At 39.0% G+C, this 288358-nt stretch overlaps 13 protein-coding genes and 1 long non-coding RNA gene across 18 annotated transcripts; 6 read left to right on the forward strand and 8 right to left on the reverse strand.

Moving 5' to 3' along the window:
- The first annotated feature begins 12826 nt into the window (after positions 1-12826).
- Positions 12827-65527, forward strand: asic4b (acid-sensing (proton-gated) ion channel family member 4b). Its single transcript, XM_056266851.1, has 10 exons — positions 12827-13468; positions 56861-57005; positions 59225-59352; positions 59635-59788; positions 61226-61279; positions 62774-62927; positions 63457-63548; positions 64266-64345; positions 64447-64611; positions 64705-65527. Exons 1-10 carry the CDS (start codon positions 12890-12892, stop codon positions 64804-64806), a joined length of 1653 nt encoding a protein of 550 aa, XP_056122826.1. The 5' UTR covers positions 12827-12889; the 3' UTR covers positions 64807-65527.
- Positions 65528-68105: 2578 nt separating this feature from the next.
- Positions 68106-78144, reverse strand: chpfb (chondroitin polymerizing factor b). The gene is made up of 4 exons (XM_056266850.1): positions 77682-78144; positions 75050-75617; positions 70975-71157; positions 68106-69530 (listed from the first exon to the last, which is right to left on the reverse strand). Exons 1-4 carry the CDS (start codon positions 77984-77986, stop codon positions 68268-68270), a joined length of 2319 nt encoding a protein of 772 aa, XP_056122825.1. The 5' UTR covers positions 77987-78144; the 3' UTR covers positions 68106-68267.
- A 3708-nt stretch (positions 78145-81852) lies between these two features.
- Positions 81853-89541, forward strand: wnt6a (wingless-type MMTV integration site family, member 6a). 2 transcript variants are annotated; one of them, XM_056267046.1, is made up of 4 exons: positions 81853-82704; positions 83256-83476; positions 85055-85344; positions 87849-89541. In XM_056267046.1, exons 1-4 carry the CDS (start codon positions 82628-82630, stop codon positions 88308-88310), a joined length of 1050 nt encoding a protein of 349 aa, XP_056123021.1. In that variant the 5' UTR covers positions 81853-82627; the 3' UTR covers positions 88311-89541. The 2 variants fall into 2 exon arrangements, with proteins under 2 accessions (XP_056123021.1, XP_056123020.1); XM_056267045.1 differs by having other exon boundaries at positions 81854-82704; positions 85019-85344.
- A 332-nt stretch (positions 89542-89873) lies between these two features.
- On the forward strand, positions 89874-91868 carry cdk5r2a (cyclin dependent kinase 5, regulatory subunit 2a (p39)). Its single transcript, XM_056267028.1, has one exon. The coding sequence runs from the start codon at positions 90312-90314 to the stop codon at positions 91236-91238; it is 927 nt and encodes a 308-aa protein (XP_056123003.1). The 5' UTR covers positions 89874-90311; the 3' UTR covers positions 91239-91868.
- An 8577-nt stretch (positions 91869-100445) lies between these two features.
- Positions 100446-103250, reverse strand: cryba2a (crystallin, beta A2a). The gene is made up of 5 exons (XM_056266913.1): positions 103143-103250; positions 102428-102614; positions 101575-101716; positions 101108-101250; positions 100446-101004 (listed from the first exon to the last, which is right to left on the reverse strand). Exons 2-5 carry the CDS (start codon positions 102586-102588, stop codon positions 100857-100859), a joined length of 594 nt encoding a protein of 197 aa, XP_056122888.1. The 5' UTR covers positions 102589-102614; positions 103143-103250; the 3' UTR covers positions 100446-100856.
- A 10017-nt stretch (positions 103251-113267) lies between these two features.
- On the reverse strand, positions 113268-114552 carry LOC130101314 (uncharacterized). The gene is made up of 2 exons (XR_008808969.1): positions 114263-114552; positions 113268-113768 (listed from the first exon to the last, which is right to left on the reverse strand). It is a non-coding gene; the product is annotated as an uncharacterized LOC130101314 (long non-coding RNA).
- Positions 114553-116670: 2118 nt separating this feature from the next.
- tmem198b (transmembrane protein 198b) lies at positions 116671-149611 on the forward strand. The gene is made up of 5 exons (XM_056266831.1): positions 116671-117085; positions 141872-142149; positions 144108-144689; positions 147240-147442; positions 148338-149611. The coding sequence occupies exons 2-5, from the start codon at positions 141981-141983 to the stop codon at positions 148491-148493; spliced, it is 1110 nt and encodes a 369-aa protein (XP_056122806.1). The 5' UTR covers positions 116671-117085; positions 141872-141980; the 3' UTR covers positions 148494-149611.
- Positions 149612-150078: 467 nt separating this feature from the next.
- On the reverse strand, positions 150079-156600 carry desmb (desmin b). The gene is made up of 9 exons (XM_056266830.1): positions 155941-156600; positions 154143-154203; positions 153957-154052; positions 152402-152563; positions 152198-152323; positions 151888-152108; positions 151719-151762; positions 150688-150776; positions 150079-150454 (listed from the first exon to the last, which is right to left on the reverse strand). The coding sequence occupies exons 1-9, from the start codon at positions 156597-156599 to the stop codon at positions 150413-150415; spliced, it is 1500 nt and encodes a 499-aa protein (XP_056122805.1). The 5' UTR covers position 156600; the 3' UTR covers positions 150079-150412.
- Positions 156601-160552: 3952 nt separating this feature from the next.
- On the forward strand, positions 160553-170954 carry dnpep (aspartyl aminopeptidase). The gene is made up of 15 exons (XM_056266804.1): positions 160553-160613; positions 160958-161048; positions 161404-161492; positions 161782-161895; positions 162082-162207; positions 162635-162759; positions 162891-162975; positions 166737-166844; positions 167555-167632; positions 167748-167828; positions 167921-168081; positions 168758-168797; positions 168895-168996; positions 169796-169963; positions 170649-170954. Exons 1-15 carry the CDS (start codon positions 160608-160610, stop codon positions 170697-170699), a joined length of 1425 nt encoding a protein of 474 aa, XP_056122779.1. The 5' UTR covers positions 160553-160607; the 3' UTR covers positions 170700-170954.
- A 179-nt stretch (positions 170955-171133) lies between these two features.
- Positions 171134-195121, forward strand: ptprnb (protein tyrosine phosphatase receptor type Nb). Its single transcript, XM_056266805.1, is given in 23 exon segments — positions 171134-171396; positions 173696-173746; positions 174470-174580; positions 175369-175474; positions 175559-175685; positions 175815-176166; positions 176247-176378; positions 176511-176545; positions 177337-177626; positions 177866-177952; positions 178957-179036; positions 180112-180176; positions 181655-181864; positions 182127-182378; positions 184097-184244; positions 184441-184514; positions 184950-185027; positions 185672-185791; positions 185892-186058; positions 191332-191385; positions 194351-194415; positions 194527-194600; positions 194844-195121. Coding segments are annotated over 23 exon segments (2826 nt in total). The 5' UTR covers positions 171134-171320; the 3' UTR covers positions 194916-195121.
- Positions 195122-202159: 7038 nt separating this feature from the next.
- gca (grancalcin) lies at positions 202160-207413 on the reverse strand. The gene is made up of 8 exons (XM_056266988.1): positions 207255-207413; positions 203486-203650; positions 203342-203411; positions 203182-203225; positions 202935-203082; positions 202692-202805; positions 202494-202552; positions 202160-202326 (listed from the first exon to the last, which is right to left on the reverse strand). The coding sequence occupies exons 1-8, from the start codon at positions 207276-207278 to the stop codon at positions 202300-202302; spliced, it is 651 nt and encodes a 216-aa protein (XP_056122963.1). The 5' UTR covers positions 207279-207413; the 3' UTR covers positions 202160-202299.
- A 1223-nt stretch (positions 207414-208636) lies between these two features.
- On the reverse strand, positions 208637-209714 carry LOC130101353 (H/ACA ribonucleoprotein complex subunit 1-like). Its single transcript, XM_056267040.1, is given in 2 exon segments — positions 208637-209598; positions 209692-209714. Coding segments are annotated over 2 exon segments (711 nt in total). The 3' UTR covers positions 208637-208910.
- A 12693-nt stretch (positions 209715-222407) lies between these two features.
- Positions 222408-227122, reverse strand: etv5b (ETS variant transcription factor 5b). 2 transcript variants are annotated; one of them, XM_056266950.1, is made up of 11 exons: positions 227007-227122; positions 226779-226866; positions 226618-226665; positions 226316-226366; positions 225290-225413; positions 224922-225209; positions 224255-224544; positions 223613-223675; positions 223229-223467; positions 223038-223145; positions 222408-222870 (listed from the first exon to the last, which is right to left on the reverse strand). In XM_056266950.1, exons 1-11 carry the CDS (start codon positions 227052-227054, stop codon positions 222634-222636), a joined length of 1584 nt encoding a protein of 527 aa, XP_056122925.1. In that variant the 5' UTR covers positions 227055-227122; the 3' UTR covers positions 222408-222633. The 2 variants fall into 2 exon arrangements, with proteins under 2 accessions (XP_056122925.1, XP_056122926.1); XM_056266951.1 differs by having other exon boundaries at positions 222409-222870; positions 223044-223145.
- Positions 227123-243595: 16473 nt separating this feature from the next.
- Positions 243596-275724, reverse strand: cacnb4b (calcium channel, voltage-dependent, beta 4b subunit). 3 transcript variants are annotated; one of them, XM_056266835.1, is made up of 14 exons: positions 275537-275724; positions 261414-261497; positions 255535-255666; positions 254948-255070; positions 254648-254775; positions 252808-252857; positions 252516-252535; positions 252231-252311; positions 250777-250835; positions 250512-250621; positions 249173-249324; positions 248976-249071; positions 248349-248537; positions 243596-244874 (listed from the first exon to the last, which is right to left on the reverse strand). In XM_056266835.1, the coding sequence occupies exons 1-14, from the start codon at positions 275597-275599 to the stop codon at positions 244590-244592; spliced, it is 1572 nt and encodes a 523-aa protein (XP_056122810.1). In that variant the 5' UTR covers positions 275600-275724; the 3' UTR covers positions 243596-244589. The 3 variants fall into 3 exon arrangements, with proteins under 3 accessions (XP_056122810.1, XP_056122811.1, XP_056122812.1); XM_056266836.1 differs by lacking the exon at positions 252808-252857 and having other exon boundaries at positions 252516-252533; positions 254647-254775; XM_056266837.1 differs by lacking the exons at positions 261414-261497; positions 275537-275724 and adding an exon at positions 260124-260642.
- Positions 275725-288358: the final 12634 nt, after the last annotated feature.

Raw genomic sequence — 288358 nt, forward strand, 5'->3', positions numbered from 1 at the left:
AAGCAGATTTACCAGGAAGCTATTTTGTGTTCATGCCAAAGCCACACATATAGAGAAACTGTATGATTAAAGTTACCGGATTAACTACACATTTTGAACAACAGACATTTTAAGGTTCCAGGGGTTGATTTTCTATGAAAACTAACATATTTTCCCACATTCATTTTTTTTTGTTATGTTTCATTTATATATTATTGTTTAACCGTTGACATTTAATTTTCAAATCCATCATAAAAATCCATTTTAAAACTATGTTCTAAACAAAGAGTAAAATAAGCACGAAACGTTTAAATATTTAAAATGTGAAAATGATTTTTACACAAATTACGGTTGTCCTTCAGGCCTCATATCCATCATGGCCAACAATCATGCCACTTGTAAAGTTTTATCAGAAGTTAGTGTTGGCTATCAAGGACAAAAAGTGTCAGCAAAGAGCATGCTTGAGATGAAATGTGCTGTCAAACACAATACATAATTTAAAATGTGGTGGAAATGTTCATCACAGAATTCTTCGTATAGCTATGCAATCTGAGAGTTTTGAATTTGGATCTGTCCTGTTTGACGATACCTGATCCGTAAAAAAAATTGCAGTATCTGTACCGATACTTAATATCGGATCGGTGCATCCATAATTGTTAGTGGACGAATGTGAGACTGTGAAAGTGTTTTGTTTTAAAATATTTTCTAAAAGTCTACAAAAGTGGACATAGTTGAAGCACCCTACATGCAAACACAGTGAGGTAAAACTGCAGAGATGTGTGTAGTAAATAGTTCTGCCTATCGGCCTGTGGTGACATTCCTGCAAAATGATATTATGTTACTTCTTGCACATTTTGCGATTCCTTGAAAGTGAAATAAAAGTGTGGCACTAAAAGTGTGTTCAGTTTCATCTGAAGCGTGAATCTGAATCTGGCATTGTGAAATAAAATGGCATTAACAGGTTAATGCTCTACCACATTTGAAAATAACCATGTGTTTCATGGGAACCAAACACTCGTGTTTCATGGGACTCTGCTGTATCCTACCAGGTGAGCTATACCGAGCAAATTTACATTTGAAAATTGTTATACAAATGTGAAAGGTATTACTTGACAAAAATCATGCGCTATGGCAAAAGCATTTTGAAGTCATAACATATCGATTGATTATAAATAATCCCCTGTAATCATAATTTGTGTGAAAAGAAATACAAGTCGTTGGTGTTTTACTGCATCTAGTGTTCACTTCAGCTGGAAATGGCAGTGAATTGTATGTATAGGTACGTATAGGTAATTTTTTAAATGTAGGTAGAGGCACATATTTCCAATGAGCCTATAGCAAATATTATTAATCTAGGGATTATTAACTTTTTAACAGTAAGTATATCTTGTTCATTTTCATGAAATGCTCAGACAGCTGTATTTTTTTTATTTAATTTATTTTGTTTTATTCACTTAATAGGTTAGTTCACCCAAAAATGAAAACTATCCCATTTCCCATACCCTCAAGCCATCCTCTACATGAATATCTCCGGGTCAGAGATCACTCTTCCGCCGGAACTATAGACTCGCGTACAGCCGTTAACGGAGGCCAGTGATTATAGTTTATAAAGTTATACATATGGATATTTTTCTTACAAAAATGCATCGCTTCGCTTCAGAAGGCCTTTATTAACCACCCGGAGCCGTATAGATTACTTTTATGATGGATGATAGGCTTTTTTGGGCTTCAAAATCTCAGGTAATATTCACTCCCATTATAAAGCTTGGAAGAGCCAGTATATTTTTTTAATATAACTCCGATTGTGTTTGGCTGAAAGAAGAATGTCATATACACCTGGATAACTGTAGGGTGAGTAAATTATGATACTTTTATACTTTTCATTTTGGGGTGAACTAACCCTTTAAGGCTACATTTACATGACAATAATTATAGAACATTATTTAAATATCTTAAAAGTACTATCAGATTATTTTGTACTTTTTAAGGTACATTATAGAAAAAAAGCAAACATTTTCTGAGAGTGCACAGAACATAAATTATGCATTGGATTGTGTATTGTTATCGGTCTCAAAGGTCATTGGTCGGGTTAATTCAATTTTATTCACTTGTTTTGCATCAACATGATACACACTCTGCTATTTTCCTAAAAAAACAACAAGATTATCAACATTGTTAGAAATGGAAGACAAACAATAAGGTTGATTCAATAACAGCTTTTCACACAGCCCAATTATTTAAAATTATTTAAAATTCTTGCATTAGGGTATTCCCAAGGCCAGAAAATATTGCAGTTCAACAGACCACTGCAAAAATACCATTTCATCATCAACTTTGTCCAAAGTCAAATACCCACTCTATGCCTGTAGTGTCCACACAAATTAAGTTTGACTATGCGCAGGCTGAAAGAGGAGATAGACAGATATGGACAGATAGATGGAGAGGGGAATACATTTTAACTGACAGTATACCCCAGGGAAAAGCTTCAGGCCAGCCCTGCACAGGCTTGTATAAATCAAAATGGTTCTGTGCGGCCAAATCATCTTACTCATCTTCTTCTGTAACCTAAAAGATGATGTGATGGTCCCCCCAAGGTGCAGAAAGATGTAGGCTACAGATGCGGTTCCAAAAAAACAGGACTACAGTATTTTGATGAGTGTGAGCAAACATTGCACAATATATACCCATGGCATGTTCAGTCAACTGTCCTCCTGGGTTCTCTCTATCAGAGTATTACTATTTTCAAATAATGAAAGCAGGCAGGAACATACATTCTGGTTTTAACAATTCTAATCATCTCAATTACAGAGTGAGAAAAGATGAACACTAATCACAATAGCTATTGTTCTGGAATCACAAACTTCTCATCATATTCCAGAGCGCTCTGTCACTCTGACAGGAAAAGGCTAGAAGTGTGTTTAGAGCTGAAAGATTTTTTTCTAGTTAATATATTCATGTGTTTTCAGCACCTCTTTATTTTTCCTGCATTGCGAGCATCAATAATGGCATTCATCTTCTCATTTAGACATGGTGCCTGAGGCAGTCCGATAAACAGAAATCATTTGCATAAATATGAAACACCTCAGTTTTGGAGTGGCATGGGGTGATCTAATGAACCCTCTTTCTCCTGTGTGAGGAAAGAAGGAGATTGATTCCTAAATTAGACAGACAGGTTGTTTTCTATTGCTCTGACTGAGGCGGTCGTATAGAGCGTTTCTTAAGTGTGAGAAATATATCGATTTTGCCTGAGCAGAGTTGTGTCTTTATCATTTACTTTATCTGGAAGCATTCCAAACCAGTGGTCAGACTTCAAAATGCCTTCTTAATCAAACATGCAGTGTATTAGTCTTGATTACAAACAAATAAAAGCTGCAAGATATTAAACACCAACACTTTAACTTACCTCTTGCTGTACACCCTGTACTGCAGTTCCCTACTCTAGTATTCAGGGAGACCAGCAAGCGCTAGACATCCTTCAGCTCACTGCATTTGATGTCTTCGATCTCACACCTAGACACCTGGAAATGAGCAGGGAGCAGGGAGCGGTTACAGATAACAGGTATAAATCCAGTACCTTTCCCTATAGCTGCTTTGTAGTGTGTCTCAGGTGGCATTGACAGTAACTGAAATTCTCTCCCAGGAGACATGAATATCTACTTTCTTAGCCTAGAATTGCATATTCCCTGATCAAAAAATTGGCCAAAGCCTGATACATTTACTATGCGAGTCGTCTCAAGTGATCAAAGTGATTACAATGCCCACAAATTACCCAGTTGATGCAAAAAGGAAGTCAGGTTCTTTCTTACAGCAAAGACATCTGCGTAACTGCTCTATAGCCTATTCATGTGTAATTACATTTAACACATAGGGCCACAATCCACTCAAGCACTCAGCAGGACACACCATTCTGCTTTCCCCAACACTCATTCATTGCTTTCATAATCCACTCCTTTATTCCCTCTGCCACTCATCTCTTTCCTGTTGCTACTTCCCTCTGAGTCATCTCGCTGTTCTTCATGACGGAAAAAGCAAAAAAACAAAAAGAGAGCAACGATTGAGATCACTTGTCATTCAGATTATCGATAATGATAGGTTGTGGGTATGATGGTTTCAGATATGCACCAATTTAAAAAATAGCTCTGAAAATGCTCTGAATTTCTATTTCTTTTTAAATTTTATTCAACACTATCACATTCAAGCATTGGATCCACACATGAACGTACCTGTATCAATCCACAAATGCATGCATTACTTCACCTACAATACAGTCCACAAATACACAAACACATTCTTCTATTCAAGATTGTCTTTTCTTAACTTCTGACTACACCTGTGCAATGACCAATTCGTCATTTGCGGGGGGAGTGGTTTAGCATGGCTGGCAGCAAATGCTGTAAGTATGGATTGTCGATACACAACACCCATTCATAAGGGGGAAAAGCTTAGATTTATAAATATATAAGTCTTCTAAGTAAAAGAGCCAATCGCTCTTTTGGTAAACTCGTGTTTAGGACTGCGCATGCCCATTGGCTCGTCTTAATGGTATTTGAGCATAAGAAACAACATTTATGCAGTTCAGGTCAGATTTTGTTGCTGATTTGAGTTCGGCAAGCAGTTTTTGAGATTTCAGGATTTGGTCTTGAATGCCCGGAGGCGTTGCAAATATGGCCGCCGAGTGAACAGACTTTTCCTTGAAAGGAACTTAGGTTTCACTAGGGTATTATAAACACAGGGCCTATTAGAAGCGACATGAAACATAAATTAGTGTAATGTGGTTATAGATTATAGTGTATGTGCATGTAGCCTAAGTGCATGAATTTTTCAACCCATCAATTTTCCTGGAAAGCATGCTGTGAACTAAAGCCCCGTCCTAGATTCAGTTAATGCTGACAAAAATTATTCATGCAGTTCCATCACAAATGGTTAAAATAAACTTTTTATTATTATTTTAAAATTGTATAAATTATAAAGTGGATTACTCAACATGCAATGAAGTTGTGACAAAGTGATATTGGTTATTATTGGTATTATTGGTATAAACTGCAAACAATGCAAATTTTCTTTGAATGTACACTCCTAAAAGATTCAGTTTGAGCTCATCCACATGCCACAGCCGGCATAATTTTATTTAATGTAAACATCTTATTCAGAATATTCACCATTACTAAACATTCATTCATATCTGTGCATGTAAAAAAAAAGATAACTGCATTATTTTAGATACAGACAGTGACAAGTAAAGCTGTTCAAAGAACAAGAGTCTCATGACCTTCATTCTGCAATTCATCGCACTATTTTGACTCTCTGTTATTGTTAAAGACTTAATTAAAATTACTGGTTAAATTACTGTTATACTTATTTCATATGCAAAGATGTTACCCAAACATATAGCATCGGCTAATGAATTACTGTTAACTGTTAAAAAACTTTAAATCCATATATTTCCTATGGTATTTCCTGTATTGGCTGTAAATGGTCATTTCCATCTGTATGATTGAGATGATAACAGGCTTGCTAAATAAAACATAATATATTTTACGCATGTGCTTAAAAGCCTTTAACCGTTTGAACCCTGAATATTGCTGCTCGCAGCTATATTTCTTTAGTAGTTTTCTTGTTAGGACAGGAAGTACAGGTACAGTACAAGGACAAAGATCAGACTACACCCCAGAGCATGTTTTTTCACTCCGTATTTACTAAATATATTTGAGAACAGCTGTTCAGGGAGAGTCATTGCAGAGTAAATCAAGTGTGAGAGTCATTTAAAACTTCTCCTCTGTCACTCTGAGTGGCTTAGAGTGGTTGATGCGTGGAAAGAAGTCAGAAGTGGGGCGTTATCAGAAGGAGAAGTGAAGCAGCACTTATTTTCACCTTAAATCTTTCTCAAGCTGAGTGTGTGCATGATTGTGTGTTTGTTGCGGGAGGGGGCGTGGATCACTGTCAGTGATGCTACCTGGGGGGAGATTAATAATTCATGAGACTGTTGGTGAGACTCAAAGATTCGCCTGGCGTGTCAAGACTTCGTTACATGACTTTGAATGTTTCAGTACCGCAGTGCAACACGTAACATTCCCTCACAGCAAGGATAAATGATAGACCACTTCTCTTTTGCTCTCAGATGTCTTCATAAATATGAGATGGACTTTCTGACTTCAGGTCCTTCACGACTGAAGTTTTTGGAAAGTCTCGAATGATTTAGTGGCCAGAGTAGACAGACTACTACTCAGTTTTTTTTTCTTCAAAGAAAAAGTCAACAACAACAAGAGTAGTTTTAATGTTCAAACGAAACAAAATTGGGACAAGGTCAAAATGTCCTCAGAAATTGACCACCAAGACCCACCTCAGTGCTTTGCTTTGAATGAAATTCTGTCAGACTAAATTACTTTATGATTCACAGTACCAATTGTGTTCAAAACTCATACCTGCTTTTGAAAGACCGGTCATCAGAAAGCAGACCCCAGCGCCCTCTATTTTTTCTAATGCTTTCTCTGTTGAGATGGATTCATTTGTTCAAAATAAAAGTCAGATAGGCAGTTCTGTTGAGTACAGAACTGTATATAATACACATTACACATTTTTCAAAGTATTTTCTTTTAGATGACGGATGACGAGGGCAACTCGTTATCACTCCCTTTTCTTTCTCTCACGTGACATTTCATCTTTGAGTTTAAGTGTGTGTTCACACTTTGCAGGTTTGGTTCAATTAAAACTAACTCTGGTGCGATTGCTCTTTTAGAGTGCTTTCACACTTGGTTTCTATTGCCTGGTCCGAACACGATTACGATTGCTCCCCCCTCCCTCTGTGCCCGCTGAAATGTGTTCACATTATATTATTTGGTTCCTAACCGTGATGCGTTTGCATCATCAAAGCAGCAGCTGTTTACCCTTGTTCTGGTAACGATGATGCAGGAGAATTGGGTAAAATGCATAGCGTTGCTCACATTTTATATTTTGGGTTTTGAACCTTTGGTTTTGTTTTCAAAGCATCAGAACATAACGCCACTTGCGTCTATCTGTCGTGAATGTTCTGAAAATATTCTAAATAATGAATGCAGGAGTCCATTTCAGCTGAAGGCGAGCTGAAATTAGATATACACTGTAATGAATTGCTGTAAAAATTACAGCATTATTTTACAGCAGCTGGCTGTATTCTAATAATACAGCATATTGCTGTAAACTGCAATGCATTCTGGGGTCGCGCGGCGGTTTGATTCAAAATACAGAATATTGCTGTAAATTTCAAATCTTCAGAGGCATTGTGATCTTCAACGGTCGTGTCGGCGGCGGCAAGAGGAGTGATTCTCAACTCTGTGGTAAGTGACTTATTATTTCAGTTTCTTATTTTTCATGTTGGGTTACTCGTAGACTATGAAGGTAACGTTATAGTAGGTTCATATTGATAACTTAACCCCGGATCACACATCCTCCGACCGCGGGGCGCGAGGGAGACTTGCGCGGGGCTTCAGCAGCGCGGACGCGGTAGTATTTCACACATTCCTCGGGATCTACGGACTCCTATGTTAAGAATTACATGCTTTAATGACAACAGTCGGTATTCACACGAGCTTCGTGTTGATCAGCACACTTCGTCGTGATTATTTTATGGTGTAAATCAAATCAAAATCAAGTCATCTGTTAAAATGGGCGCCGAAATTAAAACGGCGTTGTTAAAACCTTGCGTCAGACTCACAGAGGATGTGTGTCATATAACGTTAGCCTACATTTTGAATGGTGCTGTGTAATACCAGTTTTGTCACATGTTTAATATGCCGGTGTAAAAATCCCTTACATTTCAGTACATATTAGCTATAGCCTACTCTGTGTGTGTAATTAGCTTATTGTTTGTATAATGCCTTTGTTCATTTTATTTAAAAGAAAGAGTTCCTGCACTCTGAATACTAAAATATAGTTTAAATGTAAAAAGCTGAAAAATAAAAATGGTATAGTAAAAAATAACTTTTGCCACATGTGCTATTGTTTTAGGAGACACTTTGACAAGTGGACACTGGAAGGCCAAGTTGTGTGTGAGGAGAGCATTCAGCCCAGCTTCCTGTCTGGCCTTGCCATACTGTTCTCTGCATATTACATATGCAATCAGGAGGAGGCACCTTGGAGTATATTTAAAGGTAATGATTGAATTCTTAACAACTTCAGTACCTGCATTTTACACATGTATTCAATATCAGAACTTGCCTTTAGATATATTATCTGTTGAGTTAATGAGTCTTAGGCCCCATCCACACTACTGCGTTTTAGTTTAGAAACGGATAATTAAAACGAATACGATCTCCGTCCACACCCGCGTTTTAGCTGCGTATTAGAATTGATCTCCATCCACATTAAAACGACTGAAAACGCGGATCACGTGACCATTCACCAACACTGGGCATGCGCGTGCCGGTGTAAACACAACTTCATTGATAAAGTTATCCCACCATGCTCTGGGTTAACCCCAAACCGACGCTCCATGTACGGTCAACGCCGCCGCTGCACACGGGAATTGTCACAGATCGCTCGAATAATAGCTTGACTCCGGCACATGTAGGCAGTTATAGCATTGTAAAATGCAGAATTTACTTGTACAACAGCTGCTAGCAAAGATATACGCCATGACTGATAACACCCAATCATAGAGCCGAGCCTGAGCCTCTACTACGTCATCGTTTCTAAAGTCCTCCGTTTTGACCCGTCTACACTAAAACGCCCTCCGGAGATTCAAAACGAAAAACGGATCGGCAGCGTTTCTAAACTTCTCCGTTTTGGGTCTCCGTTTTTGCCGTTTTAGTGTGGACGGGAGGTGCAAACGTAGCAAAAGGTCTCCGTTTTTAAATGAAAACGCAGTAGTGTGGACGGGGCCTTAATTACATATTTTCTGTTTCCTGGCCCTTTAGGTGCTTTGTATGTATCAATCCGGAGAGAGGAACAAAGAAGTCCAGAGGAAAATTGCCATCTAAAACGACAGGGCAAATGGTACAGAAGAAACAGGTTGCAGTGAACCCACATGTTGCCACTCTTCCCAGCAAAGTGATGGGTTATCAGTGGAATTTCTGAAATGTAAGTAACACACACACACACACACACACACACACACACACACACACACACACAAAGATCTATTTTTTCTTTAATTGTAACCTTTTAATATTCTTTATCTGTCTCTAACTGTATCTGTCATCCCTCTATCTGTCTCTGACTATATCATTATGTTTTGTAATATATCTAATATATTGTCCTTTTCAATATTTCTAGCCACTCTTTGCATCCTGTGATGGAACAGCATCTGGAGCTGAATTATTCTCCATTTTTGATCAGAAGTTTGTTGGACTCACTTGGGGCCTTGTTGTTTGGATATGTTTGTCTGGTAATGAAGTGGTGAAAATTCATCCGTGTCTGTGTTTTTCAGAACCATTTTATTATGATCATGTTGGTCAACTTGTTTTAAATGTATGTTGTTTGCGTATTTCTTCTTTGTGTGAAGGGCCATGACGGCTAATTTGTTTCAAGTAATTAAAAAATATTTAATTTCATCATGTCCATTTTTTTAAAAAAATTGCAAGTTTGTAAATAAAAATTAAATCAAAATATACAAAATACACTGTTTTATTACTTTTTTTCATGCATATTTTAAAGTTATAAATTAAACAAATGTTGACCTGTTTTTCAAGATTAGGATGTTGAATAATTTGTTTGTTTTGTGAAGTAATAGGGGAATTAAGTTGTGCATTATACAACACTTAATGTATTTAAAAACAATTTGCATTTGATGAATAATTAACATTTCAAATTCAGCTGCCAGTCATTAATATTCAGACATCAGGAAAATATATTGTATATACTGCATTTTACATATTTCCTCTAGATATAGCAAATACAGAGAATCATGTAACTTACTGTAAAAAATACAACAATTAAAAAAATACTGTAATCAGAGAATACAGTAAAATTCTGTAAATTAAATTACAGACGCTACTGTAAAAAATACAGTAACTGGCTGGCAACCCTGCTGCCAGTATTTTACTGTAAAATTTACAGGTAATTTTTAACAGTGTACATTCTCTCTGCTTGCAGTGCGTTAGTCACACTTGTCAGGAAAGTCAGTGAGAATCACAAAGTTTTATCGAATCATGCCTCATCAATAGCTGTTCACTTCTGCGCTTTAGTACGATTGTGTTCATATTAGCAGCGAACCGTACCTAAGTTCACATGAACCGTACCCCAGACCACCCTTTTTATGCAGACTCGGTTATGGTTTATGAGTGTGCCCCCGAGTTCGGAAAACAGCGTTCACATCCATCCAAACAAACCGAACTCTGAATCAATCCATTGAACCCAGATGCACACCAAAATCATTAGTGTAAAAGCATCCGTTGTGCGCTTCAAATGAAAAAAAGTGTGAACGCTGCCATACAAATATTAGTGCGCATCAAACAAGCGGACCGAGACCCCTGAAAAGGTGGTCCAAACAAACTCTGGTGTGGTTTGACTGAAATATGAACGCAACACGGACCGAAGAACACACCCTAAAAGACTTTATATTTAATGTATTTATGAATATTGCAGTTATCCTTGTGTTAGGGTTACTGCTTATGAACACTTTTTCCAAAAGGACTAAGTATGTGCTGCTGAGTTTGGTAGGTGTGTGCGCATGTGTTTGTTTGTGTGTGGTCACACTAATCACTTGTTCTCGCATCTATCTAATCAATTCTCTGTCATTCTCTTTTCCGGCAGGGAGGGAGATTGATCTTCAGGAGTCGCCCCACACTCGTTACAATGTTCTCAGTCTTCATTAACACCACCATTAGTCTCACATTGTTACACTTTAACACAACAACACAAACAACACTTCGGCTGCATCACGTATGGAGAGAGTGGAATAGACTATAGTATGCCACTTGGGAAGATTGACTCACATGTGCATACGCAAACAAAAATACAGATATGTATTTAAAAACAGATGGCGAAAAACATAGTCAGCATACTGTTTTATTTGATACATTTCTTTACATTTTTTTTCATTTAGCAGACAACTTACAAATGAGGAACATCAAAAGCAATTTGTCATAAGAAGCAAAAATATTTATAGTACACAATGCAAAGTACAAAGTAGTATAAATAAAGTGGTACACAAACAAGAGCGGAACTGAACAAGATTGATCTTTCTTTCTTTCTTTTTTTTGTCTGGGATTTAAAATCTAATTTGTAAAAGTTATGACCTACAATGCTCTATGCCAGTGTGATATCATTAGTAATCATAGGTATTCATGTGTAAAGTGTGAAAATCACTTAAAGTTCATAGAATTTATGGAATGAATAGGTTTTCACTAGCAAGTACCACACCACAACAATGATGTTGCTCAAACAGCAGCACACCACACCACAAACCAAGGAGAAAATAAGGAGAAAGTGGAAGCAAAGGATGGAAGAGACGAAGAGAGAGATGAGAATCTGAGGGAAAAGTGCAGAGGTAGGAGAGACTGACTGAGAGTAGATGGACAGAGTAGAAAAAGTGCGTAAAGAAATAGTCACAGAGAGTGAATGTTGAGGTTCTTGAGCGAGGGCTTCGTCACAGGAGGTAGTAAGCCGTGTGGTTTGAAAACCCCCCGATGCAGCCTCTGGAGTAAAGAGGGGATATTTCAAGATAGAAAGTGGGGGAAGGGGTTGAAGGGATGAGTTATGAGGGCAGGGTGGGTGGTTTCAAATATCTGAGACAAACAGTGTTGTGAAGGTTGGTTTAGTATAAATATGTAATAAGCTATGTGGCCTTGCTCCTGAACTTTAGTTAACTTGTCAACTAATTGCATAAAATATGTATTTTAAAATATGTATTTGTGTAACAAACTTGTGGAGTGTATAGACCAACTGCAAAGCAATCTCAGATCCTTGGACCCTACAGTATAGTCACGTTTACAACCTGCTGAGTAAAAGATGAAGTATAAGAACAAAGAGAGGTAGAAAGCTGAGACAGTGAGTGACCACTGTAAGTGGATGTAACAACCTGCTGCTGTGAGAGAAATAAAAGCTAGTGTGGGTTGGGACGGCTCTTCTCCACTGAAGGGGAAATAACCCCTGCCTTCTCAGCTCATATAATATTAAATATATCTCTCCTTCCACTTCTCTCTTTCCCCTCCTCTTTCTTGTAGGGCATATAGAGAGGGCAGCATTCATACACCCTGTCTTTCATATCAGCTCTCTCTCCGGTTCCCTCACTCTATCCATCGCTCTCTCGCTCTCTTTCCCTGAGCGTGCGAGAGGAGTTCAGGCAGCAGCTACGTCAGCCGCCAGCGAGCAGCTGAGGAGAGCTGTGGAACTCGCATGTATGTGTGTGTGTCTCTCTCTCATCCTTCTCTCATAGTCTCCACCTCATACCTCTACTCTCTCTGGAGTCTACGGCTGTGGCACATCCTGGGGCACTGACACGGCGAACGAAGCACCTCCTCTCACCATCTGCACTCTGCTCCTCAAACAGCAGCACACCACAGCACAAACCAAGGAGAAAATAAGGAGAAAGTGGAAGCAAAGGATGGAAGAGACGAAGAGAGAGATGAGAATCTGAGGGAAAAGTGCAGAGGTAGGAGAGACTGACTGAGAGTAGATGGACAGAGTAGAAAAAGTGTGTAAAGAAATAGTATTGGAAGCAAGAAACAGAGATGAAGTGAGGAAAGCAGAGCTGATAGAGAAAAAGATCAGAGGTGATCCTGATAAGAGTAATATTTGTTATAAATAGGACGCGGTTGGGCACGGGAGAGAATAACAACCTTGGAGAAAGAAGATTTAGGGAAAAATGTACTAACAGCCACGTTGCGGTAGAATAGCTGGCGAAACGGAAAAGAGCAAAGGCTCAGGGAAAGATCAGCAGGGGGGATCAGAGTAATTTGCAAAGGGCTCTTCACACGCCGCCCTGGCCAACCACATGCCCATCGAATTTGTTTGTAAAATCAAGTTTGCTGAGGGCGACGAAGCCAAGACAGACGGAGGCGGAGCCGGCATGCTAGATGAAGGCCTACGGCGGCGAAAAGGAGGCATGGCTGACCTGTCGTCCTTTGCTAGCTCCTCTTCGCTACACGGTCTGGCTCGGGCATTGGGGACGTCAGGACGCTTGGGCTTAAGACAGACACTCTGGGGACTGGCACTGTTGGTCTCACTCTGCCTCTTCCTGTACCAGGCGACATGGAGCGCGGCAGCTTATCTGGAGCATCCCCACCTCGCATCACTGAGGGAAGAAACCCACCGTGAGCTCACCTTCCCGGCCATCACACTCTGTAACGTCAACCGATTCCGCTTCTCTGCCCTCACAGATGCGGATATCTACCACTTGACTAACCTCACCGGCCTGCCGCCCAAGAGCCGTAGAGGACACCGGCCAAGTGAGCTCCAGTACCCACCCCCAGACATGCTAGACATTTTCCAGCGCACTGGCCACCAGTTGGAAGACATGCTGAAGAGCTGCAATTTCAGTGGGCAGAACTGCTCAAGCGAAGACTTCAGTGTGGTGAGTAGCGCAAGCTATGTATGGCTACCAGATGCCAAAAAGATTTAATTGTGATGGGATAAGGACATTTGTTTGGCTTGAAAGTCTTCTCTTTGCATGGCTTTCTTTGTTTGGTGACTTTGAGGAATGTTTCACAATGCCTCCTTTAGTCTTTTCAGTATGAGAGGCAGCTAACAGCAATGATTTGTGAGGAAAGAGGAAATTAATCCCCATCCGTCTGTGTCTAACCTCCACGCTGGGGCAACAGACTGTAGTTTTTTTGCCATCTCAATTTGAGACCTGCCACATTTCTCTCCCACTTTCTAGATCCCTTTCTTTTCCTGTTACATCATAGTCTGTCCCATCTGATGCGGAGTCTTATTTTGGCCAGAGAATGGATGAAAAATTCAGGAGAGGGACAAGCGACACGATTCCTGCATTAGCCCAGTCAGCCTCGAGGAGACACGCGCTCAACTCTCAAAAGAAAGTTCCCTTGCTTACATTGACATTTTTTGTTTGTCAAGATGCATGATTCTTTTCAGTTTTGCTTTTGTAGCTGTAATTTCAGTCAGTAATTTCCTCTTAGGGCTCCTTTTATCATTCTACACAGGATCAGATAAGAGAGATTTTCCGTGATATAGACCATGAGACTTCTGTCAAGGATATCAGCTCTCTCTGAGTTCAAGCCCTAGCTTATACTCCTTTTCTCTGTTAATTCCTTCACTTTTTTAGTCTTGGTTTCTTGTGCATAGTTTTGAAATATAATCATTTACTATCTGATTTTATGATAGTGAAGGCTTAGGCAGGTGATTTACTGCATTATCCTGTTCACAAAGTTTGCCAGTATGTATGATGTATATATGGTTGTGTGCATTCAAATGGCTGCATTTTTGTGCTTATTGCTGACAGACAGTCTGTTTGTCAGTGATTGACATTGTAACCTGCCCTTATAAAAATATTTTCCCATTTGCATTTAGGAGAGCTATAGTCAATATCCTAACATCCTACAAATCTACAGTTTTTCAAATAAAGTGCACATTTAGCGAAACTCTAAATCTTCTAAAACCTTCTAATATAAAGGTGTATTTTAATTTTAGATGATTAATTTTTATTATCTTTATGTTTTATTTGTAATATTTGTAGTATTATTAGTATATTGTTATAAGAAAATTATTATATATGTAGTATATTAATCTTGCCTCAAGGATAATGGAAAAAAAGATTTGTGGCTTCCTATCTACATTTTGATGTGAAAGTCAGAATGTGCGACAGTAACTGTCCATATGTATTTCTTTGGCTTGATTTGCTCTTTTGTAGATAAAATAATGCAATGGTCATCAGTTCCTACAGAACTTTCCACTTCTGAAGTCATAATTTCGAGCTTGAACACCAGGTTTGTTCTTGGGGTAAAATTATTAAAGCCAGACTGTATTGAACATATTTGAATTAAATAATGAAATATACTTTATTGTCCCCAGTAGGAAAATTTGGTGTGGACTTAGTATGCAACATTTCTACATCACACATTACTACCCAGTAGTAAATATGACTTGAGAGGGCGTTCATGTCCAATTTCCGAGTAGGAAACTCATATTTACAATGATTCCCATAGCATGTGAAGGCAGAATTACATTAGTACACTGGGATTTTACCCCTTTATTATGTTGCAGTTGCTAAAACTGCTGCCCAGTTGTAGTGTTATTCACTTGCCAAACCCCATTTTTACGTGCATTTGGTGTTTGTTAGTTTTCAATTTTGTGGTACAGTACGTTTATTGTTGACATTCTATTTAGTTAAACGTTTCATGCTCTTTGATCTATAAGAAGTCACTAGCAGCTGTGATCTCTCTCTGTGATGTCTTCAGATCTTGAACCATCCTTATTAGGCTCCTTTGTTGCTCAGTTATGATTTCCTGTTTTGTCAAGAGGTTGTGCAGCAGTGCCAAAATACATTTAGTACAGTACTTGTGAGTTTAACACATCATAGTTTTGACATAAAAACCCTTGTTATGTACTGACATTGCAACAGGATGTTATAGAAGTCTTAAAGTCTGTGGAATTTGAGGTTGCTTGATGCAATAATGCACCTGTAGACATCTTTTGGCATTGAAATTAAGTAGTGCTACAACTGTACTATATGTTATTTAAAAATATAAATGCATGCTAAATGAATTTTAGTGTCTGTAAATTAGTGCTGTAAATTAAATGGAAGGAAGCAATATGTAAGATGAGAAAGACTGAACATAAGAATATTCTGTTGTCAATACAGTCATTTGCTTACGTTGTTGTGCCATTATTGGAATGAGTTAGGCTATGCCAGCCAGTCTCTTTTAAAATGTACCTACCTGTCATGTAAAACATGAACAGTGACTTATGGTTTTGATACAGTATTGGATCAGCCTTTTCCTATCGAAGTGGACAGTTGGTTACACTTTATTTTGATGGTCCACTTTAGACACTGCACTAATGTAACCCCTCCGATTCTACTCACACCGCTCCGAGCGGGATTCGGGTCTTTCTAGCTGTCCTCCGTTACACTTAACCCACTAAACCTCACTCTCATATGGGTCACGGTTAAAATATAACCCCTCTACGGTTCTACTCGCACTCGCAAGCGGGAACGCCGTTTCTGGGATGGTTAATTTCAACCATTGAAACCTTTTTTAGATTAATTTTTGTAGAGATTTGAGATGTACCTCTCTCAACAAGTCACACACAAGTTACAAGTTGATCTATCTGGTCTCTCCTTTCTCCAGGGATCACAATGGCCCTTTTTTGGCTCTAACACAACAATTGAGCCGGTCTAGTTGTCCATCTGAAGCGATTAGAGAACCTTCGAAATCATTATTTTGTTTAAGTACCAAAAATAGGCTGCTACATAGGCTTAAGGGCAACAAGCTGTGTTTTGACTCCCTCACCAATCAATAAAAAAGTGTGTTTAATCAATCCTTCTGGAATCCATCTGGCACAGCTAAAGCACAACCATTAGGCCTATATCAATAGAATCAATGAGAAGCTAATAACTATGCGAGTTCAAACAGAATCAGTCTTTAACTTTTTCTTGATTCTATGACATTCATTTTAAAATGCATCTGAATCTTAAACATTCCAACATTCCAACTGAACAACCAGAAATCTACAGTACATCCCTTATTGTAGACGTGTTTACATGGACCCTAATAATCAGTTTGTAATCAGACTATTAGCCCATTCAGAATAAAACAGTCAAATGTAACCATGTCAATCAGAATGAATTGGTCTAATCTGATTGAAATTTTATTGGGATTGGGGAGGGTGGTGGTTAAACCTTTTATAATACATTCGATAGGACAATGTTAATTGCCCAGATGGATTTCATGCAGGATTGCACCTTCCACTAGGTGGGACCCAAGTGGGCAACATGCACAAGACCCATCTCGGTCCCAGCTTTTCCAACATGTTGTCACTGTTATGTGACCTACGGTGTCAATTGTGTCGCTTCACTGCTATTCTCCTGTCTCCGGAGATCATAATGGCCCTTTAATGGCTCTAACACAAAAATTATGCCTGTCTAGTTGTCCATCTCATAGGATGAAGCTATTAGAGAGCCTTAAAAATCATTATTTTGTTTCAGTATCAAAAATAGGCTGCTACATAAGCTTAAGGGCCACAAGCTGTGTATTGACACCCTCACCAATCAATAAAAGAGTGTGTTTGGCCTCGTGGGATTGTAAAGTGTCACACTTCAGAATCTCGGTGGAAGTAGTATAGGTCATCTGGGTACATTTTACACTTTTCACTGTTTTTCGAATACTATGTATTCGGACATACAGTACTACTCTGATGGTGTACTGTTTTTCGGATACTATAGTAGGGAAGTATTTGATTTCAGAAGCAGCAATAGCGTCATAAATGCCTAATCCTGGCTTAATCTAAGTCTTGTCTGTGAAACCAGGCCATTAGGCCATAAAAAAGAGAAAAGAACCAGGAGGATGGCTAGTGTGCACATCTTGAAACAGTGTGAAACTCTGTATTTTTGCATTGTGTGCAATTTGCACATCAATCTGATCTCTTTATTTAGAAATAATTTAGACTGATGAATCTTCTGAACACAGTGTTTACGTGAACAAAATGTGTCCATGTAAATGTAGCTACTGATGCTCCTGAAATACTATATCACTAAATGTCACCATTGTGTTTTCATGTAGCTCTGTACATGGTTGTTGAGAGATGAAAACTTATTATATATTTTCCCCATCCAGATACAAATCTCATTTTCATGCACTCAACAATAATTAGATGCTTTATAATGGTATAATATTATTCATCCAATAGTCAAAATGCATTATATGCAAACCATTTTGCTTATACAGTGTCACTCAGAAAACAATTCTAATTTGCATTTCCATTCTATTTCCATTCAAATCAGACTGGTTGAAATTTTTAAGAAGCCAGTGGTTCAGGTGCGAAGGTTGCAACATCCCGGTTGTCAGAGATAAATGTAATTACTATTTTTGGCATACAAGAAAGTCAGCAGTAATCATTTCTGTAAATAATGACCACACAGCGACCTTGGAGGAACAGGAATAAACAAGCTCAGTGGAGGTCAATGGATCAGTTCTCACTTTCCCCTCCATCCTTTAGCTCGGTAATGATTTTGCATGCTTGATTTTCCACAATAGAGAGGCATAGATTAGTGAAACTCACATGAAACATTCATCAGACCTCCCTGCCACTGGGATGGCAATGGATGGGTCCTTCCTGCCACTCACTGGATTTGGCTAATCACTCACACACACACTGAAACGCTTCTGCTCACCATAAATTTAAAGCAAGATTCTCACACATTCAAGAAAAATCTCAATGCATGCATGGACAAAAATGTACACACAAAAACAAATAACTTATAGATGTGATATACCACAAACAGTTACTTCACATCACACATTCTCTGTGTTTCTCCTCAAATATATTACTTTATCTCTAATGTAGTTTTAAGAAAAAAAGAAGAAAACAACAAAATCTCCCAGCAGCAGATATGTCAGCTGTAGTCTCAGACTGCGGATGACTAATGTTTACGCAGTGGGTGATGTTAACAAACTCTTTGGCTTTCACTGAGCTTTTACAGTTCAGTTAGTTCAAACATGAGACATCAAACTGAGATAATGTTTTTTTTTTTTCTTCTTAATTTTCTCACTCAAGAGAAACAGATTTGACTTAAATTCATTTGTTTTATTTGTCATCTCAAAAACAGGTTTTACATGGAGGAGTAATTGAGGGCTTCTGGTCTAAGTCCAGGGAATGTGAATCATTTCTTCCGATTAACGTCACGAAAGTGAACTGTGTTGGACTGCTTATCTCTCTCTGTCTTTAATTCTCTCTTTTTTTGGCAGAGGAGGTTTATCAAAATGTTCTGTGATGTTTTGATTTTGAATACTCATGAGTTTCACATAGCAAAGATCACTTATGCTTCTTTATATGAAAAAAAAGGGGCACTCTTGATCATTTTTACACCACATATGCAATTTGAGATTTAAATATCCATTGTTAACAAACTAAAATGCTACACAGCCATGGTACATATGCCGGAAATATGTGTATAAAACAACTGATTTGATTAAGTGAAATGTAAGTTTTATTACATGATTCTGGATTATTGACATACTTTTTGCATTAATTTACTGTTGTTACAGTAAATTATTTTATTTGTCATTCTAAAGTGTCACCATCATACATTCATATAAATTTCTAACTATGCTAATTATAACACCAAAAAGTGACCATTTTAAGATGATCAGATGAAATATTTTAGGATCTTTAACCCCCTGGGGTCGGCTATCGCGCCGGTGCGATTGTCTCGCTTTTTTTCTTATCAGTGCAAAAGAGACTCAAAATACTCGGTTGGTTTTGATCTTACACAGAGGTGGAAAGTAACGAATTACATTTACTCGCGTTACGTAATTGAGTAGTTTTTTTGTGTACTTCTACTTTTTTAAGTAGTTTTTAAAATCTGTACTTTTACTTTTACTTAAGTACGTTTTGTTTGAAGTATTGTACTTCGCTACATTTGAAATCATATCCGTTACTGAGTAAAAAATAATACAAGGGAGAAAAAAAAAATCACACTCCGGAAACTACTGCATCGATTGGTTGAAGGGCGGGAGAACAAACGCGCAAGAAAGGTGACGCAGACCCAGCTGAGCTGAAAGCGCCCTCGAATTCTTATGAAGCGAATTATGGCCAGTATGGAAATTCTTTGTAGAAAAAACGAGTGGTTGTCCTCGAGGATAGATATCCAATTTGCAAAAAAATGTGGACGCAAAGTGGCTGCAAAAGGAGGATACATAGGACAACACCATCCCTCCTGCAGTTAAAGGTATGTCCTGATGATTATAACTTAAGGCCGAATGACTTACGTGATGCAGAGGGAATCCCGGAATCCAGTCATGAAAATGGAATATACATAACGCAGATGTCACGTAAAACACGCAAAATAATGGATGGATGAATACATGGAAAGTAGAACTGTGCAATAAATCCAATCGCGACATTGTCTGTGAATATTTAAGCACAAAAATACTGCTATGTAAATATATAACATATTTGTTCTGCTGAGCTGCGTCTACTATGTCTACTAACGTTACATACTCAAGTACGCGTGACGTTCATGGTGTTTTCAGCGTCTCACAAACAATTTGAGGACATGAATACATTTCCAGAGCTGCTCTGAGAGAACGCCTAATGAGCATTTTCATAATTTTATTTGAGAAAAACCATTGTCAAATACACATTGAAACGGGTCTTCACTACAACCTGTCAAAATAAAAGTTCGGTTTTACTAAGGAGAAATTCTGGGCATACAATAGAACGAACTTCTCAAAATAATGATAACAACAATAATACATTTTATTTAAACATTATTTAAAGGAATATACATTTTTTTTGTCCATGGTTTAATTTAGTAAATCTGTTTTTGCAGCGCTTCCCCCAAAAATAAAAGGACACAAAGTTTAAATTTACATTTGATTACCACCGTTTTTGATAATATATTTGGATTAAATCATAAAAAGAAACATTAATTTTCTAAATAAAATACATTTCATAGGACTATATTATTCTTAAACATTTTAATAAATTATTAATGTTAAAAATAAGTTGTCAATCTAATTCATTATCAATTATTGAATTTAATTGATTAGACATGTTTTATTGAAATTTTAATAAACAAAACAAACAAATGGTTTCAAGTTTGTTATAGTAAAAGCATTTGTTCAACCAAAAAAAACCCCTGTTTTCATTAATTTAACTGTCATTTTAACTAATGATAATAATAACCATAATTTAATAATACCGTTTATTTATTTAAAGATGCTATATGTAACTTTTCTTCTAAAATGAATCCTTTTTTTATTGCCTGCGTGTGAAGGGGTTGTAATCACACATTACAATGATCCACTTGACGGTTTTAGCTATTACCTCTGAAGGCCAGTATTCCTATTTCTATGTGAAGTCTCCGGGTCGGATTTACTGCGAAATCCATCGGATATGACGTGCATGCGCGCTCCCGAGCCTCTCTCCTTTTTATATACAGTCTATGCGACGGCACTGCAGCTGACGACATGGAGTCTGATAACACCAACAAACGACCTGCCTCCAGCACAGCACAGACTCCAACACAAACTCCACATAAATATAAAAAACAAAACAAAACAAAAATGTATCTGCTGAAGCTCGTCAGGCCAAACGTGAATCGGATCGACTTAGGACGAAAACACGGATCAACATCGGCAGAGCGTTTGAATTATGGAGAGACCTCCGCTATTTTTATTGTGATAAATTACAAGTTTTCAGATATGCTGAAATAATGTTAAACTATAATGAAATAGCAAGGTCAACTACAACATACATGAGACATGAAATGAATACAAAAGACTGTTCCAGGATAACAAAAAGTAAGTGCTTTAGGATGTAACTTTTATTTTATGTACTAGATCTACTGTCTAACGTCACTCATCCCACTACTATCATATTGTTTATAATACACATTTCCAGACACGTTCAGTACAGTAATGTTACTTCCTACGATCTTACTGTTACACTGAAATTGTTCAGTCTAGTTCACTAACCGTTTTCGTTATCATATTATACATTAATCTATGTTGACATTGCTGATTGTGAAAGATACAGGAATAGTTAGTGAAATGCCTTATGCTAGATAACACCACAAATGTAACGTTATCATGGTACGAGCATGGAGCATTAGTTCAACGTCAAGCTGATAAAAGTAGCCTATTATTGTAACGTTGCAGTGGGAGTTTACATGAGTTTCCAGCATGTTGTGTGACGCTTTCTCCAGTGTGTTGAAAGTCTCAGTGTGGCCGGCCGGTACCATGAGTGATCGCTCTTGTGTTCGAGCACGTGCGCTCTTGTAAAAATTGGTTGCAATCTGAAACATCACCGATAGAGGCCGCTAAAAAATACATATAGCACCTTTAATAATTGATTAATACTGTAAACCGTGATATTTTCTGAGACATTATCATACTGTGAAAATCTCATACCATTAATACAACCCTACACGGGGGATTCCCCCACCCGCTGTTAAAAAAGTAACTCAGTAACTTTTACTCTGAGTAAATTTTAAATGAGCTACTTTTTACTTTTACTTGAGTAGATTTTTAGACCGGTACTTTTACTTGTACTTAAGTAAAATTTCATTGAAGTAGTAGTACTTTTACTTGAGTAGAATATTTTATTACTCTTTCCACCTCTGATCTTACATATAAGTGTGATACATCATTAGATCCTGTTAAGTTTCTATTTTTTTGTGGATACTCACAATAAAAACAAAGTGTTGTGCTTTTCACCAAATAAAGAAAAACAAACATGATGCGAGTTCTGCGTTCTCTCTGTCAGTGAAGTCCATTCTGAAACGCGTCCTAAGATTAACTGTAACTCCGCGATTCGTTGTCACACAGGCACGAGAGATTTTTCTTTATGAAGCTTGAATTCTCTTCTTTTAAATGAAGTAATTTATATAAAAAAAAAATATTCTCAGTTTATGCAATCTGTATGAAAAGAGAGTGCTGTCAGTATTTTTTTCCCCAGCTCATTACACTTCATTACGCGTTAATCTGACACGCCCACGGAGGCGTTATCATAGCGTTAACAGCAACATAGCAATCAAGTGAAACGTGAGCCAAAGAAATGCACAAGAAACTAAAGGAAAACCATAGCCTGGTTAAAACCAGACCATTCTCAGTTGTAACTGAGTTATGGTCTTGCAAAGCGTCATAGACAAATCATTTCCAGAGGGGCGCCACCAACGGACGTCGCGGATAGACCTAAAACCAATCAGAGCGATGAAGGAGATTACGTATGCAGAGCGGTGGAGAAACATCTCCGAGTGTTGTTCTTTGCTCGGTTTTTAATAAAAAGGAAACGTTCAAATCGCTTAAAACAGACGCGATAGCTGATTCGAACGAGTGATGTTCGACGGCGGCAGATCCATCTTTGTAATGTAGGCTACAAAATCTGCTTCAAAATCCCAGCGCTGTCGTCATCGTGTAAAGCCCGCCCCAACGTTTCTGATTGGTGCCTCGATTTCGACGGATTGGAAATGGGCTTGAATGAGCTCTTTGCCAGACTAACTTTCAGAGCAAATCTAAATTTGCCAGAAGTTGTCTGGGTTTACCCAGGCTAGGAAAACCATGTATAAAACAATTAATTCTGGTCCCAGAACCTGATTGCTCCAACAACACTGGCGTTTTACTGTTTGTATCACAAGTAATCAGGTTACGTCATTACGCCAGTAGGTGGCGGCAAGTGTGAGTCACTGAATCATACATTCAACCAATTCATTTAAAATACTGATTCGTTAAGAAATAAAACAGGTGGTTGTGGAAACCCTCATCCTTCGTTGGGCGAATTTGGAAGGATGCATCAAGTGTATCCTTTGTGTCTTCCAATCACCCACAATCCTTTCCACACTTTCCAATTCATGAAAATTGACTGCATTGCATTAATAGAAAATCAGATTTAAATATTTTTAATATCAAGTATTTTTTCCAAACTAATTTTAACAGTATTTTCATAGGCATTGCATTTGGATTTACTATTGTCTCATTAGCGTTTAGTACTGAGGATTTTTCTAGCCTAGAAGCCTCGGAAGGACGCAGCCTCAGTGCAGCCTTCCGATTGAGAAATGACTCATAAAATCATTCATTCAATTATCTGTTCCAAATTCATTCAGGAGCAAAACAAGTGTCTTTATGAACGAGTCACTGAATCACTCACTCAAATGATTTGTTAAAAACTCTGAATGTTTTGCAAAGCAACGGTTCCACTTGGCTTTGTGTGGAACTATTTTCGTTGGCAGAGAAAAAAAAATCTGAAAATGGTAAGTTACTAATTTATTCTTCAGTTTTGCTTGAGAACAGCATGACTATGCTGGTCCACCAGCTAAACCAGCACTATACCAGCACTGAATTAACCAGACTGGACCAACATGGAATTCATGCTGGTTTTTGCTGGATTTTTCAACAGGGCTGACACAACTGAAACAGTTTGTGTTTCACATCTATTTTACACTATTTGCGCAGCACATCACAAGTGTAAACACAGTTCATTCAACTAGTTTTGCAACTCATTTTATATTATACAACTTGAAATCATTGTTGCATTTGTAACTTGTGTACCGAAGTGAGAATGTCTTTGCACACCTTTGAATTTCGTGTTGTTTTCAGAATCTAATCACTGATATGGTAAATGTTTGGTGTTTTGACTCATTGTGTCTCTGATTGGTTTAGCAGGATCTATATGATAACATTAGTGACTAGGTAAATCCCTGAGACAGGCTTATTGCATTACAGAGTTATTTTTGTATTACACCTGTGAGGGAGACACTGATCTCACCTGGTTTTCAGACCCACTTCTTTCCTTTCTCAATTGAGCATTGTGGCAATTTTGTGCAATTTTACAACCTTAATTGAGTGGTGGGGGGGGGTGTGTGTGTGTGTGTTAGGGACTAACCGTATGGTTCTGCATGGGTTCTTCATAAAAAGTGATTTAAATTTGAGATAGAGATGATAAATATAAACTGATCTCGAGAGATGGAGCAATAAAGAGCAATAAAACACAAATTCTCAAGAGGTTAAACACAGGTCAGTTTTGCAAAATGCATGCCGTATGACTTTAATAATATAATTGAGATCACACAGGGGTCATTTCATCTCATGGTAGTTGTGGAAATATATCATGGCAAAAAACACAGAGTACTTATGATAATAGCTCTAGGGCTAAATTCACATAATGTGTCTGTTTGGCTTTTTTAGTCGCTGTATGAGTCTTGGTTGCAGTAAGAGTAACAGGGCAGCAGTAAATCCCCAATCCCATCCTTTCCATCTCGGACTTATAGGTATTATGATGATTTCTGCTAGATTTTCTTCGTTCGTGACAACTTCAAAGGCAAACTCGGAATAGCAACAGGATTTAGAGATTACATTCTAGGCTTGCACTAAAATCAATTGCGTGTTTGAAGTTGCTTTAGTATGAATGCAACGTTTCCCATTACTCAGCAACATGCAAATTGCGGGGCATCAAGAGGATGAGAGAGAAAGAGATGGATAGATAGATACTAAGCGAGTGTGTGTGAGAGAGAGATCTGATGAACTCTACCACTGCCTTTAGATGATTTAAAACACTAATCACATCTCCATCAAAGACTGCTTGAGATAAAAGGAAATCACTTCATTTCTATTAACACAATCACTTTCAAATGGCATCTCATTAATATCTAATCATGTTCCATTATGTGAGGTGTCCAGAGATTTTATTCTGTAATGCAACGTTCAAGGCTTTTTATGGAATATTGACGAAAATGAACACATGATGGGTTTTTTTCAAGACTCATCAATGGATTGTTTTTGTGTGTCATCTAAAGTGGTTTATTGACATTCTCTGTGTAAACAGTCTGAATGCGCAAACTAACTGCCTGAACAAATTTTCTGCTCCTCAATTCTGATTGCTTGTTTGATGAAGCATGTGCAAGCATTCAAACCACACACTCGAAAATAAATGTAATGACAGCAAGATGTATCAGACTTATTAGATAAATATCACACGGACATGCTCATCTGTGCACCAAAGCTGCCAACATCACAAATATCAGACAAGATATGTAACCAAGAACAAAGCAGTACATGTAATTTGCATACATTTAACTTGATTTATTAGCATGCAAAAATAACATCCTATAATTTCATGAAAAGGACAATTATAGATTAACTCAAAGTACACTATCCTTCAAATTCCAAAAAAACCCATTTTAATTATATTATCCGTGGTCTAACCATATTTCTTTAGTGTGATGAGCTTGAAAGAACCACTATATTTTTTACTAAGAATAATGAATTAGTGATAAGTGATGGCAGGTTTGCTTCAGTTTAGTTTTTTGTACTCTTAGGTACATGATGATTATTAGAACTTGTAAATAATGCTAATAAAAACAACTAAAGATTTATTACTGATATTGATGAAGCATTTTTATGGAGATAAAGGATGTACTCTGTCTTTCTTTTTTCTCTCGCTTGAACCAACCGGCATATTAGGTTAGTTGGAGTCTCTTCTGTCTTTTTAATTACCATTCAAAAGTTTGAAAGAAATTAATACCTTTTATTCAGTAAGGGTGCCTTAAATTAATCAAAAGTATCAGCAAAGACATTCATAGGCCCAATGTTACAAATTATTTTATTTCAAATAAATGCTGTTCTTTTAAACTTTTTATTCATTAAAGAATCAATAAGAAAATTTTATTAGTTTCCACACAAAAAAAGTGTTAAGCTGCACAACTGTTTTCAACATTGAAAATAATAGTAAATGTTTATTGAGCACCAAATCAGCATATTATAATGATTTCTGAAGGATCATGTGACACTAAAGACTGGAGAAATGTTGAAAATTCAGCTTTACCATCACAGGAATACATTACATTATACATTACATTATAACATGTATCAATGTCACAGAAAGTTCAAGGTCAAGTACTCTTTAGCCAGAAATATGTTCAGTAGGTCAAATATGGACTTCTGTATGGCTGATGTAACATCAAAAGAAGTCAATGAGTATGTACTGCATTTCCCATCATCCTCCCTGGCACATAACCACACAAATAACTAACTAAACATAATTTTATTAAGTTTAGTGACAGCATGGTGCAATAATTGGTAGGCTACTGCTTTTATTATTGCTTGATACAAATTTTACAATTTCAATTTAATTCTTGTGGTTTTAATCCGATCTTGATTCAATTTGCATACATATTAGGTACAGTAGATGTAAATTTTTCTCAAGAAAGAAAATCTCACTTAATGCTGTAAACATAGGCTACAGAGAGCCGTCAACTGGTATAATTAAAGGTTAAAAATAACAACTCAAATTAAATATAGACCTAATGCGGTTTTTATTACAACAACTTTATAATATTTTAATGATATAAGTAAAAAATATAGTAAATATGTAATATAGTGCACATATTTAGCAAAATACTAATTTATACTAATTCTAACTATATTATAAAATACAAAATTTTCTAGCCAACTTACGTGCTATGGTCATTAAATGGCTTTCCTGAGGTAAATGTAACGTTATGTGACATTGTAGTCTCCAGCTATTTTATTGACCTCTTTCTGCGGTTAAAAAACACTGATTGGTCGCTATTGTGTATGAGGCATATCGGTATTGTACTGTATCTTCCAACATACCTATTGATCATTAGTGTTTATTTACTATTAACTAGTAGGCTAGTAAAGAGAGATCTGTTCACGTGCCATTTGAACTGAGGCGCTACAGCGATCTGTCACATTTAAAAGCGCCAAAATGGTATTTATTGTTTGAATTTCATAATAAAATTGACAGAATCTGAGAGCTGAGAATTTGTTTCATATCAAAAGTAACCTGCTCTGTCTAGTCTGTCGGTGTCGGTGTCGGTGTCCTCTTTGCTTCGCAATTTTTCTGTGGCGGAGAGTGTGTGAAAAGGGTCAATTGCGTGAGTTGGCAGCTCTGGATTTACAGAAGTCATGGAAAAGCCATGACGGAGTAACCAGACAGACGAGTAACCATGAAGACGAGCAGATGAAACAACTCAAATCAAGATCAGAAGAACATGGGTTAAACAGCTTCATTCAAGCCATCTAACTACCCAGCTTACACAGTTAAAATTTTCCCCGTCTGAAAACGGGAGAGACACTGAGTGAAGGACGTGATCCTCCTCTTTGTCAGAGTGACTCGATAGGAGAGGGAGTTTATACTGTGTGCTGAGCTGGCTCTAAGCAGCTCTTTTCCATGTTTATTCTGAATCCCAAGCTGTCGAGATGAATTAACACCATGTCTGCGTCTTTGATCGCTTGCTCTTTCGATGAGGCGCATATCAGATAATCGTCTATGTACGACAATATTCTTATCCCTTTGTTTCTCAACGGAAAAAGTCCTGCTTCCACACATTTGCTGAAAACTCTTGGGGCTAAAGACAGACCAAATGGCATGGTTTGAAACTCGTAAGCAGTGCCTCGGAATGCAAACCTGAGATATTTTCTGTGAGACGGGTAAACATCTATGTGAAAATACGCGTGTGACAGATCGATCGTCACAAACCAATCGTTCTGGCGGATGGATCGACAAAGTGTTTTGTGTGTCAACATTTTGAATGAATACTTCCGTGGGTGCTTGTTTAACACACGGAGATCTAAAATTGGACGCAGAAATGTGCTCCCTTTCATTGGAATCACAAAGTAACGGGAGTAAAAACCCTGACAGCTCACTTCCTTTGACACCATGCTGATGGCTCGTCTAAAAGAGTGTCTATCTCGGCCGTCAGGATGCGAGCTGATTCTCTCTCGGCCACTGAGACTATCATACCATTGAATCTGGGTGGTTTCATGGTAAATTGAAGTCTGTATTCCCATGAAATCATGTTTACAACCCCCGGATGAGCTGCGCATGCGCGCCAACTGAGTATGCGAGCCAAAAGAGAGGACCCTTGTATACTTCCCCATCGCGGGCACGCTTTGATGACATCATTACAGTTTCTGCGCTGACCCCTTCTGAAGGAGCGTGCGCTCCCTCCAGCGGTGAGGCTAGGGATACACGTTTCAAATCTTTGGATTTTTTTGCAATCTATCGCCCTCGGCTGTCTGCCTGGCTGTGATAGTGAAACATTTATTATTGTGTTTATTGACTTCGGGGAGCACATTCCCCTGAACTGATGGGCGTTTGAATACCCCATGTGAGTGCTTGGTGACACTGGTGAACATTAGGGTTGGGTACCGAAACTCGGTGCCAATAGGGAACCGGTTCTGACGTAAACAGTAGTAACCAGACCGAATAAGAACGAAAATTTCGGTGCCTGATTTCGGTCCCTAACTTCATTAGGCACACACACACACGCAAGGTCTCTCGCTCTCTCCCTCTCCGCCGTGCGTGTGCTACACAGTTTGGAGCACAGTTTCTTCTGTCTCGCATGCGCGCTCTTTCTCGCAAGGTTTGGCTGCATTTCACGTGTAAAATTAGGTGTCAGAACGCCCTCTGGGTGTGCCGATAGTCTGAATCCCATATAGAATCAAGCCAATTCATTGGCTGATGGCGCGGGCGCCGCATCGACACACTTACGTCGTCATATTATGTTGGCGCGCGCGCGCCATCTGCTCCTCAGATTTATCTGCCGAAAAAGGAAGCTGGTCGGCAGCGCGAAGAGCTTGGCAACGTCCCGTCCCTATTGAGAGATATGTTACACCAGGTACCAACCAGAGATGTTCTCTTTCATAGGTTCACTCAATGCTGCGTAGCTAAGAAGCAGTGGATTTGTATTTGTAGGCTGCTGTATCACGTGCCGTTTGAACTGACGTGCTACAGCGATCTGTCACATTTCAAAGAGCCAAAACGTTGTTTATTGTGTGAATCTCGTTAAAATATTGACAGAATCTGACAGCTGTGGATTTGTTCCATATCAAAAGTAACCTTCTCTGTCTTGTCTGTCGGTGTCAGTGTCCTCTTTGTCCGCGATTTTTCTGTGTGATAAAAGGGTCATTTGCGTGAGTGCGTGAGTAAAATTAGGTGTCAGAACGCCCTCTGGGTGTGCCGATAGTCTGAATCCCATATAGAATCAAGCCAATTCATTGGCTGATGGCGCGGGCGCCGCATCGACACACTTACGTCGTCATATTATGTTGGCGCGCGCGCGCCATCTGCTCCTCAGATTTATCTGCCGAAAAAGGAAGCTGGTCGGCAGCGCGAAGAGCTTGGCAACGTCCCGTCCCTATTGAGAGATATGTTACACCAGTAACCAACCAGAGATGTTCTCTTTCATAGGTTCACTCAATGCTGCGTAGCTAAGAAGCAGTGGATTTGTATTTGTAGGCTGCTGTATCACGTGCCGTTTGAACTGACGTGCTACAGCGATCTGTCACATTTCAAAGAGCCAAAACGTTGTTTATTGTGTGAATCTCGTTAAAATATTGACAGAATCTGACAGCTGTGGATTTGTTCCATATCAAAAGTAACCTTCTCTGTCTTGTCTGTCGGTGTCAGTGTCCTCTTTGTCCGCGATTTTTCTGTGTGATAAAAGGGTCATTTGCGTGAGTCTCACGGTCAATGCGTGAGAGTTGGCAGCTCTGCCTGCTAGTAATCTCTATTAATCTCCAGTATTATTACATTGTTTGACACAATATTGTTTCATTTGATATTATGTAAACATGAATTTTTATTTTAGATTGGTTTTATTATTACCATATGTTACTTGTATTTATATTGTTTAAAGATTTAAGTTAATATTGTGTCCAGTTTGGCCCTGTAAATTAAAGGGTATTATTTTTTTATAAAGTGTGTACGGTTTCATTTTCTTAAGTACCGATTTAAGAACCGTTTAAGCACCGGAACCGTTTAAAAAATACCGAGTAGGTACTGGAATCGGATAAAACCCAACCGATACCCAACCCTAGTGAACATTCTGAACTTGATAACTTGCAGCGAGAGCCCTTACTGGACTCAGAACAACAGGGCTGGACCTCTCATTCTCTTTGCGGGCGGAGAGAGAAGTGCAGGGGAACATTCTCGTGTCAGGTCGCACGCTTTTTCATCTGTTTCTCAGGGTGGGGCGGGCGGTTCCTCGCCGCCGCGACCGCAAATGAATACTTCCCCCATGGTCCGGAGCGATCAGATCTCGGACGATGGCCAGATTGTTGTCCTCTGGGAGCCGGTCTCACATACCTAGCCCCCGTCTGTCTCCCTCTCGCAGCAGCGGCTGCTGCAAAGCCCGACCGTGCTGGCTGAGAGGGTGGTCGCGGTGCTTGCTTGCGTGGTAAACAGAGGTTAAAAGCTTCATCCTCTTGTTTCCTGAGGGTGCTGGTCTCTCTCATTTTCTTGAGAGCTTCTCTGAACAGACCCTCAGTTGGGTCAAACGCTGCGTCCATCACCTCTGCTTTCTGAGCATCACTCAATCCTGACAGGTTTAGCCATAACGCTCTCTCACCTGAAACGGCTAGGCTCATCACACGGCCACAGCCCTGAACCGTGCCATGGTAAGAGCGGAAAATTAGATCGTTCACCACACATATCTCGTCCCAGAGTGCTGGGTTCGGTACTCCCGTGCCTAGTTGTCGCCCCATCTCCACAATCTCTACCTAGCAGTAGAGTACAGTAAAGTCACCGCGTTCAGCGAGCACACTGACCGCATACTTGTACATCCTCTGATGGACGGACGCGGTCAGACGTTCCATCTTGCTCTGCAGCGAAATTTGGGATAAGGCAGACATAGAGCGTCAATTCGGATGGAGGTGATAGGCCACTGATGACTCTATCGCTGGGTTTCCGGCCAGCCCCAGATCTCCCATTCCTTGGATCTCCAGCTTAGAACATCCCTTGGTCGGGAGCTTGCTCTTAAAGGGGCTACCCCAATGGCGGGACATCTCTTTCATGGAGTTGTCTCGTTGTGGTTTGAGCAGGTGGTAGCCTTTTTCCGTCATAAAGGTCCCTCTCTGCTCCTTCTGCATCCTGCACCGCGGGCCACGCTAGGCCCAGTTTAGCCGGAGCTCTCTTGCCCACCTCGTGCAGATTATCGTCTGTCTGAGAGCCCGAGTCAGTCATGCTGGGGGGTCTAGACTGTTGGACAGGGAAGAGAGAGTTGTCTTCCTCCTCCTCGTCATCCATGTCCAAGTCCTCGTCACCCGGCTCATCCTCCTCGTGTGTGAGAAGGCCATCGAACAGAGGAGGCATATCCGGGGATTCGGCTTCCATCATGTCAGCCCAGCTCGTGGTAGCTCGCTGATGGTCAGTAGCCTTAGGTTTCGCGGCAGCTCCGGACAGACATGGGTATTGCTGGCTAGCCACCGCCACTCTCAGCCCTCTCTCCAAAATTTTCACCGGCATTGACGCACAGTGAACGCATGTTTGCGGGTCCGCAAGCGACGTTTGAGCGTGCTTAGCACCCATACACACAATGCACATGGGATGGGGGTCCCTGCCCGAGACGGTTGCTCCACATGACGATGGACATGGGTGAGGTGCAGGCTACCTGCTTTTCGACTCATTCCCTTTGGCGGGGGTAATGACTGTCGACATAACGGCCGGAGAGAGAAAGAGTGATTCAATGACTCGTCACAACACGTTAGTCCGATGGTTCACTTAGGGTCGTTAGACACTATTCGGATGTGACACTCAATACAGTCCAATCCACTGATGTCGCGTTCGGTGGCGTAATCCAATGACGGTCCGCCTGTTGAACAGTTTAGCGAAAATCAGCGATGAAGAGAGAGCTTGTTGTAGTCCCTCATGGGAAGAAAGCGAGAATGACTTTGTTATGGGTCGACATAAGTGATATAGGTGGGGGCGGAGCCTGATCTCAAGACAAAGACAGATGTGGTGGCATAGGAGCTTCCGTAGTTGGTCACGCCCAAAGCGATTCCCATAGTGAAACCGAGAGAAGTTAGAAAAAGAACTACGATGCATCGTTGAAGAAACCAACTAGCTAGTGACGACTGTTTCCCGAAACCATACTGACGCAAATTGGTCGTTCAACCACGTTGGTTAATGATGTCACGCAGGTGGTGGAGTAGGCTAATAACTACTTTTAATTAATCTGTTTGAGATCGAATTAATGCAAGATGTTTTGCTATAAATCACGGACATGTCATCTGAGGTCTATCTCTTATTTTTTTTTGTTATTTTTCTTTGTTTCCAGATTCAATGATATGTTCTTACGTACTAGATCGAGCACGTTCGCACATGCGCACTCTTCAAAAACAGTGCTTTAAATCTCTTGACAAACTAAAAGACGTAAATGACATTTGTATGTAAGCCTAAAATATTCTAAATAAAATATATAGATTGTACTTAAAGGTAAGGTATGGGATTTGCAAAACGGCCGGCAGATTTTGAAAATACACAACTCAAAAGGTCCTACCTTCTTTCCTCCAACGCTGGCCCTGACTCTACCCATTCGAAGAACATGGACGCGCAATCATGTATCTGCAAAACTCAGATGCATGAGATTGCACTTACTCTCTCTCTCTCTCTGTACCGGGGCGACTTGCACTTACTGTGACTGGGTCACGAGCTTTGAGTATGTACCCGAAGGGGACACGCGTGCGAGGGGGATGGGGAGGGGGGTATGGTACGACCGTTTGATTGACGCATTTTCTGTCCAATGATTCTAGGTGGTCTTGGAAATGATTGGCTGGAGCTTTTCGAGTCCTGCCCATTCCACAGATGATTAAATTGCTTAATTTTAATTTCAGTGCTTCTAACTCTAACAGCCAGTAAGTGGGTTAGGAATAGGATTTCAAGTGATTTTGAAAAAATGGTTGAAAAAGAAAATCACATACCCCACCTTTAATGTTAGCTTGCTGTTTGGCTCAAGATAAGGATTTATGTCCACATGACATGCGAACTAGAAATATGCTAACCACAGGTCGAGAGCTGTCGTTCCAACCACACAACTTTGCGATGCTGGTTTCGGGAAACACAGACTCGCTGAACTATGCTGATAACGACGGAACTTGCGACCATAGCTGGCTAATTATACTTTTGGGAAACAGACTCCTGGTCATTTGCTTCTCAGCCTGAGTGTCACAATTAAAATAGAAAACAGCTATTTTAAATTGTAATACTCCTTCCCAATATTACTGTTTTACTGTATTTTTGATCATCTGCACCCTTGGTGAGCATAAGAGACTTCTTTCAAAAACATTGTAATGACCCCAAATTTTTGAATGGTAGTGAGTGAATAAAGGGATCTTTTTTAAAAATAATTAATGGTTGATGAAGTAGATAAATACAACCAAAAAGCCAGTTATTGTCAATTAAGTTCGATGAGCATCTTATCTTTTAAAATGTGTACTTAAAAAGTGTACTTTCTTTCCCTTTACTTTGTTTTATCTGTTTTCTTCTTGCACTGCTTCTCATCATCTTTTTTATCTCCCCTTCTAAGATATCAGTGTAAATAACCCATTATATCACAGATATGACAGTTCGGGTGCTACGGTATGCTGACATCCTCTGTCACCCAAATGGCTGTAACCAACCACAGCTGTCATAATTACACAGAAATGACCTGTCACCAAGCAGACGCATTATGCACGACACAAACACAAAAGATTCCACACTGTCATTGGGTGCTTTGATCTGTTTCCTGATATGTGGTGGAAAACACTCTTGTTCAGACAGGTTTTAAATTGCTGAAGGAAATCATTTTTAGACCAAAACAAATTCAGACAGTTTTAGTGTTCAGAGCTCTGCAACACAAGACGGACGTGAGCATGTGATTCACTTCAAGGGGTCGAAGCAATGCAGAGCTCTCTTTTTTGTTATCTTCTACACGTACAGCTGTAAATGTGGAGATTTTATGGTCTTATATGTAAGTCTCGATGTGATTCAGGCACTCACTCCATATCTCATTCCCTCTTCTCCCAGCAACAGGACAGAAGTGCTGACATTTCTTTTGACTCTAGGCTGATTCTCTGTGATGTCAGTGCAGTGTCCCGAATGGTTGCTCCCAACAGACAGGACAATACATGTGCAGAATTCAATTTTTTTGCTGTTTCTGGTCTGCACTACAGTGTGTGCAGTAAACATTGAGATGTAACTGACACAATGTTAGGTCTAACCTTTACATCAATCGATGAGGCATTATCTCTTTAATGAAAGGTTTGAGGCTAAGACTGACAGATGAGATGATTGCTGATCTTTGTGGCCAGGAACATGCCCAAAAAAAAAAATAGAGATGGATAAATGTGTAATGGCAAGCTGTCCCAGTGAGAGGTCATTATAAGGACAGAGAGAGAGAGAGAGAGAGACGGTAAAAGAGAGAGAATGAGATCCAGGTGGTTTCAAAGTGGGACACTGAGGTGTTTTTTTACAGTACATCTCACCATATTTTCAATTGCAGAATAACAAATCTCTTGTTTTGTACTGCACATAAAGCCTACTGTGAATACAATACTACAAAACAGGACAAACATTGTATCCAAACCTCTAATGTTAGACAATCAAAAAGTCTTTTTTTTTTTTTGTCAGTACCTGCCTTTTTTTGAGTGGTGAAAATGAGCCAAAGACAAGCCCTCCAGCTCTGATGCAACATCTGCCTAGAGTTCCAGGATGTCTTACATTGCCCAAGGCAAGATGAGAGCACACTTTCAAAACATTCAGCTCTAGGACAGGAGCATGCAGAGAAATTCAGACCCACCATGAGATGAATAAACTACACACACACACACACACACACACACACACATGCTCGCTTGCTTGACAAACTCATTAACAATCAGACAAGTATAATCACATGTTGATTATTATGTGTTTAGACTCAGTTTGAGACATTTGCTGTTATTAAATTGTGATAATCCATCAGTGTTTTGCATAGTCTCATTATGGTTTTTCTATGGGAGTTCATGATTGTCAATTGTGGTGAGCAGGACGAGGCCGAGGGACGTGAGAGCGGCGCGAGGCCGGTGGCGTGAGTGATAATGAACGACTGTGAGACGCACCTGTCTCGCATCTCTCACGTCCCTCTGCCTCGTCCTGCTCGCCACATCAATAAACCCAAAAGCACATGCTGTTTGTGTTGTCCAGATGACAAGTTGAAATGAAAGTGATCTCTTTCCTTTAAGCCGGGCTCAGACTACAGGAGTTTATAAATCTTAAACGATTGTGAAATCTCGTTGCATCAAGCACAAACGGAGAATCTTCACATATTTTCTTCTTTCAAATCTCAAACTTGCACACACTACAAGATTTGGAAATCGTGGTGCATCACACACTACAAGATATTCTAAGTCCCGCTGTGGTGAAAATCAAGATTTTAATGTTGTTTATGTTTTTAATATGATTTAAGACAAACCATGTGCAAATTCAAGACAACAGCATTGCTGAGTATTTTCTCTTTAAAACTGCGGTGAACCAAACACACGGTTTGAAACCACTGGTGTTTCTGACGTCACAAACTACCTTGTATCCAATCACGTCAACGTTTGATCATCAACAAGTGGATCTCTGAGCTGGTGTGAGTAAGTGGTGGCGGTGCTGATTTGCATATTAATAGAACCTAATATACTAAATAGGCAAGGGTGTAGAGTTACATTCAAGCTATTTTAAAGGTGCCCTAGAATGTGAAATTGAATTTATGTTAGCAATAACAAGAGTTCAGTACATGGACATGACATACAGTGAGTCTCAAACCATTGTTTTCTTCTTCTTAGTTAAATCTCGTTTTTGAAAAACACCCCTGAAAAACAGGCGAATCTCCACATATACTCGACTGTGACGCAACAGTCGGTATCATTAATATGTACGCCTCCAAATATTTGCATATGCCAGCCCTCAATGCCAGGCGGAACTGCGCAGCCGAAGCATGGCAGTTGCTCAGTGTTTGGATGTACACATGAACACAAAAGTATTTTTTAGTTCCTGCATCTGAGCCTCTGAAGAAACAATGGGTTAATTTTACTTTCTCTGGAAATTTCCAAACATTTCACCGACTGTTTCCTCAACTTGGGCCAATACAGAGCTGGCCTCGGATCGAGCTACCAAGCAACACTTTCTGATGTGTAATTGTTCAAGTTCAGACAGGTAATCTTTCTCTCAAAATCGTTCAATACTGTTTATGCATCAGTAAGTCAAGCCAGTGACTAAAATATCAACTTCACATCGTTTCTTTTAGTAGGATGAAAATAATCGTAATTAAATTGTGTACAAATTATATACAGAAAGCGATCAAAGAACAATCTTTCCACACAGCGCGAGTTTATCTGGACACTTGCCAAACTCGTTATGAAATCAATGACGCACGTTACTGCACAACGAAGCTCTTACTGTATTTACATCATCGTGTTTGCATTGGTGAAAGCATTAGAGAGAGTGCAGAAACTGCTTTGCAATGATAAGATCTTCATTCTCGCGATCAACACACTGTCATCTGCTCAATGCTCATCACGGCAACATTTTATGTGATGGGAATAGATCTAAATACTTTAAAAACATCTCACGATTCGTTAATCTCGATAGCTGTTATAGTAAAAACGTATAATAGCAGTAGTAAAAGTATTCGAGAGAGTTTCACATGTAATGCGTTGCTATTTCATATGCAAGCATGTCAGCCAATCACAGCAGTGGCCGCGGTTACACTGAATCCCACAGCAGACACGCCCCTTCAAACAGAGTGTTCAAATCAGAGGCTAAAAGCAGGCTAGGAAAAATGCCATTTATTTCTAAATTATGATTATTTTTTATCTAAAAAACATACTGACATTATAAGGGCAACCCAGGAAACATTATAAAAAATAAAAAAAAAAACATTCTAGGGCACCTTTAAGGCATGAAGAAGATTTTTTCCAAGGAAAAAACATTGAAATATGCCATTTTGCCCCGATGCAGATCGGGATGTTTAAGACTTGATCTGTAAACACCTCACATTACCAGATAATCTGGGCTGAACAAAATATTAATCAGCACAGCTGTTTTCAACATTGATAAAAATGTAAAATGTTATCTGAGCACCAAATCAGCGTATTAGAATTATTTCGGAAGGATCATGTGACTGAAATAGTGGTTGCTGAAAATTCAGCTTTGTCATCACAGGAATGAATTTGATTTTTTAAATATATTAAAATAGAAAACAGTCTTACCAACCCCAAACTTTTGAATGGTAGTGTAATTCTAAAAAAAAGAAAATGCTAAATACTATAAACTCTGTACTTTGTTTTAGACAAAACAACCTCCAGCATCATTAGGAGAATTTTCTGTAGTTGTATTATAATTCATAAAGCGCATACTAAGGCAAGCAGATGCGGTGCTAAACACAGCGTGATGTGTGAGTCAGGATGGCAGAGAGACAGAGAGGTTTTAACCTCAGCAGGGGATCAATCAAGCGATCATTAAGTGTGATGTTGTGCATTGATTAACCCCAGCATGAGGTCGAGAAAGCGATGGAACAGATTCCATATAACCTTCAGCTTTGAACGTATACACTCAGGTGGAAAATGAAGCAGGTCAATGTTAGCTAACCTGAAGCAATGCAAACACACATATACATATACAGATTCTCAGGCACATACATACTTTACAGATGGTGTGTGTGATGGACAGACATGTTTGACAGCTAGCCCACTCAAGCAGAATGAGGCCATGCAGAAGGCTTGTGCTGCAGTTGTGTGCTGAAATTGATTACTGGTTTACTTTGAAGAATTGGCTTAAAAAAAAAGGTCAAATGAATTGTACAAAGAAAGGAAATGTGTGTGTACACTTTGTTGATTCCTCAACTCTGAATAGCCCTAGAGTTGGGGTCAATTCTAGCACAGGAATCGACTCGTTGTTGACTCTGTTGCTGTGTCCGAAATCGCTTAGGATCAGATGAAGATTGCACAGGTTAGATGAAGCTTACAGCAGAGCACGGGTTACTACTTGTTTGCTCATTCTCTAGCATGACAGTTGAGTGCACTATATCAGCAAGAAGTGAACGAAATTAAGCAAAGAATTCGGACACTGACGTATTACCATGCATCAGAGACCATGAGATGTCGCAGAGGCAACTTTGTTATGTACAATGATTCGACCACGGCTGTTTCTTCTTTATTTTTACCTCTGTAGAATTAGGTATTGTCAGCAACTTGGTAAAACGTTGATCATTTCAATGTATGTCATCGCTAATTTTGACAGTCCCACTAAAAGTGGCATTTAAGGCTTCGTGTCAGGGAAAAAATATAGTGTAATAATGACTGCAGTCGTGTATTATTCCTTACCCTGTTCACAGGTAAAGTAAATGGAGTCGAGGAATCGATTCCATCGACTCCTTCGAAAAACCTGGAATTGAACACACTGAAGGTTGTTCACCTCCCGTCTACTGTATGTTGCTCTCCTCAGCTTTTCCATCAGAGAGACATTCAAGCTTTAAGCCTAATAGTGTTCATTAATTAAAAAATAGTCTTTAATTAATCAGATACGCCTAGTAATACATAGACATTTCCTCGTACGTTTCTCGCGTGACTCTCAAATCAAGTGAATGTACAACCCGACTCTGCTTCCACTACAAAACTACTGCATGGCCGAGAACATTCACAAATCTAAACTTTAATTGCAGATCCACATTCATTTTCATCATGGTAAATTGGGTCTGTACCTTAGTGTGCATCCAATTGAGGCTGTGAATGGTGATGAATGCTTTTGTTTTGGTGCCTTCTGGCATCCTCGTGACTCGTATATGTTAGCAGGGGAAAGAGAGAAAGATAGAAGTTCTTTTAGAATCACAGGGCTTAATAACGTGTCTCTCTCCACAAATTTGTGGGCAGTCAAGCAGTTGGTGAACATATCTCTTTCTTTTGAGGGTTTCAGAGAACATGGAACGGAACTACCATTTCATTACAGTTGTTCAGATCACTGGAGCAGAAAACCTGAGGCAAGACCGCATGGCTGTGGATATGTGTACATCCCTGTGGTTGTTTGTTTAACTGTTTTAGGAGGATGTGTGATATATGAAATCGGCATTTCTTTGTTTTTCTAGTTTTCTTAGTTAGTTTCATGACGGAATTAATAAAGGAATGTAATATTTCTTTTATTAAACCTGAGAGATTTTTGAAAATCCATTCCACCAAAAATGTGACTCTTCAAAACGTTTATAAAGACATTGTAAAAGCAATCCACATGAATCAAGCTGTTTAATTAAAGTCTTCTGAAGAAAAAAAAGTCACTTTATATGATGAACATTTAATATAGGCTTTTATGTAAACACTGATCACTGCACATATTTAGTGCACATCAAATATGGTAAATGGAAGCTCAGCCATACTTGCTTGAACAAACCTTATTTTTTTCATATGGATTTGTTTTACGATATTTTATGCATTAACGGTTTGGACTTTTAATGGAGGGACAGAAATCACTCAGGTTTCATTAAAAATATCTTCATTTGTGTTTTGAAGATGAAGTCATTCATTTCATTTTTGGATGAACTCCTGCCCTGCATCATGTCCCAAGAAAAGAAAAGACTAAAATGAGCTAATGATGCCTACTGGCAATGTTAGTGCCCTGTGAATCCATGTCTCCTGTGTTCACCTTCAAAACCTTTCTTTTTAGTAAACTTTGTGTACACAAACAATGTAGTCAATGCTCAAGTTCATGTGTAGAGCCCCTGGTGATACTTCGAGCACAGTTTTATGTTGTGTCGAGCCTTCTTAGTGTTTTAAAAATAGCGATTTTGATGCTATCATAGAAGTGCCCCATGCACTCTCATTCAAAAGGCAATTTGACCTAAAACGAAAATACGGTCAATCTTAAAAGTGGCGTGTCCATTCTAATTATACTTTTACACGAAAGTTTGACTCGGGTAGATTAACAAAAAGAGCCTAGGTTCAATTTTGGCAAGAGTTACCCTTTAACATTCTAGGGACTATTATTAAACAAGAAACTCTGATCAACAAATTACTAAGTAATAGCACAGTAATAGCAGGTAGTTCACTATTAGCTAATCAATTATACTATTTTTTTTTAATCATAACAGAGGACTACTAAGAACTACTACAGGTTAATAATTCATGCAAATAATTCATAATGTATAATTAATTCTAAAGTGAAGATTATAGTAACCCAATAGTAATGACTCAAGTATTACCAAATTATTAATTATTTGGAACAGCATTCTAAAGTAAACAGCATAGCTCTAGTAATGACTGAAGTCATTGTAAAGCTTTTGAGGTTTTTGTAAGGTTTTGGATAGTAGCTAATTCCTTCTGAAGGATTTGGTATCACTTCAGTCATCACTAGTGGGTTACCATGATCTTCACTTTTGAATGAATTATACACAATATACACTGTATATAGTTCTTTCTTAGTAGTATTATGGAGGTATGAAAAAAAAATAGTTACTGATTACTACCTTATTCAACTTGTATTACTTACTAATTTATTAATCAGAGTTTTTTGTTAGTTAATAGTAGTTACTAGAATGTTAATATTGTGTTACTCATTTGTTTCTGTGTAGTTAGTTATTCATTGACAGTGTTACGATCACCAGCTGGAGTGCCCTTGTGAGCCACCAGAGGGCACTCCACAACAGACTGTCATTCCCTCACAAACTACATCTCCCATAATCCTCTGCCTGGACTCATCAGCACTCATTGTTTTCACCTGTGTCTCATTTTCTTGTTTGCTCACCCTATATAAGCCTGATTCTTTCTGTCATTCCCTGCGATGTCTTGTTTAGTGTTTATACTGCATTTCTGAGCAATTCCACTGTTTTCTTTGTTCATTGTTCTTGGTATCTGCCTGTGTCCTGGTTTGAGATGGTCCTCACTGCAGAACATGAAATCCACGGGGAGGAGTCGGATCCAGATCCAACTCCTCCCACCTTACATATACCTAAACCTACCTATCTCCGCCCCCTGATCCCTAAACCCACCCCTAATCCCTAAACCCATACCCATCTCCACCCCTTGGATCTTGATCCGACTCCTCCCCGTGGATCTCATGTACTGCATTGAGGTGCTACTGCCTGGTTTTCCCATTCCTGTCTCACCCACTGGAATTGTTTGTTTGATTGGACTGATTTACTGTGCTCTGAACTCTTGCCTGTTTTCGACTACGATTGTGGATTACCCTTTCAATAAAACTGCATTTGGATCCTCAACCTTCTTGTCTCAGAGCAGTACGTGACAGATAGCAGCACTAAGTTGTCATGAAAACAGGACAAAACTTTATTAAATAAAAATGATCTACAGTCCATAACAGTAATAGATATTACAGCATAGTAAATGGTACCAAAGGTAAGGTTATGGTTATGTTGATGTTGTGCTTTGGATTTGGATGTCTTATCTTACTTGTTTTAATTACGTATGGCTGACAAATACTATATGCATAACATTAAGTTTATTAGTGGATGGAATGGATGGAACATGCAATTCGATTACATAAATCTTAAATTTAGACCTAAATATTTGTGTTGTTAGGACTCAAAAAACAAGGCAGACTAGGCTTCAGAAGCTGAGGGATTGTTGTGCAGTTTGAGGTGTGTAGCGACACGTTTGTGTTGTGAAATGTAGTAGTTATCGTCCACAGCACCTTTACAAACACCCGAAAGGAAAATCGTTCAGTAACAATAACAAGCGTTGCCACAGGCACAATTAAAGACTACACGTAAGTCTGCTGTCAGAAAGAATTAATGTAAGAACATACACACACACCTTGTCACGCTCTCTTTCTTAATCTTCTCTCTCTAGTTTTATTTCTCTCTATTTTCTTTGAACATGAACTTTTGGAATACATTCACATGTTACCTCTATCCACTTAGCAGATTACTCATGAAATATGCATCTCACATTCATCTGTGCATAACTAAGAGAGAGAGAGAGAGAGAGAGAGAGAGAGAGAGAGACAGAGAGAGAGAATAGCATTTATATAAGTTTTTTTTTTTATTTTTTTTTTTTTAGTACAGACGCCCTTTTCCTGACCTTTAGAATAAACCTTAGGTTAAGTTTCTCTTTCCTGTCCTTTAAATAACCCTGAAGAAGAACTGTTTATAATGAAAAAAAGGTGCAGTTTGACTGAAACATGTTTCAGGGAAATGGGAGATGACAGCTACATATCAAAACTGATGGACAGATAAAACTGATAAAAGATATAACTTTAGATACATATCATAGGGGTGGGCGCTATACCGGTATGAACGTGAATACCGGTATTATGTTGTGCCATGATATGGATTTTGCGATACCGAGGATACCGTATTCATAAATTCAAATTTTGCAGTTATATGTTTTGGTCAATTTGGTAGCCAACTCTTTACAACTGTTAACACTAATGACGATACAGAATCGAATACGCTGTTTAAGGAAATGGATGATTTGGCGCTTCATGCGTGAAGTTGCTGAGGCGATTAACCGCTGTCCTGTGACGCGTTCAATGAAGGACCGTAACGTAGAACACATCGCTAGTGCTAAGCGGCTGTTCATAAAGGATGCATCTTTTGCGGTGGAATGGGAAATAACAAGGTAATGAGACGCAAGTTTGACTTTTAACTGGAGCGCAGCATTTTTAGAATGCCGTTTCATTTGCGAGACGCGGGTGCAACACCAAAACAAGTTCGTCAAGCACAACAAACGTTAAAGTTCTAGGCTACTGTATGTTTGAGATGTCATGTTTTCATGAAGGTTGAAAGCTGCTGTTATTATCTTTGTTTTTACAAAACATTTACTGCTAATAATATTATCCACGTGGAGACATTTCCCCGCAATGTAACGTTAGGCTATGAATAACAGGACACGACACACACATAAGCGCGCGCATAGACACGACACACACATAAGCGCGCGCATACACACACACTGGTCCACTATCTTTGTGGGGACTCTCCATAGACGTAATGGGTTTTATACTGTACAAACTGTAGGCCTTTATTCTGTCTCCTTACACTAATGAATTAGTTTGTATGAAATTTTGCATTGTTTTTTTCTTGTATACTTTTAAGTTCTATTTATTTGGTGCTTTGTTCAATCTCAAACCATTATTTTATTTTTATTATTAAGATGTCTGCATAAGAGTTAACTGTAATCTGTGCAAACATTAAACTTAAATTAAACGTCTCGCTTTGGTCTACACTGGAAGTCTGTTCTGCTCGCTCTGCTAAAGCTAAACTATAATTACTAAAGCTGAAACTAAATAAAATAAAAACTATATAGAAATGTGTTTGCAAAATAAAACTAAATAAAAACTAACAAAACCATTAATGAAACTAGCTAAAACTAAACTGAAATTTAAAGCAAAATTGAAAACGATATTAAAATAAAAACTAATTTAAAAAAGCAAAACTATAACAACAGATATTCCCGGAGACAGAGCACACCCGAAGACGGCTCTCACTCAGAAATCAATAAAGTCTTCATTCGCTGCCGGTTCTCATTATGACAAGACGAGCAAAAAGTGGAAAGACATAACAAGTGCATTCAGGCCTACCTCATGTTGCATGTTTGCACTTTTTGAGAAAAAAAAATGGCAAAAAAAAAAAAACATTTCAGGTCTATGTCCAATGAAATGCCTCACCTGTTTCTGGTTATCTACTGTTAAAATACATATTTTGCCTGTAATTTAACTAAGGTGTACTAAAATGTGATTCCAATTTTTTTTCTCATATCGCGATATAATATCGATATCGTCCGGACAGTGAAAAATATCGTGATATGAATTTTTGCTCATATCGCCCACCCCTAACATATCACATACTCAACTCTGTATTTTGGGCCGCAGAATAAGCATTTAAAGGTGCTATATGTATTTTTTAGCGGCCTCTATTCAGATTGCAACCAATTTTTACAAGAGCGCTCATGCTCGAACACAAGAGCGAGCACTCATGGTACCGGCCACACTGAGACTTTCAACACACCGGAGAAAGCATCAAACAACATGCTGGAAACTCATGTAAACTCCCACTGCAATGTTACAATAATAGGCTACTTTTATCGCTTGACGTTGAACTAATGTTCCATGCTCATACCATGATAACGTTACATTGACTGCATTTAGCCGACATGTGGTGTTATCTAGCACAACACATTTCACTAACTATTCGTGTATCTTTCACAATCAGGCAGCAATGTCAACATAGATGAATGTATAATATGATAACGAAAACGGTTAGTGAACTAGACTGAACAATTTCAGTGTAACAGTAAGATCGTAGGAAGTAACATTACTGTACTGAACATGTCTGGAAATGTGTATTATAAACAATATGATAGTAGTGGGATGAGTGACGTTAGACAGTAGATCTAGTACATAAAAGAAAAGTTACATAAAAGCACCCACTTTTTGTTATCCTGGAACAGTCTTTTGTATTCATTTCATGTCTCATGTATGTTGTAGTTTACCTTGCTATCTCATTACAGTTTACCATTATTTATTTCAGCATATCTGAAAACTTGTAATTTATCACAATAAAAATAGCGGAGGTCTCTCCATAATTCAAACGCTCTGCCGATGTTGATCCGTGTTTTCGTCCTGAGTCGATCCGATTGACGTTTGGCCTGACGAGCTTCAGCAGATAATTTTTTTTTATTTTTTTATTTTTTTTTGTGGAGTTAGTGTTGGAGTCTGTGTTGTGCTGGAGGCAGGTCGTTTTTTGGTGTTATCAGACTCCATGTCGTCAGCTGCAGTGCCGTCGCATAGACTGTCACTGTATATAAAAGGAGAGAGGCTCGGGAGCGCGCATGCACGTCACATCCGATGGATTTCGCAGTAAATCCGACCCGGAGACCTCACATAGAAATAGGAATACTGGCCTTCAGAGGTAATAGCAAAACCCGACAAGTGGATCATTGTAATGTGTGATTACAACCCCTTCACACACAGGCAATAAAAAAAGGATTCATTTTAGAAGAAAAGTTACATATAGCACCTTTAATATTTCCTTGTTTGAGAAAAGACTGATACAAGGGTACAAGATTAATGTAGCTTTAGGTTCCCAGCGAACAGGGAGCATTCTCAGAACTTTAGCTAACGTTGTGGCAAGGTTCTCTCAAAGTTATCATTCAACATTCTTCCAGTAACGTTAATAAAATATTTGTTCAATAAAACAAGTTATCTGGTGTTAAATAATGTTCTCAGAACATTATTTATCATTAATGGACCGTTTTCACCTGAAAGGTTGAAACATTTCTGTTTTATGTTACATGTTTCAGAAAGTTCAGGGAATGTTCAAAAGTAACGTTCCCACTATGTTTGTAAAATGATCAAATGAAACGTTCATATAACCAAGAAGTCTTTAAAACGTTTAAAAAACTGGACATTCAGAAATTATTCAGAAATACGATTTTTACAACTAAATGGGAACATTGGCAAAACTTTCTTAGAGGACATATTTTTCTTAGCTGGGTCAATATTCTGTCTTCCTGCTTTAATCCCCACTGTCTTACTCTGGATTACAACTGTCTAGACACATGCAGGTCACACACAACAAACATATGTTACTCATACACACAGGTCACTGACATACACAAACACGGGTCACCCACAAGAGACTATTAGCTATATACACAGAGAGCAGAAGTATAAATACTTTTTTGTACACATTTCACATGCACTGACCAAGGAAGTCTATAATGCCTGAAGAAAGCTTTACATTAGCATTCCCATTAATCTTAAAGGCAGTTGCACAGCAAATCACAGGGGCCCTCAGAGGTATGTGACCTGGATTATGCCGTCTTGGCTCCTGGGCACTTAGATCCTGGTTACCTGGTAACATTTGTCATGTGGCTGATTACTCGTTTAAGTCAGTGGGTAGACAAAATGTTTTTTGTTTTTTTTTATAATTTCCAATGTTTTCAGCGTGTCCTTAATAAGTCTTAAAATGTCATCTACTGTCACACATTTAAGGCCATAAAAAGTTTTAATATCTTATAACAACAAGGGCCAGATTTACTAAAAGCTTGCGCAAGCACAAACCCTCTTTTTGCATAAAAAACTACTGTCCGGATTTACTAAAGACAAACGGTGGAAAATTTGCAATAGAACTGACCAATAGAAAAGTAACACAGTGGAAAACGCTATATACACCCCTGACGCTATATCTACAATGGATATAGATGCGCATTGGGTCTCTGACATACTCCACACACTTGAGTCTGCAGACAACAGTTGATGCATCCACTTTAAACAGCTCAGACTTCAGAAGGATCCCCATTGGAAACAAGTGAATGGTTTATTTTAATGGTGTTCCGGATCACGTCGGAGGATTATAAGTTTGTTCAGAGCATTTTGTTTTGTAAATGAGGCACAGACTAATGGAGAGTTTGCAAAGAAAGTTTTGAAGCAACCAACTGTACTACACACACACACACACACAAAAAAAATCATATAAATGCTATCCTCTCCCTCTGTGTGTGTTTAACAAAATGTGAACCTAATCACAAACAAATGATTAAATGTAAATGCAAGTAAATTATTTCATAATGCTTTGTCTGTAAATGATGGTTTTATACAGATAATGTGGTAACGCTTTAGATTACAGCCCGGAAAGTACTGCGTAATTAAAGCGATTTTACAGCGTAACCTTCGGTAATTATAGTAGGCCTATACTTACAATATAAGTATAAGGGAACAATATTTTAAGTTTGGGGAATAAAGGGATAACAACCAGGAGAATTAAAAAATTATTTATACTGTAAGTATTATTGAACTAAGGGGTACTTATTCTACTATTATGATATAACAATCTTACATTTGGGAGCAATTTAGCAAGAACATACCTTTTTGAAATAATGGTGAACCAGTACATACTGTATAGGCTTTTTAAAAATTACAGGGTACATATCTATGCATTTATAAAGTAATCTTTTTAACAAAAGTGCACTGAAAACGAAAACTATTGCAACTTTTGCTTAAATATTGAGGAAAGATACACTTGTTTCATTTAGTGGTGCTTGTTACCCTCTTGTTTCATGTAGTTACAGGGTAAGTGTGACATTGCGGGCTGTAAATTAAAGTGGTTCTTGTTACACTCTTGTTCCATGTAGTTACAGGGTAAGTACAATAAAATGCATACACAATCTTATATCACTGACTCGGAAACCTTTATTTATTATACAAGCACCACTTACCCTGTAACCACATGAAACCAGATATATTTCCCAGCATATTTAAAAAAAATTGCAGTAGTCTTAGCTTTTCTTGCCTTGAAACATGTTAGCCCAAACTTAAACATCTGCACTTTTGCAATCAAATTTTTTTTTTTTTTATAAATCCATAGATATGTACCCTGTCATTTTTAAAAAGCCTATACAGTATGTATTGGTACACAATTATTACAAAAAGGTACGCAGTGTATGTTCTCGCTAAATTGCTCCCAAATGTAAAGATTGTTGTATCATAATAGAATAATAAGTACCCCTTAGTTCTATACTTTATACTTACAGTATAAATATTTTTTTAATTCTCCTGGATGTAACCCCTTTATTCCCCAAACTTTAGATATTGTTCCCTTATACTTACATGTAAGTACTTTATAGGTACACTATAATTACAGAAAGATACACTGTAAATTCCTCTTAATTACACAGTACTTTCCGGGCTGTAATCTAAAGCGTTACCGATAAGGTTTTCAAAACACTTACTCACATGCAATAGAGAGTGGGCGTTGATACTGTTTCCTATACAAAGATGTTAGCCAATCACAACAGTGGCCGTTTACTGACAAGCCTTAAAGGAGCCGCCCCTTAAAAACGGAAGGAGGGTGTCACAGAGTCAGCCACACCGTCACAGCCCCAATCATCACCCAATCACCAGGACCCGCCCATGGATGGACACCTCACTGACCTTCCTAAAAAGACCATAAGACAGTTGCAGCTCATACAGAACGCAGCTGCCAGCTGCCAGTCCTCAGGTCTTTACACTGGCTCCCAGTTACATTTAGGATTGATTTTAAAGTATTATTACTGGTATATAAATCATTCAATGGGCAAGGACCTCAATATATTGCAGATATGCTCACTGAATATAAACCTAACAGATCACTCAGATCATTAGGATCACATCAGCTAGAAATACCAAGGATTCACTCTAAGCATGGAGAGTCTGCTTTTAGCTATTATGCCAGCCACAGCTGGAACCAGCTTCCAGAGGAGATCAGATGTGCTCCTACAGTAGTCACATTCAAATCCAGACTCAAAACACATCTGTTTAGCTGTGCATTTACTGAATGAGCACTGCGCCACTGTTTGTCCGACTGTTTGTCCTGTATTTTATTTTTTATTCTAAACTGTTTTAATTATTCTTATTTCTTTTGATTATTTTAACTTCCTCGGTGTAAAGCACTTTGAATTACCATTGTGTGTGAACTGTGCTATATAAATAAACCTGCCTTGCCTTGCCTTGCTCACTCGTTCACAATCACCAGAGTACTGACTCGCTGCACCTGGAGTCCCTCATCAACCTACATATTCACAGTTCACCATCCACTCATTGTCTGGTCTCGTTGCAGTTACCACTGCTTACCGTCAGACTCCTTACCCGTCTACTTACCTGTGATCCGTCTCGTCAAGCTTCCAGTCTTCTGGCCGTCTGTCATCTGTCGTCCTGATCCAGATCTCCTGTCTTGTTCACTTGTCACCTGCACAGAGAATCCACTTCAGTCTTCATCAGCTAAGTCACCATCATCGTCTGGTTCCCGCTGTTTCTCACCACTCTGCTCAATCAACACTGTTATCACTAATACACCTGTTTCCCTCTGTGTAGTGACAGAAGACCAGACAACAATGCAGAGTCCTGCCGAAACCAGCGAAGAACATCCACCGGATCCGTTTGCCAAACTCGTGCAAGCAGTCTTCAAGCAAACTCTACCCTCCGCACCACCCGCTCCTTCGCCACCTGCCTCTGCCAGTCCCATGGCCCGACCACCAGCATCATACAATGGTGAGGCGGAGGATTGCAGCGGGTTCTTACTACATTGTTCATTGTACTTTGAGATGCAGCCACAGCTTTTCTACAACGAACGGGCGCGTATCGCCTTTATGATCTCACTGTTGACTGGACGAGTGCTGCAATAGGCACAATTTATCTGGCATTCCAACGGCCCAGTCACGAGTTCCTTAACATCGTTCATCAACCACTTAAAGAAGTCTTCAGTCAAACTGCATCAGTACTATCCGTCCATGATCAGCTGTTCAACCTCCGTCAAGGTAAAACCCCCATAAATGCATATGCTCTTCAATTCCGCACTTAAGCAGCATCCAGCGGGTGGAATGAGACGGCACTGCTAACAGCCTTTCGCCAGGGTCTCAACCCGGAAGTGTGCCACCAGATAGTCATTTATGATAATAACGTTGGATTGGAGTTTCATTCAGAAAGCTGTGCACATATCTCAACGTCTGTCAGCCTGGTCACTCGATCAACCCGCTCCGCATCCTCCGCCCATCTCTCCATCTGTCGCCCTTCCAGCACCCGAACCAATGCAGGTCGACGCATATCACTTCACCAGCGTGGAGCGTCAAAGGAGACTATTGCAACACTTGTGTCTGTATTGTGGGGGAGAAGGCCATGTCATCGCGAACTGCCTGATTTGACCACCACGCCCAGCGGTGAGTACAATCCAGTTTCTCCCAAAAGTTGCACCCCTCACTCGTATACCTGTCCAAATTCTCACCCAAAAACTTCTTGTTCCAGCGCGAGCGCTCATCGACTCCGGGTCCACAGGGAACTTCATCTCTCATCAACTTCTCCAAAGACTCAACCTCCAGAGGAAACGTTGCTCCCAGGAACTACCCATCCACACCATTCCCGGCAAACCGCTGGGCCGTGGTCGCATTCGTCATTTCTTCACCACAGTAACGCTCCGCGCTGGCTGCCTCCATGAGGAGAAGATCATATTCATGGTGCTGGAGGGATCAACCCCTGACATCATCCTGGGATGCCTATGGATGAACCAACATGAGCCCACCATAAATTGGAACTCTGGAGAAATTCTGCAATGGGGTGATTCCTGCTTCAAGGACTGTCTTTCTTCTGTGCCCAAACCGTCTATCCGCCGGACCTGTCAACACCCCTTGAAGTCTTCATCCAATATTCAGGTGAACTCCACCTCCGTTGAGAGCCCAGAAACTGAGAGCAAAACTGAAGTCCCAGAAGTGTTCAGCAAGCGGTTGGCGACCCGTCTACCACCTCATCGGCCATGGAACTGTGCCATCCACCTGCTGCCTGGGGCCACTCCATCGAAGGGTAAGTTCTACCCTTTGTCTATCCTGGAACAGAAGGCCATGGAGGAGTATGTTCAGGAGGCTCTAAAACAACGTTTCATCAGACCATCGACGTCCCCTGCCGCTTCCAGCTTCTTCTTCGTGGCCAAGAAGGACGGAGGCTTGCGGCCATGCATCGACTACCGGGCACTCAGCTCTCAGACCTTCAAATTCAGCTATCCTCTTCCTCTGGTCTCTGCCGCCCTGGAACAGCTCCATCGCTTCGTCATCGTCTACATCGACGACATCCCGATCCAATCCCGATCCAATCCCGGAACCTGGCCAAACATCGCCAACACGTGATGCAGGTCCTCCAAAAGCTGAGAGAACACCACCTCTATCTCAAGTTGGAGAAGTGCGAGTTCCACACGCCATCCGTCCAGTTCCTTGGATATATCATTGACCAACGAGGTATCCAAATGGACCAGAGGAAGGTGGACACCATTCACAACTGGCTCCAACCTGTCACTATAAAGGAACTCCAACGCTTTCTAGGCTTCGCCAACTTCTACCGTAGATTCATCAAGAATTACACTCTCCTCAGCTCAACTCTCACCTCACTCCTCAGAAACCGGCCCAAGTTTCTGTCCTGGAACCCCTTCCAACGCCTGAAGAATGCCTTCATCACTGCTCGAATCCAGGTACACCCCAATCAAGAACTCCTATTCGTGGTCGAAGAGGACGCCTCTACCCCCGGGGTTGGAGAGGTACTATCCCAGCGGCAGGGTGAGCCTCCTCGACTCCATCCATGCGCCTTCTACTTCAAGAAGCTGTCCCCGGCGGATCAGAATTACGATATTGGGAATCGTGAGCTGCGATCAAGCTCACCTTGGAGGAATGGAGACACTGGCTGGAGGGAGCTCATCACCATTTTGAAGTCATCACAGATCACCAGAACCTGGAATATCTCAGAGAAGTCAAACGACTCAACCCAAGACTCAACGTCATCGTAGAACGATTCTCCAAAGCCGCAGAACTCCTCTTTCAACAAGTTTTTCGTCATTATGGCCTTCCAGAAGACACTTTATCGGACAGAGGTCCCCAGTTTATCTCCTGACTATGGCAGGCCTTCAAACTTCAAACCCACAGACAAACGGCCAGACTGAGCGCAAGATCCAGGAAATCGGGAGATACCTGCGGTCATACTGCCATCAGAACCAGGACAGCTGGAGCCGCTACCTCCCCTGGGTGGAGTATGCCCAGAACTCCCTGCGTCCAACCACCACTGAGCTTACTCCATTCCAATGTATCCTCGGCTACCAACCTCCTTCTTACCCTGGTCCGGAGAACCATCGGAGGTTCAAGCTGTCAACCACTGGTTCGAGGAGAGCGAGCGAGAGGGTATGGGACTCAGCCCATGTGCATCTCCAGCGGGCAGTGCGAAGACACCAACGCCAGGCGGATGTCCGAAGAGCTGAAGCCACCCAATACCAGCCAGCACAGAAGGTTTCGTTCTCCACCCGCGACATTCGTCTTCGCCTGCCCTGCCGTAAGCTGAGTCCCCCCTATATAGGTCCCTTCACTGTGCAGAGGCAGGTCTACGAGGTCGCCTACAGGCCCAACCTTCCACCTCACTACCGTATTTCGCCTGCATTCCATGTCTCCCTCCTGAAACCCTTCACTGAACCTCTGTCCTCTTCTCCCACAGAACCCACCACGGACGAAGTACCTCCTCCTTCAGATGTCGCTGATGAGGACCTAGTGTACCGAGTCTATACTACCTTCGACTCACGGCGACGGGGCGCCCGCCTAGAGTACCTGATCGACTGGGAGGGGTACGGTCCAGAGGAACGTTCATGGGTCTCTCAAGATGATGTCCTGGATCCGCTACTCACCCAGTTTCACGAGGATCAACCAGACCGTCCAGCCCACAGAGGTCGAAGCTGGCCCTGTCACCGAGTCATTCAGCCTTCAGGAGCCGGCCGTGGAGGAGGGGGTACTACAGTTCACCATCCACTCATTGTCTGGTCTCATCGCAGTTACCACTGCTTACCGTCAGACTCCTTACCCGTCTACTTACCTGTGATTCATCTCGTCAAGCTTCCAGTCTTCTGACCGTCTGTCATCTGTCCTCCTGATCCAGATCTCCTGTCTTCTTGTTCACTTGTCACCTGCACAGAGAATCCACTTCTGTCTTCATCAGCTAAGTCACCATCATCAGTCAACAAGTCACCATCATCTGGTTCCCACTGTTTCTCACCACTCTGCTCAATAAACACTGTTATCACTAATACACCTGTCTGTTTCCTTCTGTGTTGTGACAGAGGGCCTGAACGAAGGTTGAAAAAAAAATTTTTCTGCATTTGTATTGTATGTTTTGTGTGCAAAAAAGTTTATTGACAAATAAGTGAACTTCAAGGAACGTATTAAAATAATAATAAAACAATACATGTCGTGACCCCTTTAAATTTGGAGATGGAAAAAAACAAGAATTGTTATACTGCCTAATGTGATTATTAAACTTCAAAAGACTGTATCTATCTATCTATCTATCTATCTATCTATCTATCTATCTATCTATCTATCTATCTATCTATCTATCTATCTATCTATCTATCTATCTATCAATCTATCTATCTATCTATCGTGCTTAGCATAAGTGAACACACCCATGCTACCTAGAGATTGGCATGGGGTACTTTCCGTAAGATCATCTCTCAATGCAAATCAATACAGCTATTAGGCTAACTGAAATAAAACCATGCCAATCTCTAGGTATGGCGAATCTTAATTCCAAAGGCCAAGGGAACTTTATCAGCATAGTATCCTGAATCCATGAAATAACTGGCCTTTAAAAATAAAAATCTGCCTGCCTCTATTGGAATTTAACATAGGGGTGTCCTGACTTATGCACCCTGTATTTTAAGGAAGAACATTTATTTATTTACGATACATTATTCAATCACAAAGAAAATTGGTGTCCTTAAAGGTTGGAGTTTTCCTCATTTTTTTAATTAAGCCATTAAGATCAATTTCTAAAAATCTATCTATCTATCTATCTATCTATCTATCTATCTATCTATCTATCTATCTATCTATCTATCTATCTATCTATCTATCTATCTATCTATCTATCTATCTATCTATCTATCTATCTATCTATCTATCTATCTATCTATCTATCTATCTGGTTCACATTTGTACTGTATTTGGTCTTACTGGTCTGTTAGTCATGTTCTCTACACAATGTTTGTGTACATTTACATAATAGTATTCTTTGGTCATATCAGACTTTTCCACCTCCATGTCTGTTATCAGGATGATTTCTGGGAAGGATTCTGATTTGTTTTTCTGATTCATTTTCTCTAAGAGAGAGGTTTCATGGATTGAATTAAAAAAAAAAAAAAAAAAAAAAAAAAACAATAACCAGCATGGCAAAATTGCTGTAAAACTAGGTAGATATAACATAATTGATGTCTTAGGTGTTTGTTTATCTGAAAATCTGTGCTTGAGTGACAATTTTGTAACGTTAAAGCTATTTCAAGAGACTAAAGTGGTCTTTTGAAGAAGGAAAGGTGTTCTCTTACATTTACATTCAAAGCATTTGGCAGATGCTGTTCTCCAGGGCAACTTTGTTATCAACACATGCCATGCATGGAATTTGGAATGCTATCTGTTGGAAAAGAAGTGCTTCTTATACAAATATAAAGAAAAAAATACAAGATAAAATTTGAGTTGTAGGTCCGCATTGGATAAACGAAGGAGCTTGACCTTTGACTACCTTTATGCTAGGTTGTGTACTGCCTCAGGCACGTGCACAGGTAGGGCTCAACCTGTGCAGAGCACATGCCCTTTTTGCCGAAGTGCCCTTTTTTTTGGTGATGGTGTTTTTTATTTTATTTTTTTATATAAATTAATGCTATTGGTCATCCTTTAAGTCTATCTGTCTGTTTTAAAAATATTTAGCCAATGAAAGATCTTAAAAAGAGCTTGTGTAAATCTTGTTCGCTGTCAGTAAAGCTGATAACTCCGCCCCCTCTATCGTGACTGAATGAACTGAAGCTCCGCAGCGGCCGCACAGCAGACAGCAGAAGTTTTGCAAGGGTAAACTAAGATCTTGTTGTTTGAATAAGTACTAAACACGTTGTCTATAAAAGCTCATATTTTATTTATTTGATGTCTGACTAAGATATGTGGGACCTGAGAGAGAGGACTATATGCTAACATTTGCCATAGTCATAGCCAATACATAGCCTACACTTAAATAGCCTGTGCATACAGCAGCATTTCATTTTTTATAAAATGCGATTTTGACCAAATGTATTTTACAACAGGAAAAACTGAGCGCCTATATAGCTATAACAATCTAGTTGGTAAAGCTGTTGATGAAAATGTAATGATGCCGCCGGCGCCGTTTCCATCAGAAAATCATAAGCACATGCGCGCCCCCGCGCTGTTCGTACTGGAACTGACACAAAGCGACGAGTGATCCTCGTCACCTACCTAACATATATTTCTAAGAAATGTGTTCTTTGATTTATGATTGCTGCTGATACACTTAATTTATTAACATTTAATCATGTTATGGTAATAATATTAAATTATGGTTAGTTCAAGGCTGTTAATATGGATGTATTCGCTGTCTAATTCTTGAATCTATAGTATTTTATATACTCTCCGGTCGTCCTCACATGTAGTAAAACATGGTTTTACTACAGTAATGTTGTAGTAACAAAAAAAAAAACAAAAAAAAACATTACAGAAGATCACTGTGAAATCTTTATATTTTATCATCCATAATGTAATTTGTGATTTCATTCATCCCAGGCTTAATTTATTTGATCCAAAATAAGCAAAAACAGTAATATTGTGAAATATTTAAAATAACTGTTTTCTATTTGAATATATTTTAAAATGAAATTTATTTCTGTGGTCAAAGCTGACTTCAGTGTCATGTGATCCTTCAGAAATTCTTTTCACTGCAACTGTACTTTTCACACTATTTTATAATTTTTTCATTGCTGGCTTATTTTATGGGAAGTGTAGTGAATAAGAGACCTTCAAGAGACCAACATTGGTCCTCCACAGTGTCAGGTTTTTGCCATCAACTGCAACTGTGGAGAGATCCTTTTCAAAAATGAGGTTAATTAAGAACCAACTCCGAAGCCTTTGCTCAGAGGAGAGACTAGACCTTCTCCCCATAGCCATAGAGAGGGACATCACAGTGAAGTCATAAACATCTTCAAGCATGGCTCACAGAAGGTTGCTGTTGTAATATGGTTTAAAGAAGCCCTGAAACTCTGTATATCTATATTATCTATATTATTATTATTATGGTTGTTAATAATAGTGAATAAATCTAAAGCTTTTGAGACTATTATTTTTTTTCTATTGAATTTGTCATGAAGATGAGACCATTTCCTCTTATGTAGGCTTACTAAATAATCTTGATATTAAAAAAAGGGAGGGGGGTGCCCTTTTTCAGTTTCAGCACATGCCCCTCAAAAGGTCTGTGCACGGCCCTGTACTGCCTTGTTTTGAACTTGATTCTAGCAGTTATAGGGAGCCAGTGAAGGAAGTGTAGCAGCGGTGTGATGTGGGAGTACTTGGAAGTTCACAATTTATTTTTGTCATCAAGAGAGAGAGAGGAAAGCGTAGGTGGAGGGTTGAGTAAAAGGTGCTGGAGAGTTTCCTTGGGGCAGCAGCTTCAAGCTTTGCTTCATAGCTCTTCTTCAAGTTCAGAATATGAGGCACAGTAATCTGGAGTTCCCTAATGTGCTATCTGAGCCCATGCAGCTGGTTATCCGGCTTCATTTAAAATCGCATCCATTTCTATATATTTGGCCTTCCGTTCACATTGAGATGGCGTTTTTGTCCAGCGAAAATGGAGTGTTTTGAAGACGCACTCCCAAATGAATGAATTTGAAAACACTTTTCAAATGTATCAGGATTAATGTAGACAAACGGTAGCCTCTGTTAGCCATTATGATGGAAATGTGGACCAGGCTTGGTGGAAACAGGACAGAGAGTCAAAACAAGAGAAAAATGCAACAATTGATGCAGCTGCTTCGATAATGGCTATCATGAGGTGTTGGTATGGTTAGGAAATCAGAAGAAGATTTTAGTAGCACCTTCAAATGAAGATCTTGGTGGGTGTAAAGAGGGCTAGGCTGAGGAGTGCAAGTGTTGAAATGAAATTTCAGTAGTGCAAACATGTCTAATACGTGTTTGTGTTTTGTGGTCCACAGGTTTATACACGGTATGGGAAATGTTACACGTTTAATGGAAACAAGACATCACCCAAGCGGGTGAGGCAAGGCGGCACTGGAAACGGCCTGGAGCTGATGCTGGATATTCAACAGGACGAGTATCTGCCCATCTGGAGAGAAACCAGTGAGTGATTATTAATGCAACTGCTGCTATTTTGCATCTCAGTTATAGATTGTAGTGTAAATGACCTTGAATGACTTTAGTATTTATGCTACTGTAATTTTGTTGCAAAGGAGATTGTTTTGTATGCATTATTCTTCTTCATACAGTTTGGGGTTGGTAAGATTTGTTTCTTATGCTCAAGATGGCTGCATTTGTTTGATGAAAAAATACAGTAATATTGTGAAATACTATTACAATTTAAAATAAATGTTTTCTATTTTAATCTTAAAATGTCATTTATTCCTATGACGACAACGCTGAATTTTCAGCAGCCATTACTGCAGTCTTCAGTGTTACATGATCCTTCAGAAATCAATCTAATATGCTGGTTTGATACTGAAGAATCCTTTCTTATTACCCACAGTTGAAAACAGTTGTTTCATTATTCTTTAATGAATAGAAAGTTCTTAAGAACAGACATTTTTTTGTAACATTATAAATTCCTTTACTGTCACTTTTGATCAATTTAACCCTTAAATGCATGAATGTTTCGCCAATCATTATTACATATTTGGGTCTTTAGCGACCCTTATCTGTACCTAACACGGATGGATCTCTACCGTCGCGATAATATAAAACTCTCCTGATATTAAAGTAACAATTACAGAAGAATAAAATAAAGCACATTTGGTTACCTTTTGGATTTATACCATCATCACTGTCCTCACCAGAGCTCATTTCCCAGTACGTTCAACATCTGGCTCATATTCGCGATCTCAAACATATTCTCAAAACTATCATTTTCAACATCTTAAAAATCAATATTTTGATCGCTGACAGCTTCTGAACCAGATCCACCATCAAGTGACAGTGACACTAATATTTGATTGCGTTCAGTACTTGCTCTTCAGTAAATCGCTCTGAGCCATTTCAAGTTTTGCTGATGATACTTCCTATTCATTTGTTTTCCACCTGCGGTAACTATGAGTGAAACGTCACTTCATTTTTGTGTATCAGACATTGTCACCTTGAGGAATAAAGATGAATTACATTTATTCAGTCATCAAAGTTTCAATTATTGTTGTGCAGAAAAAAATATACACGGTTACACACCTCGGGTCGTTAGTGAAATGAATGAATGGGAAACAGGCATTCTTTTATAATTTAATCATTTTTTTCTTGTTATATTGTTCGTAATGAATTGAAATACTAAGAAGGTTGATGTCTATCCTTAAAAAATGTATGAGGAGGAGGTTAGTGAATGACATCCCAGGTCACTAAAGACCCGAGGTATGCGTTTAAGGCTTAATGCATCTTGCTGAATAATATCTTTAAAGTGCCCCTATTATGCTATTATGCAGATGGGCTGATCTTGAATCTTCCCCGCATGACGTCATACAGGAAAAAGGTTACCTCCCCTTTCTCTGCTTTTCCCGCCCAGAGAATTTGACCTGCCCATGAGAAAATTAGCTAGGAAGTACGAACGCGCGAGCGCAATTTGAGTTTTTCCTCGAGAGACAACATGAAAAGGCAACAGTAGGCTAGCGTTTAGATGATAATGACTAACAGCATACGTAAACCATTCGAATAAAGTACCGTATCCAGACATAATTTTTAAACTAACCATTCGGAGATGTCCTGCTGGAGCCGCTGAGTTGCAACTTCTTCATCCGTTGCTTCTCCATACGGATCAGATTCTGGGTCAAACTGAAATGCTTGAACGACTGCGTGTCTGCGTGCCATTGCAATATATCCAATGTAAACATGCATGGTACTGTTGCCGCGAAATGGTCAAGGCCACACCCGCCCTACACCTTGCCCCACCTTTCTCCTCCTCATTAGCATTTAAAGCTACAGACACTGAAACGGCACTATAATTCTGTACCACGGCTGAATTTTGGGAAAAGGATTTCAGATACAGTACTAGGGACCACTAAGGCCTATATCAAAGCCTGGAAAAAGAAGCATGTCATGGGACCTTTAAAAAAATATTACTGACCCCAAACTTTTAAACGGTAGAGTTTAAAATTAGAGGTAAAATAATTACGATTATTTGGTGAGTAGTCATGCATTAAGCGGGAGAATGTCCAGCTAGCTGGTTGTTATCGCAAGATAAATCCCAACAGGTTTAACGGGACCCCAAAACAGAGCGGATTTGCATAAATTGTCCTTCAAAAGAACAAACAAATACAGTGTCTGTCAAATGTAATTTTTTACCCATACAATCTGTCCATCTTCAGATGAGACGACGCTGGAGGCAGGTATTCGGGTTCAGATTCATAGTCAGAACGAACCCCCTTACATCCACCAGCTGGGCTTTGGGGTCTCTCCAGGATTCCAGACATTTGTTTCCTGTCAGGAACAGAGGGTAAGTTTAACTGGGGTAAAAAAAACCACACTCCTGTTGCTTGGCACAAAAAAAAAAATTGTAATAGGTCTGAATTCAATACCAAGGCTGTTCTAAACTCTTGAATTTCAGACATTTTTTAATTAGGAGCTAATTTACAAAAAGTCGCAAAGATTTAAAGGCTGACTGGGATGTTTTCTAATTGAGACTGCATGTGTCAAGTGTTTCACAGCTATAGGGTGCACTCAAGCTGACAAAGAAGCAGAGACAGAGACTCTCTTTTAATGTCTGCTGTTTTTCTAGCTAACGTACCTGCCACAGCCGTGGGGGAACTGCCGGGCTTCATCTGAGCCTGTGATCCCAGGATACGACACCTACAGCGTCAGTGCTTGCAGACTGCACTGTGAGAGCACGCAGGTGCAGAGAGAGTGCAACTGCAGGATGGTGCATATGCCAGGTGCGTGTTGTATCTAAGTGGGAGATAAAATCTGTCTGTATCAGTAAGAACAAATGTGCCGTGTTGATACTTATCACGCCACCACACAGTTCATCGTATAATTCTTCTTAATGCTGCTGACAGATTGGCAGCTGCATCCCAACATTCCTGGTTTCTCTGTCGAAACAGTGGCTTTCTTGGAAATGAGTGTTCTAACCATTTATAAAGCAGACTTATGTAATAAACAAGCCCTTGTGTGGTTATGGAAGCTTGTTTCATCCATGGAATAAAAAATAAAAAAGGCAATTGCGACTTTATATCTCACAATTCTGAGAAAAAAATTAGGATACTTTTTTTCACAAAATTGCAAGTTTTGTATCTCACAATTCTGACTTTATAACGCGCTATTGCGAGTTTATATCTAATTAGGACTTTTTTTCTCAGAATAGCATATCTGGAAAATATGCAATTTTCCCTTTCGGACTTGTCTCTCAGTCGCCTGCTCATAGAGATCGATTTATATTTTGAGGCTCGTTTTGAGGAAAATTAGGTTGTAGCTCGTTGTCTAAGTTCCTATGATTGGAAATAGGTCTCATTTGTGTTATAACAACGTTTAGCTCACGAGTTATTGATCCGGGAAGTTTGAATCTGTGAATATATTGTCAACTTTACTGAACTCCTTGAGTAAAGCACTGACCGTATTTCTTTATATTTTAGTCCAAGTTCAAAATATAACTCTATAAACCGCTCCATTGTTAACGTACGGAGCTGTATGAAACACTGCCAGTGGGACATTAAACAGGAAGTGTTTGTCCGAACTCAAAACAAGTTTTGAGAGAATGCAAAGGTTTTGCGAGAGAAAGCAAATATCTTTGCGATCGAACGCAAAGTTTTTTTCCTCCCATCCCAGATTTTTTACACCACGTCTGGGATGGGAGTAAAAAAATATTTTTCAAATCTTTTGCGTTCTCTCGCAAAGATATGTCCCGCTGGCAGAACTCAAGGAGTTCAGTAAAGTTGGCAATATATTCACAGATTCGAACTTCCTGGATCAATAACTTGTGAGCTAAACGTTGTTAAAACACAAATGACACCTATTTCCAAACATCCAAACATAGTAAGACAACGAGCTACAACTCAATTTTCCTCAAAACGAGCTTTATAATATAAATTGATCTCGAGCAGGCGGCTGAGTTTTGCGAGGGAAGATATTTGCGTTTTTTCGCAAAACCTGTTGTGAAATTTTATCTCACAATTCTGAATTGTTTTCTCACAATTCCAAGTTTAAATATAAACTCGCCATTGCGAGAAATAAAGTCGGAATTGCACAATTGTGTCACAATTGTGAAATAAAAGGTCGCAATTACTGTTTGAATTTTTTTTTATTCCTTGGTGGAAACAAGCTTAATTCATACTGTAGTTGGTTACATTTTTCACACATCAAATATCTCTCTACAGGTGATGCTGTTATCTGCACACCGAGTAAATTCAAGTGTGTTGACAAGGCGTTAGGTAAGGTCATCCCAGACACATAAAAATACTGATGCTGTTTGATCAACTCAATTAATATGCTTTCTTTTTTATTCCCTCATTTCCTACGTTTATTCCCTCATGTTCCTACAAACCTGTATCATTTTCTTTCGTTTGCAGAAGATATTTTGAAGAACAGTTTTTTCCAAACTATGAAAGTCATTGGGGTCCAAAACGACACTGGAACCCTCTGACTTTCATTGTATGGACAGAAAAAAAAATTATAATACCGTAAGACTGACATTTTTTCAATATATCTTATTGCATTACAGGTTTGAAGCGACATGAGACTGAGTGATTAATGAGTGCATTTACATGCACTTTCTTTCACCGATTATGCTAAATAAACCGACAACCGATAAAGAAAAACGGTTTACATGACCACAATTAAGGTCAAATCCAGCTTAAGAATAAACTGGTCGACAGCTAGATTTTTGCCCATTACCCCGATTTCACCTGGCATGAAAACACCCTAACTTGAACTTAATGAAGTGTGCATGTGTATCAGGAAAGCATCCTTACTGCAGATTTAAGGGCATGCAACCAGAGTGAGTGTTTCGCTATATGGGAAAAGTAAATATATCATTTACTCAGACTCTTTCTTGACCAAGAAATTATAAAAATGTGATCTCATCGCCAAAGGAGAAGTGGTATAGTCATAGAAACTGAAATTATGAGTCCGTACAAGTTTCCCGCTGACATTTCGGAATACTATGGGGTTTTTAATGTTTTACTTCTTAGCATCACAACTCACATAATAGACTACTCTGAGTGGAATTGTAACGAACACCAGTGAGAGTGCCCGGGATAACCATCAGAGGGCACTCCAACCCGGACAATCACCACACATCCACAAACTACATTTCCCATAATCCTTTGCCCAGACTAATCAGCCATGTTCACATTCACCTATGTCATTACCTTGTTAAACTCACCCCACATAAGCCTGGTTCTCACATTCATTCCCTGCGAAGTCTTGTTTAGTGTCTCTACTGCAATTCTGAGCATTCTCTCTGTTCTTCCCGTGTTCTTGGTTTTTGATCTTTGCCCGTTTCCCCTTTTTGCCTGTGTCCCCTGCCTTACTTTGTGTTTATGCCTGTTATCTGGATTACCCTTTCAAAATAAACACTGCATTTGCATTCTCAACCTTCGTGTCTCGGAGCAGTTCGTGACAGGAATACACGGATGCTTACGTTTTGTTGCCGGGTCATTGGTCTGCATGTAAACTGGAATTTCTTTTCAATAAACTGCTTATTGGTGTGGATGTAATCATGCTCAATGACAAGTTTTAAACAGTGATCATTGACAACTCTATTAATTTCACTTACTTGAGGGTTTAAAAACACCCAAATGCATTTAAAACTATTGAACAACAGAGAGCTCGATTATTGATGATAACTACAGCACCATTCATTACAGTAGCCCACTTGTCCGCACCAAGTATAATTCATCAATATTTCCTGTACACTTCTCCAGCTTTACTCCAGAAGAGCACGGGTGACTCATGTCCCTGTGAGACACCCTGTAATTTGACTCGGTATGGAAAAGAGCTCTCTATGGTTAAAATCCCCAGCAGGGGCTCCGCTCGCTACCTTTCTCGCAAATACCGGAAATCAGAGGAGTACATTAGGTAAGTCCAATGCATAAATGTCCACACACATGACCTCAGGGGTAGTTTTTATTCTGCTGCTGAACATTTCAACATTATAGTTTAAACCCTCAGACAGACCAAAGAGGAAACATACCCAGAAATGGTTTTTCATAGAAAACCAAATATGCTTCTGCAAGGATACTTGCTCAGCATTTTTGAAAAATGTATTTATTTGCAAAACATGCTTCTTTCACAAATTATATCGGCCTTTTCTAATAACTATAGCAGGAGTTCTATTGTCCAAATTTCAGGCTTGTTTCTGTCAGTTATATAATGGGATGACAAATGTAATTGTGGTCCTCCATTCACTGGCTTAATAATAGAAAAAAAATATTGAATAGTCTGCTCTAAAATGACATTCTGTGGTTTCCACTAATTATTATTTTTTTTAACCATTTTTGTGGCTAATCCTTTTCTTTCCATAATACAAATCATAATGGGCTAGTTTCCATACTGTTTCCCTGAAGGGAATTAAAAATGTTTATTAAACATTTTTTTTATTGTGCAGAGACAACTTTCTCATCTTGGATATTTTCTTTGAGGCCCTTAACTATGAGACAATAGAACAGAAGAAAGCATACGACATTGCTGGTCTGTTAGGTATGTTTGCAATCCCCACACACTACAACTTGTACTATAACTATTATGATCATAATAGTCTGGCTTTTTAAAAGTGTTACTTTTTTTTCTCAGTCGCTTTGGTTCGTTTCTCAGATCACAACTATCATTTTCCATTGCTTTGGCACAAAATGACCTTCGATGACTACATCTTTCTAATTGCATGAATTATATTTTTCTCTTAGATACAACCACAACCAATATATATTGAAATATATTCCTAATCTAAAAAATTTCAAATAAATCAAAACAATTATCAATTTCATTACCATCTATACAAAATGAGACGACTAAGGTTTAATTGTCTACTGCAATGTAAACATTGACCATGTAACATACAATACAGTACAGTAAACTGCAGCGAATTTTAAACAGAAGAGAGGTGTCATTCTGGTTTTGTACAGAATTTTTTTATTTGGTCATTGTTTTATGAGTGACAAACTGCATTTGTTGGGTGATTACCTCTGCTTGTGTTATAGAAGCAAGCGTGACTTGAGACATGATTGAAGTGTTTCGGTATTTTTTGTGCATTTTGGATGCAAAATTGACTGCTGTGCCAAGCTGAAAATTGGTAAGGAGAACAGTATGAAGAGTTTTGAAAATGTGGCCTAAGTATTGAGAAATGGGGCCTAGTGGAAAAAACAAACAAAACAATTCAATCTCTAATTTATGTCATTGCTGTTTGGTTTTCAATTCCAGGAGACATTGGTGGACAAATGGGGCTCTTCATTGGAGCCAGTATTCTTACTATCCTGGAAATACTTGACTATTTATATGAGGTATGTATCTTCACTTCATTGTGTAAGGATAGGACAGTCCCCTGACATTCACATAAACATCTCTTGTCCTTTCAGTCTGCTTTTAATCTTTATCTCTATAGGTGGCCAAACACAAAATCAAGCAACTCCTGAAACCAAAGAAGAGTCAGAAACAACAGAACCAACAGAACTTAATTCAAGAGCAGATCCAGAGAACAAAGAACCTGCGAGCTCAGCTGGCTGCCGGAACTATAGCTACAGTCAGATTTGAAGAAGTCAAAGTCAAGGTGAGTCACAAAAACAGAGAGATTTTTGAAATGGCTTCGAAACTTTGCACCTAATATCTGAAGATCTGCATCATGCGATATGTTTGTCAACAGGCAGCTAATGACCTGGCTCAACCGCACAGTGCACATCCAACTTCAATGTTACCAAATCATCACAACGCACAACCGGTCGTACAGCAGGACTTTGCTTTTTAAGGGACGCCTCTTCTTCTCCCTATTTATTTTTTCATATCACTGAACTTAAAATTGGGATCCTGAATTGACCCTGAACTGAATTATACATTTCTGGTTTTTTTTTTTTTTTCACTTATAAAAGCTACAGCCAAAGCCTAATCCGGGACCTCATCATGTGAAATCGGCTCAAACCAGTCACACCGCTCACACTCTTTCAAAGCATTATCAGATGAAGAAACCACATGTGCTTTTGTTGATTTGTGTTTTTTCCCCCTTCTGGATGGACCTATCATGGGCCTAAAAGAAGAAAGATTGTGAAAATATTGCATTCACACATAAATATCCTATTTGACTGGACAAACAGGAACGTAAGGAAAGTTATAAGGGAAACAGAGAGTTGAAGCAAACATGCACCTTTTGCTAAGTGCAGAACAAGATTTCTGCGTGGTTCTTCTTGCGGTAATGTACAGTGCTTGTGCCATTTCATCTTTTCACATTTCTTAATAACATAATGAGACTTCTCAGTAGGAGAAAAGCTAAAATACACCACTCATTTTTCTGTGAGTAGGTGTTATGCTCTTTTTCAGTCTTATGTAACTTTTCCATTGTGCTAGAAACAGTCTAGGTTTGAAACATGGAAAACACCACTAGAACACACTGTTTGCTGAGATCATCTCTAGTAAAAATAAATAAATAAATACATAACTGTAAACACTATTAAATAATATCCTTTGTATGAAAATAGGTGATAGAGTTTTTATTTTGTATTCAAATACAAGCACATTCAAATACAATATACACATTTAAAATTGTAGTAACATTTTGCTGAATATCCATCATTTCCATCTGGTCTAAAAAAGTGTGAAAAGGACTAGAATACAATAATACTCACTACAGCTAAAACAGAAATGTCAGAGTATAACCTTAAAACCACCATAAGCTCTTTATTTTATTTCTTATATTTTTTTGTCTTGAATAATGTATTGGAGACTGGTCACAAGCCAGAGCCTTCTGATTAAATATGCATAATACTGTATTTCCACAGATTAACCTTATACATGAAGGCAGCATTTCAAGGAGAGAAAAAAACTGCTTTTACTGCCACCTAGTGGGCTTAATACTAAAACACCAACACCTATCATGTTTCATCAACACCACTTTGTGTGAACTTAGTAACACCCGCTCAAGTCTGGTGGCTCCATATTGGGGGTCATTCAAGGGTAGAGATGCTATATGGAATCATGCAATTCTGCAAATTACTGTGGAAATATTTGGTGAATAAAAGTTGTTTTTAACAGAATGTCACATGGATACACTGACGATTTTTTTTGTGAGCAAATGGGTTGTGATTACAAAATAATAATAATAATAATAATGACAATTTACCCTTACTTACATTGACACACTTTCTACAAATAGAATTAGAGCCTCTTAGGCTCTTCATCTGAAACCATTTCTGTTAGCAGCAGCACACCACACACAGTAAACATCTGCAGTGTGATGCATTAACTATAATCTCATTATAGCATGTCAATTCCACAGAGCCCAACACCTGGTACTCTGCTCACAAACATCCCTTTGATAGAGGAAATATGGAAAGGAAAACAAACAAACCACCAAAACATCATTCTGACATTATAAATATACTTAAATATTAGGTTCATGTGCAAAACAAAACAAAACAAAACAAAACAAAAAAAGTGTTTTTGTGTTCATTTGTTGGTTGGTTGCATATTGAGAAATATTCCACTGTGAAGGAACAGATTTCAAGGCACAGATTTTACATGGACATTACAATATAGTTAGGTTGCGCCAGACAGCCAAAGCTAACGGGAAAAGGAAGTGTGGGTGGAATACTGGAATGCCTTTAGCAAGGGCGGATTTAGAATTCTGGAATAATACAAAATACATTGTTATACATTCGCCCTTTCATAACTGTCCATTTTTGTTGTGAACATTCTTCATCCTCTCTTCCCTTAGCTGCAGTCACAATAAAAAAATACACTATAATCACTTAAAAATTTCTATTCACATTCTCTTTCCCAGCTCCGTCACTAACCAAAAGTATACTTCGGTTTTTACATGTATGCTAGTTTATGCGTATGCATGATTTTTTTTTCTAAACCAGTTAAGCCGATTTCATTGGTCAACTCAGTCACGTAGTCAACTGTAAAGAAAAGTTCAAACTTCATGGATTCAGTCGAGAGGTCAGAAATATCATCCAATCCTATCACAGCAAACAGTAATAAAAAACAAAAAAGCTATTTATCAGGATGTGCGACCAACGCTATACTGAGGTTATGTTTAGGGGTTAGTATTTGTTTCAGCGTTAAGGGGTGGACACTTTTTGTTCCATAGACTTCCAAATGTGCATGCGAAATCATATTAAAACTACTACAGTGTCCAAAAAAAAAAATGTAATGCACAGGTCTAGTGACCGCTGCTTTATGTAGGCAATCAGCATTGTGATTGACATGACCAATGAAAACTTTAGAATCTGCTGTGGGATAAAAATCATGCTGTAAGCACAATGCATGTGACAAATTTCATCATTAGAATAGCATCCATACACTGTGCGTACAGTGCACAGACATATTTTCTAACTGTGCATACTCCTACCTTGAATTTTGTTGCAGTAATTAGTTTGTCCACAAGGTGAACAAGGAAACAGGTGAAGTGTACTTTAAAAGGCTATAACTGCATCCGAAATCTCATGCTTCCCTACTATATAGTAGACAAAAAACAGTATGTGACAAGAGTAGTATGTCCGAATTCACAGTACTCATAAAAGAGTAGGCAAAAAGTACACAGATCACCGAGATGATACAATAAACGCTTTACTATCCCATGAGGCCATGGGAGAGGATTTGTGAATGGCAGTGAAGTGACGCAATTGACGCTGGTAGGTCACTTGACAGTGCCAACTTGGCGAATGTACTACCTCCGGATTACATTCACACTACACACATACTATATAGAACATACTTTTGTTTTAGCGGTCGCAAAGTAACTACTCAAAATAAGTACCTACTCAGAGAGTATGCGATTTCGGACCCAGCCTATGAGTTTGGCTGTACGCATATGCTAGCATTTGTGTCAAAACTTAAGTATACATTGGGTTAAACTACACCAGTCTGTAAGGTAAATAACATTTACAAATGAGGAATGCAACATTAAAAACAATCCATCCTAACCAGGCAGCAACATGTGACGTGCTGCAATACAAAATTCTAAAATTGTTCAGAAAAGCACAGTGAAAGAACAGTATCATTTTTTGTAGTGCATTAACAGTTGCGAGTCAAGTACTCACAGAAAAATGTTTCTTGTTAAATGTCTTAAAATATTCCCTTCAGAACACTTCTCTTTGAATTCAGTAAGATAATCAAACAGATTTTACTAGAGACAGATGTTAGGAGAAGGAGGAGTGTTGCTAGCGGTTAGCCAGTCTACAGTTACCCCACTGTTGCTTCTTTGGAAGCTCCTCAGGTACGGTTTCCCTGCTCTTGTTCAAATATTAGCATGGCGAGCTGGGAACGTGACCCCTGGCCCTCCAGAGAGCTCTGGAGACAGCGATGGAACACGTCCTCACTTAGCCGAGGATCGCAGGTTTGGTTGCGGAAAGCCTGGCGCAAAGCAGGCTCGACGGCACGGAACACGTGCAGTCCCGAGTACTGAACAAACATGTCATAGAGATCCAGACTCTCCAGCAGATCTTCACTCTCCTGCAAATCCCCGGACATCCGTGTGCGTGAGGACATGTAGTCAGAGTTGTAGAAACACGCCTCCTCGAAGGTGTAGCGGTCAAAGTGACCAGCTTCCCGGACCAGGTCGTGTGAGGCAGGGGGAACCTGGTCTGGATAAGCCACACTGGGGTCAAAGTCTTGGAAATGGATGGGAAAGAAAGTCTGCCAGCCACTGATGGTGTTCATGCGGCAGCGATTCAAGAACTCTGAGTTGAGTACTGTGTCAGCTGTGACCAGGAGGAAGAGTGTTTCTACCGGGTGCTTCCTAGAAACAATGTCCAGGATCCGCAGGACACCAGGATTTTCTGTCTTTATGCTGATCCAAGACACCTTGACGCTGGGATATCTGCGCTCAACTGCGGTGATCTTAGCCTTGACCTCTGAAAAGACATCATTTGTACTCACTTTTTGGGCCTCAGCGGGTTCATAAGTGAACAGGAAATTAAGAACTGCATTCTCACCAGTCTCAAACAAATTGAGTGAAATGTGATCTAAGAAGTGCAGTGCTACATGGGACTCATAAGTAGTGAGGGGCAAGAGGACGTGAACTCGTGTAGCCTCGGTGACATAAGGCATGGGGATAATCTCTACCCGGCTGAGGGGTCTCACAAGATGTACACGGCGTGCGATAGATTTCTGGTGACCAGACTCAGTCGTGGCCTGAACCTGCAGGTCCAAGGTGTACTCCATCCCTCGTGTCTGGTCCAAGCGCCTGTAACCGTTCACCAGCCGTGGAGAGCTCAACTGTACAAAAGGGTTGTATTTTTTATTGAGCTCTTCAACAGCGACCCTGATGACATCAGTCACGTCATCGCGATCAGCACCATTGAGCTGGCATTTAGGGGCACCATCCACACAGGAGAAAAGGTTATCTTCGGTAAAGTAGTCCCAACGCAGTACCTCAAAGCGGCTTTTGGGTTCAAAGGGAGGTGTGATGCCAATGGGCCATAGAGCACTCTTGTTTCCATCCGCTGCTACTTCACTGACATTCTTTATCTCAGACTGAGGGTGAAAAGTAAAGTGCATGAAAAGGTAAAGCCATTACACTTAAAAAAAATACAATCAATATACAACACACTGTATCTTTAGGGGAGAAACAACTTGTCACTTTCATCTTGAAGGGTACATATTAATATTGTAAGGTATGATATCCCAGCTGAAAAATACAGCATAAACCAGCATGAATTCCATGTTGGTCCAGGTAGGTTTATGCTGGTTAGACCTGGTATATTGCTGGTCTAGCTTGAGGACCTGCAGAAGCTGGTGTAGTTGGTCTCAGCTGGTGTAGTTGGTGCAGCACTCCAGCTTCCCATTATGGGGATCAGCAAACCAGGAACCAGCATCCCAGCATGCAAATCATACCTTATGCCGGTGACCAGCAATTCTGGATTTTTCAGCAGGGATAGTACCTTATGCTGCGTTCAGACTGCACAATATTTTTGTCTGACATTTTTGTAGACATGACTAGACGTTACGTGATGTCATCGAGAAGGTGGAATAAGAGCGTAAACAAATAATGGCTACCGAAGTGGCATGTTAGCTTAATGCTAACTCCAGTACTCACCACTATAGTTCACCAGCATTTATCTTACTCCACTCTGTTGTGGTAGTCCTTTGAGGAAACATCATAAAGGTAGGAGTATAGTTGCCATAGCTCCACAAACCTTCTTCCATTGCATAATTTTACCTAGCAACACCAATACCATTGTCTCTCTTTCGTTTCGCCATGTTTGAAAGCTGTGTACGGAAGAGCTTCTGTGCTCCTATTGGTCAACATCACAGATGGGACAGAACCCATTGTAGACAACAGAAAAAAATTAAACATGCTAGTCTTTCTGTCGTGACATCATGAAGTGTCACAGATGCGGCATCGGTTATCGTCTACTATGATACACTTTACGAGATAAAACGGTCGATTCTTGTGTCCCGATGCCATTGTCGTTTATGAATCACCATGACACCCTTCGTCAAACCAAAATCGAGTTGATATCATGTAGTCTGAACTCAGCATTAGGGTACTAATATGCACCCTTTATGACAGTGTTTATCAACTCCACTCCTGGCGAACCCCCATACCAGAACGTTTTGATGCTTCACTAATTAACACCTGATTAAACTCATTACCTTTTTAGTTTGTTGAATAGGGAGACATCTAAAACATTCTGGTAGGTGGGTCCTGAGGACTGGAGTTGAGAAACATTGCTTTAGGGCAAAAAAGATGAGAACCACTTATTTAGGGGTAGATCCATTAGAAAGGTGTACCTTTGAGGGTACTGCCCCATGCAGTGACAAGGTAAATGTATAATGTAGCATGCATATGCTTTCAAAAAAAATTATGAATAAAAAAAAAATATTTTGAATAAAGTATACAAAATAAAGAGCTAAATAAAACACACACATATATGCATGCATTTGTTAAGTTGTAAAGAATTCAGCACAATCTAACCTGCAGTTTTTCAATCTCCTCATAGGTCCTCTGCAGTTCTATCTCTGTGAAATGTTTGTGCAGACGATACATAAGTTCTGCACTGGTCACTGGATGAACAGTGAGAGCATTCCGGAATCCATCATTCCCCACTCTGGGAAGGTCCATATGGCTTTCCATTGTAAAATAATTATAATTCAGCCCCTAAGGTAAAGCAAGATTGAAATTAGATCAGAATAATATATTGTATATACTGTAAATATAATTTACATGTATTGTGGGGTTTTTTAGGCTTCAACATTTGGCACAATAACAAGAATGTGGTCATAGTTGCATAGACAGCACCTCTAGGTTAATTCTGGTCAGCTCTAGTCAGCAGACCCTTGCAATTTGCAGTCAAGCTGTTTAATGTCTTGTTGTAACCATGCTAATTAAGTGCACAAATCTCAGCAGGTCTGCAGCTGGCCTGCCGAGAACAGGAAGAAGTACATCATTCCATTCAAGTAATCCTGGTGTCTGGACACTCACTTGTTTTATGCTGGATCCAAACAGCATGTTCAGGTCTGTGTGAATTACTGATGCTTTATGGTCAGGTCACTGCTTTTATGTCATTGTTCAAAAGGTCCAAACTTAAACAACTAGACTAAGACTTAGTCCTAAACCTAGTATAATGATATGTTGCCCCTGCATGAGATTGATAGCTCACCTAATGAAAGCCAGTGAGTTTATTTCTCTGTGGAGAAATCATTAATTCTGCTATTTCCAGCAACAGAAATGATTTGTTTCTTTGATTTTAATGTTCATACAGTTTTACAGTGATAATAATTTAGCTTTATCTGCTTCCAGCATGTATTTTTCCCCCTAAACCAGTTAAGTGCAAACCATTCTGAATGCCTGCTGAAACAAATACTAACCCCTAACCTTTGTAGCACATCCTGATATATATACCCTTACTGCTTGTTAATTAAATTTAAAACTACTAATCGATTTTCACCTTCCAGCAATTAGTGAAATATGATTTTTTTTTTTTTTTTTATGAAATTGTGTTTCCGTTCTCTCAAATACTCTGAATCTACAATGATTTTGCATTAACTTCCAATTTGTTTAAAGTTTTTTTGAAATAGCAAATCCATATGTATAGAAACAACCATTTAAAACCTTTTTTTTTACTTTTTTTTTTTAAACAAACCTCATTTAATCATTTATGACTGCTTTTGCAGTAGAATTAAAGTATGGTCATATTTTTGTGTCCCTGTAACATACATACTGTCTTGGTTATAGATGTATTTTGCAAGAGACATTTGGTTACTCTGACCAAAGCTGCAAAATGCAGTAAAAACAGAAAATATCATTAAATATTATTACAATTTAAAGTAGCTGTTTTCTACTTTAATATATTTTAAAATGCAATTTTTTCCTGTGATTGCAAATCGGATTTTTACTCCAGTCTTGCTGTCACACAATCCTTCAGGATTCATCTTAATATGCTAACTTTGGTGCTCAAGAAACATTTTTTATTATCAATGTTGAAAACTGTAGTATTGCAACTGTGATGCATTTTTTTTATAAATTGAAAGTTCAAAAGAACAGCATTTATTTAAAATATAAGTGCATTTGATTTATAAAAATAATACTTTTTAACATATCTTCACTGTCACTTTTGATCAATGTAATGCATCTTTGCTAAATAAAAGCATTCCTTTCTTAAAAAAAAAAACAAAAAAACAAAAAAAACATACAGACCCCAAACTATTGAACGTTTCTTTAAGTCATGCAGAAACCTGAATCTAAGCAGATCAGGCTATTTAGAGTGTGAAGGTCTTCCTTCAACTCTATGCCAAAGCATTGAAATGGGCATAATCCACTAAGAAGCCAGCAGCCGTAGCACCCATGTCCAATCCCATTTAACACACCAACTCACAAACCATTGCTTATCACACTTATGGGGCCCTATCATACACCTGGCGTAATGCGGCGCCAGGCGCGACGCAAGTGTTTGTTTGCTAGTTTCAGCCCGACGCAGTTATCATTTTTACGTCCTGCGCCACGTTGTTTGAATAGCAAATGCATTTGTGCGCCCATGGGCGTGCTGGTCTGAAAACGAGGTGTGTTCAGGCGCATTGTTGGCACGTTGCTATTTGGAGGCAACTGAAATAGACTGCACCATTGACCAACTGAAATCTGGTCTAAAGTCAATGGCGCAATATTTTTTTGTTATTTAAAGGGTGCGTTAGTAATATGCGCCTATAGGTGGGTCACAATGCGTGTATACTCTGCTTATTACACACACAGGGGCACAGCAGCACACAAATATGCCGAATAGGGATAAGGGGATAATAAGGATTACAATGTAAAAGTACATAAAGATATGGTGGAATCCGGCTTGTCCCATAGATGGTCTGCTCGCGCACTTTAACCTCGCGCACTAGCAGATCCGTTTCCTCTCTGGAGATGCGTTCAGTCTTTCTGATTACACATTTCCACCATGTAAATAGCGCAACTGGCTTTTAAAGGGAATGGGAGATGAGACTGGTTTATTGCATGTTACACCAAAAACACACCCATTACTCATTAAAAGAATAGAGACAACCCTTTTAGACCATGCGCCGGGCGCGTCGACCGTTTTTCCCGCCGTTAAACTAGCAAAGGATGGATTCGGACACGCCCTAAGTGAACTTGGGCCGTGCGCTTTAGACCATGTGCTTAGATCGTTAAAATAGGGCCCTTGACGTTTTACCATATATACAGTATATGTTATATACTGTTCTATACTGCCTTCGGTGCTGATTATGTGAAATAAATGTTTTGAACATATGCCGAGCATTTTCACATGACTGTGAGCTTGTTTGAGTATATCAATGTACCTGCCTCAGAATTTGAAAAATACTGTGAACTATTGAATATTTGCCCTCCCTGGTGCATTGAGCCTCTCAATATATAACAGCGCACCCTCTCAATAAAGCATGGGCCCTTGGGTAATGTGGTTTCCTGTCGAAACTAGAGACCCTAGGTGGAAAATGTAGTCATTTGTGACCAGCATAAACATTGCCAACTAAGGAAAACCAGCTACATGAAAAGTCTACTTTATCAACACAGGCCTGTTTTTAGAGTTTGCCAGGATGATCTGTACATAGTTCAGGCTCTGAGCCCCCCAATCCCCCCACCTCCTCCCTTCCTTCAGCTCATTCTGGCTCTCTCAGCTACATTTGCCCTGGGATAGATACTATTTTAGCTTGTGATTAATTGGAATCTCATGATGTGAGAAATGTAACTGCCTTTGTGATTACAGGGGAAAACCAGATGCTGTCATGATTGCATTGCAACAAAATAGAAACAAAGCTAATGAAATGGAAAGTTGATGGAATATAAACAATGAAAAGAGAATGCAATTTTGATTGTTTTGCTCTGGATACCATTTTGGTTCTCACGCTAGATTTAAAGGCATGGTTCATCCAAAAAATAAAATTCTGTCATTATTTACTCACCCTCGTGTGGTTACCAAGGGTTATTAGTTCACTTAAACTAAAACCATAAAAAAAACATGTTGTTACTTGAAATAAACTAAACTAACTGAAAGCTAGTTTTTTTAATTTGAGCTAGTTCCCAAGGCAACATTCTTCAATTTAATTTAGTTTAACTTGATGTACTGAAATAACTAAAACTTAAATAAAAAATAATAAAAGCTATATATATACAATTTTTTTTAAATTATAATAAAAGCTATATATATACAATTTTTTTTTTATTGTAAATTAGTTTTTTACAACTAATAAAAATGACAAAAACACAACAAAATTATTAAAATGTAAAGGGAAAATATAAATTAATTCAAAATATTAATCCAAATTATAATAGTATCTCAATCTGATACAAAAATAACCCTGGTTGTTACAACCTAGTTTGGCTTTCTTTCTTCTGCGGAATGAAATATTCTTTAAAAAAATCTGCTTTTGTTTTCCCCAGAAGAAAGCAAGCCAATTCAAGCTTGGAAAGACATGAGCGTGAGTAAACAAAGACAGACTTTTTTAATTCTTATACCAATCTTGCATAGATGTCATAAAGCATATTTGAGTCCCAGTTAATGATTACCTCTTACCTCATATTCCTCCACACAGTTCATGCCTACATAATCAATGATACAGCGACCGAGCCACTCATCAGGTCTGACGCTTATGATGTCAGTCCTGCATTGCTCCAAGAAAGGCTGGAGCTTCAGAAGTAGTGCACGGGATAGTAGAAATCCTGGTCCACTATGACAGTACCGTCCCTGGGTTTCACCTCCAATGAACTCTCCTGGGTGGCCCATGTAAAGCTGAAGGTCAATGCTGAGGTGGCTTACTAAAGTCTTAAGCCTTTCGGGCTGGGTATAGGTATCATCCTGGACAAGGTAGAACCAATCATACTCAGCAATGCGATGTTCTAGAAGATATCGGACAGACTGGTACATGTTTGGGACTGGACGCTCGTCACCGTGGACGACCACAAACATTCCATTAGGGAGTTTACGACTGCGAGTGCCTGTAAAGAAGATGAGTCGGCCATCCAGGTGGTGGTTGAGGGTCCGGTTGATGGCCACGGCTAACGTGTTTATGGTGGTTTTGGAGGTAAATACTGAAACAAAGAGACGTTCACGAATTCCAAGCTCTGTGCTGGCATACTTGGATCTAAAAAGAAAAAGACGAAGGATGAATTACTAACATGAAGAGTTAAAGGGATACTCCACCCAAAAAATGAAAATTCTGTCATCATTTACTCACCCTCAAGTTGTTGCAAACCTGTATGAGTTTCTTTCTTCTGCTGAACACAAAGGAAGATATTTTGAAGAACGATTGGAACCAAAGAGTTGTTTGGCACCATTGACTTCCGTAGTAGAAAAAAAAATACTATGGAAGTCAATGGTGCCAAAGTTCCAATCGTTCTTCAAAATATCTTCCTTTGTGTTCAGCAGAAGAAAGAAACTCATACAGGTTTGCAACAACTTGAGGGTGAGTAAATGATGACAGAATTTTCATTTTTTGGGTGGAGTATCCCTTTAAGAAATATGAATCACAGCACAGTTACATTAGGAACTCACAAGCACAGCTGGGTTTACTGTGTCAGTTGGTCAAATAAACCAACCCAACCATTTATAACATACCACAGACAGAAGTCCAAAATAGGCAGTAGTTGGGTCATTATTTATTCACCCCGGTGACAATCTAAACTTGTCTGCTGTCATTTTTTCCCCATAAAACACAAAATAATTTTCTGAATGATATTCATGCAACTCTCTCCATATATAAGGACAGTTAATAGCAAAAAAAGACAATCCAAAATCTGAAACCATATGATGCATAGCTTTGTGTGAGGAAAATTTAGGGCAAAGTTATTAAAAGAAAATGCTCTATGGTCTCAAACCTCCTTCATTTGAACAAGCATGTCACGTTCAGTTACGAGACAAATGAGAAATAATGTTTTCCACACAAAATGTATTTTTTCTAACTTCTCAAACAGCAGATACCATGTCCCTGTGATGGACAGGCCATCCATCCAGGGTGTTTCCTTGCCTGTGGTCCGAGATGCTGGGAAAGACTCCAGCATTTCCACGACCCTACATAGGACAAGCAGTTTGGGAAAAGGATGGATGGATGGATGCAGATGCCACCATATCTGATATATTCATGCTCAAACACTTTGTACATATTTCAGTGCCTGAAATGTTCTTTTAAACTATGTACAGTGAATGTAACTGTGAATAATACTAAATATTACCTGGAAAAGGGGGGAAGTTGTGGCATAGGCCTAATGGTTAGAGAGTCAGACTGGTAACCCGAAGGTTGCGGGTTCGATTCTTCTCAATACCGACTAATGTGCCATTCAGCAAAGGCATCTAACCCGCAATCGCTCCCTGGGTGCCACAGCAAAATAGCTGCCCACTGCTCCGGGTGTGTGTCCTCTGTTTGCAGTGTGTGTCTGTGTGTTCACTACTCCTAATGTGTGTGGTGTGCACTTACTTGGATGGGTTAAATGCAGAGGACAAATTCTGTGTAGGGTTACCATACTTGGGCTTCACACATCACTTTTGACAATCCCTTAAAGTGTTACTCTTGAAGTTACTAAAATAAGACTGTGGTAACTTTATTAGCAACCACTTTAAATATGAAAAATAAATAAATATTATTGAAGCTCCTTACACTATTTACTAAAAACTATTTTTAACATTGGCCGAACAATATTTTTCATTTTAGCACAAACTAAAGTAAAACTAAAAGTTTTCTACAATGTGTTGACATCATGAATGTTATGTTTATATGTGTCTTTAAGAACACTGTTGAGTTGTTGAAGCTGTCATTGTAGTTCAGATTACTGAACTGCTTATCCTTGACTGACAGCACGCTTTATGTGACCTGATGACATAACTAGGCCGCATCAGCTTCGTGAGGCCAAGGAGCAAGATCAGGAGCCTTTAATCTATAAATAAACAGAGTCCTAGTCCAGTTCCCCATTCACAAATGTGCACAGGTATCTTTAGTTTAGCAGCAAACTTCTTGCAGAAAAGCTCTACAGCTACAAAGAGGGAAAAAAATGTGCACTGGATGCTGTTTTATTTTAATAGTGTTTCTATCTTAATCACAAGTTGTTGTTTCCTTTTTTAATTGCTACCTTTCATGCATGCATGCTCTAAATAGACCGAACAGGCTCCATTCAGGGTGTGCAATGTATAGCATCACTGGTGGAGCTACACCTACCTGAAAACTTTTTTGGGAGGACCTTCCTGAGCAGGCTTATTATAAGGCACTATTCTGGGCTCAAAATCCTCTTCGACATTGCCGTTGTTGTCAGTTGTGCCAGTGGATATCGAACTAGGTTTACGTGCCCCTTTCGAGCTCCCAGGCTGCCCTATGAGCATCTCTTCGGCGGTTCCCATCCAGTCAGAGTCGCAGGACTCATCCACCCAGGTGACGCTCAGAAGGCTCAGCGTGAACCCCAGAGAGATGCCCACAATAATCGGCCCGGTCGGCCTGATGAGAGAAACTAACATTGAAATTCTCATGCTTACTGTCGTCGGCAGTAAATATTAAACTGTCCGCTCCTCAGCATAACGAGGAGATGCTTTTAGGAGAACGAGGCTGAGGAACTGCGTCGCTCTCTCTTCACACCTATAAAGAGAGACGTGACTGTTGCCTTCTGACGTGTCATCGCTCCGGACTCCGCCCCTTTAGTAACCAGACGTCAGTCAATGCAAATGCTGGAGCGCTGATGACTGCCATTCGACAGAGGCATGGACGGGGGAGGAGACCGCAGCAAACCTATTATTAACGGCAGCTATAATTTAGGAGTAAAAGCGAATTTGGTCGTTTGCCCTGGGATAATGCAAGGAAACCACGTTTGACCTGGAAAGTTTATGCTCTTTCTTTGTTTCACTAGAGGACGATCATTCTGTTTCAGCCTATACGATTATAATTCTACATGTTGGCACGTAAAGAAAGAAGGGACACACACCAAAATATAATTAATACAATTATTTTAAACATTTTAATTTAAAAAAAAAAAAAAAAAACATATTCTAAAAGAGAAAACAAGGTAAAAAAGCATTGAACAATTGACAAATACATAAAACATTGGCTAATAATAATAATAATAATACATAATGCATGTTGGTAACTTGTCAAATGTTGTCGTATATAATAGTTTTGTGTGATGTTTGTGGGTCCAGAATTTTTTCTTTTTCTTTTTTTACATTTAGGGGAAAGTTTTGAGTAAATGTTACATATACTGTCAAATTAAACAGTGATGTTCCTGTTCTGCCATCTAACATGCATTAACCTGATCATGTGAATCATATTTTAATCAAGTAATGAAATATATAGGCTATTATGAGATTGTATTTTGAGATTCTTAATTTTCTGCCTTGAAATTGCAGTGTGTGCGCTGTATTTTGTATTTGAGCAGGAGCAGCTATCAATCACATTAATTCCTAAGGTATCTTCTTTGGACACACACACACACACACACACACACACACACACACACACACACACACACACAATCACAATCATGCTATGCCTTGCACACACACCAATTGTTCCCATAAATCAGATAGCCAAGGCAAATAACTATACTCTCAGACTTAAAATGTGCACAGACATGGCAATATACACAAACACACAGCTCAGATCTTTCTTCCTCTGTCATTCTCGCCTCCCCTCGAGCAACACATCTGTTCTTATACTAAGTATACTTCCAGCCAGTCTAATTTAGTACACTTCAAGTGTGTTAATGATTAGTTATCTTGAAGTGAGCTATTTTGAAACAACTAATTTTGTTCTATTTTAGTTGTAATTAAATTGTAGTAAAGTAAAGTGTAAGTGTATTTAGTGTACTTTTGTGTACTTTTGTTGTATATACTTTAAGTATATAGGGACTAATCACATGCTTGATAAGTGATATTAAAGTGTAGCCTACTTAGTGTACTTTATTTGTGTGAGTAGGCTACATTACAAATTCATTGCGAGTGTCTTCGAAACATATACAAGCAATAGCCTATACCCTAAGTGTATATATATATATATATATATATAGCCTATATATATATATATATATAGCCTATATATATATATATATATATATATATATACACTATATATATATAGCCTATATTTTTTAAAGATTTATTTTTGGCGTTTTTGCCTTTTATTAGGATAGGACAGTTGCTAGACAGGAAGTGGGGTGGTGAAGAGAGAAGGGGGACGGGATCGGGAAAGGAACTCGGGTTGCCCGAAGCACAACGGCGATACATGTCGGCGCACTTGCCCAAGAGGCTGTCGGCATCGCCCATAAGTGCATACTAACTGCACACTTCAATAACAAATGCACATCAATAGACAAATAATACTTAGCTATACTTTGTACAAAATACTATTGTATACCTTAATGTATTTTGATACTTTCAATGCATTGTTACAATGATCATTTCCAGCACATAGTTAAAATATACCTAAAATATATTTTTTAAAAAGTGCAAATAAATACACTTTTAAAAATTAAACGGAATTTTCACTTCAAGTATATAGCTATATTTTTCTAAAATATATTTTTTGAAAATATACTAAAGTACAATTATTTTAAAGTGTGTTAAAAGTTGTATATTGTGCAAATAGGTAAAAGCTTGATGCTAATATATAATATATTTACTGTAAAGATAGTATCATTTTTGTTAGTATATTTGCAATGTACTATTGAAAAAGGGAATGTATTTCAAATACAATAAATTATACTTTTTTTCCATTAGGGTTACTTTGGGAGTATAATACTTGTTTCCCAAAGTGCCTTTGTTTTGGAAATATTACATTTGATGTGATTCTGTCTGCGTACTCATAGCCTATACCTGCTTTGCCTTAAATATGATAAACTAGTAAAGCTCTTACAAATCCTGCAAACTCAACATTGAACTCTGGGATACATTTGATCTACTGTAGCTGTTTAGGTGAAACTAACATCATCACACAATATTCATTAAAAAATGCACAAGTACAAGAGAACTGTAAAAATATTTTTTGAAGTATATGTAGTAGTTTTATTCTTCCACTAGGTGGCAGTAATTCATTAAATTGAGTGCCTTCAAATGGCCCCAGAAATTACTCCTAGGAGAAGATGTGCTCATGTTTTGCAACATAGTTATAAACCGTAATATGAACACAGACACGTGCGGAAATTCATCTAATAAAAATATATTCCATCTTAAAAATGTTGTAAAAAGATAAAATGGAACATTGAAATAAATGTGAAATGTGAGATCTATAATTCCACCTTGAGGTTTAGTGGACCAACTGAAAACCTATATAACTGCAAAGATACTTTATGAAACTTTTATTCAGTTTCCCCCAAATATCCACTTGTTCATCCAAAAAAGTACAATGAATAAAGCCATACGGGTTGATTTGAAGGTCAAAGGCCTTTTAGATTGTCCAGGCCCACAGTTGTGGTATTCACAGTAAGCCATCATAGTGTATGGGGCCCTGAGCCAGGCATTGTTCATTCACAGATCACAGTTTTCATCTGAACACTGAGGCTGTTTACTGTCTCTGGGATAAATGCAAGGAATGTATGGCAGAGTTTACTAAATAATGTCGCTATGCCACCGCCTCCCTCGGAAAGCCCAGATCACATGATCGGAGATGCTTCTGTCTCTTCAACAGTGTTATTAGCAGGAAAAGCCATATTGGCATAGAGCCTTTTATTATGGGTTTCCTTCCTGATACTTACCAAGAGCGAGCTGTGTCCAAATAGTATAGAATTGTTATAATTAAATGGACTAAAGGGATTTTATGTAAATTCATCACAAACAAGAAATGTACAATAAAGTTGGTTATTGTTACTGAAAATGTGCAATTTTTTTTTAAGAAGATAGCATTCAAAAGATAGCATTTTTATGTTTTTCTTTTATGTTTTTTACTGAAATATTGTATAATATTTGATAATTAAATAAATATTTAGCAGAACGTTTTCTGTAATGCGTGGCGGTAGGGGATGGAATATACAGCAGTAGATAAATCATTATGTCAATGGAAAGTCCCCATAAAGCATGAAAACCCAGTGCATGTGTGTGTGTGTGTGTGTGTGTGTGTGTGTGTGTGTGTGTGTGTGTGTGTGTGTGTGTGTGTGTGTGTGTGTGTGTGTGTGTGTGTGTGTTGTATCCAAGCTACTGTCACAGTCTGCCAATTTATGAACTCACTATGCTGTCATTTTCATCTAGGGGGGGCAAGAAAATATCAATGGCCATAAAAGACTTCTCAATCCATCCCAATATTGCCCAGAGAGAAAGATTAGAACTCTTATAAAATGAGTTTTATCCAAATTTGATATTACAAACAAGAAGACGATTAAGCAACGAATTTTGAAATTTGATGGGAAGATTATTGGCATGGACATTTCAAATCTGGCCTGAAAATGTTCTAACAGACAAATTCTGGCTGATAACACAGGATACTGATATAGCTGTAGGGCCAAGAAGACTGCCAAGGTCAACACAGGCAAGAGAACACTTTATGAAAAACATATCAAAAACGACAGCTGGACATCATAACACTAATTTCAATTTAAGGCCTGATGAAAACGAGAAACAAAACGAAAACATAACGAGGCGAGTTTTCTGCTTGACATAAATCCATGGGAATCATTTCTGTTTCCAAAACAAATAAGGGCTGTGCGGGTTTACATCAACTCAATAAGTGTCACGTAGGGTTTCTGCGCCGTTTGTTTACAAACTCTTAAACTTTTTGACTTGACAGGGATTTTTCTGACGCTACGTCAACAGAGGTGGAATGCGCGCGTGCCAATAGATGTTAATAAGATAAGACAGACGCGCTGTTCAGAAGTGAGTCGCGCGGCTTCTAGTCGGAGGACGCTCACTGAAAACTTGCTTATGTGATGCCAGTTGTTTTATCCCACTAAAGAAGAGGAATATTTGTTAAAAGCAGCGAGGATTTATTTGTCCTCGTGCCTCCACTTTTTGCGCACCACATGGTCTAAACTTAGTTTTAATCGTGTCTCAGCGGTGCATTTAAAAAGTTTTCATGCTTTTCTCGATCATTGTTGGATATGATGCCAGTTCAAAGATTCGCCGACAAACCAAGGACACATCGTTGGAACAGTTTCAGGTAGATTTGACCCGTTTGTGGATCTAAATCCCTGGATGATGCTCTCAATGCAAAAACACGTCCTCTTGTTCATTTTTGTCCTCAATACGACTCCCATACCTCTGCAACTAAGGTAAGCTGAGGTGGCTTTATTCCTGCCTGCTAATAGGCTATTCTTGTTCTGTTTGTCTCATTGAGCTGCATGATTACGTTTTATGAAGACGAATGCAACAAGCAGCTTTTGTTCAAACTAAAACGTCCGTTTTGAATCAATTTGATCAAGTTATTTACACCAATAAACGTAAGAATGTATGACTGTGCATTCAGGTTCAACAGGCCTTTTTAAATAACAAGAGGCAATGAAGGATGTGGGAAAAATGGTTTATTAATGGGGAAAAAACTGTGTGGGTCATGACAGAAAGGATGAAAGGAGGGAGGAGAGTGTGTCAAGTGAAAGAGAAATAATGCTCTTGAGTGAATAAGAATCACATTGCAGTTTTTTTGTATAAAAAACAGAAAAATAAAAACATTCAAGAATTTCTCTTAATTTCTTTGTTGGAGAAGACACTCAAATACTATCAGTAGAAATTGGAAATATTTTGTCTGGATGTGTGTGAGTGTGTCTGTGCGGAAATTGATATATGTACATGTGCTCTAGCTATTCCCATTTCTTTTGCACCACAGGGTGGATGGCAACCCTTTAGTCATGGATCCCAATAGTATCTGCCGTAAGACTAGAACTTTGGGAAGCAGACATGCCGACCTGTGCCAGTCTCAGCCTGAGATCATTCAAGAAGTGGCAAAAGGTGCCCAGCTGGGCATACGAGAATGCCAACATCAGTTCCACAACCGTCGCTGGAACTGCACCAGCCAGAGCAGAAACCTGGCCAAGATCCTGCAACAAGGTGAGGAACACAGGTGGAGCGAGTGTAAGGCTGGGGTTATGGCCTTCCCTTGGCCACGGGTCAAAAATGAACAGGGGCTTTGGCCAAATTCACCAGCACATTTAAACTAATATGGTAATAAAGTTAAACTTTTATGCACACTATCCGATTATCCATTCAGAATTAGAAGAAAACGTACGTTTTGCTGCATTAGGTATGGATAAGGCAGGCTATTTATTCGAACTGGCTGCCACGCCAAATCACGCATATGCTTGCCTGTTCAAATTTTAACATAATTTTAACAAATGTGAACATAACCACTTTAATAACAAGAGCGTTTATGCTGGAATGTGTAGGTTGTTGATAGGCGACACGTAACTATTTCATGACATTCTATTTAAATGTTTTTAAAGAGGGATCACATTCCTTAGAATTGGTTCACCATGCACCTATGGTGAGGAACAAAATAAAAAAAGCTTCTCATGATATATATGTATACATTTGGAAACTCAAGAAACTCAAAAAGAAGATAAAATGGATGCAGTCAGCCCAACTGATTAGCAATAACCTTGTTCAACAAAACTAGTGTTGCAGATCGTGCTCCAATTGGCTTCTATTTGTAATTATCATTTGCATAATAGGAGTTCCTTTTTTTTTCCTTCCTATGTTTAATTCCTATGGGTCATAATTCCCCAGAACATCATTTCGATCCCCCATTGGGTTGAAAATGTAGTTTTGAGCAAAAAGCACACAAATTTCCCATTAATCAAATACGTATTTCCCAGAAAGACAGTTGTTGTTGTTTTTTGGCTGGGACTTTTTGACATGTCAAACGATGCTTGTGCAGACTTAGTTGATTGCTTAGTCATTGCTGAGTTCGATTTGGCATGTTTGTACATTTGAAAGGAATTTTCTGGCAATCATGGCTCTAAGAGTAGAGGAATGCTTCATTAACACATGTAGTTAGCCACATGGCCGTTAGAGGGCATGATTGTACTATGTCAATTTGAACATGAAAATGGTTAGGCCTACATGACACATAACATAATTGAAGAAAAAAGCAGCAGAGCTAAAGCTTTTATTAGTAGCTTGGACCTTGCAGTGCATATGTTTAAATGAGAGTGAGATGAGGATTACTCTTTTTTTTAATCCAAACATGACATGCCGATTGCCAAAGCTCAGCAATTTATAAGTTTGACTTGTTTACATGTAAATTTGATACCAAGAGTGAGTGTGTCTTGGAGGAATCCTTTACACTGAGGGGAAAAATTCTCTTTTGGCAGTTCGTGGTGTATTGAGGCAGGTCTAGACAACGGAGATGTGTGAGGAATGTGAATCTGCTAAATGAGTTATTGTTAATGTGGCAATTCCTTAGATTTTTACATGATCTTCTTAGAAGTGGGATGGGCTGTTACTCTGAAACAAGAGGTTAGATAGAGATCATAATCAAACGCATAGCATGATCCACACGACACAATGCACTTTTTCAGATGTAAGGTTTTGTATTTGGACAAACTGTAGATTTTTCCTCATTGAGTTAAGGTTCTATGAACTGTTCTCTAGATATCCGGGAAACTGCATTTTTGTATGCCATCACAGCTGCTGGGGTGATGCATGCAGTAACACAAGCCTGCAGCCAGGGGGCGCTGCCACAGTGCGGCTGTGTGACCCTTCAGAGTTCCTCTCAAACTCACCAGGACTTCCAGCCAGAGGAGGTACCTATCCAGGCTTCACCTGTCCAAAATGGGCGCTGGGAATGGGGGGGCTGTGGAGATGATGTGGACTTTGGCAATGAGAAGTCTCGTCAGTTCATGGACACCAGGCAGAGAAAAGGCAAAAGTGACATCAGGACCCTTATTGACCTGCACAACAATGAGGCAGGAAGACTGGTACGTTTATATTTCTGGGTTTGGAATAGCATGGTACATAGGAGATCGTAGTAAATATATTTTTTGCATTCCCCTTGCTTTAGAAAAAGAAAAAAATACACTATTGGGTTTCCATAACTTTCTAAGAGTTTAAAAAACTACAGGGAGATGTATGGACTGCACTGCAGCAGTCAGAAGAGAGAAATTTGTCAAATCTACATTCCCTCAACAACTGAAGTGTTTCCTCTTTTTTAATTTTTTATTATTTATTTAATTGCACCATAAATTGAAAATTCTTTTTTATGCAATATTGCAATATTTATAATAAATGATTTATCCTTGCACATCATTATTTTATTTTATTTATATACTTTAATCAAAGTAAACCTTTCTTCTCTTCTCTGATGATGTTTACAGGCGCGAGAACGGGACGACCTGTCACTTTTTAAGATATGCATCATATATACAATCACCTAAAGGATTATTAGGAACACCTGTTCAATTTCTCATTAATGCAATTATCTAATCAACCAATCACATGGCAGTTGCTTCAATGCATTTAGGGGTGTGGTCCTGGTCAAGACAATCTCCTGAACTCCAAACTGAATGTCAGAATGGGAAAGAAAGGTGATTTAAGCAATTTTGAGCGTGGCATGGTTGTTGGTGCCAGACGGGCCGGTCTGAGTATTTCACAATCTGCTCAGTTACTGGGATTTTCACGCACAACCATTTCTAGGGTTTACAAAGAATGGTGTGAAAAGGGAAAAACATCCAGTATGCGGCAGTCCTGTGGGCGAAAATGCCTTGTTGATGCTAGAGGTCCGAGGAGAATGGGCCGACTGATTCAAGCTGATGGAAGAGCAACTTTGACTGAAATAACCACTCGTTACAACCGAGGTGTGGAGAAAAGCATTTGTGAAGCCACAACACGCACAACCTTGAGGCGGATGGGCTACAACAGCAGAAGACCCCACCGGGTACCACTCATCTCCACTACAAATAGGAAAAAGAGGCTACAATTTGCAAGAGCTCACCAAAATTGGACAGTTGAAGACAGGATTTGGCGTAAACAGAATGAGAACATGGATCCATCATGCCTTGTTACCACTGTGCAGGCTGGTGGTGGTGTAATGGTGTGGGGGATGTTTTCTTGGCACACTTTAGGCCCCTTAGTGTCAATTGGGCATCGTTTAAATGCCACGGCCTACCTGAGCATTGTTTCTGCTGTTATCCTCTGATGGCTACTTCCAGGAGGATAATGCAGCATGTCACAAAGCTCGAATCATTTCAAATTGGTTTCTTGAACATGACAATGAGTTCACTGTACTAAAATGGCCCCCACAGTCACCAGATCTCAACCCAATAGAGCATCTTTGGGATGTGGTGGAACGGGAGCTTCGTGCCCTGGATGTGCATCCCACAAATCTCCTTCAACTGCAAGATGCTATCCTATCAATATGGGCCAACATTTCTAAAGAATGCTTTCAGCACCTTGTTGAATCAATGCCACGTAGAATTAAGGCAGTTCTGAAGGCGAAAGGGGGTCAAACACAGTATTAGTATGGTGTTCTTAATAATCCTTTAGGTGAGTGTATAAAACATCATATGTTTTGTACAACAACAAAAAACACCAGAAAAATTTATAAAACCCAACATTTCTGCAGCCGGTAATGTTCCTCACATCAACACTGTCAAGCAAAAGTACTTTTTAAACATTAAAATGATTTCTTTTACTGTAATATTTTTATATGGGGAGTGTTGTTTGCGTTTAGATAAACTGAAGGAACCAGGTTTAAAGCAGAAACCAAGATATTTGATTAGACCAATACAAAAAATACATGTTTAACTTTTTCTTGAACTAAATTAAATCAGGATTAAACTAAATTCAGCTGAACAATGACACTTTTGTTTTTGTTGAGCTGCTTTACAGTTGAAATTGAATTTGTTTAATAATTGAGGAATTTTGCAAAATGTATTTTTTTCTGTTTTTTACTGTGAAGCTGCTTTTGAAACAATCTGTATTGTATAAAGCGCTATACTTGACCATTAACTAAACATGTCTAATCATACTCTGGCATGAAACAGAAGTTGCCATAGTCTTTTCTGATCTATTATGATATATATCGGCTGCTTGAACAAGAAAAAAATGTAGCCCGGGACTTGATTTTGTCTATCGGGAGTTGATTGGATGGTTGTGAAATGCAATTGCTGTGATGTCATGTGAGTGACAGGTAGCCCCGCCCTCACGCCAGTAAACACCTCATCAGTGAAGAGAAGAGATGTCACTGCAAGAGGGAGGGGAAGTTATTTTGATTAAAGATTACAAGGGCACATGGATAAAAAAAAGATGTCCACGGATAAATCATTTATTATAAATGCTGCAATTTTCCATACAAAACAAACAATTGTCAGTTTTGATTTTATGGTGACTTTAACTTAAGAGACTGCATGAAATGCTGGACAGATGCACGCATGAAGAAAGAAATCACTTTATCACTTTTCTGTCTTGTCATGTGTGTGCACAGGCCATACAGATACAGATGCGAACAGAGTGTAAATGTCATGGCCTTTCTGGTTCCTGCACTCTTCGCAGCTGCTGGAGGAAGATGCCTCTCTTCCGTCAGGTCGGCGACTATCTCATGCAGAGCTTCCATACGGCCGTCCGCGTGATGGGTGGGAATGACGGGAAATCGCTTGTCCCCATCGATCCGGATAACCCTCCCCTAGATGCAACCGTCCTCATTTATTCAGCTGAGTCACCTGATTTCTGTCAGGCCAATCAAAGGACCGGTACAGAAGGCACACAGGGCCGTGTGTGTAACAGCACAGAGACAGGCCCGGGAGGCTGTGACAGCCTGTGCTGTGGTAATGGATTTGCAGATTACACACTGGAACACGAGGAAAACTGTCTGTGTCGGTTTCACTGGTGCTGTGAGGTTCAGTGCCAGAGATGTTCTGTGAGACAGGACGTCAGCCTCTGCTTGTGAAGTCCACTCGAGGAGATTGCATCTGTGATAGTCCTCTTTGAGCTAGACGGGCACATTTGTTTTCTCTCCTATGCAGAGGAGCATCCTCTGTGCAGAAGGAAGCAGTGACGTGTGAAAACAAGTCCGCTGGTTATTGCAAACAAGACTGAGCATTATCTAAAAGTCAGGTGGGAGTCTGGGATTGTATGTCTGCTTTCGAAAACAAGCACATGTCATGCTGCCACCTGCTGGTCCTTTATTAAGAGAAATAAGTGTATACAGAAATAATTGATTTTCTCCAGTGTTTTCAGAACAATACCTGGGAATAGACTGAGCTTGAAATTTGAGACAAAAACATCCTCTTATAAACTTTAGCCACATCAAATATCTGTGGCTTGTGGTCATTTTCTTGGTATTTGAAAATGAACCAATTTCAGCACTGTCCAAGGTGCTGAATCCCTGACTGATTTGTTGTCTGGCAAACCTAAAGATACAGTCAGTACCCAACTGATTTAGAACATTTATTGGTTTAATTATGAATCATTTGTCTATAATTTGACATTTTCCAGCAATTTCTCTTTTTCCTGTCCATGCTTTTAATGAGCATTTGTTTGTTGCAAGACACTGAAAGGTCACCTCAAAAATGTGCTCCATGCGGTAACATCTAAATTAATAATTCATTTTACCCATCAAAATGTTATTTAACATTAGTGAATCAACCTAAATATATTAGGTTACACCAACAAAACTAAATTTAAGGTTATGATCAATGGAATATCGTTCCTTGTTATAATCACTCTGACATGTTTGTAGAGCCGTCTATAAGGATGCCAGTAGACGTGGATGTATGAACACTTTTCCAACTTTATTTACGCCTCATATTCTCCGGTCTTATACATGCGACTCACACACGTACAATGTGTGTGTGCGGGTGTCGCCTTCTGACGTCTTCACAGAATCAATAAAATGCTTATACATTACAATCAGGTAGCTTTGTAACGTTTTCAGGTTTACCATATTTTACAGCGCAACTCTAAACATAATACACAACGCTAATGTTTTAAGACGCTGTTTTATGTTTGTCTAAAAATGAATGTCCACAAGGTGGAGCATAAGCATATGAGCATAAGAATCAGTGCTGCTCAAATGTCTGAGGCTACTGTCTGTAAGTAATGCACCATGTACCACTAGGGGTTTAAATGACCCTTTATTTGTGTTATGGTATCTATTTAAAAAGTATGAATGATCTAAATCATTGAAATTGTTTATTTTGAAGTGACAGTGTCCAATACAATTGCAAATACACAATTAAGAAAAACTTGCTATCATCTGTTTTCCCCTATTTTCTTGTTTTATCTGTCTCTTTGCTTGACCGTTCTACCAGCTGTGAGACATATATTGGGAATTGGTTGTGTGTCTGTGTCTGTCAGAGAGATGTACCCTGCAAGCTGACAGGTTGAACACATGCATATAATTATGAGGTACACTTTTTTTCTATTGCTGGTAAAAATCCAGGAATACTCTCTGGACCCCTTGTATAAAAATAGAAATCTGAAAGAGACTGTCTAACCCACATACAGACTCATATAAGATGTGAGCAGATGTATTTCAAGCTTCTCTGGTTGGTGAAAGCAGACATCAGTCCTTTCACTTCGGATCAGGATTGGCAGATGGGGAGGCTTATCCCGGTTTACAGGTCTGTACCTTTAGTTTTTTTTGCCCGGCTACACATTACAAGTCCTGCCCATTGCTCCCGCTGTCTGAGGCTGCGCGCGCAGTGGGATGCAGAAGGAGTGGCGGAGCGCGCGCGTGTGACTGAAGCTAGCATCGATTATTACATAGGTACTGTAACCTGATCAACTCAACAGCTGTTTTCCCCACTGTATACCCAGTGGTCACGCGAAACGTAAATGGACGTGAACCTGTGACTCTGAATTCGCACCTCCCCGAGGCACTCAACGGGACGAAAGGCGAGACAGCGCATTCCGAAGGGCCGGTGGGTGTTGGTCGACAGTTGAAAAGATGGGCACGGTGCTCTCTATTTCTCCCACATCCAGAAAAGGAGGGATTCTGGATGAGAAGACGGATGGAGCTAGCGGTAAGACGGAGAAGAGCCTCAAGCGCCATTCGATGCTGATATCGGCTCTGACGTGGAAGCGGTTAGTCGCTGCCTCGGCCAAGAAGAAGAGTGCCAAGAAAGTGAACCCGAACCCACCCGTTTCTCAAATCAGTAACCCCGTAGACCAGCTAAACACCGAAAATCTTAAGAAATCTCAATCAGGCTCCGAGCGCAAGACGAAATCTGGGCCACTTGCAGTGCCAGTCCCTACTGTACCGGATAAAAGCCTTCGATCCAATCAAACCCAGAATGCATCCCAGAATGGAAAGCAGCTCCTTTCGGTCCAACGGCAACCGAGCAGTCGCTCCATCATCTCCCCTAGACGAGTCATCGTGCAAGCCTCCACAGGAGAGCTCCTTCGCTGCCTGAGCGAGTTCATGTGCAGGAGGTGCTACAAACTCAAAGAGCTGAGCCAAAACGAGATCATCCTGTGGTTCCGAAACGTCGACCGATCACTGCTCATCCAAGGTTGGCAAGACCAGGGTTTCATCACTCCTGCCAACTTGGTGTTCGTTTACCTGCTCTGCCGGGAGGCGGTTACCGAGGATATTTCCAGCGAGTATGAGCTGCAGGCCACCTTTCTCACCTGCCTGTACCTGGCTTATTCTTACATGGGCAACGAGATCTCGTACCCGCTCAAGCCCTTCCTGGTGGAGACCAACAAGGAGGTGTTCTGGGAGCGCTCCCTGCGGATCATTGATAAAATGAGTGCCAAAATGCTGCAGATCAACTCCGACCCGCATTTCTTCACCGAGGTCTTCCAAGACCTCAAGAACGAGGGTGGCTCGAGCGATACGAACGGAAGATGGAATAATAATCTGGACCGCTAAATTAGGCTTGTGTTAAAAGGAGAGAGAAGCTCTCTGATACCTCTCCACACCCTTCCTTCAAGGGTGAAATGAATGTAAGGCCCGACTGCTGAAGGCGCAAAGAGTGTTTCACTCTATTGCTGGTTTGTGGAAACGGACAGGGGGATTTCGCCTCACCTCCATGAGAGGGGGTTTACGTTATCACATGTGTAAAATAGGCTACAACCTTCATGACCCAGTGAATGTCACGAGCGCGATCTGGGGTTTCTTCATAGTTTACTTAATGCATGCTTAAAGAATTCTACTCGTATCATCATTGTGGTTTTTGAAGAAAAATAATAATAACGAGCTGTTGGTGCCGAGCTAAAAACGAGAGATGTAAATTATTAGCTTGTGCGTCAATGCTGGGGTCTTATTTTTCTATTAGTTTCAGAAACGATGTTGTCACCGACGCTGAGCTGTCCGGGGTGCTGGCCTGCAACAGACACTCTCCTCCTGTCTCCTGTGGCGCCTGATGCTGTCTGAACGTTGAATGTACTGTTTTACAACAAAACGATTCTCTACAGTCATATGTGCCAATTGTCATAGTATAAAACTTAATGTTTTATATTGTATATTTGAAAATATATGAATACAAATACCCCCAGACTCTCTGCCGCTTCTTTATTGTTTTGATGGTGAAAAGGGGACAGTCACATTGGGTCGTGATTAAAGTGTCCTTTTTGATGCGTTTTTAATATGGGCATAAATGATCAAGGTTTTGCTGACTTTGACAGGCGCTGGCGTAATATCGCATGCAGATATAGACCACAGGCTAGTTTGATTTAATTGAAAATGTTTTGCATTTCCTTTTTTAACCTTTTAACAAAACTCGAGTTTGATTTATTTGAAAATGCTTTGCATTTCCTTTTTTAACCTTTTAACAAAACTCGACCATTGGTAAAAGTTGAATTTCAATCATGCACGAGAATGAGCAACAGTGTAGGGTTTACGTCATTCCTGTGCAGGCAAATGACTGCAGCTTGAGCAAGATAATCAGTCGGATAAGGAGCGCGTGCTGTAACAACATAATTCAATGCACTCCCTGAATTCAGGCTTTTCAATATTTGTATAGGTGCTAAATCGTTTTATTTGAGTCTGGACAACAAACTCTTACATTTAATCAATTGTTCGTGACTAAGTTCTGTGTATAAATATGTATCGGCCCTTTTTGTATTTAAGAGGGGTCGCTAGCCGTGGTGCTGAAACTCGCCTTCAGTTTCCGCGTTAGTTAGGTTAATAGACCTATATAGATGTAAACTATGTACTTCCATATCTATAAAATATGGGGGACCTTGAACTCGGTCGATTATCTTACAAACGACTCTCACAAATCACGTTTCAGAGGTTACAGTAAATTGAAAATCAATATTCTACCAGTTTACTTGGTCTTACAGTACAAACATTTGGCTGTCACCTGAAAACATCAAACGTCATATATGATTTGATTACCTCGGTAATAAAATGTTTAGTTTAAAATGCATTCGTATGCTCGCGCGCTGTGTGTGTGTGTGTGTGTGTGTGTCCCCATGAGGAAAACAGCTTATAAATCATACTAACTTAAGTTTTTTGAAAATCTAAAAAGTTTTCTGTGATGGTTTAGGGGTATTGTGTAAGGGGACAGAATATACAGTTTGTTGGCCTACAGTAGAAAAAGCATTATGTCAATGGAAAGTCCACACAAAACAGAAAACACAACGTGTGTGTGTGTGTGTGTGTGTGTGTGTGTGTGTGTGTGTGTGTGACACGGCTGGACACAGTCCACTGACATTGCTCACTTTCTCCTGTACAGGTAGTCCTCAAGAGAAACGTCTTCATTGTGAAAATGGCCTCAGGGGTGCATGAGTCATTGAGAGAGTAAGAAGCAGCTGGTTTGAAACGAGAGAACCCCCAGAATTTGTGAATAAAGCACGTGGTTCGGGAGTTCGAACATTTGATTGGCTGGATTTTGGTGCAGTCTGATAGAAGTGTCATTGTGACGGAAGGCTGCAGAACCGGCCGCGTGTCGGACATAGGAATTCTGCGGGCGCATTCCGCTCTCTATGGCAACGACTATATTAGTAAAGGGGTTTGATCCAGATCGAGCGTGGGATGAGAAAAGCTATATCGCGTACAATATCTGTCTCTATACAGTATGAAACCGGACGCCCAAAGTTAAATGATTAGATACAATATATGTCCGTAAACGTATAGCACCTTATTACTGATGTGCACGGATTTGCACAGATGCCCCAATATTCAATCAATGTTCTAGACTAGAGAGTGAATTAGGAGAGGTTGCAAAGTCAGATATGAATGCTAATGAGCTGAGCCGTATAGCCCTTAAAGCGATATGCAATGAAGAAATGCACCAGCAAGCATGAATTAGGCATTGTTCTTGAATTAACCTTCAATGTGAAGATCATTCTTGTTAAATACGCCGTTTATGTAAGTGTATATACTCTTGTCTGCTGGATACGGATGCAGCCGTAGGAATGCGGTTGCCGTGGAAACGCCAGCAGCTGGAAGCGAGATCCAAGGACCACAGAAAGGATGAAGCAGACAATCAATAATTTACAATATTTCTTTCGGCTTTCTATTTTACTGAAGATGACTGTCAAACCTTTGGTGGGAATGTGGGATTAGTCCCTGGCGAATGCCAAAGGCTATTCTCTCAGAAATTGAGTTCTTTTTTGGTCGTTTTTGAATCGTCTTAAAGTGAATCGACAGAAGCCTAATTTACCTGCTGCTAAATTATGAGATCATTTTAAAAATATCTATATGGAAATTTTATCATGATATCGATATCGAAAATGGGGCCAGTGAAAATGCTAAGTGGCTAGTAACATTGGAAAACCACAAGCCACAGTGGCTGGTGAGCAAAAAAGTTCATGTCAAGCCCTGCTTTCAACCATTCATGATTCCACTGAAACACAAAATAAATGGATGCAGTTCAGACTACTTACCTGTAGGTTATTATATGATATGATACAGTTTTTGTCAGAGAGATTTTATTAAACTAAAGGTTAAAAAAGCGTATTAATTTTGGATTAATGTTCTTCACCTCAATATTCAGCAAATAAAGCACATTAAATGGTACATTGGTATATTAGTCAAAGGATGGAATGATAACTTCTGAAGCATAACAACTCAATAAAAATAGAAGCAACTTCAAACTTAATTTTCCTGGACTTAGGATGTTGTTTTTATTTTGTAAAGAGGTCAGGAAGGTCTTTCTCTTTTTATCAAGACACAAGTAAACATTGAAAAATTTAGATATAAACACATTGGCAAAATGTATTCATATAACACAGTTGATCTAAGTATCATATATACATATCATATACCATCCCTCTTAACCAATATCAGTTTATTTAATAGGTAATCAACACTAGCGATAGTCTGTTTAAATTTGTACTTTATCCACGAGGGGGCTTATGTCATTCTGTACTACAGGCTATATTGGTATGGGCTAATCTTGGTTATGAGATTATTTTATTCTCCCTGTGCATGCAGTTATAGCCCCTCTGAGACACTCAGCTGAATTCGGAAGACATAATCCACAGCTAGTATGAAAATAACAAAGGGGCCAAGACATAAAACAGTCACAAAAACCACAAAAAAAAAAACCACAAAAAAAAAAAAAAACAGAACTAAACTAAACTAAACTAAAATGATATGACATTATATGATATTATTAGATACAAATGCCATCAAATTGTGAAATAACAAAATTGGTTACACTTTATTTTGATGCTCCCTTTAACAATGTTGCACCTACATGTCTACTAACTCTCATTAGAGTATTAGTAGACTAGAGTATTAGTTATGGTTAGAATAAGTTGACTTGTGGTTGCAAAGTTATAGTCAACAGCATGTTCAAAAGGGACCATCAAAATAAAGTGTTACAACAAAATGTGTTCAAGCAGTCAGACAGCGCAATAGTCTTGCATTTAAACATTTAGTATAACTATGTTTAAATGTAAGAGCTACTGTTCATATGCTTGGAGTTGGTAAGAGATTTGGCAACACTTTATTTCAATAGTCCACTTTAGACATTCTACTAACAATAAGTAACTTTGCAACTACATGTCAACTTAGAGTATTAGTAGACTGTCTGCAACACGGTCCCCAACAGACATTCTACTGACTATAAGTATAACTTTGCAAGTTCATATCAACTTATTCTACTAACCATGACCATAACCTAACATAACAATCTACTAATAATGACCTTAGTTGACATGTAGTAGCAAATTAATAAAAGTTAGTTGACATGTAGCTGCAAAGTTATTTATAGTTAGTAGAATGTCTAAGTGGACTATCGAAATAAAGTGTAACCAGAGATTTGTTTATGCTTTTGAAAGAAATATCTTATGCTCACCCAGACTCCATTAATGCAGTGTAAAAATGTTAAAATGTCAAAATGCAGTAACCGGCAATATTGTGAAATATCATTACAATTTACAATTTATTATTGATAGCAAATCGAAATTTCCTGTTACATTTGAACAATTTATTGTGCCCTTGCTAAATAAAAATATTAATTTATTTGTGTGTGTGTTTATTTAAATAAACCCTTAGTCCCTTGTATTTAAATAGACACTTGTACAGTATATTTTTGAGTATTTAGTTGAGTACTGAGTTCAGTTGTGCTGAGATCTATCCATCTTTTTGACAGTGGTTTATTTGCAAGCTTTTATTACTGTAACAACCTATTGTTATGATACAATGGTTCATGCTAAATAAGCATTGATGCAATGATGTATTTTCTTTGCAACAGTAATTTTCGTCCCTTGACACAACATTCATGAAACTTTGCCAAGGACTTCCAACGAAAACAACTCGCCCACACAATGGTTACATAATGTGAACGAGGGGGAGTCATCAATGAAGCTTTTGATGATTTCATATAAACATGAATGATGATTAAGATTGGATCAGAAGACTGACTTGAATCAATAGTTATCATTACAGATCAGCTACTTTGGAAACTTTTTGGTTGGTGTACTATAGTGCCATTGATCATGTCAGTGATACCTAAGCATGCTCTCATCTTACATTGCACATTTTTCACTTCAAATCTGCAATGACAGTTTGTTGTCTCTAACCTGGCTGATACTCCTTATCACATTCAAAGCATGCCGTGGTCTTGCCCCCAACTATATTTCTGATCTCATCCATACCTACTCCCCAGTTCCCACACTTATCTTTTTTAACGTATCCCTTATTTTCTGAAAGACGCTATATAAAATAAACGTATTATTATTATTATTATTACCTGTTCTCTTAATTTTTGCACCAAATTCTGTTATGTTTCCCCTCATGACAAATGACACCATCCGTGCATTTTGTTCTTCCTTGTGGCCTTTCAGATCCCAGGAGAACATTCCTGATGAGACTCAATGGGGATTAAGCTTGTTCCACACACCTGGCACAATTATGAATAAAGTCTCAGAGCTGAGAGATATATTTATATAAGCCCTGAATATAAGCTCATTCAGCACCTTCAGGATTCAGCTTGTATGTACAGGGCAAGTCAGGGCAGGGCAGGGCAGCGTGTTACATGTGTGCATTTTGTGTGAGCTTATCAAGGTTCATAAGGTTCAGGTTGAGGTACATTTCTTTTTGCTGTGTTTACAGAATTTTATAAAGTAAACATTCAAATAACTTTTATATTGTTAGTAATATAGATGAATCCTTACTGGACTGAAGCAACTTAGGTTTACTTGATTATCCAGACATAATTTTTTTAGAAAAATCATGACAAAATGTGTGTATCAGATATGATCAGGCTTTTGAAGATAATTTATTTGTACATTTCTCAATCGTCATTGTATTGCATTACATTTTGCCCCCCACAATAAAAACTACAGAGATTTGATCATGAAACGAAGCATTTAAATATCATCTTACCACGAGGCTTTATGCTATGAAATAAGAAGGGAAAACAGGTATACCTTCTTATCTATTTTGGACCACTATTTTTGGGAAATATAAAAAGGATGCACTTATCAATTATATTATCAATTAAATATCCTCAATTATAAAAACTGTATATATTACAGTAGGGCTATATTATTTCATATTATTTTATACTATGTTATAGTGTATTATATTATATTATATTATATTATATTATATTATATTATATTATATTATATTATATTATATTATATTATATTATATTATATTATATTATATTATATTATATTATAAATATAGCTGCATTGCTCAATGTCAATTGGTATGTGAAGGACAGACTGACACAATCACAACAAGGACTGATTTGTGTGGGGTCATCACTTCCTGTACCTTTTAGAACATCATTGCCAGAGTGTTGCCATGGTAGCCAGTAGTGGCAGTAACAGCCTGAAAGAAAGAGTGAGAGATGCTGGCAGCTGGAAAGGAGTGGGAAGAAAGAGGAACGTCTGGTACTGTTCAGAACACCGAATAGAACAGAAAGTAAAATGAGAACATAAATGGGGACAATATAATGATGGGTGCAAATCTGAGTAAAAAAAAAATATACAACTGTTTACTATTGTAATATATTTTAAAATGTATTATTGATGGCAAAGCTGAATTTTCAATATCATTACTGTCATCAGTGTCACATGATCCTTCAGAAATCATTCTAATATGCTGGTTTTGTGCTCAAGAAACATTTCTTATTATTAGCACTGTTGAAAACATTGAAAACATTATTATTTTTGTGGAAACTGATACATTTTTCAGGATTCTTTGATGAATAGAAATTAAAAAAAATTTATTTGAAATTATCTGTCTATTTTGTATATTTAGATAGATAGACAGACAGACAGACAGACAGACAGACAGACAGACAGACAGACAGACAGACAGACAGGTAGATAGATAGATAGATAGATAGATAGACAGATAGATAGATAGATAGATAGATAGATAGATAGATAGATAGATAGATAGATAGATAGATAGATAGATAGATAGATAGATAGATAGATAGATAGATAGATAGATAGATAGATAGATAGATAGATAGATAGATAGATAGATAGATAGATAGATATTTAAATCAACCCATGTGTATTTGAGTATATTGACAGAGCTGAACTTGGATGTATTTAGAACACAGAATAGAACAAGAACAAGAGTGTGGACAATATAATGATGGATGTACAGCAGAGGAGATGTACATCTCGGGCATGTGATTTTTGGGGGCGGTGGGTGATGGGCATGACAGGTTGATAGTAAGAGGGTGATTCGAGTTGTTTACACCTGATTAAACTCTCCTGATGAAGAGACTTGAGTAATGGCTGCTATAATTAGCATAGCAACAGGTGCAGTGTTACTTCAAAAAAGTGCAGTGGCCTCATTCAAGTCTAAACCAGGTCAACGAGTCTGCATCAGCATCATTAGAAGTCACCCATTAGTTAGGCTACATCCGTGCCGCGAGATGTTTCAAAAGTGGTGGGGACAATATCGACCCTGGCAAAAAGTGGTAGGGACATGTCCCACCCGCAAATTACGCCTATGATTCTGATACATCGACTTGTATACAAGCCTGTATAATGAACTCTTCCAATTCTTCTTCTTAATCAGTTACTGGTTCAAACATTTATGGCTGAATTAAACCATATTTCCACTTGCCATTGTACAGTGTTTAGCCTACTACATTAAAGTTTACCGTGTGGATCAGGTATTATGAGCTGATGTGAGTAGTGAGTGGATGCGTGGCTAGTTTGCATATTCATGAATCCGCATTTACTAAATGAAGTAAGCCTAGGGTGTAGAGTTACATTAAAGCTATTTTATGGCGTAAACAAATTGACTACAGGGGGACTAATCTGAATAGCCCTACTTGTAGCTGAATTGATTTTGTTTCATAACGATGAGCTTTGCAACAATAACACATTGATCTGAATTGAAACAGCATTGAACAGAGCACAATTAGGCCTATATTCTGTAGAGCTGTTTCACAGCTGAAATTGAATTTCTATCAAAATGGATGATTTTATAACATTAACACTGTCTATTAATGTGAAGCTGCTTTGAAACAATCTGCATTGTAGCCTACAGCGCTAAAAAATAAATAAATGTGACTTGACTTGTATTGATCACGGTCAAATCCCTATAGGGCAGTTGTTTCTCCATGACATTTTGACATCACAAACAGACATTTACTGAGGCTGTTATGTTACTGAATTGCATGGCTATGAATTTAACTTGACATGATATAGAAAACAATTCCTAAAAAGAAAAGAACAAAAATTCCTTTCTCTATTTTCTGACAACGTTAAACGCCCGAAAGTTTCAATGCAAAAATCAAGGGCGCCATCATGTGGCAACATGAGAGACTAGCTTTTTATCTCCTTCTTTTTTATCATTCATTATGAATTAGCCACGTAATTTATTAATTCATAAAATAAACAGTGGCCTAATTTCATGTTTATGTTTTATGGTTTTTTTTAATATAGAAATGCAAACATTAATAATAGCCTACGGCTACAGGTTATGAAGTTGTGCTCGTGATAACCGATAGGCCTAATAGCACCAGTATATAATTTTTTTTTTTTATTTTAACATTATAAGACTTCTTGCCACTTTTTATCTATTTAAAGTAGCCTAATTTTTAATAAAATACACATTTTAATTAACGTTTTAAAATTATAGATAACTGAGGTCTACACCTACTGTAAAGTAAAAAAGCATCCAGCAGAAGGCGCTCAATGATCGTCTCCCGCGCTGCCAGCCTGCTGTCTATTTGAATAAGCCTCGCTGATCTAAATACTGTATTTACTGGGCCTTTGTAACCGATTGTGTTTTGTTTTGTTGGGCTGTAAAGCCGCTTTGCTAGTACTTCAGTCAGGCGTGTTGACTACATTTTCATATTCTTCTTAATTCTTCTTAATTTTCCTATTTACCTTAATTCGATGAAAATCCAATGGAAATTTCTGTGAAGTTCAGAAACGGATGAAAAATACCTTGCGTTAGTCTCTTTTGCTCTGTTACGCGGTTAGAAGATATCAGCACCGTGGACAGCTCTCGATGAATTAGGCCTACTTAAACTATATGATCTTAATTTTATCTGACCAAATTAAGAGATTTAAACCAGCTTTTATGTCGGCTAATATTCAAATAACCAATGCTGAATCGTCATAATAAACAAACGTTTTGAGCTGCAAAACACAATAGATCTGGTAACAACACAGTAGAAACACTAACAGCCATCATCTCGTGCTTTTGTTTATTGAAAATAAAACACAATCCGACAAGAACAATATACATTCTATGTCTGACATTAAGGAAAATAAATAAATTAAATGAAACAAAAAATCTAATCTAAAAATCTCTAATCTGAATTGAAAAGTTCTGTTACCAATATTTAAAATCTTTATGAGTATACGGCTAGGATAGCCTTATAAGCTGTATTCCATCTTGATTTGTTATAAAAGAATTGCACTCCAGTTTTTTGAACGATCTAACGTTCAATTTTCTGGCACGGGTTTGATAAATTAAAGGAATGGCGACAAGCACACTTTTTCTTCTGGAGTTTGAAAATCGTTTATTGCCTACTTCGTCTCATATCATGCTGTCACTCGATTCACAGTAGCCAATAGGAGAAGAGCGGGGGCGGAGTTAGTGCTGAATTCTGCGGATTGATTGGATCTGATTGCTGTGGGCCTGGGTGCCGAACTCATTATAGTTCCTGTATTCTCCCTGACGTCTGTCTCTCTCAAAGATATACTGGTATCCACGGTAACCTGGAAACTGGTAGCCCACCCATCTGCCGTGAGATGAAGAAGAACATATTATTATTGAGATAAATCTGTGTGCAGAGAGAATAATACAAACATAACTTATATTGAGGCAAATGGAGGATGACTTACGCTCCATTGTTGACTTTCATAGAAGGAACCTCCTTACTGCACCAGCCCATGGCTTGAAGAGAAGGATAGTCATCGCACATCTCAAACTTGCGTCCCATCATGTCCTCACACTCATAAAGGGTAATTTTACTATCACTGTGTTTCTGGCGGTGAAAGAGCACACACACACACACACACACACACACACACACACACACACACACACACACACACACACACACACAAAGTATATTTTGAAAGGCTTGTAATTCAGATGCAGGATATCATGTTCATTTAAATGAAATGCTATAAAATTTAAATTATCTACACATTGCAGTTCAGCAGAGTAGATTGTAAGCTTATTATTTCTATATCGTACAATGCCTTTATCAATATTAATATTGGTTTTGTGATATTTCACAAACAAATTTGATTTGTACTCAAAATGAAATGTAAATAAATGAGACTCTTAAATGCATTTAACTCACAGCGCATTTGATGGGTCTGAAGGAGAGCATGTGCTCAGTGCGGTAGCTGCTGTTTCCGCTCCAGGCCTGATAGCAGGGATAATCTCCTTTCTCCAGGATGAACTGCTGACCCTGAAACTCTGGGTACTCATAACCCACCCAGCTGCAAAAATTACGATCAATGTTTGTATTTTATCACAAGAAAAAAAGGGACCAAACATATTTTAACTATTATAACCTACATACACACACACACACACACACACACACACACACCCATATATATATATATATATATATATATATAGGCCTATATATATAGCCTATATATATATATATATATATATATATATATGGGTGTGTGTGTGTGTGTGTGTGTGCTGTCAACTCGATTATTCACAATTAATCAAATATAACATTAAAGTTTGTAGATATATATACAAACTTTTATGTTATACGCGATTAATTGATTTGCCAGCACACACACACACACACACACATATAATATATGTGTGTGTATGTATGTATATATTATATATTTACAAACTAATTACTATTAGATTGTAAATATATAAATATTAATTTGCGAACTAACTAATCACAATTAATTGATTGCTGTCAATTTGACAGCAATCAATTAATTGCAATAATCTCTCTCTCTCTCTCTCTCTCTCTCTCTCTCTCTCTCTCTCTCTCTCTCTCTCTCTCTCTCTCTCTCTCTATATATATATATATATATATATATATGATGAGGTTCTTTTTGAGATATATATTAATATATCTTAAAAACAACCCCAACTTATTCATAATCACACACATACACATGTAAGACGCTGATATCTGCAAAAAAAAATCTGCTCAAACACACACTTACGGGCCATTGTCCACCTTGATAGAGCGGATCTTTTGGAAATGCCTGTCCAGAATGTTCGGGCACTCCAGCGTGAACTCACAGCGCTTGCCCTGGAAGTTCTCCTCTTCCCACACTGTGATCCTCCACTGCCCCCTCTGCTCCATCTGCTCTCTCTGATTCATGATGGCCGCCTGTCTGCTCTCTCCAGCTACCGGCAACAAGGGATAAGGTTAACAATACAACACCACCTGCCCTCACCTGACAGATCGCAAGCACTACTATCAACAACATTCAGGCCTAACCTATGACCTCAGGCCATTGCTGTTAGCGTCAAGTTGTCAAAAGCATTCTTCTTTTAGGTCACTTTAGAATAAACACATTTTGTTCTATTCGGCCATTTCGGTGTAGCTGAGACAAGAGAAAGGTGCCTATCAGAAATGATTTTAACTGCACTAAAACAACCAGTATATAGTTCCCAGTCATAGATAATAGGGGCCCCATGAATCCAGCGATGGCTGAAATGTCTCAATTCCAACATTGCTTTGAAAATTCATTTAGCAACCACCAAAAATGGGTGACTTTTCAGTCCATGGAAAGATTCACAAAGGCCTCTATCTCCCATCATTCATGATGGTCCATGATGATTGTGTCCAGTCAGCACGTTTATCCATTTTCACAGTTAAATCCGGTTTGTTATGATGTTGATTTTGCCAGCATGACGGCGACCCATACTCACATGCTGTTGTGGGAGAGATTTGGCGGAATAAACGTTGGGGGTCGGTCCAATGCGGGGTGTTTATATAGCCGCTGTCTCTGCAGTTACTGCAGAATGTGCAGAGGGAATGCTAGCTCAGCAACATCTGTCAAAAGAAAGCTTAAGTCCTGCCATTGTCTAACGGGGGGGGCTTCAATTTCTGACTCATCAGAAAAAAACAAGGCCCTTCCATACTGTTTAACCATAATGTAGATTCCTGGAGTCCTCAGTGAGAGATATAGCAGAGATAGTGTACAGGAAAATGAAAATTCTCTCATCATTTACTGCTTGTTTAACGCTTGAAAAGGCACACACAGTGATCATGATGGTAATCAGTGTATGAATCAATGATGCAAAACGATAGGCATCTGTAAGAAAAACACTAATATTTTTCTTATAAGTCATTGCTTCCGGTCTACTGTCATATAAGCGTTCAGACGTAAGTGCAAGCAAGCAAGCAAGCAAACTTTATTTATATAGCACTTTTCCAAACAATTGAATGCAGTTCAAAGTGCTTTACAGGCACAAAAATTAAAAGCAAATACAAAATACAAGTAAAAAATGATTGACATTAAATTACAAACATCATAAAATATTATAGAAAGGCCAAACTGAAAAGATATGTTTTTAATTTAGACTTAAAACTATTTATATTTTCGGCACGTCTTACTTCTTCTGGAAGATTATTCCAGAGACGAGGAGCATAGCGGCTAAAAGCAGCATCACCAAATCTTTTACTTCTACTGTGTGGTACTGTTAAAAGCAAAGAATCTGATGATCTGAGGGTCCTTACAGGTTTATAAACTGTAAGCATTTTTAAAAGATAGTCTGGAGCAAGTCCATGCAGTGCCTTATAAACTAATAAAAGACTTTTAAAATCGACACGAAAACTAACAGGTAACCAATGTAGTGATTTTAGTATAGGTGTAATGTGTTCTCTCTTTTTGGTCTTTGTCAAAACTCGAGCAGCAGAGTTTTGTATTAATTGTAGTTGATTAATTGTAGTCTTTGGTAGACCAGAGAGGAGGGCATTACAATAGTCAAGCCTGCTAGTTATAAATGTATGCATTAATTTTTCTGTATTGCACAGGGAGAGAAATGGTCTTATTTTTGCAATGTTCTTTAAATGATAAAAAGCTATTTTAGTAACATTACATACATGCGCTTTAAAATTAAAATCAGAGTCAAAGACCACACCTAAATTCTTTGCCACTTTACTTGGGTTTAATCCCAGGATATTTAGTTTAGGGATTATTTTTTCTCTCTGTTCTTTTGATCCAATTATAACTGTGTATCATCATCAGCATAACTATGAAAAGAGATACTATGTCTCCTGATGATACGTCCGAGAGGTAACATATATAGATAAAAAAGTAGTGGTCCTAAAATTGACCCCTGAGGAACTCCACAATGTACCTCATAATGTTCAGACAAGGTATTATTAATAGATACTGCAGATGTTCTACCACTAAGATATGATAAAAACCAATTTAAAACGGTTTCAGATAAGCCAACATATTCGCGTAGTCTATTTAAGAGAATCTGGTGATCCACTGTATCAAACGCAGCGCTCAAGTCCAGCAGCACCAGAACTGAAGGCCAATTTCTATCTAAGTTTATTCTTATATCATTTACTACTTTAATAAGAGCGGTCTCTGTGCTATGATGTTTTCTGAAACCCGACGGAAACATCTCTAATTTTGAATGTGTATTTAAGAATATACTTAACTGATTAAAAACTATTTTCTCTAATATTTTACCCAAAAATGCAAGATTTGAGATGAGTCTATAATTACTAGGAGTTAAGATATCTGAATTTCCTTTTTTTAGTACAGGTTTCACTAGGGCCAATTTAAGATCACACGGAAAAATGCCAAGCTGTAGAGAGTGATTTACTATCTCAAGAGTATCATTAGATATTACATTAAAGATAGATTTAAAAATCTTATGGATTGCCGTCTTATGGTCTTATGGATTACCGTCACAATCGTTGTGTGTGGTTTTTCAGTCGTCAAATGAGCAGCACCCATTCACTTGCATTATATGGACTCAAAAAATCATTGTTTGTGTTTATCTGAAGACAGAAAGTGATATACATCGGGTATGGCATCAGGATGAGTAAACGATGAGAAATGTATTTTTATTTTTGGGTGATCTATCCCTTTAAGAAATGGTGAAACAGTGTCAGAAAATGATAAAAATCCTTGAATTTGCAATGCGAAAGGAAGCTTTTATCTCGTCCATTTTGCTTCTTGTCATTTACTGTCGTGTTTAGGAGAATCTGCAGGTTAAGATATCAACCAAGCAGTCATCAATCTTAGCTAAAAGATATTTACAGCAACTGCATCACTGGCTAACATCTTGTTTTAATGCTGTTGTTTATTACAGTGGAACATCCATCCATGATGTGGTGTCCTCTCAGAGTTTCAGGAACATGATGCCCTACTGTGAGAGTCCAAACAAGAGGTATTGTTGTTCTATGGCCCTCATCTTTTGTGGTGGTACACTCATTGTAGCGCCTACAGATGAACCCTGTTTCTTTTTTCTTCAAGCACATTCTAGCATAGTAAAACATGAACTCTCTTAAAGCTCTTGTCAAAAACAAGCTTGTACAGTGCTTAAAAGGGAGCTTTCAATAACTTTGTGAGAGAGTACTGAAATTCACTCTAAAATAAGAAAGTAAAGCATAAAATGTTTAATAATAGGTGTTGTCATCTTTTTATATAATGTGTTGAATTATATTACTGTTTAGCATAGCACAATTTGCTGCTATTATACATCTGATATAGGTGGGTTTTGTTGTTGTTGTTGTTTTTTACTTTATGTTTGTTTATTAATTATATATCACAATCATTTTGAAAACTTTTCAAATGCCTTTAGTATCAATTTTGTTTTACCGTTATCTCAGACCCAGACATTCAATAATATGAATATCTCTACAAGGAAAGGAACCTTTATAATATTTTGTGTGAAAATGATTAATATTAATTACAGTTATCCCACTGCAGTACCACAAGTGCAATGCACATAATATAGTATTTTAATTTTTTATTTAAAATTCTACTGTACTTTGTTGCCAAGAAGACTAATATGTCAACAAAGACCATGCTTGAGATGAAATATGAGACGTGCAAAGAAAAAATCTGAATGTTTAATGTGTGTCATTTCCAAACAAACTGTCATTTTTTTCAAAATATACAAGAAGTATGACAATTATTTAACTGTGTTTATAGGTTACTGAACATCAAATGCATCTCTGAGCTCTCAGCTCTTAAAGGAACTTCAACTACCATTATTCTCATCAAAAAATTCTACTGAATACTGGTGGGAATTTTCTTTTGTAAAAAAAATTAAATAAAACTGTAATGGATATATGTAGACTATTAGCCATTGTTATGACAGTAATTCAGTAAACTGGCCGCAGGACCAAAAGTGGCTATAGCTGAAGAAACTTCCAATTCATTATTGCATGTAAAAAATATAGAAAACCATAACTTTCATGCCTGGTTTGTGGTTTTTAATTTGATTTGCCATCATGTTAATAGAACAAGTATCATTTGAAAAAGCAGGTTCTCCTCCACACAAGCTTTCCACCACTATACCCACAAATTTAAAAACAAATTATGCAATTATAATGACTAACCAGACAGGGAGGGTTAAAACACTACTAGTCAAAGTCTTAATCACTTAACCAGCAAACATTGTGCAAAATAGGACAGTGTATAGGCCTACATTTGTTTTTAGAAATGTTAGCATGTATATAAACTGATTTGTAATAGGCCTACATTGTGATCATCAAAAAGTCAAACGTTTGTTTGCTCATGGATTATAGAAATAAGAGAGAGGTGTTTCTGTGCTTCTATTGGTGTGGGACAGACGAGTTGGTGAACTCAGTCAAGGCCGCAGGCTAATCACATCTCTCCTTGCATCACGACAGCATTCATTTCACAGTAAAATTAGTCCATTTACATCACAGGCCAGCTCACTCTCTCTCACACACAGATAACCATTCAAAGTAGTTCAGTGAGTCAGCCAGGTCTTTATGAACCAGACTAAGATAGTTAGCAGGCTACTCTGTAACAATGTATGGTAAAAATGATTAGTAGTATAGCATGTACTGTAAACACTGTCTTATTACCGCTGTTTATACACTCCACCCACTCTTGGAGAAAATCCAAGGCTGTCACATGTAGCTTGAATGTATTATATGGAGCTCAGTGTTCCAGCAGGACCATCACCTGCTTCTCACTTCCCCAGTCATTCAGCCATTACACAGAACAAACAGGTAGTGTTTACACATCTGCCCCCACTCCTGCTGTCTGCGTGCTACACCCTATACCTGTGTGTGTGATGAATGTTTATTAGTGTGTATCTCATTCCGTGTGTGAACGACAGGGTCAGATAGTATGCAAGCGCTGTGTGTGTGTGTGTGTGTGCCTCTTTCATAAATCCATCTGTTCCATGGTAACACTCTTCGTCTCCTGTTCTTTCTGCGTCTCTGTGAGATGGCATTAGCATCTCCATGTTGTCAGGTAGGCTCTGGAAAACAAGAGCTGTCTGGATGACGCACATCTCCAGGAGCTGTCACATGTCCTTGGAACTATATTCGGTAAAGTTTACACACACCTTGAATTTAATATCCTCCATACAGACACACAGCACAACAGTTACACCAATTTCACTGCCAAATTTCTAATTTGCATTCTTTTTAAAGATTCTATCTCTTATGTAAATGGCATACAACAGACAAAGAAGTTGCAGTATGGATATGTTTACTGGAATGGAAAATAGAACAGAAAAAAAAATATATATAAAATATAAATCAAATGAAATGTATTCATTGGTTTTCTCCATACATATACAGTTGTATAGCACACGCTTCCTTCTCCAAAATGTATAGTTTATTTTATGACTGTCGTTTTAGGATTTCCTCATAGACAAAACTAGTGTCTTTTTCTGCTGGTAGTACAAAGCTGAGGGCAAAAACCACCTGCCACATGTTCACTGCCACCATGGAAACTAATCCTGCTCTGTGTGTGAAAAACAGGTCCTGACAGCTAAAACTCAGACATCTGCAACACCAACAAATATGCTGTGACTCTCACTTTGTGTGTTTCTGTGACATGCTCGTGTTTGAAACAGTTGTTTAAAATATATTAGTAATAATTATATATATATAGCCTATATATATAGCCTATATACTGTGTATATATATATATATATATATATATATATAGTGCCGGGTAGTAACTGCTTGCATGTAATCTGGATTGTGTAATCAGATTCCAAAAATTAAGTAGGCCTACTTGTAATTAGATTATATTGCATTTTAAAATACTTGCAATCATAACTCTTAATACTAATATTTATTTTTCACATTATTTTTTTTAATTTTTATAATTTAATTACTTAATGGCCCAGTTTCACAGACAGGGTTTAGATTAAGCCAGGATTAGGCCTTTAGTTCTATCAGGACATTTAAGTAGCTTTTATAAACGCGCCTTATAGAAAAAAAAACATTACTGGTGTGCATCTTGAGACAAAATGCATGTTTGAGCTGTATAAACTGAAAGCAGCTTGCACTGATATCTTAAAATATGTCAGTGCAAGTTGCTTTCAGTTTATACAGCTCAAACATGCATTTTAGTCTGGGACTAGCTTAAACCTTGTCTTTGAAACCAGGAGGAACAGATTTTCATTAATCTCACGAACCCCAGTCTGGGAAACCCTGATGTAATGTAATATGCAATGCACTTCATATTGTTGATTACAAAGAATGGAAAATATTTTCTATCTCTTTATATTAATATGGTACAAGATCCTTCTATTCAAATCAATGTGATTAACGAGTTAGGTAAAAAGTAATCCAAATGTAGTGAGATTATATTACCATAAAGGGTTAGTTTACCCAAAAATGAAAAAAATTGTCATCAGTTACTCACCACCCTCATGTCATTTTAAACCCGTAAGACTTTCGTTCATCTTTAAAATGACGATATTTTAAATATAATTTGAGAGATTTTTGTCCTTCCAAGTTCATAAAGAGATTGTAAAACTAATCCATATGAATAGAGTGGTTTTGTCCGAATTTTCTGAAGAGACACGATCGCTTTATAAGATTTAAATTTTCCTTTTATTCACATATAAACATTGATCAGCGAACATTATCAGAAGCTCAACTGAACCTGCTTGACACACAAGAATGAACCTCATTGGTTCTCGCACGTCAAGAAAGCATGCTTAAGTTTCCGTTTACCATATCTGATGTGTGCGGTGATGAATGTTTATATGTGAATAAAAGCCTAAATTATAGTCAAGTCAAGTCACCTTCATTTATATAGCGCTTTTAAAATATAGATTGTTTCAAAGCAGCTTTACAGTGATAATAGGAAATTAAAGTAACAGAGATTGTTTTGGCTTTACAGCAGCTCTAGACTAAAGTTATTGTCCAGCTAAAGTTAGTTTTGATTGATTCACTTCCGTCGCAACGATCATTAGTTATTAACTTAGGGGCCGCTTACACTACACCGTTATAACACGTTATAACCCTTAATGTAATCCGGCCGCTCATTTGCACAAAACAGTGCCTGGTGGCTCGAGAACGCAAACCATGAAATAGGTTCCAAGGTACAAGAAAAATTGAAAAACGTATAATAAAGAATTTTTTATCGCTTCCGCGTAGCCACGTGAACCGGAATTATTCTGACAACGTTTTATCTGTACAGAGGTAAAGGGAAGGGAAGGAGGCCTTCACAGGGGAGAGACCAGTTGACACTTCAGGACTGCATTGTCGTCGTGTCCAGGTGCAGGTCCTTCATCAGATCCGGATACGGCCTGGATCCGGCGGACTGCGGTAAACCTCGGGATAAACAGAGAGACTAATATTAGCGTAGACGCCATCCTTCTTATGATGTAACAAGTACATCAGGATTTGTGTGGAGTGTTCCCGGTTGACCTAATCTATGCAGCCTAACATTGAATTATAGAAGTCTAGAATGAATGCGTATGCTAGGTCAAAGAGATGTGTTTTTAGTATAGATTTGAACTGAGTGTGTGTGCTTCTCGGACAATGTTAGGAAGACTGTTCCAAAGTTTTGGTGCTAAATAGGAAAAGGATCTACCACCAGCAGTCGATTTTGATATTCTAGGTATTATCAGTGGGCTAAATTTTGAGATCGCAATAGACGTGAAGGACTATAATGCGTTAAGAGCTCGCTCAAGTACTGGGGAGCTAAACCATTTAGTGCTTTGTAAGTAATCAGCAATATTTTTAAATTCATAAGATGTTTAATAGGGAGCCAATGCAGTGTTGACAGAACCGGGCTAATATGTTCATACTTCCTGGTTCTGGTAAGAACTCGAGCTGCTGCGTTTTGGACCAGTAGTTTGTTTATTAAGCGTGCAGGGCAACCACCCATAATAGCATTACAATAATCTAGCCTTGATGTCAAGGACGGATGAAATAACTGTTCCGCATTTGTCATTGAAAGCATATGTTGTAATTTAGGTATATTTTTAAGATGGAAAAATGCGGTTTTACAGATACTAGATACGTGAATTTACACCCAGGTTCCTAACCAACGACGAAGACTTGACAGAGCAGCCATCAAGTGTTAGACAGTATTCTAGGTTATTATGTGAGGAAGTTTTTTTTCCAATAATTAGAATCTCTGTTTTTTCAGAATTAAGTAGTAGGAAATTACTAGTCATCCAGTTTTTTTTTTTATATCAGCTATGCATTCCGTTAATTTTGCGAATTGGTAAGTTTCGCCAGGGCGTGAAGTAATATAGAGCTGAGTATCATCAGCATAACAGTGAAAACGGTTGCTTCCTAATTATATCTAAGGCATGTATAGAGTGAACAGCAAGAGTCCTAGTACTGAGCCTTGTGGTACGCCATACTGAACTTTTGATCGATAAGACATCTCTTAAAAACTACTACAAACTGATAACGGTCAGATAAGTATGATTTAAACCATGCTAATGCAATTCCACTAATGCCAACATAATTTTAGAGTCTATTTAAAAGAATATTGTGGTGGATGGTATCAAATGCAGCGCTAAGATCGAGTAACACTAGAGAGATACAACCACGATCGGATGATAAGAGCAAATCATTTGTGACTCTGATGAGAGCTGTCTCAGTACTATGGTACGGTCTAAATCCTGACTGAAAATCCTTGCAGATACCATTTCTTTTAAAAAAGGAACATAGTTGTGAGGATACTGCCTTTTCTACTATCTTTGACAGAAAAGGTAGATTCGAGATTCGATTGACTAATTCTGTAGGATCAAGTTGCGTTTTTTTAACAAGCGGTTTAATCGTAGCCAGCTTAAAAGTTTTTGGTACGTATCCTAATGACAAAGATTAATTAATGATATTAAGAAAAGGATCTATGACCTCTGGAAGCATCTCAGTCGGTATAGGGTCTAACATACATGTTGTCGAAAATTCTTCCTCTCCTATAGCAATGATAGCCTATGCCTATGTTCGTCATAAAAAGTGATTGTGTCTCTTCAGAAAATTTGGACAAAAGCAGCCAATTCATATGGATTAGTTTTACGATCTCTTTATGAACTTTTTGAAGCGACAAAGTAGAAGTTGCATGGACTGTCAATGGAGGGACAGAAATCTCTCAGATTTCATTAAAATATCTTTATTTGTGTTTCGAAGATGAACGAAAGTTTTACGGGTTTAGAACAACATGAGGGTGAGTAAATGATTAAAGAATTTTCATTTTTGGGTGAACGATTCCTTTAAATGTACTGGATGTTACAAACTTTATGTAATATAATTTGGAATTAGTAACCAACTATAATTTGTAAGTGTACCCAGCACACACACAGTTTACATATAAAAAAATCAATACTTTTATTGCAGCTATGCATTGAATTGATCAAAAGTGGCGGTGAAGATATTTATGTTACAAAAGATTTCTATTTTAAATAAATGCTGTTCTATTGAATTTTCTATTTATCAAAGAATCCTAAGAAATGTATCACAGTTTCCACAAAAATAGTAAGCAGCACAACCGTTTTCAACATTGATTACAATAAAAAATGTTTCTTGACAAATCAGCATAGAATGATTTCTGAAGGATCATGACACTGAAGAATGGAGTAATGGCTGCTGAAAATTCAGATTCAGAATTGAGAAAATGTGAGTTTTAATATGTACGTTAAGTGTCCAAATGTTTTGGAGACACTGTACAGAGCTTACTGTAAATGTGTGTGCACGTCCATGTATACAAGTAGGTGGGTTTAGGTTTGTTTGCCAGATAGAATCAATAAACAGCTCGAACAAAACGCTCATCAAAATTGCTTTGGGCACATTGAATGTTGACCTCAATATTCCTCAGTCTAATTGGTGATATTGAAGATACGTCTATGGCCAATCCCAGGCTGTGAAGCAGCCCAAAGGCACTTGCATATTTCATTAGTGGTATTGTAATGGTCTTTGGCTGAAACACATGGCCTCTGGAGCCTCTTTAGTTGCAGTAGCCTTCAGCATCATCAGAGCAGAACACCAAATTCTGATCTAATAACAGCCCTCCGATTGCACATCTGCTACAAACCACGTTTCTCTTTCAGCTAAACTGATTGTTTTATTAGTATTCTTGTGTAGTCTGTGAGCTTTGTGGTAGTGCTTAATAGAAACAACAGATGTGAAATAAAACAATGTACCTCACACTATAACAGTTAATACAATGCAGCTGTATGTTAAATAAAGAAAAAACACACCAAAGGCGTGCTATAATGATGCACTGCTAACCTAACAACAGCCAGAAGTCAAATGGCTTTATGTGTGTGTTATCCAGAGTTGAGGTAGTAATGTTAATTTATTTGAATGAATTTGACTTGAGAGATAAGAGGCCAGGGTGACTCAATGTGAGCCTGTGTGAAACAGCCAGGAGCAGATGGTCAGGCTGATGGAGAGGGAAGAGAGAGTCCAGGCTCCTCTAGTTAATGTTTTACCAGTTACCTATTAGTGCAGATTACCCATTACGCACATCAAACTCTCCACTGACTTCTAGATTTCCATAGCAATCATATGCTTCCACAGTTACCAGGCTATAGCGTACGTGTGATAACTCAACATACAAACACTGAAGGGTTAAGAAGTATTTTATTTTGCCATTACATCACTGCAGCATGTGTGAGAAGAAGTTTACTCATTTAAAAACCAGCACAGAAGAGAGGAAGTGGAGAGCTCGACAAACATTGTGTTGGATAACAGGTGATATTGTAAATCATGGTCATTTCAGAAGGCAGGTGATCAATTGTAGCTCACTCATTTTTCTATGGATCTCTCACATTTATGAGGTTTGGGTTCTTATTTTCCATTCCAAAAATAGAGCATAGCAGTTATTCATGTTTCTAATCCCATAAAATGTCACAGGAGTTTGGCAACTGAAGAAGTTCTGCACTTGCTTAACGCGAGCCGAACGAACAAAACTGAATCCATATGTATTGTGCGTGTGGCTCAACGTAGAGCAAGTGCAGTTTTATCCATCGAAGTTCTGGAGGCACACTGTGATAAACTCCAAACTACTGTCAAAAACTTTGAATCCAATAGATTTCATTTTTCAGGTGTTCCCTGCCATTTACCTGCGAGTAAGAAAAGTAAAATCAGTATCAGTTTAAGTAAATGGGATATTATAGCATTACAGTATATTCTTGGATCTATTGTTACAATAATGTTTTTGTTTCAATCAATGTATCTTTCCTGACAAGTTTTAATTTGATTTCTTAACAGTAATTACATTCAAACTGGTTGAAACTGCAAATGATTTTCCACTGCATGATGTAATTTTGGCAGTAGCCTACTTTCAATACTTCATTAAAAGTTTTCAGTTTTTTTTCTCACAATGCATGTTTTCTTCCACTAACTTACAAAATTAAAAAAAGGTTATTTTAATAGATGTTGATATTGTAGGCTAGTTTGTGCGTATTGATATCAAATTCCAATTAATTTGTAAAATAGGCTATATTCTGCACAATGCAAATAGTTTAATACAATAAAAAAATGCATGTTCCGTAATGCATTTATGTATGGTCTGAGAAAACCCCGATAAGTTTTTTGTTTGTTTAGTTGGTTTTACCTGTCTGCCTCACGCCTGTAGTTTCATATCCAGGTTGCTCTGATGGAGGGCCTCGGTCGACATGCTCATTCCGTACCTGCGGGTCCTGTGAATCAGCCTGGCCAGTGTCGGGTTTTTATAGTCGACAAAAATCATGCCCCCTCTGCTTTCCCCGCAGCTGTAAAGGTGCTGATCTCTCCACGCACCTGTCGCACTTTACACAGGTCTAATGTTGACCGAGGGGCGGGGTGTGATGATGATGGTCCTGCTGAAGTGTGGTTTGGGCCTCCAAGGCTTTAGATGCAAATGTCCTTTTACTTCTACGATCTAAGATCTGATAAACGGATATTCTATATCCGTGATCGTAAGCGGTACACGTTTTGAATCATTCAGTCGCTGAATCAAGATGACAAGGAAGGGCTTGCTCTGTTTCACGTAGGGCGGGTATAATTTGCACAAAATTTACATGACACTTGCAAATGTCTCTTTTTTCCGGATTTAGATCAGACGCTGAAAAAGATAGTTACCCGATGGACGTCTACCAGCCTACTTCTTTTTGTAGGTTAGCTAATGTGTTGTATGTCCAGAATAAATCTAGCAGCAATGAAAGATCAGGTTTCACTTCTGAGTAGAATATATAACATCACATATGAGTTATCGTCCATTAGGCCTATCACATAAACAATTGAAGTTTACCTCAGGTTAAATACGTAACTCTTCTAAATTAGATTATGTGTAGGCTAACATTCAAAACCTACTTATGTTCTCGCTTCAAAAATGATTGTTTCTGCTCGGTGCTTGTTGCAAGAATATGGCGCCATAATGTGGTGAATGATAGAAACGACATGTGTTTCTGTATGTCCATGTGACACCTGTTTAAATAAAATGAAAACGTTGTGTAATTTTAAGAAACACCATTGTATAGCCTAAAAGAACATTGTTTGTTGGATGTCCATTAAGGCCTACTGATATACACTGCCGTTCAAAAGTTTGGGATCAGTAAGATTTTTTAATGTTGCATGTTGCAATAAATGCAAAGCCTGCATTTATTTGATCAAAAATACAGTACAAACTGTAATATTGTGAAATATTATTCACAATATTACAGCTGTGTCATTTTTTTCAGGATTATTTGATTCAAAGTCCAAAAGAACAGCATTTATCTGAAATAGATTTTTTTATTAACATTATAGTCTATACATTTCTTTACTGTCACTTTTGATAAATTGAATGCATCATTGCAATTTAATGCATAATAAAAGTATAAATTACTTTTTAAAAAATCTTACTGACCCCAAACTTTTGAACGGTATATATATAGTGTATAATGTTTCAAAAGTTTGGAAACATTACTATTTTTAATGTTTTTGAAAGAAGTCTCTATGCTCAAGTCTGCGTTTATTTGGTCAAAAATACAGGGGGGGGGGGAAATCAGTAATATTGTGACATATTATTACAAATTAAAATAAAGGTTTTCTATTTTAATATAGCCTACTTAAAAATGTCATTTATTTCTGTGATAAAAGGCTGAATGTTCAGCATCATAACTCCAGTCTTCAGTGTCATACGATCCTTCAGAAATCATCCTAATATGCTGATTTATTATCAATGTTAACTGTAACTGTTAAAGTGATAGTTCCCGCAAAATGAAAATCCTGTCACAATTTACTCACCCTGAGGTTTGTTTCAAACCAGTCACCATTCACTTTCATGGCATTTTTTTTTTTTCGTATAGTGAAAGTGAATATAGGCTGCCATGCCATAAAGCCTAACATCTTCGTTTGTGTTCTATTTTTGGGTGAACAAATCCATTCTGCAGCCCCCCTGCGTCTCTTTCATAGACTGTAAAAAAAAAAAAAATAGGTCTCTTTGCCTCACTTACTATAAGCCTTTTCTCCAGCAGGTGGCAGCAGTGGTGTTGCACTTTCTCCGTCAAGTTGCTCACGTCATTATTTTCCTTCGTCTGTTGGAATGTTGGACTGCAGTATTATGTGAGAATAACAACGACATATAATGATATTTACGGTAAATAGCCCATTCAATGACATGTATTTGATAATGTCCGATGAATGAATACGCGTTCTTAGATTTTGAATCCACTCATTTGTGCCAGTACAGTAGGCTAAATTAAATGTTCCAATCTGTAATGTAAAAGTATCGTTTGTAGTTGTTTTGTATTTATACTCTTACAGTCGATACAGTTCATTACAGAAAAAAAAATGTTTGTTAGATGAGGACAACTGCACGTTTTATTTACAGACACTGATTAAATACTGTTTTTTTTATCAGATTTGCCCAGATACGTAAGAGTAGCTTTAGAGTTTCCCATTAATCGAAATGAATCCCAGGGATTTGCGTGCGTCTGTGTTCATTCAAATTCACGATCCTCCACTAGTAGCACTCTCGTGCCCTACATCTTCCCCTGACCCCGCCTGCTCGGGCCAATACGGTCCGCCCCAGACTGAGTAGGTAACAGCAGTATTTATGTGTTTCGGCATCTTCCTCATCAGTGACTGTCATCCCACTGAAGTCACTCCACAGCATACTATAAAATATTGTGCTTTATCTGACTTAGGGTTCACAGATGTAAGGAAATAATCAGTGCGTGGACTAATTGGCAGCACCCACGACCAACGAGAAGCCGACAGGGAGTCGAGGGAACATCTCCGGAGCGGTTTGTCAAGACAAACAAGTGCTTTATATTCCCGAGCGAGCTCAAGTGTGCAGGGCTTGATCGATAGGACTGGAATGTGGCTGTTTCGGCGGAGATTAGACTGTCGGACGAGCGAAGCCAAAGCACGGGACCGGGATCTGGGAGAAGCAGGATGCTGAACCGCGATCAGGGTGAGTGCATATGGCCACGTCTGGACGCTTTTGTTCATAATAACATGAGAATGCTAAACGCGGGTTTGGTTTTAGCATTCAGGCAAGGTCGTCCATGCAACAGACTCGCGTGTCACTGTAAATGTCTGTACATCAGTAGCATGGGGGGATTTGCTTGCGTGTTATGAATGCGATCATATCAAGAAAATGATGTCGTGGCCTACTTCGCTCGAGATGTCTCATCTGCTCCCAGTCCAAATGAGTGTGTGCATGAGATTTACAAGATATGACACTCTTAGTGTCTTACGCTTATAATTCTCTATACATGTGTGTTGTTCATATCTGCGGGTAAAGTGATTATGACTTCTGTTAACATGCAGCAGAAGGGCATTGACGTGCCAGACGCGACAGGACTTGACACACAAACAGACAAACTTGAATGCGACAGCCTCATGAACTTCGACTTGCTTTTTGTTATGTGTTGACTTGTATGTTATGTGTGTGTTATAGTTTAATTTATATTATTTTAGTTTCGAAGTACAATACGAGTTTACTAAACAATTGTACAATGACAATGTACATAATGGAATTGGGAGATATCATGTCAAACTATTTCAGTGATTTCTTGGAGAACTGCACTGTTTTTATTGAAGGCATACTCCACCCAAAAATGACAATTCTGTCATCATTTACTTACCCTCATGCAGTCCCAGTTGCAGCCTATATGACTTCCTTTATTCTGCGGAATACAAATGGAGATTTTTCGGAAAAATTATCCATAATGCAAGTCCTTCAAAGTTGACGCTTCAAAAACCAAGCGAAATGGAACACGACTAATCCATATGACCCCAGTTGATTAATCATTGTCTTATGCAAAATTACAGGCGTGTGAGGAAAAATACTAATATTTTACTAATAATATACAAACTTTTGGCCAACTGTCAACGCGCTGTGAACGTCAGCACTTGTGCAACTCGTGCGAGAAGTGATTCGGAAGCACAGAGGACCGTCACTTCTCGTGCGAGTTTCACATCGTCAACTTTGTGGGACCTATCTGTATAATATGACCTTACAGAGATGGATTATTTTTGTAAAAATCTCCATTTTTGTTACACAGAAGAAATTCATACTCGTATACAACCAGGGTGGCATGAGGGTGATGTTTGGATAGAGTATCCCTCCAAGAACCGGAACCATTTTTTTTTAAATTCCGGAATTGCTTTATTACAATTTTCATGACGATTGGTTTGTTTCCTGCCTTACTAATACATGTTACTACAACACCACAACTAGAGAATATAACAGCTACAGTGCAAACAAATTGTGTGAACAGTGACCCAAACTCATTCTTCTTAGTTCTTTTTAGTAAAGCAAAAACAAGAGCACGAGCAGTGTAGTCCGATTCGAGATCGAATGACTGTGAGAACCAGTATCATTCAATTATTTTGAATGACTTTCTTTGATGTAATTTTTTACAAACAGTGCTTTTATTAAGGAAGAGCCAGTGATCTAGATCAGTGTCATGTACTGTACAAGTAATTTGGCTTCTCACATAACCTCTTCTGTGATCTTCGTTATGTCACCGCTATCATATCAAGATATGTCATGTTTACAGTTTGTTTGCTTCATCTTACCACCATGTTCTCTTTAGGTTCTTGGTTAGGTCTAACTCTGATCCCATCAGAGTTCCCACACATTGTGGACTTTGTTTGTGCATGCTATGAAAAATGCACGTACCGTACCAAATCTTTTTCATTGACAGCACATACACACTGGCATCTGTCTTTTTAACCCTGTGTTGTGCTGTGAATGGCCCCTTACAGACTTACTCCCTTGCAGATTGCTTTAAGGAGTTGGTGACTGTCAGCATGTGCACTGCCAGTTTTATTTGTGTGATGTTGTCACTTGGCCTTTAGCCTTTGCGGACGTTCCCTAGGAACATTTGGTATTGGCACATGTCACCCATCGATTGCAGTGGTACAGTAGAGCAGCAGTGGCACAGCACAAATGATGCCCCCAGGGCAGTCCCCATCATTTGTCCTGCATGTCAGCACACATCGAATCAAAGTTAATTCATCATGGCTGGAGACCTATTCCTGTAAAATCTGTCACATTTAGCAGAGCTATCATGTGACACCAACATATTTGAGCAGTTTTGATGGGAGTTTGTGATACATTAGCAGTTAGGTTACATTAGCAACTGGTATATTAGATTTTGCCTTGGTCTGCTGCTGTCAGGTGTTAGTATAATTAATGTTAATACATTTTTAATTTGTATTGATTTGGCTTGTCAATATGGACACCAGATTAGGGATCACACTTAAGTGAGGTAGCATCAATACACACGTGTCATTTCAATCACTGCAGTGGAGTTTTAAGTCACGGTCACATTTACTTTTTTTTTTTTTTTTTTTTGTCACATTTACTGTTGTTTGGTGAATCTTTGTCAGTCATTGAATCCACACAACTGTGAATTTCGAGGGATGGCCAGGCCCACACACATTTCTCAATGGATTAAAATTAACCACGCAGTGTTGATTGGTCATTTGCTGGGTTGATGAACAAAAAGCTGCATGGTTTGAAAGTCACTTTTGTGTGAGCTGTGCTTCTTAGATCGTTACACTATTGACACCAACCACTAGTTTTTTATGCATTTAACCAAAACACATGTTGCCCATATAACGGATGTTTGGACCGTCCTAATTTGATGCATATTGTTAATGTAAACTGCAGATATTGATGTGGTTTAGCTCTTTTTACGCCGGCTCAACTTCCATGAACACAGAAACAGAGCAAGATTTTCCCCCGGATGCACTGTATGATGAACAGACCATTCATTGTCCTTCAGGCCTCTAGCTGTTTGGTCAAATCTTTCGTCTTTCGTCCTCACTTGTGTGTGCCACATGGGGATCCTTTTGTTCATGTCCAAATCACCAAAAGACTTGCATTCTTTTGATGGCCACCAACTCTGACAGATATATGACTCTCAGACCTTCTTATGATGGGATTTTTGTATTATTTCAAGTTAAATGGGAGCATAAAAAGTCAGTGCAGAGGAAAAACAAACTCGTTGCTTTGTTTTGAGAAGTCCCGATCAGTCTGTAGTTTAACCCCATGTTATGTTACAGTTACAGGATTGGTTGCAGAACAGATTATGTGGTAATTTCTGCTTGTTAGTGTAATGGGTGTTGGAGGATATACAGGGTAATAAATAATGATCAAACATTTTGAGTGTAATGGTGTGTGCAGTTAAGTCACAGGTGGTTAGGTGGAGGCATTCCTTAAACCTTGAACGAACACAATAGAAGTGACCTGGAAAGATTGAGAGGTGCTATAGGGTTGCCGCTAAAGAAAATACAAAGGCGTACAGAGAGGGTGGAGGCCTGAGGTCATAATACTATTAATCCACTCAACACAAGCCACATGTACTGCAGATTCTTATTAAATTCCAGCATGCACAAGCATTTCATCATTGTGCTATGAAAACAGTTACTGTTATTGAATGGGACATTTCTGGAACTAGTCTGTGCATTCGAATTAGTCGTTCATGAAATTACTATATAGACATGGGTAGATGGCATGTTTCATTTGATGCGAATAAAGGCAAGGGTTTATGGGACATAAGTACAATCAGCTCCAAAAGTTATTGTTGAGAACCTTACAACAGGACAATGGAAATTGAGTGGCCTTAAAAATTAAAATTCTATCATAATTTATGCACTCTAACCATCATTTATTCCAAAACTGTATGTTTTGTTTCTTATTTGCCTCTGTTATTAGTTGGCATGCAATAAAGTGATACAGAATAATGTATTTCGGTCTGATTCAGAATTAACGAAACCTTAAATAAACTGAGTCCGCCAGGGATCTGATGTCCATGTGTATATTAGACTAGTAGCCCCATCTAAGGCCTGTCATTACTGCTCAAGTTTGTTTACTAGAAAGCTCTTCCCTAGCTGGCTGTGATATTCAGTGGTCTGAGCAATGCCATAACTTATTTGTGTTGAGTTATAGTAGAATAGCCATGAAATCTTTTGTTTAGCTCTCTGTCAGAGTCAAGCAAGAATTGTAGTGAAATGTGGTAGTCTGAGGAAAGACTGTTTCTTTCTTTTTTCTCTCCTTTTTTTCCGTGTCGGGTATATTTCCTGTGCGTTGAATCTGTAACCTCACCCCGTTCGCCTGGAATGATCCGGTTTAATTTTTTTAGTATTGTCCCTGGACATTCATTTGATGACCAGATATAAATTTAACAGAATATCCATCATTGTCACTTGGGGACAAAGTAATCACCATACTGGAACTAGACACATTTCTGTGCCTTGATAACCATGCATCGGCATAAAGAAGACACAGATTTATTAACGGCACTTTTACTTGTTGTTGTTGTTATTATGAACATCTTTTCAGGTGATTCCTGTAAGCGTTTGTTGCACATGAGCCTCTGTTGTTTTACATTGACGTGACCTCACTGTATTTGGTCTCATGTGACCAGCCCTGTGGGTACGATTACAGGTCTGACACCGGAGGAACCTCTAAAATTCAATCCAGAAGGTTTCTAGAATAACAGATTGTTTCCATTACAAATAGTAGTTTGATGAATGATTAGAGTGATGATAGATCCTGTGAAAGAAAATTATTTACATCTGTTGTTAGTGCTTTGAAGTTGATTTTGTTGTTTTTATGCAATGTGTTTCCTGTAGACTGAGCCATGAGGTGCAGAGAGTATGACCTTACTGGAGCCTTGTCGTTCTGGGAGGCTCAGAGTTTGGCTGTTTGAAACTGTAGCACATGAGCTTTATTTCCTTGTCATTCAGAGAAAAAAAAATGATTGTTATTAAAATACGTTCTTGTCCACACTCATGCATTTTAGGGCACGTTTACACGACAACAATGTACTAAAATCGAAAAAGTTTTTCGCATACAGACCACAACGTTGTCAAAACGATCCCCGTTCACACGAATCCGCAAAAATTACTAAAAATGCTGTATTATGCTTCAAGGCCAGTAGTTGGCGACATCACTTTGTAAAGTAAAACTTCATGCCAAATGACTGAACACGTAATGTGCACAATGTCCCCATTTTCACAAATTCGCGTTTTTGTAGTTTACACAGAGACTACATACAATGGTATAGTTTAAAAAAAAATCAGGCCCCCAAAACGCCGTTGTCGCGTAAATTAACGGCCAAAACCCATAAAAAGTTTTCAGTTTTTAGTTGAAAACGGTGACGTGGAAACGGGTCCTTAGTCAGATTTGCTAATCTCAGTCTGAAGAGTTGTGAAATGTTTCATCTGACTCCATTTTCTAGTTCTCTGCACAACCAGGCTGTAGGTTCCTTTCACCCTTCGTCAGCAGATACTGCAGGCGACACATGAACAGAATGAGTGGAGCATGACTGATCCATTATGAAGGAGTTATGCAAGAGAGGGTTCCATTTCTTTCTCCTCTCTCTTATCAATTCTTCTATTCCTCACATTGTATTCCCCTTCGGTCTCTTATACTCTTTAAAAAACACCACAGTCTTCTCGCTTTTGTTTTGCTCATTGCTTTTCATCATCTCATTTTTTCCTCCTTTTTTTTATTCCATCCTCTCTATTCTCTGCCCAAGTTTCTTCCGCTGGCAGTGTTCCAGGTTCACCCACGCACACACACAGACACAAATTCACTCACACTGATCTTTTCCGGAGTGGAATTCTGTAACTCCACGCTGGGTGTTTGGCAGTGTCCAAACCGCAATGGGATGAGAGAAAAACAGCCCCTGCAGGGTTTGGCTGAGACGACAGACTATTTTAGTAGCAGCCTGTGCCAAAGAGCACCTTCTGATTCATGAAAATAGGAAAATCTGCTAGTGAAGGATTATCATTAGGATGGTGTGAATGATTATCATTAGAAATGTGTGAATGAGAGGGTGCTCCATGTCTGTGCAAATATGATATAGAATGTTTGTATGTGTGTTTTAAATGGGATAAGACAAAGAAAATGCGTAAATGTTTATGTAAGGGAAAGATAGAGTGGTGGGGTGTAGCTTTTGGCGCTTGTGGGAGGATATGATTGAGGTTTACTGCTGGACAGAGACGCTTTTCTGACATTTCGCAACACTAGCACACAATACTGGAACAAACCATAGTGTGCGAGTCAAGCAAGTATTGCATTTCATGAGCAAAACTGGATAAAGAGTTGGCAGAGAAGAGAAACAATCTGTAGGCTGGATAAGATATGGAAAACAATGAGACAACACTATGATACACATTGATTTTGTTGCAGGGTGACGCATCAGGCTGGAACCCTGTGCTCTGATGAACATACACAGTACACACTGTTCAAATCATGATCCAAATTTTTCAGGAACTGAATGCTTTCCAAACACGACACTGCCTAAAACACACACAATATCATCTGTAGCCAACGCATGCTGACGGTGCTGTAGGTGGGTTACTTAATGGATGATTGGTGTTGGGTGTGGGTGACTAAGGGAGTCGTGAGAGAACATAGCCCACAGACAAGGCCCTGGTGTTAGGTACGACAGGACAGCTTGTAGGGGGTGTAGCAGGTGGTGCCGGATCTGCTTCTGTGGTCAAATACCACTCACATAGTGCCACTCATTCAGTACATCATCAAACGCATACAAACAAATGACTGTGTCTGTAGTTATTCATGCATGAATCAGTTGCTTTTTTGGTCTTCAAATTAAAATTTGCTTTAAGGGGTGCGTTGACTCCGAGGACAAAATTCTTGGCATTGCTGTATCTTTCAATAAAAGATATTTAGAAAAATGTGAAGAACAAACCATCATTTTAGTGTTCAGGCACGTCATTAAAAATAAATTCAATCATGCATTTGTAATTTTAGAACGTTTTTGTAGGTGCAGTTTCTGTACATCCACTGAGAACAACGTCTGAGTTTGACGGTCTTACTCGACATCTGTATCCAACAGCTGAATCACTCTTATGATTGATGAACAATATATTCGTATATTGTTCAGAACACACCTCCATAAATTTACGGTCATTACGCATGTTAAGTGGCGTGTCGAGGAGAAAGGCGATATCACAATTCTCCTGATTTCAAATCATTCTGTTTGAGGAGGGTAGAAAAGAATGTGTTTATTTAATTGTTAATATTTTAAACTAGGGGAGTTAGTTTTGAGATCTAAAACTTCTGAATTCTGAAAGCAACAGCCTATGTTTTTATTGTAAAGTAACCTCTTATGTGTAAATATCAAGAACATTTTGATTCTCATTTCATGACCCCTTACATGTAATATTGATATTTTGTTAGTTCTACACAAGTGATAATTGTAAATAATCCAGCGCCAGAAACTTGTCTGGTTAACACTCTAAGATAGTTACTAACAGTAGTTGCCACCCATCATAAAACGATGCAGGTGTAGCTACAATCCAAGTTACAAACAAAGTTATCTAACCAGTGTGTGAGGTTTTTTTTAATTCGATGGGGTGAAGGAAGTACTGATCAACAACAATCTCTCTGCCTCCCTACACATTATGAGTGTTATTTATTGGCCAAAAAAGAGAAAACACAAAATAGTCAAAGATGACTAATCCAATCTTTAGATGGTACTGTAAATTATTTTGGCTACGATAACAATGTAGTGAAAACCCAGCATCACGACAGCCCTACTTTGTATTGTGTCATATTATTTTCCCTAAACGCTGAGCTCAGACTACAGGAGTTATAGGCCGATTTACCCCTCTCGACAATCTGAGAAAAAATCTTGTCCAGGACTTTGGTCGTTTACAATGTTCACCCCAGATTATCTGGTGTTGTGAGGTAGGGCTGGGCGATATGGCCCCAAAAAATTATCACGATATTTTTTTATTATCAGTCGATATCGATAATAGCACGATAAATGTCAAATCTTTATTTCTTTCAAGTTTAAAGGCTTTCCTAAGTGAAAGTTGTATAAACCAGAGCGTTAATTGTGGTTTTAACTCTTTATTGTCAGAACATATCATGACAAACACTTGCCAAACAGGTGAACATTTCACAAATCTGAGGTAGAACATTCAAATATTTGTCATTTTTCCTTAACAAAAATAATATCTGAATAGAAAAATATTTCTTCAGCAGTTTGCAGTGCAGGCTGCAATATTCAAATTACATGTTTTGTCTCGAAATGCATATTTGACAGTGAGTTGACAGTAAATCTGCATCCTAACTCAAGCTAATACTACTCTGTTAAATTTATGTTCATTAACAAAAACAGTAACATCTGTTTAATTTGGTAAAATGTAATATTCTGACTGTTTGAGTTTTATTAAAATTAACCATTGGTCATCCAGTATCATGCATTTAGATCATGATAACCACAGATAAAACCAGGCAAAGCCTAACCTATAGCACCTCACTATCATGGCAAAATGTAACTTTATGGTTTCTATGGTATTTGTATGAAAAACAGTAGCCTAACAGTTAAATACATTATTAAATACTATAACTATATTCCATTAGTCATTTAATACATTGTCTACATTAATAATATTATACAATTCAATATGTATGCCACATTTCATGGTGCAGTTAATATTACTAGGCTAACCTTACAGTAAATCCATGGTAGGCTAAATGGATTCAGTATCAATTCAGATTCTGACTGTATCGTTGCGCGCAGTGTTTCTCCTGTTTGTCAGCGGTGTTTCATCTGCCTTTAAACATTTGTGTTCTTCGCTGAACTCAAGCGCTTCTCTCACTGGATCTCGTGAGCGAGACGTCTCGATCAGAGTAAACGCGTCTGCTCTGCTCTAGTCTAGTGAGCTCGCGCGCGCTGCCGTTTGGACTTTGAGCCGAGCGGATAAACAGTCCGGGAGGCGCGCGCGGTTCAAATGAGTTTCGTTCCGCTTTTGGCGCATAAACATTATCGAACATTTATCGACCTCTTGATATCGTTTTATCGAGAAAAATTATATCGCGATAATTATCGTTATCGTTTTATCGCCCAGCCCTATTGTGAGGCATTTACAGATCAAATCTTAAACCTCCCGATCTGTTTGCAGACACACCGGGACCGCCCCAATAATATCAAACATCATGTTTTATATTTAGGATTTTAAATCGGGATGATTATGACCATGAAACAAGCTGCTGTACGGGTCGGTTGAACAGCGGAGATGGAGGAACGGTGGCAACAACAGTCCTGTATAAGGGGCCATTCACACAGAACAGGGTTTTGCTTTGAAAAATGTGAGACATGGAAAGTGGAATGGGGAAAAACTCGATGCTCATTTAAAAATTGCACTTCTTTTAACTTGAGCTGCGCACCACGTTTTTAGAACGCTGTGTCATGTGCGAGATGCTACAAAAGACATAAGACGTGAGTCCAATGGTTAAACATGTCAGTCTAGTGCGAGTTTACAGCTGTAGGCACCTGTGTGAGTGTTGGAGTCTAGAAAGCCCGTTTTTCCTCCGGTTTGACTGAAGAGCATAACCCTCACTCTGAGTCGGGTCTTGAAGCAGGGTCCTCCAGTCCCTATGATAAACTCTTTCAATCTGAAGAATCAGACAGGAAGTGGGCAGTTTTCGCCCCAGTTTGAAAACCATTCTTTGTTGTAAGGCACCTTTGAGAGTGTCTGGAATCTTGATCCTACGAATCTCCTACAAATTTGTTTCCGAGTGGTCGCAGCTAGCACCTTGATGGCAATGTCTTCATGGTTGAGAGTAAGTGGAATCCTCAATAGTTCGCCCCCAAAGCTCCACCTGGATTGCAGAATCGAGTTGTCAGGCTCTTTTCTGAGCCTCCTTGTCAGGGATGGAAATTAACTTTTTTGTCCACCGGCCACTGTGGCTGGTGGATTTCAAAATCTACTAGCCACTCAATGTTTTTACCAGCCACTTTCTTGTTTTTAACCGACAATGTGTAACTGCATGTGAAAATGAATACTACAAGAATACTTAAGCAGTTTATTTAATCTCAAGTCTCAATGAAATACTGACATTTTCTCTTTCTCTCACCCTCGGCCTCATCCACCTAATCTGTCATTTATTTTTGTTTTGATGATAATTTGAGCCAGCCTCCAAAAGTAATTAACCTGTCCTGTGATTTTTTTTTTTTCTCTCTCACACAACACTCTCCAGACACGGATTTATGAGCTATAGTATGTTGGTTGCCTTTACATTAGAATAATATTTAATATAATCTAGATATGAAATGGAATAAATAGCATTCAATACAAAATGAATATGTCTCATATATTGAAATCAAGTTTTATGTGATAAAATATTTGCTTTGTTGTGCATTAGAACCACATCAGGCATTTAGTACAAAATAATTTATTGAAGCATCCAGATACTTCACCACGTGACAGCAGCTAGGCTCCTGATTGGTTAACGCGGCGGGAATTGACGCCAAAGTTCAGATTTTTCAACTCGGGCGGCAGACGCGAATTCGCGTCAAACGCGTGAATGCACAAAAGCACTCAATAAAATCATGCGCGCGGAACGCGTCAGACGCTCGAACTTGCCGCGCGAATGAGGCGTATTCGCATCTACCACGGCGCGCTCTACACCTCATTCGCGCCGTAGGATTTTTTTACGCGCGTAACGCGTCTTTGCATTGACTTAACAATGAAATCACTCGCGCCAGACGCTCTATTCTCGTCTGGTGTGAACGCACCATGATGTTTTCTCTGCAGACCTCTACGCCTGCGATGTAACGCCACATTTTTGTTTGAAGGTGTGCCTCCTCTAAAAGTGTCCGCCGTCCGGGTGAAACAGTATGCTATTTTTATTAACCCGCCACGGTGGCCGGTAGGTGAAGCGAGTTTACCCGCCACAACACAAAATCACCCGCATTTGGCTGGTTGCGGGTGCTAATTTCCATCCCTGCTCCTTGTTAAGCAGCCCTTAGCGTAGAACGCAGTTAGGCATCCTCTTTCTTTAGAGAGTCGTTTTGCTGAGACCTCCATTCTAGAGCTTGGTTGGGGTGGCTACGGCGGGTCGTATGGCTCTCTGTGAGCCTCCTTGGCGGGACCACCCTTAAGACGTGTTTTTAGGTTTTCTGTCAATTTAGAGAGTCGTCATGACGAGACCTCCACTCCCCAGAGCTCCGCATAAGATAACATGTTCAAGTTGCATAGGTGAGGTGAGGGTGAGATGATCTTTTTGCGTAGAGCAAATTTAGGCTTCCTCTCGCTATAGAGGGTCGTTAATGCTGAAGCCACTGCTCTGAGAGCTCTGTGGAGGCAGTGGACTGGGTTGTAAGATCCTTTTTGAGCCTCCTTAGTTAACGGTCTTCAAGGTGGGCGTTGCTAGGTCTCTCGCATTAGAGAGTCATCCTGCTTAGGCCTCCGCCACCCAGAGCTCCGCCTGGATAGCAGTATCGAGTTGTCAGGCTCTTTTGTGGTCCTCCTTGGTAAGCAGTCCTTGGTATAGAACATAGTTAGGCCTCCTCTTGCTTTAGAGAGTCATCTTGCTGAGGCCTCCGTTCTTAGAGCTCTGTCTGGGTGGTCATGCCAGGTTGACTGGCTCTCTTTGAGCCTCCTTGGTGAAACCACCCTTAGGAAAGCGTTGTTAGGTTTCGTCTCGATTTAGAGAGTCGCCATGCTGAGTCCTCCGCTCCCCAGAACTCTGCTTGGATAGTATCGAGTTGTCAGGCTCTTTTATGAGCCTCCTTGGTAAGCAGTCCTTAACTTAGAACGTATACTTTCCCCAGAAGTGACAGGCAGGATATTTCTAATCCATGGCCATATTCCCTTGAAGATATTTGGAAGAATACCAGGCCCTGAGATCTGCCTGCGGGGTATGCAGCCAGGATTTCTGGCCCTAGGGAATAGTCATATAGTCAATAGTAATCTAGGATGGGGAATTGTGACTCTGGACCTAGCTCCATGGCATCATTGACTTTGTCTGCATTTACAGCATTCATTCCTTTAACATGCCGGAATGGGTATTTGTTCCCCAAAGGGTCCTAGGATGCAGTGCAAGTTCCAATTCGAAAGGGAATGTGTTGGTTTGCAAATGTAATTATGGTTCCCTGAGAAGGGGCACGAGACACTGCGTCTCATTGCCATGCTTCAGGTGTGCCTACCCACGTCTCCATCAGACAAAAGTTGTTGTTGACGTGTACTACAGGCGCCCTTTTATACTCTGGTCACACCGGTAGTGACGTCATAGGGCTGTCACCTGCCAATGTTATTGTTGTGTTAAGACACCTGCTTCAAACACCGGTCACTCTGGAAACGTTCCCCAAAGCGTCCTAGGATGCAGTGTCTCGTTCTCCTTCATGGTTACATTCGTAACCCGAGACGTACTCACAGTCCCCTTTTAAACATATTTTATCTTCTGTGTTAGGTTAAATAGCTAGAGTAGTTTACAGTGGTAGTTAAACTAGAGAATTACTCGGGTAAGGAGGAAGTTGCAACATCTTCATCTGTCAATTGTCTATCAGTCAATTTATTAAGTGTTAAGCTGTCTTTGCACCAAATCAGTTTATTTAGCGCACAAAGGTGCATCTTCTCAGAGACTTCCATTCAAAAAGAACAACCTCTGATCTCCCTGTTGGACATTGCACATTTTTTTTTAGCTAACCTTGTAGGCTCCCCATAGGAGAGGGACTCTGGTTAAACTGATAAACTGAAATGCAGTCCAGTCTTTACTGAGGAAATAAGAGAATGGAAAGCGACAATGAACAAAAGCAAGGAATTTAATCTCATTGAGTGCTCCTCATTTACATGCAGTATAGTGTAAGGTAAATTGGATGGTTATTTAAATGTTTCCTGGAATGGGAATGGGCCGGGTGGCTAATGTTGCAGCGGGCGATTAATCATATAGTGTTTGTCAGTAATCTGATTATGTTCTTGCTCTAGAGGACAGATAAACACAAGCGTGTGACATGGAGGCAACTGAGAGCGTTTAGGTGAGAAACAGAAGGACAGGTGACCAAATCCATTAAAACATCTCCTCCAGGGAATGAAGACAGTGAACGCTAAGCTTCTCTGTTTAAATGGAAAGAAATGGAAGTAATTAATGAGCTTTAGAGGAGAACAACAAGTGAGGAAGAACAAAAAAAGTGGGAGGCTAGAAACTGAGCAAAAGGAAGGCAAACTGAAACAATGGGATAAATCGAAGCCAGACAGCTCTAACAGCTGTGTCAGATTAGGTTACCGTGGTTACAAGTGTCCACCTCACTATCCAACAACAGGCGGGGTAAGACACTCCAGAGGTCATGATATTAACACGTTCGATAAATAGGTGTTGTCTATTTGAACGTGGTCATCCCTGTGACCTCAGGTAACCTCTAGAAAGTGACAGTTTTAGAAAGCATCAGAAACCACAGCAGTGTAACTCATTTCACTGTCCTTAGCTAGACTTGTGCTTGTTGTGTACTCAAATGCGAGTGTAAACATTCAGGAGAGTATGGTGAACTTTTGTATAAGCATAAATGAGGGTATGTGGTCAGTAGTTTTAGTTCCTCAGGTTGTGATGTTGATGCTACAGCAACACTTAGAAGAGCCCTACAAGCTAGAATGGCTCTGATTGGATCCTAGTCTGTTGCTATGGAGGGGGAGGCTGCCTTCCTATTGGTCAATGCTGCCTGGCCTAGAGCTGATAAGGGTTGCATCTTTTTATTGTTATGGTCATAGACAGGAAGTGGAAGGCCATTGATGTTGGACATCTGTCTGGATAGGGGGATCTATTGATGTAAAATATGTTTTTATCAAAACATGTACTTTCCTATGTAGAATATGGCTTTTTTACTTTCTGTGCTGGATTGTAGTTTGGTTTGGCAGGGATTCTCTGCCACGTGGGGGTTGACATAAACAGAGCTTTGATTATCCCTATGTTAAAGATAATTACTAAGGCATGTGCTTTCTATGACAGAGAAAGGGAGAAAATAGGAAGGGAGCATGACCGAATGCAGAATTTTCTCACGTTCAACTCAGACTGGCTTCAGGGGAATTATGGGCTAGGGATATGCAGAACTACATATTTTCATAATCTACTCCTTAAGTTGGTTTTCTGAATGACTAGTTGACTAGTGGGTCTTAAGGAAGCCCTGTATAATTAAGATGGTTTAGGGCCATGGCCACCAGACATGTTTCATATAATGTATTTTTGCATTCAGAAACAACTGTACTGCAGAAAGAATGCAGCAAAAAGTTTATAGCTATTGCAGCTTTGCTTTAAAGAGGATGATTATACGCTGCATTCACACTGGCCATCGGCGTCAACGCTTGATGGAGGGCGTGTCTGAAGCTTGGTGCTGACGCGACCGCCATAGTGACAATAGCCAATCACATTACTTTTCCGGTGTTGCATGAACTGAATTGGCTATCGTCTGCGCTAGGGTATTTGCATAGGCGATATGATTGGCTGACGCCTGCGTCGGCACTTAAAAAGTTAAAGTTTTCAACTTTTGCCGCGAGCAACGCCAGTGGCACGACGCTAAAGGCTGATTTATACTTCTGCGTTGGACCTACGCCGGAGCCTCTACGCTATAGACTATGCGTTGGTTTTCATTTATACTTCTGCGTTGTTGTCGTCGTTGACGCGCAATTACACATGCAGAGGGAGCATGTAAAAGCCGGGGAGCGGTTCTAGCAGACCAATCACAGCGCTTGCGGTACGCGTAGAATTGACGCGTTGTTACATTTTTGGCGAGGTGCACGTCAGGGTATGCCGAAGGGTACGCGCGCTACACACAGCCTACGACGTAGCTATGGCGGGAGGTCGACGCAGAAGTATAAATTGGGCTTAACCCACATGTAACCCATATTTCAGTTCGGCTACGCATGACGTCACCCATTCAAAGTAAAGCCCAATTTATACTTCTGCGTAGAACTCCCGCTGTAGCTACATCGTAGGCTGTGTGTAGCGCGCCTACCCTGATGTGCACCTCTCCAAAAATGTAACAACTCTACGCAGACGCAAGCGCTGTGATTGGTCTGCTAGAACCGCTCCCTCGGGTTTCACGTTCCCTCTGCGTGCGTCAACGTGGACAACGACGCAGAAGTATAAATTAAAACCAACGCGTTGTCTACAGCGTAGAGGCTCCAGCGTAGGTCCGATGCAGAAGTATAAATCGGCCTTAAATGAGAAGCGTTAAAGCCGACACCCTGTGTCAATGCACTGTTAGAGAGAGAGCTTCGCTTAGAGGGTTTTAGAAAGCACATAAAAACACACACACACACCACAGTCCATTTTTTGGCTTTAAGTTCATTCCCTTTGAAGTGTAAAAAAAACTTTTTTAATGGGTGTGTTGCTGATATCTTAGAGAGCAGGATGGCCGATATAAGCCGATTGAACTTGGTGAAAAATAAATCTGTAATATTACCGATTTAGGATATATTATTTACATGTCAATGTGTACTTAAAATGGGAAAGTTTTTCCTTTGCGTTTTTTACAGACGACAATGTTGTCAAAATGATCCCATTTACAAGGATCCACAAATACAACTATGGATACGAATGCTGTGTTATGCGTTCCAGGCCAGTAGTTGACGACGCCACTTTGTAAAGAAAAACTAAGGGCCTATAGAGTAAACGCATAATACGCATGCGCATGATGTTACAGTTTTCACAAATTCTTAATTTTGCTGTTTACATGGAGACTAAAACGATATTGTTTTCAAAAACGTACGTTTTCAGGCCCCCAAAACGCATAAAAAGTTTGAAAGTGTGTCTTGTAAATGGCCCCTTATACTTTTAGATAGCAGTTTCTTGATTCTGTAGACGTATTTTAGTTTTTCACACAAATAAAGAAGTTATTAATGTATTAGACAGGACTGTTAAACAGTAATCTAATGAAGACAGAATGGGAGCTCCTGTGCATCTGCGTTTGGGCACTTTCAAAATAAAAGTCCCGCTTCCAATAATTATGAAGTGAACAGATCACCTGATGCCAATAGTAAAAAAAAAAAAGCCAAATATCAGTCAGCCATCAAGCACTTGTAGAGTTGTCAGCTTATCGCTAACCAGGTCATTGAACCAAGAACTCTCTTTTGGACATAATGAGCAGGATTACAACTGAAAACAATCTCTTTCAGACAAGTTTGATTTATATTGAGAAAACAGATGAGTAAACTGACTCGGGCCATTTGGAATGTACTGAGGATTTGACTGATGGGGTAAACAGTTTCTTTAATGGTTGAAAAGCAGGAATAGGACAGCTAAAACATGCTGGAAATATGTTTTATGACATGATTTTATGAACGGGTTTGTTTTAACAGCTTTTTATTAAAACATGCAAAAACCTTTGAGCTAAGAGACATAAAATGAATTGTAGTATTGTTTATTGCAAATGCAAAGTATTTTTAGGTTCTTAAAGGGGATGCATGCCTAACGCCTGTTTCACACATACTCCGTATGCGTTGTGTTGTTTTTTTCCGTACCCATGTTACAGGTAAGAGCTTTCACACTGCATGCGGATGCGATCCGGCAATGCGTTCCAGGAGCAGTGCGTATAGTGCAGCGATTGTTTCTGCACCGAGTCTATTTTTGCTGTGCTACGCGCGCTAAATTAAAGTGACAGTGCATTGTTCGCATAAACACAGATTGACACGAAATTGTAGTAATTTCACCATAAATACATAAAATTCAACTACTGTGTTTCACAGTCAACTGCTTTTTTGCCCAGGGTAAAGCAAGGAAAACTACACCTTACCTCAAGGCAACATAATGGATTGCACTCGTCTCTTCATGGAGTTGGAAAAACAAGTTCTTTATGACCTGCAGGATTTCTTGTATAAAGTTCTAGATACAATTGACAAAAACAGCCAAATATCAGGCCTTTTCTTTTGCAAGTTGTTTTGCAAATCTATAAATCTATATAGAAGCATTGAATAAGTTGTTTAAATTTTGTGTTTAAACGTGAATACGTCTATGAAAGATTAACTGTACTGTGTACAAAGAGAATCGCAATGCTGACAAAACATTTTCAGTAGGCTAACAACTTTTTGATTTGAAATAAAAATAATGAATAAATGTTGTGTTTGTGGTATACAGCCGCGGATCAGATATACAGCACGTGCTGCTCTTGCATCGCTTACTGCAACACCTACCGCATACGCACTACAAACGGAGTATGTGTGAAACAGGCGTAATGCTATTTCATGCATTCTGACTTATTTACACTGCTATAGAGTTCTCCTGCTAAACAGGGCCAACGTTTTTTGACTGTTTTCGGAAAGAAGCGGTACATCTGTATCTCTCTTTTATAATTCTGATAAAACTAAAGACTCTTCTGAGATATGAAGGATGCAATATAGGTACTCAACATTAACACGAGATTGGCAGAAACTGTGTGTGTTATGTCCCCTTTAAGGGCTGTTGTTATGAATCATGGTTGCAACAAACCTGGGGGCTGTTCCATAAATGAAGCTTAGAAAAGCGGGGATTAAACTCCAAAACCGGACTTGAATGAGCCTAACAATTAAGTTGGGGCTAAAGTGGTTCCATAAAAGGTCATTGAAGTTCACGCAATCTCACTAATTTGATCCAGGTTTATCTAGTGTAGATAATTGCGTGTGCACGCGTTTCTGAAGCAGCCCTAGAGGTCGATCGTGGATCAAATCGATCCACCATCAAACAGCGTATATTTTGTGCTGTTTTATGCGTTTGTGACATGTTCCCCCCCCCCCCTCAGTGCAAAAATTACATTTTACAGTTATATTCTCCATCTGTAAATGTTAGAAAGTCGTGCAAATGTATCCATTTTGCTGCTAATCTTCATATTGAACGAGCGCTGCTGCGCGCATGCGCGCCAAATAGAAGCGCAATAATTCTGACTAAAATATACATTTTGCTTGGAAAATTAATATGCGATATTTTATAACACTAGAAATATCTTCTAATTATAATAATTTATCTTTAGGGTGTTGGATAAGTTGCAGTGAACTTCTAGCTCATTACACTCATATATTTTATACTTCTAATAAAAAAAAGAAATTGAACAGAAGTAGCCTAATTCAGGGAAGATTTTTTTTAAGAAACTAAATATATAAAGAAAGAAACAAAATATAGTTTTGGGTATAGGACTTATGCTACTTTATAAAGATGATATACTTATTTAGAATGCTGAGAATTACAGCTTTTAATGCAATAATTTTTTTGACAAAGCAAGAATCCCCAGTTTTAAATGAGTGGTTAGATTTAGTTTCTAAAGTACATTATGGAGAGGATAACATTAAATTAAGAACAAATGTATACATTTTGAAAAGATATGTGCAACTCTAAAATCAAAGAATATTCCATAAAATAAAGGAATATATATTGGCCTACATTTTTATGTAACCTTCCCTTTTATTTCTAGTTATTTGTTATTTTATTTATTTACTTATTTAATATTGAATATTTGATATTTAAATAATATTACTTGAATAACTATTAGGAATTATGTTTCATTCATTATAAGAGTTTGATATATGTGAATGTTATATTTTTATTAATATTTATTTATTGTTTTATTTATATGTATGTGTTGGTATTATCACAAAAGAAAAAGAAGTAGAAGGAAAAATAAGGTATATTTATTGGGGGAAAATATGATGTCTTTAAAGGAACTGTCCATTTGTATAATTGTGTTAAATGTGTTTGAATTGAAAGACATAATAAAGTACATAATGAGACAGTGTAGAGAAAGAATTCTCTGATAACCGAGGCATTCCTTAATTAAAATGTCTTTATTACAAAAATGACATGTCCTAAACGGACAACTTTAAAACGCCTTATATATATATATATATGTCTATATTGTAGGCTTATTTAAGTTGATTTTCTGTATACTGTGTATTTATAAAGTCCAATAATGGTATTAGAGACCGTCAGTGGTAATATCATTGTGTTCTTGTCGGTCAGTGTTGAGGATCTGTGTAACAACTAAGGCTTAGCCTGACAGTTAGCCTGCCCTGGACCAGGCTAGTTTCCCAGCATAAGTTGCCAGGGTAACTGAGTTTGAACTTTTTTAAGTTTGATTTATGAAACAGAATCTACCAAAAATAAGCCAGACTAACCGAAATAAGCCTGGCTTATACTCTAATCTTGGTTTATGGAACAGCCCCCAGTTCATTGAAACAAATGGCTTAGTACAACCACTTAGTGGTTCCAATCACAGCTGGCCAACAGTTCTGACACATTTGGCCTACTACTACTTTTTCTGCAGTGTCAAAGAGTGTTGGATAAAGAATGAGGAACTAAAATTGAGAAACTTAAGTTCTGTTTTTTATTGGTTTTTAATAAACCCGATATTGTTTTTTTTGATGGCCGATGCCAATATCTAAGAGAGCAGGGTGGCCGATATAAAGCAGGGTGGCGTGTGTGTGTTTGTGTACACACTTTATATTTAATTTATTGAATAAATTAGAAATAAATAATTTGAAAATTAATTAAAAAATACCACTCTAAATTGAACAGACTTAGTTTAGATGGCAACTTCTTGATTCTGTAATAGTATTACTACAGTATTTTTCACAAATAAAGAAATTGTTGGGAAAAAATGGTAAAAAGCAAGTAAACACTAACCAACATGGCACTTACAGTAATCTGGTAAATTTGTGCGCACTGGGAATAATATATATATATATATATATATATATATAAATTCCAAATAAAGACAAGGTAACACTAATTTTACTTACAGCACAGTGAAAATTACATGATATGAAACAGCGGGCAACTAAATATAGCGTAGCATAGTTTGAAATCAAGGGTTTAAAGTTTGTCGATCGTGCGTCTCCAGTGAAGCTGAACTCTAAGTTACTCCTGTCCGCATTCAATTCACACGGTCCGCCACTCACAGAGTAACACTTTCATGCAGGCTACAAATGTGCACTTCAGAAATCTGACAGTTGGATTTGACTAAGTCTGCAAGGTTTGTGAAATCAAATGTAATGTTTATTAGATATTCAAATATTTGTTTAAATTATATAAATATCACCCTGTAGCCCAAGACTGGTTGCCCACTGAAGCTAAGCAGGGCAGAGCCTGGTTAGTACCTGGATGGGAGACCTCCTGAGAAAACCAGGTTGCTGCTGGAAGAGGTGTTCGTGAGGCTAGCAGGGGGTGCTCACCCTGTTGTCTGTGTGGGTCCTCCTAACGCCCCAGTATAGTGACAGAGACACTATACTGTCAAAGAGCACCGTCCTTCGGATGAGACGTTAAACCGAGGTCCTGACTCTCTGTGGTCATTAAAAATCCCAGTAACATCGGCATCCTGGCCAAATTTGCCCCTTGGCCTCTGTCAATCATGGCCTCCTAATCATCCCCATATAGAGCTGGTAAGTCCTGCCCATCCGTAAAACTCCAAGTGGACCTCTAGGTTGAAAAAGCGTCAATGCAAGTGAATGAGAGAAAATAATTATTTTCTGATCCCGTTTGAATTGTGCCATGAATGTGAACATATGTTGTCTGTGAATTTTTTATATAATTTCTCATGTAACGAGTTTGACAGTATATTGTATGATTCTTTGGCTAGCAGTTGTGGAATAAACATAACGAGAAAGACTTCACGTCGCATATGTGACGTCACCACATAACACATTTTCCCTCCACAAATCACGGTGCGATAATCTAAGGAATTAGGTCGAGATGCCTGTGTGTTTTGTACCCAAATGTCACCATGAAGTGCACCAAAGACACAGGCATGTTTAGCGGGATCCGTGTGCTAGTGGTGGTGACGTATATCAAACGCGTCGAAAGCAGCGAAGAGTTGTAGTCCACAAAGTGCTCTCACACAAAGTCTAACCGTAGGAAAATTCTACCCGCTAAATTGTAGCATTCTTTACACGAAAAATTATATAAAAAATTAACAGACAACATATGTTCACATTCATTGCAAAATTCAAACGGGATTAGAAAATAATTATTTTATCTCATTCACTTGCATTGACGATTTTTCAACCTAGAGGTCCAGCGGGGTAAGCGGAAGGGGCGGGACTTACCAGCTCTATACTGATTGGCTTCATCACTGTCTCCTCTCCACCAATAAGCTGGTGTGTGGTGGGTGTTCTGGCGCAATATGGCTGCCGTCGCATCATCCAGGTGGATGCTGCACATTGGTGGTGGTTGAGGAGCAGGGTTCTAAATTAACACCCGCCAACCCGCCAAATGCGGGTTAAAATTAATTTTGGCGGGTGTTAATAAAAACTTACTAGCCAGTTTGGCCGGTGACACATAATGTTCTATGTTCTCGGTCATTTATCCTCCTGGCAGTACTTCCTACATTTCCCATGAACACTGTGCCGTAATGCTACGTGATGACGTTTCATACGCCCATTGGCTGCGCGTGGAGTGTCCATCAGAAAACACAAAGAAGAAGAACGAACAGAGCCAGAGCAGGGAGCATAGACTGAAAGATGAGGGAGTTAGCTAGTAAAGTAAAAAGTTAAGATTAAACTAAATCCGTTATTTTTTTAAGTTTAAGGTTTTTGTCATTATTTCTGAACAAGCTTATACATTAGGCAATATACACAACAAGCTTACTATATATCTTAAGATTTTCTTTTAGTTGAAAACATTAAACAATGTGTACACAAAAAATAAACAACAAAAGCATTTAACCTCAAGCAGCGAGAACGGGGAAAAACGCTAAAAAAGCAGACTGCGCAGTTATCGTACAGAACGTACATACTCGAGTAAGTATGATTATCGTGTTTATATTGTTTCACGTTCATGTTGAGAAAAACAATAATATCCACATGCTCGAGTGAGAAAACGCGCTGACACACAGGCGTTGCAGAGACGCGTGTGTGTGTGCAAAGTGAAGTAACAGCTTTGCGTTTTCTGTTCTTAAACCTGTCTCCCTCAACGAAACTTAAAGGAAGCATATGTCTCAAAATCATTTTGCTACCAGAAGATATCATCTCGGATCACGATTCCCTCGGGGTACAGCTGCTGACCTGTTAATGCAGAGATGGACAGTTGCTTCCTCAGTCGACTGGTGTTTCTTTGTATTTCATGTGATTTCTCATTGTGGTGGTGATATTATGATAACTCAGTTTAATTATAATTGATTAAAAGTAATTCCATTTTGTAATAGGCTATCATTTTCAACTAAGTAATTCCAAACTTCGCGAGGCAGACAATGACATTATGTGATCAAATACAATCCACTTGTTAAACACGCTCCACCCAGTGCATTTAATGATAACTGCAGAATTTTTTTAAAAATTCAAATAGTATTTTATTTTTCAAATAATAATTACAAATCGAAAATTCGAATATTCGTGCACATCCCTAATAGATATAGATAGATAGATCCCAAACTTGAAATGAAATGTTTGCACTTTCTGTGTTATATTGTACTTTATATGTGTTTTTCATGCCAAAGATGTTAATAAAATGATCAAATGCATTCAGTGGCACTCATAATTTCTCTTATTTTCACCGGAAAAAAAATTGGCTAGTGGAAATTCTGATTGGCTGGTAACTTTAGAAAGTTACCAGCCACATTGGCTGGTGATCAAAAAAGTTAATTTAGAACCCTGTTGAGGAGATTCCCCCTCCTTCCATGTAAAGCGCTTTGAGTACCCAGAAAAGCGCTATATAAATGTAACGAATTATTATTATTATTGTCAAATGCGTATTTGATTTTGCTGAATGCTGACGGTAAACGAGAAAGAATAATATAAATAATAATGTACAATAAAACGCTATAATGGTTTACTTTCTTTGTTGTTGAACAGTTCTATCTAGTAACGTATTAGACAAAACCGTTAAACAGAAAATAAAGACGGAGAATGAGAGCGCTGTGTGCTCAGGCGCTTAATTCTCAGATCCAGCGTTCTAGCGCCGTCAAAACAAGGCCACGTTCATACAGCAGCAGAATTCGGTTGTCGGTCCTGTATTTGAAGCCTTAATACGGTTAGCTGCTACGTAACTTCACACACAGTTCGGTTATTTACGGGAGTGACAACCGCGTTCTATTGCAGAACTCACAGCCGCATTCTCGTGAGACGCGAGTGTGTTTACATTGAAACTTCTGTCGGTTAATGAAGATTTGACGGATAAACTCGCGGGTCAATTGGACTCTTATCGTGTCAAAAGTGATAAAACTTTTCAGTTTTATGGACGTCGCCATCTTTGATATTACTTCGGTCACTGTCACTATGGTTACTGGTAAGAGACGGGCTTGACTCGATCGTTGCACGTTCACACAGACAGTATTCGAGACGCTGCTGTAACGGGACATTTTGAGACTCATGCCTGTAAGTAAATGCGGTTGTCAATCCCAAAAATGTACAGTGTGAACATAGTCTTAACTTTAATACATCGGCTAAACAGAAAAACATAGCCTATCAGCCGATGCTGCTATTTTAAAAAAAAAAAAAAGAAAGAAAAAAAGCCAGATATCGGCTGATATTGTATCATTGGTTAATAAATAAATGGTAAACTTACTATGTTCTAGCCCATCATTATATTAAATGTGGGATAAATAGTTTATCCTACTTCACCTGCCCTGCACATACTCCCATGATGTAAAGCAATATATATATCAAATCTTGCAAGATTTTGCCTTGGTGATATATCGGTCGACCACCATTCTGTAGTAAACAGTGCCAGAACAATCACACAACTGTCAGAGAAGTGATCATTGATTAGATTGTGATCATTTAAAGTAGACTTGACGGCTAAACAGTTATTAGGCATAGGCATCGTTAAGCACAAAATGAACCACAACTAGGCCTATGTGACAGAGGAGAAGGGCATGACTGAACAAGACTGGTTGAGGGGGAGGAAGTGAGTGGGGAAGATAAAGAAAGGGAGGGAATGAAGAAGAGTGAAGTAAAGCAGAGAATAAATAAAACGGCAAATATCTGTGAGTGAGTAATGACCTGTATATCAGTAGTGTCGTGGACATGGGCTATCAGCTACATTTTATAAAAGTAACGTTAGCTTTACATTATCCAACATCTTTTCCAAACAGCCAGAGATGGGGGGGAAAGGTAAAACTAAAGGGGCAGGACAGAGAAAGAGTCAGTGTAATTCGGACCCTGTAAAACTTCATTAAACATAATAAATATAGGCCTAGTTAACTACGAGGGATTTTTTTAAGGTTAGATTTTATAAGTTCTATTGTTGAAAAATGTAAACTTACTATATTATCACCCAGCATCACCTGCCCTGCACATACAGTATTCCCATGTAAAGCAATATACTATATAGCGAAATCTTGGCTGCAAGATTGTCTTTGCAAAATGTAAACCATTATTTCACAGCTCCATATATAAAGTTATATATCCAACCTTATCCGCATACAGTAAACAAAGTACAGGTATACACTATATAGAAAATCTCAACTGCCTGATTTTTTTGTGCAAAATGTAACATATTACACTTTATATAACTGCTCTTTATGTAAAGTTGGATGTATAAGCATGTCCAACTTTATATGCATACAGTATACTCGCATAGGGCGAAATATGCTATATCTGGCATACCTCAACTGTTTGATTGTTATATCGTAGAAAAATGTAATCTATCTCCTGACTCTAATCTGCTGAATGCGAATATAAGCAAATAAATTGTTTAAAATATGTTACATTAACATCATGATTTTCTGTCAAGATACTTTAAAACTATGTATTGTGAAAACTGCTATACGAATAAATTTGGCTTGGCTAGATTTTCCTGCTAATTCCATGTTGGCTTTGTAACTTCTAGTCTTCCGATCTTATATATATATATATATTACATTACATAGCTTGACACGAAATTGTAGTAATTTCAGCATAAATACATAAAATTAAACTGCTTTTTTGCCCAGGGTAAAGCAAGGAAAACTACACCTTACCTCAAGGCAACATAATGGATGGCCCTTGTCTCTTCATGGAGTTACATAGATTTTTCTCTCTCTTACAGGTAGATTCATGTGGACACGTGGTGTACCCTGATTTCCCAGCCCTTTCCCCTTCCCTCAGTCACCCCTTCCCTTCGACCTGTTCGCTCCGTCCAGTGCACTACGGTCACCATGACGTCCACCTTGCAGACCCTAGCCTTTAAGCTGGCCCCTCCCTCAAGAGAAGCTGGACCAGAGCAATTGGAGCCTTGTAGCGATGGAGCGGGACGACGTTATGAGGTGGTCCCTTCGGTGGTCTGCTCCATGTGCTGTCTCTTCGGAATCATCTATTGCTTCTTTGGTGAGTTGAGTCTTCATGTTTATGTATGCATTACCAAGACACAATATTTGTATATGTTACCAAGATACATCTGTTGATGTCACATGATCTCATGCTTGCAGTCTGTCCCTATTAGAATATATTAGTTATGGTGGTGGTTTTAAATTTTTGTTCTGTTTCTGTGTCAAACCCATGTTCTCTTGTTCTGAGAGTTGTTTTTTGCCCTCTTTTAATATTGATGAGGTTCTAAATAAGGTCATAGCTTATATAACTGTACAGCAGTCTACTTGAGATGGCTACAGATTTAAAGGGAACATATTCTACTTTTTTTGTACCATTCAATCCACTTATGTTGTTAGCCAACAGCTGTCAGATGGAATTGAATGGATGTTTTTGACACCATACCTTTAAGCCTTCTCTATTTTGAATGGCTACCCAAGTTGCATGAGAAATGCAAACAATTAGCATTGAATAAGCATTGTTGAGAAAATAAACTTTTCTGAAAAAACAGTTTGCACACAATTTACAATGTACCCTCTGTTATCTGATTGATAGTACATACTTTTTAAATAAAGTAAAAAGCCTTTTAGAATAATTCTAAAAACGTCCACAATTAAAACTACTCAGCCTTGTTTGTAAAACTATGCATTTAAATATCATCTTAATCGGACAATTTATAGAGTGAAAACTGATATATTTGCATATGTGCATTTAATGTACATTAAGTTATCTGTATAAATAACATCTACACCAAATTTGAGCATATTTTATGCCTCTGAATAAACTTATAAGGTTGGTCATTCTTGTTCAATCAACCAATTTTGAGAAACTTCAACGTCTCCAAATTTTTTTATTTTGTAAAAAAAAATTAAGAAAGACAAACATAAATAGTGATGAAAGATAAAATATTAAATGTATTGGATGTGTATTTACTGAATAATCCACTATTTAAAAGTACCGCTCATTTTTTTTCTTTCAAAGAGGAACAGCTGAAGAACAAATAGGAAAAATTAGATAAATTTCTAGTTTCAAAGTTATCAAAACAATTGCATTGAACATACCTGAGTGCCACAAAAATTCTTTTTCCAAAGGACTGTGTGCCTGTAACTCTAAAAGTATTAAAGATATCTTAATATCCTTCTAGATTATGTTTCTTAATAAATGTTTATTTTGTAATGTAAATTTTTAAGGTTCTATTAGGTTTAATCCCAGAGACATGGGGATCTCAATGTGGTTCCACACTGAAAAAAAAGAAATATTTTGCTGCTTGTTTAAATTACTTAATTAAAATGAGCTAAGGCAACACATTTGCTATACATTTTGTCCTAACTTAATTTCAATGTGTTCAATCCACTTAAATATATTTAGAATTTAAGTTTACTTAATCCATGTTGGGATTACATGAATGATTTTTGTTGCATTGACTGAAACTTAGGAATTTAATTTTCCAGCATGGTTTGGATATGGCTGGATCTGGAGAGTAAATGTTTAAATTAAGTGTTATTTAATGTGTTTTGGAGTGAAGGGAAATACCTGTTAATGTTGTTAATGTTCTAGTCAAGAGTTGACACGGAATGACCCAATGAAATGTGTTTATCCATTTTCATAATGTACATTGTAATGTGATGCCTAAATTTACTTGTAGCATTTAAAAAGAATTTATTGAACTTTTTAGTGATTTTATTTTTATTTAATACCCTGTTATTTTTTAGTATTATACATGAAAGGTATAATCCTGAGTGCTTCAACTTTAAAGTAATTTGTGTCTTGTTTTAGGGTTTTTTTTCTTCCAAACTGACAACTATGGAAAGTGTTGAGCTGCTAATAAACTGCTATTCTTGAGCTGTGAAATCAGCCACTCTGTACAAACTTCCAGTATTTATCCACCTCGGATTGTCTTTCTCTTCTCCCTAATTCACTCTTTCGCACATTTTTTCACTCATTCAACTCTCACCTCCAGTTCTCTTTCCCTTTTGCAGGTTACCGCTGTTTTAAGGCTGTACTCTTCCTCACGGGTCTGATGTTCGGTTCTGTGATCATCTTCCTGCTCTGTTACAAGGAGCGAGTATTAGACACGCAGCTGAGCATTGAGGCCAGCGTGGGCATCGGGCTGGGCATCGGCACCCTGTGCGGCCTGGTGACTATGCTGGTACGGAGCGTCGGGCTTTTTATGGTGGGGCTGCTCCTGGGCCTGCTGGTGGGCATCGGGACCCTGATAGGCATGGAGGAGCTGTCATCCAATCCCCCGCGGTCAGTGTGGGTGCCCCTGGGCGTGCTGCTGGGGCTGGGCATGCTGTTCGCCGTCCTCACCCTGCAGTGGCAGAGATGCTTCACCACGCTCTCCACAGCCGTGTTCGGGGCTGCAGTGATCGTCGTGGCCACTGATTATTTCGTGGAGCTCTTTGGACTTGTGAGGTACATTTACGATCGGGTGAAAACGGGCCCCCGGGAGCCGGTGTGCTGGACTACGTGGGTGGTCCTGGGAGCCTGGCCTGCTCTCGCCCTGCTGGGTGTTTTGGTGCAGTGGAGAGTGACGGCAGAGGGCTACTCCCACACGAAGGGTGAGTCAGAGTCAGAGGGAGACAGAGTGTTGTTTGGAGTTTGTGACACACTGTTCTTGTAGATTTACTGTACCGGAGAGGGAGAGAAGGTTTGTATGAATGTGTGTGCAGCACGACAGATGGTTCCTGTCTGTCGGTGTGCTCTCAGGCCTGTGTGACTAATGATCACAGAAACAATCATGCAGAGCAGAGCATCAGGTCATGGAGAGGTTCTCCATGTCTCTCCAAGGCAGTTTCCATTCCAAGTGTGTGTCCACTGAATAGTATTTAATGTCAAATTTCCTAAAGAGTGAGTTTACATGAATGTTCTGGCATTATTTCACCATCATGTCATTCCAAAACTGCATGATTTTCTTTCTTCCGTGGAACACAAGAGGAGATGTTTAGCAGAACGCGCAGAGTGCTCTTTTGAAAGTGAATAGGCACAGATGCTGTCAAACTCCAAAAATAAAAGACCATAAAAGTAGTTTATACTAGGGCAGAATCATTAATCTAAATTAAATTGAAATATGGCTTAGTGTGATTATCAATAGCAAAAGCTGCGATTTTATTAAATAAAAAGAGAGGAAAATGCGGCACTGTGTTAATTTCCACGTGTGCAGCTCATGATACGGTGTTTTCAGTGTCTCTAAGCAGCTCGAAAGCATTTATAAAGAGAAAAGCTTTAAAGTCTTCAAAAAAAAATTTTGACCTGAAAATCAAATTAACAGTCACTCAATGCATGGAACCTTCACGCCGGCATTTTTTTCTATGTCAATAATCTGTTTTACTCAGATGTACAATTTCAAAAAAGCTGTCTCTACTTCCATTTCATTGCGAATTTAAGAGCTCCCTGCAGTTTTCAGCCAAAATAAAAGCTTGATTTGGAAGAAATAAATATCAGAATTGTAATTTTTACAGTTGTACTGGAAAATAAAAATTAATAATCATAATGGTATTTTTTCTTACTCTGTTTTTACAGTTAAATAGTATTATTACAATAGTAATAATACTATTGTAACCTGGAGCTCTTTGCAATCACAATTTTTATCAGAAAAATTCCAATTAGTCCCCCCCCCCCACCCAAATCGTGCAGCCCTCTATTCAACTTTAGCGCTATGTGTTGATCATTTTCGCTGTTTCTCGTAACAGAGCATGCTGTGTAAAGATTATCAGTAAATAAAGATGTAAATTTCAGTGACTAAGTTTATACGCTTAAAGGAGAACTCCGGCGCAAAATGAACCTTTGGTCTAATAAAACATTGGTACCTAGTCAACCGTTCTCTGAGATTTGTTTTCATGTCTAAAAACTGTTTAGTGTATAACGCTAGTAATGGGGGCATATAATAAGTCAAAAGAAATCGCTAGTTTATACCACTAACAAGGCTCAAAACAGCCCCACACGAACACAGTAACATAATGAGGGTCCCTACATGCAAAACGAAGCATTGAGAACTTTGTAAGTGTACAGACCGTTTAATAAGAAGATAAAGATAAAGACAGTCCTTTTCGAGTATACAGACAGGAGCCATCTTTGGAAAACAGTCTCGACTAATCAAACCACGAACGACGTGCTAAGTGAGCTGAACTGTATGAAGTTCAGTTAACTTCTGAACTGTATGAATGGCGTTCGTGGTTTGATTAGTCAAGACTGTTTTCCAAAGATGGCTCCTGTCTGTATACTCGAAAAGGACTGTCTTTATGTTTATCTTCTTATTAAACGGTCTGTACACTTACAAAATTCTCAATGCTTCGTTTTGCATGTAGGGACCCTCATTATGTTACTGTGTTCGTGTGGGGCTGTTTTGAGCCTTGTTAGTGGTATAAACTAGCGATTTCTTTTGACTTATTATATGCCCCCATTACTAGCGTTATACGCTAAACAGTTTTTAGAGATAAAACTCTTTACATTCGATTAACATGAAAACAAATCTCAGAGAATGGTTGACTAGGTACCAATGTTTTATTCGACCAAAGGTTCATTTTGCGCCGGAGTTCTCCTTTAAGAAAATTCCAGGGTTTTTGCAGAAAGCAGCTTTCTGAAACATCATGTAAACACAAACTCTTTTTTTAAAGCCATTTAAGGGATTAAGAGAAACCGGTTTTACACCTGGGTTTGTGCCAGAGAATGCGACTTATGTGATCATGCAAACATATGTAGGATTTTAAAGAGTGTGCATGACTAGAAAAGAATGGATGATTAAATTTAAAGGGAAAATGTGGAGAAAATGGCTTACTGGTGGAGCCGTTATAGTACACCACTAACAGTGCATGTAAACATACTCTGTCTGTGTTCATCGCATTAAGTGTCTGTGTTCATTGCATTAAGTTATTGTATGGATTGGGAATAATTCATCACATGACACACCACATGTGTGCTGTATTACTACATTTATGGTACTTTTGTGGTGCTTCATTTGCTTAATGTTCATTCCCATTCACTTTAGTTGTATAGAAACAATTAGTTTAGAAATGATTAGTAGAAATAGTTTTAAATTTTGAGTGAACTGAGACAATTATATACAAAATGTATGTTACTGTTATGTAACGCACTTTTTCTCACTTTTTCAGTGATGATCAGTCGTCAGCAGCGACGAGTTCAGCTCATGCGTATTCGTCAGAAGGAGGAGAGGAGGGAAAGCAGCAGGAAGAAAAAAAAGAAGCAGAAGCAGGACTCAAGCCACACACATGCCGCCAAAGCCCTGCACCCAGAGCCTGCCTACCGCAGGAAACCCAACCCTATACGACGCTTTGATGGAGATGTACTTTCTCCAGTGAGTCCACACACACACACCGTCCTATACATGCATACTTGCACAAATTATACACGTATACTGAAGGGCAGGGTTCGAAATTAATGGGGCTTGGGGTCAAAAAATGTCATAATGCCCCCTTAATGAATTCCTTGGGGAATTTGTTTTAGCTTGGTTAATTTTTCTAATTATCTGGATGGAGAATTTATTTTAACCCTTTGACGCATACAATCACACCAGTGTATTTAAAACTCTCAGTGCATCATGTGATCAACTGCTAAATTCAAATCTGCTTTTGTGCTTTGATTGGCGCTAAGCCAGAGAGAGACTTATCGTACATCACAACTGTTCAGTGTTTTCTTGTTTATTTTAGGTTTCAGACATTTAAATACACATAAGTACTAGCAAAAACATTTATAGTTTGTAAAATACAAGCTGATGTCTATGGAAGCAGAAAATCTATGGGAAATAATTGAACCCCTTTCAAACATAATTTGACAATGTGTTTTATGTTTGTCAAAGACATTGGGGAGGTAACTATAACATTTATTTTATTCTTCTCCCAGTTCACTGGCTACTTACTTTCATAATATATAATATATATATAATAATATATAATGTTATACATTTTGAAATAAGTCTCCCTTTAAAGGGTTCACCCAAACATTAAAATCAAGTCATCAGTTACTCAACCTCATGTTGTTCCAATCCATAAGACTTTCTTTCATCTTTGTAACACTAATGAAGATGTTTTAACTCAAATCTGAGAGATATCTGTCCTTCCATTGAAAGTCTGTTCACCCAAAGCTTCAAAATGTTAAGTAAGGTTGAGCTTATGTTTACTGTATAATGTAGTAATATTTTGAATCTATACCTATGATATATAGACCTATTTATGTGTTTTTGTCTCCGGCAGAGCTACATCCAGAGTTTTCGGGACAGACAGGTGGATGGACGAGCTTATCCAGTGGGCGGGCTGATGGCTTCAGGTCACACAAGTGTGGATATGGACTATGACTGTGGCTCTACCGTCCCCCTCACTTCTGGGGTTGGACCACATGTTCGGGTCTGACCACACTCACTAATTCACAAATAAACACGTACACAAACACACACACAATTCTGGTGCTGACCTGACCCTTGGTCCCGCACGCACAGAGGCTTGGGTCTCCTCACCATTCAGAACCGAACAATTAAAGCACTTCTAACTATAATACTGGACTCATCCTTCCGAGACCATTATTTTATTAAAGAGCTGCTTTCACGCACATAATTACACTAATACACTTTCCCTGAACATGTGCCTGAGATGTGGCATTCTGTTCACCTAATATTGAAACCATTATGAGGTGGTCAAAAAAAAAAAATCAATCTGGGCTCCATTCTGTCAATTTATTTTCTAAAAACGTCAGTGTAGTGAATTTAGCGTGTTGCCCGTTCATCAGTGTTTCACGATATTGCGTTTCCGTTTGTTTGTGACAAATTCATCAATTGGTGCTGAATCTTGTCTTTGTACAATGACGCTGACTCATGTCGAAGTCAGCCGCCCTTCCTCTCATAGTAAAGTCTGTGGACTCCACCAGTCAGTGTCTGTACTGTGAGATCCCGCATTCCCGCCCAGGACTGAACCAAATACTGTTGAGCAGGGGGTGCCTTCGAGACACCAGTAAGAAACTCTCTCAGGAGAATGCAACTCCTTAGCCTTGTTTCAGAAAGGCTGTAGGGCAAAGAGCCATATTACTGCTGATCAGAGCCACCTGGTCCACTCTGGGATGCAGAGCTGAACACCTGGTGATAAAACGAACGAGGACAAGTCAAGATGATGGGAAAAAAGTGAAGATGTTACTCAGGGACGGCGTGAATGTTATGGAGTATTGGGAGAAGAACTACAAATGACAAGGACACAGAATGATGATGCAAAAATGATGATGATGTCCCCTCTGAGGCAAGTGCAAAAGGGATGTCACCATGACTGTTCAGTTACTGCTGTGTATAAAACTAGTTTGCAGTGCCATACAAGTGCACATTTATGGTGTCCAAGAGGACAACATCCTTCTAAAAAGACCCCCGCAATCCCTTGGGGCAAACTGCATGACATAAACACCCCAATTTTCTTTTTACAATGCATTTTCATGTTCATCTTCATACAAATAATTGAAATGAGCAGTTTCTGCCATGGTGTCTCTCTCTCTCTCTCTCTCTCTCACTCACTTAAATTCTGCAAAGCAGGAAAGTCTATGTTATGTACATATAATGCACATTTAGTATATCCATTTCAACATGGCCTCTCATATTTATTAGATATTGGTTTAATTCTAATTCATTGTTTTTCTAGGGATTTTGAGTCCCGACAGGTGAATGGATGGTGGTATTTATTAGTTTGGTTAATTTGCTTGTCATGTTTTCTTTATTACTTACTTTCTGATAACGGAGCGTAGTCTTAAAGACTAAAAGTCCCCATGCAATGAAACCTTTGACAATCTGACATCAACTTTTTTTTAACACTGTACAACAGCATGTGTTTGTATGGGCCTGGTTATAGTAAAGTTTGTGAATTCACTGTCTCTTGTGGTCTATGATTTATTTGTCTAGGAGCAGTCTTATACTATGTATAGGTGAACAGACACACAAACAGAAAGATTACATAATGCAATGTGTTGGTTTAGGCATCTTTAGTTTATTTTTTTAATGCTTGGTACCATCACAATTTTCTCCATTTTGCTGGCTTAGTCTGCCTTCCACCTCTCTCCATTTGCTGCACTCACACCTCCTTTAATATTTCTTTGTACTTTATTTAAAATTTAAAGATTAATCTACCTTACATCATTCCAAATTGACATACTGGACTTTTTTTTTTTTTTTTTAAAGTCTCTCTCTTCTCCCACTCATGCAGATGTGTGCTCGTATCACTTTTAGGATGTAAAGGGGTAAAAAAGTACAGAATATGATTAACTGTCCTAAAGGTTTTATTTTCGTCTTCTCGTCCGAGGTTTACATGATGTCCTGCTGGTGCTGTGTAGATTCACTCACCACCTGTAGGGGGCAGTAGACTCGTTTAAATTCAAAGACATCTCTTCCTGTCAGCAGGCTTCTGCAATGAATGTTACTTTATTTAATGATTTACAATATTCAATTTTGATGTTTTATTAGACTATTTTGAGCACAAAACTATTTTACTGCATCTAAGGTGAAGCTGGTTTTGCATATGATGTTATGAGGGAGAATGAACTGAAATGTGTGGATGTGTGCGCGCGCATGCATCACACCTCTCCGTCACGTGTCTCAATGGTCTTGATCAGGACCGTTTTCTTTGAGTGCATTTCAGATGCTCTCTGTTGATGCTCTGGACTCGTCTCTGTTGAAAATGATATTAATAAACATATTCCATTCAAAAGTTTGGGGTTTGTAAAATGTTTTTGAAAGAAGTCTCATGCTCACCGATGCTTAATTTATTTGATCAAAAATAAAGAAAAAGTAATAGCCTATTGTTAAATGTTATTACAATTTAAAATAAGTTTTTATAAAATATATTTTAAAAATGTAATTTATTCCTGTGATCGCAATGCTGAATCAGCATCATTAGGCCTACTCAATCAGCAACAGTCTTCAGTGTCACATGATTCTTCAGAAACCATTCTAATAAGCTGATTTGCTGCTCAAGAAACATTCCAGTATTACTTCACAATAAGGTCATTTTAGTTAACATTAGTTAATGAGCACATTACCTATACATTTGTTACAGTATTTATTCATCTTTGTTAACGTTAGTAAATAAAAATAGCCGACAACTGTTAGTTCATTATAGCTCCGGTCCATTAAATAATATGAACAGATACAGCATTTGATTTTAATAATGCATTCGTAAATTAACATTGACTAAGATAAAAAAAATGCTTTAGAATCAGTTTTCATTGTTATTTCATGTTAACAAATGGAATCTTAATGTAAAATTATCAACATTTCTTCTTATCAATATTGAAAACAGTTGTGCTGCTTAATGTTTTGTGGAAACTGGGATATTCTTTTTTCATGATTCTTTGATGAATATAAAGATCATAAGAACAGCATTTATTTGAAATATTACATAAAAAAAATATTTGAAGTAAAAATTAAATTATACTAGGCCTAAATATATTTAACGCTCACATTCTGTTTAAATTGACTCAATATTTAAATAGAGTCTTCAAAAAAATCATAAACAAGGCATCACAAATTGCATTAAGTCAGGTATCAACGCCCCCCTGTGGCCTCTGAGGAAACGCATACAAACATCTAGTTAACAAGGTTTTCATCTTACCTCTAAAGCTTATAGTGGAATACGCCTGCATGGGCATCACAATCCTTTACCGAGGGAGAGGAAAGAAGATTAAAAAAAAGTAAGAAAAAGCCATCAGAATAAGCAGAAAGGATGGAGTATCAGTATAAAACAACAAGAACACATCTGTTTGATTTCCTGTCCTTTGTACCTGCTCTCCTCTCCTTCCAGCAGCTTCCTATAGGTGGCGATCTCCACATCCAGGGCCATCTTAATGTTGAGCAGGTCCTGATATTCTCTCAGGTGACGTGCCATCTCATCCTTCATGTTAGAGATCTCCGCCTCCAGCCTGGCGATGGTGTCCTGGAAAGAGCCGGCCTCACGACCGTGGCGATCCTCCATATCTCTCATCTGCCTCATGAGAGACTCGTTCTGCAGAGTGAGAGAGAAAAAGATGAATGACACATGAAGAAAGGCAAAAGAACAGAGCAATCCACATCAGATAGAACAGACAAACGCACAGTGCCCTTGAGGGAATCGATCTCACAGGTGTAGGACTGGATCTGGTGTCTGAACTCCATGCTCTCCAGCTTGGATTGTTTGAGAGCCTCGTTGTTCTTGCTCACTGCCTGGTTAAGGTCTGACACCTGATGGTGAAAAAAAAAAAAAAAAAAGGTCAAAGATCAGCAGGTTCTCCTTTCACTTGTCTCTTTCTTCTGTCACACCTTTGACTTGTACCAGTCCTCGGCTTCTGCGATGTTCTTTGCAGCAATGCCCTCATACTGAGCACGGATGTCCCTCAGGGCAGCAGTCAGGTCTGGTTTGGACATGTCCATCTGGATCTGGACTTGGGTCTCTTGCATCTGGGCTTGCAACTCACGGATTTCCTACACACAGAGGAAGAAAAAGCTTGTGCTTGTTCTAATAGAGCATTGTTGATAAAAGGACTACTGGCAGGACTAATGTCAAACATCCACACACACCTGGCCCTGAAGCAGAGGCCTCTCATGTTGAGGTTCAAAGTCAAAGTTTCATCTTTAGGAACAGATGCAGGTCTAATAGAGCTCTGAGATTCACTCGGCTCAGCTGTGTTGGAGAAGCTACTTTGAAACTACAGCTTTCAAAGCTTTAAGCTAAATTAAAACTATGGGCTCAACAACGTAAAAACATGCATGGACACAATAAGCGCATTGTATTATGATGATTTAATTTTTTTTTTACATTTATAGATAATTTAATGTAGGTCCTTTATCTGCTACAGAATAGGCTCATGAAATATAAATTTAAAAACTACAAAATAAATATACACTACCATTCAAAAGTTTTTTAAAGAAATAATTACTTTTTATAATTAAACTGGTTGAGTGGCAGTAAAGATATTTATAATGTTACAAAATATTTCTTGTTTCAATTAATGCTGTTCTTTTGGACTTCGAATTCATCTAAGAATCCTGAAAACAAAATATCACAAAAAATGACAATAATAAGAAATGTTTCTTGCACCAAATCAGAAGTTATTGAAAATAATCAGAAAATTAACATGATCTCTGAAGGATCATGTGACACTGAAGACTGGAGTGATGATGCTTTGCCACAGTAATAAATTACATTTAAAAAATATATTAAAATGTCATTATAAATTGTAATACTATTTCACAAAATTGCAGTTTTTACTCTCTATTTTGATCAAATAAATCCTTGGTGAGCATTAAAAAAGACTTCTTTCAAAAACGTTTCAAAATCGTGCTGACCCCAAAGTTTTGTAACTGAGCAAAATATAGTGACAAACAGCAGAATTTAACCAAATATTGCACTGCAAAAAAAGTTGTAAATGCCAACAAGGGCCTAAATAAAGAGACTCAAATGATTCAGTGAATCATTTTTGAAGAGATTCATATATGCATGAGGTGTCTGACACACTAATTCACAAATATCACTTGAGTTTTGAACCAAAAATTTTTATAAATATCAGTTTGTATGAGACAAGTGAGTCTTCTCACTTTCCAATACGACATATAAATCAGTGAATACATTTTTTTTAAATGAACATACTGATTGATATAGTTTGTATGAGACAGAGGACACAAAATGTTACATTTTAGCTGACTTACCTGGCTGTGTTTGTGTGACGAACAACAACGTTTTATCACTCAACACAGTACTTGTAAAAAGGTTTGCTACTGAAAAAGCTACAATATTATTAGTTAGTTTGTGTGTGTGTGCACCACTAAGTCAAAATGGCACAGACTAACTAAATGAAAAGTCTTTAAATGTGCTGACCTCCTCGTGGATCTTCTTGAGGAAGGCGATCTCTTCCTGGAGAGTCTCTATACGTCTTTCCAGATCCAGGCGGGCCAACGTGGCAGCATCCACGTCCTGAGAGTCGATGTGATACCAAAATAAATCTATGCCACATTTTAATGTTTATTAATAAAACCAATAGAGGGGGGTGTTTAGGGGACTCACTGCTCTGAAAGCGGACAGAGTATTATCTGCCTCCTCCCTCAGTGCAATCTCCTCCTGAAGCCTGGCAAGAAGAAAAGGGGGAATGGGAGTAATGTATGTCATATTTATTACAACCAGCCTCTTTCCTTTCCTTTTATAGACCGAAGGTGCACAACAACCTCACACACACATGCTCTTCGCGCTGGAAGGTGGAGTGGGGCCAGCACTTTTAAGCTGACCAACTCCTGAATAGGAATTAAAGCTAGGCTATTGTAAACAACATGTTTGAGAGGACAATAGCTTCCTTCATAAAGGCAGTTTCTTTAAGCCTTTAATAAACTCTCAAGGTCTGATACAGCATTTTATTTAGCTCATAATTAAATGGTAGACTGGATGAAGTCATGTTTAAATGATTTCTTAGTTTGAAACTCTTAAATAAAGCAGAACAATCCAGTGACCCTCTAACTAACACATGGTCTCTCAGCCTGATTTATCAAACCCATTATATAAATATTCTGCCTGTATTTTGGGAAGACTGTCATAATAACCCCTCCAACAGTTACATATAGTCTTATTCTGGAAAAAAGTCATTTTAGGGGAGAAAAGTCCCTTATTCTCAGCTTAATAGAGATATTTCATGAGATAAAGTGCATGCTTTAATATAGCATTAGCTTTGCAACCTCAATAATAAATTGGTTTAAATATAAACTGACATTTTCAATTGATAAAACAAGTTTGATTTTAACTGGTCATTTTCTTTCCTCCAGTTGTTAAATAGATGGTATGCTCTTTTTGCTGTGATTTAGTCCTCATGTTGGGTGAATGTGATGTGTGTATTCCTCTCAGATTATGTTACCTTCAACCTGATCTCATGAGAAAACATAACTATTTTACAAGGTACCAATTTCGTATGAACTTGTTTTGTACAAGGTAGGTTTTTTTTTAACTAAGAAAGAAGGTCCACCCCTAAACATAACATCATCAATTGCTATGAGATTGTGTTGTTGTCTTATGAGTGTTTATAAGATGTTTGTGACGGGGAGAGATCATGTTCGTTTCTCTGTTGGCTCTGAAAGACTCTAGATTGTTATGTAAAGCACTGTGTTTCTAAATATGAAGTGTGAATTGACAGCTTCACTACCACAAAGAATACATGCATAGAATTTGCATATAGTTTTTTTTTTTTTAACAAAAGAGCCCGTTTTTCAACTCTATCCTTTCAAACAGAAACTATCATTTTTATTTCATTTTAAATGCTTAAACCAGCCCAAGCTGGTTTACTGGTCTTAGATGGTTTAAGATGGTCTCCCAGCCTGGCTAAGATGGTCTTCAGCTGGTCTAGTTGGACGCCAACACTCTTAAAAAATGATGGTTATTGTCATCTGTGGCTCCATAAAGAATCTTAAAGGGTTAGTTCACCCAAAAAATAAAGATTCATTCATTAATTGCTCACCCTCATGTCGTCCCAACCCCGTAAGACTTTCGTTCATCTTCGAAACACAAATGAAGATCTTTTTAATGAAATCTAAGAGCTTTCTGTCCCTCCATTGACAGTCTACGCAACTACCACTTTCAAGCCCCAAAGGTAGTAAAGACATGATCCATATGACTCCAGTGGTTTAAAAACACTTTATTTACAAAATATGAATCTCCAACGCGCGTTCACAGGAGCAGTCGAGAGCAGTCAACTGGTTTCTCACAGCCTGACTAGCTGAAATGTCCCATCTAAAACCAGCATGAAGACTGGGAGACTGTTAAACCAACTTAGGCTGGTTTAAGATGTTTGTTTGTTTTCCAGTGGAGTATTCATGCATATTACCTGATTTTCAGTTTCTGCACGTCATCTGCCAAGTTGTCCCGCTCCACCTCCACACGTGATCTGTGATTGGTCACCACTTCGATCTCTCTCCTCAGCTCCCTCATCTCATCCTCGTACAGGTCGGCGATGCGCGTGGGCTCCCTCCCCCTCAAACGCTCCACCTCAACCACCAGCACCTGATTCTGCTGCTCCAGCATGCGAACCTTCTCGATGTAGCTGGCAAATCGGTCGTTCAGGTGCTGAAGCTCAGCCTTCTCATTAGTGCGTGTGTGGAGGAACTCCTGGTTGAGCGCGTCTGCCAGGCTGAAGTCCAGCGTCTCACCCATCCCGCCATAGGAGCGGGTATAGCCCGCAGATAAGTTGGGCATACTGTAGGAGGAGGCTCGATAATTGGAGAATCCAGGAGAAGAAGTGGAGGACTTGGAGAGCTCGTAGACTCTGGAGCTGACCCTAGAGTTGCCGGACCCCCCGGTGGAGGCTCGGCCAAACATAGAACGGGACATTGGTGGCGTCAGGTAGCCGGGACCGCCGAACATGCGACGGTATGAAGAGGCTGAGGAGGAGGCATAAGAGTGGCTCATGTTGGAGCACAAGAAGGACAGACCAGATGAATACAGACAGCCTCCGGAGAGGACAGAGACAGAATGAGCGCATGACATGATCATATGTGGCTATTTGTAGGCTTCAGCCCCCTCCCTCCCTCCCTCCCCAACTACCCCAAACTCCTTCAGCCCCACTCTCACTCTCCCATCCTATACCCCTTAATTATCTCTATACCTCTTTCACTTACTGTCCAGCTGTCCCAACTCTTGGAACAAGAAAATTGAGTATGAAGTGAGAGAGAGAACCAACTGTGCCCCTCATCACACTTGTGGACTCTGGTCCAAACCTGCAATCTTGGGAAATGACTAAATGACAAGCACATTTATGTTTTTCACCTTTTTCTATTTTTTTTTTCTAATTAAAGGGATAGATCAACCAAAATTAAAATGGTTTCATCATTTACTCACCCCCTTCTTGTAGTTTTAAACCTGTATGACTTACTAATCTTATGTCAAATACAATTAACCCTATTAACTTTCATTGAATGGGCCAGGGTTATTATAGTTAACTTAAAATTAAAATTAAAATAAAACCACAAAAAATTCCATTACTTGAAATAAAATAAACTTTAACTAAAAAACAAAACAATTTATTTAATTTCAGTTAGTTGCATTGGCAGCATTACTTATTTTCGATTTCCAAACTAAAACTGAAATCAAAATCAAAAAACTATTTTAAAACTATTAAAATAAAAATAAAAAACTAATAAAAAATGACAAAACACATAACAAAAATACCAAAACTTGAACTAAAAATAAAATGAAAAATATGTTTAAATAAAAATCTCAAAATATTTATAAAAACTATAATAGCATATCAATGAAACAACACTTATTTTCTTTTCCAGAAAGTAGGCTTGGAATGACATGAGTTTATTCCTTTTCTGAGAGAACTTTAAGAATAAAATCATTCCTCAAATGTGTACCATTTATTGATTGGAAAAAAATGTAAGAGCATTTACATTGGGATTCCATAAATTGCCACAATGATGTCACTGCATTGCTCTGCCCTTTGCAAATGCCCTGATAACATCTTGAGAAAATGTCACATTATAAGATTGTTGGGTGCAGCACCTAAAGCTGGTAAACAGATGAGCACAGATCGAGCAGAAGGTTTATCTAAGCTGCCTTAAAAAGGAAAGGAATGAACTGGAGAGCAGGGGATGTACGACTGTGTACCTTCTCTGGAAACGGCAGAAGAGATGATCCTGTCCTCCTGCATTGGTAAATGCATTGTGTCATTATTGGATAATGTCATTTGCCATGTCACTACTGAAGGATAACAGCTTTAAGATGTTTCAACGCAACACACCCGTTACCGAGTTCATTTGATTGAGACCATGGTGGGTGAATTTGTTTAAAGTGGCCAATAATACCAAGGGTATTTCGTCTTTATCAATGCCATATACTCCTTAGAGGATGAGAGGGAGTGCAGGGATTCCCTGCTACTGTATAAATTTGAGTGCTGCATTTAATGTCTTTCTCATATTCGCATCTAGTATCATATTAATGCATTTAAATTATTCATAGCCTACATTGCAAAGCCATTCAAATAATCATTAGTACTTTTTAGTTTTACTTAACCTTAACGTCTGCTTAGTTAACTAATTGTTGTATTTTTTCCCCCTCACATTTTCATTATTTCACAAAATAATTGGAAGACCCCCTAAGTGTTGTGGACCCCCTATTAAAGACCCCTGTTTTAGACCTGCATCAAGCAGTATTAATAATGAAATAACCTATACATGTATGTAATGACAGACAACGCCTTATATACAATCTCATATATTTTAAAGTGTGCAATTTCAGATCTTTTGGGCTGAGGGATCAAATAAAGCATATAAATTGTTACAAGCCTCTGGTGGCTGTCCATGGTTTTTGTCAAACCTATTTATAGAGAGTGTAAGAGGACTGGAATTCCATCATTACAAAAGCTTCTGGAAGCCTTCAACTGGCAGGAGAGAGAGACCACAGGTGACAGAGAATATAAACAACTCTTCTTTTCCTCTACTCTCCCACTCTCCTCCTGTTTATTCGCCTCTCCTCTCACCCTGTTCTATCTCTTTATAAGGTGCACAAGTATAATGAAGTAAAATGATGAAGATATATGTTGTATTTAAAGCTGCATTCAGCAATGTTTTTCTCATTCAAAAAATTTGAGACACACACACACACACACACACACACAAAATATGAATAGAGCATAATTGCACCTGAAACATTTGGAAATATTGGGTCATGTTACATTCACGACGCTAGGTGTCAGTGTATGTCCAAAAATACTTATATTATATATATATACTAATAATATATGGGTGACCAATTTAGTTTTTTCAATGAAAAGTGCAAATACCATTATAGGATATATATATATATATATATATATATATATATATATATATATATATATATATATATATATATATATATATATATATATATATATATATATCTAAGTGTCCCGCCAAGTGTCCCGGTTATTGGCTTATGCCAAAAATGTAAGCCAATTAATCATCCTGACAATAATTTGGTCTATTGTTTACATTTTCTCTATTTAATGTGTAATTCTGAATATAACAAAACAATAAATGCAAAACAAATACAAATACATAAATAAATATAAATAATTGCTGTCCAGAACAGATCAAATTGTGACTCGGAGTAGAGTCTTTAAATCCTTCCTTGGCAACAGGACACGTTCCTGTTTTCTATGAAACTGCTTTAATTAGAGTGTGACCTTTCACTATCAGATGTTGCCATGGTATTATTCACATAGAAGCTGTGACATTTCGTTTTTGTTTTGTGGCTGAATGAAAATATGCTGTCGTCGAAAACATCACACCCTAAAAGTTCAGGGATGTTGCTGCCAAATATCACTCAGATAAACTTTCCTGGATGAGATAAAATATTTGATTTGTTTCTTAGAACAGCATAGGAAAAACACACACACACAACTGAAAATGTATAGAAGTTTTCAAATGTTACAGGATAACTCCAAACAACATAACGATTTGTACAACTGTGGAAATATGCTGTATGTTAACTTATAATGAAGTTTTGTGAATCATACCAGCTTAACTTGCTTCAGGGCTGTGTGTGCTCTTGTGATGGGAAGCGGGGAAGATCATGTTTCTAAATGTATTGCAACCAGGCAACAGTAGGCCTACAAAACATAGACATATAAATACAAGTGTATTTAATTTTTTCTTTTAATGTACTCATCTCTGGGCATTAAAATTATTTTAATGTTGATATGTATTTCTGTTTTTTGAGTGAACACGTCTCCTTGCTTGCCATGATTCCCACAGTTTCATTACTTTTCCATGACTGAATATTTTTATAATATATAATTATGTTATATTATATTATATTATATTATATTATATTGACCAGGACAATAAGCTGTTTTAAGTTCTTCTTCGTCAAAGACCATAAATCATACAGGATGATCCTGAAAAAGACACACATCTGTCTGACACTAGGTGGCGCTATAATAATACCATGTACACTGCATTTTAGATCTTAACCCTGAAACCGTAAGGGCCAGAAACCAAATTCCTCTGAATCATAAAGTCAAAATATCCATTTTGAATTTCCTGAAAAATCTATGTTTTCTAACTAGCCATAAAAATCTATGTTTTCTATGTTTTCTAACTAGCCATATATGTTGCATGGAATTTGGCATGCATCGTCTCAATGAAGCCAATTCAATTTTGGGGCATTGCCTGACTAATGTCTGAAGAATGTCGGCTGAATGCAAAGGCCAAACTTAACAGAACTTGATACAGATAGACAAGAAGACATTCTGAAGATGCACGACAAGTCACGTTAAATTCTGCCCATATCCTAAATCCTATGTTCATATAATGTAAAAACTGTTATGCTGAAGAAAGCATTTGCCCCCAAGAAAACCTGTTTTCCCTGTAAACACAATCCTACTGTACCTCCAACCACTAGAGGGCGCAAAACTTATTCTGCTACCAGCTACCAACCAGACTACAGCAAATCCCCATTGCTTCCTGCGTTCATGCCCTGAACTGAATGTGAAAGTCCACTTTATCATATATGCAGGTATGAACGGTTGACGGGTAACTTTAACAGTGCAGAGATTTGTATAGTGTTCCTTGTGTCGGATTTCCGGTATTCTGCAAGGGTTGTAGTTTGGTTATATAGGTATATCGACTGTGTGATTGGTGTTTTGTTACATTTGTACTTTATTTTAGTTGTTTCTAATGTATTCATGTTCATAAGCTTACTAAAGATATGAAAATCTCCAAAACAATGATAATGAAAATCTCCAAAACAAGAATACAGTTGGTTTCACGCTGTCACTAATGGAGTGACTGATTTGAAAGTGTCTCTGCATATGACTGACTGCTTGTGCTTATATTTACTGTTTCCTCAATTATTTTCAGTCTTTCATCATGAAAAGCTCCAAAGAAGCTGTCCAGGCCGCTGCCAAAGAGTTTCTTACTTTTGTCAATAAAGGAGTTTCACCATACCATGGTAAGAATGACATGGAACTGAAATGCTGTATAGCTGCGAGCCATGACAATGTAAATATAGAGAAATGCATGAAAACTTAAGATCCACTTTGTCGGTAATATGATTAGCCAACTTTACAGTCTGACTAGATTATGGGTCTTGAACATTGTTCCTTACTGGTTGATAGAGCTCCAGATATGGTTAATAGATCTTGATCTAGACTTTGAAAGAATGCACAGTCTTCACTTTTTCTTTAGATCACAAGATTTGTAATGTGATTATTTCTCAATTCAGGTGTACAAAACGTGCAAGAGTTCAATTGTATGTAAGTTTACAGTCTGTATATCTCACTTTTCCTTTCTTCTCCGTCTTGCAGTGGTGGAGGAATGTAAATCCCGCCTGCTGAAGGCTGGTTTTACTGAGCTCAAGGAGGCTGAACATTGGAACATTAAACCTGCCAGTAAGGTGTGTGCGCTTGAATCTTAGCATACCGTAATAAGCCCCTACGAATGGGGAAGGGACTTTCAAAGGTGCATATTAAAATATAATTATAATGATATCGTGATACATATATTATATATTGCAAAAAAAAAATCACTTTTCAAACAGAAGGTAGCACCGTAGCAGGCAGATGTGTAGAAACTTGTATAAAAACGTCCTGCTCGTCTTACAAAATGTCTTCAGCCATATAGCTTATTCTATTATTTTTGCACAGAACGAGAAACTGTATTTACTGTGATCTTTCCTTTTCCAGTACTTTGTTACCAGAAATTACTCCACCATTATTGCCTTTGCTGTCGGTGGTCTCTACAAGCCTGGAAATGGTTTTTCCATGATCGGGGCTCATACGGACAGTCCATGTCTGAGGGTGAGAAGGACAAACACCTGATGCCCTGTGAAAGGGCTTTGATATAGATAAAATATCAGTTCTCGGAGTGTTCTGTAGTTTTGTTTAGTAATTACATTATAGCATGCAGATGACTGTATTGCACATTAATGCAAGTAGAGGATGCATATGGGTATCATTCTTAATTTCCTGTGTGTGTGTGCTCAGGTGAAGCCACGCTCTAAGAAGACAAAGTTAGGCTTCTTGCAGATAGGAGTGGAGTGTTATGGAGGGGGAATCTGGAACACATGGTTTGATCGTGACCTGACAATTGCTGGACGTATCATGGTTAAGGTAAACCTCTGGCTGCATTTAAACTTGGCATTTAACATGCGATCACCGTGATCCAATCAAAAGCAAACTTACTGCATTCTACTCCGCCCTTGATTGTCTCGCAAAACCCCATCACAATGCATCCTCGACTAGGGGCCTATACCATGAATCCGGTTTAGGTTGCTAGCCAGGTATGTCTCAGTTTAGTTTTCAGTGCCGTTATTGTTATAGTTGTGGTGTGGACTATTTTATTTTACATTTAGAGTGTTTTTTAACACTATATCGTTATTATTATAGTAATCATTCTTGGTGTGAGAAGGCCTTTAATCTATGATATAGAAATGTAAAACCTACCCAAGTTCATTTGAATTATCCATTGTTGATCTTAAGTTATATATGAATAACACTTGCATTTACCAATGTTGTCTGTTTACTTATCTTTGTACAGAGCGAAGGCAAGCTTGTGCATCGTCTGATTCATATTCCCCGTCCCATCCTCAGGATCCCCCACCTTGCCATTCACCTGCAGAGAGACATCAACGACTCCTTTGGACCTAACAAGGAAAACCACCTGTAAGCACTAATTTAGCCATAGGAAAAGACAGGGAGCAGGACAGGTGGAGCTATCGGGACAGATGTGGATAAGCACATTGGAATGCTGCTGATTTTTGTTTTGTATGTATCTGTATTTTTGTCCGTTGTAGAGCACCTTTCCTGGCCACTGCCATACAGGAGGAGCTGGAAACAGGAACTGCCTCCGGTGGAGATGCCTCTAATGCAACATCCATCGTAAGATCATGCAAATTCATGCTTTAGGTGTACAAAACCACACAAGCCTGATTAAAGTTGAAGTATATTCTTTCTGCGCAACCAAATGACAATTAATAGGGCTGTCAAGCGCTTACAATTTTTAATATAATAATTACATAATGTGCCGATTCGAATTAATCCCGCATCCATTTTGGCAAAGAAGTTACCCTAAAAAATAATTGTTAGATGAGAAAAGCATTGAATAGACATTTACAAAAAGTAGCTTTATAGAAAGAAATATTTTGATTCGCCACAGAATTTATTATACATGAACTTTGACCATACTTTTTAGAAGCTGCATCTGAAGTGGCATTTAGGTATATTTACACATACTGTTTAATGCAGCTCAGAGGTGGCATGAATATGAAGGAAAAATGAAATGATACTCTAAATATAAAACTAAAACCGCCAGTAGGTGGTGGCAAGTCGCTGTCTTAATGAGTCATTCTGGAACGAAGCAAGTGACCATCTATGAAAGGGTCACTTAAACAACGGCTCACTTTTGTGTCTAAAATGTAACAATATTAACGTCTTGTTTATTTAACTGTTGTATAAAATCAATATCACATTTGCAATCGTGCAGATATTCGGGGAAACGGCACTCTTGCTCGTGTGATATTGCTAAACTATGTCATATGATATTAATATTTGAAAAAAAAACATGGGCATTTTTTTGCCCTCGTATCTTACATTTTAGTGGCATTATAACTGAATTCTAATAGACCAATTTTCAGTTGGTAAACATGGTGACGTTTTTATGTGGGCGGAGCTTAGGTGGTGGCAGAACGATCCCTCTGGCCGCTTCAGTAACGTAAAGTCTGCAAGTTTTGTTAGCTTGTTTTTAACAATGACAGGAGAAAATCCGATTTTATCTTAATGTGCAAGGTCACTCACTGTCCAGGACCGCGATTGTTATTTGCAAAAGTTAATTTTAACGGACGGAACCAGATTGGCTGACCCGTACACTCATTGAGGATCTGACAGGATTAACGTTAATGCTACCTCCGGTTGAGTGGCCTGACATCTACACCAACCTGATAGAGAAACGGAGGGCATATAAATCTTTAGATGCCTATAACTATGTGCTGAATGGTGATGTGCAAGACGTGTGTGTACGATCCGCAGTTCTGCCGAGCCAGCGCGATGAAGACGACAATGTAAAGAGTGACATTACGGTGCAATTTTAATGAGGTGAATATTTTCTAGAAATAAAAAATTGCAGATAAAGCATATTAATGTTTCATTGATTCTTGCACCCAACAACACAACAAGATGACATTTAATAATAATAAGAATAATTTAAGATCCTTATTTTGTAGCCGAATCTGTGCTGGTTTGTATTCACCGCCTCCAGTTTTCCCTTTGTTCTGCCACCAGCTAGCGCTGTGACGTAACTGTGACGTCGGCTGGAAATTGGTCTATAGGCTTCATCATGCAGGTCATATGATATTAATATAAGACAAAAAACATACATAGGCATTTTTTTTGCCCTCTTATCTTGAATTTTAGTGCCATTATAACTGAATTCTAATAGGCTTCATCACACAGTCAGTTGTTAGAGTCATTGCCCTGAATCATGTTTGTAACTAAACTGCATGCAATGTAAAATGACGTACAGGTCTGGGCCGGAGTGGGGTGCGTTAATAATTTTTACACATTCTTTTTTCCATATTTAATCGCATCAAATTAACACGTTAAATCTACGGCCCTAATAATTAATAATGGTGCAAATTTTTAGGCTTAAATTTCATTGACCAATAATTTAACACTGTGATCATCATCCAATATTGATCTGATTGCCAATGTTTTACAAAGAGACTCATACAAGCACTAAACCCAATTATTCAGCATAATACTTAAAGGAGAACTCCGGCGCAAAAGGAACCTTTGGTCTAATTACACATTGTTACCTAGTCAACCGTTATCTGAGATTTGTTTTCATGATTATCGAATGTAAATAGTTTTATCTCTAAAAACAGTTTTAAATTTTAACATTTTAAAAGTAATCCATATGAATCAAGCCGTTTAACTTCCAAGTTTTCCAAAGAGATATGATCACTTTATATGATGAACGAGTTTAATTTCAGCTTTTATTCACATATAAACATTGATCAACACACATATATACACTCACCGGCCACTTTATTAGGTACCCCATGCTAGTAACGGGTTGGACCCCCTTTTGCCTTCAGAACTGCCTCAATTCTTCGTGGCATAGATTCAACAAGGTGCTGGAAGCATTCCTCAGGGAGTTTGGTCCATATTGACATGATGGCATCACACAGTTGCCGCAGATTTGTCGGCTGCACATCCATGATGCGAATCTCCCGTTCCACCACATCCCAAAGATGCTCTATTGGGTTGAGATCTGGTGACTGTGGAGGCCATTTTAGTACAGTGAACTAATTGTCATGTTCAAGAAACCAATTTGAAATGATTAGAGCTTTGTGACATGGTGGAAGTAGCCATCAGAGGATGGGTACATGGTGGCCATAAAGGGATGGACATGGTCAGAAACAATGCTCAGGTAGGCCGTGGCATTTAAACGATGCCCAATTGGCACTAAGGGGCCTAAAGTGTGCCAGGAAAACATCCCCCACACCATTACACCACCACCACCAGCCTGCACAGTGGTAACAAGGCATGATGGTTCCATGTTCTCATTCTGTTTACGCCAAATTCTGACTCTAACATCTGAATGTCTCAACAGAAATCGAGACTCATCAGACCAGGCAACATTTTTCCAGTCTTCAACTGTTCAATTTTGGTGAGCTCTTGCAAATTGTAGCCTCTTTTTCCTATTTGTAGTGGAGATGAGTGGTACCCGGTGGAGTCTTCTGCTGTTGTAGCCCATCCGCCTCAAGGTTGTGCGTGTTGTGGCTTCACAAATGCTTTGCTGCATACCTCGGTTGTAACGAGTGGTTATTTCAGTCACTGTTGCCCTTCTATCAGCTCGAACAAGTCTGGCCATTCTCCTCTGACCTCTGGCATCAACAAGGCATTTCCGCCCACAGAACTGCCGCTCACTGGATGTTTTTTCTTTTTCGGACCATTCTCTGTAAACCTTAGAGATGGTTGTGCGTGAAAATCCCAGTAGATTAGCAGTTTCTGAAATACTCAGACCAGCCCTTCTGGCACCAACAATCATGCCACGTTCAAAGTCACTCAAATCAACTTTCTTCCCCATACTGATGCTCGGTTTGAACTGCAGGAGATTGTCTTGACCATGTCTACATGCCTAAATGCACTGAGTTGCCGCCATGTGATTGGCTGCTTAGAAATTAAGTGTTAACGAGCAGTTGGACAGGTGTACCTAATAAAGTGGCCGGTGAGTGTATATATAGAGCACATCAGATTTGGCCAATGGCAGCTCATCCTCAGGCGAGAACAAACCTCATTGGTTCTTGGAGAAGCTCAAACGTGCTCAAACCTTATTGGTTGTCATGCGTGAACACCTTTGAGCTTCCATATTAATGGAATGACATGAAAGTGAGTAAGCCAATAATTATTTCCTTATGACCAATATTCAAATTCTATACTATAGGCCTATTAAGTACATTTAAAATAGAACCCAAATTCAGTTGTTATAGTATGCAACAAGTGAATTTAGACACCTCAACGTTACAATGTGCAGTATGAAAAACAGATATTTTAAGATTTCTGATTTCGACTGATAACAATAAGTGACCAATCCTTGTGTGAACATATTTCTCAGTGTTTTTGCATCAATGTGTGTTCAGGCAGAGAAGCATCACCCTGCACTGATCCAGATGCTGTGTGAACAGCTCGGGGTCGAGCCAAACGCATTACTGGACTTTGAGCTCTGTCTGGCAGACACACAGCCTGGCGTAAGTCTCTTCGTCTTCATGTTAGACAAATACCTAAAAAAAGAGCTCAGTTTTGCGTTCTACCCTAGTGAAAAGTAAATAGGCCAAAATGTATCTGAAAAACATTTATTTAATGCTAAGTATACTACAAATACATTTACATTTTGTAAGTAGTTATTATAAATACCCTGCAATTTTGGTCGTCTAAATTGATGTACTTCAAGTCTGCTAAATTGCAACAACTTAATTTGTACTTTAGTTATCAGGAAGTAGTGTTGAAGTAGTGCATGTATATCAGTAAGTCTCAAGCGATATGTCAGTAAATATGTTGATGGATTTGTACTATACTTAGTATGAAATAAATGCATTTTGATGTTGTACTTTTTTTACTAGGGTAGTCTTTTTCTTTTCTTTCTTTTTTGTTGTTGAGGTTTTGCACAAAATTGTGCTGACATAAAGAGGATTAGTATGCAGGGTACATTTGTGCTCAGCAAAGAGGATTGCTGTTATTTTTACCCGACTGAAGAGAAGCCTTTAAATGTGAGAGTGGGACTCCCAGCAGAATGAAGCATTACTTTAGAAAATCTGGAAGGAACAAGACGAAGAGCTCTAATGGCTCTCATTTCCATATGATTTACACATAAACTAACTCTGAAACTACGGCGGGGGGGTTCTCACCTGGGCTTTTTAACTAATTATCATGAGTTTTGACATGTTTTTGTGTTCTGCAGGCACTAGGTGGTGTCTATGAGGAATTCATTTTCTCTCCTCGTCTGGACAACCTGCACAGTTGTTTCTGTGCCCTCACGGTATGTCTGAACACAGAGAGCAACATCTTATTAAATATTCACTCATTCACTCACTCAGAAATGATCTGAGGAGTGATGATAAATAATTAATGCATAATTATGTCTTCCCTCCCAGGCACTCATGGACTCCAGCACACCTGATTCTCTAGCTAAAGATCCAAACATCCGTATGGTTACTCTATATGACAACGAAGAGGTGAGACAAAAACAAAATGCAAATGCAAATTCTAAATCCATCGGTCTCTAGTCTCCTAACCCAAATAATTTGGCTTCTTGGTTGATCTATAGGTGGGATCTGAAAGCGCTCAGGGAGCTCAGTCTAACCTGACTGAGTTGATTCTGCGACGTCTAGCTTCGACCTCTGACAATCTGACCGCCTTTCAGGAGGCAGTGCCACTGTCCTACATGATCAGTGCAGACATGGCACACGCTGCACACCCTAACTACCAGTCAGTCTCTTACTATGCCAGCTTGTTTGTTTCTGCGCTTATCCTGGTACAATGTATCATCACTATGGTGACACCGGAATTTGTGCTTTTTTTGTTTTAAAAATAATCCTATTTCCCAGTCACAAGAAATACCTGGGAATTTTCAACTTGTTATTTCCAGTCTTGGAAGTAAATAAAAAATAATAAAATCTAAAGTCAGTATCAATAATATTAAGCAGCACAACTGTTTTCAACATTGATAATAAGAAGAAATGTTTCTCGAGCACCAAATCACCATATTAGAATGATTTCTGAAATATAATGTGACAGAAGACTAGAGTAATGATGCTGAAAATTCGGCTTTGGCATCACAGGAATACATTACATCTTAAAGTATATTCAAATAGAAAAGTTGTAATAAAATTTCACAATATTTCTGTTTTTAATGTATTTTTGATCCAGTAAATGCAGCATAAGAGATTTCTTTCAAAAACATAAAAAAAAATTTAAACGTTTTCCATAACATGTGATGTATATATTTTGTTTACAGGCTGGAAATTATTAATTACGTTATTATTAATTATCCAACTGGGCAAGGGTCAATGACAAGTGTCCACGTTAAAGTAAAGGAATATTCGTTTTCAGGTTTAAAACGTATTATATTTGTAATGTATAATAAATATTATTCACCTTACAGGGAGAAACATGAGGAGAACCACAGGCCTGCTTTTCATAAGGTAACAAACATACTCACTAATGCCTCTTCAACACATTCACGAAGACCTCGGCAGAGCCCAATTAGCTAAATCTCTCACATTGTTTGTCCTGGATCAGGGTCCAGTCATCAAGTTTAACAGTAACCAGCGCTATGCCACCACTGCTGTAACTGCTGCTATATTACGAGAGATTGCTGGAAAAGTGGGCGTACCTCTACAGGTAAGCAGAACATTCCCTCCTCCCTTCTATTTCATTATATCCTGCTTCACCATCTGTCAAGATTCTTCTGCCATATAAATCAGTTAAAGTGCTCCTCATTACCTGGGCTAAAATTAGCATTACTGCTCTGAAGACATGAAATGCGAGAGAAAGCAGTTGATTTCTGTTGGCAGCCATTTAGAATGTTTATGGATGTTTGTATATATCAAGAGAATGCCATCTCTCTTCATACCATTGCTGCTCATGTGGGATTCATAAACAAAAGGGTGCAGAAGAGGAAAAAGAATGATAGAAAGAGGGTGGATGAAATCTTGCCTTGGTCACCAAGACACCATAAACCCCCTTTGTATACACAATTAACAGTGATATAAATAACTCTCTTCTCTCTGTGTGGAATGGGCAATGATATTAATATTTAAAAGCCTAAATTCAATCTGTTCATCATAAAGCGATCGTGTCTTCAGAAAATGTGGACTAAACCGCTCAATTCATATTGATTAGTTTTTTTTTAATGATCTGTTTATGAACTTTTTGAAGCTTCAAAGTGGTAGTTGAGTAGCTGTCAATGGAGGGACAGAAATCTCTCGAATTTCATAAAAAATATCTTCACTTGTGTTCTGAAGATGAATGAAAGTCTTAGGGGGTTCGAACGACGTCAGGGTAATTAATGACAGAATTTTAATTTTTGGGTGAACTATCCCTTTAAATTTAATTTGAAATGTATTTTTTTGTAAAGCGACCTTGTGCATGTGGAAAGGCGCTATATAAATAAAAGATTTTTCTGCTTCTTCTTCCATAGGATGTGATGGTTAGGAATGACAGTCCATGTGGAACAACAATTGGGCCAATTTTAGCAGCTCGTTTAGGAATGGCAGTCCTGGATCTCGGGGCACCGCAACTTGCCATGCACTCCATTCGTGAGATGTGCTGCACATCTGGAGTTCTCCAGACCACCACCCTCTTTCAGGTAAACGCCAGCTTAACCTCATAAGGTTTGGTCATTCAGTATTATAAGGTCAAATATAAATCTAAAACACCTATTTAGTAGTAAAATTTGGAGTTCTGTGAAAATTTAAATATTAAATGGGCCATGTTTATGAAGTGAATTATTTCAGAATGACAAATCGAGCATGTAAATGCTGATAATAAGCTTAAAGAAATGGTTCGCTTAACAATAAAATTTGTCATTTACTCTTCATGTTGTTTCAAAGCTGTATAACATTTTTGAAAGATTGCATTGGTTTCTCCTTTACGACTATATGAAGAATGGAGACTGAAGGTTTTTAAGTTTTCAAAAAAGCACCGTGAATGCATCATAAAATGTTGCTTTATTGGTTAATAAATTATTCGGAGTGGTTTTGTGAACGGGGTCAACCAATATATTAAAAAGATCCAACACATAAGAATATGAAAGAGCACTTTTTGAAGCCTCATGCTCCATTCAGTGTAATTGCATGAAAAGGAGTGACGAATGCAATTTTTTAAATTTTCATGGAAGAATTCAAGACCAATGGGTTTGGAACAGCATAAGGGCGAGTTCAGTTTTGGGTGAACTGTTCTTTTAAGGATTAAGGAAGGATTGTCTAATGAATGTTTTTTTTTTTTTTTTAAAAGTCTGTTTTGGGTTGTAATAACTGTGTTGTAATATGCAGGGCTTCTTTGAGCACTTCCCCATTGTACGAAGCACAGTAACTGTGGACTAGACTGAATCATCAGAACCATACAGATGGGATTCATGGATGTCATTATTAGTGAAATCAGTTTCACTTTTCCAACACCCATTCATCTTCTCATTATATCAATCACTGCCATCTGTTCATTATGTCAACATATGTCCAGCATTTGTTTATCACTGCTTGGTGAAGATGGAGAGTTTTAAACACTCATATACTGTGGTACTTCAACAACGTTTCCAAGCACTCGACTTTGTGAACTTGCTAATAAAACCGATAAACCTATGATGCCTTGTTTTCATGTCTTCCATTATTGTTATTTGCATGTCATATGTGCCTTGAATATGTGAGCATTAAGTCCAAACCACAGACCAGCAATGGCCATTATGATGTAATTTGTGTATTACTTAAAATAACTGCATTACTGTACTGATTGTCGTGCCCACTTTCCGGGTTTTCAGTCTGTCCTGCCCTCTCACCCCCTCCCTTCAGGAGCGCACTGGTGCTTCTTCTCGCAAACACTCATCTTTATCGCACTCTTGCCCACGTCTCGTGTTTCTGGTGTCTGGCACGCGCGCAACATCACATTGATCGCTGTGTCATCTAAATATGTCTGTGTAAACGGAGACCGAGGAGAGAAGCCGAGGGAAGATGAAATCGGCGCGTCTGTGGATGCTGGTCTGTTTGGCGACTGCGTGCTGTCAGCTTGGCACCGGTGATAGATACGGTATGTCAAGAGCACGAGCCACAGGTTAACTTAAGCTGACTGAATGATGCATGTTTCAACTGCGGAAAATCAACTGTATTAAATATCAGATTTTAATATTGTTGCATATCTCCTCCCCCCAATCACACACATTAAATGCATGTGCACTATCTATAGCCTTCATAGTTTTTATTATTTTTTGTTGCTACTTTAATGTCACATTGTAAGCGTTTATCATCTAAAGCTGCATTTAGAATTAGTATAAACGGGTTATTTTATGCACAAGAACGTGCTCGCTAAACGCTATCTGTAAATTTGTTACATGCATTTAATATAATTTTGACAAAGAAAATAGTGCTTGCTGTAATGTTGACGTCGAAGAGATAACTTGTCTCGGGTGGGATGAATGGCAGCGTTTGAAAATATATTAAATTGTGGGAAAAGTGCTTCTTGTTTTCACTTATCTTTAAAATGATGATGATGATAAACAGTTGTATTCATTTGATACAATTTTGGCTACATTTCAAATAGGCTATATATTTATCACAATAGTCTTAATGTAAATTTACTAATGACAAAACTAACTTTGTTGTGTGTGTTAAGCAAAATCAGGGGGTTCATTGCGAGTAGGCTATTTGAAACTCTGAATAAAAAGCGTTTAAGATTGCGTATTAAGATTAAGTATGTGTAAATTGTACAACATATTTATTTATATACCTTATTTTGTATTTATTTGTATTATTTTTCTTCTGTTCTATAATATTCTTATTCTCGGACAAAAAAGGCAACATTTGGCGATCTGGCATCAGAAAAAAGCATGATTCATAAACCCCGCAACAACGCAGCCTACCCTGTTAGTCTTCTGGCGATTTATACGACGCAAACAGCCACATCTGTGTTTGGAATAGTTCACAGTTATAACACTATTTGTATTCTGGTACAATATGGTTATTTAGTGGCATTTATCACTTATGCAGCGATACATTTGAACAGCTAAGCAATCCTCTGCCTTCATAGGCATTTTACGACTTTCACACAAGACCATAGTCCATTGCTAAGAGGCCGTTCTGTTTGTTGTGGTGTAAAAACTCAGCACCATGGACAGCGGAAGTGGTCCATTTCTAATTGCGCACAGTGGGTCGATTTGGGAACAATTGCTTCAAATTAAACTGAAGTTGATGGGGCGTATGTGTGGGGGGTGTCGGAGTGGTTGTCTCGTACACAGAGATAGTATGTTCGCTTGTGCACTGCATCTGTATTAGCTCCTCTTCTGCAGGCTGACTCACCACTGACGATCCATCTCACGTCATTCTTATAACAGCCGTCACTGTGAGGGCAGGAGCATACAAAACTCTATGGGAATGTGTCTATGAGAGAGCTTTTGTGGAAGCTGAACGGCATAAATATTGATTTCCATGTGACAAAAGTGGCATAATAGATCGGAGATGTGTAATTAGGCTACTAATTACGGGTTTCAAATTAAGAAAGGAATCTTGGGGATTTCTCTCCTCTCCACTTCTGTGTGGAAGACACACACACTCTTACACTTTTGCCTCACATACAGCCTCGGAAAGACTTTACATTTATTTTGATATAGTACAGCAGACTGGAGCAGGAACTCCCACTCATGTAACCAACTTTCATCCCATGATTCAATTATATATGACGAGTGTGTCTACCCAACTCTGAAGTGTGTGTGTGTGTGTGTGTGTGTGTGTGTGTGTGTGTGTGTGTGTGTGTGTGTGTGTGTGTGTGTGTTTGAGAGAGCACAATGGGACTGGAGGAATCAAGGTTGGCAGAGTGCAAAATATTGGCAGAGTGCTTTCAAACAAACATGAAAAACTGTCTTGTCCTATAGAGCTTGACATTGCGGGGGGTTTTTTTCTTTCCCTCGGTAATTTGCCATTTTTATTTGTAAATCCTTTTAAGAAACATTTGTACTGAGATGCAGATGACAGTTAGAGCTACTCTTGCTTGTTTTGTCCATGCATTCTGGCTAATTTTACTAATGCCCATTATGACTGCATTATTCCAAACCAGAACCTGTTTGCTGCTGTGGTGTTAAATTGATTGAAAGTGTTTGATACCCAATTGCACAAACTGACTTATGGTGCTGAAATTGTCAGAGGTGTGCTGGTTAATGTAAATGTAACTCATATCTCTGGGATGTTTGTGCTGCTGTGAGCTATAGTACAAATCTTGAAACAACCCGCTCACTTATGAGAAGAGATGGTCTGTGCTGGTCTATTTTGTCAAATGTCAGAAAAATAATAACCTAAAAGTCTTTCTCTGTTCCCTTTCTCCATTTCTTTCTGGTAAGGTTGTCTGTTTGATGAAGGCCTGTGCTCCAACGGGCAGGTTTGCTGGGATGGTGAGTGCTGCCATATTTTACAGTTTCCGTTTTTCATAATGTTACTCATCACTGGAAAATAATGAACAATAATGAATAACTATGAGTCTCTGGAACAGATGTGCAATATTGACTCTACATAGTGCTAGTGCCATCCCTTCCGTCTTTTATGTTTTATTTGGCTTTCATGCATCAGTCTTGCCCTCGTTTATTTGTTTTATGTGTATAAAATTGCCTTCATTGCCTGTCATGCTGACAAACTGATTTTGTTACAAAAAAAAAGAAAAAATCCTGTAAATACAGATTAATATGTGTAGGTTTGATCTCTGACTATTTTGTAGCTTTTAGCTAAAGCTGATTTGTGCAGTTGAGTGTGTAAAAAAAAAATCATTGACTACACAGTAAACACACACTTTCACCATCACCTGGTCTTATCCAATCAGTGTTCTTCAACCATTTCCATGGCAACTGTGACATCACACAACTTCACCCTCGCTGGAGTCTCTGTTTATGTCTAATACAAGCAGAAAGAGCAGGGGTGAGAAAGCAAAATATAAAAAGGCAAAGAGATCCTCAGATAAACCTTGGTGTGTATATTTTGTCAATGGGTGTGGCTGTCACAAATACATTAAATAGAAAGCTGCACAATATATATATATATGTATTAGGTGAGCTGTTTGATATTGACAGGCCATGACCACTGTCTAAGACACATAGTGTAAGGTTTCTATGTGTGTTTTCCAGATGAGCTGTTTGGTCAGTGTCTTGCACAGAGACAGGAAAGGTTTCGCTACAGGGTGACTGCAGTTCTACTGGACAGACTGCAGTCATTACTGCAAACGCTTATGAAGGAAGGTGAGTTTCTCATGCAAATTTTAAAATCCTCCTTCAGAGGAAATTAAATTTCTTGGCACTTTTCCAGCTAGCAAAAAAAAAAAAGACGGTTGCCATAGAAACCACACAATGCAAACACGACGGGCAAAGTGACGATTCATCCACCAGCATGTGACAGAAAATGGTCCAAATGTTACCACAGTAACCAAGGTCAAACGAATCAAAAGTGAATACATGTGTGAATGTCCATCTATCAGTGATGCCCTTTTTTCTGGATCTATTGGTTTAATTTAAAAATACATTTAAAAAAATGCAGTTTAACTTAAACTTGTATTTAAATCACCTCTTTATTTCAATAAAGCATAAAGATGTCAGGGTGCTACAACTGTCCTGGTATCATAATAAAAAAGCCTCATTCAATAAAAAAAGTCATTCTTAAAAAAGAAAATCTTCTGATGTGCCATAGAGAGGACCGTCTAACTCCTTACCCTGTAAAACTCTCTAAAACGAATTACTCATGATATTTGTAATAATATTTAATTATATATACTTTAAAATATATTTAAAAATAACACTTAAGATGCGTGTAAGGAAAACATTATAACTTTTTGTTTGAGGGTTAACAAAATAATGACATTTTTAGAATGAAACTGAAATGAGTATACATTTCTAAGAATATTTCGCATGTTTTAGACTAGATTTTTCCCTTTTTTTTATCATGGACATTCTTATTGTGTAATTAACCCACAAACAATACAAACCTTTTTGGTTGCTCTGAGCTGGTGTGTTTTTCACTTTTTATTTTGCAGGATTAACTTGGCGGGATGATGTCACCCAATCAGTGATTAAGAAAGAACTTAGCAAAGTTCCGAAGATCCCACTGTCTTCTGGGATAAAGAATGTCCCATCCACAGAGTATACAATTTTGTCACGTATTCAGTTTATTTTCCCCTTTTTTCCACTGCATTTATTTTTCTCTTAATCTCTCTATTACAAAAGGCCTCAGATTCGCCCTACAAACCAGCTCAACTCCAAACTGGTGCAGCCTTATATGGACTACATGATTGTCGATCCACCTCAGTCGTCGCTCCATATGCAGAGTTTGGATCCATATAGTTACCAGCGAGTGAGAGAACCTGCACAAGCACCAAACACATACTGTAGCACGTTTGTTAAATTGTGCTCATTGTAGCTTTGGACAGATGTCTACAACTACTTCTCTTTAATTCCTGCATCATGTCTTTTTGTCTCACAGTATGGTTACCAAGATGAAGAGGAGCGCTCTTTGAACCTGGTGGATGGGGGCAGGTACCCACCGGCCTCCTCTCGCATTAGGGGAAATTCTCCACTCCCTCCATCTCTAGATAAAGATGATCAGCTTCTGCAGGATCTGATGACTCTCCTCCTTTCCTCGCCTGCACAACCGACCTCACGCCATCGTGTGGCAGCGCCTCACTCCGCCTCGTCTTTTTTTCAGGAGCTGGATTTCCCGCTTGACTATAACAAGGGCTTCTTTTCCCAAGATGAGAAGATCAACAGCCAACAGGAGCAAAAGAAAGGTCCTCAGAAGTATGGAGTGTTTTCTGGGCACAGTGGTGAGATTGTTTGTTAATGTTATATATATATATAAATTGTATGTTATATATACTTTCATTTTTTGCCAATGACTTCTGAACTCTGACTCCAGGACAACAGAGCCTGAATGAGCTGCTCCTGCAACATGGATTTGATCTAAACCACCTGAACCCCGAGGAGACGGAGCGTCTCTTCACTGTTCTCCAACTCCTGCAAAGCGAACCGACAAACAATCAGAGAAAACGTGAGCACCCTGAGATTTCACTGTATTTTTATTTATAGAGGATCAGTACAACTCCAAAATATACGCACCGTATATGAGTTGGAGCTCCAAAAAATATGTTAAGTCATAACTGCTTTGTTTTCCTTTATTCAGCTGAAACAAAGGATTCTTCTGCGCCTCCAAAAGTGGTGAGCATTAAAAATGTCTCTGCTGTAAAATGCTTTAGTATTGTTACAAGGTTGGGTTTATCTCAGTAGTAATGCTATATATTACCTACAGGGGGCAGCAAGTGTTAACTCATAATACTATGAAAATAAATTTATAACATTAGGGAAACAAGAGCCATAATTATGTGTGGTTTGTTTTGTAATTCTTTCATCTTTTAGGCCTCTTACCAAACATTAGTGTATCTCTGCACATATGTGCTTTTATACTGAAACAAGATATCCTTTCCTCCACCTTTCGTCTATGATCAATATTCATGGTTACAAAATAAACAGACACTACTTAATGGTCCTCCCAAAGGCATTTTAAAGAGAATAAGAGAGAAAAGACTAGGAAGATAAGCACTATACATCATAAATTGAACAAATTATCATCTGTTGTCAGTTTTAGGCTGGAATACACTACACAACCTTTGCCCAGATTTCTGCTCTTTACAGGATGAGTCGAGGTTAGTTGCCGAAAGTCAGAGCAAATCTGCAGATTTCAGTTGACAGATTTCACCGAAAATTGTGTGGTGTATGATGACTCGGATTTTTTAGCTTCACAATCAGACTATGATTCCATCCAGTTTGAGGATATCAAACATGTTTGATATTTTGAGCCAATTTTAGAACAAGCTATAAGGCAAGTGTTTCTGACTGAGTTGGTTGTGTTTCGAACTTGAATGTCTGGTAGTGTGTGACAGTGTAACCAAGTCAAAAGTTGTGGAGTTTATTCCAGCCTATTCCTCACATGGCATGTTTTATGTGCTCAGATGAAGATTTCAGAGGAGGAGATGACCCATGTGGTGGAGAAGGCTTCTGCCCCAGCTACAAATTCCTCTTTCCCTTCCCCACTCAACCCCGGGCCTGAAACCTCCCATAAGAGCCCCGGGTCCCCAGGAACCTCCAAGGATAACTCCATCCCAATGGGTGCCAGTGCACTAGGGCCTTCAGCTCTTAAACAAGAGGAAGGACGACGTGGAAAGGGAGCCCTGAGTGTGCAACCAGGAAAGAATGAAACCAAGTTAAAGGAGGAATTTGGATACATTGTCACCAATCAAAGGTACAACTAACAGTTTAGACTGTTGGACTGAGTGCTAGTCTAGTGGGCGTTACTTTTGTCTGAAAGCAAAGTAGTCATGTGGTATTTGTTTTCAAAACACTACCGAAGGACCTGAGGGCACACGTCAAACTGGATATTCAGCGGAGAGTCTGTTTGTGTGTTGTTTTTGTGAGTTATGTGTTGGTTTGTGCTTGTGGAATTGTGTGTGGGGGCATATGAATGTGTATGTCTCTCTACAGCCATCTTAGTCTGTCTGATGGGGTTCGTCTTCTGAAGACCCTTGCTGAGAGGATCCATCTCACCACTGGCTCTTTCATCAATATCAGGTAGGCTTAGGTTTAGCAGCAAAAGCCGAGGAGAGTCCCAGAACTAGCTTTGATGCGGTGGGCACTAACCCTAAGCTTTATTTAATTAGCAAACTTGCAAAGGCATTTACTAACACACAATTTGTAGATATGGAAATAAAAAAGCAAGCTGTTTAACTTAGCTAACAATGCTTTACTTATTTAATATAATTATTTTATTAAAGCAAACAGTCTTGATTGCTGTTTGTTGCTGTGGTTTGGAAGCAAACACTAATCCCACTAACCCTTTTTACTAAATCAAACTGTGGTGAGCTGGAACCTTGATCCATTGTCCTAGGAGGACAGAGGGGGATGGCTAAGAGGGAAAGAATGAGAGAGAAAAGTGAATGGAATGAACTGACCTCAAAAGTGGATTTGCTTCACTACTTGTCCTTCCCTTTTTGCTTGGATCACAATATCTAACATAATCAGGGTTTGAAATTAACCCCTGCCAACCCACCAAATGCGGTTGAAAATCAACCGTGGCAGGTAATGCATATCAACTCACTAGCTAATATGACAGGTTTATATGTTTCATAAATGATGTCCTATGACTTTTTTCCTATGAAGTTCCTATTTTCCTTATCACCTGTCCAGAGCCCTTCCCCTAAGAGGAACCTACAACATTATTGAAACAAAAGTTTAAAGAAGTTTGACGAGGAGTGTCGCGCCACATCTATAAAATGAGAAAATGTGAAAAGTCACAGAGAATTTTTTCTGTTTTATTTTTTGGTATCCCCAAACAATGACTGACTTTTATAAAACTGGAAGCCATTCAGTGATTCAGAATCAGATTTAATAAGATATATATATATAAATCTAAGCTTTGAATTTGATAATTTGGTTTATTCTGATATTCTTGTTTTGGCAAGTTCTGAATGGCTTGTAACGTAAAAATGTTGTGGCCTAATTGGCTGGTGAGTTTCAAACCCTGTTCATAATCATGTGGGAAACTTGCATGTGATTCAAAATTCTGCTTTACACAGTGTGGTTGGTCCAGCTGTCACTTTCCGGGTGCTCCCTAACAGCCAGAATTTAACAGCAAATGAGGTGTCCGAAAAGGCCGGTGAGTAATGAAGAGAATGTTTCACTGTGATGTTTGTCACACAGAAGTGTTTCTGAGATACATAATAATGGCTCAGAATTCATACAACACAAAGTAAAAACTGAATACTTGATAAGCTTAGTTTTTTTCCCTATCTTGATGTATTTCTGAAGAGCTTGTCCTTGTTTTTAAAAAGAAAATGGCCTTTATTTTATGCTACAGCCATGAAGATGATTTGCCACTAGAAGTTGGTGTTATTAGGGGGAGGGGCATTCTCACTCTAGAGAGCATTTGATTTGACTAAATATGTGAGTGCACCATGAGTCATCAGTTTTTTTGGCCTGTTTCTGGAAGAGGACTGGATTGTAATTGCGTATAAAAAGTGAATTTAAGGAGCACACTAAGCCTTAAAAGCAAAAAGACCCAGGTGACTAAAAATCTGTTTGGATGAGTCACATGACCCACATCCGTTGAATTCTATATTTGCACCAAGTGTGTATATTATTGATTAATGTTATTAAACATAAGCTGTGTATTTTATATTTCAGTAACGTACCATTATTAAAGCAATAAGCTACTTGAAGCTGTCGCGTTAAAAAAAATCACTGTAGGGTAATGCACAACCTTTTGTGACTCGTTGCTTTATACGACAAAAGACTGGCGCACAGTGAATAGACCTTATTCACAGCAGCACCATCTTTGATTTTTAATGGGAATGAAAGCGAGGCTATGAGGGATAGACATCTCTTCAGTGGGTTGTACTGTTATTTAATGTGTTTTTGGATTACGAAACACTGCAAAATGATCTTTCCAAGAAATTTCAGTAGACAAAAAAACTCCAGACAACATGAACTATGGAAAAATTATAAGTGATCTAGGAGCTTTATACCGCTTTTTACAGCACATGCCATTGAAAACATGGTAAGTCTATCCCTCACAGCTTCACTTTCATACCTGTCATGGTGCTGCTCTAAATAAGGTCTATTTACGGTAAATGTCTTCTATGTATCAGCTTATAAGAAACTATGTTGAGAAAACATTAGAATAAGCTGTCTGTGACTGTATTTACATTGATTTAGATTTTTTTCACATGCAGTGGCTCAAAAGAACCTTCTAGAATCAGAGACTGGTCTAAAGGTGCTTCAGGCAGGTGTTGGGGAGGTAAGGATGTGCAGAAACATTGAATCAATGTCTTAACTTTTGAGCCTGTTGTTTATCCCTTTCCCGATGATTTCTGTCTCTTTCGATGGTTGAGGAGGGAATATCTCACAAGACCCCTGACACCCACCCCCGTCTCATTTGCTTTGTTGCTATGACAACGACATCATACGTGTCAAACTGTCAGGCGCGTTCACGACTCTAAGCGCGCGGCCGATTGCCATCCCAAATGCTTCTCCCCTCAAAGCGCAACATTCCCGCAAAACATCACGATGTCTGTTCCAGGGCTGAGCTCGGTCACCGTTGTTCGTTTCCCGCGAACTTAAACTTACCAACCGTCACAGTTCCTAACAAAAGTGGACGAAATTCATATGTCAAACCGGTGCAGAAGAGCTCTAGGGTTATTGCACGTAACGTTACAAATTTCTGCTCATCTTCGGCGGACCACCGGGCGCGTGAGGTTTCCATTCTCCATTAGTTTATTGATTTTTTGGTGAGTTGCACTTCTTCTTAAACTTGATTAAATGCTACGTTGGATTAATATCGTGTTACATTATATTAAACATGTTAACGTTAATTAAACACGTGCAAGTGCAGGTCATACGGGGCAGTAAAACTATAAATAAATCATTGGGGTTTTCCCAGCATTAATTTTACTCACTCTTCGAAGTCAGTGGATTAAAGCTCATGATCAGAATTGTAATCTTTTTATTAAAAAAAAGCGTCAGCAGTGCTAAATGATTAACGTTAAATTTAAATGTAATAAATAAATGAGTAGTTGGAGTACTGACCTGTCCAGACTGATTTTATTTGAATCTAGGAGGAACCTGCTGTAGTCGTTAAACTGTTTTCCTCGTAGTGCTCAGTGATTTGTTGAAATAAAGAACGCGCATTAAAAATGACCAATCAGAATGATTTGTACTCAGATTCTCAGCACAGACCGTGATGTCAGGTAAAGTTGGTTGCTGTGGCGACAAGGTCAGTGCGGTGTGCACACAGGAGTGATGATGTAATGCCCTGGCTCCTGTGTGGTCTGCATCATTCTAGCAGAGAAATAGGACTATAGGGAATATGATGGGATTCTTGTGTGTTGAAATGAGTTGTAATAAAGGATTTAGATAGTCTTCTACATCTGTTTTCTCTCATTAGTTCTGTCATGTTAATTACTACTATGGTACTCACATCAGACGTTATGATGTTGCCCACTGAGTCATAGTTCCAGACAGCAGGGTGGGATGGGCAGCCCTGTTTTAAATACTTGTTATAATACTCCTTATGGACCCTCTCTCCCTCTTCACTTTTCCATCTTAAAATGTTTCAGAGAAATACACAGTCCTTTATGGTTTCTCCTCTCAGGGGTCAAATATGTGCTTCTCTAGGATAGTACAAACTATGATAACACAACATTAAATATGGGTTGTATAAATGATTTGTGATTCATATATTTGTTTTCATCTGTTTCCTTCTCTCCGTCATTGCAGAAGAACGATGGCCATGCGTTGCCAGTGGCAACACGTGTGCGTGACAACACCCAGTGGGTGTTCCTCATGTTTGTGGGTGTGGCTTGTGTGGGTGGACTCCTGGTGGGGGCGTTGACCATCGCCTGCTTGCGCACCCATGCCCGCCAGTTGGCCGCAGGGAAACTGGGACTAGGACCTGAAGCAGGAAACGTGACGCATTATGAGTACCAGGTCGGAAGGAGTGTTTGAAATGCGTACTGCATCATATCTCTGCAATAAAATCCTTCTCTGAATTCAAGCTATTTTAGTGGCTTTGGCTGTGATGGCATGTTATTATCAGACACTAATGTGATCAGATTTATTTGATTTGAACAGAAGCAAACCAGAGTAATTTGAGTACTGTCGATATTCATTTACTGTGTGAATTTCAATTTGTCAGTAGTAGCTAATTCTCTGTTTCTTTTCACATTCTCTGATTTGCTTCATTTTTCAGGATCTCTGTCGGCAGCACATGGCTGCTAAGTCCTCTATGGGCAGGCAGGACTGCGGAGTCGGAGCTGCAGGGGGTGCCGGTGCAGGAGGAGGAGGTGGTGGTGGAGGAACGGATACGTCACGAGTCAGTAGCGTGTCGTCACAGTTCAGTGACGCACCTCAGCCAAGCCCTAGTTCACATAGCAGCACCCCCTCCTGGTGTGAGGAGCCAGCACAGTCTAACATGGATATCTCCACTGGGCACATGATACTGGTAGACACTCTATACCCCTATTTACCGACACAAAAAATTTAATTCTCTTCGAGTGTAAACAATTAAGGCCCGTTCGCACCAAGAACGATAACTATATGGTAGAGCTGCACGATTCTGGATAAATTGAGAATCACAATTTGTTTGTTTCAAATAGAGATCGCGATTAGAGATTGCGAAATAGAGATTGAACAGACAACTAAACAAAATAACAAGTAATTTACTAGAGGTTCTGAGAAAATGTTAATGGCTGCAGTCTATTTAAAAAGTGTTCAATTAATTTGAATGAATTATTTTTTTTAAAACAATCGGTTTGAATGAATGATTCAATGACTCGTTCATAAATACTTCACTTGTTTTATTGCTGGATGAGTAAGTTGCGACATCCCAATTCGCATACTATCTGTTCTAAACAATATTTCGAAATGAAGCACCAAGTTACTTTCAAAGGGGTTACTTTCTGTTACCCTTTGAATATTTGTAACCAGGGTTTGAAATTAACTTTTTCACTCACCGACCAATTTGTCATCTAAATTTTTGAGTTACGGGCCTTTCAGAACTTCTACTAGCCCAAAGGAAAAAGAGAAATAAACCAGATTAACTGCGTCACATCTTATATTATAAAATTAGGATTTTGTTTGAACAAGAAATGAATGTATGAAATCCAGTCATCTCCTCCCTTCCTCTTTCATCTTCATCCTTTTCACCCAAAAAATGTGTTTTAGGTGGCCAGATCAATACAGTACAAAGAACATGGTGGATGTTGGAAAATAGCAATGGGTTTTTTGTTAACCAAATGCTTTTTAATCGTTGCTATTACTTCAATGCAAATGAACAAGCGCACCGCTATAGTGAGTAAGTAAGTAAGCCAGATATGCGCAGATTCTGTGCAATACGCTGTATTTAACATATCATGATGACTCACGGGTTGAGTATTTGCGCTAAATCTACGCAGATTTGGCTTACACGAACTTCCCCAGCAAAGTGAGTAAACATAATAAATAACCTGCCAAATTGGCTTGTGATTTGACAGCGTTACTGCCACAGATGGTTTTTACCCCCATTTGGCGGGTGTTTATTTCAAACCCTGTTTGTAACACAGAAATAATGATGCTTTGGTTGAAAAGACTGTTTGTGAAGCTGTTCAGTACCTATACATGACAACATCTTTCTCCCGGTCAGTGGCAGCGCCAACGCAGATCTGAATGTTCCGGTTTGATTTTAGTAGACACAGGAGAATTGTTGTCATTAAGGAATGAGATCGTGTGGGTGTTTAAATCGTGCAGCTCTACTATATGGTGTGGACTCTTCTTTTCTCATAGAATTACAACACTTATTACAACTTTATAGTTATCATAGTATTCATCCCTGGTGTGTCACAGTCTTTCATTCTTTCCCTTTGGTTAACGCTTTGTGTATGAATTGGCCTGCAGCTGTTCGGAAACATTTATATTTACTATATATACTTCATGTTTTACAAAGAGTGTTTCTGTTTTTATTTTGTTATTATACTGGCATTCTCTAAATTTGTAAGTATCACATGAATGAGCAGCATTTCTGAGAAATCAGGAGTCTTTACTGGTGTTTCACTCTCTCTCTCTCTCTCTCTCTCTCTCTCTCTCTCTCTCTCTCTCTCTCTCTCTCTCTCTCTCTCTCTCTCTCTCTCTCTCTCTCTCTCTCTCTCTCTCTCTCTCTCTCTCTCTCTCTCTCATGTTTTCTAGGCATATATGGAGGATCATCTGAAGAATAAAGACCGTTTGCTCAAAGAATGGGAGGCTCTGTGCTCCTACCAGGCTGAACCCAGCACCATCTCAGTGGGCCAGAGTGAAAGTAACATAAAGAAGAACCGCTGCTCTGATGCCGTGCCCTGTGAGTAAGACCCCATTGCCCCCACCCCCTGCCTGCAAGTGTACCTGAGGAGTTAGTTCATTGTGAACACACTACTCACACTATTTATTCTATAAAATGGCATAAAAAAGTGCATCAGTCCGTAAATTGGGACGTATCTCTTTTTCACACAACCTGATCGACCCTTTTTAATGGATTAGTCAATTGTTTTATGCAGATGACCATTCAAGAGTGAAGCTGAAAGCTGAGGTTAACCCCTCCAGGAAAGATTACATCAACGCCAGCACCATTGTAAGTATGTGCACTTGATGGTCCTCTTTGCCCTGGACCTCATCATGTGACTCATGCAGTTTGAAGGGCCTGCATTATTGTCTCTTTCCTTTCCTCTGTAGCTGAAATCTAAAGCTAGAAAGCCGTCCTTTCCTTGCATCTCCTCCTGTTACCAAGGCAATAATCCATTTATTCCTCATAGATGTGCAAGGCTGCCACTGATTTCGGAATCCCCCTCTCAGCGTTGCCGTGGTTACATTGTATTGATCTCATTCATGATGTTTAGGTCTGGAATCCCCTGCTGCTCTGTTGTAGTTGAGAGCAAGGGATCATCAATTAAGCCTTCATGCGCCTCAGATCACATTAATGGCTTGTTGTCGTGGTGATGGGCAGATCCAGGGTTAAGAAGGGCTAAAGCACTGACCCCTGACCTTTTGTCTACTATTGACCCTTTAGATCGAGCATGACCCCCGGATGCCAGCTTATATTGCCACCCAAGGACCTCTCTCACACACCATCTCTGATTTCTGGCAGGTCAGTCACATCTGTGTATGGACGTGAGACCTTTGTAATCATTTGATATAAAGTAATACAAGTTGCTTGAAATGTACATTACCATTAAAAAAGTTGGGTCAGTAAAATTATATATATACTTTTATTCAGCAAGGATGCATTACATAGTTCAAAAGTCACAGTAAAGATATCTACATTAATAAAAAAATTCTATTTCAAATAAATGCTGGTTTTTTTTTTTAGCTTTCTATTCATCAGATAAATAATAATAATAAATGCATTACGGGTGCCATAAAAATATTAAGCAGCACAACTGTTTTCAACATTGATATTAATAAGAAATGTAATCTTAGCACCAAATCAGCATATTAGAATGATTTCAGAAGGATCATGTGACACTGAAGACTGGAATAATGGCTGTTGAAAATTCAGCTTTCCCATCACAGGAATAAATACAATTTTAAAATATAAATTAAAATATAATTAATTATATATTAAATTTAAATTATATAATTTTGCAGCTTTGGTGAGCATAAGAGAATTCTTTCAAAAACATAAACAAATCTTAATGCCTAATTTTTGAATGGTGTATATCGTATATTTTGTGTATTTTGAATGGTTCTCAGCTTAAATGGCATGTTTTGTAAGCCGTGTATGTTGCGCAGATGGTCTGGGAGAGCGGATGTACAGTCATAGTGATGATGACGGCTCTGGTTGAGGACGGAGAAAAGCAGTGCGATCGCTATTGGCCCGATGAGGGATCTTCTCTCTACCACATTTATGAGGTTTGTAATATCACTTGTGAACCTGAAGAGATGCCTCGAGCTGTTTGATTTATGTAGTGTAAACTATCGAATTTTGTTACCCTTCAATCGTCTCACTCAGGTGAACCTGGTGTCTGAGCATATCTGGTGTAATGACTTCCTGGTGCGTAGTTTCTACCTGAAGAACGTCCAAACCCAGGAAACTCGTACCCTCACTCAGTTCCACTTCCTGAGCTGGCCCGCACAGGGAATACCCACCTCCACACGCCCTCTGCTGGACTTCCGCAGGTACTACACATGCTCACAAACATACATAACGTCTAAATACATTACTTACACATGTATGAAGGCTTAATTATTGCCTGATTGTGATTTATTTACTCTAATGGCAATAACATCATAATATTATAAAGTGCTTTAAAATAATAAGAACCATCATTATTATTCAAATTTTATTTGTATTTATTTGTTTTACTGTAATTATATATAGGGGTGTAACAATATATCGTGTCACAATATATCGCAATACAAAAATGCAACAATATGTATCGTGGATAGTGACAATATGTATTGTGTTTAGTTCACCCAAAATAAAAATGACTATGCAAGGAAAAAATTCAAGTTTACAGAGTTTCTCAGTACTTCATTAAACTACTATATATAATGTTGTATAATAATGCAATGGGAAAATATTTGTGGATCCTGATAATGCCAAACGTCTTATGTTGCCAGTAAAACGTGGCCTACATTATTTTAAATATAACTAGCCAGAGTGAAAGCATGTTCGTCTAAAATAATTCTGTATTATCAGCTTCAGAATCATCAATATTTTTGATTCTAGTGTCTCTATTGTCCTGTGCATTGGGTTTCCAGCACCAAGTCTATGGAGCTAATAATATGACAAAATTATTTGAATTTGAATTGTGTAAATTTGAATTATTTGCAAGTGTAATCTAACAAAACTGAATTTTAAATAGTTCTGAATTTGAATTTTTTTTGGAACGAATATTGAACATCTGAAATTTAACAAACTGAAAGGTTTTTATGGCTGAATTTTATAGACATGTATTTTCAAACAGCTAGTTTTTGTGTTCTGAATTCAAATACTGCAAAATTTCAGTTTAAAAAAATACGGATTCAAGTTTTCAAGATGAAGAAATTCGGAACGTCAAATTCAGTTTTCTAAAATTCAATGTCAAAAATTCAATGTCAAAAATTCAATGTCAAAAATTCAGGTCTTACAGAAAGTAGGTCACAGGGAAGAGTAGATGATCTCGGAAAAGTCGAACAGAGCATTTTGGCCAATTAGGGACTGCAAAAGTTTTCCAGTGCGAACGTGGTGGTTCAAGAGGTTGCCGCTCTCTGACTCTGATCATGAATCGCCCGGAGGTAAGTTAAACATGAATGATTTTGTGTTTGTTAGGTTAGCGTTCTCAGCACGTGGTACATTTGTCTAAGCGGTCTCTGGTGTTTGTTTTAAAGTATATTTTGTGTAATATTTTGTGTAAAATTGATTAGAACGCCACCGTGTCTACTACACAGACAGGACGCGAGCGGCGCAACACAGTGCTTAAAGCGACTGTTGTAAAGAGCTGGGACTAGGTCAGAAATAGGATGGGTAATCGTGTGCTGTTGGGTATTTCACTGGTCGCGTCGCACCGCTCGCGTCCGGTCTAGATTGCGTCGTACATGTGAGCATAAGGTACGAGAGGGTGTGCTATGGTGCTGTATCGTGAATACGACGCGAACCAGAGTGCTTGCAAGTGCAACCCCTTCAGACGTGACTTATTCACAAGACAGCACTAGCCTTGAGTACCGTGTATTGCTTTTCTAAAGCGATTGCCACTCAATAATCATAATAAAGCAAAACAAAAATGTATTAGTGCAACTTTCATTAAGTAAAATCACCAAAAGCCTTCAACCTTCCGCTGGAAAAAAAATAGTCCCTGGCCGTGAGCAGCAGCATAAGTTAAAATATTTCGCCTGTAATGTTAGATGGCGGCAAAGACAGTCTTTATTACTGAGTCAGTCATCAGTCAGGAGAGAAGACTTTAATATTGAAAGGACAATTGCATTATTTAGGCATTATGTATAAAACCGGGTCATCTCAGTTTGGTTGAAGGCTTTTGGTGATTTTACTTAATGAAAGTTGCACTAATACATTTTTGTTTTGCTCGCGCCGCTCGCGTCCTGTCTGTGTAGTAGACACGGTGGCGTTCTAATCAATTTTACACAAAATATTACACAAAATATACTTTAAAACAAACACCAGAGACCGCTTAGACAAATGTATCACGTGCTGAGAACGCTAACCTAACAAACACAAAATCATTCATGTTTAACTTACCTCCGGGCGATTCATGATCAGAGTCAGAGAGCGGCAACCTCTTGAACCACCACGTTCGCACTGGAAAACTTCTGCAGTCCCTAATTGGCCAAAATGCTCTGTTCGACTTTTCCGAGATCATCTACTCTTCCCTGTGACCTACTTTCTGTAAGACCTGAATTTTTGACATTGAATTTTTGACATTGAATTTTAGAAAACTGAATTTGACGTTCCTAATTTCTTCATCTTGAAAACTTGAATCCGTATTTTTTTAAACTGAAATTTTGCAGTATTTGAATTCAGAACACAAAAACTAGCTGTTTGAAAATACATGTCTATAAAATTCAGCCATAAAAACCTTTCAGTTTGTTAAATTTCAGATGTTCAATATTCGTTCCAAAAAAATTCAAATTCAGAACTATTTAAAATTCAGTTTTGTTAGATTACACTTGCAAATAATTCAAATTTACACAATTCAAATTCAAATCATTTTGTCATATTATTAGCTCCATACAAGTCCAAGCCTATTCATTTACACCCACAATGTAATATCAAATTTAGCATTTTAATCTTTAACCTTTTACCATATGTCTTGGAGTATCGCAATAATATCGTATCGTGAGTTCAGGATCGTGACATGAGAGTATCGTTACACCCCTAATTATATACTAAGGTGGGATAGGTGATATTTTTAACAATTATAAATAATTGTATATATATATTTTTTTTATTCATGTCATTTTACAGCTTTTAAGTTCAGTGTAAACAAATGACAGCAAATTCTTAAGGTGTTAGTGTAATAAGCGTACTTTCATACACAAAAATGACAAATAATAGTTAGAAATTACATTACAAAAAACATTTTTTTTGCAGCCAAAACCATGACAGCTCTGTGTGAATTTATGTACATGTCAGTTTGACGTCATGTTCTCCATTTGCTCTCTCTTTTCTCCCAGCTGCCATGATATCATTCCATCATGCTATACTCTTAATCCCTCCATTCACTTCAGTCTCTTTTATCCTCTCGACCTCTGTCAGTCTCTTTCTGAGAGCGATGGAGCGCAGTAGCGAGGTATTGCACAGCTGTCTGTGTCATTTTTGTGGTTTGCAGCTAGTAGTCTGGTTCCAGTTGCATAGTCACAAAAATGAGCACAGACAGGTGTGGCTGCAGCAACGCTGATGAAACGCTCCATCGCCTAACTCCCCCTCCACGTTCTCTGTCGACCTTTTCATCTTAGTCTCTTTTCATTTCCTTTTCTGTCTCTCTCCTTTCTCCAACACTTCCTTACATTACATGCTTTTTGATGTTTGGGGTTGATGTTGCTTGTTTCTTACCGCTCTTGACTGGTATAACACTCCTCTTTTTGATCTTTCTGGCTCTCTACTGTGCAGTGGTCCTGATGTTTTCCTCTGATCTCTGTGGGTCTCTACTCTACATTAGCCTCGATTTTACAGTTCTTGCAAGGCGACCACTGTGTTGAAATTCCTCTCATCTTTATTAATTTTTATTCTCCACCAAAGGCTACATATATTCCAGTCCAGACACAATTTAAACTTTGCTTTGTAGATTAAATTAAGTTTATGTTGTGCTTTGCTTTGCTATCTGTCTTTTTTCCAGCCACTGAGAAAATGAATCGAAATCCAAACATTCTTCGTCATCAATACAAATCACAATCATCATGATATTATTATAAACACTAAAATGAATAATACCCAATAGAACATATTTCTATTTTCTTTAAATTATAAAGCTTAACCATATCAAAATCCAAACATTCGCCATCATCATCAATACAAATCACAATCATAATATTAATATAAACACTAAAATAAATAACACACAGAGCAACGTATGGAGACTTGCAAAAACCTCTAAGTCGGTCTGACATATTTTTTTTAAATGAGCATTTTTTTTTTATCAGGCTCCTATGTTTAGGTTCAGTAATTTCACTTTAATGGCAATAAAAAGGTTATTATGTGAAGATTATTGAACTGCCTTATTTAAAAAAAAAAATCACTGTTAAGAGTAAAATTAAAAACATAAATGCTCAAGGTTTTTTTGGGACATCTGAAGTCTTCGTGTATTATTATATACACACACTTTAACAAAAAACGTATATTTGGCATCATCATCAATACAAATCACAATCATCGTATAAGCACAACAAATTACACAGAGCAACATTTTTATAGTTATTTGTTTTGTTTTTTTTAAACTTCAAAAATGTTCTGTATGGTAAAATGTTAAATGATTAAAATGATTAACCATTACATTATATGCACACTACCTTTCGTAGGTTTGAGGTAAGGTATATTTTTAATAATTATTTAACTTTTATTCAGCAAGCATGCATTCAATTGATCACACAGTAGTCACAGTAAAGACTTTTACATTGTTACAAAAAACAATTTAAAATAATTGAATTATAAAATAAACTTTCTATTCATCTTAGAATAGAAACCAAGCTATTGGTGCTTAACCAAGCACTTTTGGTCAACTGTGGTTGTTAAACTGTGGTTGTTTAAATGTGCTATACAAATACATTTGAACTTTGAACTATTCTTCAAAGAATCCTGAAAAACTATATAACTGTTTATACCAAATATTAAGTATCAAAACTGTTTACAAAATTAATAATAATATAATCAATGTTATAATATGATAATTAATAATAAATGTTTCTTAAGCACTAAATCAGCATATTAGAATGATTTCTGAAGCATCATGTGACACTGAAAACTGGAGTAATGGCTGTTGAAAATTCAGCTTTGCCATCAGAGGAATAAATTACAAATATATTAAAATCGAAAACAGTTGTTTTAAATTGTAATAATATGCAAATAAATGCAGCCTTAGTGAGCATAATTGACTTCTTTAAAAACATTAAAAATCGTACTAAACCCAAACCGTTGAATACAGTTTTTATAGACATTTAAGAAACTTACATTAATAGAATGTTTGTTATTCAACATCGTAATATTTGGATAATGGATTTGGATTGCTTTTCTGGCATTTAATTACGGTACGGTAAAAGTATGTACATATTACATACTTTTGTACTGCATACTCCTTTACACTGTCATATGCATTCTTGTGAACAGACGACAGAAAACAATGCCAATACAACTTATAATCGTTATTTTATTTTCTGAGCTAATCTAACTTAAAAACAATTTTTTGCTGCTTTGCAAGCACTTGTATTTCCTTCAGGAAATCTTTCTTTCTACCCTTCAGGAAAGTCAACAAGTGCTACCGTGGACGCTCCTGCCCCATCATCGTGCACTGCAGGTATTTTAACACATTGATGCATTTGAGGAATTAAACGTTTTTATAGTGTAGTTTGATTCCTTTTAGAGACAATTTTTTTTAAGAGATGCTAAGCCTACCAAACATTTTATTAAAAGGTGTTTTGAAATACACCTTGTATTCTTGTGGAGATCAAGTATTGCATTGTGAATTGTATGTATGGCAAGCCGTTTTAACATTTAATCATTTAAACCTACTAGTCTCTATTTTCATGCTACTAGTACTTATTTTTTAGACACTAGTGCCTTTTCTTTAGATACTAGTGCTTATTCTTTAGATACTAGTGCCTTTTCTTTAGATACTAGTGCTTATTCTTTAGATACTAGTGCATTTTCTTTCGATACTAGTACTTATTCATTAGATACTAGTGCTTATTTATTATTACTAGTAGGGATGTGCACGAATATTCGAATTTTCGAATATTCGATCTGTAATTATTATTCGAAAAATAAAATACTATTCGAATTTTATCGAATTTATGAAGCCGTAGCCTAAATGCTTTGCTGGCCGTAAATGCAGTGAATCCCTGATAAATCCCAAGCACTAACTCGCAGTTATAACTAAATCCTCTGGGTGGCGCTGTGGCGCGTGTTTAACAAGCTGTTTGTATTTGATCACATAATGTCGTCGTCGTCTGCCTCGCGAAGTTTGGAATTAGACTACTAGTTGAAAATTATGTTACTAAATGGTCTTAGAGAAGGGAATTACTTTTGATCAAATGAATTAATTAATCTGAGTTATAATATCATCAACACAATGAGAAATCACATGAAATCCAAACAGCAGGCGACTGAGGAAAGACAGCTGTCCATCACCACGACTGCAGGTAAGCGCAGCTGTAGCGCGCGTGATCCGAGAGATGATACTAATCTAATAGCAAAAACATTTTTTTAGACATATACTTCCCTTAAGTTTCATTGAGAGAGACAGGTTTAAGAGCAGAAAACGCAAAGTGCTGTTAGAAACTTATAACACCGTGACCGTTTGTGTCTCTGAATCGTCTGTCAGTGCAGCGCGTTTTCTCACTCGAGCATAAATTGCTGGCGGCGCCCCTGCATGTGGACATTATTGTTTTTCTCAACATAAACGTGAAACAATATAAGTTACACGATAATCATGCTGACTCGAGTGTGTGTGTACGTTCTGTTCGATATCTGGCGCAGTCTGCTACTCTGCTTTATTAGGCGTTTTTTTTCCGCTCGCGCGCTTGAGCTTAAATCCTTTTGTTATTTATATTTTGTTTACACATAGGCCACTGTTTAATGTTTTCAACTAAAAGAAAACTAACATATATTGTAAGCTTGTTGTGTATTGCCTAATCGTAAGCTTGTTAAGAAATGGTGACAAAAACTTTTTGAAAAATGTATTTAAAAAATAACGTCTTTTTCGTTAAATGTCATTTAAATAGGCTAAACGAATATTCGAATATTCGATTTCTATGAGCCCGAATATTCGAATGCATTATTTTTGAAAAATGCCCATCCCTAATTACTAGTATTTATTCATTAGATACTAGTACTTATTCATTAGATACTAGTACTTAATTCAATAGTGACTAGTAACTATTCTTTTGTTACTAGTAACAAATTAAATTTTTTGCCATTGACTTTTATGGGGATCTGTCATTCAGATATCAACTATTAAGTTCTGACTAGTATGTATTCCAATTGTGACTAGTACATATATCTTAGATACTAGTAGTTATTCATTAGATACTAGTACTTATTCATTAGCCACTAGTACTTATTCAATAGATACTAGTACTTATTCATTAGATACTAGTACTTATTCATTAGATACTAATACTATTTATTAGATACTAGTCCTTATTCAATAGATACTAGTACCTATTTATTAGATACTAGTATTTATTCCAAATGTTACTAGTAAGATTTTTTATTTTACTAGTAAGATTTTTTATTGAACTCTACAGTGGCCATTCTGACTAGTCATAACATAAGACTAGTAAAAAAGCAGTTGTGACTAGTAAGATAAGAATAGTTACTAGTAACAATTACAAAAGATACTAGTGTCTAATAAATAGGTACTAGTATCTATTGAATAAGTACTAGTATCTAATTAATATGGTACTAGTATCGAATGAATAAGTACTAGTATCTATTGAATAAGTACTAGTATCTATTGAATAAGTACTAGTATCTATTGAATAAGTACTAGTAGCTAATTAATAAGTACTAGTATCTAATGATGTAGTACTAGTATTTATTGAATAAATACTAGTATCTAGTAATAGGTACTAGTATCTAAAAAATAAGTACTAGTACCTAATGAATAACTACTAGTATCTAATATATATGTACTAGTCACAATTGGAATACATACTAGTCAGAACTGAATAGTTGATATCTGAATGACAGATCCCCACAGAAGTCAATGGCAAAACATTTAATTTGTTGCTAGTAAAAAAAGAAAAGTTACTAGTCACTATTGAATTAAGTACTAGTATCTAATGAATAAGTACTAGTATCTATTTAATAATTACTAGTATCTAATGAATAAGTACTAGTATCTAATAATAAGTACTTGTAATTAATGAATAAGTACTAGTATCTAATGAATAAATACTAGTAACTAATAAATAAGCATTAGTATCTAACAAATAAGGACTAGTATCTAATAAATAAGCACTAGTATCTAATAAATAAGTACTAGTATCTAATTAATAAGGACTAGTATCTAATTAATAAGGACTAGTATCTAAAGAAAAGGCACTAGTATCTAAAGAATAAGCACTAGTAGCTATGAATAAGTACTAGTACTTAATGGAATAGATACTAGTATCTAAAAAATAAGTACTAGTAGCATGAAAATAGAGACTAGTAGGTTTAAATGATTAAATGTTAAAACGGCTTGCCATATTGTATGTTCACAAATGTCACATTAGATTTTTAGAGTGTATTGCTCACAGTATTGGCTTTCCGTGCAGTGATGGTACAGGCCGGACTGGAACATACATCCTGATCGACATGGTCCTGAACCGCATGGCTAAAGGTCAGCACATGATATAAACTAGTAAAGCTTGTGAAGAAATCAGTGTTTAGGAAAGTACTGTACAACATACTGAAGATGCTTAATAAAGTTTGTTGTTGTTTTTTAACACAGGAGTAAAGGAGATCGATATTGCCGCAACCCTGGAACACATTCGAGACCAGAGGCCAGGAATGGTGCGCACCAAGGTAATGAAGGACAGAACAGCAGAGCTGTGCTCAGTAACACCACAAAGCCCCATATGAGAAATAAAAGCACTATTGTACCCATAAAACACCACAGTATCAGCAGCCTCTCTTGTTCTCCTCAGTTGCAGTAACTGCTATATATCATTTTCATTGGCACTGATGGTGTTATTAAAGGAGAGTTTGACGGATGAAGTAGTGGGTCGTAAAATAGAAACGCTGATCTATGCTTTTCTCTCTCCTCAGGATCAGTTTGAGTTTGCACTGACCGCTGTTGCTGAAGAGGTTAATGCTATTCTCAAAGCTCTACCCCAGTGAAACGGATGCCCATGACTGAGCACACACATACACACTCACAGATTACATGCATGTGTGCATACATGCCTTATGTGGCCACTGAGGTTAGTATTAGGGATGTGCACAAGTAATCAACTAGTCAAGTACTCATTCTACAACTAACTAGTAAAACTCTTAAATTGATTTCCCTTTGCCTTCACTTAAATCGTTATTTCTACAGTAAGTGCATTGGGTGGCACTCTGGATACATGATGAAGCAGGGTGAGAGATATAAGTGTGCAATATATCAGTCTTCATGGTTCTTGTTAGAGTCATGATTTCCTCTAGATAAAGAAAAGAAGGTGCCCGTTTCTATTAGAAACTGTTTTTGCAGCCTGTGCCACATTATTTCACAGCGGACCCTTTTGTTTGCAGACTAAGAAGATACAGACTTACAGCTCTTGAGTAATTTTAATGTTATGATAAAAATTATTATTTTATTTTTTTACCCCTGTGAATAATCTGGGTGAAAATTCAGTTTTATCGTTTAAAGTAATTAGTCTTTATATCTTTTTAAAAGAAAGGCATAGCTTGTTATCTTGTGAAACCATTGTAAAGTTGATTTAGACTTATGTTTGTGAATTTATTACGTTTTATAGTTTTTTAGGAGTAATGATTACTTGTTTTTAATGTAAGAGTACTTGCCTACAAAATTACTCTGTGGCATCCCTAATTATTACTTCTGATTTACTGCACATAAACACTCAAAACCACATATCTCAACTAGTTCTCCAAAATTGCCTTCCAACAGCATGTAATATCAAATCTCCTTTAAATTAATACTCACAAAAAAAATATATATACTTGGACCTATATTTACACTCTTCAAGATCTGATTTCTTCCTTGCCTTCACTCTTGGTAACAAAAATGTAATTATTGAAAGGGAAGTCCGTTTCTCCGTGTTTGCGCTCTCTCTTTTATGCTGGCCTCAGTTTCACCATGGTGATGACTTAGTCCTGTTACGTACACTTCTTCAGTGTTATGTGAGTTTCCTACACAATAGTCTTGTCTACTGGGGTGGTAGGGGGCGGGGAAAACGAGTGTCATGAAGGTGAGCTTTCAACATATATAACACACATTCAATGTTGACGTGTGCCCTACAAATTTTAAACGTCCCCTTGCATGTTCATTTGTTTTTTAAAAACCCATTTCAATTTTACAGTTTTAATCTATTACACAGTTATAACAACTGGGCTATTCACGTGTCTCCACTCAAACTACAGCACATCCTAGAGACTGCACATTTCTTAAGTTTCCTATAGAAATCCATCACACTTCATTTCAATGAGAAAGCTATCAAATGCTCATGTGACAGCAGGAACTTGAAGTGTAAGATATGTTGAATTTTAGATTAGATTTTGAAGAACATGCTGATCTGTTGTAGTATTATGTTGAAGACAGAGTGATCGAATTCCCTCTTTTCCTCCTTGGTCAAAATCTCTCTACTTTATGGTTATTGTGATCGGCTTAATTGTTATTCCTCTGGCAAATCAGTAAAAAAATCAAAACAAAAAAATGTCAGAATGATAAAAAAAAAAAAAAAAGTATATATTTTGTATCTTGTGATGACTAATAAAACTTGTTTGTGAAGTGATGCAGAGCATCACTGTGTATATGTGTCTTTTCATTCAGTGTTTTATTATTTTTTTATATATTGAACTGTTTTCCACATTGATTGTACGTTCATTCTTAAATGGGTTTTTCTGAAAATGAACACAAACATTTTTCTATTGCTTGTGCATATCTGTATAATTTGCAACAAGAATAATTTTAAAACACATGCAGTTATATATATATATATATATATATATATATATATATATATATATATATATAAAAAAAAAAATTGCTGACCCAAAACTGAATTTTTGACAGATAGGAGTCTCATTGCTTTGTTATATCCCTCTAGATGAATTTTAGCAGTGTTGGGGAAAATTACTTTTAAAAGCAATGCCTTACAATATTGTGTTACTTCCTTAAAAGTAATAATTGCGTTACTTTTTATGGAAAGTATTGTGTTGCATTACTTTTGCATAATTTTTGCTGGGCTGGGCCGGGTTTGTTTCTTTTTATAACAAAAAAAGTTACATTTTTGGCAAATGGCCCTTTCAAACCATAACTGAAATAAGCCTGAAGGCTGAAGGAAATGTAAATTCACGCATGAACAGTAGAGGGCACAGCTTAGACAAACCTTTCAGCTTTGCATACTGCCATTCTGGATTGCAGAAGAAGAAAGTTCAACTCTGGCTGCATGAGCCTGCATCTAAAATCGCATACATTCTTACTATTTTGAAGGCGAAAAACAGTATAAGACAAAAGGGTAACACTTTAGAATACGGTTCCTTCGTTTATGAATAACTACACAGGAACAAATGAGTAACCCAATATTAACAATCTAGTAACTACTATTAACTAACAAGAAATTCTTATTAACAAATTAGTAAGTAATAGTGCACAGATGAAAGTGGTAGTTCACTATTAACTAATCAATAACTACTTTTTTTTAATGCTTCCCAGAGAACTACTGTAAGAATCATGGTAACTAACTAGTAATGACTCAAGTGTTACTACATAATTCTAAAGGAATTACTAATTATTTGGATCCGTATTCTAAAGTGAAGATCATGGTAACTAACTAGTAATTACTCAAGTGTTACTACATACTTCTAAAGGAATTACTAATTCTTTTAAGATTTTGAGGTTTTTGGTGAAGTTTTAGATAGTAATTACCATAGAAGTATGTAACACTTGAGTCATTACTAGTTAGTTACCATGATCTTCACTTTAGAATACGGATCCAAATAATTTGTTATTCCTTTAGAAGTATGTAGTAACACTAGAGTCATTACTGGTTAGTTACCATGATTCTTACATGAAAATCCTAAAGTGTAGAATCTTCTAATCCTTCATAAGATATTTGCACACACGTGAGCTAGGAGACATAAAAAAAAACATTTTTTTTTTTGCGAGGTAGGTTAAATAATAAAATCACTATGTATATGGTATTTGGATGGCTGATAACTCAATATGTTCCAGCCGTCACTGTGACTCTGGCCAATTTTCTGGCATTCCTCTGGACTGGCATTGAATCACTACAGGACAAGTAAGGTCCCGACAACTGCATTTAAAAAGCCATTTCTTTAAAATTATTCAGTTGATAAATAGTTCTTTAGGAGAGAGCATAGGCTAATTATTTCCCAAATCATGAGTCTGCTATGCTATTACATATTGATAAACCTTGTGTATTTGTTTACAGTAGGAGTTATTAATGTTAATGTAGTGCTAGTCATTTGTCCTGCATTAGTTATTGATTAGTTTTGCATGAATTATTCATCTTTTTCAGTAGTTCTCTGGGAAGCATTAAAAAAAATTGTAGTTACTGATTAGTTAATAGTGAACTACCACTTTCATCTGTGCGCTATTACTTACTAATTCGTTAATCAGAATTTCTTGTTAGTTAATAGTAGTTACTAGATTGTTAATATTGTGTTACTCATTTGTTCCTGTGTAGTTATTCATTAACGAAGGAACCGTATTCTAAAGTGTTACCGACAAAAGAATGCCCGCATACACAGTGCTCATAAAAAGAGTAGGCCAAAAGTAGCCGGATGACCTACAACTTTCAGTGAGATTCTGAAGTATGCATACGATGGACACTTTACTATCCCATGAGGCCACAGGTGAGCATTTGTGAATGGCACCGTTAGCCAGGTCATATGATAATGACAGCATGGTGGATGAAGTACGTCTGAATTACATTCATACTATATAGAACATAGTTTTTTTTAGCAGTCATGAAGTAATATTTAAAATAATTACCTACTCAAGAGAGTATGCCTCTGGCTGCATCCAAAATCGCATACCTCCCTATGTAGTAAATAAAAGAGTAGACAAAAAGTACCCGTATGACCTGGTACTTCTTCCGGCGAGATTCTGAAGTGTGCATACGATCGAGGCCCTGTCCCTAATGGCACACTCCGGATTTGTGGACTTCCTCAGAGTCCACACTTCGGTGACGTCATATAGTGCATACCTATAGGGCCCTTAGCGCGAGTCCGCGAGGGCGCATTGAGAGGTATTTTTGGGACAGACTCGATCGTCACGCCGGAAACAGGAAGACGGTCTGATTGTTGTTATGGACAGGAGCTACAGGTTCGGGGAAATATGCTGCCTATTGTTGTTGTGTTTACATATGACTCAGTAAAGCCCTGACATTGTGTTCTATTTATTTAATGAATCATAATGCGATCGTATTATTCAGCTCACTATTATTAGCCTATGTTTGAGACATCAACCACTGGTCGATGATCATAATGTTTGTATAAACTTGTCATAAAAACTGTGATGAAAATTACACTTAAATATTTTCTTCTCAGCCATGTTAACAATTGTCCGTGAGCGAAATCTCCTCCCATCCGTTGTCTGATTGGCCTTTCGCAAGGATTCCTGGGTAGTTAAAGTGCGTGGAGCCTGCATCTATGCGGGCTTCGCGGAAGACCGCTTCAAGGGTACAAAGGTTGCGCTGCTGAGCACACTTCAGAGCGTTAAAATGCTAAATGGGACGGCCTACGGACTCATAGACTCGGCGAGCACGCGCAATTTAAGTCCACGAGACCGAAAGTCCACATGAAGTGCGCCATTTGGGACAGGGCCGGACACTGTACTACCCCATGATGAGGCCACAGCAATGCATGCAACTGATGCTGGTAGGTCACGTGATAATGACAACATGGCGAATGTAGTATGTCTGGATTACATTCATACTATAGAACATACTTTTTTAGCAGCCGTGTAGAAATTACTTTTTCAAAATAAGTACCTACTCAAGAGAGTATGTGATTTCGGATGCAGCCCCTTATTATAGCAATATAAAAAAGTGATGTTTAACTAAAGTGATTTTTGCTTATTCATATGGTTGAACTGGATCATCGAAGGTCAGCAGCAAAGACATTGTTTAATAAAGTGAGATTAAATACATTAAATTATGTTTTATTAACAAGGCTCGGGAGGAGCAGATGCAGATAATTAACCCAGCACAAGTGGAGATCAATCAGTAATCAACTTAGGACAAGATAAATAACAGCAGAACTCTCCTTTGTTCCTTGACAGTTTATCAGCATCCCACCTCCACCCCATCTCCTCACTTTTAGTTCCATCTACTCTTACCAACGGGGGGAGTACTCTGGGTTCGGGCAGAAATTCCGAGCTCGGAGCCCTCCACCCGGACAGCACGCCAAGTACGTTTATAACCTTTACCATAATAATTATATGTAGATGTGAACTCGTGAAGTATATTTGTGTTATTTAACATTTCATTTTTGTAGGCTTGCATAATACTCCGAGTTTGCATTCCACTGTTTTTTATCATTTTATCAAACACAACTCTTTGACCTAGCATACATATAACACATTATCAACTTCAATAATTCAATGTTACGCTGCATAGATTAGGTCAGCCAGAACCGCTAACACTTTCCATAAATCCTGATGTACTCATTGCATCATAAGCAGGATGGCATCTACGCTAATATTAGTCTCTGTTTATCCCGAGTTTACCGCAGTCCGCCGGATCCAGATCTGATGAAGGACCTGCGCCTGGACACGACGACAACGCAGTCCTGAAGTGTCAACTAGTCTTTCTTTCCCCTGTGAAGGCTAGTGATGTATGTCTCGAGACCGGTCTTGGTCTCGAGACCACTTTTAAGCGCGCGTCCGAGTGAAGACAGTGCGGTGCGCGAGCCGTATCCGCGCCACTGATCGCAGCGGCAACGAGCACTTTGATCACTTGATTTAAAAAACACATATCATGTACAGTTTTTGATGTATTAATATTTAGTAAAACACATATCAGTGACATGATGGGTTTTAACTTCATTCAGAAGATTTTGGGTAACTGCACAACTGACAGATGACTTTGAACGCACCGCCAACGGTGTGTGTGTGTGTTTGTGTGTGTAACCATAGCGACAAAACAACCAACTTTCGGATCCTGGACTTTAGCTTATAATTTCGTTTTTAAAAATATAATTATGTATTTAAAAGTTGCAGAATGGATTCATTTGGAGACTTCGAAATCGGCAGAGATAGGCAGGCAATGCAAAACAAAATCTTACAAGTTATTGCTTAGCTTCAACAACACTAGTCTGTTTTTTCCCCCCCTCCGGTCTCGGTCTTGGTCTCGACTTGGTCTGTCTTGGTCTTGTCTTGGTCTCGGTTTAGGCGGTCTTGACTACAAGTCTAGCGAAGGCCTCCTTCCCTTTACCTCTGTACAGATAAAACTTTGTCAAAATGATTCCAGTTCACATGGATACGCGGAAGCGACAAAAAATTCTGTATTATGAATTTTTAAGGCCAGACAAGTAATTTGTTGAGGTCAATTTGTAAAGAGAGACTACACACCTGCGCACATGTATTCCAAACGCGCATACCTATAGACTAAACACGTAATACGCATGTGCACGCCGTCAGCGTTTTCACAGATTCGCGTTTTTGAAGTTTACACGGAGATGACGTTTTTCAAAATTCGTTTTTTTTTTCTGTTAGAACAGTGTTGTGTAAGCGGCCCCTAAGTTAATAACTAATGATCTTTGCAACGGAAGTGAATCAATCAAAACTAACTTTAGCTGGACAATAACTTTATTCTAGAGCTGCTGTAAAGCCAAAACAATCTCTGTTACTTTAATTTCCTATTATCACTGTAAAGCTGCTTTGAAACAATCTATATTGTTAAAAGCGCTATATAAATGAAGGTGACTTGAGGAATACTTAATCTGTTTTTGTGCAAGTGAGACGAGTAAATACATGCTCACATTTAGTCTAGAACTACAAACAAGCCAGCTCATGTTTAGACAGCACACACACAACACCTCTGCACTTACTCCCGATTTCTCTCAACACGTGGACAGGAAAGCAGTCAGTAAATAAATGTAAATTAAAAAGTAGTGTTACTTTGCTAGTTAATTGAAACAAGTAATCTGATTACGTACTTGTAATGTGTTACTCCCAACACTGATTTTTACTACATACATGAACCACAGCAGCACATTCTCACTGTCCTTGCTGCTAAATAAAGCCAGAACACAACTCTTTAAGATGTACCATGTTTTATTGGCAAAATATATGGTAAGTGTGGTTATATTTTAACATAATACACAGAATTTATAAAGAATGAATATGAAAAAGATCATTTAAAAACAATTGAGGTCTGCTTTGGCACATATATCGATAACAATTTCGAGCAATATATGGTTTACTCCTACGTTCACATATAAAATCATACAAGCAAATTAGCAAATATATTTCTTTGCACTTTCAGTCATTCAGTGCTCTTCCTGGAGTGCATACAGTACTTGTCATTAATCCTCTTCAGAGAGACATAGTACACAAGATGAACTGCAAGAGGAAATTGAAGATGTTACAACAGCTTCCTATATGCTTTCAAGAAGTAACCCATTTTACCTCTACAATTAATCAGTAAAAACCTTATTAGATTTTAAAAATAAGTGGAAGTGAGGCAGAAAATATAGGCACCTAAATGGGAAAACTTTGTCTTAACTTACATCATCATACTGGAAGTTCACCATTCCCTGCTGCATTGTATCTCTCCTCCTAAAGTTGTCTACGTAAAAATAAAAAAAGTCATACAGTGTTTGATCAAAAATACAATTAACAGAATATTTAGTATAACTATAATCGGTGGTTATAATAAATCAAGTTTTGTATAGATTTGCATTTCTAAATTGTACAAAAAGTCTCACCTGTAAGTGCCCTTAGCCTCACACAACACGCCACATAGTCATCAAAGTAGATCTTTCCAGACTTGCTGTAGCGTTTGATGATGGCGTTCAGTGCCTGTGGGCTAATCCGGAAACCTGTGCAATCACGACACACATTTTTTTTGCTATTCTTTGAGAGATATTTTGCCCTGAGAACTAGCTACTTTTTGATCTCAGTCGATAGAAATAGATTTAATTTATACTTCTATGAAAGGTCACACTCACCCATGTTAGCAAGGCACTGGGACATCTCATGAGGATCCACCGTTCCACTGCAGTCCCTGTCCACCATTATGAAGTTCTGCTTCCAGCCGTTTAGCACAGTGAACAGTTCTTTAAACTCATTGAAACCCATCTTTCCGGTGTGATCTCTCTGTACACACATGCTTAAAGAATCTAAACCACACCAAAATGTTGGGATACTGCATGAAGCAAACTTTTGAGAGCGGTTTCATTTTTCTGTGAAGGATACATCCAGCATGGCAATCATAATCCTGCAGGTTTCCAAACTGAAGGCTGCAAAAAAAGGGGGGGAAAAGCAGCGCAGTGAGCATGATCCACTTGCTCTGTATTATTGATTTGCTAGTCCAAGTATTTGGAACTAAAAATCCTTCTACAATCTTTGTACTCACGATTGTAGGTGCCGCTGATTCCAGTCTGGGTGAGGCACCTTTGAAGTTCTTCAGCATCAACTTCACCATCCTGACATAAGATTTATGTTTACTACATGAACAACATGATGGGACAGAAAAGACAGTATAGCTAGCAGCTCTCACCTGACCAGCTATTGCTGTGAAATAGCCCCACATTGGGTCCTGGGCAGGAGAAGCAGGAAAAGTCCCCTGGTACGCCCCATATGGCTGTGCTGGGTAACCACCTGCAGCAGGGACCCCTGGCATTGCCATACCCTGAGCAGGAACTCCTGGCATTGGACCACCAAACTGCAAGTAAAATAGTGACACTTTTAAGCAGCCTACTGTACTGTACTGAAAAAAACGAACCTCAAAGTTTATTTAATAATCAAATGAGTTATATATACACTGAGCTGTATACAAACATTTAAATTGCACATATGGCAGTTTTATATCGACCTTTTAATGATATAATTATGTTTCTACTCTAATTCATTGTTGAAATATTAACATTTAAATGGTGGTTGTAACATAAATTTGCTTTCTTGACAGATTTAATCAAACATACATTTAACAATGAAGACAACAGGTTAAAGGAGAACTCCGGTCAATTTTAACATTGAGCTAATTTTTTTGTACATTTGGAGTGCTGTCAGTACAGACAAAAACAACAAAAATCGGTGTTGCCTACACCGTGTTATCCTCTTTTTAAAATTCGCGCCCTTTTGACTTCAATGGGGCAAGTTCTAAACCTGCTTTTAGCCTCTTAACATCCTTGATTTGTCATTACAAGTGCACAGCCATGTGAGTGGTGTTATTAAGAGTGACCACGGTCAATCTGACTGCAGTAGATGTGAAAGATATTAATAAAAATGATGTTAATTCAGCCAGCTCACATACCTGTATTTACTTCCTGTTTTCGTTCGAAGTCCACAGTAGTCGATTGTCGAGTTCGCGCGCGCGATCATTAGTTAGTTATATTAAGCCCCTTTCACACAGAGATTCCGGAAAATACACGGATAAAGCGACCCGGGATTTGACCCGGGTTCGTTTGATTTTGGTTCATTCACACTGCCAGTGATTTTCCGGAATCAGAGTGGGTTCACACACAACCCGTAAAAATCCCGTAAAGACACGTGACATCGATGTGACATGTAATGTCTCAGTAGCGTGTATAGTTTGCTTATGAGCTGCGATTTCTCTCTGGAGAAACCACGCTTGTGCATTTTTTTTCTCTGATTCGATCATAAACTAGCGCATTACGTACCGTTTCACTAGCCTGCTTTCACTTCACTTCAGCGTCATCATTACGACACGGCATTGCTTCTGGCTTTTGTTCACACAGCGCGCGTTCCGGGTCTGAACACGGCAATGTTACTAGGTCCCCAACACGGCATCGGTCCCGGCATCAATCCCGGGTCGTGTTTGCGTTCACGCAGAAGGCGTTCTGGCAATTTGCCGGGTTCAAAGCGCTGTGTGAAAGGGGCTTTAGTTACCAATGATGGCGCGCGCAAACTCGACAATCGACTACTGTGGACTGTGGGCTAAAAGCAGGTTTAGAACTTGCCCCATTGAAGTCAACAGGGTGCGAATTTTAAAAAGAGGATAAAACGGTGTAGGCAACACCGATTTTTGTCGTTTTGTCTGTACTGACAGCACTCCAAATGTACAAAAAAATGAGCTCAATGTTAAAATTGACCGGAGTTCTCCTTTAAAGCTGCTGACTAGTCCAAAATAGTCCGACTATAAACTCTTATTATAGGTGTACCGTAGTGACTGTAGCTGTAGCTTTAAGTAAAAAATATAATGATTATGTAATATGGTGCTTTTTAGTTGACTAATGGACATTGAATGGCTTTCCTGAGATATTGACATCTTGAAACATTGATGGAGCGATTACATGAGACATTTCAGTAAGTTGTAGGCTACATTTCAGTAAGTTTCTTTTAACATACCTTCTGACGCCCATTATTGTTTATTTCGTGCTATAAGTAAAGAAGAAGAACTGAGGTGGCTAAAGTGATATGATATGTCAAAAAAGCACCAACACAACATTGTTTGAATTTCATTAAAAAATGTTGCCTACAGAATATGAAAGCTCACACTTTGTTTCGTATCAAAGCACAATGCTTATTGCGACTATTAGATGGTAACGTTAGGTGCGCTAAAAATAACGATTTGTTCATGCATTAGCCAACCTGAAAACAGTATAGACTAAAATATCTTGGTTTATTGAAATGCAGATCGATTAAAAACGATTTTCAGATGTAAATTTCGGTTCATGACTACATGTAAGACTTATTACAACTAGGTTCAAGTGTTCTGCCCCTGACAACAGCCCTAATAGGCTACAGCTAGAATAAAATGTGCAATCTAAATAAACCGTTAGTGTCTGTTCAAAAGAATGTATCAACCAACCAATTGCTGAACATCATGTATTACGCCACTTGGATTTTTTTTAACACACACACAATTGTCCAATTAAACTCATAACATTCCACTGGGTTTTACAAAGAGTACAGACAGGGCCGGCCAATCACTATTTGGCCTATTAAATAAACTCCAGCCTACAGCCTGTTCATAGCCAAAAGGCTATACATGTGCTTTCTGTGGTGAAACCACATGTATGCTATTATGGTTATATACATTTTTTTTTTTTTTTTTTACTTTAACCTGTTCATGCTAAATTAGACAGGCATATAGAAAGTCATGACTTGGAGCAGAAAATGTCAATAAAAGTGACAAAATATATAAATAAATATTTGGACTTATACACTCTCAGAAAAAAGGGGGAACCAAACTTTCAGGGCTACAACAGGTTTTCCCAGTGGCAAGTCACAAGCTGTGGCTTGCTAAACCGGCATTATTTTTGCACATTTTTTCTTCCCGACAGTGCAGGAATTCAGCCTGAGAATTTATTTCATTTGATTCATTTAACTTATGTTTTTGACATAGGTGGATGATGTGCTGTGACACGCAGCCAGCAACAACAAAAAAAAAAAGATTATTTTTTAAGATATATTTTATTAAAACATTTAAAAAAAAACTTAAAATAAGATTTACTAGAAGTGAAATGTTATGCTTAGAACAAGACAAATTATTTGCCAATAGGTTAAACAATTTTAAAGTTCAATATAATTTACTAATGTTTCTTTCTATGTTTCAATGGAAACGACAACAAAACAAAAATGTTATGGCTTATGTATTGTATTGTTGAAAATGTCCTTGCCCTTAAAAAAATGTGTGTGGGCGGTGTGCAAATATAGAATTTATTTCACTTGATTCATTTAGCTTTTTTCTGTGGCATAGATGGACGACATGCTGTGATTATTTATTTATTTTTGGTGGATATATTTGATAAAAACATCTAAACATTCTTAAAATAAAATTTCTAGAAGTGGAAGAGACAGTTTATGCTTAAAACACATTTCAAGACATGTTTAAGACAAAAAAAAATATTATTCCACAATTTTAAATCAACATAATTTGCTTTAGTAATGTTTATATGTTTCAATGGAAAACAAAACAAAATAAAAATGTAATGGCTATGTACTGTATTGTTGAAAATTTCTTTGCCCTAGAAAACCGGGTGGGCGGTGGGCAAATAATAGCCCTGTAGTTAAAAAGTTACATTTCTGATACTGGGCTCGGGTATAACCCGCTGTGGTCAATCACACAGCGCAGCGCAATCACTTAGCGCACATCGCTAAGCCTAATCCATATTAGTTTATGCCAAATCCATATTAGAGGAAATGCAATAATTACAGGTATTAAATTATATGTAATTTATTCAATGTTAACAATTTGGGGCGTAACAAGACATATAAGTTACAGATTTTTCAACCAATCTGGCGTTTCTTAAATCAAATTATTTTTTACATTCTACAACATAAAACATATAAGTGATACTTACATTATTATACCCAGGATACGCCATACTTAGTGATTGCACCCTCAAGGAACAGAAACGACTTTAAAATGAATCTTGCGGGAAAGTTTTCGGCCAGTCCAGACCACTTCCGTACTTCGACTGTAACGGGAAGTCATGGGATGACGTCATTGGAATCAGCGTGACTGACTGACCTTTCTTTTACTGTTCTTTTACTGTCAATGTGACTGACAGCGATAGGGTGAGTCAGAGCCGTTAAATATGGTTTTCAACGTCTCTGGGGTGACTGACTAAATACAAATTATTTTATAAATAAATAAATAAAGATAGATAGATAGGGTGACTGACTGGTCGCTGCAGTTTTAGTTTAACCTTACGTCATAAAACATGACTACATTATCTATGCAGAGCCGATTTTGAATCACCTCCAAATCAAATGGAAAGCAAACGTTCAGTGACAGATAATATAGCCTACACGGAAGTCGTATGGCCATTTGACTGATAACCTTGGTGGCCAATGATATTGCGCAGTTTTGCTTATTAAATGCATCATGGGAAACACTGTAACGTATTTACTGGTGATTTTATCATTGATACAGTATTTGTTATAAGTCCAAATCAATCTCCAACTAATATTTTCAAAATGGTCCTTCCAAAAGTATTTATTTCGAGGTGTTGCAATGTATCAGGCATCTGAAAAATTTATTATTACATTGTAAACACCGTTTAACAAAAATGTTTTTTAAACAATTGATTGCTTATGAGGTTCACTACTGCCTCGCAAAAGTCTAAAAAAAACCTGCAGGTATTGCATCAAAAACAATAATATATTCTCTTGGAGATATTGGAATCCCAAATGTGTTTAAAAATTCAGTAGCCTATATATATTATATTGAACCATTTTACCATGGTGTTTAACCGCTTATATAACACCAACCTGTCATTTGCGTTGAGAACCAGCGGTCGGCGCTAAAACACTAAAAGTAGAAGCTAGCAGCTCCTGTGCTCAACCCAGCAACAAGACTCTAGTTTGGAGGTAAGTTTTGGACAGTGTTTCCTTCCATTCAGGATTTTATTTTTTTTTTTGCAGAGAACAGAAACATACAAAATAGAAAGCATACATCACATAATATCAACCACAACAATAATAAAGGAGACAACTCCTTTTTTTTTTTTTGCACATAACATAGATTTTATTTTGCAAGTCCATGGTGGCATCTGGAGGTCAACTGAAACAATTTGCAATTCTGTAAATGCAGACATCCATTATTATCCAACAATGAAAGTGTTTTACATCATTATTTGTGGAGTTAGCTTCACCATTTTGTCACTACATAACACAACCTGTTACGTTACGTTGTTAAAGCAGATACTGGTCCAACCTCCAGCAAATGTAAAAACGCAAGTGGATGCAAACCAACCACGTAAGGTTGTGGAGACTCCCGTCCTCTTGTACACAGACACGTGGCAACTTAAAACATTAGTCCTATCAGTAGATCAAATAAAAAAATCCACTGCTGAGAAAATACATTTATAATACAAAAAGTAAAAAGTTCAGCTGTACAAGAGAGGCATTAATTAACAGTCAAAAGACTCTGGCAAGGCCCCAAATGCTGCTTCTGGCTTCTCACCTGTTTCCACAGCAGATGAAAGGACAGATCCCACCCTATGAGTTCTTCATCATCTTCCACCTCTGAATCCACGTCCACCGCCTCCACCTCGGCCTCCTCTGAACCCTCCACCACCACCTCCTCTGCCACCTCCACGTCCGCCAAATCCTCCACGACCTCCACGGAAGCCTCCTCCTCTTCCACCTCTTCCTCCTCCTCTACCTCCACGGGGCGGCCCCTTCTCACCTGGAGGCCTGGGGAGGAATCTCTGGAGGGGCAGCAGCTTCATGGGGTCGATGTAGAACTTCTGTAACTTTTTGAAGGAGGATGCCTTCATATTTTCAGAAAGTTTGACTGAAAAATAAAAATCACGAATCTGGCCAAAGATCTCGTCCACTTTTCAAATCTGTTCTTTGTTTTCCAGATATATAGGAGCGTTGAAGTAGGGGACTTTGTTTTCCTCCGTCACACATTTACAGACAATTTCATCCTCACAGGGGTGCAGGAACTCTCCCACAGCGATAACATATTCCGGTGGACCAAAGTCTTGATATCTGTTAAATCCACCTCGACCTCCACCTCCACGACCCCCTCCAAATCCACCTCCACGACCCCCTCCGAATCCACCTCCACGACCACCTCCGAATCCACCTCCACGACCACCTCCGAATCCACCTCCACGACCACCACCTCTGTTAAAACCACCGCCACGACCCCCACCTCGACCACCACCCCCGCGGAATGACACGATAAAGATCCTTTAAATGTGCCCGGTTGGACTAACAATGAGCACGCTGTTGACTCTGGAAACACATGTGCCTTCTGCCACACTGCCTGCCGTAAGTGAAAACCGAAAGGAGACAACTCCTTCCATTCAGGATGTTTAAGTTTTTGACGTCATAACATACCCTTCCCAGCAAGCAATTTTGCGTTCAAAAGACGTCCAATAGCCATCCAAACACAGCCCTAACGGCTAAAACAAGGCAAAATTTGATTCTTTGGTGAACCCGAAATGATTTTTTTTATAGCATTGTTATGAAAACCTCTATTTTTAAACGAGGGTTATGCTTTTCCACTTTTCAACTTTAGTTAGTCTGTAATGTTGCTGTTTGAGCATAAAAACGATCTTCAACATTACAAAGCTCAAAGTCCTCCAAAGGAAGATATTTTATTTAAAGGTTCTCTAAGCGATCCTGGGTGACGTCACTTCTTGTTGACGTTCGAACTATTGTCAAACAAAAGGGAGTCTAGCTAGACCCTCCCTCCTCCTCATCCGCACACTAACCCCCCAAACCCTTCTTGTCGGTCATTGGCTGGAACAGTTTGTTATGTTTCGGGGAGCGGGTCGCCGCAGTTTGTTTTTGTTGCTGTTTGTGGAGACTGGGCTGTCTACAGAGATCGCGTTTCTTTACAGTGTGTTCAGGGGACAGGCAGCCAGCGGACAGTGAGGAGATGTTTGCTGTATGTGCCAAAAAATGTTTTGACCTAAAAAACGCGTGACATCGCTTAGAGCACCTTTAAATGAGTAACATTGTGACTTCATAAGATCCGGAAAAATCACGCTGTATAGTACAAACGAGCCGTTCGTTATAGTTTTTAAAAAGGGGATCCTGTTAAAGGTGCTCTAAGCGATGTCACGCGTTTTTTAGGTCAAAACATTTTTTGGCACATACAGCAAACATCTCCTCACTGTCCGCTGGCTGCCTGTCCCCTGAACACACTGTAAAGAAACGCGATCTCTGTAGACAGCCCAGTCTCCACAAACAGCAACAAAAACAAACTGCGGCGACCCGCTCCCCGAAACATAACAAACTGTTCCAGCCAATGTTTGGGGGGTTAGTGTGCGGATGAGGAGGAGGGAGGGTCTAGCTAGACTCCGTTTTGTTTGACAATAGTTCGAACGTCAACAGGAAGTGACGTCACCCAGGATCGCTTAGAGAACCTTTAAATAATCCCCGCCCACGGAATACGCAAATTAATTCCGGAATACTTGTGTCAATGAGACACTGCATGCGTCATTTCCAAAACTCATTTGTTTTAACTTCCTAAGGCTGACAAACTTTTGAGTGATTAAAACTTATTTTCCTGAACATTATAACCCCAACGTTTATCTGTGTGCTGGACATTTTATGGAAAACAGCTTGTTTTCTGTTCCTTTTGTAAGCGTTGTAAGAACGTTCACTGCTCATTAGGAAAATTAACCATGGTTTTGGGATCGATTACTGTTTGTATTACCTAATTTTTCAGACAAATATCATGATTAAATGGTGGATAACATTGTATAATGTATAAGAAAATTACAAAAAACATATCGCTCTGAAACGTCTTGTGAAATCTGTGCTTGCAAAGTCTGTGCAATAAATACGTTCTGCACGATCCTCTTGTTTGTTAACATTGTCAGGGTCTGAATTGGGCTCGAAATGGTTTGAAATTGACAACATCATTACTATTTACACTAGAGAAGAACTTGCAGTTATCGAAGGGCAGGACACTTCCCGAACACGAGCTAAGCACTGCCAATCACAACACACTGGGCCAGCTAACCAATCACAGCACATTTCGTATTTCGGAAGGAGGGGCTTCATGGAAATCGGACTGGGGAGAGAGGAGCTGCCTGCAATAATGTAAAATATGTAAAAAACTGTGGTTTTTTAACCAATCAAGCATGAAAACATATTCTGGTACACCCCAACAACAAAATCAAGACTTCGTAAAAGGGCATAATAGGAGCCCTTTAAGAGCTACATTTTAAATCGAATGAAGAAGCATTCCACATGAATACACTGTTAAAACTGTAAATTGATTTAAGCAATATCACATGAGCAAGAGTGCTCTATCTTTGCTTGGCTTCCACTCAGCACCACTTACATATATGGTCTGGAACAGCATAAACAGAGTAACTGACTTATATGAACAATTAAACATATACTGTATATATACACTCACCGGCCACTTTATTAGGTACACCTGTCCAACTGCTCGTTAACACTTAATTTCTAAGCAGCCAATCACATGGTGGCAACTCAGTGCATTTAGGCATGTAGACATGGTCAAGACAATCTCCTGCAGTTCAAACCGAGCATCAGTATGGGGAAGAAAGGTGATTTGAGTGACTTTGAACGTGGCATGATTGTTGGTGCCAGAAGGGCTGGTCTGAGTATTTCAGAAACTGCTAATCTACTGGGATTTTCACGCACAACCATCTCTAGGGTTTACAGAGAATGGTCCGAAAAAGAAAAAACATCCAGTGAGCGGCAGTTCTGTGGGCGGAAATGCCTTGTTGATGCCAGAGGTCAGAGGAGAATGGCCAGACTGGTTCGAGCTGATAGAAGGGCAACAGTGACTGAAATAACCACTCGTTACAACCGAGGTATGCAGCAAAGCATTTGTGAAGCCACAACACGCACAACCTTGAGGCGGATGGGCTACAACAGCAGAAGACTCCACCGGGTACCACTCATCTCCACTACAAATAGGAAAAAGAGGCTACAATTTGCAAGAGCTCACCAAAATTGAACAGTTGAAGACTGGAAAAATGTTGCCTGGTCTGATGAGTCTCGATTTCTGTTGAGACATTCAGATGTTAGAGTCAGAATTTGGCGTAAACAGAATGAGAACATGGAACCATCATGCCTTGTTACCACTGTGCAGGCTGGTGGTGGTGGTGTAATGGTGTGGGGGATGTTTTCCTGGCACACTTTAGGCCCCTTAGTGCCAATTGGGCATCGTTTAAATGCCACGGCCTACCTGAGCATTGTTTCTGACCATGTCCATCCCTTTATGGCCACCATGTACCCATCCTCTGATGGCTACTTCCACCATGTCACAAATCTCTAATCATTTCAAATTGGTTTCTTGAACATGACAATGAGTTCACTGTACTAAAATGGCCTCCACAGTCACCAGATCTCAACCCAATAGAGCATCTTTGGGATGTGGTGGAACGAGAGATTCGCATCATGGATGTGCAGCCGACAAATCTGCGGCAACTGTGTGATGCCATCATGTCAATATGGACCAAACTCCCTGAGGAATGCTTCCAGCACCTTGTTGAATCTATGCCACGAAGAATTGAGGCAGTTCTGAAGGCAAAAGGGGGTCCAACCCGTTACTAGCATGGGGTACCTAATAAAGTGGCCGGTGAGTGTATATATATATATATATATATATATATCTCGCAGCTCAGCCAATCAGATTTGACTACTGGAACTGTTGTATAACAGTAAATATGGTACTCAGTCTCTAAGAATTACACATTTTTAGGTATGTAACTTTTCTGTGGTTTGCCACCAAAAATGTTATACTTCATAATTTGTCAAGCATTCAGTAAGCTTGAGTTCCTTTTATGATGATCAGGGTGTATGACAGCTTAATAACTCTTCTATTCTCTGGCTCCATGGAACAAGGTCACCAGCAGGATTAAGACTAACCCTGCTAAAGGAGAGAGGAGAGAAGAAAGAGAACGAGCGTCACTAGGTTATGCAATAGCCTGTTACTTTGCATCGCCTCGTTACACAGGCTTTGCTGGGTTACAGTTTAGTGGTCAGACTGAGAGGTTCCTGGAAAGATCACAGACGCACATAAATGAGATTCCTCAATGTGCCAAATGGACTGAATAGTCTAAATGTAAAGGCTGGAATACACTACACAACCTTTAAAATCTGAATAGATTTTAAAACACTAGTCATTATACACTAAACGCCTGAGGATCACACTACCAGACTTTTAAACCATAAGAACATAACAATTGAATGCAGAAACATGGTTTGGTGGAGACACATGCCAAATGGAAACAATGTGTTCTAAAACAGGTGTTCTGACGATTCATGCTACCCATCGAGATTTGCTACTTAATGGTTATGCGCATGTGCAGACGCACAGTTTTTTTTTAACAAAAGGTACATTTTCATGTGTTATATTGTAATTTCCCTTTAAAAATGCTAACTAGCATATGAATATGTGTACGGTCAGCCAGCTGAACAATAATAACTGAAAGTTTCAGTTACTAAGGAAAAGTGTGCTTTGACAAGTCAAAGATGAATATTTGATGATAATTTTTAATTTTCACACCGTTTTAAAAATAAAAACAGTAGTCTACAGTATACAGTAGCTACTCATAACTTAGAATTGTATTATAATTGTATTTCATATAATATTAATCGACATTCTGTGATCGATTCGCGTTACGGTAGCATTTTTCGACAAGGCAGCACAAATCGTCAGAACACCGGCTCAAAATATCAAACATGTTTGATATTCTCAGACTGGATGGAATATAGGGGCCGTTTACATGGCAAGTGTTTTCAACTAAAAATGGAAAACATTTTATGCGTTTTGGCTGTTTGTTTACACGACAACAGCATTTTGAGGGAAAACGAAAACTTTTGAAAATGGGATTCAACGTTTTTGTAAACAATACTGTATCTTCGCCGTCGGTGAAAATTATGCGTTTTGGCCGTTCATTTACCTGACAACAGCATTTTGAGGGCCTGAAAATGGGTTTCAAAGTCTACGACAATAATGTACTAAAAACGGAAAAGTTTTTACTTTGCACTTTTCACGTAGCCTACAGATGACAACATTATCAAAACGATCCCCGTTCACACACATCCACGAAAACGATTAAAAAAACGTCTATAGACTGAACACATAATACGCGTGCGCATGACGTCACTGTTTTCACAAATTCGTTTTTTTGTAGTTTACACGGAGACATTAATAGTTTTCAAAAACTTGCATCTTCAATCCCCCAAAACGCGTAAATAAACGTCTCAAACGCATATAGTTTTCCATTTTTAGTTAAAAACACTGTCATGTAAATGGCCCCAAAGTGCAAGTTTTTGAAAACAATTCTGTTGTCGTCTCTGTGTAAAGTAAACTACAAAAACGCAAATTTGTGAAAACAGTGATGTCATGCACATGCGTATTACGTGTTCAGTCATCGTTCTCTTACGAGAGGTTCTCTCGTATTGCGTAAGCTAGCTTACGCTGCGGGAAAGATTCATCTTTGCTGAGATATTGAAGCCAAAAAATTATTTCATAATTTGTATCCATACACAACGCAGTTCCTCTGCGGCAGACCTAGAGCAGGCTAGCTAGCAGCTCATTGGTTCGCTCAGAGAGAACTGCTTAAGCCTATGGGAGAGCGGGGCTGAACCCGCTTCCAATGAGAGGCGCCCGCGCGCTCATTGCGTCATGGCCCGCCAGAATGGGCGTGGTCATGGTGTATATAACAGTCTCTCCCAGGCTTATATGTTGATTCATTTCATCTTCAGCAAGCTGCACGCTTCTGCTGTCCTGAGAAAAGCCGTCGCCGTCGAGAAGGCATCTCTCTAGCGAGCTCCCGGACCCTGAAGAAGCCGGCCGTCTTCGCCACCTTCAGCCGCCCTGCAAGCTAGCGCCATCCGACGACTGTATCCTTTCTCTTTTCTCCATTATATCTAAAAGAGCCGAGCGTCTTTTTAAAGATGTCTCGTTTTTCCTGCGGCTCTTGCCGCGCTCGTCTCGAGGACGGAGACCGCCATGTCATCTGCGCTCTCTGCCTGGGACTCGAGCACGCAGAACTCGCCCTGGCGGATGGAGGATGCGACTTCTGTGAGAGTCTGCCGTTGTCGTCCCTGCGGGCACGACTTCTGGCAGCAAAATCCGCTCCCGCGCCGCCTTCCTCTTCGCCGCGTAAGAAGAAACGCCGCTCCCAGAGGCCGCCGGAGCCCCCAGCGGCCGCCGGAGCCCCCAGCGGCCGCCGGAGCCCCCAGCGGAACAATGCGGGCCGCCGCCGCCGCCTCCCGCTTCCCGCTCTCCCTCCCCGCCCCTGCCGGACTTGCCGCCGAGTGGCCGCTCTGTCGCTTCCGATGACGCCGCGGAGGAGAAGGACTCCTGTTCACTGCTCGCATCAGACAGTGAAGAATGGTCATCTCTCGGATCCACGAGAGAATCGGCGGGGATCCGCGCCGGGATAGAGGAGGAACTAATGCGCCTCCTCTCACAGGCCGTCGAACGCCTCGGTCTCGAGTGGTCTCCTCCACCCGAGCAGGCCCCGAACCGGATGGACGGCAGCTTTTTTTATCGGCGCTCGACCCCCGCGTGCAACCGGGCCGCTCCATTCCTGCCTGAACTTCACGCAGAGCTGACGAAGTCCTGGAATGCCCCGCTCTCGGCTAGAAACCGCTCTGATATATCCGCCTCGCTGCGCTCGGTGGACGGAGCCGCCGAAAAAGGTTACTCAGCCATGCCGCCCGTCGAGGACTTGGTCGCCGCACACCTCTGCCCGCCCTCTGCTAGATGGCGCTCTTCCCCCACGCTTCCTTCGAAAGCTTGCAGAGCGACCTCGAGCTTTCATGCTCGCGCCTACGCCGCCGCCGGTCAGGCCGCCGCAGCGCTACATTCTATGTCTGTCCTCCAAGTATTACAGAGCGATATTCTCCGTGAGTGGGCCGAAGGCGGTAGAAACCCCTCCCCCGCTGTCACGGATCTGAGAAGTGCTACGGACCTCGCCCTTCGCGCCACTAAAGCCGCCGCACAAGCTCTGGGGAGATGCATGGCCAGCCTTTGTGTTGCCGAGAGACACTTATGGCTCTCGCCGACATGGGAGATTCTGAGCGCGCCGCGTTTCTTAACGCGCCCCTCTCCCCGACGGGCCTTTTTGGATCTGCTGTCACGGGAATCGTCGATCGCTTTTCTGAGGTCCAGAAAGCTACTCAGGCGATGAATTTGTTTCTGCCCCGCCGCGCTAGCTCTTCCGCGGGCCGCTCTCGCGAGCCTCCTGCCAGAGCTCCACCACAGCGCCCCCCTCCGCAGACTCAAACAGCCCAGCGCAGACAGGGCGGCCGCCCTCGCTCTCGCTCTGACAGCCGGTGCAGACCGCCGCCCCCACGAGGCCCGCGACCTAAGATCACGCTGAAGCCTGATCATCAGAAGTCTGCCTAGCAAAGTTAAGAAAACGACGGTGCTCTCCCGCTGCGGCCGGACCGCCGTCAAAGCTTCGCCCTCTGCCAGTCCCCGTTATTTCGCCGACTGCTGTAGTGTTGACCGCCACAAACAAGCCGGTGTCCCAGCCCGCTTGCGAGCGACAAAAAGCCGTTTTTACGGCTACCCAGAGAAATCTCAAAAAGAGAAAATTTGCCAGTTGTGTAGAAAATGTGCCCACAATCATGTGCTCACCCATACACACAAGCATAACATATCCCGTGTCTCTATCAGAGCCCCATCACATGAAACGGGCACAGCCCGCTCTAATATCAGAGAACATAAACACGCCCACGGCCAATAGACTCCTCTCTGAGTGCGAATCCCGTTGCCACACACATTCAAAGCGCGCCCACACACTGTGTCCAGCCCGCTATGTGCAGCAATCAGGGCGATATAGCCATTCGGCCACTAGCCGCATGCTCCAAAGCGTGGGAAGCCATTCCAGGCATTTCCCCGTGGGTACTAAGCATTATAAAGAACGGCTATCTGCTACAGTTTCGCCGCCGTCCGCCTCGTGCGCACGCGCGGCTCGAATCTACTGTCAACCCGCTGGCCGCTGGCACGCTCCGCTCAGAAATTGCGACGCTGTTGCAAAAGGGCGCCATAGAGAGAGTCCCACCATCTATGACCGAGTCGGGGTTTTACGGACGTTATTTTCTGGTTCCCAAGAAAGACGGCGGCCTCAGACCGATTTTAGATCTCAGGTCTTTGAACAAAGTGCTCATGAAGAGACCGTTCAAGATGCTCACTACCAGGAAACTCCTCGCGCAGGTGCGCCAGGGGGACTGGTTCATCTCTCTAGACCTGAAAGACGCCTATTTTCAGATCCAGATAAATCCCTGTCACAGGCCATTCTTACGTTTCGCCTTCGAGGGTCATGTTTATCAATACGCCGTTCTCCCGTTCGGCTTATCTCTGGCGCCCCGCACATTTACGAAGTGCATGGATACGGCGCTCGCCCCCCTGCGGAGCCAGGGGCTGCGCATATTGAATTATCTGGACGACTGGCTGATTTTGGCCCAATCACAGACGGAGCTTCTGTCGCACCGCGCAGTTCTCCTCGACCATCTGAAAACGCTGGGCCTCTCTGTCAACTGGACAAAGAGCTCCCTTCAACCCAGTCAATCGATTTCCTTTCTAGGAATAGATTTGAACTCGGTCACAATGACGGCTCGCCTGTCTACACAGCGCGCGCGCAGTGTACAGCGACTGGCCGCCTCGTTTCAGATGGGCACCCGCTCACCTCTGAAAACTTTTCAGAGGATTCTGGGTTACATGGCCTCAGCCTCCGCTGTACTTCAGCTGGGCCTTCTGCACATGCGTCCGCTTCAGCTTTGGTTAAACAGCCGTGTACCCCACCGCGCGTGGAACACGGGCCGCCAGCTGATCAGAGTTACGCAGACATGTCTCACGGCGCTGCAGCCATGGACAGTAGTAGAATGGTTTCGACAGGGCGTCACGATGGGGACCTTTTCTCGCCGAAAAGTCATCTCGACAGATGCATCCAACACGGGTTGGGGTGCAGTCTGCGAGGGCTCACCGGCCTTCGGCCATTGGTCGACACAGGAAAGCCCTTTACACATAAACTGTCTGGAAATGCTTGCGGTCGAGAACGCGCTTTCGCGCTTCCTCTCGCTCATTCGGGGACACCACGTCCTGATCCGTTCGGACAACATGGCTGTGGTCTCCTATCTCAACCGTGAGGGCGGTGTCAGGTCCAGGAATCTCTTCCTACTGACACACCGCATTTTAGTTTGGTCTCAGAGCCGCCTGCTCTCGCTCAGAGCGACGCATGTGCCGGGCCATCTGAACGACGGTCCAGACATACTGTCCAGGAACCTCATCTCCTCAGGAGAATGGTCCCTGAACACACAAACGGTCCAAATACTGTGGCGGCTATTCGGCAGAGCAGAGGTGGACCTCTTCGCGTCAGAAGAGAACGCTCACTGCCCAATATTTTTCTCAAGGAGCGAGGACGCGCTAGCCCAGGAATGGCCTCGCCGCCCGCTCTATGCTTTCCCTCCGATCGCTCTGCTACCACAGGTAATTCAGAGGATCAGGGACACACGCCACTCGGTGCTCCTCATAGCCCCGCATTGGGAGAGTCAGAATTGGGTTCCGGAGCTCACTCAGCTGTCGCAGACAGCCCCGTGGCCCATCCCAGTCAGAGCAGATCTCCTCTCTCAGGCTCGCGGCACGATCTGGCACCCCCATCCACGGCGCTGGGCGCTACATGCATGGGTGATCAACGACTATTCGTTGATTTGCCAGAAGGAGTAAGAAACACTATCATACAGGCTAGAGCACCTTCCACGAGAAGGCTCTATGCGTCTAAATGGTCTGTGTTCTCAAAATGGTGCACCGACAAACATCTGGACCCACGGTCATGCGAGGTGCCGTCTTTGCTTGTTTTCCTTCAAGAGATGCTGGACAAGGGCAGGTCCCCCTCCACTCTCAAGGTTTACGTGGCAGCCGTCGCGGCGTTCTCTGAACCCCGACGCGCTCAGTCCCTGGGCAAAGACGAGTTAGTCATCCGCTTCCTCAGGGGAGCTAAGAGGATGAACCCTCCGCGCCCCCCTTCGGTTCCTATCTGGGATCTTTCTATAGTTCTCGAAGCTATGAAAGCACCCCCGTTCGAACCGCTCGAGTCTGTGGACCTAAAATACCTCTCGCTCAAAACCGTTTTTCTGACGGCTCTGTCCTCAGTAAAACGCGTGGGGGATCTTCACGCGCTCTCATCCAGCGCCGCGTGTCTCGAGTTTGGTCCGAATGAATCTGTTGTCATTCTCAAACCTAGACATGGTTATGTCCCGAAGGCGATTGGTACCCCGTTCAGGGCTCAGATTATTTCCCTATCGGCTCTGCCTTCATCCGATAGTGAGCGCGACGCCAATCTCCTCTGCCCGGTGCGGGCTCTGAGATTGTACACTACGCGCGCTGCCGCGTTCAGACGCGCTGAGCAGCTTTTCGTGTCGTTTGGGGGGCGCACCAAAGGTCTGGCCGCCTCTAAACAGACACTGTCTAGATGGATAGTAGACGCTATCGCCTCTGCTTACGCATCTAAATGCCTGCCCTGCCCTCTGGGCATCAGGGCGCACTCCACTAGAGGCATGGCCTCATCGTGGGCATGGTCCTGTGGAATTTCCATTCATGACATTTGTGTGGCCGCGGGATGGGCCTCCCCGTCCACTTTTGTCAGATTTTACAACTTGGAAGTTCCCGCCTTGCAGGCAAAATTACTAGCTGTCTAAACGACCAGCTCCCTAAGAAGCTGCATTACTGGGAGTCCCTCACACAACCGGTTCGCCCCTTGTACTCTCCTTAAATGCTTATACACTTCATGTGCCCGCTCTGCCGGCCTCATACATGCTTATGTATACACTTCATGGGCCCGCTCTGCCGGCCTCATAATACATTCACTCCACGTTAAAAATCCCCCGGTATCACCCTGGGATTCATGAGTGGATTCATAGCGCGCACGGCGTTGACCAGGTGTTCCCGCAGCGTAAGCTAGCTTACGCAATACGAGAGAACCTCTCGTAAGAGAACGAATCGGTTACCTAACGTAACCTCGGTTCTCTCTAGAAGAGGGAACGAGTATTGCGTTCCCGGCCGTGCTTGCGCTACTAGCGTTTCGCTTCACGCTGAAATAAATCAACATATAAGCCTGGGAGAGACTGTTATATACACCATGACCACGCCCATTCTGGCGGGCCATGACGCAATGAGCGCGCGGGCGCCTCTCATTGGAAGCGGGTTCAGCCCCGCTCTCCCATAGGCTTAAGCAGTTCTCTCTGAGCGAACCAATGAGCTGCTAGCTAGCCTGCTCTAGGTCTGCCGCAGAGGAACTGCGTTGTGTATGGATACAAATTATGAAATAATTTTTTGGCTTCAATATCTCAGCAAAGATGAATCTTTCCCGCAGCGTAAGCTAGCTTACGCAATACTCGTTCCCTCTTCTAGAGAGAACCGAGGTTACGTTAGGTAACCGATTCGTTTTTATTTACAAAGTGACATCGCCAACTACTGGCATGTGTGAATGGGGATCGTTTTGACAATGTTGTCGTCTGTATGCGAAAAACGTGAAGGAAAAACTTTTCTGTTTTTCATCGTTGTTGCTGTGTAAACTAAAACTGAAACAACATTTTTTTTGTCTGTGCCCATCATACTACATGATTTTCTGTGAAATCTGTCACCTCGAACTGCCCAGAATCTGCAGACTGCTCTGAATTTCATCACCAAGAATCGATTCGATTCGTCCAGACTGCAAATCTGAGCAAAATTCATGTACCCCTGGTTTCACAGGCAAGCCTTAAACTGGTCCCAGACTAAAAGGCATGTTTAAGTGGTTTTAAGTGAAAGCAACTTGCACTGGCATATCATAAAATATTGTCTTGCCATTGCCATTGTCTTGTCTCAGGATGCACACCAGTAATGTTTTTTAGGCACATTTACGTATAAAAGCTACTTAAATGCCCTAAAAAACTAAGGTCTAATCCTGGCTTAATCTAAGCCCTGTCTGTAAAACCAGGCCTTAGTGTATTATTGACCGTCATAATGCTCTTTACTTTGTTCATTTACCCCAAATACGTTCTCAAAGTGTAGGTGATGTGCCACTGGCTATAAATGAGACAAAAAAACAAACAAACAAACTGTATCCAAAAAGAACCATATCTGTTTATGGACATTTATTATCCTGTACTTTTATAGTTTAGAAAATACAGGTCTGTAATTGTACACCAAAACTGTACTTAAAAATTCTTAATGAAAGAAATTGCCTTCAAAAGACAATGAAACAACAGTTTTTATCCACAGTGAAACAGAACTAGGGGTCTGTTGTACCCAGGAAAGACAAGGTAGGTTGACAGTGAATGTGGAAAGAGCTAACGGGTTTCTTGCCATGCTGGTTTACTACTGAACAGTGATCAGATGGCCTTGCTCTAATCCTTTGGTAAACAGTTAAAGGTCACACAAGCATGACTGATCCTGAATCAGCAATCTGGCTTTTCATCCTCGATTTCCCCCTATATCAAGAGCTGGTTTTCAATTTCACACACACCACTGTACAAACAGAACAGATTACAAATGATAAAAGTCTGTTGCACAGCTTATACAATGCTATTCAATTCTGCTTTTGCAAAAATATACTCATAATATACATAGATTGTTCACTTTTCATTTCCCCTGCTCTCCTTTTGCCTATTCTACCCCACCCCATATCCATAAAAATCACATTACAAAAGCAGTTGAAATGACTATTTATGAACAGTTATAAAGATTTTACTTGGCCAGCTGGAGAAAAATTGTGCATTTCTCCAGATTATAAATCAAAGTTATATACACAGATAATTACAACACAGCCTGAGGTGCATCATTATGCATTGTCAGAAGTGTTCTAAAAAACTCGCTGAAGTACAGCATTGAAAAATAGACACTAGGCCCAATACACAAAGAAAGCAACAGTATTTTTCAGTATTACCTTTGATTTTATTTATTTATATATATATATATATATATATATATATATATATATATATATATATATATATATATATATATATATATATATATATATATAAAAATCAAAGGTTATACTAAAAAACACTTTTGTGTCCCTTTACTTTTTATGTGTACATTTAAAAAAGCAAACATTTTTCTATAATGGAACCTGTGTAGTAACAAACAAATGACCGATAAAAATGTGGCAAGAAAGTCTAGAGACTTTTCAGCAGGCGTTACAGATTCCTCATTGGAGCGATTACAATTTGACGTGAGCTGCATTTGGAGTGCGAGGATGCATTTTACAGTTCTGGTAGTGAAACAGTTCAGAAAGCATAATTTTCAGGAAAGGACGGCCCCACTAAGCACTGGTCCCTGGCATCTGCTGGATAAGGGATGCTGTTAGTCTCGTCAAAGTGTGAGAGTGGAACGGTGTCATCCTCAGGAACCTGCATCCCATCGGGGTCTGCCTTCAGACTGGGCCTCTGGTTGTCAGGGAATGCCATGGAGAAGAGTGCATCGGGATCACACACAAACTTATACACGTACCGCTCTCCAGCAACCTGCATATGACCGAGAGAGAGAGAGTGAGATGTTTTAGAAAATCTTGTTTGGAAAAAGCTGATATGCTTTGATGGGGTGGATTTTATTAACTGCAGGTAATGAGGGAACTACAATCTAATTATTAAGGAATTGAAAGAAGAAAAATGACATTGGAACGTGAACGTGCCTTTACCTTCTGCATGATGCCCTTCTCATAGTAGTAACGCAGAGAACGGCTCAGCTTGTCATAATTCATTGCAGGCCTGTTCTTCTGGATACCCCAACGGCGAGCAACCTATTGAAAATGTGGGTGTTAAACTGCTTGTTGGCTGAAATAAAAATGGGCTATAAAGCTATTGGCTTTCATAACACACTGACCTCCTCTGGTTCAATGAGTTTAAACTCGAGCCCACGGCCAGTCCAAGCAATGAAGTGGCGGTTGGATGGGTCGTCCAACAGAGTGACCAGGAACTGCCAGAGTTGCAGAGACCCCCTTCGTTGATACGGGGGACCCTCCCGAAAAACTCCACCCTCCTGCTTCAGCTTTCCCTCCAGGCGGTCTGGGACCACACACGCATCATCATAATAGAGGTGGGATTCTCCATCATACCCAAAACCTGCAATTGACAGTCAGAGAAAAACAATGTGGATTTAATATGGACAGTCTGAGAAAGAACTCTCATTATAACAGAAGCTGTTGCTTAATAAAACATCTGCACTTTATGGAAATAGTAGGTGAAACTAAACTGATAAAAGCCTCACCCTCGCTGTTGGCGCCATAGAAATTTGCTGATTTGCCAAAAGATGACTGGCAATTCTGTACTTCTGCAAGACAATTAAAAAAAATTATTAAAAAAAAAAAATCACACGAATATTAATAAAATATATAAAATATAACAATGTTTGGAAGTTCAAGTTTATCAGTGTCCCTTTATATAAAAATCCCAATAATTTTTTTTTTTCAAAAATATATACATCAGAGTTCTTATCAGTGTTCCACTTTATAAAATCATCACATTAATAATCATTTTCAAATATATACAATATAATGTAAAGTTTGGAATTTCAAGTTCATTGGAGTTCCTAGGAGTCATTTCTATAGGAATCTACTGGGAATTTCCCTTCAGGGCAAAAGATTTCCCCATGCACATTTCATCTTCAGATTAAATTGGTCACACGAATTTTGCCATCTTGACCAACAGTAAGGGACTTGTGTGTGAGCTGTGCTTCATACATCACTACATTATACACAATGGACCTTTTTTTGCTTTTAAAATGTCACTATTTTGACAGTTCCACAGCCATCAGTACATTTGACCTAGTGGGAGCTAAAAGGATTTCTCATTACAGCACTACATGCTTCACAGGGACTGAATCCAAAATCTCTGAGAGATTTACACCCACCTGAGTCAAAGCCGAAGTCTCTGGGCTCCTGTTTGATTGACAGTTGGTGGATCAATGGTGCACGAGGAGGCCCCATGTTTTGCACACCCTGGTCATTGTAACGAGGATCCACCATTTCCTTTTTGAATCCCTGGGGAGGCATTGGCACCAACGGCTCTGACATCTGCCGGTGATAAGGGGGGCGGCTATGTCGGGGAAAATGGCCACGGGTGTGTGGGTGGTAAGGTGTCTGACAACGACCGTCGGACTGTGAGAACGGCAGACAGGGCTCGGAAAGCTGCCGATGGAACCTAACGAGATGAAGAGTAAGAGAAAGAGGAAAAAGTGGAGAAAAGACATGAGAAGGCATTAACATCAAGGGCAACTGAGATCATGAGTTTCATGTCAAAGGGATAAGTCTGGTGTTAAAGCTCTTTTTTCCCAGTATAACCTGGAGACTCGAATGGGATAAACATAGAACTGCTTTCCAGGTCAGTCTGGCATCTTTAACAAGATAATACCCAATGAAAGGCTCAACCTGAGCTGATTACAGTACTTTTAACATGCACGAGCAGCTCAAGCTGAAGTCAAAGAAAGAAATGAGGTTAGAAATCGATCACCGTGACCCAAAAAAATGACTGTGAAGTGTCGGAAACCTAATAAATTGCAAGATGTCATATATTCCTACCTGTGGTCTGTACTGTAGGAGGCATCTGGGTGATTGACAGGTTGGCAGGGCACAGCAAAAGGTGGGCTTTGACTGTGGAGTGGAGTATGTGCTCTCTGATGTGGTGGGGTAGAACTGGGGTTTAGGACAGGTAATAGTGGCAGTCCTTGTGTCTGCGTTTGGGCTGGTTGCATTGCTCTTTTTTGCACATGATGTGTTACTGTGCTGGTGGAGGAGCCAAAGGGTGATGCTGGTGTAGGAGGAGGAGTCAGTGGCTTGTTGAAAGGAAATGGCTTCCTGTCGAAGGCACTAAAATCGACAAAACAAATAAAGCATGAGTGAGGGGAATATGGAGAAGGGAAAGATGGGGAAAGGACAAGGAAATATACCTGTAGTTATATAGGCACTTCTCTCCATATGGAGAGAGTCTCTGCTCTTGTCCACAGGGGGAAAATTCCCTGCTCGGGCTCAGTTCCCTCTTTACTTTAGTTTGAAGAGGTCCATGGAACATCACTAAAAAGAAAGTTTTTCATTTCATTGAATACATCGCGTCTACATAAACTAAAATGCCAGAACAAAAATACAGTTCTTTAACTTGGAACCCAACCTAGTTTGTTTCTGGTGTCAGCTGTTTGATAAATATTTAGTACTTAACTACTAGAACTACTCCTTTTAAAGAGGGGGAAGGAAAAAAGGCCTTTCCTTCTAGAAAAGGAGGCCGCAAGTTCGAACTCGCAGACTATCGCGTAATTCCTCTGGAAAAGGGCCCCACTGCCCAGCTGTGGTGAAAGAGGGGCCTGTGAGAACTACAGGCACGATGCCAGATAAGAGGAATTGTGCCAGACAAACACACACATACCCTCTCACACACAATTTCTATGCAAACACATCCATGTGCATTCACATTCTACAAGAAACACCATTGAAATGCACACAATTAAGACTTATTCAGAGCCAAATGGAAGAAAAGCTAACAAGGGAAACAGCCAGAGCACTGTTCACCAGCACATAATAACCAGAGTGTGTGTGTGCGCCGAGGATCCAGCCCCATTAAAATGTCACCAAGCTGGAGGCTGCCATGAGTTAGAGCACCGCAGCGGCAGACTGGGCCTCACATGTGTGTGAACACACACACTCACACCATAGAAACATCTTAAACTCATGGCTAGGAATAAGGTTTGGCACAGAAACTCTTAGCGATTCATTTTCTTGGTTTCACGGAGGAAGGTGTAATGCATCTCAAAACGCTTCAGAATGTCCATAGCAAATTATCCAGTGCTAATAACTTGAGCAGTATAAATAAATAAATGTTTTTCATATGCCGGGAGTTTCTATAATTCATAAAGGCAAGTTCTATATGCTATTCTGCAACCAACCCCACTTCCTTGCTACATGAATATTCAAAAGGTACTCACAGTTATCCGACTGGAAATCTGGAACAAACTGTTCGTCATCGGGTACCTGGGCTGCACATGGAGAAGGAAAACTATTTATACTGACTGGCTTGCAAACCTGCTTCAGAGTCAGTGAATAAAGGCATGAAATATTTATAATGAATATAAATAATTTGCATGTTTATATATGCCACATTGTCTTATACAATTTGAATGGGGCCCCAGAGATCAACCACTGAGATGATGCATTAACCACCAAGTTGTGTTTTAACAGTAGTTATGAAATGTATTCCATAACCACTATCCTAGAGCTGCTGACGTACCTTCTGCAATCCAAATCTCTTGTAGCTGGCTGAGATCTTGAAAGAGATCTGTGGAACACAAAGATTGATTTGTGAATAAACAGGCTGACTTGTTTGGGCCTGGGTTAAATGATGTGTTTTAGGGAGATCTGGATGGATTGATTGCATGCTCATTTGTTTACCCTCTGTATCCTGTGCCAGCTCAGTGTCAACAAACTTCCTTTTTCGGTCATTGAAGGTTCTGCTAAATGTTTCCGGCATGTGAGACTTCTGTAAAATAAGACCAAGATCAAATAATGAAAGTTGGAACAAGTGATCGTTGTGTACAGCCATCCACAGATGGATATTCTGTAGTGAAATATCTAAAAAGTAAAGAAAATGAGGCATGAAAAGTTAAAGCAGCGACGTACATTGGGGGGCACCACGAAAGGGACCTGCTGGTCGTAAAATCCGTCCATGTCGCTTGCTTCTCACTGCGGCCTAGGGCTGCAGCAGGAGGGAAAGCGGGAATAAACAGGGATAAAGGGGGGGGTGATATCGTCGCCTGTCGGAAGAAGAGCCGAGAAAAGTGGCACTTAGAGAAAGACAAGTCAGGATCTGATGCAGCTGTCAGTGATCGTCCCGGGACCTGTCAGTTTAGGACCAACTGTCCCTTTGATCTGTGAAAACTTCAGCATGCATGTTTGTTTGTGTAACACACTCACTCTCAGCTTCTGCTCAGATGAAGTGTGCTGCATTAGTGCAGGACACTTACACTTGCTCAGCCTCTTCTCTCTCTCACGCACACACACACACCGTTTAAAAGGCTCACGGTACATATGGGGGTCCTTACATAACCATACAGTACCATCTGCTGCCCAACAGACTATCCAAGACCCCATACTAAGAATGAATCTATACGAAAGTGATAATTAAAATAAGTAATAATAAAAAAGCAGCTTTTATTAACACAAATAAGGTTCGGATTTAAATAGTGGACCGGCGGCGTAAAAAAAAAAAAAAAAAGAATCCCAAGCTATTCACGCTTCGTCACACACGTGTGTTTATTTTCCCTGACGCAAGTGTTCAAGCCATAAAATCGTATTACAGCCGCGAGGCCAAGAAAACACCTCACAGTGAGCCAACCTCTCTGGACCAAGAACTAATTAAACATCCATCGCTTAACATTATTGCTTCCTGAAGCTTATCAGACCTTTATAAAACAGGAGCAACGTGCGTCTGCACATTTCATGCAGAAAAATGAGAGTTTGTGCTTTTAAAGATTTTTATTGGCGATAATAAAAGACAGCCAGCGGAAGCTATAGTTGTTGAATAAGTAAAGCGAGATTATAGCATTACAACAGCGAGTTAACAGGTATAAGAGCGAGTTCAAGAAGTTCAATCCCTTCCCCCCCAGCGCCCATTATCGCCGCGCGCTCCCCCTCCCTCCCTTCCTTCCCTCGGACGCTTGTTTTTCTCAATGAAGTGAAATTTGATCCATCGTGCGCGCTACCCGAAAAAACCTCAGACGTTCCATTCATAAAAACACCAAACGCGCGAGAAGCACTTCGCCAAACCGCATATGGATTTTGCAGAGCGCAAACTCGCGATCATGATTAAGTTTACAATAAGCTTAATAAAGTACTGAGAAACTGGGGAAATGGTTGCCAAATATGCGCACAAAGAAAATGGCGTTGCGAACCAGCAAAACTAAACGCGCCGTTTTAATTAATACAACTTTATTAAAATAAAAGCAGAAGATGAAACTTGCATCGGGTCATAATTAAACAATAAAACGCTAGGGCAGCGAGCAAAATATACTCACCCAACGGTGATTAAATCCTTTGCTTTTGAAAAAAAAGTGATTTAATAATTCCAAGAGAAAAACAGACTGCTTTTTGAAAGCACTAACAGGATCGCACTCTCCCTCAGCTTGACGCGACTGAAATTTTCTCAATGGGATCGCTTGCTTTTCCAAGAGCATCGGCTTAACACTGTAAATCACGCTCATTGGCTAGTCCACCATGTCATTCAAGTGATTGACCAATAGCTGTCACTACATTACCAATGTGATCGTGAGGCTGTAGACAGCCAATCAGAGCAGGTCTCTCTCCTGTTTTTATGAATGACTGGGTTTCATTCAACAACCAGATGTTTCTCCACCGCAAAAAGAGACTTTTAAAGGGCCAGGAGCGAAACGAGAGTGAATGTCCAGCCGAGGCTCTAAACTTCCTTGGCCGATCTGAATTTTATTCTATGATTTTTTTAAAATATTATTTCAGCATAATAAGTAAATACTTCGAGTTTAAACTATAGACTAAAAAGCCCCAGATTCCAAACTGAGAAAGTTTTTTTCTTTCAAAGTTTTTTTTTAAAAATTAATTAGAAATTATATAACAATGTAAAAGGGTAGGGAGAAGATGTTTATTGTAGTCTAATCCATTGCTTTTTCAGAGTGAATATTGACTGAGCTTTGAAAACCACTGACCTCTATCTTGGGTGACAGATGAGTGGACGTGTCACTTTGGACAATGACTGGAATCCTCTGTGATAATCTCATTCTTACAAAAACATTTCCCCACAACACAGGCCTATCTGTTTTTGCTCACTCTCTTCATCCAATTCACAGATCACTCATATTTACACAAGGTTTTAAAACGGTAATGATCATGGCACCATAACTATATCCCCAATAGGGAGGCAGATTATAAAATCAGTGTTGCTCCCTGCTGGGAAACTCCACTGTGAGAGAACACTTTGTTGTCTGATCTATTATTCATGCTTGTTCCTCAAAGAAACATCTGCACATCAGACAGTGATGTCTGATCTCTGGTTTCTCCTACCTATAGTAGGTTACAACCTTAAAAACTTCAAAGCAAATGTCTACTCTACTATACTTACATTTAAATATTTACATTTAAAAGAAATGGTACATAGCACAAATGATCGTCTGATCTCATATGCTTTACTATGTTACTTAATTCGTGGGAGCCTGGAGTCCATAGAAGAAAATACATTTTTAGGGCTATGCAATGTATTGTGGAGCTGGTTTCTGTTTGAAGAAAAGAAAGTATTCATAAACCTTTTTTTACTTCTTACTAAAATGTTTGTGAATTGTTTATGCTGTCTACAATTGGACATGAAATGGAAAAAGCACTAGTTAAACAGGTGCTGGAAGTCTCTAAATCCAGATTCCCAAAAACTAACAAACACAGTCTGCTCAAGCAATTAATTGTAAAACAATTTTTTTTTACAATAAAACATTCACAGTACAGAGTGGAAAGAGTATTGCTAACAGCTTCTTCAAAACCTTCAAAATCTGGAGTTTAGTGTCAGCTAACATGTAGGTTCACATACCTTTTCATGTAATTGTAGGGTATAATTGTATAACTTGTTCACTAATATGGTTTATTAGACAAAATGTGTGAATGAATGCGAGAATGAAATATGGTGCGCTCTCCTGCATCAATGGCAATGTTACACCCCTCTGTAAATAGGTGAGTCATCTTTTAGCCCCCCTCTCTCTCTCTATCTCTCTCACTCTCTCTCTCTCTCACACACACACACACAAATACAAAAATAGTAAGTGGAAAGTAAGCAATCACTCATTTAGTGATGTGTCTATACAACTTCACTAGGTGAACATAGAGTTGGCAAAAATTTTTTTTTTATATTTGTTACAAATCCCATAAACCTCATCTTACAAGAAACAAGTCAGGACAAAATGTCACCGTGGCTCATGTCATGAAAGCTTTGGTGTTGCTAGTTGCCTCTCGGCTGTGATTCTTAAAGTCGGCATGAAAGGAAAATTCCCCCATTCATCTTTTTTGTTATTATAATTTTTTTGACCTCGTCATTTTTTTAATTGAAATATCCAACCCAATTTCACTCCAAAACAAAACTATTTTATGAGGTAATGATTTCGTATGAATTCATATGATTCGAAAACATTACAAAAAGTAAACAATAAGACCTACCCCAAAACATAACAGTTCATACAGAAACGTTTGATTGAGATTGTAATTGTAATTGTATTGTAATCCATGCAAATTAGCCACCAATTCAGCAAAATAAAAAATAGTTAAGAATTGACATGAGATTGTGTTATCACAACTCAATCATTCAACAACAGGCTTCTTTCTGGTGATGTATGCCAGACTTCTCCAATCATTTAGCCTGCTTAAACCCCGCCCTTTCTTACAATTGACTACAAGCTCTCATCTACCTTATCCGATGGAAAGAACCAAGTCCCCATCCACTTTTCTTCCTTTTATTGATAATCCATTTCACTCGGATGTACATCACAATATAGAAAAAAAAGTTCTGTCGCTATTCATTGCAACTTTAATAATATCCCTTACACCACCAGCAAAATCATTGGCTTTTTTTTTTTTTAAATATAGAAAAAACATCCAAAACTGGCTTTTCCTTGAGGGCTGATATCGTTGTCAATGAACTTGCTAAACAGCTTCATTAAACTGAGTGATAGTGCTCTTCATAACGTGAAATTAAACAGGTTGCCATAGCTTTCATCAGCGTTCCACGCGACTTGCTGCAAGGCCACTCTAAATATAGCTCTCAAACGCTTCTATTATATAACAATATGCTCTAAACTCAATTGAAATGGCACCATGCAGCAGTCCTGAATGTATCTGCGTCTTCACAATGTAGCCAAATCAGCTTCACATTTCTGTTGAGTCATAGGCTTTCTGTTCATGAACGTTCGTCTTTGACTCATGGTGAGGTTGAACTTTTTTTTTGTCTCAGATCGAAAAAGCAGTATGTTATTAATCGACTGCTAATATGTTACAGAGCCTTGATCTGCTGCTGTGCTGGGTGTGAGTCACAGTGTTTGTTTTCTTCTTCGGGGAGAGCTAAATTCATTTCACAGTCCCTGGTGTGTCATACTATACAGGATACATCAAACCTGTGATTGCCTGTTACTCCCTGTAATTGAAGGGAACGATTCTCTTTCATTCAAAGCTGTAATTTCGAAAATCTCCCTTTGATTGATGACGGACGAGCGAGCGTGGTTATGTGAATGTGTGTAAAGGGATATGGGAGCATTTAATCAAGTAAATGCATCACAAATGTTTAACAGTAAAAATTATTACATTTATGGGACAGATACAATCTGGGTGCATCAAAAAAAAAAAACAAGTAATCAAGTAATCCTACACTGTAATAAAAGTTGCTGCCATATTGAATACAATTGAATATGCAGCAGCAGCAGCAGCAGATCTATTCCGCCAAGACCAATCATATCAACATTGCCATATCCATTACCATGCCAAACACTCCGAGAGTTGTCATGACAGGAATGTTTTACTTTATGAAAATCCAAAGAATGTATATACAAACCAATGAATGTATATTTTCGTTTCTGCATTTCTCTGGTCTGATCTAGTTTGTTTTCTTAATCTGTCTAATAAACCTTGCTTAGTATGTTGTTGGCTCTGTGAACAGTTGCTTATGTTCCTCTATTGTAAGTCACTTTGGATAAAAGCATCTGCTAAATTCATAAGCCTAAAAGCAAAAATTGTATCATTTCATTTGTAATGTCTCGAGTGGTTGAAGTTTTGGCTGAGAGACTTTGTAAAGTTTTTTTCTATTCCAGTTGGTGCAGACATCCCCTCACTTTTTGTCTCTTTTCCTTTCATTCAGGATTTTACATTTCTGTCACGTTCATTTAAAACAGAGGAATTAGAGGAGTTGCTAAAAGACTCTGAATCAAGCTAATTTATGTTCACTTCTCCGTGATCTTTTGCATTTTCAATGCTTCTGCTCAAGCTCATTTACCACAGCAAGCAAACACCTACCCACACACCCACTTCTGCAAACTGAACCTCCGAGGATCCTGTAGCCATGGAGATACCTTGGTCATGAGAGAGAGAGGAAAGAGCAAAAGAGAAAGAGAACAGAGCTGACTCACGAAAATTCTAGATTTTCAAGAGTCGGAGTGACCCACAAAGCAAAAATAGCTTCATGGAGACAAAAGAAATAGCAATCGTTCATAGCAATCTGCAAGAAACGCTCCTTTGAAATATAATATAAAATACTATTTGTAGTATATATAATGCATGTCAGTTTAGTTCAAGAATATAGATGTGTGAGCTTTCTGTGAAAGTTCTTCTGCGACGACTAAAATAAACTGCATGAGACATGTCCTAGTTGTGTCACCACTTAAAATAACTGCGTGGCTCAAAACAACAGTATATATGAAAGCGGAATTCTATTGTCTGCCGTTTCTGGGAGGCAGTAATTGTTAAAAACACAATATTTTCAATGGCCAATGCAACCTCTCACTTGTCTATCACTCCAGTTCTGTCTGCCTCTCTTGGACCGGTGATTCAGAGGCGGTCTCTTCACACCATCTCCTTTGTCATGCCTCTATTTGAATCCATTTACACCCTCGCCAATGGTCTTGTGTTCGGAGCTGCTGGTTTTCACGCATGCTGATGAAGCCGAGGAGGGCACCGTGTTGGCTGGGGCGGGAGACTGTTGGCTGCCTGGGGGAGGAGTATGAGGTAGGTGTAGGAAATGCAAGTAAACACATTAAGCCCACAGGGCTCCAGCAGTGTTTAGAGTGAGATCAGGAGATCAGGAGCTCAGGAGAGCCAACAGCTACCCCAAAAGAGTTAGAGCCTCTGTTAGAAACATCAACCCCTTCCCCCAAACCTTTGTCCCAAAATGCAGCTGATTGAGTGTGTGGGGACTCAGCTTTGGCTAATAGACTAAACCAAAGTAGGCCAGCTGCCGTGCCGATGTGTTTAAACGACTGCTGTGCATGCTTGCTTTAAGCAAGCTTCGGGGTAACTGGAGCATAAGAGAGATGGGAGTTCAACACATGCAGACAGACAAAACCACAAACACAAATTGTGTTCAAAAAGAAATGTTGTTCATCCACCTCAGGATGTGAAACTAAATATTATGTGCTGTTTCATTTTATGAGCAGCAGTTTTTGCAATCCTGTTACCAAAATGTTGGGACATTAGGAGTCAATATCTTGATTAGTGTGACTTTATTATTCTCTAGAAATAAAAATAAGTAAATCCTAAGTAAGTTCTAATAAATGTGGTAGTTTTAATAAATTCTAAACTTCCTATAATGAGTAACAGGGCTGGAATTAACAATGCTGGCTGTAGATTTGGTTTAAATTGTCACTTGTGGTATACTGTAGTTTGAGACCACATGTTGGTTTGAAGATATTGATGAATTTATATTTTTGATTTGATAATTTTCTGGTAACATGCCTCAATAGTTTAATAGCCTGACGAATGTAGTTATTTCAACATTTTGTAAATTCACCTGTGTCACAATGTGATGGAATGTTACATTTGTTAATGTGGGAATAATATGTGTTAAGAGCACAATTAAATATTTTAGTAATTAAAATAACTCATGTTTTATTTTAATTGTAAAATAAACTAGGGCTAGAAGGACAAGGGAGGGCAGGGCAGGCAAAAATTACAATTTTTAATGGTTACAGACATTTTAATAGTATCAAGATGGGTTTTATGCTTTAGTTGGATTTAAAAAGTAAAGGGACACCAACTCGATCGATTTGATTGCCACGTAGCTATAAGTTATATCTTTCTTGTTTACTGTCTCTCATGTAACACACACACAAAGTTAAACCACTGCCCTCTTCACCTAGTTGAGAGCTACCAGTAGGACAATTATTAAGCCAAAGACAGTGTAATGAGTGATGTTGTACTGTATATCAGCACTTACTGTATTTAAGCAAGTCTGCGATAGATAAAGAGTGTCAACTGTGGCCACTAAAACTGCACAGCAATCAAATGTGTTTCTTTTTAATTAACATACAGTGCACAATGAATGCCCTGAGGTCTCCTTTGCGTTCAGTGGTTTCTGAAAGTCTGAAAGTCAACCATGCCTATGTGAACTTACATCTTGTACTAACAAGATACCATTGTGTTCTTGAGAATACTTTCAAAGACTATTAATGATGCGTTCATGCCATGTTGCATTTAAATTACATTAATTACCAGATGACAACTTAGGCTCATCCATTACACACTTCGTATTAGCCACATTTCCACTGCCGTTCCATTACAAACCGTTCTCATTGCTTAACCACTCCATTCCGTGTCGATCCGGCCCAGTCAGTGCAGATATGGCTTAATTTTCCAATGTGGGGCTCATTGGAAAGTATTACAAAAGCGTCAGTCGAGAATTCTGTAATCGCGCCGTGCCGAACCAAGTTCAAGTGGAAATATAACCGTAACCGTTCCTTACCGTTCTTAGAACTGTTTGGCCCTACAGTGGGAAATATTGATATATACCACTGTCACTTTGCACTGTTTGCAGACGCAATCCTCGGTACTTAAAGCTGTTCATCTTTGCCAGGCCCTCGCCATTGACCAGGATATTGCCATCAGATTAATTGGTTTTCAGGTTTTCTTTTTAAGGTAGATACTTATACCTAAATATAGTGTCCGCACCAGTGGACAACAGGCCTACTTACTGACCGCTGTTTAAACTGGATGCGGCCATTATCAAGTCATGCCACAACAGCTGTCTACACAGGACATGACAAGTCCGTTTGTCCTTCGTAACAGAAGTAGCCCAAGAACATGGAAAATGTCAGAAAATAGTTGAATGTCACAATAGTTTACTGTCTGGGTTTTGTTGTATCGTGTAGCGTCGCGCCAGATCCAGTGTACTATCACTAACTACAATGTGTTCTGTTGTCTTTGTCCAGGCTAGACACAGTGTTATGAAATAGCATATTCCTGCCTGACATATTCCTGCGCCATGAACAAGGTACTGGATCATCTCGCACAGTGGAAACCCGGTTGAAGACGGCTGGAAATTGAAATCCATGGCTTAGTGTGGATGTCAAAACCAAAATGACATATTATTTAACAATTAGTTAATAGTCATGTGCCTCAACAAGTAAAGTCATAATGGTCACACTTTAGATTAGGGTCCAATTCTCACTATAAACAAACTATTAACTACTTTTGCCTGAATAAACTCCTAATTACTGCTTAGTTAGTAAGGTAGTTGTTAAGTTTAGGTACGGATTAAGGGATGTAGAATATGATCATCATGCAGAATAAGATATTAACATGTGCTTTATAAGTACTAATAGACAGCCAATATCCTAGTAATATCCATGCTAATAAGCAAACAGTTAATAGTGAGAATTGGACCCTAAACTAAAGTGTTACCATTATAACAATGATTTGCAAATCATTAGCTAATGATTAATTAAAGCAGACAACTGGAAGCTGAAGTACAAAGCTTTGACCAATTGTGGTAATTAACATATTAGTTAATGCTATATGTTATTAAGGAATTCATAAATTATGACACATTTAATTTATAACCATTCACATATTACTTAATCTATTAGGATATCAAATAGAATCGTTATTAATTGCTGATGCAGTAATCATTACTAAATGGTTTAGTTCTTCATGAGTCATACATTAGCATGTGATTATCTGTGCATTAAGCACGAATTAATGCATATTAGTGCACCAGTATTGTAAAATGTTAACAAATTATTTTTAGAATATAGCCTACTGTTATTGTTATAGTTATGTCTTTATTCCAAACAGTCTGTAACCACATTAAGAAGTCTGTTAAATATAATTAGTCACAACTGTTCATTTTGATGAAAGCCATATAACACCTCTGTTAGGAATCTTCTCTTGGCACAGGGCACCTATTACAAGTTCCTCACCACACTCCACCAGTGTGCCCCTGATGACGGATGGCATTTCACAATAACCTGCCAGGGCTCCAGTGACGCAAAGATGTTTTGATGTTGCTATTTGATCTTTTTACAATGTGGTGGAAGAAACAGAGCAAGCTGCTGAAAATGTCAGCTCCGCATTATTCTCCACACTACGAGAGAAATGGAAAAAATAGGAACGTGGATCAGGACGAAGAGGAGGAACAAAAATGAAGAAAAAAAGAATACTGTCTACAGTTAAGTGACCTTTTCAATGGAGGCGAGAAGTTGTGGTGAGGTGATGTTACTGTCACCTCTGATAAAAGACGCCAGTGATTGGCTTGTAAAGGTCTTAAACATGTTCTACTCACAAAGAACACATTATGTCTGATCGAGTATGTCATGAGTGCTTTGTGTTATAACAAATACTGTTTATTTAAAGTTCTCGGAAACTATAACTGGGAATTGAAATATGTTGTTACCCGTAAGAGATGATAGTGCAGTTCAATGCTGAAAGTTATAACCACTTAAACATTAAAAATAAGGAAACATGACAATAAAGGAGTACAATAAAAAAGTAGACATCCTGTCTTAAAACAAAATAGACAGCCATCAGCATGCTGTCAAATTTCCACTGACCTTTAGACCATGCCTTCAGCAAAAACACACGTATACCATGGTTATCCGGGATCAGGGAGTCAACCATTTCAACTTCATCATTGAATATTCAATCACTGTGATGGCTTGCATGGAAGGTCAGTGATCCTATCACCTACTGCAATTAGAGATAAAGATAATCATTGGCTGACACTATACTCGAGTAAGAAAGATTGCAGTCACTGACCTGCGGCTGAGGTAAGTGGTCATTAAATGGACACATTTGGTCTTGAATGACCACAATGTGATATATCATTTTATTATTTGGATTGACTGAAATGTTATCACACATTGAGTCAAGAATGCATGTTCATTGTCTACCTGCTTCACTGCACATAGGCGTACTATTGACACAGACGCGAAACATGTTAACACGGCAAATTCTAATGGGTGAACTTTAAACTTTATAATATTCATCCATTGTGGATTGCAGGTCTCAGGTTTAGGTTTTAGCCTTTTTTTTACTTAAAGGAAAATAAGTTAAGCTCAACTGTGGTATAATGATTACCACACAAAAAATTGAACTAATCCCCCATTTTCTTAAAAAAATGTATATGGAAGAACATTAGGCCGATTTTTAAAGGCTTTAAAAGCAGAATTGTGAAGCATTTAATGCATCATGTAAAGTTTACAAGAAAGATTTTTGGTTAAAAAATAGCTAAATTTCATTATTGAGTATACATTAATACCAAATTTGTCTTTTTGTCTACGGTATAAGCCTATAGTTTAATATTAGTAATCTGATATTCTCACAGAAGAAGGTCAGCTTGCTGACGATTCTGGAATTCTCAAATACATGCGGTTTGTATTTTTTATATTTTCGGTGTGTATAAAACATAGGCTACAATACGCTTCAAATGATTAACGACAAGACAAGGTGAAAAAAACCCATGCTGAAAGCACAGCAGCAATATTGTTCTCCCCTCCGCCATGTTTAAAGTTATTGCCCACCCAACTCAGGAACTTGGGTATCAAAATTATCCCAGAGCTTCCCAGTAGTAAATATGACTTTTTAACTGGGAAACTCGTATTTACAATAATTCCGATAGCAAATGAAGGCAGCATGATTCTTCTTTAAACATGTATATTATTTGAGCTGTAAAGACGTTCTCATCATTTATGGTCATGTAATCCATCGAATCAACATTATGCCTCGATTAAGTGCTGTCGATTAAGTTTAACTTCTATTTTACCCTGTTTGAATGCAAATATTGCTTTGAACGACTGTAATTTTTAGGATTAGATTTTCATATCTAAAGTCCACAGGGACTTTAGATATTATGTTTTTTGTTAAGCGTCTTGTTCAATCAGACATTTCACTATCCTTGTGTGCACTGGCATCATGTATGCAATAGCCCCGCTATACTACCAGTGTTATTACTAGTGTTATTATTTTTAAATTCAATAATTAATGTAATTAATGGGGTTATTATAGCCTGGGAAAACCCAGATAACTTCCGGCAAATTTAGATTTGCTCTGAAAGTTAGTCTGGCAAAGAGCTCATTCAAGCTCATTTCCAATCCGCCGAAATCGAGGCACCAATCAGAAACGTTGGGGCGGGCTTTACACGATGACGACAGCACTGGGATTTTGAACATGATTTTGAAGCAGATTTTGTAGCCTACATTACAAAGATGGATGCCGCCGTCGAACATCACTCTTTCGAATCAGCTATCGCGTCTGTTTTAAGCGATTTGAACGTTGCCTTTTAGTTAAAAACCGAGCAAAAAACAACACTCGGAGATGTTTTTTCCACCGCTCTGCATACGTCATCTCCTTCATCGCTCTGATTGGTTTAGGTCTATCCGCGACGTCCGTTGGTGACGCCCCTCTGGAAATGATTAGTCTATGACGCTTTGCCAGACCATAACTCAGTTACGACCATAACTCAGTTACAACCATAACTCAGTTACAACCAGAATGGTCTGGTTTTAACCAGGCTAGGGTTATTATTCAGTATTCCATGAATTAGATGTACATTTCAGACATCTTCGCTTTCATTAAAACCTTTAGGTTAGTTGCATTCATAGTGTTACTGACATATCTTTATTTAAAAAAATGGGCAATTAAATATATTCATATGCCTATATAAGTCACAGAATAATTTTCACCTTTCAGATGAATCTCTTTTACTTGGATTCTCCTTTGTCTGTCATCGGTTATTCAATTATTCAACTAATTTGTCAAAATTCAAATTTAAATAATTATAATATAGTTGATTTAGTATTTTAGAGGGGGTGGGGGGTTCTTACCCCAGGTAGGGGGCCAACTTACTCCAGTAGTGGGGTGTAAGAACGGAAGTTCAAAGGCAAAATTCTAAAGATGGCTGCAAGCTTCTATCTCTGGTGCATGCGGTCTATATGACCAGTATTCTACATTCTCTGTAGAACTCTGAGCTAAGTAAACCAGGCAGAGAAAGAGGCTGGACATGTGGTAACAGGCTTCATTTTTTCACGCTCATGTTGAGGTGACTGGACTCATCATGAAACCCAAATGTGTGACCATCTGTGCTTATGTTGCTGTACTGCCATCTCTCTATTATAGCCTGTAGGCTCACATAATAGTTTCCATTTATAATAGCATGTATTGTGTAACAGCATTAAAATATACCTCCGCTTCACACTGAACCCCACCTCCCATGTTAGACTATATTATATTGATCAAAAAGATCCATGAAAATCAATCTCTCACTTTTGACTTAATTTTAGAGACCTCTGTGCTAAAAATATCAGATTTCGATGGATCCACGCAGAGCATGTTCCAGTCTGCAGCCCAGTATTAAGGCTAGATGTTTTTTGATGATGGATGAGAATTCCCTCGGGCCAATGTCAGTGAGAGGAGGCAACACAGCTTATGTAATGTTTATGATGTCTTTGCCAACAAAAAAAAAAAAGAAGTTAGTTCTATGTAAGCACTCTCCATGTTTTACATGTCATTTGCCAGTTCTGGAATCCTCAAAAACATTTATTATAAAACAGATTTGTCTATAGCGTATACCAATCTTGTTATACGCCATTAGAAACATCTTTGACCTGTTCACTGTAGCGGATAATTACGTTTTGTTTAGTTGGCAGAATATACACTACCGTTCAATAGTCTGAAGATAGAAGTTTTTATTTTCACAAAGGATGCATAAAATTGATTGTTAAGACAATTGAATGATTTCTATTTCAAATAAATGCTGTTCTTTTGAACTTTCCATTTATCCAAAAAATCTTGAAAAAAATCTATCATGATTTCCACAAAACAGCACAACCATTTTCACCATTGATACATTAAAGAAATATACCATATTATAATAATTTCTGAAGGATAATTTGAAACTGAAGCATGGAGTAATGCTGACAATTCAGCTTTGCCATCACAGGAATAAATAACATTTTAAAAATAAAATAGAAAATATTACTGTTTTTACTTCATTTTTTGACCAAAGAAATGCAGTCTTGGTGAGCATAAGAGACTTATTTCAAAAACATTGGCCCCAAACTTTTGAACGGTAGTGTGTCTTGTAGTGTATCTGTGAACAGATCTATTGAAAATGTGTCATTATTTATTTATTTATTATGCAGTAAATGTTTTATAAAAGCAACAAAGGCACTCAAGGCTCTTCTATTGTGAATACAGTCATAGCTAAAGGGCCAGCAGGCATGCATACAGCCTCTCATGTACACCTCTCACATATTGTTATTGTTTAAATATACTTCTTTTATGAGGTAAATCATACAAGTTAATTTCTGATAAAAACTTTATAACTATAAAACTAATATTTCCCAACACTTTTAACAATGTTATTGCCTATTATTATAAAAGGTTGTGTGTGTGTGTGTGTGTGATGCAGCTATCCATGTGGCCATTTCTAATATGAGCACTTACCATCTCATTCATTGAAGAGAGAAAATTAAACGTTGCCTGGCAACCACAAAGAGCACTTTCCTTAAAAATTAGATTTTGATGTCATCAGCAAAGCCAAAAGCACTTATTTCAAAGTGTTGTGCATTAAACAGCAGATTGTCTACAAAGTGCTTTTGTTATTTTCCTCACATGACCAACCCTATTAAAGAAAATCTGGAGTCAGATATTATATAGATATATAATATATAGATATATTTTTAGAAATGTTAATCGCATGATTTCTGGGTTCTGTGTGATCCACAGAGGGAACATTCTGTCCAACAGTCTCTTTAAAGCATGCTACAACTACAAAGTGCCTTTAATCTAGATTTTAGAGGAAGGGGAGGGAAATAGGTTGAGAGGGAGGAGAAAAGGTTGCTAATTGGGGAGAGGTACGTCAGTGACATTCAAGACAACACTGCTGCCTACTGTTCGAAACAAGAATGGATTTTTGGGAGAAGTGTGCATGATTTGCTTGTCAGAAAGTAACTGCTTTTATAAACTTCCAATCCAAAGGTTGGACAGATTTTTTTGTTCCTAATATTTTCCAACATTTTAGATTAATAATAAAGTTGCCAAAAATGCAAGTTTTGTTTGTAGGCTATTCAAATAGTTTAATTCTTACTCAAAGTCGCCATCTTGTGTGTAGATTACAGCTCTGCACACTGGACATATAGATTCCTCATTATAAGCAGCTGTTTCTATGGGCCACAATGCTAAAGCCATCCACCATATTGGAACGGTCAAATCCGGCCGTGAACCCTCGAGAGCAAGTTGACTGTGCGTCTGCAACCTATATATATAAATAGACTTCGGCGGATGCTTTTACTAAACTAACACAATACAAGACGACGCGTTAGCTAACTCGACGTTAAAAAGTTACCATAATTTAAAAGCCTGTATATTGAGTTGATATAGCCTAGCTAGTAGCTATTAAAACAGAAACCAACACATTCTCACCTGTGAAAGGTTATCCAATTTCTTCAGGAATGTAAATGTCCGCGGTTTTTACAACCAGAAGCTGTTTAATGTTGAGGTGTTATTTTACTGTGAGTTAGGACAGCAACTGAAACGTTGACCTTTCCAAGATGGCGCAGGCGGCGACGTGTCTGGAGCGGTCGAATGTGGCATCTACGTTTACAAATCGGATTCTCTCAACCAACTTCTTGAGGTGCATCCTGGCGCTACGTTGGCTTCTTTTCCTTAACTATCCATCCCTAATATTTCTATTTATTTTAGAAAACATTTAAACATAAGCATTTCGATCAAAATGTTTTTTAAATTACGATAAATTAATGAACTAATTAATTAAATTCGGAGTCCAAACAAAAAAACAAAATCCATCTAGAGGCAGGACAGCCAAAGCTCAGGATTATTTTGAGGGAGAGGGGGGATAATGCAAATAATAATAATGCAAGTCGCTTTCCTTGGTTGTTGTGGTCTTACAATATCTGGGTCATTCTACAAAACTCATCTGTGTTCCTCGACAGTGTAATTGCTTGAACTTTTATGTATTTTTAAACGTGGCTTCCTGAAAAGAGATGAATTATGTGAGGCCAAGGGAATCTCTATTTCTATCAATTTATCTTGTAAGGTGCAAGCTGTCAATCCCGTTACAATGTAGGCTACAGTTAACAAAAATATACTTTTTTTAAACAAACATCACCGTATGAGTTTGAGCCCTGTAAACTGTCATATAGCTTATTGTATGTTAGTACCTTGAGGTGGTACAATGCAGGATTGACACGTTTTAAACCATATAGAAATGTATTTTAAAATAAGCTTTTCAAAATGCACCTGCTTAATAGTCACTCATCATACACTATATCATGGCATTTGAGATGCCAATAAACCAACGGTGAATCTAAAAAAAATCTAAAATGAATAAATAAATATGACAGTTTCAAAATGACCATTTATTTTTTCTTCTTTTCTTTTTTGTAAAAGAACTTAAATACTGCTAGATTTGCCTTTTACACAATTATATTCCATAAAACATTTTTTTCTTTCAAATTTGTAATAAATTAAAATGATATGCATGCAATTTTGCATTTCCATCTTCAATTTTCAACTTTCACAAAAAAAAAAGGAAAAATTGACACATTTTTATTCTTTTATCTGGAGCTCAGATGAAGCTGCTGTGAAACGGGAGAGAGCAGGATGATGGGAAGGGATGAACAACGTTCCGGTTTTACAGAGAAGTTCCATCTGATTGTCTCAGGCAGCAAATTCAGAGGTTTCAGATTTTTTGTTTAGTCCACTTTTGGCATCGACTGCCAAATTCCTCATGTTCATTCATCCTCATTATATAATTAACAGAGAAGCATGCTCATAGACAAATGCATACAGAATGTACTCGTTGCGGCCCTTCGTTTTTCAGAGTTTATTTTTTCTTTAAAATGTATTCTTTTGAAAATGCACAAACTAGCATAAATTAATAAGGCGAGAATATGCAGGCTAGGAACTCCATGGTCTGCCAAGGCCTTGTGTCTGTAAGTTTCAGGTCCAGGAGTGAACTGCTTCCATATGAGGATCTACTTGTCCTTGGCCAGTCCCTTTCACCCTGAAAAACGTATGATCAGAAAAACGACACTTTGCGGGTTTAGTTTGTAAGTATTTGAGATCTGGATGGCAGCTGCTGCAGTTGGCAGGGTGGAGAACAGGGTCACTCCTAAAGAATCAGAACTAAACTAACCTTTTCGTTCTAGAGTTACATTTAGTGTTGAGGTCTTTAATGGTATTTTTTAGAGAAAAGATGGATGTACCAAAGTGCCATCATTTCTGCCATTAAATTATGAAAATGAATCATAAAAAGTCTTGCTAACTCTACTGAGGACTAGATCACAGCGACATTTTTGTTCTTCAGCATTCCTATGTTATGCATCTCTTTAAGCTGTCTTTTCTAACTGGAAATGAATGCCTGGCACGAAACGAGTCCATGGCACTGGATGCAGTGCGTCATGCTAAACTGCACAGATGAGTGGCTGTCTGTGGCTGAATCTGAGATTCCTGCTGTTTACGGCAGAAGTTATGTGGAAATTCCTCCGCCTAAGATTTCGAGGCTTTGGAAAACTCCAAAGATCTTTGTATTTAAGATTCCATTTTCTGTAACAAAAGACAGCTGGCAGTAGGTTTGTGTTACATTATTACTGAAATGTTCCAGTTTGGCAGCCACTTTCTCGGGGTCCTGCTTATTGGTCTGTCCGCTCAAGTTTATGCACTAATGACAAGGGAAGCATGCGGTCAGGTAACATGCTGGCAATAATGACATAAAGACTAACTGAGCTCCTTATTCGGTTTTCAGGGATCCTGCATACACCCTTTGAAACTCTCCGATTCTCTGCTATTGCTAGCTTCACAGAATATTTGCTTTTAAGGGCCAACCAATCATTCAATTCCATTTTGAAGTTAAATGGTTGCTTGGAAGAAGGAAAACCTGCCTTTTTGCAACAGAATAGACAAAAAACAAAAAGTCAACAAGCATATTAACATGTGAAAGCATAACAACTGTCTCCAATTGCATGTTAAAAGGTCCTCTTTCCCCAGGCAGACACATTGAGCCTCGAATAAGCAGGTGGAAATGCAGGCTTTGGTCAGATGGCGAAGGTTCAGGAGGGGCTAAACAGTTTCTGCTTTGTAGCTCAAGAGACCCTAACAAAAGGAAAACATAATGGAAGATGTATACAATTGTGGACAGAAGCCATTTTGGCTCGGTGGCTCTGTGGCTCAGGCTTGGAGGACGAAACGGGGCAGGGTGGCTCAGAGCCGGTGTCGTGAGTCCTGGCTGTAGCTGCCTGGGGAACTGCGGTTGCGGTGGGGCTTGTAGGTGTCCTGGTAGGGGTCCTGGTAGCCCTGCTGCTCTTCCATGTAGTGGTGGTCTCGACCGCTGCCGCCGTGCTGAGAGCCAGAGGAGCCCCGGTTCCGTCCCTTGTGCGCTCGCTCGTTGTGGTAGTTCTCATCTGAGGTCATCAGGTTGCGCCGTTCGTTGGGGGTGGAGTTGTCCCCGGTGTGGTTGGCGTGCCGTGTTTTTTGTCCCTGTTGATTCTGATGTACAAGTACCAAATAAAGTAAGAACCAGCACTGATACTAAAAGGGATAGTTCACCCAAAAATGAAAATGGGAGTAGTGAAAAGCACATTTTTCTTGAGGTGTGCCTTTGGCCCCATTGTACCCTATATATATATATATAAAAAAACGCTATTTATGCTCACAACACAAAGGGAAATTCTTTCTTCTGCTGAACACAAAAGAAGATCATTTGAAGAATGTCGGTAACCAAACAGTTGATGGACATCATTGACTTCCATAGTATGGATAAAATAGTTACCGACATTCTTCAAAATACCTTGTTTTGTGTTCAGCAGAAGAAAGCAGGTTTGGAACATCTTGAGGGTGAGTAAATGAAAGGCTCACCAGAGTGGGGCAAAAGGCACATATTATTTATAGAAATACATTAGGTAAAATAATATGTTTGAAATAATGTCTAAGTTAATACTTGTTCAAAACGACAACTTTAGCAAAGTTTGTACTATTTTCTGTTTATTTTGATAAATAAAACAATTCTTTTTAAATATACTGTCATTAAAATATGTTAATATAAAATATATATTTTAAAAATACAGAAGCAAAATTATTTCAAAAAGATTCTGAAAGCAAGAATTATTAAGGAGATCCCATAACAATTTCACATAGATTAACAGTAGTAACAATAAATATTTTATTATACAATATGATTAATATCATATTTTTAAATATGATGGTTTAATTATAAATTTGTGCAAGTCAATTTACTGGTATTTGTGTCATTATTTACCACCCAAAAAAGCATGTCTTAAACCAGACGCTAATTGGTATATTGCGTTTGTCATTATGAAAATGACCTTTAATTTGTTCTTTAATTTGCACGTCGTCAGTAGATCACACGCAGAACTTTCCACTCCCACCGGCGCTTTTTTTGGAATTGTGCTCTCATGGTAACTTGCCCCCTTTAGTAAATCTGGCCCTATGTGTTAAAGGGTTAGTTCAAAAATGAAAATTCTGTCAGTAATTACTCACCCTCATCTTGTTCCAACCCCGTAAGACTTTCTTTCATCTTCACAAATTAATATATTTTTGATTAAAGGGTTAGTTCACCCAAAAATGAAAATTCTGTCAGTAATTACTCACCCTCATGTTGTTCCAACCCTGTAATACTTTCGTTCATCTTCGGAACACAAATTAAGATATTTTTTATTAATTCTGAGAGCTGGATCACTCCTCCATAGGCTTCTTGAGGGATCGAATCTGGCCGGCCCAAAAGTTATGAAAGACATCGTTAAAATAGTCCGAGTGACTACAGTGGCTCAATCTTAAGTTTATCAAGCGACGAGAATACTTTTTGTGCACAAAAAACAAACAAAAATAACGACCTTTATTCAACTATTCATTTCCTTCTCTGTGGGCCGTGATATTTCACGTAGTGATATTGCGCAAAGCTTCTAGGTTGCACGTCACACGTAGGCTCACTATTGGCCGACGCTGGTCATGTGTGTGATGCGTGACGTGCAACCTAGAAGCTTTGCGTAGTTTCACTACGTGAAATATCACGGCCGTACAGAGAAGGAAATGAATAGTTGAATAAAGTCGTTATTTTTGTTTGTTTTTTACGCACAAAAAGTATTCTCGTCGCTTGATAAACTTATGGTTGAGCCACTGTAGTCACTCGGACTATTTTAACGATGTCTTTCATAACTTTTGGGCCGGCCAGATTCGATCCCTTAAGAAGCCTATGGAGGAGTGATCCAGCTCTCAGAATTAATAAAAAATATCTTAATTTGTGTTCCGAAGATGAACGAAAGTATTACGGGGTTGGAACAACATGAGGGTGAGTAATTACTGACAGAATTTTCATTTTTGGGTGAACTAACCCTTTAAATCTGGCGGCTCACTCCTTCATAGGCTGCTTGGCAATTTCATTCTGCCGGGCCAGAAAAGTTAGTAAAAACAAGATTAACAAGCGACGAGAATACTTTTTGTGCGCAAAAAACAAACAAAAATAACGACTTTATTCAACTATTCATTTTCCTCCGTGTGGGCCTCTGACGTGAGTTCACGAGAGCGCCACGACGCATGCGCGAGAACTAAGAAGATAACACAGATGGGTCTCGATGTAGTGTTTAAAATGGTTCTAAAGTGTGCATTTCCTGGATGTCCGAATCGTTTGTGAGAAACCAACGAGAAAACGTAATAGTGCCTTACCAATGCCTCAAAATGAATGGCTTTCCTTTCACACTTTCCCATAAAATGATCGTGAGCGTCATCTTCTCAGTTCTCGCGCATGCGTCGTGGCGCTCTCGTGAACTCACGTCAGAGGCCCTCAAGGACGAAAATGAAAAGTTGAATAAAGTCGTTATTTTGGGGGTTTTTTTGCGCACAAAAAGTATTCTCGTCGCTTGATAAACTTAAAGGGATAGTTCACTTTGAAATTAATTTTTGGTATGTTTTAGCTTACCTCAAGGGCATCCAAGATGTAGGTGTCTTTGTTTCCGCAGTAGTTTCAATTTAGATATTTTTAGGTCAAACCGTTCTTGTCTGTCAGTCATATAATGCAGGTCTATGGTCTCCACCTCAAAGAGCATGCACAGAGAAGTCCAAATTAAACATGATTTAATGACTCGTAAATGTAAGTACACATTGATGGCCTAAGACATGAAACAAGCAGTTTGTGTGAGAAAACGAACAGTATTTATATCGTTTTTACCTCTTGTAAACACAGCCACGTCCAAGTGATCTGAGGGCGTGGGCGCGGGCGCTTCGGTCTTTCCGGCAAGCGCCGGAAAGCGCCGGGAGTGCTCTCTCGCGCGTGTACGTCACTCATACAATTGTTTTATTTTTTATTTTTTTAATTGTTTTCTTTTACGACGGTTTAAACATCCCGGATAAGCGCAAATTAGTACCATTTTAATTAGCCGTCTTACCTACAATCTCTGTTCTGTGTAAACAATGAGTGACGTACACGCGCGAGAGATCACTTCCGGCGCTTTCCGGCGTTTCGTTTCGTGTCTTAGGCCATCAATGTGTTCTTACATTTACGAGTCATTAAATCATGTTTAATTTGGACTTCTCTGTGCATGCTCTTTGAGGAAGTGACCATAGACCTGCATTATATGACTGACAGACAAGAACGGTTTGACCTAAAAATATCAAAATTGAAACTACTGCGGAAACAAAGACACCTACATCTTGGATGCCCTTGAGGTAAGCTAAAACATACCAAAAATTAATTTCAAAGTGAACTATCCCTTTAAGGTTGAGCCACTGTAGTCACTTGGACTATTTTAACGATGTTTTTACTAACTTTTCTGGCCCGGAAGATGCAATTACCTAGCAGCCTATGAAGGAGTGAGCCGGCTCTCAGATTTCATCAAAAATTTCTTAATTTGTGTTCCCGATGTTGAACGGAAGTCTTACGGGAATTTTTGGGGTGAACTAACCCTTTAAGTAGCCACCTGTGTGTGATGTGCGTGTGTGACTGCGCACCTGCAGGCCGGATATGGCAGACGTAGTGTAAGGGGCCAGGGCAGCAGGGCCGAGGTTCCTGCCCAGCAGAGGGTTGAGTGGGGTACTGCTGGAGGTGTGGGTGGCCTTCCAGTACGCCTCAAGATACTCCGCCAGGTGCTCGCATGCGTCTTCCAACTGATTCTCGTCCAAGATGATGTCAAACATCTCCTGTTGAAAAAAGGAAACACATTCAAGAATATTGACAAAGTATTAGAGTGATGGGCAAGACTTTATTTCGATAGTCCACTTTAGACATTTTACTAAATATAAGTAACTTTGCTACTACATTTCAACTACCAGTCAGAGTATTAGTAGACTGTCTGGAGCACTTTATTTTAATGGTCCCCAACAGACATTCTACTGACTATAAGTAAAACTTTGCAAGTACATGTCAACTTATTCTACTAACCCTAACCTAACAGTCTACTAATACTCTAATGAGAGTTAATTGACATTTAGTTGCAAAGTTACCTATAGTTATTTAAAGCTAAAGTGGACTATGGAAATAAAGTGGTGAGGTTGAGGTTAAAAATGCATAAAGCTGGAGTCTTTTCTGTATTTTCCATCCATATGTGTGTTTAGGTTTGTACGGAAAGGAAGACGCACCGGAGGACACTGTGCTAGTTTATCTGCTGCTACGAGCTGTACATTGAGATGTTTACTCTGCGACTTTCCTCTGGACTTGATGAGCCGCTGGAGGACCTACAGAACAGAAGAGTTGGTTACACAGCAATTTTGAAGTTTGATCTTTTTCCTAGTAAAACACTAAAACCATGACACAGGAGCGTCTCTGTATGTCGCACCTTTGGCGAGGACACTTTGACATGGACGATGATGGGTGCTAGTGAAGTCTTCAACAGCTGAGCAGGATGGTTGATGGTGTCTGCATCCAGCACAACCAGCTGGAGTGAGCGAGCTAGTTCAAATATGCGCTCAATCTCGCTCTGTACCTCAGCTGTACATGCATATCACACGGAGAGTTAGATATTAGTTTAAAGTTTGCACTCTAATAGAAAAAAAACAGGACTTGGAAGTGATTAATTTTGTCATTTGAGAATATGGTGTATATGATTGTATATTGCATTTGATCGCAGTATGTTGGATTAAAGTGCCCCTATTATGCTATTTTAAAGGTTCCTAATTTCATTTTGGAGGTCTCCTACAATAGGTTTACATGCATCCAATGGCAAAATACACTTTCATTTTCTCATAATATACATTGCAGCATTACCACTTTTCTTACGGTGTCTGAAACGGTTCGATAAAGGATTCAGTTTCTCTAAACCCCTCCTTTCCGAGAGCCTACTCTGCTCTGATTGGTCAGATAGCCCAGTCTGTTGTGATTGGTCTACTGCTTACAGCACGTGTTGGAAATGAAATGCCCATTACTATATCTGAATTTCAACACCGGAGGCTTCCTCAGCACTTATACACAGTGATACGAACACTAACAATGGTGTCGGTTTTACTGTATCAATTCGATCCTGAGTCCTCATCCTTTGGAAGTGCATGCAAAGTTGATTCACAGCGCAGAAAACAGCGCCTTCTTAACATGTCTTCTTGACAAAACAAACCAAAATCTTCCAGGCCTCAGCTACAACTACAGTATTTGAGGGCGGGTCAAAGTAGACGTTCACGGGCAGCCAATGAAGACCATAAGCTGACATTATGCAAATTTCTTACAAACCTACGTAGGTTCGTGCAGGAAGTAAGACTGGAATTACCGACGACTCGTTTAAGGCAGTTCAGAATCAGTTCTTTCTTATGGGAGTTAAGAAGTCAAGTCAACTTTATTTTTATAGTGCTTTCAACAATACAGATCGTTTAAAAGCAGCTTTACAGTGATCAACAGGAAAGTAATGATTCAATGATACAAACAGAGTTTAATTTGGCTGTAAAGCATCTCTAAAAAGAAAATAGGGTCATTGTTCAGCTGAAGTCAGTTCAGTGTTGGGCAATAACTTCATTTATCATGCACTTTGATTTTTGAAAATTTGCAGAACTTTTATATTTACAACATGCAAGGTGAAATCCGAAAAAGCATAATAGGGGCACTTTAAATTTAACCTGTATTTAATTTAAATTTAAATATTTCTTTAATAACCCTTTGTCAGTTATGTTTAGGCTCTCTCTATATCTTACCAAGACTGGATCTGGTATTTGAGCGCTCAATAATGGCTCTCTTGCTGGGATTGTTAAGCACTGATCTCTTTGCCAGTGAGATGTCTGCTGTCACACGTGTGATAGTTATCCTAGGACGATAAATACATGATCTATAGTTAGCTGCAGTGCAAATCTGTAATTATAACATATCAGACACCCTGTTTGTAACAATCTCCATCTTTTACAAGAGTTGTGCAGGAAGATGATATTTTCAAATGACCTATAAACCACTTTTGTTACTTACCTGCCATCAAACCGGTGTTTCAAGTAGTCAAAAAGAGCTTTCTGCATCATATCAGTGACCTGTACCAAAGATATGAAGCGTATTTTTAAAACATCTAAACTTAAATACATATTTATATAACAATTTCATATTTAAATAATAACATTTGCTCTGTTCTAAAACAATGTTTGCGTGTGCCTTGGTAATGCTTAAGGTATTGTACTACTGTAGCTGAGCAACATGTTAACGTCAAACTCGATTGAAATAAGAGTGGAACTAAGCCCGCCTACATTTTCAGCAGCCTTGGTTCCTGGCGTATTTTCCCATTCATTTTTCTCATAGGGAAAGCTTTTTATTTAAAGCAAATAATTATTTCAGACAAAATAGACAAAGGTACAAAACTACATAGCTTTATAAGCTTTAAATCCCATGAAGCATTAAAATAAACACAGAAATATAAAACTATATGGTTTTCTGATTGGTGGAGATTTATTTACAGAATCATGGGTAATGTAGTTTTTCACCAGGAATTCTGCTGTTGAACAATTATTGATCAATTATTTAAAAAAAGTTGAAATAATGCAGGCTGATGGCTTGAACAAAAGCATGTACCATCTATTAACAACCATGTAGCTCACAGTTGGTCTGTCTTTAAAGGTTTACGAGTTATCGTTTAAAATCAATCCCCGTATTGAGAAAACGAATGGGATTTTTACTCCTAAAACCCTACTGTTTATCAATTGGTAGTCTCCTGTGCAAAGTGCTATTTGTGTGCCACATATGTTAAGCATTCCAAATTGGTCACTTATAAGGGTCCATGCCTTACAAGACATTTGCGCATATAGGCAGCAAGGCAGTTTTTGGAACAGAGCTAAACATTTAATTTTGTTTTAAGGACACATACCTGCCTCATCAATGCATAAACTTAAAACAAATCACTGTAATTTAAACACCAAGCAGCTGCGTGAATAAATGAAATCCTTACAATAAAGCAAACCTGCATCTAGTTACGCCTTATAAAGGAGCTTGTTTTCCTTATTCATTTTGCCTTCTTTCTTTCTCTCACAGATTTCCTCCCTCCATCACCGTTTCCCTTTTCTGTCTCTTTCTAATTTCAAACCGTGCTCTACTTTCTAGCACTGACGTCTCCTGGACCCCGGAAGGTTGTTGCCGTGGTAACAGAACGGCGGAGAGGAGGAGTATGTTTTTGTTTTCTCTGTGTGAGGAGATGGAGAGACTGGAATAGATATTATATTTTGCTGGTATCAATAACGCAAGATGCGCACACACAGACGGGCAGCAAGTCATAAACAAAGAACGTCAGCTCTACGGCCTTGACGGGGGAATTTTCTGCTCAATGTTATTTTATGATGACTTCGCTGATTCGCCTTGTAAAAACTCTCCAGATTGATCTGTGACGAAAGCATTTTTCCGTTTGATGATGATACACCTCAACATCATTTGAGACAACCCACCTCATATCCTTTCAGGGATGGACCAACCAGCACCACAGGCCTCATGGAAGGCACAACATCATAGGGAGTCACGTGTTCAGTCTGCATATGAGATCATAGGCAAATAACAAAGCACAGCGTAAAGGACAATGCTTACATAATATCAGCTCAATACGTCAACTAGTTTTTAAGCACGAGTTTAGTTTAACTTGAGAGGAATTTGTGTTTAAGACAGCGGTGACAGTCTCCTCAGTGACTGGACGGGAAGGTTAGGTGGGGATTCTTCCATCCTGTGGACACACTTACCACTTTCTGTTTCTGCTTCCCTGTACAAAGAGAGGGAAAAAAAAGGAAAGTCAGAATAAAGCACGGTCAAGTTCTTCAAATTTGAGAATGCCATTCAAGTCATTCATGGTCCACTGTCCCATGCTCACAAGAAGCTGCTCGATTGATCTTTAGCCTTACGCAGGACAGTGTTGAAGTAAAATCATCCACTGACGAATTGCCTACGATTCCGTTTTATTTTCGGGGAGATTCCTGAAACCCCACCCCCATCTCCTAAAGCCCCACCCCCACCCCCACCAAATCACTGGCTCACCTGATGACATCACATCCCCCAAACTGGAGGACGAGCTTCCACTGGACTTACTAAAGAAATGAGCAGACAAACAGAGAAAGAGATAGAACATTTTTAGTCTGCGTGTCCAAACACACAAGCGGACTACTCTAAATCTTAATACTAAATGCTATAATCTCGAAGTTCTAATAGCTAATGCATAAGACCTGGTCAGACCCACACTGATTCTATGTCATTGTCCATGTACTGTGACCTAGAACTGATGCTGCATGTAGAATTGTTATCGATAGTCACCTGGGTTTGAGGGTCAGTCATCCGATTTCAAACTGCGAGCTGGTGTCACCTAACCTGATACCCAGTTTTCAACAAATCAGATGTCAAACAATCTCAAAATTCCACTGTATTTCAAGTCTCAAGTAAACTGCCTCATAATTTGATGCTGGGTCTCTCATCTGGTAGTCTCAGCATCAGACATTCCACCCATGGACCAGGTCTGATGCATATTTTATACAAAAATGGCAAGAGCTCTCCAAAATTCGAAGCTCAAATCTAATTAGCCTCAACGCAATTTCCACTGTGCAAACATTTTTATCAGTCTTCCTGGAAAAAAAAAGAGTTTATATAGTACCAGGCTGCCACAATAAACAAAGTGTAGGAGGTTCATACCTTAACATCTTTAAAAGATATTCAAGTGAGACACTAAAAAAGTATATCCTTGTGCACAATAGTATATTCTGTTTTTTTTCAGAGTTATGTCCATGGGGGAAAATAAAATCTGTATTTATTACTATATTATTCAGCTCTAGTTCTACAACAACTTGCACAGACTGTGGTGCCATTATTTGAAAGGGTTACTATTTTGTAACACTCTCTATTTTTGTATTATTGATTTATATTTAACACATCAAACATTCAACAATCAAAACAAAGCAAAATTAAACAAAGACAAATATCAAACAAAAACAATGACAAAGACAAAAAACAAAACAAAACAAAAACAAAACAAAACAAAACAAAACAAAACAAAACAAAACAAAACAAAACAAAAACAAAAACAAAAACAAAAACAAATGATGATTGAATGCTCTTATTTTTCAAACAGACAGTTTAAGTGGGTGGTTCTTGGCCAGAATAAACTGCACTGTGGACTAGATATCGATGTTGATACTGATACTGTTGAGTACTCTGGTACTGCATTACTGGAGCGAAGACATGCAATGAAAGAACAGTAAACTGTGATTAAATGTATTATCTGGGGTCAAATTCAAGTCATGATGTATTTGGCAAAGATAACAGTCCAGATTACATTGCATAGAAATGGTGAAAAAATAAAGGGTAACAATTCAGGAAAATCCACAATACCCTCTGGTTTTAAATTTCAATGCTATTCTCCCATATTTACAGCGGCAAAAGTACACTTTCTTTAAAAGGCCACCTCTGTTCTTGAAACCCACAACACTTATTTAATAGCAAGGTGTACAGACTGGGATATATAGTATATATTTAAAAATGTCTATTGTGTCCTAAAATAAGGCATGCAGTGACTAATATGCAATATTCTGTTTCTACATCAACAATCTATAGTATCTACAGAATAGCACCTACAGAGCATTTGGTTTTCTACAGATTCAAAAGGGCATCGAAAACATGTTTTTAATAATGGATCAAATTACATATAAAAATGAGCCTAGAAATATGAAGTGGTGCACATTTTTGGAAGATTCTCCAAGATTTCATAGCCAGGTTGATTAAAAAAAAGAAGAAGAGAATATTATAAGAACAGACAGATTATTAAGGACCAAGAGGTTGTGGAAAATCAAATGCTCCATCAACTAGGTAAGAATGTTCTGTGTCTGCTTACCCTTGTACGCGGCTTTTCTTCTGTTCCAGCTGTGCTCTGATATTCTCCAGCTTCAGGGGACTGGGGATAAAACCAATCTCACAGCCTTCTTTCACCAGCCTCCCAATCCACCAGTCATTATTAAACTTCTGCATATGGAACAGAGAAAGGACAAAAGAAATAAAAGCTTGGAAAAACTTAGCGTTTGACCAATGATACCAGTTTTAGTAATGAATTTTGACTGGATTTTTTTTTCTATATTCAAAGTCATCAATGAGTCAGTAGTGACCCTTTCACTAATGGGCCACCAGACCACAGTACCTCTTTGATGTGCAGGAAGTCTTTTGCATCGAATGAGATGGCAGTTCCTGGCACAGGCACATCTTCATCCAGCGCACCACAGTAACTGACATTTGTCTTCACGGCAAAGGCCACCGCTTTGGCCTGGAGGTCGATGTTGTTAGAATTAAAAACAAAATAAATATATAAAAAAATAAAGAATACACACAAACCACACACACGCACGTTTACATCTAAATGGGGACATTCCATAGACGTAATGGTTTTATACTGTCCAAACTGTAAATTCTATCCCCTTACACTAACCCTACCCCTAAAAACAACTCATCACACAAAACTTTCTGCATTTTTATAAAAACCTTTAATTACTTCATTTTTATACCAGATTTACAAATGAGGACGTCATTAAAGGGAGGTTTTTGGATATTTTTCCAGGTTTTGTTCACTTCTGGGTACAAATTTGTCCCCAAAAAATAGTTAAGTAGGTAGCCTACACGCACGCACGCACACACAGTGTTGGGGTAATGCATTACAATATAAAGCATGTGTTACATATGATAAACTCCACATAATAATATGTAGTAAGTGTGATTTGTGTCTGTCCTGACCTTTGCCCTCTCCAACTGCTGTGCAGCCTGCTGTTCTCGCTCCTGGCGGCCCTGACTACCCCCCTCCGGCCTCTCCTCCTCCAACGACACATCTGAATCAGACGGCCTGCTAGTGTAGGAATCAGCTGAACCCTGCCAACAGAAGGCACATACTAAATTACTTACATGCATGCAGTCTAGTAATGGCTTTACATGGGAAAAGTTATTAAAATGACATTTTCCTTGCTTAGTCCACCCAGATCACTTATGAAAACCTCAAAAATGGGTTGTTCTGAAATATCAGCTCACTAACATTAGCTCGTCCATGTTGATATCTAATCAGAATTCAGATACTTGGTCTGCCCTGATGGAAGACAGTCTGAAATATGTGGAACCAATCAAAATCAAGGACATTTACATATAGATGCTTTACATGGGAAAAGTTATTAAAATGACATTTTCCTTGCTTAGTCCACCCAGATCACTTATGAAAACCTCAAAAATGGGTTGTTCTGAAATATCAGCTCACTAACATTAGCTCGTCCATGTTGATATCTAATCAGAATTCAGATACTTGGTCTGCCCTGATGGAAGACAGTCTGAAATATGTGGAACCAATCAAAATCAAGGACATTTACATATAGAAGTCTTAAAGGTATAGTATCAAAAACTGTAGCTCAATCAACAGAACATGGCAGTAGCAATGCCAAGGTCATGGGTTTGACTCCCAGGGAAATCACATGTGTACCTTGAATGCAATGCAAGTTGCTTTGGCGTCTGCCAAATATAAAAAAAATTAAAATGTTTTTATAGGTCAGAGTTAGGATGGGATATTGCCATATAAAACTCAATAATGTTTGTTTTGGGTTTAAGAAACCTGCAATAACCTTGAATTGGACAGCTGTGCAAAAAGTGGGAAAAAAGACCAGTTTCCAAAACGGAGAATGACTTAAAAAAGAGATTTACCTGAAACCGTCTTTCCCATTGTAGAAATACATATTGACATTTGACCACATTTGTGCATCAAAAAACAAGATCAGACCCTTCGGACTGTAAAAAAAAAAAATTGCAATTGCAATGGTTAAAGACTGTAAAAATGCTACAGTAAAACCTGTTAATTGGTTAATATTAAGTTTCTTTGGTCTATATGGTTCTTATCATTTATGTTGTTAAATGTTTAGTGTCATGTGTTACCATGATTGTGTTTTGTGTTTGTGTGTAGCACTATGCAGAAATTACAAAAGTAAAAATAAAAACAGATTTTAGTACATTGATTTAGTATTCATTGTTAATGAAATTAAGTTTTTTTTTTTTTTACCCAGGTCAATCTGTAAAACTTAAAATGTTGCTACTGTATTTTTACAGCAAAGTTGCTGCCATCACAGCTGCCGTTTTATTAACGTAATTTTCAGAGATTCTTTTTTTATTACAGTGCCTTGAACTCTCTTCCTTGGTCATTATGCACATTGGTCTGGTCAGCTGGATTTTCATTACGTCTGTGATTCTCATGTTTGCCTATTCAGACCGCAGCAAACACAGGTCAGCAAAAAAACCACCTGTACCTCTATTAACTAGACAGAGCTGTCACCCATAGAGATACACGCTCCTTACGCAAACAGAAAATACACCTGTGAACTGAAGGTGAATTCAGGTAAAGTCCTTTTGTTCCCAGTCTACATTAGTCTTTAAAAATAACAGATAGATTTACTAATAGACCAGGTAATAATAAACATTTATTTCACATGTAATTTCTTTTGTTATTGGTATAGCAATTAATTACACAAATGTGCAATGTGTGACATGGATACTGTTATGTAAAATGTCACCCACCATTTTAAGTCATCACACATTTTTGTATAAATTGAATATGAACGTTCACAGTTTAAAAGAGTGTAAGCAGTATGCATTCAAATGATTTGGACTGTAATTCCCACCTTGAGGCATCTGTCCCTGTCTGAGACAAATATAGACATTATGAATCCTAAAATAGAGTAACAGGCTATGATATGTCAAACCTTTATCAACAGGATAGAAACCCATTATCTTCAAACCAAAAACTATAAATTTATGAGCTTCCAAAACCGTTTAATGCTGTACATTCATTTCAACAACGTGTCTCCTCATCCGTTTCCATCATCCATCAGTTGTGAGAAAGTTCCTTATTACTTCCGTATCTTTTACAACCAACTACTCTAAATAGTAAAACGTTTTCAATAGTACAAATACTACTCCAAAGTAAAAACTCAACCCTAGGATATATCCTCTCAGCATTCCTATGCGAAAACATAAGATAGTTTCCTTTGAGAATACATACCTTCACTGCTGGCTTCTCAGGACCATGAAAAACGTCACAATACATAATCTGAACATTTTCACCTGAAATCTCCATGAAGTCCTCAGACGGCTCCATGACATTCAAGAGAGAGGCACCTGAACCCTATCGGCTAAATAAAAATATATACCGTAGGCATTCACACTTTCCCCCTTTAAGATAATAAAGAAGATCCAACCAGCAAGTACATAGTCCTCTAATTAATGAGAGATACTGCTCAAAGTGAAGCGAAGCTAGGAAGCTGTATTCTGTTAATCCAATTTGGAAACAACATTAGCTCAAGTCAGTGAAAAGAATGATCGGGTCAATATCGCATTAGAGAGAGGCTGAGAGAGAGAGAGAGAGAGAGAGAGAGAGAGTGAAAAAGCCTCACAGTCGGCTAAAAAATTTCAGCACGCTGCCTATGGCAAAACACTTTTTCCCTGAAGGCAGCCGCTCGACACAAGCTTACTTCAGCAGGGACCCAATTGAGGCCGGTGAGTCCAATCACAAAACGCCTGATTCGGGAAACAAAAAAATGCACAAGTTTGCTTATCTTCCGCCGCAGAAGTGATGATTGTGAGCAAAAAACGAAAATTCAAACGAATGGCTTTCATCCTCGATTTTGACGAGATAACAGTCTTTTTGCTGAAGAGTGACTTTGGAGGGCCTGTATAGATTCATGTATAACATCATGAAGAGAAACAATGGCCCAAAATGAAGTTAAAACAGACAGGTTTCTCTTCAACTAAACTAGGCTTTTTTTTAAGCTTAGAAGCTTTATAGCCACAATTCAACTGGGTTTGCAATGCAAAGCGCAGCGAATGTGGTTCAAATGGGTCTGCATTTTATTAGTAAACAAATATTATATTCTCCCAGACACCAATTTGGAAGTATGTAGAAAATCAGTCATGAACACAGACTATGTAGTTACAGAACTTCTACAAACAAATTTATTAAACATTAAGCTTGCTGATTGAAATTTTGGTAACACTAAAGGCCCATTTATACCAATGACGATAACTATAAGCATAACGGTAAAGATATAGTTCTTAAAATAGTTCTCAATATTAAAGAATACCAGAGTCCACAACACAGCTATAACGATAACGGCACAGAAAAACGATATCGTTGGAATCACTTTCAGAACTATTTTATCCAGCTGATGAACCATAAAAACATAGACACCCAATCAGAATCCATCCTGTTGTAACAAGCCTGAGCGTTTAAAGTGACAGACAAGCACATGCTCAGAATCTTTATAGTTATCGTTCTTGGTGTGTTAAGGGTCCAATTCTCACTATTAACTAGTTGCTTATTAGCATGCATTTTACTAGGATATTGGCTGTTTATTAGTACTTATTAAGCACATATTAATGCCTTATTCTGCATGACCATATTCTACATCTCTTAATCCTACCCAATACCTAAACTTTACAACTACTAATAATAAGGAGTAATTAGGAGTTTATTGACGCAAAAGTTGTAGTAAATAGTGAGAAATAGACACTAATCTAAAGTGTAACTGAAATTTTAAATGATTTTATGTGCCCTAGTTAAAAAGTTACACAACACCATATACCATGTTTATTCAAAAAAGCAAAGGAACCTGATTATGGATTATAGTCTGTATCTTAAATAGATGGTCTATATACATATAGGACACTGAAATATAAACACAGCTGATGGGAATTAAAGTGGGTTCTATGGGCCTCCAACACATACACACACAATTCCTGATGGCTTTTCCAGACTTCTGGCTCGATTTCATTTTAAGGCATTCAAGTGGGGCGCCTAAGCCATGTGACTCATTACATTCTACACATCAGCAAGATAAGGCTCTGCCCCTTTAACAGCCAGACAGTAAATGAAGCTTTACAATTTTATTTTAATCCTGAAAAAAAAGCAAACCCCCCCCCCCCCCCCCCCAAAAAAAAACAAACAAACTGGAAAATGAATGAGAGACGTGTTTTTTTTTTTTACTGTAGGATTCTTTAAACACGCCATATGGAATAGGAGTTAATGTTCAATGGGAATGTGTGCTATTAACAACACATACAAAAAGACACATACACACAAGCCTCTGATGAGCATCTCCCAATAGTACACCCACGGAAATTGGTGGGCTGCATCTTAGAAAATCATGGTACACTGAGTCTCGCAGGCCCTGTATGTGCAGCACAGCTGAGCCAGTGTTCGGCACACGCACACGAGCGCGCTCACGCACGCACACATATAGCCAGTGGGAAAACACTATATATAGCCGTAGCCAGTTCCGATCAAGAGAAAAATAACTCACCGCCTCCGAGTCTTCAAATCCATGCAGGTACAAATTGTCATACATGGAGGTTTGCTATTCCAAAAAGGTCTTCTTGAAGAATAGAGAAAAAAAGAGGAGGAGGAGGTGGTGGAGATGGAGAGAGAGGGGGAGGAGGAGGAGGAGGAGGAAGAGGAGGAGGAGGGAGCCACCACCACAAAAAAAGAATCGATGGGGGGATGACGATTCCCTTGCTCCACAGAGGAAGAACAAGGAGGGAAAAAAAGGGTGAGAGATGCCTCACGAGAAAGGATGGAGAGAGAGAGAAAGAGGGAAAGCAGGCCTGTGCAGACGGCTCGGCCTGCAGGATGGAGTGGATCCCTCGTTCAGCCTCCAATTCTCTCACATCCTCAGGCAGGGAGAAGCTTCCCAACGGCTCACTGACGCGGACGTTTCATCATCTCTCAGCAACACGCTCACACACACACACGGCACGGCGCTGCTCCCCGCATCAGAGAGAGAGAGAGAGGGTAAGGCAGAAAGAGAGAGAGAGAACCCTTCCTCAATCTCAGGCTGACGACACAGTTGACCAGCTGCATGCTGATTGGTCGAGCAGCCTTCTAGTCAGAGCTGCTGCTGACGTGTGTTCTCCTTGACAGTGAACGCTTATGAGAGAGAGAGAGAGAGAGAGAGAGAGAGAGCCTCCCTCTGCCTCTCTCATTCTCTCTTTCCTTCTGTTATTTCTTTTGAATGTACAGTCAGTTTTTCTCCAGTATGTTCCCCTTTATTTGTCAGTTTTTCTCCAGTATGTTCCCCTTTATTTGCAATGATCATATCTAAAACTTGTTTAATATGGCCACACACACACACACACTTATTTATATATTACATAAATAAAAACAAATCTTTTACTGTTTTTACCTCTTTTATCAACATACTCTATAGTGGACGTTAGTGTGATCTAACATAAGGTCTGGATGATGTAAATATGTATTGTATATACTTCATATTTATGTACACTCAATATAAATTATATAAATAAATTATGAACGTCACTTATACAAATTTGCATTATGATCTGTGACAAAAATTATAGTGGAGTTGGAAGAAAAAGAAAAATGAGAAAAAGGTTTTAACAGGCATGCATCACAGCACATTAAGCCTATCTGAACAAAACAAGAATAAGGACAGTAAATGTTTGCTACATTAAATGTGTCTGAGTACTATTTCTACTGTTTAAGTGACTAATCTCTAAGTAATAATTTAATTGAGCCAAATAAGGGGAGCATCGCTTTTTACCTGATCACTTCCAGAAATGGACAATTTCTTTACCTGTCTCAGGATAAAACTGGTGGAGGTGGTGCTGCCATCAGACCTCTTCAGTCGACTACGGCGTGAATATGTTCCCCTGTTCACCTGTAGAGGGAGCAATGACAAAAACATGAATGAATTGTTTCAGATATGGTTGTTCTCCAATCCTTTCCCAACCATTTACTTTTGAGAATATAATATTATTATCTATGTTAATGGAATAATTTTTCTGATATTTGATATTAACGTAACACTTTAGAATAATGGTCTGGCATTAATAGGTAACTATGCAGGAGGAAGTAATGCAGGACAAATGAGTGGTACTACATTAACACTTCAACTACTACTATTAACTAATTTGTAAGCAAGATTAACTAATCAGTACGTAATATCAAATTTAGGACTGAGATAGTTCCCTATCAGTCAGTCACTTTCGACGTTACATCAGTGACTGACGATTTGGGATCTCGTCTGAGAGCCCAATCACCTACAAGTGGTACAGAACAAGCCAATGGACTTTGGCGAGTAAGATTTGCATCGCAAACCACACCCTGTGCTTCAGATATATAAGGAAGTATGCAGGACTTTACTTTACTTTAGCTCTGCTGAAGCTTCTTCCTGGTTCCGTTAAACCACTGGAAGAGATGACAGCAGTGGGGAAAGGTTGCTTGCACACTGTGGAAAGCTTGCTTGCACACTGCGCATTCTCTAAAATAACATTTCTACACGCTGTGCAGGCAACGTTTCCCCAGTGCACTTCAGCCCAAAAGAGTTTTTTCCTCTAAAAGATTAAACACGGTTGTGATGTTGCATCTTTTTCAAGATGTCATTCCACCCATGTGTTTCTTGATGAGGTTGTTACCTGGCCCCATCTGACAGTCACGATCACTGTCTCACGTGTCTGGGTTGTAAGCACGCTGAGACATTGTTAGTGGATTAGTCATGTACCCACTGCGGGAAGATGACCATCGCAATGCTGAAATCGAGACTCCCATACCTTGAGAGAGGTATCCCCCTTCGGGGAGAGTAGCGTTGTTCGAGTCCGATCCAGAGCAGACGGCCATGCTTTCCCGTGCCGCCGTGAGCATTGGGCTCAAGTGGAAGCCTCTACAGTGTTCTGAATGCTCAAGGCTGGATGATTGGTTTCTCAAGGCGGGTGTAGCTGTTCAGCAGCGTTACGCTCGTGTGCCTTTCTTCCCAGAAGTGCATGAGGAGGTCACAAAGTTTTGGAAGGCACCTTTTTCTGCCCGAAACCATTCTGGAGCCTATCACTAACCTCGATGGTCGGGGAGGCCAAGGGGTAAGTGGAGATTCCCCAGGTGGAATGTGCAGTTGCGATGCAGCTTTGCCCGCAAAGTGCTGCTACCTGGCCGCTTCTGCCCTGCACGCCCTGCAAGTATACCAGGCCAAGGCACTCAATGAGCTGCATGAGGGTAGTTCTGATCCAGGGTTGATGCAGGAGCTGCGCACAGCGACAGACCGCTACCCTCTGGGCAACGAAAGTCACTGTGCAGTCTGTTGGGCAGAAGATGTCCACACTTGTGGTCCAGGAGCACCATCTCTGGCTGAACCTGGCTGAGATGAAGGAAGCTGACAAAGTTCGCTTTATTGACTCTTCGGCGACAATGTCGACAACTTCGACCCAGCAGCTCTCAGCAGTACAGAAGCAGACAGAGGCGATAAGACACATCCTGCCCCGGCTGTCTGCTGCTGCATTACACCACCCTGCTGCTGGCAGACCCCCGCCTTCTCGTCGCAGAGGGCATCATCATGAAGCAGACCGCAGAAAGGTGAAGCAACCCCTCCAGCCAACATGAGGTCAGGGTTTTATGCAGAAACACCTTTTTAAATGCATTGGCCCCCAAGATTGGTTTGCAGCGATCGACCGGAAGGAGGCGTACTTTCATGTCTCAATTCTCCCTCGACACAGATCATTCCTACGCTTTGCGTTTCAGGGGCGAGCATATCAGGACAAGGACCTCCCCTACAGGCTGTCCCTATTGCCCAGTGTCTTTAAGAAGGTCGCGGAGGCCACCCTTGCCCCTCTACGGGAGGTGGTTGTTTGCATCCTCAACTATCTCGACGACTGGCTGATCCTGGACCACTCACGAGATCAGTTCAAGTTCAAGTTAATTTTATTTATATAGCACATTTTTACAACAGCCACTGGCTGGCCAAAGTGCTTTACAGAACAGCAGAAATTAAAACAAAATAATACCTAACACAACACAAATGAGAGCAACGTTAAAACAGGAGTAGAAAAGCAGTGTCAGACTCAAATATAAAATAGTAAAACAGAAGTGACAAAACAGTATCAGACTCAAATTTAAAATGGAAAGAATCATGAGTGGCAAAAAACAATATCATACTCAATGGAAAATAGTAAAACCAACCAACCCTAAATATAGGCAATGGAAAACAAGTGCGTCTTTAGAAGAGGCTATCCTAATTTCTAACGGCAAATTGTTCCACAACCGAGGCCCGACCACAGAAAAAGCTCAATCCCCTCTGCGTTTAAGTCTGGAATGTGGGACTAATAACAGGTTTTTGTCGCTCGATCTCAGACTTCTCGAATTAGTATATGGTTGCAGTAGTTCAGATAGATAGCTGGGGGCTTTATTATGCAGAGATTTATGAACAAATAACAAGATTTTAAAATCAATTCTGAAATTAATGGGCAACCAATGTAGGGACCTCAGAATAGGAGTGATATGGGTGCTTTTATGGCTATTAAAAATAAATCTTGCAGCAGCATTTCGCACTAATTGAAGACGAGCAATTTGAGACTTTGAAATCGAGCAGTAAACTGAATTGCAGTAGTCTAAACGTGATGTAATAAATGCATGAACAGCCATTTCTAGACTTTTAAGATTAAGGAAAGGTTTGACTTTAGACAGCAGAAGAAGTTGATAAAAACTAGAGCCTATTACAGATGAAATTTGTTTGTCAAAGTTTAAAGACTCTAATGAAACACCCAGGTTCCGTACACTTGACGATCTAAAAGCAGATAGTCTGCCTAGATCGAAGGAGGAAGCAGCCTGAGATTTTACAGTGGGCCCAAAAACGATCACCTCGGTTTTGTTTTCATTTAAAGACAAACATTTTTGGGCCAGCCAAGATTTAACTTCCTCTAGGCAACTCAGTAATGACGAAAGGGCAGATGGATCTTTCCCCTTGATTGGTAAATACATTTGGGTATCATCCGCGTAACAGTGAAAACATACCCCATGTCTTCTTAGAATGGTGCCCAATGGTAACATGTACAGAGAAAAGAGAGAAGATGCCAAGATAGATCCTTGAGGAAGACCGCAGGTCAAATGCGCAAAAGAAGAGGAAAAATTGCCTAACTTGACTAGGAAATTCCGATCAGAGAGATAGGACTGGAACCACTGGAGGACAATACCTTTTATCCCCACATAATACTCTAGTCTGGAAATCAGGGTAGCGTGGTCAACCGCGTCAAAACCTGCTGATAGATCTAAGAGTACAAGAACCATGGAGTCACCAGTGTCCGTGGATAGATAAATGTCATTTAAGACTCTCAAGAGGGCAGATTCAGTGCAGTGGGCAGACTTAAAACCAGTTGTACTAACACAGAGACTTGGTGCTCAGGTACCTCAGCCATCTGGGACATCAGGTCAACTGGGAAAAGAGCAAACTCTCCCTCATGCAGAGTATGTCTTTTCTCGGTATCAAGTTGGACTCGGTCACCATGACAGCACGTCTCACAAGCGAGCGTGCTCAGTCAGTGCTGAACTGCTTGAATTCGTTCAACGGCAGGACAACGATTCCACTGAAACTATTTCAGAGGCTTCTGGGCCATATGACATCCACGGCCGTGGTGACAGCTTCAGCACTGGTTACACGACCGAGTCCCGAGATGGGCATGGCACATTCCGGGCGACAATCACACTGGCCTGTCGCCGAACTTTCAGCCTGTGGTCAGACCTTGCTTTTCTGCTAGGAGTCCCCCTAGAACAAGTGTCCAGGCATGTTGTTGTCTCAACAACCAGCTGAGGTGCCGTGCGACTCAGGTTGCTTGATGCCATTCACATTCTGGGTGATGCGCTCTCATGACAGCTCACACTCCCGGGAGAGTGGAGACTCCACCCCCAGGTGGTCCAGCTGATGCTCCAGAACTGATGCTCCTCACGACAAATCCCTCCCTGGCGCATTCCCCTGAGGAAGGATCTGCTTTTTCAGGGATGGCGCGCCATATGGCACCCACGTCCAGACCTCTAGAACCTCCACGTGTGGTCTCTGGATGGAGCATGGAGTACTTAAGTGGCCTACCCCCAGCAGTAGTAGACACAATTACTTCAGCTAGAGCCCCCTCTGCGAGGCACGCTTATGCTTTGAAGTAGTCTGTCCATTGCTTGGTGTTCTCACTGAGAAGACCCTCGTAAATGCCCGATCAGAGTCGTCTTCTCCTTCCTGCAAGAAAGGCTGGAGCGAAGGCTGTCTCCCTTCACCCTGAAAGTGTATGTTGCCACTAACGCCGCACATCACGATGCAGTAGAAGGTAAGTCTGTGGGAAAACACGACCTGGTCATCAGGTTCCTGAAAGGAGCGAGGAGGTTGATCATCCTCAACCTCACCTCATACCGTCTTGGGACCTCTTTCTGGTCTTAACGGCCCTGCATCAAGCTCCTTTGAGCCTTTGCAGTCAGTTGAGGTTATCCTGTCTCTTCAGACAGTGCTACCGACTGCACTCACTTCCATCAAGAGAGTAGTGGACCTGCAGGTGTTTTTGGTGCCTGGAATTCAGCCTGACTGACTCTCACGTAATCCTGAGACCATGTTGTGAACAGTCTCTGGTGCAGTGGCAATGTTGTGACTGGAAAGCACTGAGAACACAGGACTTGCGTGTTAAGTCTGGTATGTTGGTTACACTGCAATTCTGAGTTAACAGGATTAACAAGAATAATAAAACACAGGTGGATGTAATCAGGCATAATGATTCCGGCAATGGGTTGTGGGAAATGTAGTCCATGGTGAGATAACCAAGACGGAAGGAGTGCCCTCCGGTAGGAATCAAGGGCACTCCAGCTGGTGGATGTAACAGTACCACTTGAAGGCGATTAGCCTCTCAGACAAGGTCCCAATTCGTCGGTCACTGGCACTGTCGTTGTCTCCGTTCCCTCCTTCAGGGAACGGGGGTTACAATAAGTAACCTAGACGTTCCTTATTAAGTAATCAATAATTACTGAATGAGATTATCCTCATTAAAAACTGTTAACTAAATATGACAAATTATAAAGAATTAACAATTAATTACTAATCACAACACTAACCTGTGTCTGAGATGTAAGAAATTGGCTTTTTTAGTCTGAACATGTTTTTCACTTTCTAGATCACTAGTAGTTCCTCCAGAGTGATTAGGTAACACTTGAGTTTGTAACATACATCAACTTGATGCAACCTGGACACATCATCAGTGATGTTACCTGGGGTCACGGAGTGTTTCGGGTCTTTCAAGCATCATACACTCTCACCCAGGCGAACCAGCTGGGGTTGATCAGGCCCCAGCTTGTGTCCAGGTAGCCCTACCCCACCCATGGTTCTCCTCTCCTTATCCACAGCCACCTTGAGGCAACTTCTGCTGACTCCGTGACCTCCTTGATGGCCCTTCGCTTACTGGCCCCTATGATGCCCAGGATGTTATAGGCCCTGCAGAGAGACTGGCCAGCAAACCCTCTGCATCCCACCTCAATGGGCTCACACCGCGCTCGCCACCCATTGTTCCGGCACTCCTCAACTAGCTCAGCGTATTTTGCCCTCTTCCTCTCATTGGATACGGTCCTCCCAGGGTACGGTGGGTTCTAGGAGAACGATCTGCTTGGAGGTCTCTGAGATGAGTAACATGTCAAGTCAAGTCAAATCAAGTATATTTATATAGCGCTTTTCACAATACAGATTGTATCAAAGCTGCTTCACAGTATCAATCAAAACAACTTAACAGTGTTTGTTTATTACTGGAAAAAGACATCCAAGTTTGGGAGAGCTGATCAGTGGTATGGTGGGTCATTTAATTCGAATATCCCCAACTGAGCAAGCCAAAGGCAACAGTGGCAAGGAACCGAAAAACACCATCAAGTGACCCGATGGTGTCCTAAAACTCCATCAGATGACCTAATGGAGAAAAAAAAACGTTGGGAGAACCCAGGCTCAGTCGGGGCCAGTTCTCCTCCTGCGTTTATGAAGTAAAGGCCGAATTTAAAGTAACTGTAAGATAAAAAATTTATATGAATGCCTGGCTAAATAGATGCGTCTTTAGTCTAGTTTTAAACTGGGAGAACGAGTCTGAGCAACGGAGCTAAATGTGAAAATGCTCTCCCTCCTTTGGTGGATCTGGATATCCTAGGAATGACCAGAAGCCTCGAATTTAGTGATCTTAAAGAGCGCGATGGATTATAGGGCGACAGAAGATCCGTTAAATAGACTGGAGCTAAACCATTTAGAGCTTTATAAGTCAAAAGCAATACCTTGTAATTAATACGGAACTTTATAGGTAACCAATGAAGTGATGATAGAATCGGTGTTATATGATCATATTTTCTTGATCTAGTAAGAACTCTAGTGGCTGCATTTTGGACTAACTGTAGCTTGTTTATTGAAGATGCAGGACAACCAGCTAATAAAGCATTACAGTAATCTAGTCTCGAGGTCATGAATGCATGAACTAACTTTTCTGCATCAGAGACTGATAGCATATTACGTAGCTTAGCAATGTTTCTAAGGTGGAAAAAGGCTGTTTTTTTAACATATGAAATATGCTTTTCAAAAGACAGGTTGCAGTCTAATGTAACACCCAGGTCTTTTACTGTAGCGGATAAAGTAACAGGGCATCCTAATATGTTAAAGTCGTGCTGTGAAAGGTTTTGTGGATGGTTTTTAGAACCGATAAGTATTACCTCTGTCTTGTCTGGATTTAATAAAAGAAAAATACGCGTCATCCAATCTTTTATATCTTTAACACAATCTGTCAATTTGGATAATTTAGCGTATTCATCTGGCCGTGATGAAATATATATTTGAGTGTCATCGGCATAACAATGGAAACTAATTCCATGTTTCCTTAGAATATTACCAGGTGGCAGCATATATATTGAGAATAATAAAGGGCCTAACACAGATCCCTGCGGCACTCCATAGTTTGCCGAAGTTATGATCGATTTTTCTCCATTTAAGTAGACGAAATGGTAGCGGTCAGATAAGTATGACCTGAACCAGCTTAATGCTTGTCCTTGAACACCAGTGTAATTTTGTAGTCGATCTAAGAGTATTGAGTGATCTATAGTATCGAACGCAGCACTAAGATCAAGTAAAACTAGTACTGAGATACAGCCTTGGTCCGAAGCTAAAAGTAAATCATTTGTGATTCTAACAAGCGCAGTTTCAGTGCTATGATGTGGCCTGAATCCAGACTGAAACTTTTCATAGATGTCGTTTTCTTGCAAGAAAGAGCCGAGTTGAGCGGACACAACTTTTTCTAATATTTTTGACATGAATGGAAGATTTGAGATGGGTCTGTAATTTGCTAGGTTATTTGGATCTAATTGTGGTTTCTTAATAAGAGGTTTTATAACTGCCAGCTTGAACGTTCTTGGAACATGACCTAAAGATAGAGATGAGTTAATAATATTGAGAAGAGGCTCTTCCACTAGGTAACACTTCTTTCAATAGTTTAGTTGGTATAGGATCTAATAAACATGTTGTTGTTTTAGATGAAGTGATAAGTTTATTTAACTCTTTTTGTTCTATGGTTGTAAAGCATTGTAATTGTTCTTGCGGGGTGATAATTGCGGCTGAATTATAAGGCGCGAGCAAAGATTGAGCGTTTACGATTGTGATTCTGATGCTTTCAATTTTCTCGGTGAAGAAGTTCATGAAATCATTACTACTAAATTGTAACGAGGTATTTTGTTCAGACGACGTCTGTTTATTTGTAAGTCTAGCCACGGTATTAAATAAAAACCTTGGATTATTTCGGTTGTTTTCTATTAGTTTGCTGAGGTGCTCAGCCCTGGCCGTTTTAAGGGCCTTTTTATAACGTGACATACTGTTTTTCCACGCGATTCTAAAGACCTCTAAATTATTTTTTTTCCATTTACGCTCTAAATTACGGGTTTCTCTCTTTAAAACATACGTAGTATTATTGTACCATGGTGCTATACTTTTTTCTCTGACCTTTTTTAATCTAATGGGTGCAACAATATCCAATGTTCTAGAGAGAATGGAGCTCATAGTGCTAGTTAATTCGTCTAGTTCATCTGTTTGTTTGGGTTCAGGCAGCAGCTGAGTCAGATCAGATAAGCTATTTGAGAAATGATCTATAGTGGATGGAAGAATTTTTCTACCTGGTCGATAACGTGGCGCAGCATGACATATTACAGAAGTACGTAATATGCAAGTTACCATGTAATGGTCCGTGACATCATCACTTTGTGGAATGATATCTATATCGGTTGGATCGGTTCCATATGATATAATTAAATCGAGTGTATGATTAAGACGATGAGTTGGTCCGGTGACGTTTTGCTTGACCCCGAAGGAGTTTAATAAATCTGTGAACGCAGCCCCTAACGCATCATTTGAATTATCTACGTGTATGTTAAAATCTCCAACAATTAATGCTTTATCGACGTTGACCAATAGATCTGATAGAAAGTCTGCAAACTCTTTTAGGAAATCGGTGTAAGGCCCTGGAGGTCTATATACGGTAACCAATGCTAGAGATAATAGGTTTTTTTTTCTTACATCTAAGAGCTTAACATTTAGCACAAGTACTTCAAACGAATTAAAACTATGACGAGTTTTCTGAGTAACATTAAGGATATCTCTGTAGATTGTTGCAACACCGCCTCCGTGTTGTGGTGGCGACAGTTTCTGGGAATTTCAGTTGCTTCTCCATGTCAACTTTCAACTCCCAGTCTTGTGCTGTTGCTAGCAGGCCAGATGAGGCGGCCCTGGCAGCTAATGGTGGCTTCTCCCCAGCCCGGACGAAAGAAATGGTGTTCTTCACTGGGCCGAGGTGCTTGCAGTGGCCAATTCCACAGCTGATGGTATTCGCTATGGCCTTCAGGACTTGGTCATGGCGCCAATGGTAGCGCCCCTCACCCAGGGCCTTCGAACAGCAGCTTAGGATGTGCTCCAGGGTCACCCTCTTCAGGCAGAGGTTGCAAGCTGGTGACTTCACCAATCCCCAGCTGAACAGGTTGGATGGGCTCGGTAGTACATCGTAGACAGCCTGGATCAGGAACCGTATGCGATGGGGGTCTGCTTTCCAAAGCTCTGCCCATGAGACTTTTGAGGTCCACTGCATGCTCCCATCTTGTCCAGGCTGCCTGCTGCCGCATTTCAACCATCCTGCTGGCCCGCTCCTCCTCTACTGCTGCCTGCACATTTTGCTGCACCAGTGATCTCCTGTTCTTCCCCTGCACCTTGTTATAGCGAGATGTTGTGCCGCTACCCAGGCCAGCTCTTCCATGAGTCACTGCTCCCACCAGTGCCCTGTGCCATAGCTGCGACTCAGCCACATCCACCGCCTCTGCTGCCCTCCACCTCCGCCCTGTCCTCACCTCAATCTCAGCCTGGGAGACCTTTGGGTCCTGTGACTCTCTATATTGCAGCACCTCCCTGGCACGGCCCACCTTGAACTCCTCATTCAGGCTGCTGATAGGGAGCTTCAGCTTGTTGTTCTGGCCATACAAGGCGATGCTGCTCAGGCTTCGAGGTAGACCCAGCCACTTCCGTAGAAACCTGCTGACTCTCCTCTCATAGCCCTCGATGGTGGTGTTTGGAACCTCATAAATCAGGAGGGGCCAGAGAATCCGTGGGAGGATGCCATGTTGGTAAATCCAGGCCTTGAACTTGCCAGGTAGGCCTGACTTGTCCACTGCGGCTAGCCAGCCTTCCAGTTCAAGGTTGGTTGCACGGATGACTGCCATGTCTTTCAGGCTGCAGTCGAACACCTTTCCCAAGCTCTTCACTGGTTTCTCAGTGATTGATGGTATCTGGGTCGTGCCAAGTGTGAAGCGGAACTGGTTGGTAACCTTTCCTTTCTTCAACACCAGAGATCTGGACTTTGCTTGCTTGAAGAACATGCGAGCCCATGTGGTCATCTCTTCCAGGCCCTTCAGGATCCATCTGCCCCCTGGGACATGTGGTGTTGTCACAGTCAGATCATCCATGAAAAGCCTACTGGGCGGCTGGCGGACACCGGACTTGGTGAGGGGACTGCAGAGGGCACTGGACCTCTGTAGACTTCACCAGCATATTCATGGCGAGTGCAAATAATATCACTGAAATTGTACACCCAGTGATAATACCCTTCTCGAGCCTGTGCCAGTCTGATGTTGTAGACCCTGCAGAGACTCTCAGACTGAAACAGTCATAGTATTCCAGAATGAGGTCTCTAAACTTGTCTGGGATGTGGTGCCGGCACAGGGCCTCCTCAACCAGTTTGTGGGGTATGGACCCATTGGCGTCTGTGAGGTCCAACCACAGCACCACCAGGTCCCCCTTGTTCTCCCGGGCTTCCCTGATCAGCTGTGTGACCACGCCTGTGTGCTCAAGACACCCCGGCACCTTCGGGATCTCTCCTTTCTGGACCGAGGTGTCAATGTACAAGTTCCTTAGGAGGTAGTCGGTCAGCCGCCTAGCAACGATGCTGAAGAATATCTTTCCCTCAACACAGAGCAGCGAGATGTTTCTGAACTGGTCGATTGTCTTAGACTCTTCCTCCTTTGGAATCCACACCCCTTCTGCAAACCGCCACTGCTGAGCAACCTTTCCCCTCCTCCATATAACCTTCAGGATCTTCCAGAGCCTGTAGAGTAGCTTCGGGCAGTTCTTATAAACCCTGTAAGGTACCCCACTAGGTCCTGGGCTGAGCTTGCTCTAGCGTTTTTGATCACCTTCTGGATCTCCTTCCAGCTGGGCTCCTTCCCGTCAAAGTCCAGAGTTGGTACAGGTGGATCAATCAGGTACTGGCAGGTAATTATGATGCAATTTATGAACATATTCAGAGTAAAAAAGTCAAGTGATTATATCTCAGACGCACGGTAATGTTGTAATTGGTAATTCTTTAAAATTTGTCATAGTTGATTATTAACCCTTCAAAGTCGACTGACAATCTAGAGCGTCAAAGTGCGCACCCCTGACATATCTATTAATAGCTTCGGAATGGATTAAGGTATTAACTTACTTTTTTTTCTAAGAAAAAGCTGACATTCGTCTGCGTAATAATGCATAGACTGTGTTGACTTCCGTGAATGATAAACCTTCTGCAATTGAGTGCAAATCTATAGCATTTTACCCCAAAACAGAGAAATGGTACTTTACCCTATCTATATATAAATCTGTTGGCGTGTGAACCAATCACAGACCAATATAAAACAAACAATGACATTGTCAGGTGTCCTAGGAACGTAAAAAAGGGGAGGTTTGGAATAAACCCCATGCGTCTTCCCAGACACAACCTTTTATTTACGGTCTTTGGACACAACACATTTGGATTGCTTTGAAGATACACGTATTTGTACTGGTCAGATTTTACAGAGTTCAAACTTAGATTCTTTTCAAAGAAAATAACATGGCCAAATGACTGATGTGCAAATACAGTGCACAGTGCTATCTAGAGGTTGTTGTTGGATGTGTTTGGTAAATTGACACAGAAATTATAAGAAAATGTAAAGGGAACATAAATGTTCATTTTGAATGGAATATTCTGTGTTTTTCCACAAAAAACCCCCCCCCCCAAAAACTGTATGGTGACTACAGTCACAGAAGTGTAAATAGTTATTTTTTTCACCCAGTTTTTTTACAGGTGTTCTAAAGCCTTTGAGGAATCACTATTTGATGTAAAATCCCTTATTCATTATGGTTTCCTTTTTTATAATAATAAAAAAAAAATTGAACTTCCGTTTTTGTATTTCTTGGTGATATATCACATCATCAGAACACATACAGTGTCTCAAGAAGTGTATTGTCAATGCATCCACCTTGTAGCTGAGAGTCAAATATGACTCTCTTCACTCTGCTATGAAAATTGACCCTTCCAGAAGCCAAAATATCAACATAGTGCCAGGCGGACTTAAAACCCCTTAGATGTTGAAGGGTTAATGAGGCTAATCACATTCAGGAATTATTGATTACTTAAGGAACTATTTTAGTCCTAAATATGATATTACTAACCGATTAGAAAAGCTTTTTTCCATAGTAGTTAATAGTAGTAGCTGAAGTGTTAATGTAGGACCACTCATTTGACCTGAATTACTTCCTGCATAGTAACCTATTAAAGGGATAGTTCACCCAAAAATGAACATTTTGTCATTACTTACTCACCGTCAAGTTATCCCAAACCTGTATGAGTTTCTTTCTTATATTGAACACAAAATAAGATATTTTAAAGAATGTTGGTAACCAGACAGTAAACGGCACCCATTGACTTCCATAGTATTTATTTCCTACTATGGAAGTCAAGGGTGCCGTTAATCAAATGTCTAGTCACCAACACTCTTTAAAATATCTTCTTTCAGAAGAAATAAACTCATACAGGTTTGGAACAACATGAGGGTGAGTAAATGATGACAAAATTTTCATTTTTGAGTGAACTATCTCTTAATGACAGACCATTATAAGTGTTCCTGATATTAATAGCTCACAATCAGAATAAGGAGCAGTATCAGTATTGAATTTGTTGGACAATATTATTACATTTGCTTGCTAGCTGCTATCAAGGTTATAAGAAACGTACAGTACATACATAGTATGCAGACTAAAATATAGTCAATAAATAAACTAGAAATGGGTAAAATATGACTAGACTATACATTGTGTAGAAACACAGTTGATGGGAGAGAGTACCAGCAGAAAACACTGCACTGACGCCATTAATGAAGGAAGTTCATTTGGTAATGAGAGCCACTTGCATCAATGTAAATTATCGGTGCAATTTATTAATGTAGTGATATAACATTAGAGAAGCTGAAAGAGTACAGAGTGGTCATTCTGCTTGAGGTTATCTCCGAAATAATAAAGGGATAGTTCACTAAAAAAAACCTCAAAAGAAGACATTTTGAAGTCAATGGGGCCCATCAACTGTTTGGTTACCAATATTCTTCTAAATATCTTCTTTTGTGTTCAGCAGAAAAAAGAAACTCATACAGGTTTGGGACAACTTGAGGGTGAGTATATTATGACAGAATATACATTTTTTGGGTGAACTATACCTTTAACCCTTTCATACCCATGGGAAGAAAAATTACAGCTGTATGGAATTTGAAGGAGCAAGAAAAAGACGGGGTGGGCTGACAAAAAATAGTCACTACAGGGACACATTAATTAGCCAGGTCTGATTTGTTTCTATTTCTAGGCGTCTCTAGAGTTCTATAGTAGTGTTGAGGATAGTCATAGAGCTTGTTCTTTTTAAAGGTTGTTTAATAGGGCCACCAAAAAGTGGGTCAATGTGCTCATTTCACACCATTAAGGCTGTTCTTCATGTAGTCAGGTGATCTAAGTTAGTTTCCTTCATTATACTCTCTATATACTAAATATAGGTATTTACTTGTGCTTCAAATATTTCACGTGATTTGATAAAATTTAGCGTACACTTAAACATAAAGGTTCTTTATTGGCATGCATAGATTCACGAAGAACGTTTAACATCCACGGAACCTTTCCATTCTACAAAAAGCTTCTTTATAGCGGGAAAAGGTTCTTTATATTTAAAAAAAAAAAAATATTATTCACACTAAGAAAACAACGGTTCTTTTAATACCTGTTCACCGAAAGGTTTTTTTTTTTGGAGGAAAACCAAAAATGGTTCTTTATGGCATCGCTGCGTAAACACACTTTTTCGAACCTTGTATTCACAAGAGTGTAGTAAAAATGTCTCAACGCTTTAATTGATATGCCCTTGACGCCCCAATCCAAACAATAAAAACAACAAAATTGCAGAAGCCACTGAAAAAGAAGTGTAGGCTACTTCAGTAAAAAATCCTTCAAAACTTGCACGCACTAGAGCAAATAGGCTACCGACCAAAAACAGTTATATTCATATTATAGCCTATAAAGTTATCCAATAAAATTAACAAAGTACTTTAAAAATGATATCTTATCTCAAGTCTTAACATGGTCACCTGAAATATAGGCGCTTGGATTCCCTCGCCGATCTTATTCCTAATATAAATGTGTCGAGACATCTCGGCCAGCACATCGGTCCAGATCGGGGGTTGCTGGCCTGCTGGCCCGGCCCAGTGGAAGTTTGGCGGGTTTCGGACGGCTTGATCCAGCTTCGGTGATGTGTGTGAGTGTTACCCCGCGCTCGTGAAGATCTGCTCTGCTCCCGTGATTCAGAAGAGCAAGAATCTCGTCACAATGTGACAGGTGTCAGGTGCGCGCGCACCACAGCACTGCGCGCTCCTGTGGGCACTATGAACGTCAAGTTAATGTTTTTGGTTAGAATGAAATTAATGGTGACTCTCCATAAAAAAAATAAAAAAATAAAAATAAAATAAAATAAACAACTGCCGTAAAAAAGGCGCTGAAGTCTACTTCACCAAACTAATAAAACAAAAACTGACAGAGCACAAGGTTTACTATGAGAAAATAGCAGTTATAATGAAGTGTTTTGTTACTCTGTGAATACAACCATAAAGAAAAATAAATTATGATCTGCATAGCGCCACCACCCTGTCTCCACACAGTGGCGCTATTGCTTGAACAAACTCGTAAATAATATAATGCACAATAATGTGATTAACATTCACATTGTGTTATAGTCTTTATTAAAGAATTGTGGACGCCCTTTTAGATATCATGATGGGTAACCTATCTTTAACATATCTTGAAAAGCGCAGTAGAAATGTATGTAAGTAGCTATTTATTATATTAAAGGGATAGTTCACCCAAAAATGAACATTTTGTCATTACTTACCCTCAAGTTGTTCCACACATGTACGAGTTTCTTTCTTCTGTTGAACACAAAAGAAGATATGTTAAAGAATATTGGTAACTAGACAGTTGACATCACCCCTTGACTTCCATAGGGGAAAAAAATACTATGGAATTCAATGGCTGCCATCAACTGTCTAGTTACCAACATTCTTCAAAATATCTACAGATAACAGCAGATTTGAGGATAGCAATTCATTGTTTATGATAAATAAGTTAAGTCTGGGTAACAGTGGTTGGATAGCTTGAGTTGTAACATTTAGTCTCAAAAGAAAAAGTGTTAAAGTGCACTCAGTATTTTTTATAATTAAAAAAGATTTACGCATTAAGGAATTGGATAAAACCTTAGAGAAATATTGACATTTTTATTAATATGGAATATGGACTCTTGACATTAGCTCTCTAGAAATACACTGTCTAGAAGTGCTGGCTCTTAATGGGTGCTGTAATGCTGATATTAACCATTTATGTCCTTCAAAGGGTGCATGCAATTGTCACTTTAAGGAAGTAATTTTACTATTTATGATCATGTGACCCAGGGTGCAGAGTTCTTAAAATTCATTTTAAAACTATGGGGGGTGAGCTTGAGTTGAGATATAAATGTTTTTTTGAAGACCCCTAACTGTGAGAACGTACAATTTTGTCTTGAAATTGCTGAAACTACACCACAATATGGTGCCAAAAATCAGGGCTCCTTAGTGATGGCCTTTCAAAAAGAAGAACCAAGTAAAACATACATAAATAAATTCCTAGAAGTATTTTGATCACAAATATTTTGTTACTCTGGTAGTTTATTTTTGCTGGGCACCTTAATGATAATATGAACAAATGCAAACTTTGGTAACACTTTATTTTAAGGTGTCTATGTTACAGTGTAATTATACATTTAAGTACAGAGTAACAATAACATGTACTTACTATAGGGTGTGGTTTAGGGTTAGATGCCCAATTTACAGCAACTACTATAGTAACCACTACGTTAACACTTTAGAATATTGTTTCTTACTGCATAACTAATAGGGAATTATTGAAGAACTAATAGGTAATTCTTCATTAACTACTTCTTCACTACTCTAAGTAAGATGTGTTAACTAATCAGTATGTAATAAAATGTTATGATTGTGTTAAGTAACTGTTAATAAATCAATAACTAATGAATTCTGTCATACCTCCTGAAGAACTACTACTAATTATCTACTAATTAAGGTTAAAAAAATAATAACTAAGAAGTAACTAATGAACAGTCATACAAAACTACATTGAGTTGTGAACTTTCTTATTCACTAATGTTATTAATAGAAGTAGCAATTTTAACAAATACATATAATGTTAAAGTTAAATGTTTGCCTGTGTGGTTTTGTAAGCGTGTTCTGTAAGAAATCAACTTCAGAAAGAAACCATACACAAGTGCTATGCCATAACTAACCTCAGATTAGTTTTATATTTTATACAGTACTGTGTGTGTCTGTTTTCCTCAGCATAGAATGCCATTGAGTAAATTCATGTTTTTGAGGCAACGACTGAGGGAAACTGACAGACATGGGGACTTGTGACTTGGTGACTTGGACTCGAGTCGACTCGAGTCTCTATTTTTATGACTTGTGACTTGACTTGACATAAAATGAAATACTTGAGACTTGACTCGGACTTGGAAGTTAAAGACTCGGGACTTGACTTGACTTGAGACACGATGACTTGAATGACTTGAGTGTTAATCACATCATGTTTTCAGTTTGAATATAAAATATATAAATTATTTAAAAAAAAGAAAGTTGATCCAGCTGGAGCGCAGGCTGAGAATAGCGTTGTCATGACTGGATCACGACACTATCATCAGTCATGCCCTCTCGTACCTTACGCACACCACGCCCTCTTAGATCAGATATCACATCAAAATGTCGGCCGGAGGGGTACCAAGGGTCATCGCTTTCGGCTTCAAGAATTATTCACAAGATGGCAAAAGACGAACAGCGCTTTGCAAGACATGCAACATTAACATTGCGGACAGCCAGACCACAACCTCCAATTTCGTCCGTCATTTGAAGAGCCATTCTGCCCAGTAAGTGCTTGTCAATTTGTTAATGTTATCTGGTTAGTTGGTAGTTAGCTAATGTAATAATAGCTAAAGTAGCCATTAACCCTTTCACAAGAAAGTTTAAACTATTCTAACTGATCCCCCAGCGTGAGTTTTTCTAGGCGATCGTTATTTAGAACCTGTCACTCACTTTAATGCTTCCATGGTGACGCGTCATTACTTGTCACGTGACACAGCGCAACCACAACACAGCGCTGAATGAATGATGATCTGCTTTTATGTTATTTTTCCTGTTTTATTCAAAATGTTCACAAATGTATTAGCTATAAAATGAAACACTGATATTTTCCGATTGTCAAATGTGCAAGTGGATGTGTTTTGTTGTTTAAACACCTGTATAACGATCGCGTTAGTTGAGCTGTATAATCAGAGGTGGGTAGAGTATCCAAAAACTGTACTCAAGTAAAAGTACAAGTACTTATAGAAATATTTACTCAAAGTAAAAGTAAAAGTAATAATCTTAAAAGTTACTTGAGTAAGAGTAAAAAAGTATCCAATGAAAAAACTACTCAAGTAGTTAGTTACTAGTTACTTTACACATAGGCATATATATATATATATATATATATATATATATATAAATATATATATATATATATATATATATATATATATATATATATATACTGTATATGTAACATGATATTATTTAGATTTTTTTTTTCATTTAAATGACTATTATTATCATAATTAGATAAGCTATCTTTGCAACAAAAACAGAAGAGACAAACATTATTTCTGTATATCTATAGCCTGAAAACCATTGGCTGTCCTTTGGTTTGTATAATAGTATAGTAACTTATACAACTACATTTGGATTATTAGACAATGTCGGAATAAAGTGACTCTATGGAGTTTTGCATTCAAGGGATGGGAACCATTGACAGATTAGAAAGTGTTAAAACTCTGCACATGTGCTCGCAGTCATGTCATGCCCAACATAAACAACGATCAAATGCACGGATCTTCTTCTGTCTGTTCTCCAAAATGTATTTAAATGTAGGCTATATTTATGAAAGCATCTTTAAACTGGTTAACTGAGTCTAATAAGGCAGGCAAAGGCATTCGTTTTCAAGTCGAGTTCGCACGCCACTGCGCAATACCGACACTACAACACCGAGAATACATTGTGTGTGTACACACATTCATAAACTGGACGATGATAGCTTATTTAATGTATAAAGTAATGTATATGTCCAAAAAAAGGGTAATGCCATACTTTGTAGTAGTGCTATATGGCGTAATAATGTGTTTGGTTGTAAAATGTATTACCTGAATGAAATCGAATGTATCGTCGTGTGGAATAATTCATTCACAGACAGCTTACGAAGTATACGAAGATGTTCAAGTTCAACTAATAAAGATCTTCATCGCTGGCAAAAAATATGATGCATTTGCAGATTTACTTTCTAGACTGTACTGTAGACTATGGACCGCCACACAATGTTCTTGATGTTCTTAAATCTTCCTGTTACGACTCCGAGACGATTCAGTGCGTGCAGGAAACTGAACAGATCATTCAAACTGATTCGCGAACCGATTTAGACAGATCTGCCCAACTTGTTTGATGAAGTCTTTGAACAGAATCGACTCAAAAGAGTGATTCATTTGTGAATTGAGCATCGCTCATGCCCAGAAAAAAGAGAGAGCGCGCGCTTAGAATAAACTACGCTTTTAACAACATATTGCATTAAAATAAAGTAACGAGAGGAACGTCGCCAAACGTAACGAAGTAAAAGTACAGTTTTTTCATTAGAAATCTACTCGAGTTAAAGTAAAAGTACCCACAATTAAATCTACTCTTAAAAGTACAAATTTTCCAAAAAAATACTCAAGTAAATGTAACGAAGTAAATGTACTTCGTTACTACCCACCTCTGTGTATAATAGGGTAAAATGTAAAGCTACTTACACAATGTGTATCTGATATGAATAAAACGTGTCGTCTTATTATAATGGAAAGGATTATTACTGACGCTTCCATAGTGTGCATTTTACAAACTACACATTTTTTTTGCTAGTAGGCTACTTAAAGCACTTAATGTGTATTTAAATGTCTGAAACCTAAAATAAAAATTATGTGGTTGAAAACAATGAACAGTTGTGATATGACAGCACTGAGAGCGTCTGTCTCTGGCTCAGCGCCAGCCAACGCGCGAAAGCACGTTTGAATTCATTGATATATACACGAAGCAGAACAGTGGGTCATATGTCTAATGCTTTTTGAAAACTTAAGGGTTTCTTCTTTATAAAAGAAGTCGGACATCATCACATTTTATATACATTTTTATTTCTTTAAATTAGTAAGCTACAGGACATCGTCTTACAAAACATGACCTGCGCGAAAGAGAAAAGTGAATGAATGCGTCATTGTACCCAAATGCACTTCCGAATGCGCCTCTGTTCATTTCAAACCAAACTGACGCCCATAGATCAAATTCTGCAGGTAAAATTACAATAATAAGGTGACTTGACTTGGACTTGACTTGACCTACTATAGGACTTGACTTGAATTGACTTGACATAGCCTGTGACTTGACTTGACTTGACTTGCCCAGGAAAAAAATACTTGGGACTTACTTGAGACTTGAAGGTTAAGACTTGAGACTTACTTGAGACTTGCACATGTGTGACTTGGTCCCATCTCTGGAAACTGAAAATATAGGGAACTTATTAGTAATTAATAAATAATTATTAGATAATTCTTCAGGAATGACTTAAAACCTGGAACAGTATTCTAAAGTGAAAATATAGCGAACCCCTTAATAATTAATAAAGAATTATCAAATAATTATCCAGGAATTAGGCAACTGAAAACCTGAAACCTTAGATATTGTTCCAAGTAACGTTAACGCAAATAAATCTCTAACCCATCGTCTTCTTCCTCGTCTAATTTCTTTCGCTCTACCTACGTCATCTGGTATAATTGAAACGATTGGCTATGAGCTACGTAAAGGCGCATTTGATAGACATTCGTAGCACCCAATAAACGGCTCTGGGCAGTCGTAAACCACGCCTCAAATACGAGAAAATGAACATGTGGTTCCCAGACCACGTCAGCCAGGCTGTGATGTATGTCTTTTCCGTTGTGGAAATGTAATTTATTATACAATTTCTTAATTTAAATGACTATATTATTATTATAAGAGTAAATAAAGTGCATGGTGGTGTCATCTGGCGCTAAATTCAAATGTTTAACCGTTTGCGGGAAAATGCGAAAACGCGAGCAAAACAAGCTATTATCAGTTTAAACTAAAAGTTGGACTCGATATAGTGTTCCTTACAACTTATCAAAGATCCAGTGATCCACGGATATTGATATGCAGCCAGGAATCGTGTTTCCTGACATTTATATGTGCCTGATTTCGACGCCGGGGAAATAAATTAAGAAAATTTGCCTGTAAACGTTTTATATAAATACAATATAGATAGGTCTTAATCCGATTGATCACTTACATTAATGTTATACTGTATATCATCATATCGTCCAGCCCTAAAACGTATAGTTTTTTGTCAGTGTTTATTTAAAAACATCCAATTATGCAGAATAGTCTGTTCTGTAGCTTTTTGCAGTCTGTAAAAATATACAGTACCTTAGATTTCTGGTCAAATCTAGTTGTACAGTCAATCGCAAAGCTCTTTCCCGTTTTAGATGTGTTTTGTGTGTTTTTCACGGCATTCACGCTGAAAACAAATGCTGCCGCTCGGCACTCAGTCTTTTTGCCACTTGTGGGCGTGACCGCATTCACTCCGGCCGACGGTGACCTCATGCGAATACCCTCTATTCTGCAAACTTTCTCGTAGCCCTCCGTTTGGAGTGTGCCTCTGAAAAATCTCCATTTCGAGGGCTATGTAGCCCTACCCCTTAGCCCTACCCCTCGATCTCAACAAGAATCGGGACACCCTACCCCTTGACGTGAACGCGCAAAACGGAGGGGTAGGGCCAAGGGGTAGGGGCAAGGGGTGAATTGGGATTGAGCCTAAGTAGTAGTATAGTATAACGCCAGTGTGAGCAGAAAGCATCTTTCCCCATTGATGACCATTCAAAAATAACCATGCATTTAAACTAAATACATTTTCCAACCAACGTGTAAAAAAAAAAAAAAAATAGAAAAAACAGGTTTTAACCAAGTGCAGATTTCCAAACATCCCAAAATGAACAGGGACAGAAAAGCTTTATCATGATAAAAAGAACACAACCGATGTGAATGGTCCTATATTCTCTCTTTAATGGCATCAGATATTGATGACAGCATTTTAATACAGCAGAACTCTGTTCTAGACAGACATAATATATCTAAGAGAGCATCATAAAAGACACAAGGTCATTACCATAAAAAGAAATAAATACAAATCAACATCAATCCAAAAATCTGAGCTCTTAAATAACGTTGTATAAGCATACAATAATTGAATCAACATCAGTGTCAAAAACAGAATCAAAAACAACAGTGATATGCACATGACAAAAGAATAACCTTCATTCAATATCATCATTTGCATGACTGCAACAGATTCACATTTCAGTCAATTTCATGAGTGCTTAGCACTGTACTCTCAATGTATCGAAATTCCATTTATGAATGTACCTCTTGTTAAAAACAAGTACAGCACAAAACGACAGCATCATCTATTAGAAAGATGTCATAAAGTTGTCAGAGTCATTGCTGCCAGCTGAACACAGTGATACACTGATCTCACTTTTATGCCTTTATCATTTTCTACGTTGGCCCATTGAAGAAACTTGCCAGTAGTTAATTCCTTTTATTGAATAGGACATTGTTTTCTTGAAGAACAACATCAGAGTTGAAGCAACTGAGAGGATGGACTGTGCATGATCAGTTTGGATAAATGTATGAGGTTTAAAATTGACCAACTCTAACCTGGTTTATTTCCCCAAAAGTTCCTCCGCTGGTCAATGGGAGGAACGGGAAATGACACTTGAAAATGGTGGAGCCTAAACATATGAACACAAGGCAAGAAGAGTCATGTGACTCTAAGCCATGATACTGATAACTATAATGCTGCAGCAGGTGTAGCTTAACGTACTAAACACACAACAGTTTGCGATAGACAGTCACTCAAGGCTACAGTATGAAATACAGCATAAAGGACTAAACCCTCCATTATGGGGCCAGGATTACGAAACGCATAGCGAAAATGACTAAATCCTTCATTGTGCACTACAGAGGGCCAATATGATAAAATACAACATTACATGGAATACATATGTGTTTGGTGACATTGAGCTTATGAAAGAGAACTGAGCAGATATGTAGTCTGTATCTACTGCATCTACCCAGTGCAGTCAACATTTCCACTTCAAGTTCATGCTTGATATGTAAATGTGTGTGAACAAATTGAAATAGCATTTGCGTGGAGCAGATTTACTGTAGCTTAGCTTGAATTTCTAATGTGCAGGACTTGTGTAACATCATAATTAATAATCTTTCGGTATTACACCCAAACAAGAGCCATTCCGTTAAGTCTCCACTTTTCCGAAAGTGCCATCGGGAGGTCTGTAATACTTAGGAAAGGCCTTCAGCTGTAGACAGTTAAAGGCATACTTGCGACATCCAATGTTCTTCGTGGTGTTCTCACGGCGGCAGCCCTCACTGGCAGGGGAATGGGGCGGGATTGAGTGTGTAAAAACAAGTAGAAAACAAACAGAACATGAAGCCATGTTTAGAAAAATCACAAGCAAAAATTATCACAGCCACAAAAGATGGCAGCAGACATTTCAGCAGTGTTATTATGAGCATGAGTGTTATGGGCGAACAGAGAATGAGGGTGGCCACCATCAAAAAAGCAGCATAAACAAACCACGTCACAATACAGTTCATACAAGCTGAAAATACTAATGCAACATCCCTCTGGGGACAAGAAAAGCAGGTCACTAAAAGTTCTTGAGGACTTTCTCTTAGGTTGCACATAGGAAGTCAATGCTCTGAAGCAAACTTGACGACATGTAAAGAAATCTTTAGGAGCAGCATGCTACATTGGCTGTGTATTAAGGGTATGGTAAACAATTATTTATGGAAAATAATTACATTTGATCAGGGCGACTATAACACGTCCCTCTTATTGTTATTCCAAAAATTCTGTTTCACAACCGTCTTTTATATTTACATAGAAATTATTGCTACTTTCAAAAATGTGCTTACAGATAAATATCTTAATGAGATTCAAATTCATTCCTTTAAACTTCTTCAATGAGTCAACAGTTGCAATGTAAATGATATCAGTAAGCATGATGTGGTACAATTTACTTCAAGTGCAGGCCATTGTCAAACTGTTCAATTAGAAATGAAACATCGGTGCAACCGGTCATGCTCATGTCGTTCCAAACCATTTGACTTACTGGGCCCTATTTTAACGATTTTAACTTTTGCTAGTTTAACGACGGGAAAAAATGGTCGGCGCGCCCAGCGCATGGTCTAAAAGGGTTGTCCCTATTCTCTTAAGGAGTAATGGGTGCGTTTTGGGTGTAACGTGCAATAAACCAATCAGAGTCTCATCTTCCATTCCCTTTAAAAGGGAACGCTCGCGCCATGGCAGATTCGCTATTTAGATGGCGGAATTTGCAAGCAGAAAGACTGAACGCTTCTCCAGAGTGGAAAGGGATCTGCTCGTGCGCGAGGTTAAAGTGCACGAGCAGACCATCTACGGGACAAGCCGGATTCCACCATATCTTTATATGGCGACAGTGGCTCAGTGGTTCATGTAGGTTGTCTACAAACTGGAAGGTTGGTGGTTCAATCCCCGGTTCCACCTGACCAAGTGTCTAGGTGTCCATGAGCAAGACACCTAACCCCAGCTGCTCCCGACGAGCTGGATGGCGCCTTGCATGGCTGACACCGCCGTCGGTGTATGAATGAGTGAGTGAATGGGTGAATGTGAGGCAATATGTAAAGCGCTTTGGTGGCCATTGGGTCTGTGAAAGCGCTATATAAATGCAGTCCATTTACCATTTTTATGTACACTATAATAATCTTTTACATTGTAATCCTTTTATTTTTAATATTTGGCATGTTTGTGTGCTGCTGCGCGTACCTGTGTGTGTAATAAGCAGAATGTACGCGCGTTGTGACCCACTTACAGGCACACATTACTAACGCACTCTTTAAAATAAATAAATAAATAAATACTGCGCCATTGACTTTAGACCAGGTTTTTGTTGGTCAATGGTGCAGTCTATTTCAGTTGCCTCAAAATAGCAACGCGCCAACAATGCGCCTGAACACACCTCATTTTCAGACCAGCACGCCCATGGGCGCACAAATGGGCGCAAATGCATTTGCTATTTAAACAAGGGCGTGAAAATGATAACTGCGTCAGGCTGAAACTAGCAACAAACACTTGCGTCGTGCCTGGCGCTGCATTGCACCGGGTGTATGATAGGGCCCACTTTCTTCCATGGAACTTATGATAAATGTTCAATAAAAGTAGACTGGCAGTAGAGGCTATCAAGCTCTGAAAAAAAGCACCATAAGAGTATTCTATATGACTTGTCAACTCTTAAGGCCTGGGTATACTTCATCTTCTGCATTCTGTTCCGTCTCGCGGACAGACATGTCCACACAACTTTCAAGTATACATGCGCAGTACAATATATATATATATATATATATATATATATATATATATATATATATATATATTTTTTTTTTTACTCTAACAGACGTCAGAGGGCAGCAATGAGTCGTGTCATTTACAGGACATTCACTCAGAAGGATAGAAGTAGCATATCCGCCATTGCATGCAAAGTTTAGAACAAGAACCAAAACAAAAGTATTGCCAGCTAATGGACTCTTCTGTCTCAACATTTACCTTGCGCATGCGCTGTTGTATACACAACACCGTGACCTATCGATGATGAAAATTACGTCACACGGACAATGATCGGACCATAGCGGAAAGCGGATGGCTGAAGTGTACTTTTGTTATTCACCCCAAAATGTTAATTTTGTCTATGGAAGTCAATGACTACCGAAATCAATGGCTACAGTCAACTGTCTGGTTATCAACATTCTTCAAAATATCTTCTTCTGTGGTCAATGTACATGATGACAGAACTTTAATTTTTGGGTGAACTATCCCTTTAAGTCTTCTAAACCTCTATACAGCAGCTTTGTGTGATAAACAGAATGAAATTTAAGTTGTTCACTGAAAAATCGTATGAGGAAAATGTCTGGAAAAGAGCAGTTTGGACTCTGCTAAATATCTCCTTTAAAGTTTTACTGAAGAAAGAAACATACAAAAGGAGAGTAAATAATCACAGAATTCCAATTATGGGTGAATTCACCACTTAACAGCTAAAAAAAAAAATCCATGTGTTCATGAATATCCATTCTAATAACTTCCAAATCAAACTGTTCCTCGCTGTGCAGAGACCTTTTAGTTTTTGACTAAATGAGCATGTATGCTCAATTCACACGCTTTAAGTGTAAAACGAGGTAGAACTAAGAAATCTATTTTGATCTTTAAGTAAAAGGTTATATTTGTCAAATATTGATTCAAAATATTGAAATAATATTTAAAAATGTACAAATGTTGTAAGAGGAAGCATAAAAACAACACAGCATATTATCTTTATAAAATATGATTCTCTGAGCATGAAAGCCCAATAAATCAAAAGAGCTGTGGTCTGAGCCTATTTATTAATCAAGCAAATTCATTAAATCAGTCCAAAAAACTATTCCCTAATCTAAGATACTCATTAAAAAACTATTCCCAAAACGTTCACCAATACAGCTTCAAACCTAGAACTGATTTTTAGGGCTGCACAATCAATCCAATTTTTTAACATTTTTATTATGAGTATAGCTGACAAACTAGTATGTTGTGTTGATTTGGAAGCATTTTAAGTCTATAGACCTATCAATGATGACAACAGATCCTAATGAACAAGTTATCTGTGTGTTATTTGCAGAAGCACATGAAACCCAGACAAAAACCATAGTTTGATAATTTGCAATTATTTGGATAGATTGTTGCGCAGCTTGTTCGTAATGTAGACAGAGTAAAACATCAAATTTACACTGCAACCAGTATGCAAACAACATGCAGCTGTTTTAATATAAATATAGTTTAATATAAATTTGATTAAATTAAAAAAAGAATTAATACAACTAATAATAAAAATAATTAATATGACAATATCAAGGGAAATAATCTATAATTTCATTTTTTTTTGTCATAATCATGCAGCCCTACTTAAAACCAATGATCAAACTTTAAAGCTATCAAACTTAACCTGAGACCTATCCTTAAATTCTATTCGTTAAAAACCTACCAATGACATTCAGCCAAACCTGCAGTATCTTAGACTGTCACTGTCTAAACAGACCTTCCAAAAATCAGTCAGCAAAACCTTTCTCCAACTTACTGTATAAGATGTAATCATTCTCAGAATATAGCTAGTAACATTATCCAACATGATTTAAAACAAACAGGAAAAAAAATCTCAGACTTTAAGCAAACTGAGCAAAACATAGACTCACAGAGCCGCAACATCATTACAAATGAACCCCTCAATTTCTTTAGTGGGTCAGTTGAAAGCCTGGTAAAGGTACATTTTTTTCTCTCCTTATAACGTTCTTGTAACGGGAAAGCTCTTTAGAGCATGTAAAACTCAAGCAGTGCTAACTTGTAAACAGCAGATGTACTGGCCGTGGCATTGTGGGCCAGACCAATTTTACAAAGCACAGAGAGGCCATTTCGAATTTGGCACAGAGGGAAGCACGATTAAAACTGGGAATCCTTTAAAATGATGTAATTTCTAATCATTATGGTAAATATTTACATATAAAAATATTTATTTACATATAAATAAGGGAAGAATTTTGACGATTTGCAGCCTGTACGTCATGATTAGTTTTGGCAAAAGAACACATTGTCTCCATTAGTCCTGC

The sequence above is a fragment of the Rhinichthys klamathensis genome, unplaced genomic scaffold (assembly GCF_029890125.1).
Source record: "Rhinichthys klamathensis goyatoka isolate OS25496 unplaced genomic scaffold, OSU_Roscu_1.1 h1tg000254l_1, whole genome shotgun sequence".
Lineage (NCBI taxonomy): Eukaryota > Metazoa > Chordata > Actinopteri > Cypriniformes > Leuciscidae > Rhinichthys > Rhinichthys klamathensis.

What these genes read in the sequence shown, in the direction of transcription:
- asic4b (XM_056266851.1), top strand. Translation starts at nt 12,890, where the DNA reads ATGCCCATCGAATTTGTTTGTAAAATCAAGTTTGCTGAGGGCGACGAA. An exon ending in CAAGCGAAGACTTCAGTGTG is followed by an intron (nt 13,469 to 56,860) that starts GTGAGTAGCGCA and finishes TGTGGTCCACAG; the next exon opens with GTTTATACACGGTATGGGAA. An exon ending in GCCCATCTGGAGAGAAACCA is followed by an intron (nt 57,006 to 59,224) that starts GTGAGTGATTAT and finishes GTCCATCTTCAG; the next exon opens with ATGAGACGACGCTGGAGGCA.
- chpfb (XM_056266850.1), bottom strand. Translation starts at nt 77,986, where the DNA reads ATGAGAATTTCAATGTTAGTTTCTCTCATCAGGCCGACCGGGCCGATT. An exon ending in ACTGTGTGGAGGAATATGAG is followed by an intron (nt 71,158 to 75,049) that starts GTAAGAGGTAAT and finishes GCTTTACCTTAG; the next exon opens with GGGCTGAATTATAATTATTT. An exon ending in AGGAGATTGAAAAACTGCAG is followed by an intron (nt 69,531 to 70,974) that starts GTTAGATTGTGC and finishes TTTCACCCTCAG; the next exon opens with TCTGAGATAAAGAATGTCAG.
- wnt6a (XM_056267045.1), top strand. Translation starts at nt 82,628, where the DNA reads ATGATGCTCTCAATGCAAAAACACGTCCTCTTGTTCATTTTTGTCCTC. An exon ending in GGCCAAGATCCTGCAACAAG is followed by an intron (nt 83,477 to 85,018) that starts GTGAGGAACACA and finishes ACTGTTCTCTAG; the next exon opens with ATATCCGGGAAACTGCATTT. An exon ending in ACAATGAGGCAGGAAGACTG is followed by an intron (nt 85,345 to 87,848) that starts GTACGTTTATAT and finishes GTGTGTGCACAG; the next exon opens with GCCATACAGATACAGATGCG.
- cdk5r2a (XM_056267028.1), top strand. Translation starts at nt 90,312, where the DNA reads ATGGGCACGGTGCTCTCTATTTCTCCCACATCCAGAAAAGGAGGGATT.
- cryba2a (XM_056266913.1), bottom strand. Translation starts at nt 102,588, where the DNA reads ATGAATCAGAGAGAGCAGATGGAGCAGAGGGGGCAGTGGAGGATCACA. An exon ending in ATCAAGGTGGACAATGGCCC is followed by an intron (nt 101,717 to 102,427) that starts GTAAGTGTGTGT and finishes TAATTTTTGCAG; the next exon opens with CTGGGTGGGTTATGAGTACC. An exon ending in ATGAAAGTCAACAATGGAGC is followed by an intron (nt 101,005 to 101,107) that starts GTAAGTCATCCT and finishes ATCTCACGGCAG; the next exon opens with ATGGGTGGGCTACCAGTTTC.
- tmem198b (XM_056266831.1), top strand. Translation starts at nt 141,981, where the DNA reads ATGACGTCCACCTTGCAGACCCTAGCCTTTAAGCTGGCCCCTCCCTCA. An exon ending in GGGCTACTCCCACACGAAGG is followed by an intron (nt 144,690 to 147,239) that starts GTGAGTCAGAGT and finishes TCACTTTTTCAG; the next exon opens with TGATGATCAGTCGTCAGCAG. An exon ending in ATGGAGATGTACTTTCTCCA is followed by an intron (nt 147,443 to 148,337) that starts GTGAGTCCACAC and finishes TGTCTCCGGCAG; the next exon opens with AGCTACATCCAGAGTTTTCG.
- desmb (XM_056266830.1), bottom strand. Translation starts at nt 156,599, where the DNA reads ATGTCATGCGCTCATTCTGTCTCTGTCCTCTCCGGAGGCTGTCTGTAT. An exon ending in CTGGAAGGAGAGGAGAGCAG is followed by an intron (nt 151,763 to 151,887) that starts GTACAAAGGACA and finishes CCCTCGGTAAAG; the next exon opens with GATTGTGATGCCCATGCAGG. An exon ending in TTGAGACACGTGACGGAGAG is followed by an intron (nt 150,455 to 150,687) that starts GTGTGATGCATG and finishes TGCCCCCTACAG; the next exon opens with GTGGTGAGTGAATCTACACA.
- dnpep (XM_056266804.1), top strand. An exon ending in TGGCAGACACACAGCCTGGC is followed by an intron (nt 166,845 to 167,554) that starts GTAAGTCTCTTC and finishes TGTGTTCTGCAG; the next exon opens with GCACTAGGTGGTGTCTATGA. An exon ending in CTCTATATGACAACGAAGAG is followed by an intron (nt 167,829 to 167,920) that starts GTGAGACAAAAA and finishes GTTGATCTATAG; the next exon opens with GTGGGATCTGAAAGCGCTCA.
- gca (XM_056266988.1), bottom strand. Translation starts at nt 207,278, where the DNA reads ATGGCGTATCCTGGGTATAATAAT. An exon ending in TCACAGCAATAGCTGGTCAG is followed by an intron (nt 203,412 to 203,485) that starts GTGAGAGCTGCT and finishes ATCTTATGTCAG; the next exon opens with GATGGTGAAGTTGATGCTGA. An exon ending in GAGGCTAAGGGCACTTACAG is followed by an intron (nt 202,553 to 202,691) that starts GTGAGACTTTTT and finishes ATTTTTACGTAG; the next exon opens with ACAACTTTAGGAGGAGAGAT.
- etv5b (XM_056266950.1), bottom strand. Translation starts at nt 227,054, where the DNA reads ATGGACGGATTTTACGACCAGCAGGTCCCTTTCGTGGTGCCCCCCAAT. An exon ending in CTATGGCGCCAACAGCGAGG is followed by an intron (nt 223,468 to 223,612) that starts GTGAGGCTTTTA and finishes TGTCAATTGCAG; the next exon opens with GTTTTGGGTATGATGGAGAA. An exon ending in GCATCATGCAGAAGGTAAAG is followed by an intron (nt 222,871 to 223,037) that starts GCACGTTCACGT and finishes GGTCATATGCAG; the next exon opens with GTTGCTGGAGAGCGGTACGT.
- cacnb4b (XM_056266835.1), bottom strand. Translation starts at nt 275,599, where the DNA reads ATGTCTCGACACATTTATATTAGGAATAAGATCGGCGAGGGAATCCAA. An exon ending in ACTTCCTGCACATCAAAGAG is followed by an intron (nt 254,776 to 254,947) that starts GTACTGTGGTCT and finishes TTCCATATGCAG; the next exon opens with AAGTTTAATAATGACTGGTG. An exon ending in CATCCCTGAAAGGATATGAG is followed by an intron (nt 250,836 to 252,230) that starts GTGGGTTGTCTC and finishes TCTTTGGTACAG; the next exon opens with GTCACTGATATGATGCAGAA.